We start from the raw sequence: 217,317 nt of genomic DNA, 5'->3' as shown, positions 1-217,317 counted from the left end.
GGCCATGTTGCAGGGGGTGGGAGGGGGCAGGCTGTCAGCACCCAGGATGCGGGCAGGCCTGAGCAAGAGGAGACTCCCCACCCTGGGTCCCACTCCCTCCCAAGACGCCAGCTCTTCTGGTCTGGCCAGTTGGGGTTCCTCCCTGAAACTCTCCCACGCAGCTGGGGCCTGCAGGGCCTCCTGTCTAGAGCACACAATAATAATTGTATTGTCACCCTGCCTCACTCCATCCCTCAGGAGATAGGGGGTTTCAGACCCATTTGGCAAAGGAGGCAGCTGAAATTCAGAGAGGGAGATGGTGTGGGGGGAGGTCACAGAGCGAGAGGATGGCAGAGGCAGGGGTAAAATTTTAGTCTGTCCGACTCCAGACTTGAAATTTTGTCCACAGCCTCTATCTACCACGAAAGACTCTCTTCTCTTTATTATAAGACACCTCAGAGGCTCAGAGAGGTGAAGACACTTAGGTAGGATCACACAGCGAACCATAAGTGGGGCTGAGATTCCAAGGCTGGGAGACAGGGAGGTAGGGGGCAGTGCTGAATGACTTCACAGGCACTCACTTTCTCTCTCTGAGCTGCGGCATGATGCCAAGTGACCCAGCCTAGGTGACTGAGGTGCTAGTCATTGCTGGCGGTGTGTGTGTGTGTGGGGAAGTACCCCACGGGGTCCAGGGAACAGATAAAATTTTTATGAACACAGCCGCTATTTTCCTGCCACATGTAAATCTCATCATCTATTAGGAGAAACAAAGTAAGATTAAAGCTTAGAATATACATGATTAAAGCTTAGAATATACATGATATACAATATACATAGTCACTTACATTAGTTTATATATGGGGATGTTTAGTCACTTTGTGGTTTGCCCAGAGTTCTTATTTGTTTCTGTGTTCAGACGTGGGAGGCAGTGGTCCTGATTGTGTCTCACTCCATCATGCTCACAGTGCGGGCCTCATCTGTGTTGGGGCAGGGGTGGAATGGTGCACACAGGCCTCCAACTCCCAGTCGTCGGGGTTGTTGCTGTCTTTCTCACCCGGGAGACTGCCCTGCTCCCTCCCGTGTCTCCGGCCCTCCTTTTCTCACCCCTATTATAGGTTTTTTTACAGAGGCCACAGTGGCATTCCACTCCGCCTTTATCCCTTTCTTTTTTTAACACAGTTTTTTTTTTAAGATTTTTTTGGATGTGGACCATTTTAAAGTCTTTACTAAACTTGTTACAATATTGTTTCTGTTTTCTGTTTTGGTGTTTTGGCCATGAGACGTGTGAGATCTTAGCTCCTCAATCAAGGATAGAACCCACACTCCTTGCATAGGAAGGCAGAGTCTTAACCACTGGACTGTCAAGGAAGACCCTCCCCTTTCTTTTTGTAAGAATAGTGTACACACAGTAAAGTGCATAAATATACAACATATGGTTTGTTGATTCTTTACATAAATGTTGTTACATGTGTAACTGCTATCCAGATGAAGACAGTAGGGGCTTCTTACTATTAATCTTTTGGGCAATACCTTCCTAAAATAACCCCGATTTCTATCACCACTGATTAGCTTTGCCTGTTCTAGGACTTCCATAGAAATGGAGTCACATGGTATCTTTTATTTGTTTAAGACTTCTTGAGCTCAACATAAAGTTTTCGAGATTCACGTTGCTGCCTAGGCCAGTAGTTGACCTATTTTCATTGCTGGGTAATTCCTTGGGTTTAGTGAATTCATTTCTTGAGAAGTTTTTGCATCATGTGCCAGACTGACAGATCAAAAAGCAAATCTGATGGTGTCCTACAGATGTAGACCCCTAGAAACATTCTCCAGCTTTCTCAAAGTTAATTCAGATCTCTCTGCAGGGCTTGGCATGCCTGGAACAGTCTGACCCCTGCCTGGCTCTTGTGCCTCAGTTTCCCTCTCCCTCCCCTCACCTCCTGAACTCCAGGGGCACTGCTCTCCTCTCTGTGTTTGAATGGTCCATGTTGCTTCCCACCGAGGGCTTTGCACTTGCTGCTGTCTTTGCTTTGCCACCTGCTCTGCCCCCATCCCGACCTCCTTCACTGTTTGAACCTCCAAGTCTTTAAGATTATCAGGCAACTCAGTGACTTACATCTCCAGGGATGCTTCACTGATCAGCCCCCTAATTGTAGACGCCACACCTCCTTTTAGCTCCCTCCACTTCATTGCCTTGGCCTTGGCTTCATTGCCTCCACTTCATTGCCTTGGCTGGAAATAACAATTTGGATGATTATTTAATTCATATCTTTCTCCCCCATCAGAAAGTGACCTCTGGGAGGACCAGCACTGGTTCTGTTTAGTCTCCAGGATCACCCAACCCCAAACCTGCACTTATTCAATATTTACTGGATGCTGAGTGTTGAGTAGACCCCTTCTGTGAGCCTCAGTCCTCCCCTCTCTCCCCCGCCTCAGACCCCAAACACACAGACTTTCTCCTGGGAACTGCCAGGGAACCATGACTCCCTCCCGTTCCCTCCTTGGCAGCTGTGGGTGACGACGCGCCCAGGGGCGGGTGTCACGCCCCACAGCGGACGCTGATTTGGCCCGGTTGGGCAAGGCCAGGGTTGCCTGGGGGGAGGTTACTCATCCCGGGCTCAGCTAAGAGGACCTGGGTTGGGAGGCGGCACACCTAGGGGGGAAGCCGAGAGAGCAGGACGGAACCATGGACCCCGCCAGGAGAGCAGGTTCCTGGGCAGTGATCTGGACTACTGGCTGGTTGCTCCTGCTGTCGCTGCTGCTTCCAGAAGGTGAGTCTGTTGCCAGAAGGGGGCGGAGGGGGCACAGTGGGAGCTCTAAGGAAGAGTCTCCCCTCCACCGCACCCCTCAATGGAGAGGGCTGCGGGAAAAATCTCCTGTCCTGAGCAGAGGGAGCTGTGGGGGAAATTCTTCCACCTGAAACAGGGGGATTGTGGGAAAGATCACCTGCCTCGGTGGGGGAGGGGGTGCTTTAGGAAGGATTTGCTACCCTGGACAGAAAGGACTGTGGAAACTTTCTTCCATCCTGAGTAGACGTCGGGGGTTGGATGGGGAGGGATGTCTCACCGAATGACTTGACTGTGGGTAAAATTCTCCCGTCCTAAGTGGAGAACTGAAGGAAGGAGTCCCCCCATTTAAGTCAGGGATCCCCCACCTTGGGCATAAGGGGCTGAGAAAAAGGTACTCCCACTGTAGGCATGAAAAGGACACAATGTATCTCCTGGTCTCAGATTTCCGGCTAGGTTTTCCTTATCCCCGAGGAGGGCATGAAATCCACTCCAGTATTCTTGCTTGGAGAATCCCTTGGACAGAGGAGCCTGGCGGGCTACAGTCCAAAGGGTAGCAAAGAGTTGAACACGACGGAAGCGCCTTAGCACGCACGCATTTCCTTATCCCTGCCCTGGAAAATGATGTGCAGTACAGTTGCACAGGGGCGGAAGGAGTGGGAAGGACTATTTCTTCTCTGGGGAGGCGACTTCAGTTGGGAAGGCTCAGTTCTATTTGCCTCTGCACCCCCAGGAGCGAAGGCCCTGGAGTGTTACAGCTGCGTGCAGAACGCAGATGACGGGTGCTCGCCGCAGAAGATGAAGACGGTGAAGTGTGCACCAGGCGTGGAAGTCTGCACAGAGGCTGTGGGGGCCGTGGAGACTAGTGAGTGGGACCTCCTTGTCCTTGCGTACCCGCTACCAGCGCCTCCATCCGGGCCCCGCCTCCTTATTATAGTCCCGCCCCTCCTTCTAACTTTGGCCACACCCACTCGAACGCATCCCCATTCTTCCCTTTCAGTCTGCAAGGGCCTGGGCCTTTCAACACACCCACGCCTTTAGGGCTTAGACAGGTGAGGACTGAGCGTTGCGCAGGGGTGAGGTGACCTGGGAGAATCCAGATATGGGACCTCATCTCCTTCAAGGGCACAGTCTGGCTCACTGAGATCTCGCTATCGCCTTCTGGCCATTCCAAAATCCTCTCCACCCCGACCAAGCCTCCCCCATCCAATGGGGCCCTTGTGATGGAGACCCACCCTGGAGATACTCTCCCAGGGTCCCAAGGCTGAGGTTCCGGGTCCCTCTGACTCTCCATTGTCTGAGGTCGCAGCTCCTAGGAGGCTCCATCTGTCTCTGATCCTGTGCCTTTTTCGTCAGTTTCAGGTTCCTTCTGATGCTTTCCGGGTGAGACTCCTTGTGGTCGTGCCCCTTCTTATCTCCACTCTTACCCCATCCCAGCTTTTGTGTACAGCATCTGTCAGCTTCTCTGTCCCCTCATCCTCAGATCTCTCAAGTCCGTTGTTCTTTCCCCTCGGATCTGCTCTTTCTGAACCCCCCACTCCCCTGTGCTCCCGCCCTGGCCTGCCTATCTTCTGGGGCGGATCTATTTCAGGCCCCGCCCACAGGCCCCGCCCCTCTGACCCCCGCCCCCTCCCCTCTTCGCAGTCCACGGGCAATTCTCGGTGGCAGTGCGGGGCTGCGGTTCGGGACTCCCCGGCAAGAATGACCGCGGACTGGACCTTTACGGGATTCTGGCCTTCATCCAGCTGCAGCAGTGTCCCCAGGACCGCTGCAACGCGAAACTCAACCTCACCTCGAGAGCGCTCAACCCCGCAGGTCGGTGGGGGCGGAGCCGCAGGCTCGGGGGCGGAGCCACACCTGGGCCGAGCGGCTGGGGGCGGCCGCAAGCAGGAGGAGGGAAAACTCCGCATGGGCTGGGGGCGGGGTCACGCCCTGGGGGCGGGGTTAGAGGCCGAGCTGCTTGTCCGTCGAGGGGCGGAGACGTGGACTTCAGTGACCCCGAGCAGGTCAGTGCTTCCTGAACCCCCTGGACCGCTTCCTTCCTCCTCGCCCCCCTCGCAGGCAATGAGAGTGCCTACCAGCCCAACGGCGTCGAGTGTTACAGCTGCGTGGGGCTGAGCCGCAAGGAGTGCCAGGGCAGGGCGCCGCCTGTCGTGAGCTGCTACAACGCCAGCGACCATTTCTACAAGGGCTGTTTCGACGGCAATGTCACCTTGACAGCAGGTGAGCGGAGCTCCAAAGCACCTGGCCTGCACGGGTCGTGGTAGCCTTTTCTGAGGCCTCATGGGTGGTAGGTAATAGCACCCCTTTACCCAAAGGGTTCCCCCACCTTCCAGCGCCTCCTGGGAACCGTAGGCCTAAGTTGGTGGCTTGTCCTAGAGCATCATAAGAAATGCAGTCCTATTCCCAGGATATCACGGGAATAGGAATGCTTTTATCCCAGAGTTTTGGAGGAAATATGTTTTCACAGAGGCTTGCCAGGTGCAGAATGGGAGGATGTGCAATGGGAAATGTATTTAAGTCTCCAGGCTTCTGCCCAGGCATCATGGGGAATCTAGTCCTTAAAACTCAAAGGTTATTGTCTCCAAATACTTTGTCCCACCCCGAAGTATTAGGAGAGATGTGGTTCAGCCTCCAAGTCTCTGCCACAGGGAACCATGTGAATTCTTCAAATCCCATCCTCTGCGAGGTGTATTATGGGAGATGAAGACCCTGATGCTGGGAAAGATTGAAGGTGGGAGGAGAAGGGGATGACAGAGGATGAGATGGTTAGATGGCATCACCAACTCAATGGACATGGGTTTGGTTGGACTCCGGGAGTTGGTGATGGACAGGGAGGCCTGGCATGCTGCCTCCATAGGGTTGCAGAGTCAGACACTACTGAGCTACTGAACTGAACTGAGTTCTGACTCTTAAGACTGAATTTTGGCAAGGGTGGAGTCAGGGGAGGAAGAGGGAGGCAATGCTCTTCTCTTTCCTCCTGTTGAGAGGTGTTGTATCCCAGTTCAAACCTTTCTTCCAAAGCATTGTGGGACTTGTAGTTCATTCTACACATTTTTCCTCTTAAGTCCTATGGGAAATGTGATCTACCGAATACAAAAGACAGTGGGACAGTGTTTCTCAAAATGGGGCCCAAATGGAGACACGGGGATTAATGGATGCAGAGCCCTTCCATCACCTGTTTTGGATGTTCTTGATCTCGTGTTGCCCCTAAGTTTCGTTCTGGCTGTGCCTACCCCCTCCCCCCCACCATGGACCTACCCGTGTCTCTCTCCTGCAGCTAATGTGACCGTGTCCTTGCCTGTCCGGGGCTGCGTCCAGGACGAGTTCTGCACCCGGGATTCGGCGACAGGCCCAGGGTTCATGCTCAGCGGCTCCTGCTGCCAGGGGTCCCGCTGTAACTCGGACCTCCGCAACAAGACCTACTTCTCCCCTCAATTCCCACCTCTTGTCTTGCTGCCCCCACCTCGGTCCACCACCTTGGCCCCGACAAAATCTGTCAGTACTTCCACCTCTGCCCCATCCTCCACCGTTACCACCAAAGCTACCCCAGTCTCTACCACCACCCGTTCCACCACTGAACCCATCACCCCAGCTCGGACCAACCAGACTTCTCCACAAGAGGTGGGACGTGAGACCTTCCGGGAAGAGGAAGATAGCTTGGCTGGAGGTGCTAGTAGCCACCAGGACCGCAGAAATATGGGGCAGTACCCCATAAAAGACGTGCCCCATAGTAAAGGCTCTGCGGCTCCTTGGGCGGGATGGGTGACTCTTCTGTTGGCTGCGGCTGCTGGCGCCCTACTATGAGCTTCTCCACCTCTTGCCCTACTTCCTGGGCCCTGGATACCTCCCTTTCCGTTACTTCTTTTCCCACTCCCTGGACTGGGCTGGCCCAGCCCCTGTTCTCCCCAGCTTTTGCTGCACTGGTTTGCGGCTTTGGGACACAAAGTTACCATTGTATATATATATATATCCTTCCGGGATGTTCTAGCTTTTTGAGGGCAGCAGTTGTATCCCCTGCATCTTTGTCTCTCCCTGGTGTCCTGATGCTTAGGACGGTGGGAAGTCAGAGCCGTCCCAGGGAAGGAGGGAGAGGCGGTGATAAGCTCTCTGCTCTCTGTTCCACCCAACCTGGAATAGAAGAGGTGGGGGGGTCATGACTCTGCGTGCCCCCCATGCCCATCCATCTTTGTGGGAATCATTTTTTTGGTATCTTCTCTTTTCTAGACTGTGAGCTCCTCAAGAGCAGGGCCCGTGCCTTATGTCTTGGTCTAGTCGATGTTGGCACATAAAGGCTTCAATAAAAGTTTGATTACTTTGTATAGTGTTTTATTTGTTTTAAAATTAAAAAAAAATATTTATTTCTTTATTTGACTGTGCCCGGTCTTAGTTGTGAGGGATCTTTGAGTTTCGGCACATGGGGTCTAGTTTCCTGACCAAGGGTCGAACCTGGGCCCTCTGCCTTGAAGGAGTCTAAGCGTGTGGAGTTTTAGCCCCTGGACCACCAGGGAAGTTCTCTGTAGTGTTTTATAGGAGTTATTCCTAGTTCACTGCTGACACCAGACTCGTGGGAAGTTGAGCTAGGGTGGGAATGCCAAGACCAAGATAGAGAAACTGAGATCCAGAGTTATAGCTCCTGGGGGAAGTCGCGTTTGAACACCTTTCACCTCCTGAGTTGAGCAGTGCACATAGGCTGGCCCACCCGGTGAGGAGACCGGGTGAGACCACTGAGCAGTGTAGAGGAGGGAATGGGACTGTGAGCAATGCTTGGGAGCAGAGAGGAGTTTTGTTTCATGGGTTTACCTACCTTGCTATCTGGTTTCTTAAGAATCATTGTATAACACGGGGAATATAGGCAATTTTTAAAATAACTGTAAATGGAAAGTAACCTTTAAAAATTATATAGGAAAAAATAGCCTTGCTTCATGATGAAAAGAAAAAAGGAATCATTCAGTGCTCAGTCAGGCATCCCACCTGTCCGATGGGCTGGCAAGTGCTGCTGTCAGCCTTTGCTTCCTATTGGGAGCTTGGGGCCTGAGTCTCACCATCGCCTTCGCCAATCAGGTGAAGGGTCGGGGGGCCAGCGAGGAAAAGCCTGGCTTGGGAAGGAGAAACCCTGGCAGGCTTCCGGACTGCCTGACAGAGGGGGACCGGATGTACGGAATAGTGAGATAGTAATACTGGGAATTCGCTGGCAGTCCTGTGGTTAGGACTCCGTGCTTTCTTTCTTTTTTTGACTGCACCGCATGGCATGTGATTCTTAGTTCTCCAACCGGGGATTGAACCTGTGCCCTCTCATTGAGAGTGCAGAGTCTTAATCACTGGACCACCAGGGAAGACCTAAGGATTCTGTGCTTTCACTGCAGAGGGCCGGAGTTCAATCCCTGGTGGGGGAACTAAGATCCCAAAAGCAGTTCGGGGCGGCTAAAAAAAAAAAAAGTAATATTGCTGATATTACCATTCACAATAGGGAGTATGTGAGTTAATAATAATAGTAAATAGTGATTATTGTGACAAAAAAGGGAATAAGAGCCTGAGCAACAAATAATACAAGTATCAGTAATGGTAACTATAGTTACGGGAATATTGGTCCTTTAAAAGAGTCTTACCAGATGCCAGTCTTGGGCTAAGGTTGTGGGCATCCATCTTCTCATTTAATTTTCCATATACTTCTTAGATGGCATGATTTGGGGAAATGCAGGCTAGGAATGGCAAAGTGATTTAAACCACAGCAAGTCATATATTTATTATGTCCCAGGTAGTGGTTTAAGGGCTGTACTTGGATTAACATATTTAATCTAACCAACCATCCTGTGAATTAAGTATTGTCGTTCAGTTGATAAGTCATGTCCAACTCTTTGTGAACCCATGGATTGCAGCACACCAGGCTTCCCTGTCCTTCACTGTCTCCCGGTGCTTGCTCAAACTCATGTCCATTGAGTCGGTGACACCATCTAACCATCTCGTCCTCTGTCATCCCCTTCTCCTCCTGCCTTCAATCTTCCCTAGCATCATGGCCTTTTCCAATGAGTCGGCTCTTCACATCAGGTGGACAAAGTATTGGAGCTTCAGCTTCAACATCAGTCCTTCCAATGAATATTCAGGGTTGATTTCCTTTAGGATTGACTGGTTTGATCTCCTTGCAGTCCAAGGGGCTCTCAAGGGTCTTCTCCAGCAGCACAATTTGAAAGCATCAGTTCATTGGTGCTCAACCCTCCTTATGGTTCAACTCTCACATCTGTACATGACTGCTGGAAAAACCATAGCTTTGACTATGTGGACCTTCGTTGGCAAAGTGATGTCTCTGCTGTTTGAATTAAATATTAATGAATTAAGTGGTAATCATCTGCTTTTTATAAGATGAGGAAACTAGGCCCAGAGAGGTCGAGTAACTTACCTCATGTCACCCAGCTAATAAGCAATGGAGTTCAAGTTTGAACCCAGGCTGACCAGCTTTATAGAGCATGATCACAAGTGCTGTAACTTTCCCCTCAGCTTAACTCAACTTTAGATAGACTTTTCCTGCCTCTAAGCCACTTTACTCCCTCTCACCGTCATCCCTTCCAGATTCCAGACAGCCTAACCACAGATGCCCCAACCTCCTGTTTCTTAGAGCATGTACTTTAGAAGACTTGTCGTCATAAATTCTTTGCCCTTTTGAGATGTGTGCATGCGTGCTAAGTCACTTAGTCATGTCTGACTCTTTGCAACCCTATCGACCTTAGCCTGCCAGACTCCTCTATCCAAGGGATTCTTCAGTTAAGAATACTGAAGTGGGTTGCATATAAATCTCTAAAAGCCTCTTGCCAGTTTTACAAGCCAGGAACTGTCATTAGAAAGGCCCTGAGATCTATCTCTTTGAAATATAAACATCAAAGGAGACAGTACGTCTGTCTCCCAGTTTCCTGACTTCAGTGGGGGCCTTTCTCCAAGTTGTGACACTGCTCCTTGTCCTGAAGATGCAAGACAGTTTCCTTTTCCCTTGGGTGAAGACAATTAGCAGAGATGACCTGCCACCCCTACTTCCCACCCCAGTTCTTAAAAACTCAACTGCCTGTGTTTCAGCCAAGTTGAGTTCAGACTGAATTCTAGCCTCTGTCTCTTAATTGGAATGCCTTTTTTTTTTTTTTTTCCTTCTATTTTTTGAGCATGCTGTGAGGCATGTGAGATCTTTGTTCCCTGACCAGGGCTTAAACTGTGTTCCTTGAAGTGGAAGCACTGTGTCTTATCCACTGGACCACCAGGGAAGTCCACCTTATTGGAACATCTTTTTTTTTTATTACTATTATCTAATTTTATTTATCTTTGTATTTATTTGGCTGCATTGGGTCTCTATTGCTGCATGTCAGCTTTCTCTAGTTGCGGCAAGAAGGGGCTACTCTTCAATGCAGTGCTTGGGCTTCCTGTTGCGGTGGCTTCTTTTGTTGCTGATCGTGGGCTCTAGGGCACATGTGCTCGGTAATTGCGGCTCCTGGGCTCTAGAGCACGGGACTGATAGTTGTGGCCCCCAGGCTGAGTTGCTCCAAGGATGTGGGATCTTCCCAAATCAGGGATTGAACCCACATCTCCTGCATTGGCAGGCAGATTGTTTACCCCTGAGCCAAGAGGGAAGCCCTGGAACACCTTGGAATGAAGATTGTTAATTATCCTGTGTGATTTCCGCTTTGACAAGCAAGACCTGCTAACCAGCGTGTTACACTCTTTAGAGGTAACTCTGAGTCTCTATTTTGCCGTCTGAGTAGTATAAGCCAGAGGACTCCTGAATTTCTGAGGGTGTTGAAACTGGAAATCATCCTTTTATCACCTCTCATTCTGTGTGGGGGGGTGGGGGTGGGGGCGCGGGAGTTTTCTAATTTTCAGAAGAAGTTCCAAATTCGGAAAGTGGGTGCTGAAGGATAGTATTTTTCAAAAAGTAAAATCAGTTCTTACACAGATCCAGGATGTCCAAGATTTTATTTAACTCATTTATGAATGAGAGGACCCTTACATAAAATGTTTCATCTAGTTCAAAGGAGAATTCCAAGAGCACATGCATATAGGCGATCGGAAATGCTAAAAGAACTGGTCAGTATCCAGAGAGAAATAATCAACTGTAATCTGCCAGGCAGGAATCTTTTGCATTGCTATCAGTTTATATCATTTTAGTATTACTATCATAGTTAAAAATTTTTTTTCATTTGTTTTGATGTGGACCATTTTTAAAGTCTTTATTGAATTTGTTACAGTATTGCTTCTGCTTTATGAATCGGTGTTTTGACTCCAAGGCATGTGGATCTTAGTTCCCTGACCAGGGATCGACCCTGCACCCTGCTCCCTGCTGCATTGGAAAGCAAAGTCTTAACCACTGGACTGTCAGTGATTAGGATAACAGAAATTTATTGATTCACAGTTCGGACCATTGCAAATGACTTTTGTCTGGTAAAGAAAATAATTTCTGACAGAATGACTTCTGCCCAGTAAACAAGAAAGCCCCAGAGAGTAAGGTTTTATAACCCTGTAAGACAAGAATTCATTTTCAGTCTCATTTTTTAAAAAGTTTCTTAATGTGGACCATTTTTTTTAAAAAGTATTTATTTGATTTGTTTCAATGTTGTTTCTATTTTTCGTTTTTGTTTATTTGCCATGAGGCATGTGGTATCTTAGCTCCCCCACCAGGGATGGAACCCGAACCCCTGCGCTGGAACGTGAACAGTCTTAACCACTGGGCTGCCAGGGAAATTTCAGCATTCTTTCTTTTGTTGACTAAATAGACTTCCATCTGGTCTACAGGCTTTTATTTATATATTTTTATATTTGACTCTGCTGGGTTTTCTATTTGACTGTGCTGGGCACTCGGCCACCTTTTTACAGTCGGGATTCCGGCCCTCCCTGGGCTGGCTATGCTCCCCAGGTTCCCTACAACCCGAGGTCCCCCACACTCCCCAGGTTTCCCCACAGGAAAGCTTTCTCTAGTTGCAGCAAGCGGGACTACTCCTCATTGTGGTGGCTTCTCTTTGTATCCAAGCACCGGGCTCCAGGTGTATGGGCTCGGCTTAGTAGCCTCGAGGCATGTTTGATCCCTGCTCCTCCACGGGCTTTTGAATTAACTGTATTCTTTGCATTTAAATCTCAGCTCTGTTACTACTCTATACCAATCTTCTTATCATTTGTAAAGTTAATATCTAAACTTTATGGAATTTGGGCCCTAATCAATAATAAATAAGAAGACATATCCCTATTACCTGCAGAGACTCAGATAATCCCTGAGTGGGTCTATTATATGTGGTTCCCCTTTTATCTTATTTCTAAGTTTTAGACCATCATGGCCCAACAGAAGTATATTGCAAAGCACACTTAAATTACATATGTAAATAACAATTTTCTAGTATTCAAGTTAAATAGGTAAAAAGAGAAGATCCAATTCATTTTTATATGATCTTTATAGTTAAAAAATATTTTACAGTGCATACATATTTAATGTTATCACAACAAAACAGTATCTCTTCTTATACCATATTCTGAATAGCAACAAAAAAATGAAAACCTAAATCCAGTCTTTTGAACCAAATCTAGGGCATCAAAATGCTTTTTCCTCATAGTCTTATGTGCGCACTATTTAATACATAATAGAAATTCTATTATAACAAAAACAAGAGTGAACATTAAGTGTATTTGTTGTGTTCTCTCTTACCTGTGGCTGGCTTCCCAGGTGGTGCTGGTGGTAAAGAGCTTGCCTGCCAACGCAGGAGACATAGAGATTCGGGTTCAGTCCTTGGGTTGAGAAAAATTTCCTGAAGAAGGGCATGGCAACCCATTCAAATATACTTGCCTGGGAAATCCCATGGACAGAGGAACCTGGTGGGCTACAGTCCATGGAGATCTCAACGAGTCAGACCAGAGCAACCAACTGAGCAACCAACACCTTAACTTTTCATTATCATTTAAATATATAATCAATATGAAAGCATTATTCATAAGATATTTTGGGGGAGGTTGTACTAACTTTTCGGAGTCCCATGTATATTTCATGCTTATGTTACATTTCAGTTCGCACTAACCACATTTTAAGTGCTCAATATCTAAAGCTTTAGAGCTTTGTATAAATGAAGATATATTGTGTATCCTTTTTGGGGTAGGGCTTCTTTCACTCATTGAAATATGGTATTGTCATGGTTTGTTTATTCATTCTTCTATTGCTGGACACCTGTTTCCAGTTTGGGGCTATTATGTATAAAGCTGGTGTGAGTGTTCTTGTATATTTGTTTTTGTGAACACAGGCTTTCATTTCTCTGGCATAAATATTGAATGGAATTGCTGTGTTCAAGGATGGGGGTATATTAAGTTTAATAAGAAACTAGCAGACCCTTTTCAAAATCGGTTATCCACTCACTGCAGTGGAAGTGTGGAGTCTTAACCATTGGACTGCCAGAAAGTGAAAGTGAAAGTCGCTTAGTTGTATCCGACTCTTTGCAACCCCATGGACTATACAGTCAGTCTATGGAATTCTCCAGGCCAGAATACAGAATACTTTCCCTTCTCCAGGGGATCTTCCCAACCCAGGGATCACACCCCAAGTCTCCCTATTGCAGGCGTATTCTTAACCTGCTGAGCCACCAGGGAAGCCCTAGTTCCTAATCATTCCGAGTAACTTTTCACTAGTGTGGTATCTAAGAGGATGATGGGAGGAGCTTCGTGGAGCGTTGAGAAGAAATAAAATAGGAGAGCATGCAAGTGTATGGGGCCAGAAAAGTCTAGGCTGATTTCTAGGCAGAATTAAGGGCCCCCTGAAGGTTATATATCACAGATTTAAAGTCAGAATTTTCAGCAGGGTAGAATGATTTTCCTCTAGTTTGAGAGGAAGGTAAAGATGGAGTTGGTCTTATGGTTGTCCAGGGGAAGGATGGGGAGAAGGGATAGTTAGGGAGTTTGGAATATAGTACAGTACAGACTGCTCTATTTAAGATGGATAACCAACAAGGAGCTACTGTATAGCAAGTGGAACTCTGCTCATTGTTTGTGCAGCCTGGATGGGGGAGGAGTTGGGGGAGAAGGGACACATGTGTATGTATGGCTGAATCCCTTCACTGTTCACTTTATTGTGAAACTATCACAATATTGTCCATCGGCTATGCCCCAATATAGATAAAAAGTTTTTATAAAATGGAGCTGGTATTGCTAAGTGGGGACTCTGAGATGAAGCCAGGAGGCCAGTAAGGAAGTGTGACTTCTGCATGCTCAGCCTGGATGGAATCTGATCTTTTGATCAGATCACCTGCCAGAAAATCAAGATACTTATCACACACTGCCCTAAAATGACTTGTGACCATCTGTCTACTTGTTGGACTTCTACCCTAAAACAACTTGTGATTCCCTAAGGACAAATATTTTCTGACTCTCGTTAGAGTCAATCACAGTTCTCGCCAGGCAACTTTCACCAAACTTGTGGCTTTTTGTGTTTATGAGCCTCTGACTTTTTCTCTTCCTCGGAACTCTTTTGCCTTAACCTGGTCCGTGTCTCCCAAACTGCAATTCGTAAAACCACCAATAAACTCTTTTTTCAAATTTGCAGCCTCCTGCATTCTTTTTTTGGGGTTGACACCAGCTCTGGTCACTTACATCACTCTGGTACAAGCACTGAGTGGGTAGAAAGTTGGGTATTGGCAGATTGCCTTACAAACAAGATCAAGTCAGGGATTTGAGAGTATATGCAAAAATGTGATTCTAAGGCTGAAGAGTAGAATTTAGGGTTGAAAGGGAGGGACTTTAGAACCTGAGGGGCATGACAGACAATCTATTCATTTGTTTAACATATTATGGGTTAGGGTTAGGGCTAACATGTTATATTTAATACTTACCATGGGTAAGGCATCATGCTGAGTGGTGGGGATATAGCTTTGAACAAGAAGTCATGGTTTATCTGAAAAAGAATATAGATGTAGATGTATGTGTATCTGAATCACATCGCTGCACACTTGAAACTATCACAACATTGTAGATCAACTATGCTTCAGTTAAAAAAAAAAGAATGCCAGAATAAATCCAAGCATGTGTACTTAACATACATGTGCGTGTATGTGCTCGGTTGCTCAGTCGTGTCTGACTCTTTGCGACCCCATGGACTGTAGCCCACCAAGCTTCTCTGTCCATGGGACTTTTTTCTCTAGCAAGAATACTGGAGCAGTTTGTCATTTCTTCCTTCAGGGGGTCTTCCTGACCCAGGGATCAAACCCCCATCTCCTGCATTGGCAGGCGGATTCTTTACCACAGAGCCACCTGGGAAGCCCACTTTATATATATATTAAGGGGGATTCCCTGGCTGTCCAGTGGTGAGGGCACCACATTCTCACTGCTGGCATCCAGGGTTCAATCCCTGGCCAGGGAACTAGCTACCAAGAAAAAGTCACGATTCCTGCCCCTGTGAGGTGGAATATGGTTGAGTGGTTAAGAGCTTGGATTCTGGAATCACACTGCTTGCGTTCAAATCTTGGTTCTGCCAGCTAATATCAGGACCACTTGGGCAAGTTATTCAACTTCCCTGTGCCTCAGTTTCTCCATCTTTAAAAGAAAAGCAATCTAGAAGTAAGGAAATACTCAAAGAATGATGGGGATGTCAGAAGGACACAGGAAGACATCTTAAAGAGGCTTCTTATGACCAAATCTGGAACAAACTGAACATCAGATTAAATAAAGATAGTAAAGGATTATCGGGCTTCCCTGGTGGCGTGGTGGTAAAGAATCCACCTGCCAATGCAGGAGCCTTGAGTTCGATCCCTGGGTTGGGAAGGAAATGGCAACCCACTCCAGTATTCTTGCCTGGGAAATCCCATGGACAGAGGAGCCTGGCGGGCTACAGTCCATGGGGTCGCAAAAGAGTCGGACGCAACTTAGCCACTAAACAACAGCAACAAAAAAAGGATTATAATCCACTGAATGAACAAGAATTCATGACTACAGACTGATTTAAAATAAATAAAAAGGAGCAAAAGCACATTCTTAGAGTTACAAATTAAAGAATGATGTAGAAGGAAGAATTATCATTATAAAGGTCACCATTTGACAACCTTTATAATGACAATTCAAGCAAGATTCAACCATAGATACTGTGATCTTGTGATTTATAATAAGAAACCTATATTTGTCTTCATCCTGGTTTCTGACGCAGAGCTCCTAAAACGCTTGGAAATTCCTAAGTGATAAGAGTGGTAAAAGAGTCTTGATACTTATAATAAACCCCTTTTAACCACACCTGAGTTTATGCTTACCAGGTGACTTTTGGAAAGCACCTAAGGATGGGGGCTGGTTTGATTGATTTGATTTGATTTGATTACTGGGGAATCAACCATGTAATTAGAGAGGTTGGCATTTTCAGGCCCTCCCAACCCCCATCTCCCAGGAAGAGAGAGGGGCTGGAGGTTGAAATCAATCACCAATGGCCAATGATTTATTCAGTCACGTCTGTGTAATGAAGCCTCCACCCAAAACCCCAAAAGCCTTCACCAAAACCCCAAAAAAGATGGGGTTCAGAGAGCTTCCGGGTCAATGAATTGTGGAGGTGCTAGGAGGATGGTGTGTCTGGAACTCCCCCGCCCCCTCGTGGTACCTTGCCTTGTGCATCTCCTCCTTCTGACTCTTTCTGAGTTCCATCTTTTTGTAATAAACCAGTAATCTAGTAAGTAAAATGTCTGAGTTCTTTATTAACATTTTTTAAAAGTTGATTATGTTGTATTTTCATTTTATTCAGTTCAAGACATTATCTTTTTTTCCCCCCTTCTTCTATTTTGGCAGCACAGCATGCAGGATCTTTGTTCCCTGACCAGGGATCAAACTCAGGCTCCCTGCATTGGGAGAGAGGAGTCTTAACCACTGGATTACCAGGGAAATCCCTCTCTTGAGTTCTTTGAGTTGCTCATTAACCAACACCAAGGAGAGGGTTGTGGGAACCTCTGAACTATAGCCCATCAGTCAGAAGCACAGGTGACAACCTGGACTTGTGACTGACATCTGTAGTTGGTGGCGGGAGGGCTGGACTGAGCTTTTAACCTATGGAATCCGATGCTATCTCTCAGTAGATAATGTCAGAATTGAGTTACTTGCTTGTAGTGTTGGAAAAAACATACAGGTTTAAACTAGTGGATTTAACCCTCCTACACTGTTGGTGGGACTCTAAATTGGTACAGCCACTGTGGAGAACAGTATGGAGGTTCCTTAAAGAACTAAAAATAGAACTATCATATAACCCAGCAATCTCACTCCTGGGCATATATCTGAAAAAAAATCATAATTCAAAAATATACATGCACCCCAATATTCATTGGGGCTGTTTACAATAGCCAGAATATGATGTCATATGATATTTGTCTTTCTCTGACTTACTTCACTTTAATACAATAATTTCTAGGCCCATCCATGTTGCTGCAAATGGCATTATTTCATTCTTTTTATGGCTGAGTAATACTCTGTTATATATATATATGTTACAGATGCAAACACTGAGGTACAAACAAAATTAAGTGCTTCCTCAAAGTTTCCCAGAACAGACTTTTGGCCCCAGGGAGTCTGACCTCAGACGGTGCCCCTTAAAACAACTAGTTCACACGTTAGGTTTTGGGGGACGCAGATGGGAAAGCCCTGCCCTAACTTCTGCATCATACCATTTAGTGCTATGCTGTTCAATACGGTAGCCACTAGCCACATGTGGCTACATATATCTAACTTATTTTTAGATTCCACTTCCTGTTCTTTTAAAACTTTATTTGTTATTTTGACTGTGCTAGGTCTTCACTGCGGCCAGTAGGCTTTCTCTAGTTGCGGTTGAGTGGGAGCTAATCTCTGGCCCCTGCGCTCCAGCTTCTGATTGTGGCGGCTTCTCTTGTTGCAGAGCACGGGCTCAGTCGTTGTGGCACTAGGGCTTAGTTGCGGTGAGGCATGTGGGATCTTCCTGGACCAGGGATCGAACCTGTGACCCACAAATTGGCAGGCAGATTCTTCACCATGGACCACCAGGGAAGTCCTGTCCCTACATTTAACTTTAAATCATTAAAATTAAGTAAAAAATTTAAGTTAAATTTCTCAGTGCTCTTTGAGTGCTCAGGTAACCCCCTGTGGCCCTTGTATGAACAGACATAAAACTTCCCATTATTACAGCTGTCAGTGGACATAAGCAATAAACAAACTGTAATAGGAATAGAAAATTTGAGTTTTTGTTTGAGCCAAGCAGAGCAATAACCCAGGAGACACAGATTCCAGAAGCACTTGAATTGTGTTCCGCTAGACTACAAAATGAGGGAGGCTTGTAAAAGCAAAAAACCACAAAATTACATAAATTGTTTGTCAAGAGTCAGGACTGGAGCTGGCGAGAAGTAAGGGTGCTGTTTAAGCACGGATTGGTTGGGATCCAAAGTGGGTTGCTTAGCTACAACGGGAGTTCTTGAGACCATAAGGTTGCAGCTGGCAGCTGCTAGTGGATATTGTTTTGAAAATGGCTGGAGGTATCCTCAAATCCGGTACAGTTCAAAAAATGCAAGTTCTCAAGTGATGCAGGAATGTGAAACCACATCCGCAGTGGCCACTCAGCTCCATTTTTAATGACTGAACCACAGTTACGCCATTTGAATTTTTAAATGCATTTTCTTTCATGGTTAAAGCAGATGAACTTCTTCTGATACGCCACAAAACTTGCTGTTCTAACTAGCATAAAATTTAAGTTAGCTTGGGAATTCCCTGGTGGTCCAGTGGTTAGGACTCTGTGCTTTCATTGCTGAAGGTCTGGGTTCGATACCTGGTGGGGGAACTAAGATCCCACAAGTTGAGCAGCGAGGCCAAAAAGACAGAAAGTTTGTTAGCTCATATATAAGCCAGAATGAGTTCCCTGAATCTCAACATGTGAAAATTTCTTCTGTCACAGCACTGGACCCTAGTGGGTAAGATGGAAAAGGTGTATAATTTCAGTCCCCACGGCAGAGGTGATGTTGATGAGTGCTGGGGCCCGGTTAGAGGGTGTGTTAGCAACAGACTGGGGAAAAATTTAGTCAGTTGGACATTTCCTCTCCTCACTCTTAGCTTTAATCTTTATTATTTTTTTTTGAAGGCTTTTTTCATCTGCCCCCATATGCCTGTTATTTTTTCCTACCCTCCACCCTCCTTCTGACATGTCTATCATCAGCATAAACTCAGTTGTTAGTCTATTGTAATTCTAATTGCTTTGATCCATATCATGATGAATTTCCAGTGGGCTGAATCAGAATTATTTTTGTGCTAGAATCATGCCTCTCCTTGGTTTGCTTTAGGTTGTGTGCGTGCTAAGTCGCTTCATTTGTGTCCATCTCTGTGCGACTTTAGGGTCCTCTGTTCATGGAATTCTCCAGGCAAGAATACTGGAGTGGGTTGCCATGCCCCTTCCAGGGGATCTTCCTGACCCAGGGATCAAACTCGGATGTCCTGCATTGGCAGGCCAGTTCTTTTCCACTAGCACCACCTGGGAAGCCCTTCTTTAGGTCGGGTAAAGGAAGAAGATGAATGTGGAGTTTGAGGTGGAAAGATTTAGTTTGTATTCTATGTTTATTACCTATGTGGATTTGGGCAGGTGACTTTACCTCTGTGAGTCACTGTGTCTCATTTTGTAAAATGAAGATCATCACATGTGCTTCCTAGGGGTTAAAGTGAAAGTCGCTCAGTCCTGTCTGACTCTTTACAGTCCATGGAATTCTCCAGGCCAGAGTACTGGAGCGGGTAGCCTATCCCTTCTCCAGTGGATCTTTCCGACCCAGGAATCAAACCAGGGTCTTCTGCATTGCAGCCAGATTCTTTACCAATTGAGCTATCAGGGAAGCCCTCTTAGGGTTAGCATGAAAATAGTGAAGATTAGGTCTGTAACAGCCCTAGGTGGGTAGAACATTTAATGACTGGTAGCTACTGTCATTTGCAGACGCTTTGCTTTCTGTGTTCTGCACTTGTAATTCTTCAAGGCAATACAAACATCATGTGGCCCAGAATGCCACATTCAGAAGCAAGATCTGGGGTTTCAAGTCACTGGATTAGAAATTTACAAGGTGGGACTTCCTTGGTGGTGGTTAAGACTCGGAGTTTCCACTGCAAGGGATAGAGGTTCGATCCCTGATTGGGGAAGTTCCACATGCCAGAAAAAACAAAAACAAAAAAGAAATTTATAAAGTGGGAGTTTACAAGTGCCATCAGGAATCACAGCCATGGATTGAAACCCAAGTTGGAGTTTGTGGGCTTTATTTACTTACTACCTTGTTAGTTTATATGAAAAATCTTACAGTGTGACTTCAATGAATGAAAAAAAGTGAAAGATGCTCAGTCATGTCTTTGTGACCCCATGGACTGTAGCCTGCCAGACTTCTCTGTCCCTGGGATTTCCCAGGTAAGAATACTGGAGTGGGTTGCCATTTCCTTCTCCAAGGGATCTTCCTGACCCAGGGATCCAACCTGAGTCTCTTGCATTATAGGCAGACTTTTTAACTATTTGAGCCCCCAGGGAAGACCGTGACTTCAATAAGAACACACTTAAATGTGGTTGTTAGGAAAAAATCTGATAGGATGTGCTCTAGCATATAATTAAAGAAAATCCAGAATATCCCAGTCCCTGCTTTTGAAAAAACAATTGTCAAGCCCTTGCAAGGCAATCTCTAGATTCCACCCTGTCCAACAGAACCTCCAGTGACCATGGAAATGGTCTGTAGCGTATGTTGTGCCTTGTGGTAATGATGAGCTGCATGTTTAAAGGTGGTGAACGAGAGACATCAAAGTTTTTTGTTTAATTTGAATTAAATTTAACCAGCCACTGTGGCTTGTGACTACCATGCTGGACAGCGAAGCTTTCGTTCGACAGCCTGAGTGCTGGTGAAAGTAGGAGGCTTGTTCTTGTAACCGGGTTGGATGAGCAAACAGTGGTTCCTGGTTTGGGATCTAAGCACTGACATCATTTCTCCCTGATTATGCAAGTCTGTTCTTGAGAACTAGTCTCTGCTTTCAGAATCAGCCTGGCCACGGACTGGCCATTTAGTTTCTCTGAGCCTTGGTTACCCAATCTGTCAAATGAGGGATAATCATATTCCTTTTGCAAGGCCTTTTGTGAAGGCAGCCTAAAATTCTAAGCCAGCCCCACCTTTTCTTGGCTGCGTGACCTTGGGCACATTACTTAAACTTTTTTAGCTTCAGTATCATTACCTTTAAGATGGGAGTGAATGTTACCTTCCTCCTAAGATTGTTGTGAGGATTAAGCAGTATTTGTTAAGTACTTAGAACAGTGCCCAGGGCATGATACAACCTATATATGTATTTGCTCTTATACTAATAATATGCTTGTGGACAAAATTTGTAGGTCAGGAAATCAATTTAGTAAGTCTCCACCAGTGCTTTTGGAGTCTGTTTCTTTTCTGTGTGTCTTAGAATTTCTTTTTCCTGTGTTATGTTAACCATTTATAAAACCATATTTGATATTACCTTTTTTAAAAAACTGAAGTTGATATACAACATTTCAGGTGTACTTCTTGTTTTCAGATTATTTTCCATTATAGGTTATTACAAGATAGTGAATATAGTTCTCTATGCTATACAGTAGGTCCTTGTTGTTTATATTTTATATATAATAGTGTGTATCTGTTAATCCCAAATTCCCAATTTATCCCTCCCCCCATCCTCTTTGGTAACCATAAGCTTGTTTCCTGTGTCTGTGTGTCTGTTTCTGTTTTATAAATTTATCCGTATTAGTTTTTAGACTCCACATAAAAGTGATATCATATAATATTTGTCTTTGTCTGGCTTACTTCACTTAATATGATAATCCATTCACTATTATACTTTTAAAAATTTATTGAGGTGTATTTGATTTATGTGTTATGATCTTTTTAAGCAAGACTATGCTTTGTTTCATGATGCATTTATTTCAGTTTCACAAATATGTTTTGTACTGTTTTTGGTGTCAAATACATTTCTTACCCCAATGTGTTCAAACAAATTTCAAAAGCACTGCTTTGATATTTTTAAACTGGAAAGATCTCACAGTTGCTGAAAAGTTGCAACTTTTATTTTTATTTTTCCTAAACCGTATAAGAATGAGTTGCCAAACTTATGCTCCGACACTTACAGATATTTAATGTGTTTCCGACAGACAGGATCATCTCTTACATAACCGAAGTATAACCTCAGAAATAAAAACGTATTAGCAGTGATGAATTACTACCATCTAATCTTCATGCTGGGACATCCCAAGTGGCTCAGTAGTAAAGAACCTGCCTTCCGATGCAGGAGACGTAAGAGACTCAAGGTTCTATCCCTGAGTCAGGAAGATCCCCTGGAGAAGGAGATGGCACCCCACTCCAGTATTCTTGCCTGGAAAATCCCATGGACAGAGGAGTCTGGTGGGCTACAGTCCATGGGGTCACAAAGAGTCAGACACGACTGACAGACTGAGCACTAATTTTCATGTCCCATTCAAGTGTCCCCCGTTGTCCCAGTAATGGTGTTTGCAGCAGAGGTCCCACTATAGACTCCTGCAGTGCATTTTGTTATCATGTCTCTTTTACTTCCTTTAGTCTGGAAAATTTTTTCATTCTTTCCTTGACCTCCGTGACGCTTGTGAACATTACAAGGCCAGTTTTGGCTAGGATGTCCACAAATTTGTGTTCATCTGATATCTTCTCCTGATCAGATTCTAGTCACGCATTTCTGGCAGGAGGGTCACAGAAGTGATGTTAGGATCTTACATCCATCAGGATGTTGATGCCAAGGTGGAGCCTTTCAGCCTTCTCCACTGTAAAGTTACTCTTTTCCTCTTCGTGATTAACGTGTTTTCCAGGAAGGTCTTTCGGGGTCATGTAAATACCCTGTTCCTTGTCAAAACTCTCTATGTATTCATTTATTTAGCCATATCAGGATAAACTCATAGTGTCAAAGGACTGTAATCTATTACAATCACTGTTTATTTTGATGTTCCAGTTGTTTCCAATTTGACCTGTGAAAGCCCTTTCCAGCTGGTCCCAGGTCATTTTGGCCTGTTCCCGTCATCCTGTTTTCTTCTTTTTTTCATTTTAGAAGCTAAGTGATTTAAAAAAAAATGTTTGTTTTTTTTTTACTGGAGTAGAGTTGGTTTACACTGCTGTGTTAATTTCAGGTGTAAAGCAAAATGAATCAGTTATACACACATATGAGTGCATCCATTTACTAATATATATATATATATATATACACACATGAGTGTCTACATTTGCTAATATATATATATACACACATATATATTGGGCTTCCCTGGTGGCTCAGTGGTAAAGAATCCATCTGCAGTGCAGGAGATGCAAGAGATGTGGGTTCAATCCCTGGCTTGGGAAGATCCCCTGGAGGAGGGCATGGCAACCCACTTCAGTATTCTTGCCTGGAGAATCCCATGGACAGAGGATTACAGTCCATGGGGTCCCAAAGAGTCAGACATGACTGAAGCGACAGAGCACGCACATACACATATGTATATATACACATTTACATGTATATATGTACATATATTAATAAATGTATGCCTATAGATCCCCTGGAGAAGGAAAAGGCTATCCACTCCGGTATTCTGGCCTGGAGAATTCCATGGACTGTATAGTCCACGGGGTCGCAAAGAGTCGGACACGCCTGAGTGAGTTTCACTTCATTTCACACATGCCTATGTACACACGCACACACACTCTTTTTTAGAATCTTTTCCCGTATAGACCATCAGAGTGCTGAATAGAGTTCCCTGTGCTAAACAGTAGGTCCTTGTTAGTTATCTATTTTGTGTATCCCATCATTCTTTACACGTTCTTTTGCTTCCTGGCACAGCAGGAAATGGCAATCCACTCCAGTATTCTTGCCTGGAAAATCCCACGGACACAGGAGCCTGGAAGGTTACAGTCTATGGGGTAGCAAGAGTCGGACACGACTGAGCGACTAAGCGTACACACACATAGCACGCCAATATAGGCTCGCCTCATGTTTGCTCTGTCCCAGTTCTAGACATGGTCTTTATTCCGAGAAGCCCTGATCTATTTCACCAGAGAGTGACATTTAGAAACCAAGAGTTTGAAGTTACATGTGGTCATTGCTATTGGCTCTTACTGCATCCAGGCCCTCAGTGAGCAGAGGTAGGGAATGTGTGTGTGTGTGTGTGTAGATATAGGTTACGGCGGCATTCTTACATGAACCATTTAAAGAGATAGAGGAAAACAACAGAATGGGAAAGACTAGACATCTCAAGAAAATTGGAGATATCAAGGGAACATTTCATGCAAGAATGGGCATGATAAAGGAAAAAAAAAATGGTAAGGACCTAATAAAAGTAGATGAGATTAAGCAGAGGTGAAAACAACACAAAGAACTATACAAAAAAGTATTGATGGCCTAGATAACCACAATGGTATGGTCACTCACCTAGAGCCAGACATCCTGGAGTGTGAAGTCAAGTGAGTCTTAGGAAGCATTACTGCAAACAAAGCTAGTGGAGATGATAGAATTCCAGCTGAGCCATTTAAAATCCTAAAAGATAATGCTGTTAAAGTGCTGCACTCAATATGTTAGCAAATTTGGAAAACTCAGCAGTGGCCACAGGACTGGAAAAGGTCAGTTTTCGTTCTCGTCCCAAAGAAGGTCAATGCCAAATTATGTTCAAACGACTGTACAATTGTGCTTATTTCACATGGTAGCGAGGTTATGCTCAAAATCCTTCAAGCTAGGCTTCAGCAGTACATGAACCAAGAACTTCCAGGCATACATGCTGGGTTTAGAAAAGGCAGAGGAACCAGAGATTTACATCTATATTTCTTTAAAAAAATGTTAGCTTAAAACATACAGATATGGGTTTCTTTATTCAATCTTTGATGAGAAGCCTAGGCTTTTCTTTTTGAAAATTTTTATTGAAATACAATTAATTTACAATAGTGTACAGCAAAGTGATTCATATATACATACATGTGTTTATATATATAAACATATATATACTTTTATATATTCTTTTCTACTATAGGTTATTACAAGATATTGAATATAGTTCCCTGTGATTTACAGTAGGTCCTTATGGGTTATCTACTCCAAATATAATAGTGTGTATATTTTAATCTCAAACTCTAATTTACCCCCTCCCCTCCCCCACTTTCCCCTTTGATAACCACATGTTTGTTGTCTATGTCTCTGAGTCTATTTCTGTTTGGCAAATAAGTTCATCTGTATCATTTTTTAAGGTTTCACATATAAATGATAACATATAATATTTGTCTTTCTCTGTCTGCCTTGCTTTACTCAGTATGATAATCTCTAGGGCCATCCATGTTGCTGAAAATGGCATTACTTCATTTTTTTTATGGCTGAGTAATTGTCCACCTGTATTTGTTTCTACGTCTGTCTTTCTATATTGAAAGTCAGGAGTTTACACGATCTCCAGTTCCAACCCAGCCCTATGGGGCTCATCCTGGGTCTCCCCCTTTACACCATTGTAGCTCGCTTTTCTGGCAGTGAAAAATCTGGCTCCTGGTGCTCTTGATATATTTCCCTATTTGCTGGATCCTCCTGAGAGTAACCAGTCTCCCATGACTGCCACTGCCTGCTCCTCCGGGCCCTGGGCCGGATTCCCTATTCCATTTGAGCCTCGACACCCTATTCCTGCCTACTCCAACCCCTCTTCCAGACAACTACTTGCTTGTGCTGAGGAAGGGAAAGGAAAGGAAGAGATCGATGGGTTTAAAACAGAACAGGGACTTCCTGGTGGTCCAGTAGCTAGGACTCCGCACTCCCAATGCAGGGGGCCTGGGTTCGATCCCTGGTTAGAGAACTAGTTCCCACAGGCCTCAACTAAGAGTTTGCATGCCCCAACTAAAGATCCTGTGTGCCGCAACGAAGACCCGGAGCAGCTAAATAAGTATTTTTAAAAACTTCCTTTCCTTATAAAATAGATTATTGTTCTGCTCTTCCAATTTCTACTTAGAAGCTCCTAGCTATTCTTTCCTTTCCCTTTCTGTTTCTTGTTATTAATACTAGGTTGCACATAAGTGAAGTGTTCTTTTACTGAACCGTACATAACTTAAAATCTTTTTTAGGAAAAAAAAATCTTCTTAGTGTGATGCTCACTGTAACAGAAGTCAGAGAAAAAAGGAAAAGGAGGAGAAAGAGGAAGAAGATGAAGAGCAGCAGAATCTAGTTACATAAACAACAGGGGGAAATGACACAGCCTGTGTGTGTGCTGCGCGCGTGCTCAGTCGTGTCCTACTCTGAAACCCCCTGGGCTGCAGCCCACCAGGCTCCTCTGTCCATGGGATTTTCCAGGCAAGAATACTGGTATGGGTTGCCATTTCCTTCTCCAGGGAATGTTCCTGACCAAGGGATCAAACCCATGTCTCCTGCACTGGCAGGCAGAGTCTTTACCCCTGAGCCACCTGGGAAGCCCCGACATCATCTCGTCCCTGTATTTTTCCCAAGGTTGGACCTTTGAGGTCCCCGTTTGTGCTTGAGAAATGGATTTCAACATCAGGCAGGGCTTTTTGGGGTGAGGTGGGTGTGACGGGGATAGAGGGAGAGAGACTGCCGGAACTGGTCTTGCTGGTTTCTCTTCTTCTCAAGTTTGTGTTTTTAATGAAGGGTTCATTTAATGTCAGTTACATAAATGATACACGAATACCTTCTCGCTGTAAAAACATTCAAACAATGTATAGAGAGAGCAAAAAGCCCTTTTGAGAAACGGTCAGTCAACCAGTGACAGAGGGAGGAATTTGGAAGGCAATGTGAGAATGTTTTTCAAAATGACGAATGCCCATCACTTTTGACTCGGCAGTTCTCCTCCTAGGAATTTATCTTACAGGCATAGATCATATGGCCAGCACGAGGTCTGCCCAAGTGATATTAATTACAGTAATGTTTGTAGTGGCAAAAACTAGGAATCTCCTAAGTGTTTATTAAGAGGGGGCTGGTTAAGTTAATTATGGTACATTCAGACTGTTTGATGCTCTAAGGGCATTAAAAAAAAAATAAGGCACATATAGACTTTTGTAAGAAATTAAAACTGTGTATAGAATAATAATGCAAATATTAAAATAGAGTCCATGGCTAAAGGGGGAAAAAAAACACAAGGCACATCCTATGTATTAGTCTGGAGAGACCTTGAAGATAATCTCAAGTTAAAAATTAAAGTAAGATGCAGAATTGTGTGCCACCATGGTGTTAAATGGGTTTCCCAGGTGGCACAGTGGTAAAGAATCCACCTGCCAATGCAATAGACTCTGGTTCGATCCCTGGGTCAGGAAGATCCCCTGGAAGAAGAAATGGCAACCCACTCCAGTATTCTTGCCTGGAAAATCCCATGGGCAGCAGAGCTTGATGGGCTACAGTCCATGGGATCACAAAGATTCGGACACGACTGAGCACTCACACATCGTGTTAAAAAAACGATCCATGTGTGAACACTTGTATATGCCTAAAACACCTCAGGAAATTCACACAAGGCAATAACTAGTTTTGGAATGAGCGTGGGAGGAGATTTTCCCATCCTTCCTGATGCATCCTTTCTGTGTCTTTTCTGAGCCTCAGTTTCCCCGTTTGGAAAGGAAGGGTCATGACAAGGGACACCGGAGTTCTTTTTCTGGAGTTGGCACAGAATGGCTCTTAGTGAGAGGCCTTGTCACCCCCCTACCTCCACCCCCTAGTCTGGGGGCTTCATAGAGAACTCACTGCAACTTTCTGCTTTATCTGGTGATAAAGAGACACCTGCACCTCACTGTTTATAGTATCATTATTTCCAGTAATGCCAAGGCATGGAAGCAACTTAAGTGCCTATTAACAGGTGAATGGATAAAGAAGATGTGGAATACATTGGAATATTACTCAGCCATAAAAAAGAATGAACTATGCCATTTGCAGCAGTATGGATGAACCTAGAGATTATCATAAGTGAAGCATATCAGACAAAGGCAAATATTATATGATTTCACTTAAATGTGGAATCTAACACAAATGAACTTATTTATGCAATAGAAACAGATTCAGATATAGAAAGCAAACTTATGGTTACCAAAGGTGGGGGAAGGGTAAATTGGGAATATCGATTAACAGATGCAGCCTACTATACATAAAATAGATAACAAGAATTTTACTGTCTAGCATGAGGAACCATATTCAGTATCTTGTACTAAAATTTAATGGAAAAGAATAGAAAAAAAGAATATATATGTGTGTGTATAATGGAATCACTTTGCTGCATACATGGAAATAACATAGTGTGTGAATCAACTATACTTAAAAAAAAAAGTCAGTAGCATTTGCAGCTATCAGTCTGCAGTCAGATGCACAAGGGGATTTTCTTAATTTTTTGGCAATCTCTGGCAAGTAAGGGGCAAGATAACCCAGTTCTTTCCCATGTCTCTGCATTCCCACGTTCACCCTCAAGCTTGGGTCCTACTGTGGGTTTCCCCTCCAGGAGTCTGAAGAACCATCAGTGTTTCTCTGCAGAGACCTCTCGTGAGTGAGGAGTGGGCTCCTGTGGGCTGTCACCCACCCAGCCTAATAAGTGACCTGCCCATCTCAGTTCTACATGGCGGGAGCTCCACTGCCTGGTCCAAAATCCTGCTCCTCCACCCTTGGGTGACTTTGGCTGAGTCCCTCATCTTTCTGTGTCTCGGTTTCCTCATCTGTAAAATGGAAGAAGACATCCTAATTAGCTAATGTGCCTAGACCTGCTCTGTCCAAGAGGGTAGCCACTAGCTATCCAGCCCTTTAAATGTGGCTGTTCACCAGAGGTGCGCTCTCAACGTAAAGTAGGGACTGCATTTGGAAGACCTCGTATGTGTATGGCTGAGCCTGATCACAGTGCCGGGTGTCCCGCTGTTCGCGCTGTCCGCGCTGTCCGCACTGTTGGCTGAACCCAGGGTAGGCAAGGGGAGAGTTAAGAGGCTGGAAGAAAATGCAAGAAGCAGTTATTTATTCACTCCTGGCTGGTATAGCAGCCCTAGCAGTAGATCGCTGTATTCGCTCCTCTCATGGCTGACCCAACAGACACAGCCCTGAGGCAGCAGTAATGCGGCCCCTTTCTAGGTGGAGCTCACGTATCCCTTCAGCCCGCAGTAGCTCATGACTAACCGAGTACCTCATGATGCGCATGTGCAGTGCTACAAATGATCTCAGCTGTTACACAGTCATTATTTACAAAATGTGGAGCCAGAGAGCCTGAACACGCTCTCTTAGCTAACTTGCTCTTTCCTCACAGTATAAAAAAAGAAAGTGCAGTAAGTCATTCGTAATTTTTATGTTGATCACATTCTAAAATGATAATATTCTGAATGTGTTGGATTACAGTATGATTTATTTCACTTTTTTCTTTTTGCTTTTTTTAAATGTAGTTACTAGAAAATGTAGAATTACATTTGAAGCTCACCGTTATAGTTCTGTTGGATGTGCTGGTTTAGAAAAACTGGGGGCACCTGAACATTAGCTGCTACTTCAAGTAGCCCTCAGAGCCCATTTTTTGTTCTGACAGTCACTGATTGGTTTTCTCCACAGCTTTATTGAGGTATAATTGACAAAAAGTGTATGTGCTTACGGGGCACAAATAATGTTTTGATATACATATACTTTGTGAAATAATACCACAATCAGGCTAATAGTGAAGGACAGGGGAAGCCTGGCATGCTGCAGTCTCTGGGGTCGCACAGAATCAGACATGAGTTAGCAACTGAACAACACCACCACCTCATGTAGTCACATTGTGTATGTGTGTGTGTGGTGATCTACTCTTCAGCGATTTTCAAGTAAATAATACATAGCATTAATTAAAGTCACCATGCTGTGTGTTCATTCAAAAAACTAAGATCATGGCATCTGGTCCCATCACTTCATGGCAAATAGATGGGAAAACAATGGAAACAGTGACAGACTTTATTTTCTTGGGCTCCAGAATCACTGTGGATGGTGACTGCAGCCATGAAATTAAAAGACGCTTGCTCCTTGGAAGAAAAGCTATGATCAACCTAGACAGTATATTAAAAAGCAGAGGCATTACTTTGCCAACAAAGGTCTGCCTAGTCAAAGCTATGGTTTTTCCACTAGTCATGTATGGATGTGAGAGTTGGACTATAAAGAAAGCTGAGTGCAGAAGAATCGATGCTTTTGAAACTTGGTGTTGGAGAAGACTTTTGAGAGCCCCTTAGACTGCAAGGTGATCCAACCAATCTATCCTAAAGGAAATCAGTCCTGAATATTCATTGGAAGGACTGATGCTGAAGCTGAAGCTCCAATACTTTGGCCACCTGATGCGAAGAAATGACTCATTGGAAAAGTCCCTGATGCTGAGAAAAACTGAAGGTGGGAGGAGAAGGGGATAACAGAGGATGAGATAGTTGGATGGCATCACCAATTCAATGGACATGAGTTTGAGCAAACTTCGGGAGTTGGTGATGGACGGGGGGCCTGGTGTGCTGCAGTCCATGGGGTCACAGAGTCAGAATCGACTGAGCAACTGAACTGAACTGAACTGATGCTGTATGCTAGATTCCCAGAACTTAATCATCTTATTAAAACAAGTTCATCCCCTTTGATCAATATATACCCATTTTGCCTGATGGTTATTGTTGATTGTTTTTTGTTGGTTGGTTGTTTTTTTCATCTTTTAAACATTTATTGAGTGTGAGCTGGGAAACAGGCAGATACCAATCCCAACCCTCAGGAGCTTTGTGGGTTTTTGTTTTTGTTTTTTAATGTATTATTTATTTATTTATGGCTGTGCTGAGTCTTCCTTGCTGCTCTGGCTTTTCTCTAGTTGCAGAGGACAGGGGCTACTCTCTAGTTGTGGTGGGTGGGCTTCTCATTGTGTGTCTTCTCTTGTTGTGGAGCACAGGTTCTAGGGCACCCAGGCTTCAGTAGTTGTGGCTCAGGGGCTTAGCTGCTGTGTGGCATGTGAGATCTTCCCTGATCAGGGATGGAACCTGTGTCCCTTGAAGATTTTTTACCACTGAGGCACCAGGGAAGCCCGGTTGGTTAGTTTTTAGATTATGAAACTAGGACAGATGGCCAGCATTTACAGAATTCTGTGTGATTCTTGAATATCTCTCAAATCTACTCATTTCTTCCCTTTCTACTGCTTGAGTCTGGGCTACCTCTTCTCTTGCCCGCTCCCACTGTTCTCCAAGATTCTGTGCTCAGGTCCACTTGCGGTCACCAATCCTGGTCCCAGTAGTTAGTCCTTCCTTACTTCTGGGAATCTGGGAGGATCACCCTTTCCCGCCTTAAAGAAACACGTGGCCACGTGACTTGTTGTGGCCAATGAAATAAGAGCGGAAGTGACGCGGGATGCTTCAGGATGGAAGCATTTAACCTGACATGCGTCTCCATTTTCTGTGTCCTTGTTGCTATGACCACCAGCCTTCCAAATGGAAAAGCTTTTGTCAGCCAGGGTCATAGTGTGAGGACGACGTGGAACAGAGTGAGGAATGATGCTCACAAGGAGTAAACCTTCTTTGAGACACTGAATTCTGGAGCCGTCTCCGCAGCATAACCTAGCCTATCCCGACAGATGTGTTCCTCACCCCCTTCACTTGCCCTGCAGTTGGAATCTTTTGCAAATCAGGCTGAGTTCACTGTCTATCACCCTTTCATGACTCCTAGCACTGTCAGGAGACGGTCCAAGTGCTTTTTGTGGCCCTACCTACCCTTCTACGTAATGCAGACTCCTTCCTGCCCCTTACGTGTGTCCCCCACGCTTATTTACATTTGTATTCTAGTTGTCCTGAACTTCTGTTTACCGGAAGCATTGTGGTCTTATGCTCACGTCCTGGTTTTTCTGTGTGCTAGTCCTTCTACCCAGAATGCTTTTCCCGGGGCCTTCCCTCTCTCTCTCTACCTGGCTGACACCTACTCCCCTTTTAAGACTCACCCCAGATATCCTCTCCAACAGGAAGCCCTCTCTGATCTCCAGTCTGGCTCAGAGGCTTCCTTTGGAACACCCATAGTCCCTGGGCTTCCTCCATAACTGTTCTGATCACTCTAGATTATTTCTATATGAGGAACAAGTCTGTCTCCACCACTGGAGTCCCTTGAAGGCAGGGCTGGGTGCAGAGGAGGGTTTCAAGAAATATTTGTTGAATGAATAATAAATATATTCAGATGTTAAATAGAGCTGTCTGTCACAGGGTTTCTGAGAAGTGAGGCGATATCTCTTCTGCTATTTTCCCTTCATTTCTCTGTGGGAGCCTTTCTTCTGATCCAGCACTTGACAGCTGGCATATTTCATTCCTGAATAGTGCAGGGAAGTGGCTGTGGTTTCTGTGGAAAGTCCCAGAGAAATTCTTGTTTTCTTGGATCCTCTAACCAATTTCTTTGCTGAAGCCACCCTCATCAGCTTTTATTTTTACATTTCCCCCAACCTTTTTAATGAAAATTTTCAAACACAGAAAATCTGAAATAATTTCACAGTGAACCCTCATCACCTAGATTCAACGATTACCATTTAATGCTATTTGCTTTATCACATGTCCACTCACCTTCCCATCTCTCTATCCATTACTCCCTCTGATTTTTCTTTTGCCTTTCAAAGTACCCTTCTCTCTCAATGATATCCCATGTGTAAAAATAGAGTGTTCAATATTTATTTTCTGTTTTATTTTACTTTTCATATAGAGTTTAAATACACCAAAATACACAATCTTAAGCACTCTTAGACTTATGACAAGCATGTAGATCCATGCTAACCAGATTCCTATCATGAATCAGAACCTTACCATCTTTCAGAGGGTTCCCTTGCACACTTTCTGGGTCCATTACTGGGTTTCAGAGAGGAGTAGGGGAGGTAGGGGTAATGTGGTGGAAAGAGGGAGGCCAGACTTTGAAGACCCTCTTAGACCATGATGAGTATGTCCACTAAAAAAAGATGTACAACTCGAGAGTTGTGAGTTAAGTTTTATTTGGGGCAAAATGAGGACTGCAGCCCAGGAGGCAGCATCTCAGATAGCTCTGAGAGACTGCTTCAAAGCAGCAGTGGGGGAAAGTCAACATATAAGGTTTTGGTGAAGGGGGAGTTCAATGCCATGAAGCACTCATTTTACAAAAGTTTTCTGTTAGTCGTGAGGATCTGATGTCACCATGAAGGGTTTCGCTAGATATGAGGAGATGCAAGGATTGAGATAATAAAATCTGTTCCTAAAAACATTCAACTATCTAAAGACCTGTCCCACCAGATTCCCTGGAGCACAGAGTGCCTCACTCCACCCTGAACTCCCTCAGGGGTTGTTGAAGGTCAACAGCTAGAGGCAGATGGCAAATGTCTTTTTTGTTCAGTTGTTGGGAGTGCTCTTGGTAAGTGCCAATTTGTAGTTGACAAGTAGTTTAATAATAAGATTAATACAATTGATGTTGATGATGATAATATACTGGATGTTTTTTGTTTGCTCTCTTCAGATCCACTATGATAAATGTTGGGAGGTTAGTCACAATGGACTACCCTGGGCTTTTTTCTTTTTTTTTTTTTAATGTTATTTATTTAGCTGTATAGGTCTTAGTTGTGGCATGTGGGATCTTCAGTCTTCGTTGTGGCATGTGGAATCTTGAGTTTCAGCAACTCTTAGTTGCAGCATGTGAGATCTAGTTCCCTGATCAGGGATTGAACCTGGGCCCCCTGCACTGGGAGTCTGGAGTCTTAGCCACTGGACCACCAAGGAAGTCCCACCAAAGGCTTTCTTGACCTCTAGCTTCCTGTTTGGGTTGGCCAATGGGGACACTGACAAGAGATTGAAAGGAGGGGTGTTTATGTCTCCAACACCCTGCTTGATGTGGGAGTTGCCTCCAATTGGTTGTATCTTTCTGCCCAAGGTCACAACTCCTGTCTGGGGGTCCACTTCACACATATCTGTGTTCTTCCAGGCCTGGGGGTAATCAAAACTCCCGTCTTTCTTGCCCTGAAGTGCTGCACCACCCTTGTGGTCTCCCTAATCACTGCTCCACCTTTGTAAATAGTCTTTTTTTTTTTTTTTTACTTGGAGTATAGTTGATTTAAAGTATTATGTTAGTAGTCCTGTCTGACTCTTTGCAACCCCATGGACTGCAGCCTACCAGGCTCCTCCGTCCATGGGATTTTCCACGCAAGAGTACTGGAGTGGGGTGCTATTGCCTTCTCCGTTGTATCTGTTACTACTCCTAATTTATCCCTCTTCCCCCTCCCTTTCCCCTTTGGTAACATAAGGTTGTTTTCTATGTCTGTGACTCTGTTTTGTATATAGATTCATTTGTATTGTTTATTAGATTCCACATATAAGTGATATCATATATGTCTTTCTCTTAGTTCACTTAGTATGATAATCCCTAGGCTCTTTATTTTGCTGCAAATGGCAATAGTCCATTCTTTTTTGTGGCTGAGTGATGGTAAGTAGTCTTTTTATTAAACTTGCACCAGTCACTCAGTTTGGATTTGATGTCTGTTTTCTGCCCAGACTGAAGGATGCAGTAGCTAGCCGAACTGAGAACATCCTCAGAGACACTGTTCCAACTTTACAGGAAACACTCTGTTTAATTCACCCAATGACCCCATTGGGGTCCTTGAAGAGGTGGCAAGAATACACAGAAGAACTGATACAAAAAAGATCTTCATGACCCAGATAATCATGATGGTGTGATCACTCACCTAGAGCCAGACATCCTGGAATGTGAAGTCAAGTGGGCCTTAGGAATCATCACTATGAACAAAGCTAGTGGAGGTGATGGAATTCTAGTTGAGCTATTTCAAATCCTAAAAGATGATGCTGTGAAAGTGCTGCACTCAATATGTCAGCAAATTTGGAAAACTCAGCAGTGACCACAGGACTGGAAAAGGTCACTTTTCATTCCAATTCCTAAGAAAGGCAATGCCAAAGAATGCTCAAACTACCGCACAATTGCACTCATCTCACACACTAGTAAAATAATGCTCAAAATTCTCCAAGCCAGTCTTCAGTAATATGTGAACCATGAACTTCCAAATGCTCAAGCTGGTTTTCGAAGAGGCAGAGGAACCAGAGATCAAATTGCCAACATCCACTGGATCATCAAAAAAGCAAGAAATTTCCAGAAAAACATCTATTTCTGCTTTATTGGCTATGCCAATGCCTTTGACTATGTGGAGCACAACAAACTGTGGAAAATTCTTAAAGAGATGGGAATACCAGACCACATGACCTGCCTCTTGAGAAACCTGTATTCAGGTCAGGAAGCAACAGTTAGAACTGGACATGGAACAATAGACTGGTTCCAAATAGGAAAAGGAGTACCTCAAGGCTGTATATTGTCACCCTGCTTATTTAACTTCTATGCAGAGTACATCATGAGAAACGCTGGGCTGGAAGAAGCATAAGCTGGAATCAAGATTGCTGGGAGAAATATCAATAACCTCAGATATGCAGATGACACCACCTTTATGGCAGAAAGTGAAGAAGAACTAAAGAGCCTCTTGATGACAGTGAAAGAGGAGAGTGAAAAAGTTGGCTTAAAGCTCAACATTCAGAAAACTAAGATCATGGCATCCAGTCCCGTCACTTCATGGCAAATAGATGGGGAAACAATGGAAACAGTGGCTGACTCTTTAGGGAGGAGGGCTCCAAAATCACTGCAGATGGTGATTGCAGCCATGAAATTAAAAGACGCTTACTCCTTGGAAGGAAAAGTTGTGGCCAACCTAAACAGCATATTAAAAAGCAGAGGCCTTACTTTGTCAACAAAGGTCCGTCTAGTCAAGGCTATGGTTTTTCCAATAGTCATGTATGGATGTAAGAGTTGGACTATAAAGAAGGCTGAGCGCCGAAGAATTGATGCTTTTGAACTGTGGTGTTGGAGCAGACTCTTGAGAACCCCTTGGACTGCAAGGAGATCCAACCAGTCCATCGTAAAGGAGATCAGTCCTGGGTGTTCATTGGAAGGATGGATGTTGAAGCTGAAACTCCAATACTTTGGCTACCTGATGTGAAGAGTTGAATCATTGGAAAAGACCCTGATGCTGGGAAAGATTGAGGGCAGGAGGAGAAGGGGACGACAGAGGACGAGATGGTTGGATGGCATCACGGGCTCAATGGACATGAGTTTGGGTGGACTCCGGGAATTGGTGACGGCCAGGGAGGCCTGGTGTGCTGTGGTTCGTGGGGTCGCAAAGGGTCAGACACGACTGAGCGACTGAACTGAACTGAACGACCCCATGGAGAAATAGAGATCTGGAGAGGTGGTCTCTAGTCCAGAGTTTCAGAATGAATTAAGTGGTGGACCAAGGATTTGAACCGACAGGAATCAAGAATAAGTCGGAGCCATTGTGGGAATTTTAAGCCAAGAAGTCAGGTAAGTGTTTTGAAAACGCCCTCTGGTGGCTGGGTGGAGCACGGTCAGCTAAGTTAGCATCTGCAGGATCTCTGATTTGAGTTGGGGGTGTAGCTCAGTGGTAGAGCGCGTGCTTAGCATGCACGAGGCCCCGGTTTCAAACCCCGGCACCTCCACTTAGAAGTTCTTGCTTATTAGGAACCTTGGAGAAGGGCAGTATAAGTCCACTCTGGTATTCAGTCTTTCATGAGAAATCCCCTGAACATTAGCTCCCTGGCTCTGCGGAGTACTCCTGTTTTAATATTTGGCTCATTCAGTGACATCATTCAACTAAATTCTGCTGTGGACACTGCTCGGTTTACAAGATGTCTTCTTGAAGGAGGCGACATTAGAGCAGAGCTTTAAAGGACCAGTAGCCAAGGCCTGAGGGAATCCCCCTTGTTCTAGGAAAAGGGTGCATCTTTGTGTGGGAGGGATCCTGGCCAAGGAAGCTGGGGAAATAGGTCAGGACCCATTTGGGAAAGTACCCTGTCTTTGGGACTTCGTCTTGTAACTCAGTTTGGACCCGCAGATTTCCCATACCATTTAGCTTCTGCTGTAACAATGCTGTGTAACAAACCAGCCCTGACCCTCAATAACATTCATTTAGCTCACAAGTTTGTGGTACCAGGGCAATTTAGGCTGAGCTTGGCTGAATGGTTTTCCTGGGCTCAGCTGTGCTTACCCACAAGTCTGTCTGGGGCGGGGTGGTGGGTGGGTGGGGTGTCAGCTGTTGGCTGATCTAGCCTGGTCTCATGGCAACAAAAGTACAGGCTGAAATGGGTGGGGGCCCCTCAATTAAGACATAGGCTGGAGATTGGCGCTCTGTCACTTCCAACTCATTCTGCTGGTGAAAGCAGGCCACACAGCCAACCCAGAGTCATGTAACTACAAAGTTACATGGTAAAGAGCGTGAATACAGGGAGGGGTGAGCAACCGGGGGCCAACAGTTATCATCAGCTCAAAGATCTTGGGCTCTGCTCCCCGGCAGGAGACATCAGAGCTTGTCTATGAAAGAACCCCAGAGAGCTCCCCATGTCATGGCTCTTTGCAGAAAACTCTCAGGCTCAGGGTGGACAGGGTTTACATGGGGAAGGGAACAAAATAGAGAGAATGGCAGGGGGAAGAAACTGTTGTGTCTGCATTTCTCGTTTGGGTGTGGCTGTCTAGAGGAAGCTGGCAGGAAGCTTGGAAGGCATCCACATTTGCTGGTTGTTGAAGAGTGAATTCCTCATTTGATCCTATCATTGCATTATCTGTTTTCTAAAAATATTTATTTGTTTACTTATTTTTATTTGGCTGCCCTGGGTCTTAGTTGCAGCCTGAGCAATCTTTTACTTGTGGCATCCTTAGTTGCAGGATGTGGGATCTAGTTCCCTGACCAGGGATTGAACCTGAGTCTTAGCCACTGGCCCACCAGGCAGGTCCCTGCGTTATCTGATTTGAGGTTTTTAATCTAAATGTATTAATTCAGATCTATCTATTTATCAATCAATTATACGTGGACCATGTTTTTCTGAATTTTTGTCTTTAGCTCAATGAAGGCTTGCTTTGTAAATAAAGGTGCAGATGAGGGTTTCATGCATCCTAAGATCTTTGGAGTCATTTCGAAATCTTTCCTCCTAGTTCTTGTGTAAGCTTTGGGCTCTGCAAACCCGCATTCCTTCCTGTGTGCCCTGAGGAAGCCACTTAATCATTCCAGCAGTTCCCTATAGCCAGATTATGATTACCTCCATTTGACGGGCGAAGAAAATTGAGTGGTTTCCACAAGTAAATTTCCCAGAACTTTTGCTGCTTGTAAAAATGATTGGACCCAGATGATTCTAGAACTTCCCTGGATTTTTTTTTTTTTTTTAAAGCGAGGCTCGCCGGGCTGTCAGCCGCAGAATGGAGACAGCTGTCTGGGCCCAGAGGCCGGACCGGGATGCAGGCACACTCCCGTCTCTCTGGCACCACAGGGTGTAGGACGGAGGGGCTGGTCTCCTCTGTAGCTGTCATTCTGACCGGAACTGCGGGTGTGGGTTTTTCCTGACTCTTGGTCTGGAGCAGCCTCCCTATCCTTAGGGCTCATAGACTTTGAGAAAGTCAAGTCCGGAATAACAGCAATCCTTTTACAGCTAATCTGGCAAGCCCAAGCCCAGTCTTTCACATTTGGAAGCTGTATCATGCATTTGGGCTTTCCAAGTGGCCCTAAGAGTAAAGAACCCATCTGTCAATGCAGGAGACATGAGACTTGGGTTTGATCTCTGGGTCAGGAAGATCCCCTGGAGGAGGGCATGGCAACGCACACCAGTATTCTTGCCTAGAGAATCCCACGGACAGAGGAGCCTGGCAGGCTGCAGCTCATAGGGTCACAAAGAAGCAACTTAGCACACAGCACACATCATGCATCTGGAGTATTAATTAATTTCCCTGTTTTACCAATCAGAACTCAAATTTGTTGATCCTTACCTAAAAGCAGTGGGAGGTACATGGGGAGGTCCCGGCCACACAGAGATGTTATTCTGGCCCTGGGCAAAGGACCTGGGCTCGGTGTTGGGCTTTTGTAACACTGATGACGTTCCAGGCTCTTCCCACTCCTCTCACTGCACCCAGCAGGGAGCTGGAAGGACATTATCAGCTCACACCCTGGCACCCTCAGCCTGCGGCCCACCAACCTCCCGGGAAGGCTGCCCACACGCAGGGACAGCCCAATGATTAGAAAGTGCTTCCAGACAGAGTCTTGAACCAGGTTGAGTTCTGAGAGTCCCATATGTCCAGTTTTTGGCAACTGCAAATATCGCTGCCAGGGACATTCTTGTCAGAGTCCTTTGGTGGACATATATATATATATATATATATATATATATATCAGAATACTGAGAAACAGTTTTCTCAAGTATTTGTATACACTTACTGAATTTTGAACCAGGGGATTGTATTTATTGTTTAAATAAAAAAAATTGAGATGTGCAGCTACAAACACCACCAAGTTGCCCAGACGTTGCTTACATTGAGTGTATTAGTTTCTAGCTGCTGCTATAACAGATGACCACATTCTTAGTGGCTTAGAATAACACAAGTTTATTATCTTACAGTTCTGGAGGTCAGAAATCTTAAATAGGTCTTCCCGGGCTAAAATCCAAAGCCATCTTCTTTCAAGAGGCTTGAGACTTCCCTGGTGGTCCAGTGGCTAAGACTTCATGCTCCCATTGCAGGGGGCCCATGTTCAGTCTCTGGTCAGGGAACTAGATCCCACATGATGCAACTAAGAGTTCGCATGCTGAAACAAAAAATCCCACATGTCGCAACTAAGACCTGGTGCAGCCAAATACATAAATATTTTTAAAAAGAGAAAAAAGAAGGAGGCTTTAGGAAAGAATCTAATCCTTGCCTTTTCCAGTTTCCAGAGGCTGCCTGCATTCCTTGGCTCCCAGCCACATAACTCTGATTTCTGCTTCTGTCAACACATCTCCTTCTGACTCTGATCCTCTTGCCTCCCTTGTATAAAGACCCAAGTAGTTACACTGGACCTTTCCTGATAATTGTCAGGATAATCTTCCCATCTCAAGATTCTTGAGTTAATCACACCTGTAAATTCCCTTTTGCCACACAGGATCACATAGTCACAGGTCCTAGGGATTAGGACGTGGACATTTTAGGGGGGCATTATTCTATCTCCCCAGCTTCCCAAGTGGCACTAGTGGTAAAGAATCCATCTGCTTAATGCAGGAGACACAAGAGACACAGGTTCAATCTCTGGGTCTGGAAGAACCCCTGGAGTAGGAAATGGAAACCCACTCCATTATTCTTGCCTGGAGAACCCCATGGACAGAGGAGCCTGGCGGGCTATAGTCCATGGGATCACAAAGAGTCAGACATGAGTGAAACAGCTGAGCACACGCATACGCCATTCTATCTCCCACACCAAGCCACACAGTTTTGGCACCTACAGAAAGATTTGTGTAACCCTCTGGGTCACAGATCTGAATCAGCACTGGCTGTGGTGGCTGTGAGTGGGCCATCAGGCTCTGGCAAAAGAACGCAGAACCCAAATGGCATTTCCCACTTGGCGAGGCTCTCCATATCCAATTGGCCCCTGAAGAAGTGGGTTGCCAGGTCTTCCCCTATTCATCACTGAAATTTCATCTCAGTATTATTCCGATAATGACTTTGAGCTCTTCTTCTTTTTTTTTTTTTTGGCCACACTGCCCAGCTTATGGGATCTTAGTTCTTCGACCCGGGATCAAGCCTGTGCCCCCTGCAGTGGAAGGGCAGAGTCCTAACCACTGGACCACCAGGGAAATCCCTGAGCTCTTCTGTACAAGGTGATGTTCCAAGAGCTTCATGAAGACTAAGTCATTTCACATGCACGGACAACAACCACACTACAAATCATGATTATTTCACTGTACAAATGAGGATACTGGGGCACAGAGAAGTTAACGAATATTTCCAAGGTCACACAACTAGGAAATGACAAAGCTGGGATTCAGTCCCTTGTTTTGAAAGAGCTACAATCCTCTGTAATGAGGCCAGCATCGACGCACAGCATTTCTACCCTAGGTCTATGCTCTCCTTTCTGGAGCACGCAGCCCTCCACCTCCAGGAATATTTCTAAGTGAGCAACTTCATCTTCGGTTGGTTTTCCCTCCCAGAGATTTGATCAGAGTCTTGAGGGAGGAGAGAGCCGCCTTGTGGTGAGACAGGGCATCTGAGAACCGGGACCCCAATTCTCCATGTGTGCACTCCACGGGACCAGTCCTGCATTCTGGTGTTTCATGTCTTGAATGCACCAACATAGTAGTTGTTTATTCTACTCATTAAATTTTTTTAAATTTACATTTTCAATTATTATGTAACCTCGGGCACAAAACAAGTGTACAGCTCGATATATACATATACTTATAAATATAAAATGGACTGTAGCCTGCCAGGCTCCTCTGTCTATGGAATTATCCAGGCAGGAATATTGGTAGCCATTCCCTTCTCCATGGGATCTTCCAGACCCAGGGATTGAACCTGGGTCTTCTGCCTTGCAGGCAGATTCTTTACTGTCTGAACCACCAGGGAAGCCATATTATATATTATTAGATCAATATACTATACTATACTATATAATATATTATAATAACATATTATATAATATATAAATAATTTATAATAATTATTTATAATATTTATATTATTTGTTTAAATTATTTATTTAAATATTTATTATTTTATTATTTTGTTTATTTATAGTTTAAGTTTTATTTATTTATTTATATTTTAATTAATTAATTTATTTTTATTTTATTATTTTATTAATTATTATTAAAATTTATTTAAATTATTTATTTAAATATTTATAATAATTATGATATAATATATTATTATATTATTATACTATGTAATATTATTGTATATACTATATTATTATAATATAATAAAATAATGTAATATATATTTATATATATTATATAACATATGTATGTAATATACATAGCATATATAATAATATATATTATAAATATATATAATATAAATATATATTTATAATATATATTATATATTTATATTAATAAATATAAATATATCTTATATAATATATAATATAAAGTATCACAAACATATATTATATTTATATTTTAATATTATTTTAATATTTTAAAAATATTTTTAGAATATTTTAAATTTTTAAATTAAATTTTAAATTTTAAAAATTTTTAAAAATATAAAATATTTTAATATATTATATTAAAATATTATATTTATATATTATATTATACTATGTTATAATTAAATTATTTATATTAATTTATTGTTAATAATGAATTATTGATAATTTTATTATTAATTATTTATACTAATTTATAATTAATTATGATTATATTATAATATAATAACATATAATACTATTATATTATATCATAATATATATATATGTTCATTCATGTCACACCACTGAGGTCCAGATATCAAACATTCTAATCATTCCGGAAGGTTTCCTTGTGCCTTCTTCCAGTCAATAACACCCAGGGGTGACTTTCTCAGTTCTATCACCATGAGTTGATACTTATATAAAAGGAATCATTCAGTTATTTAGTCTTCTGTCTCTAACTTCTTTCACTCAACATTATGTTGTGAGATTCAGCCATGTTATTGCATGTAGCTGTACTGTTATTTTTTAAGTTGTTGTGAAGGGAATTCCCTGGGGGTCCAGTGGTTAGGACTCATTGCTTTCACTGATAGGGACCCAGGTTCAATCCCTGGTGGGAGAAATAAGATCCCCCAAGCTGTGAGGTGCAGCCAAAAAAGAAAATATTTCTGTGAAGCATTTCATCTTATGAAAGTACCCGCATTTATCTACCCAAGTCTATTGTTGATGGACGGCTTCCCAAGTAGCACTAGTGGTAAAGAACTTGCCTGCCAGTACAGGAGATATTAAGAGATGTGGGTTCGATCCCTGGGTTGGGTAGATAACCTGGAGGATAGCACAGCAACCCACTCCAGTATTCTTGCCTAGAGAATCCCATGGAGAGAGGAGCCTGGAGGGCTGTCCGTAGGGCCCGTAGGGTCCACAGGGTCGCAGAGTCAGACGCAACTAAAGCGACTTAGCACACATTGTTGATGGATATTGGGGTTGTTTCCAGTCTTTAGTTATTATGAATAAAGCTGCCATGAACATCCTTGTCCATGGATATATGCGCTCATATTTCTTGGGTGTATACCCAGATGTGGAATTACAAAGTCATAGGGCAGACACACGTTAGTCTCAGTAGGTCCTGCCAAACTTTTTTCCAAGTGCTTACTAGTATTTTTCAACTCCACAATGTAATTTTTTTTTTTTTTTTTCTGTGACATGTGGCATGTGGGACCTTAGTTCCCTGACCAGGGATTGAGCCTAGGCCCCATGCAGTGGAAGCTTGGAGTCTTAACCATTGGACCACCAGGGAGGTCACCTATTATTTCTGTCTTTTAAAACAAGTCAGAAACTTGAGCCATGTGTCTTGAGACATGCTGAAGAAATCAAAACACTGCTTTAAAATTTTGTCTTGAAGGAAGTTTGCTTATTTCTGACTAGTTTCCTCCCTTGTTTGAAAAGTTGCCAAGGTAATATATTGTTTTTTAGTTTGTATTTCCTGGGTTTCTAGGGAAGGAAAAGTAACATTTTTTCCCGATCTGCTACCACACTAGATAATTTATTTGTTGTTGTTGTTATTCAGTTGCTAAGTCATGTCCAACTCTTTGCGATCCCATGGACTGCAGCACTCCAGGCTTCCCTGTTCTTCACTATCTCCCAGAGTTTGTTCAAGTTCATGTCGATTAAGTCAGTGATGCTATCCAACCATCTCATCCTCTGCTGCCCTCTTCTCCTCCTGCCTTCGATCTTCCCCAGCATCAGGGTCTTTTCCAATGAGTCGGCTCTTCCCATCAGGTGGCCAAAGTATTGGAGCTTCAGCTTCAGTCCTTCCAGGGACTGTTCAGGACTGATTTTCTTTAGGATTGACTGTTTTGATCTCCTTGCCCTCCAAGGGACCCTCAAGAGTCTTCTCCAACACCACAGTTCAAAAGCATCTATTCTTCAGCGTTCAGCCCTCTTTATGGTCCAACTCTCACATCCATACATGACTACTGGAAAAACCATAGCTTTGACTATACGGACCATTGTTGGCAAAGTGATGCCTCTTGCTTTCTAAAGTGCTTTCTAGGTTGATCATAGCTTTCCTTCCAAGGAACAAGTGTCTTTTAATTTCATGGCTGCAGTCACCATCTGCAGTGATTTTAGAGCCCAAGAAAATAAAATCTGTTACTATTTCCACTTTTCCCTCTTCTATTTGCCCTAAAGTTATGGGACCAGATGCCATGATCTTAATTTTTTGAATGTTTTTAAGCCAACTTTTTTACTCTCTTCTTTCACTTTTATCAAACAGCTGTTTACCTCCTCTTCACTTTCTGACATTTGAGTGGTATCATCTGCATATGTGAGGTTGGTGTGAATGAATGAATGAATGAATCCAGACTGTGATTCATTCAGCCTGGCATTTCACACTGATGTGCTCTGTATATAAGTTAAATAATCAGAGTAACAGTATATAGCCTTGTCTTACTCATTTCCCAATTTTGAACCAGTCTGTTGTTCCATGTCTGGTTCTAACTGTTGCTTTTTGACCTGCATACAGGTTTCTCAGGAGACAGGTAAGGTGGTCTGGTATTCCCATCTATTTAAGAATTTCCCACAGTTTGTTGTGATCCATGCAATCAAAAGCTTTAGTGTAGTCAATGAAACAGAAGTAGATGTTCTTCTGGAATTTCTCTCTATGATCCAAGGAATGTTGGCAATTTGATCTCTGGTTCCTCTGCCTTTTCTAAACCCAGCTGGTACATCTCAAAGTTCTTGGGGGTACTGCTGAAGCCTATCTTGAAGGATTTTGAGCATAACCTTACTGGCATGCAAAATGAGCACAGTTGTTCAGCAGTTTGAACATTCTTTGCTAGTTTGAATCTTTATGGGCAATGCCACTGTTTAAAGACCTGGGTCCACCGCTAGGGGGCACCACCCTACCGGGTGAATTCACAGAGTTCTGCTCCAGGGCTCCTCATTTAGGTGCAAACCTGTAGACTGCAGTGTGAAGACCCTGCCTCTCTTCCCTTTGGATAATTTTTTTAAATCAAGACTTTCTTTCCTAAGTGTCCCATCTGGATTTAGCACCTAAATTTGAACGCTGGAGGAACTGTGAAGTGGCCGAGGACACCTTATGGAAGTATGATGGTGACCAACGTCATTGGATAAATAAATATTTCCCGAGCACCTATTCTGTTCCAGGCACTCTTCCAGTCACTGGGGCTACAGCAGGGATGGAATAGACAGACATCCCAGGAGGGGGATGCTAAATACTGTAAGCAAGTATGACATGTAATGGCTATGGGTACGAAGGAGAGAAAACAGGTGGGGGAAGCAGGAGTGCCTGGGTTGGGGAAGATGGTTGCAATTTTATTTTATTTTTTATGTTTATTTATTTGACTGAGTCAGGTCTCGGTTGCTTTTTTTGCTCCGTAATAATCGTAGCGCTCAGGCTTATTTGCTCCGCGGCATGTGGGATCTTAGTTCCTTGACTGGGGATCAAACCCATGTGCCCTGCATGGAAAGGCAGACTCTTTTTTTTTTTTTGGCTGCACTTAATCTTAGTTGTGGCATGTGGGATCTAGATCCCCAAACAGGGATCAAACTCGGGCCTCTTGCAATGGGAGCGTGCAGAGTCTTAGCCACTGGACCACCAGGGAAGTCCCTGCAGTTCTAACTAGGGGGGTCAGAGAAGGTCTGCTTGAGAAGGGGACCTTTGTGTGAAGACGTGAAGGAAGTGGAGGCATGGAACAGAAGGAACAGCAAGTGCAAAAGTCATGAGATGGGAGTGTTCCTGGTGCCTTAGAACAGGAGGCAGGCTGGTGAGGCTGGAAGAGAGGGACCCCAAGGACCTGACTTAGGAGAGGAGGGCAGAGAGAGAAAAATGTAGTGCAAAGAGTGTGGGACCTTGCAGGCTGCTGTAAGAACTTGGACCTTGACTCTGTTTAGACTTTTTTTTCTTTGGCTGCACTTCTTGTCTTGCAGGATCTTAGTTCCCCAACCTGGACCCAGGCAGTGAAAGCGCTGAGTCCTAACCACTGGACCACCGGGGAATTCCTTAGGCTTATTTTATTTATTTGTTTATTTTTGGCTGCACTGGGTCTTCATTGCTGCGCATATGGACTTTTTCCAGTTGCAGCGAGCAGGGGCTACTCTTTGCCTCAGGGCTTGTGATTCTAATTGCAGTGGCTTCTCCTGTTGGGAAGTACAGGCTCTAGAGTAATTGTGACTCCCGGGCTTAGTTGCCCCACAGCATGTGGGATCTTCCCTGACCAGGGATCGAACCTGGGTCCCCTGCGTTGGCAGGTGGATTCTTATTCACTGTGCCACCAGGGAAGTCCCCTAAACTTATTATTTATTTATTTTTCAGAGATTGGAGAAAGATTTATTGCAGGGCCAGACAAGGAGATGGGTGGCTTGTGCCCCTCCCCCCAAACCCAAACTCCCTGGAGGCCTTTCAGCAAAGCATTTTTAGTGGCCAGGTGAGGGGGTGTCCCAGGGTATACAATCAGCTTGTGCACAATTCTCTGATTGACTGATGGTGAGCGAACAGGGTCGTGTCACAGGGATTAACGGTATCAATCCTCAGACTCCAATAGACCTGGGGTCAGTGTCATCAGGTAATCAACACGTTCCATTTGGTGGGGTTTTTATTTCTGTAAAACAACTCAGGAAATGTGCACCAGATACTATTATCTAGGTACTTCCGAGAGCAGCTAAAGCAGAGGACACGGGGAAAGGGCCTGCTCCCCCTCAAGGCCCCATAGTGTCCTCCTTGGTTATAGAAGCAAAAGGTGAAGGATGATTTAACAAATTTTAAACTTGATATGCAAAAGGCTACAGCCAAATATACAATGTATTTTTTTTTTATCAGTACCTTTGCTCATGCTGTTTCCCATCTGAAGCATCCTCTCTGGTTATATAATTCTTTTTTTTTTTTTCGTTATAAGACAAAAATTTAATGAAAATTGGTATGTAATAATCCAAAGGGCTAAATAGTTACATGGGACTGTATTAGAAATTTAATATACAAGTAAATGTTACATGTTATCATCATCTGATTCATCTTCTTCCTTCAAAGATTCCTTGGCATATTTCTCTGCCTCTTCCCTTATATCTTTAGGAACTATTTCATGTCTTCCATTAGTTATTTCACCAACCCAGCTGAGCTCTAGTTCAAAAGCTTTATCCTTAACTTCATCGTGGACTATATAAATTATTTTTGCAACTTCTTTAACAACATCACGGCAGGTCATTTCTTTCATCTGAAGCTTTTCAATTTCTGTCTTTGCAGCCTGCCTGGCTTTGCCAATGGCACAGCCCCAATAACCATATGAAACACCCGATGGGTCAATCATGTAGAGTTGTGCACCGTCATTCACACTGTAAGACCCTAACATGAAACTGCAGCCAAAAGGTCTAACAGCACTGTAGAGTGTATACGCGTGTACATACATGGCCACTCTGTCTGCAAGATGTTTTAGTGGAATGTTATATCCAAAGTTAGATCTAAAGTTGGAAGCCTCTTCTCTTGCAATGTCTGCTAAAGAACGAGCATCTGCCAACAAACCTGCTACTGCCATTCCAACGTGTCGATCAACATTAAAAAGTCATTTGTTGGAACCTTCTTCATAAAGTTTAGATAGGACTAATTTTTCTACCCCAAAGACAACGCCGTCTTTACATCTGATTCCAATAGCTGTACTACTATTTTCCACAGCCTTCATAGCATATTCAACTTGAAAAACTCTTCCATCCGGAGAGAATGTAGAAGCTGACAGATCATACCCGGTGCCGATTGAGCTCATCCTGCTAAAATCACTGGGACGCTTACGGCTTCAGGCCTGGTTATATAATTCTTATACATACTTGAAGGCTCAGTTCTAGACCTAACTCAAAAGAGCCTTCCACGACCTCTGTAGGAGCCCTCCTGCTGCATAATCAGATGTATAATCCATGCTCAAAAAGATTAGACTTATTTTTTAAAAGGGTCTCTCTGGCTGCTGTGTTGAAAATAGAATGGGATTGGGGAAGGGGTAAGGTTGCAACATAGAGATCGCTACAATAATCAAGGAGCGAAAGGGTGGTGAATTGGATCAAGGAAGTAGCAGTGAAGGTCATGAGAAATGGTCAGATTCTAGCGGAAGTCTGATGGTTAGATATGCTAATCTACTGGGTATAGGTTAGGCGAGGAAGAGAGGAAGGTCAAGCATAACTCCGGTGGTGTGGTCTGAGTAGCACACTTAGAAAAACTTTTATTTTGGATGATTTCAAACATATACATAAGTAGACAAAAATAGTGTAGGAAACTCCCCAACCTGGACCCAGGCTGTGAAAGCACTGAGGCTTTCACTTCCACAATTGTCACCTTATGGTTAATTTTATTTCTTATATGCCTCTACCCGTCTCTATCCCATGTTACACTGAAACAAATGTCAGACTTCATTTCATTAAATTTGTAAATCCTTTATTATATTTATTTCTTCAAAAATATAAGCTCCCTGCCTTTGTTTGTTCTTTTTAAATTGAAGTATGGCTCATTTATAACATTGTCTTAATTTCTGCTGTAGACCAAATGATTCAGTTACACATATACACTGTTTTTCATATTCTTTTCTATTCTGGTTTATCACAGGATATTGAATATAGTCACCCGTGCTATACAGTAGGACCTTGTTGCCTATTCATTCTATATATGATCATTCGCATCTTCTAACCCCAGACTGTTACTCCATCCCACCCTGCCTTTCCCCTTGGCAGCCACAAGTCTGCTCTCTCTGTGGGTCTGTTTCTGTTTTATAGCTGTGTTAATTTGTGTCATATTTTAGATTCCGCATATAAGTGATATCCTATGATATTTGTCTTTCTCTTTCTGACTTGCTTCACTTAGTATGATAATCTCTAGGTCCATCCATGTTGTTAAAAATGGCATTATTTCATTCTTTTTTTATGATTGAATAATACTCCATTCTCCCTGGAGTAGGAAATGGTAACCCACTCCAGTATTCTTGCCTGGGAAATCCCATGGATTGAGGAAAGTGATGGGCCACAGGAGACTGATGGGGTTGCAAAGAGTCGGACCCAACTTTTCGACTGGACAGCAACAACAAAGGGACAAAGTAGTTGATTAAACCGTGAATCCCACTTGGGGATTGTAAATAGAAAAAATATGGGAGAACCCCTGTAAGTTATGATTACTCAAGAAAGCAGGTTTGTCCAGATATGTTAAGCTCCCCTCCCTTTTAAAATAAACATGCCACCAGAAATTATTAAATATTTATTATAATATAAAATATTATTATATTATTAATATTATTGTACACAATGTGATTATACAATATCAACAGTTGGTTCTCACAAACACCACCAGAGTCTCAGTAGCACCACAAAAGGGAAAATTAAGTAAGGCTATTTGGGATGAGTTTTTCTAAGCGAGGAAGTAGCTAAGATTAAGCCAAGATTATGGCACAATAATTTAGGGTTGGTGAACACAAGGAAACGACAATCTTGCAACAAGCCTTGATAAGCAAACTTTTGTGTAATAAGTGAACTCATTGCCTACATGAGCGATCTGTTATCCTGAAAAAGGACCTGTTTGCCCAGGTGAATAAACTGTTTTCTTAGATAAACTGGTTTGTATGAATTTCCTGGGGGTAAATAATGAGTTATGTATTATTTTACAGACATCCTTCTGGGTAAGATTTTCTTGGAAGAAACCATTAAGTCATGTTGAAATGCATAGTTTCAAATGCATTGTCTAAGAGAATTTAAAATACCTCCTGCAGGTTAAATAGCCAATCAAGGAATGGATTTCCTTACCTGTCTCATAAAAGTATTTTTCCTGGTTTTCCAAGTCAGGAGCCAAGTGAGTTTTACATACTGCACTTGATTTTGTGTGTTTAAGTTTCTTTTGGAGCTATAGCTTCCTTTCTCTCTCTCCTTTTATCCCATTAAAATTATTTTTAAAAATTTATTAATATTTATTGCTGTGGCTATGCCAGCTCTTAGCTGGACCTTTAGTTGTGGCACACAAACTCTTAGTTGTGGCATATGGGTTCTAGTTCCCTGACCAGGGGTTGAACCTGGGCCCCCTGCATTGGGAGCTTGGAGTCTTAACCACTGGACCACCAGGGAAGTCCCAAACTAAAATTAATTTTTGACAAAGCCAGGTCACTATCATTTAGAGTTTCTGCAGCCTGGGTTTTGCTGATCATATCCTGTGCTGTTGTTTAACATGCCCCTTTGCCCCGTGAATTTCCTTTTACTTAGCATTTAGAACTGCTGGTCTAGGCCACTTAAATAACTCTGGCAGACAGTGGGAAGGCGACAGAGTGAGAAGCACCAGGAGTCTGTCTCTCCAACCTAGACAACAACTGCACCGGCAGTATCTGTCGGATATAACTATTTTGGAGGGCTTCCCAGGTGGCTCAGTGGTAAAGAATCCGCTGGCCAATGCAGGAGACGCGGCTTCAATCCCTGGGTTGGGAAGATCCCCTGGAGGAGGACATGGCAACGCACTCCAGTATTCTCTCCTGGAGAATCCGGTGGACAGAGGAGCTTGGCGGGATACAGTCTATGGAGTCGCTAAGAGGCGGACACGACTGCGCATGCTCTCACCGCACCAGCGTCTGTCGACAGGCTTCACTTCCAGGGGAAGGCTTGATGTAAATTGTGGTTCATTTCAGTCAATTGCACAGTAGCAGCTACTCATCCACTACCCCCACACACGCGACAGGCTGCCTTGCCTGTGTTCCTGGAGCAATTTGGCTGCTTGTCTTCCAGATAGCGGAGATCTGTGTTCTGATCGCTGCTTCCCCCACCACCCCACCCCACCACACCCCACCTCCTATTTCAAAAGACTCTTTAATATTTTCTTTTCCATTTGAGCCTGTTTTTTCCCAGTGCAAGTGTGACTGATAAAAATCATTTTAAGATCCACTTGTGGGCTGTGACCCACAGTTTGAAAGCCACTGTTCTAGGCTTTCATGATCACTTGCTTGAACTACTGCAGTTTCTTCCCAGCTTACCTCCTTGTCTCCTGTCCAGCCTCCATGCAGCTACCTTTCTAAAAGGGACAAACCTAGGGCTTTCCTGTTGACTCAAAGGTAAAGAATCTGCCTGCAATGTGGGAGACCCAGGTTCGATCCCTGGGTCGGGAAGATGCCCTGGAGAAGGGAATGGCTACCCCCTTCATTGCCGGGGAAATCCCATGGACAGAGGAGCCTGGCCGACTACAGTCCATGGGGTCACAAAGAGTTGAACGCGACTAACACTTTCAAATACACAACACTCAACACTGCACAGATGAGACTGATAGCAGTGTATGAGCCACATACATTCACAGTCTGGGGGAGGAGGACATTGCGTATCACGTGGGCCACCCAGGGTTTGCACTTAGGCGCAGAGTGAATAAGCAGGAGGCAAGATCTGTAGTAATAAGAGGAGGAGGTGTCCCCTGGTTCTTTTAGTTTGATGGAAAAATCCAGTCTTGAAAATTCATGAGGTTGATGCAGGGGGGTAATATGCATATAGATGAATCCCTGGGAGATGTTTGGGACTTTCTGATTAGTATCAAGAACATTCAATCTGTAAAAGAGAAGAACTCATTGTCCACCTCTCCTGTTGACTGGATAACAGTCCAGACCATGTGACCCAGTGCAAACACCCAAGGAACTTACCGTAATACCCTCCAAGTCCAAGCATGTTGTTGCAAATTACATTTCATAAAAATGTCTGAGCGTTGCAAAGAATCGGACACCACCGAGAAAAAAAAAAAAATGTCTGAGCAGTATTCTATTGTATATACAGCCCACATCTTTTTTATCCATTCACCTGATGGACATTTAAGTTGCTTCTGTATCTTGGCAACTATAAGTAATGCTGCTGTGAACACTGGGCTGCAAGTATCCATTGTTGGCCATCCTGTTGGAATGAAGAGGTATATCATTGAGGTTTTCGATATGTCTACTGACACTGAACATTTTTCACGTGCCTATTGGCCATTTGAACATATTCTTTGGTGAAGTATCTAGTCAATCTCTTAGAAGGAAAAGAAAGAAAGAGTTAGTCACCCACTCATGTCCTACTCTTTGGGACCCCATGGACTGTAGCACACAAGTCCATGGGATTCTCCAGGCAAGAATGCTGGAGTGGGTTGCCAGGCCCTTCTCCAGGGGATCTTCCCGACCCAGGGATCGAACCCAGGTCTCCTGCATTGCAGGCGGGTTCTTTACCATCTGAGCCACCAGGGGAGCATCAGTGTCTTAGCTCAATTTTAAATTGGGTTATTTTTCACTTTATTATTGAGGTGTAAGTGTTCTCTACATGTTCTAGTACAAATTCCTTATCTGACACCTGACCTGCAAACACTTTTCTCCTATTCTGCATAGGAGAAAATTAAAGCATAAACAGTTTAATTTTATAAAGCCCAATTTATAAACATTTTCTTTTGTTGTTCGTCCTTTTAGTGTTATATGTAAGAACTCATTTCTTAACCAAAGGTCTTAAAGATTCAATCTTATATTTTCTAAGAATTTTATAGTTTCACCTTTAAAAATTAAGTCTATGGCTCATTTTGGCTTAACTTTTGTGCATGGTATGAAGAAGGTACCCAGCTTACTTATTTCGCATACAAATATGCTTGTCTCAGCACCACTTGTTGCAAAGATTATAATATTATTCCTGCCACGTTGTACTACCTTCTTTTTCTTGGCCGTGGCTGGCAGCATGTGGGATCTTAGTTCCTTGACCAGGGTTTGGACTCCCACCCCCTGCATTAGAAGTGTGGCGTCTTAACCACTGGAATGCCAGGGAAGTCCCACATTGACCTATCTTGATATGTTATTGAAGATCAATGGCAAATGTGAAGGATTAATTCTGGACTTTCAATTAGATAGAGTTCCTTGATCTAAAAAATAAAGAATAACAATAAGGTTCATTTTTTTCTATAACTTAGTCTCTACTTGTCCTTTGTCTTAGCTGGTGAGACCTCATATATCAGACACATCTGAGATGTGCTGAATTTTTGGTTTGTTTTTGGCAGAAGCGTCAAGACGGGTTTTATTTTTATTTTTTTTGTTTATGTCTTGGCTGCACCACACGGCATGTAACATCTTGGCTTCCCCACCAGGGATCGACCCTGGCCCTGGCAGTGAAAACACGTAGTCCTAACCACTGGATTGGCAGGAAATTCCCTTATAGATTGGTTTTAAATCTTTTTTTCTGCCAATGCTGTAGACTTTTCATCACTCCTCAGCTAGGAATGCATGTGTGTATACGTGCAAGTTTGTGTATATGCTATGTGTACTATGTGTATACGCATATGCTATGTGTATAATTTGGGCCCTTTTTCACTTGTGTAAATTCAGTGCCATGAACAAATGTGTGAAGGGCATGAGAATGGATGTTGCCCAAGGGCAATATTTCCTTGTAATCTACTCGGAGAGGCAAAAAAGGAAGCTTCTTTGCTGTTTCTCTGGGACCAGGAGGGAGGATCCTCTGATTCCCATTAACTGCATTGCTCTTACAATGCCCCAGTTTCCTTTTCTAAATTTTTAATCTTTATTGGTTGATTTTGGCGGTGCTGGGTCTTTGTTGCTGTGTCGACTTTTCTCTAGCGGTGGCGAGCAGGAGCTACTCTCCAGTTGCGGTGCCCAGGCTTCTTTCTCATTGCTGTGGTTTCTCTTGTTGCGGAGCACAGGCTCTAGGGCCCCCGGGCTTCAGTAGCAGTTGTGTGTGGGCTCAGTAGGTGCAGCTCTGGGACTCTAGAACTCAGGCTCAATATTTGCGACACACAGGCTTCGTTGCTCTGTAGGGTGTGGGATCTTCCTACACCAGAGATGCAACCAGTGTCTCCTGTATTGGCAGGCAGGTTCTTTATCACTTAGCCACCAGAGAAGCCCCTGATTTCCTTTTATTTGTTTTTAATTGAAGTCTTTTTCATTAAAATACTTTTTATGTTTTAAGTTTAAAACATTATTTATTTTATGTCCTGGTTTCAAGTGAGGCTCTGCGTCTCTGGACTGAAATCACAGAGGACAGATATTCTATCAACACAGCCTTCCTGCACAGTGATTAAATGTCTGTGTACCTCTTCCCTGAATGGTGAACGGAAGTCCATCACTAGGTCTCATGGATTCCTTAGATAGGCACTGGGTGTTTTTAACCAGGATAAAATTTAGTGATCAGGACCTTTCAGGCCCTTCATTATTTCTAACATGCATAAATTTAACTTTCTTTCAATCAGGCCCAGTTAGTGATGGAAATGTCTGTCTAAAATTCCTGTTTGTTTTAAATAGGAGAGTGGTCCTGTTGATAAATACCAAGGACATGTCAGATTCTGTGCTAGTACTGAGGTCAGGGAAAACACAGTCCATCCTGACCCTTCTCCAAATTACAGCCCCCCCGTGGAAGATGGGCAGTTTAATTTTAAGGAAAGAAAGAATGAACTGGAAAGACATAATCCAGACTGCTTATCCTACGGCGTCAGAGAACAGGTCCAGGAAGGAATACCATTTCAGCTAAGTTGGGAAAAGATAAATCTGTTATGATAAGGAGCAGTCCTCCATACCTTCTGGGACCCTCCTCCCCCCACCTCAAATCTTACCACCAGGTCTTCACCTGTCAATCAAGCCCCCAGGAGGGACAATTGTGATGTGTACTGATTTTCCACCGGGACTCCAAGGAAGGGAAAGGAAAACAAGAAGATCCTGCCTGGTTAACCTGAGCACGTTGAGACCCTCCCAATAGATCCACAGGTTTCTTTGTGGAGGAGAAAACAAAGACCACACCTGCAGAGAAAGTGTTTATTGATTGGAACCACGCACAGGGGGAACAAGGTGGAGATGCTGGGAAAGGATTTCACCTGTCTTTCAGAGCATCACCTTCATGCTTGACAGTTCTTGATTTTCTTCACTGAGGTTTCAAAGGCTTGACTGCATCCATGGCCATGGGTGGATGCCCTGGACGGTAACTGAGCATAGTTTTGGGGTCAATGTTAACGAGTCTATTTTGCTTCTCAGTCAGTCCCACGGAGGGCAAAGGTCTCTTTCTCCTTTGCTCTCTGTTCTTCCTGTCTCGATTCTGCTATCTTGCACCGTGCTCCTAAGACTCTTGTCCTGTCTCTGCCCCTCTCTCACCTTCTCTTCCACCTTGTCTTGGCACTGATCCTCTCCAGATCCTCCTCCTTCCATTTGTCATCCTGAAAACTCTCTTTCTCCTTCCTTCTGGGACTCTCCTCTCTCCAATGTTTGCATTTTGCCTTTGTCTCTTCCTCTGTTTCCATCTTTTGTCCCCTTTCTCCTCTTCATCCTCTCTGCATGTTTCTCCGCGTGAACCTCTGCTCCTCACTTCTTCCTTCTGCATCTTTCTCCCTCATCCCCTCCCTCCACCTGCCTCCTCTCTCCTCACTGGGCATCTGACTCCACCTCTTTCTTTATCCAGCTGTGTCTCTTCCCTGCTCACCCCTGTCTCTTCCCACCCTCCCTGGACACTCTTACCTCTTTTTATGACTGGCAATACTTCCAAGCTCTATCCTGGTCATAGTTTGGAGAGAGTGAGCACCAAGACCCCAAAAGACTTCCAACTTTTGTGCAAGTCTCATATTTCTTGCCTCCAAAGATAAAGGGAAAGACACACTTGGCATAGTCTGAAAAATAGAAGAAATGGGTGAAACATTAATTGCGGGAGGGTTATTTTTAATTATGTCAAGAGAAAAGGGGGCTTCCCTGGTGGTCCATGGTAGAGAATGCCTTGCAATGCAAGGGACATGGGTTCAAACCCTGGTCTGAAAGATCCAGCAGGTGGAGGAGCTGTTAAGCCCAGGCACCTCAACTACTGAGCTGACACCCTGCAACTACTGAAGCTTGTGCTCCTAGAAACCTGTGCTCCCCAACAAGAGAAGCCACCGCAGTGAGAAGCCCACACACCAATGGAGAGTGGACCCCACTCACTGCAACTAGAGAAGAACTGGGCACAGCAACAAGACCCAGAGCAGCCGAGAGAGAGAGAGAGAGAGAGAGAGACAGAGAGAGACAGAGAGAGAAAGGGACATGAATGGAACACATGGGGCTGGGTCAGGAGACGCCTGAGACTACCCTCTCAGTTCAGTTCAGTTCAGTCACTCAGTTGTGTCCAACTCTTTGCAACCCCATGGACTGCCTCCTGCCAGGCTTCCCTGTCCATCACCAACTCCCAGAGCTTGCTCATCCTCGTGTCCAAGGCTTCCCTCCAGGAGACAGTTATGGACTTTCCCCTTCATCTGGGAAGCCAGGTGCTTCTCGTCTGAGGACAGGCTGCATGCTTACCTTTATTAGTGCAGTATTTCCATCTTCCTTTGTAGTCTGCATCGAGGGAACACCACGGGAATATGGAACCCTGGAATGTGCAGTCGAAATGCTTTTTGTTTCCATAGATGAATGGGAAAACACATTTTTCATCTGAAGGAAGGAAGACATTGTTCGCTTCTTTGGCACTTAGGGTTTCCTGATGTCTGTGGTAACTCTGGCAAAATCTCCTTTCACTCCTGCCCATCACCCCCAAGCCTGCTGGGTACAGAGCCCCTGCTAAGCATCGGGGATGTCAAGGTCAGTGTGGTGTGGTCCCTCTCTTGGGGACGAGGAAGGCTTCTCAACTTTGGGAAGTTTCTGCTTTATTTATTTATTTTTTGCCAGTGAAGAAAATTTTATTTAGAAATATAAGCCTGTCTATGTGCTGTTCTGCACTTAGTTGCTCAGTCACGTCTGTCTATAGATAAAGAGAAAGTGATATAAAGAGTGACTACTAAGTTGCTTCAGTTGTGTCCGACTCTTTGAGACCCTGTGGACTGTAACCAGCCAGGCTCTTCTGTCCATGGGATTTCCCAGGCAAGAATACTGGAGTGGGTTGCCATTTCCTTCTCCAGGGGATCTTCCCCACCCAAGGATCAAACCTGTGTCTCTTAAGTCTCCTGACCTGGAAGGCAGGTTCTTTACCACTAGCACCACCTGGGAAGCTGTAAAGAGTGACTAGTCGACATGTTAAAAAGATATAAATTGGGAGGTTTTGTGTACTGATGTGAATTTGGGGGAGTTTCTACTTTAGCATCTGACACCAGCTCTGAAGCCTGGACCCTGTGTTCAGAGTCCAGTCCCATCATCTACAGAATGTTCGCCCCCGATGCTGGTTTGGATAACCCCTGGGCGTATGTGTGTGACAGAGAGGGTAACATTGGCCCGTGCTTGTGACATGTCTTGGAGGATCCCCATCACAGTTGCCCTGCAGCGCACATTAGTTTGTTGTACTGGACTGTTCTTATGTTGTCATTCTCCTCCCTTGTTGACTGTCTTGCACCAGGAACACTACCTTTAGCTGATTCAGCAGAAGACTTGTCTCCGGTATGTTCAGTAGAAACACCGTTGTTCTCATCTGGCAGAAAAGGAGGAGAAAAGGAGACCGATGGAGGAGGAGCAGGAATGAAGCAGGGTCAGGGTTTGGTGGGACAAATTCAGAGAGTAGTGTGAACATATACCCACCACTGTGTGTAGAATAGATAGCCAGTGGGGAGCTGCTATATAACACAGGGAGCCCTGCCCAGTCCGCTGCTATCAACCTAGAGGGATAGGATGTGGGGGGGGGGGTGGGAGGGAAGTTCAAGAGGGAGGGGATATATATATATATATATATATACACACACACATATATACACACACACACATTTGCATATGTAAGTGTGTGTGCGTGCTCAGTCACATCCAACTCTTTGCAATCCCATGGACTGTAGCCCACCAGACTCCTAAGCCCATGGGATTCTCCAGGCAAGAATACTGAAGTGGGCTGCCATCTCCTCTTCCAGGGGATCTTCTCAACCCAGGGATCAAACCAGTGTCTCCTGCACCTCCTGCATAGGCAATCAGATTCCTTTACCACTAACCCCATGAGATGCCCATGTGCACATATAAATATATATGTATATATGTACACACACACACACACACACATACATATATATATGGGCTTCCCTCCTAGCTCAGATGGTAAATAATCTGCCTGCAGTGCGGGAGACCTGGGATCAATTCCTGGGTTGGGAAGATCCCCTGGAGGAGGGCCAGGTAACCCACTCCAGTATTCTTGCCTGGAGAATCCCCGTGGACAGAGGAGCCTGGTGGGCTACTGTCCATGGGGTCACAAAGAGCTGGACATGACTGAGCGACTCAACACACACACACACACACACACATATCTATATATATATCTATCTATCTATATATATATATATATATATGCACCTATGGCTGACTGGAGACGCTGTATGACAGAAACCAACAAAGCACTGTAAAGCAATGAGCCTTCGATTAAAAATAAAAAACCAAAAACGTGATAACAGAAAAATAACAACAACCAAAAAAGAAAAAAGCAGGGCCACAACCAGAATATCATCTGTAGTGGGACCTGCCCTGCATCTCTGACTTTTATCTTCTTTTATATTTTGAAGTCCTTGTTTACCCTGAACAGGTAAACTTGCTGCCTAGAAGGCTAACACAACAGGTGAGGGAGACTCTGACACGTTCTCACTGCTTGCCTGTGGACCCACGTGGATTCAGCTACAAAGCAGAGACACTGTTGTAGCAGACAAGTCATAGGACCTGCCTGGAGACCACACTGTCCTTCTTGTTTCCCACAACATCATGGAAAAAAAATCTGCATGGACTTTTCGGCCAACCCAATATTTCAAACAGTAAACTCTACAAGGATAGGAAAACTCTTCATTTGAACAAGATAACCAACACTGGGAGTAGGTTGGCTTCCCTGATGGCTCAGATGGTAAAGTATCTGGGACAGTGCAATGGAGATCTAGGAATAAGGCAGCTCCCAAAAAGGCCTTTGGCTTTACTGCCAACCTCACCTGGGTTTCAGTGTCAGAGTTGGTGGAAAATGAATCAAATGTGAAACCCTTCATAGCGTCTTGCCCTTGGGACATACTCAAGAAATGGGAGACACATTTGTAACCACTATTATTATTACCATGACTTTTACACATCAGTCCATGTCTGGGGCAGGATCTCTCTCACCAATTCTAGCCCATCTCCCCTCTCTCACCTCCATTCACAGGGACCAGCTGTAGAAACACAGACGCACCAGCCCAAATCAGAAAGAACCCCAAATGCAGTGCCATGGTAGGTTGCTCTCCTGTGGCTGACCAGCATCCATCTGCTCCTTTTATAATCGGTGACCTCAACATCCCTTCAACCTGATAAGAATCAAGCTCACCTGGACGGGGTTTGATCATTCCCCAGCCTGAGAGCATGAAGTTCAAGTTTATCTCTCAGATGGAAAATACAGGACATTGGCTGGCAGTTTAATGTCTCCAAGCCTCAGTGGTTTGAAATGCTTTGAAAAGGAGACCTAGGTCCAGTGGTTATGAATTCAATGAAGCAGCAGTGAGCGATAGCAGGAAGCAAGATCTTAATTCCCTGTCCAGGAATTGAACCTGGGTAGCCTGGATGAGAACCAGGAATCCTAGCCATCTGACAGCAAAGGCTAGACTCCAGAAGCAATTTTTCCCTGGATCTTTGCTCCCAGTGAAAAATGCATTTGTCACGGAGGCAAAAATTTTGAATGCAAGTACAAAGTTTAGTGTTAGAGACATAGTACAACAACAGGTGGGAGAGCACATGGAAAAACAGTTTAGCTAAGATAGAAGCAAGGCAGAGATACACAACCAGAGAGAAAGAGTGTGGGTGTCCCTTTTAGAGAAGAGGAGCGCAGCAAAGAGACTGTAAGGTCACTTACATAAGTGAGTTCTTCTGGGTGTGTGTTTATCTTTAGCCAATTACCTGGTTTCTTTTTCTACACCTAACCTACCCTGGGGCCCTCCCCTGGGTGCTCATGTACCCCCTCAGCCAGGATGGATCTCAAGTGAAGGCTTCTGGGAGGAGCAAGACTCATTATGGCCTCCTGTTACCTCCTGACGTTTGACCCACAAGGAGCCTTTCTGCTCACATAGAGTGACTCACTTGTTCCCAACAGTGGAGCGTTGGGAGTGTGGTGATCCCTTAATCCTTTATTCAAACAGGGCTTTTCCCTTCTTTGTCCTTGCCTTGATTATTACCTTGACAATTGCCATGAACATTACCTTAAGGTGTTTACAAGAGACAAAGACTGGCTATTAACCTTGTTTCTATGGTTACTTCCACTTCTGAGAGCAAAAGGAGGTTAATAAGTGCCTTAACCGGAGCTCATCCTCTCTCGTCTCGGAAAATGCTAGCAGTTCTAAGTATCCAGCCTGAAGCTCACTTCATATCCCATGAGATGCAAACAGGAGGCTAGTTGTAAATATCTAACCTGGAACTCATTGATCTCCTGCCTGAATTAAGGCTCCATGCTTCCACTGCAGGGGACATGGGTTCAATCCCTACTCAGGGAGTTAAGATCCTGCCAGCCACAGGGTATGGCCAAAAAAAGAGACAAAGACACTCCTGACTTCCCAGTTGTAGAGACCACTGATAGTCCGTGGTGTGAACTGTTTTAGAGTCAGGCACAATATCTGTTAGATTTGCCTAATCAACCACTTAAAGCAAGCAGAGTGCCATGTGACTCTGTAGATGATACTTCTGGATATTTTGGGGGGGGGAAACTAAGAAACATAATGACTTGGTTGGTTGCTCCTAATGTCACCATACTAAATGGTGAAAGAAGAAGGTGAGCTCAGGAATTCAAACTTTCAGCCCAAGTACTGCCTAAACGACTTGAGAGTTTCTTGACCCTTTTCTCCTAGAGCTGCATGGCTGAAATCTGGAAATCAAACATAGAACCTCATCTTTCCACTGACAGATTTGGCAACTTGATTGCAATGCAAGTTGAACCCTCAGTTTCTCTATATGCCTACATTTGTTGTTGTTTCTTTGTTTCTTCTGATCTCGCTTTGTGTCATGGGGATTTGTTAATTCTGAGACCAGAGATGGAACCCCAGCCCCCTGCAGTGGAAGCCTGGAGTCTTAACCACTGGACCACCAAAGAAGTCCCTGTCTATCGTTTTAATTGTCCTTAGCATATAGGATTTATGATATAAAACTTTATTTCTTTTTTTGGTCTTCCCTGGTAGCTCAGTGGTAAAGAATCCACCTGCCAAGACATAGGTTCCATTCCTGGGTTGGGAAGATCTCCTGGAGAAGGACACGGCAACTCACACCCTTATTCTTGCCTTGGAGATTCCAAGGTCCGAGGAGCCTAGAGGGCGACAGTCCATGGGGGTCACAAAAGAGCTGGACACAACTTAGCAACTAAACAGCAACAAGAACGGCAACATAGCTGCTTAGCTGTGTTAGCTTCCACTGTGGACAAAAATGAATCAGCCATACATACACACATATCCCCTCCTTTCTGAGTTTGAGTTTCCCTCCCATTAGTCCCTGTCTTTACTTTTTTTTTTTTTTTTAAATGATTCTCATGTATTTCTTTGTTTTTGCCTGTGCTGGGTCTTCGCTGCTCCAAGGGCTTTTCGTGAGTTGTGGCAAGTAGGGGCTATGCTCTATTTCCAGTGCTCAGGCTTCTCATTGGAGTGGCTTCCCTTGCTGTGGGGCACAGTCTGTGTTAACACAGACTTGGTACTGGTGCCACACAAGCTTCGTTTCTCCAAGGCACATGGGAATCTTACCAGATCAGGGATTGACCTCAGGCCTCCTGCACTGATAGATGGATTCTTTACCAATGAGCCACCAGGGAAACCCTTCCTAGCATCTTTGATGTTAAAAATAACTTCTTGTGGAATTCCCTGGTGATAGAATGGTTAAGATTCTGCGCTTTCACTGCCCAGGGCCCAAGTTCAATCCCTGGTCCGGGAACTACGATCCCGCAAGCACCATGCCAAAACAACAGCAGCAGCAGCAAAATAAAACCCACCAACGAAAAACCCACCCAGAATAAAACAACAAAAAACTCTTGTTTTAGATGAAAGCCTAGACTCAATGAGAAACTTATACCAGACCTGAGAGAGAGAAATAAATGGAGAGAGAGAGTCTAGAGACAAAGAGGGTGGGGGAGAAAGTAAAAGGAGAGAGAAGGCTTTTTTTTTTTTTTTTTAAGTTGGGGTGTGGGAACAGAATCAGTGAGAGGCATAGCAGATTCCCAGTCCTAGGAGGAGGATGGAGGTATGCAGGCTGCCAGAGAAGTGGACCATTGACTCTATCCCCTGCTGTTCAATAGTACTGGTAGGATCAAGAAGGAAACAGCCATGCTGTTCCGATCATCCTCTGTCCAGCCTACCGTAAGTATTAGAAAAGGACCAAATACACAACACCCAACACGCACAGATGAGGTTGACAGCAGTGTATGAGCCACGTATATTCACAGTCTGGGGAGGAGGACAGTGCACATCACGTGGGGCCACCCAGGGTTTGCACTTAGGTGCAGAGTGAATAAGCAGGGCTTATTATTACTACAAAACAGGCGTTGTAGTAACCAGAGGTGGAGGTGTCCCCTGGTTCTCTTGGTTTGAAGGAAAAATCCAGTTATGAAAACTCATGAAGTTGATGCAGGCGGGTAATATGCATGTAGATGAATCCCTGGGAGATGTCTGGGACTTTCTGATTCGTATCAGGAACATTCAATCTGTAAAAGAGAAGAACTCATTGTGTATCCCTCCTGCTGACTGATCAATAGTCCAGACCATGGAACCCAGGGTGAGCACCCAAGGAACTTTCTTATATTCTTGTTTTGTAACTTTTTAAAGCATATATATTTTTTCTTTTTATTTATTTGGCTGCTCCAGGTCTTTTAGTTGTGTGCACAGGCTTAGCTACCCATCAACATGTGGGATCTTAGTTCCTTAGCCAGGAATTGAATCCGAGTACCCTGACACTGAAGCTGAAGCTCCAATAATTTGGCCACCTGTTGGGAAGAGCGGACTCATTGGAAAAGACGCTGGTGCCGGGTAAGATTAAGGGCAGGAAGAGAAGAGGGCGACAGAGGATGAGATAATTGGATGGCGTCACTGACTCAATGGACATGAGTTTGAGCAAACTCGGGAGACAGTGAAGGACAGGGAAGCCTGGAGTGCTGCAGTCCATGAAATTGTAAAGAGTCACACAGGACTTAGCTACTGAACAACCCCTGAGTTGCAAAGCAGATTCTAAGCCACTGGATCACCCGCAAATTTCCTATTCTTGTTTTTTTTCTTCTTTACAAGATGAAGGAAGTAAGAGGAATAGTTTATTTTTTTAAATTAATTTATTTATTTATTTTTACTTTAAAATATTATATTGGTTTTGCCATACATTGACATGAATCTGCCATAGGTGTACATGTGTTCCCCATCCTGAGACCCCTCCCCTATCCCTCCCCATCCCATCCCTCTGAGTCATCCCACTGCACCAGCCCCGAGCACCCTGTATCATGCATCGAACCTGGACTGGCAATTCGTTTCACATATGATAATTTACATGTTTCAATGCCATTCTCCCAAATCATCCTGCCCTCGCCTTCTCCCACAGAGTCCAAAAGACTGTTCTATGCATCTGTGTCTCTTTTGCTGTCTTGCATACAGGGTTATTGTTACCATCTTTCTAAATTCCATGTGAAGTCGCTCAGTCGTGTCCGACTCTTTGCAACCCCATGGACTGTAGCCTACCAGGCTCCTCCCTCCATGGGATTCTCCAAGCAAGAGTACTAGAGTGGGTTGCCATTTCCTTCTCCAGGGGATCTTCCCAACTCAGGGATCGAACCGGGGTCTCCCGCATTCCAGGCAGACACTTTAACCTCTGAGCCAGCAGGGAAGCCCATATATATGTGTTAATATACTGTATTAGTGCTTTTCTTTCTGGCTTACTTCACTCTGTATAATAGGCTCCAGTTTCATCCACCTCATTAGAACTAATTCAAATGTATTCTTTTTAATGGCTGAGTAATATCCCGTTGTGTGTATGTACCACAGGTTTCTTATCCATTCATCTGCTGATGGACATCTAGGTTGCTTCCATGTCCTGGCTATTATAAACAGTGCTGCGATGAACATTGGGGTGCACGTGTCTCTTTCAATTCTGGTTTCCTCGGTGTGTATGCCCAGCAGTGGGACTGCTGGGTCATATGGCAGTTCTATTTCCAGTTTTTTAAGGAATCTCCACACTGTTCTCCATAGTGGCTGTACTAGTTTGCATTCCCACCAACAGTGTAAGAGGGTTTCCTTTTCTCCACACCCTCTCCAGCATTTATTGCTTGTAAATTTTGGAGAGCAGCCATCCTGACTGGTGTGAGATGGTATCTCAATGTGGTTTTGATTTGCATTTCTCTGATAATGAGTGATGTTGAGCATCTTTTCATGTGTTTGTTAGCCATCTGTATGTCTTCTTTGAGGAAATGTCTGTTTAGTTCTTTGGCCCACTTTTTGATTGGGTCATTTATTTTTCTTGAATTGAGCTGCAGCAGTTGCTTGCATATTTTTGAGATTAATTCTTTGTCCATTGCTTCTTTTGCTAGTATTTTCTCCTATTCTGAAGGCTGTCTTTTCATCTTGCTTATAGGTTCCTATTCTTGTTTTAAAAAAGAGCTTTATTGAAGTATAGGCTTCCTGGTGGCTCAGATGGTAAAGAATCTGCCTGCAATGTGGGAGACCTGGGTTAGATCCCTGGGTTGGGAAGATTCCCTGGAGAAGGAAATGGCTACCCACTCTAGGTTTCTGGCCTGGAGAATTCCATGGACAGAGGAGTCTGGAAGGCCATGGGGTTGCAAAGAGTCAGATACAACTGAGTAACTTTCAAAAAAAATTACTGAAGTATGGTTTGCCTGCCGATCAAAAATCCACCTGTTTGATGTGTACAGAATATTGCAGGAAGAAATTAAGAAGATCTAAATAGATAGAAAGACACTCCATGTTCATGGATAAGGAGACTTAACATTGATAAGATGAAAATACTCACCAAGTTGATCTTACTGTTTTTATTTTTGCTGCTTTCCCTCTCCTGCAGGTATCCCCATGTGTGTATGTTGCTAAACCTGATAGTATCCCATGAATTGCCAAGGCTCCCCTGAATTTTCTTCATTCTTTTTCTTTTCTTCAGGTTGGATAATCTCTATTGATCGATCATCAAGTTCTCTGATTTTTTTTATTTTGCTAGCTCAAATCTGCTGTTGGGGCCCCAAGTGAGTTTTTTTAAAATTTTGTTATTATACTTTCCAACTTAAGAATTTCCATTTGGTCCTTTTGAAAACAATTTCTAACTCACTATTAGTTTTCTCTGTTTGATGTATCAATATCATTAAACTTGCTTTTAAATCTATGCTTTTAAATTATTTTTTTTAGCCCTCAATTTTTTCTTTTCTTTTTTTATTGAGGGTATAGTTAATAGAGAACTTCCCTGGTGGCTCAGTGCTAAAGAATCTGCCTGCCATGAAAGTGCAAGAAAGTGAAGTCGCTCAGTCGTGTCCGACTCTTTGTGACCCCATGGGCTGTATAGCCCACCAGGCTCCTCCATCCACGGGATTCTCCAGGCAAGAACACTGGAGTGGGTTGCCATTTCCTTCTCCAGGGGATCTTCCTGACCCAGGGATTGAACCTGGGTCTTCCGCGTTGTAGGCAGACGCTTTACTGTCTGAGCCACCAGGGAGACTGCCATAGCAGGAGACATAGATTCGGTCCCTGGGTCTGAAAGCTCCCCTGGAGAAAGAAGTGGCATCATCCCAGATCAGGGATCAATCTCGTGTCTCCTGCACTAACTGGCAGGTTCTTTACCACTGAGCCACTTGGGAAACCTTTCCTAGCATCTTTGACTGTTAAATAAAAAAAAAAGACAAACTTGTGAAATTCCCTGGCGATGGAATGGTTAAGACTCTGCACTTTCACTGCCCTGGGCCGAAGTTCAATCCCTGGTCTGGGAACTATGATCCCACAAGCACCGAGGCAAAAAACAAAACAAACAACCAGACCAAAAACCACCCCAAACAAAAACAGCAACAAAAACACTCTTGTTTTTTTTGTGAAAACCTGGACTCATCAAGAAATTTATACCAGATCTGATCAATAGAAACAGATGTAGGGAGAAATAGAAACAATGGGAGTAAGGGAGAAATAAAAAGGAAAAATAAGGCAGGTTTTTTTTTTTTTTTTTTTTAGTGTGGAATGTGGGACTAGAAACAGTGAGAGGCATAGCAGATTCCCAGTATTAGGAGGAGGATGGAGGTATGCAGGCTGCCAGAGAAGTGGACCTTCTTGCCCCTTGCAATTCAGTAGTACTGGTAGCATCATGAGGGAAACAGCCTTGCTGTTCTGATCAGCTTCTGTTCAGTCCACCTTAAATATTAGGAATGGACCACACATACAACACCAAACACTGCACAGATGAGGTTGACAGCAGTGTATGAGCCACAAAGATCCACAGTCTGGGAGAGGAGAACATTCCACATCACGTGGGGCCACCCAGGGTTTGCACTCAGGGGCAGAGTGAATAAGCAGGAGCTGCAGGAGGCAGGCTTTGTGGCAATAAGAGGAGGAGGTGTCCCCTGGTTCTCTTAGTTTGAAGGAAAAATCCAGTCATGAAAATTCATGAGGTTGATGCAGGGGGGGTAATATGCATATAGATGAATCCCTGGGAGATGTCTAGGACTTTCTGATTAGTATCAAGAACATTCAATCTGTAAAAGAGAAGAACTCATTGTCCACCTCTCCTGCTGACTGGATAATGGTCCAGGCCAGGGGACCCAGTGTAAACACCCTTGGAACTTCCTTTTATTCTTTTTTTTTTTATAATTCATATATATATATTTTAAAATCAAACACAATTAAATAGAATATGGTTTAAGTACATGAACACTTGGCTTTAGAAGAATAGCAGAGGTGGTACACAGTACCAAAACCCACACACAGCCTTTCTGCTTCGTCTGTTGATGAAATGGCGTGCCTCTGGGACAGTCAGCTATTGCAGTAGAAGGAACTCTATTCATTCAAGACTTTCTCAAGGACAGAGATGATTAATAATTATATATTTATATGTGTGTATATATATATATATATTTTTTTTTTTTTTTGCAAAGTCCATTCTTTCTTTTTTTAAGTCTATATTTTTTCTTTCTTTCTTTTTACTTATTTATTTGGCTGTTTTGGGTCTTTAGTTGTGGCATTCAAGTTTAGTTCCCCATCGATATTTGGGATCTTAGTTCCCTGACTAGGGATTGAACCGGTACACCCTGTGTTGCAAAGCAGATTCTTAGCCACTGGACCATCAGGGAATTCCCTATTCTAGTTTTTAAAAAGAGCGTTGCTGAGTATAGTTTGCATGCCTATCAAAAACCCACCTGTTTGATTGTGCAGAGCAGAAAGAAATTAAGAAGATGTAAATCCATAAAAAGACATTCCATTTTCATGGATGAGGGGACTTAACATTGTTATAGTGGCAATACTCAACAAATTGATCTTACTATCATTTCTGCCCCTTTCTTCTCCTGCTGATATACCTATGTGTACATGTCGCTAAATGGGATAGTGGCCCATGGATTGCCCAGGCCTCACTGAATTTTCTTCATTCTTTTATTTTTTAAAAATTGTGCTTAGTCGCTCAGTCCTGTCCGACTCTTTGTGACCCCATGGACTGTAGCCCACCAGGCTCCTCTTTCCATGGGGCCTCTCCAGGCAAGAACACTGGAGTGGGTTGTCATTTCCTCCTCCAGTTTTTCAGATTGGATTATCTTTATTGATCTATCACCAAGCTCACTGATTCTATTGTTAGCTCAAGTCTGCTGTTGGGGCCTTCTAGTGAGGTTTTTTGTTTTTGTTATTGTGCTTTCCAACTAAGGAATTTACATTTGGTCCTTTTGAAAAAAATTTCTAATTATTGATATTCTCTATTTGATGTATCACTATCATTAAATTTTACTTTAAATCTATTTGTTGTTTTGTTCAGTTGCTCAGTCATTTCCAACTCTTTGTGACATCATGGATTGCAGCATGCCAGGCTTCCCTGTCTTTCACTATCTCCTGGAGTTTTCTCAAACTAATGTCCATTGAATTGGTGATGCCATCCAAGCCATCCAATCTGTATTCAATCTCATCCTCTGTTGCCCCCTTCTCCTCCTACCCTCAATCTTTCCCAGCATCAGGGTATTTTTCAATGAGTCAGCTCTTCACATCAGGTGGCCAAAGTGTTGGAGCTTCAACTTCACCATCAGTCCTACAGATGAATATTCAGGGTTGATTTCCTTTAGGATTGACTGGTTTGATCTCCTTACTATCCGAGAGACTCTCAGGAGTCTTTTCCAGCACCACAGTTCGAAAGCATCAATTCTTCAGCACTCAGCCTTCTTTATGATCCAACTCTCACATCTGTATATGACTACTGGAAAAACCATAGTTTTGACTATATGGACTTTCATTAGCAAAGTAATGCCTCTGCTGTTTAATACACTTTTATAGATTTGTCATAGCTTTTCTTCCAAGGAGCAAGGATCTTTGAATTTCATGGTTGCAGTCATCACCCACAGTGATTTTGGAGCCCAAGAAAATAAAGTCTGTCACTGTTTCCAGTTTTTGCCCCATCTATTTGCCATGAAGTGATGGGACCTAATGCCATGATCTTCGTTTTTTGAATGTTAAGTTTAAGCTAGCTTTTTCACTCTCCTCTTTTCACCTTCATCAAGAGGCTGTTTAGTTCCTCTTCATGTTCTGCCATTAAGGTAGTGTCATCTGCATATCTGAGGTTATTGATACTTTTCCTGGCAATCTTGATTCCAGCTTAAGCTTCATCCAGCCTGGCATTTTGCATGATGTACTCTAGCCTCAGATATGCAGATGACACCACCCTTATGACACCAAGATGCTTGTTCCTTGAAAGAAAAGCTATGACAAAGCTAGAAAGTGTATTAAAAAGCAGAGACATTACTTTGCCCACAAACATCTGTATAGTCAAATCTATGGTTTTTCCAGTAGTCATATATAGATGTGAGAATTGGACCAGAAAGAAGACTGAGTCGCAAGGAACTGATGCTTTAGAACTGTGGTGTTGGAGAAGACTCTTGAGAGTCCCTTGGACTGCAAGGAGATCAAACCAGTCAATCCTAAAGGAAATCAACCCTGAATATTCATTGGAAGGACTGATGCTGAAGCTGAAACTTCAATACTTGGGCCACCTGATGATGAAAGGACTGATTCATTGGAAAAGACCCTGATGTTGGGAAAGATTGAAGGCAGGAGGAGAGGGCGATGTGGTTGGATGGCATCACTGACTCAATGAACGTGAGTTTGAGCAAGCTTTAGGAGATGGTGAAGAACAGGGAAGCCTGGTGCACTGCAGTCCACGGGGTCACAAAGAGTTGGACATGATTGAGTGACTGAACAACAAAAACTCTGCATAGAAGTTATAAAAGCAGGGTGACAAAATACAGCCTTGACATACTCCTTTCCCAGTTTTGAACTAGTCCGTTGTTACATGTCCAGTTCTAACTGTTGCTTCTAGACCTGCATACAGACTTCTCAGGAGACAGGTCAGGTGGTCTGGTATTCCCATCTCTTTAAGAATTTCCCACAGTTTCTTGTGACCCACGCAGTTAAAGGCTTTAGGGTAGTCAATGAAGCAGAAGTAGATGGTTTTTGGAATTCTCTTTCTGTTTCTCTGATACAACAGAGGTCAGCAATTTGATCTCTGGCTCCTCTGCCTTTTCTAAATCTAGCTTGTACCTCTGGAAGTGCTCAATTCAGGTACTGTTAAAGCCTAGCTGGAAGAATTTTGAGCATTACCTTGCTCCATGTGAAATGAGTGCAACTGTGTGGTAGTTTGAACATTCTTTGGCATTGCCTTTCTTTGGGATTGGAATGAAAACTGACCTTTTCCAGTCCTGTGGCTACTGCTGAGCTTCCCAAATTTCCTGGCATATTGAATGCAGCACTTTCAAGGCATCATCTTTTAGGATCTGAAACAGTTCAACTGGAATGCCGTCACCTCCACCAGCTTTGTTCGTAGCGATGCTTCCTAAGGCCCACTTGACTTCACACTCGAGGATGTCTGGCTCTAGGTCAGTGACCACACTGTCGTGGTTATCTGGGTCATTAAGAACTTTTTTGTATAGTTCTGTGTTTTCTTGCCACCTCTTCTTAATCTCCTGCTTCTAGATTGTATGTCATTGGTATTTTCTTTATGTCTAATGATGTTGAACACTTTTTCATGTGTCTATTAGCCATTTGTACATATTCTTTGGGGAAGTATCCATTCAATCGCTTTAGCTCACGTTTAAATTGTGTTGTCACTTTATTATTGAGGTGTCAAGTATTCTCCACAAGTTCTAGATTCAAGTTCTTTATCTGATACCTGACCTGCAAATACTTTTCTCCCATTCTGTCAGTTTTCATTTCTCTGAAAACTGAAGCATAAATTTAATTCTGATAAAGTCCAATTTGTAAACCTTTTCTTTTGTCATTTGTCCTTTCAGTGTTACAGATAAGAACTCATTTCTTAACCCAAGGTCTTGAAGATTTACTTGTATATTTTTTCCAAGAATTATATAGATTCAACTTTTAAAATTAAGCATATGACTCATTTTGACTTTACTTTTGCATACGGTATGAAGTAGGTATCCAGTTTATTTAGTTTGCATGCAGATATACTTGTCTTGTGGAGAAGGGATTGGCAACTCACTCCAGTGTTCATGCCTGGAGAATTCCATGGACAGAAGAGCCTGGTGGGCGATGGTCTATGGGATCGCAAAGAGCGAGTGATGTGGCTGAGCAACTATCACACACACACATATGCTTGTCTCAGAACCACTTGTTGCAAAGAGTATAATATTATTCTTGCCATGTTGAACTATCTTTTTTTTTTCTTGACCACACCTCGTGGCCTATGGGATCTTAGTTCCCTGATCAGGGTTAGAACTCGTACCCTCTGCATTGGAACTGCAGAGTCTTAACCATTGGACCTCTAGGGAAGTCCCCACATTAAACTATCTTGATGTGTTGTTGAAGATCAATTGCAAATGTGAAAGATTATTTCTGGACTTTCAATTAGAGTTCATTGATTTAAGAAATAAAGTGAAAATAAGGTTCATTTTTTTATATAACATTTTCTATTTTTTTCTTTGTCATGGCCAGTGATATCTAATATACCAATTATTTAGCATGTATTGTCTGAGATGTGCTAGTTTTTTGGGTTGTTTTTGGTAGAAGCATCAAGATTGGTTTTATTTGTGTTTGTTTATTTATGTTTTGGCTGCACCAAGCAGCATTTGAGATGTTAGTTTCCCCACCAGGGATCGAACCTGACCCTGACAGTGAAAATGCTGACTCTTAACCACCGACTAACTGCCAGGGAATTCCCTTAGTGATTGGTTCTAAATCTTTTTTTCTGCCAATGCTGTAGACTTTTCATTATTCTTCAACTGGGAATGCATGTGTCTGTGTATGTGTGTGTGTGTGTGTGATCTTTCCATTTTTCAGTTGTGTGATTTCAGTGCCATAAACCACTGTGTGAAGGGTTTGGGAAAAGACTTCACCCAAAGGGTGAAGAATAGAATCTGTTCAGAGAGTCAAAAATGGAAGCTTTTTTGCTCTTTCTCTAGGACCAGGAGAGATCTTCTGATCCCTATTAACTGCATGGTGCTTACATTGTCTGGCTTTCTTTCTTTAAAAAATTTTTTTAAAATTATTTATTTTTGGTAAGCTGGTTCATCCTTGCTTCGCAGGCTTTTCTCTAGCTGTGGCGAATTGGGACTGCTCTCCAGTTTCGGTGGGCAGGCTTCTCAGCGCAGTGGCTTCTCTTGTTATGGGGCACAGGCTCTTCTGCGGTTGTGGGGCTCAGTAACTCTGCCTCTGGGGCTCTAGAGCACAGACTCAATAGTTGTGGTTAGGCTTAGTTGCTCCCAGGTTTCTGGGAGCTTCCAAGACCATGGATCAAACCCACATCTCCTGTATCGCCAGGCAGATTCTTTACCACTCATCCTCCAGGGGAAGCACTGTTTTTTTTTTTTTTCTTATTTGTATATTTTTATTAAGCATTTTTTAACATCTTAATTTATTGATTTTTAATTGAAGTATAATTGCTTTACAATATTGTGTTGGTTTCTGCCATACATCATCATGATTGTTTCCTTTTATTAATTTTTATTAAAACATTTATAATGAAAACTTTTTATTTATTACCTTAACAATTCTTTATTTATTTTTATGTCCTGGCTTTAAGTGAGGCTCCAAGTTTCTGGCCTTAAATCATAGAGGACAAATATTGTATCGATACCTCCTTAGTGCCCATTGATTAAAAGTCTGTGCATCTCTTCCCCAGATAGTGACTGAACATCCATCACCAGATCCCGAGGATCCTTAGACTCTAGGTGTTTTTGAAGAGGATAAAATTTAGTGTTTAGGCCCTTTCAGGCCCTTCATTATTTCTGACACCTATGAATTTGACCTTCATTCAGTCAGGCCCTGTTAGTGACAGAAGAAATATTTGTCTAAAATTCCTATTTTTTTTTACAAAATTTATATCAAATTTAATTCTACCACCCAGATTATTCACTTATTTTACAGTATTTCCTCTTAATTTTTTAAAATTAATTAATCAATTAATTTTAATTGGAGGCTAATTACTTTCCAATATTGTAGTAGTTTTTGCCATACATTGACATGAATCAGCCACAGGTGTACATGTGTCCCACCCTGAACCTTTCTCCCATCTCCCTCCCTATCCCATCCCTCAGGGGTGTCCCAGTGCACCGGCTTTGACTGCCCTGTTTCATGCATCGAACTTGGACTGGTGATCTATTTCACATATGGTAATATACATGTTTCAGTGCTATTCTCTAAAATTCTTATTTGTTTTTAAAAGGAGAGTAGTCCTTTTGATAAATGCAAAGGATGTTAGGACTGAGGCCAGGGCAAGCACAGTTCTCCTCGTTCCCTTCCTGTCAATTATTGTCCACCTGGAAAGATGGACGGTTTAACTGTAAGCAGAGAAAGGATAAACTGGGAAGACTCGATTGGGCCTCCTTACACTGGGGAGTCAGAGAATAACTCCAGGAAGAAATAACATTTCAGCTAAGTTGGGAAAAGACAGATCGTTTAAGACAAGGACCAGCCCTCCATACCCTCTGGGACTCTCCTCCCACCCCACCTCAGGTCTCACCACTGGGTCTCCATCTGTCAATCAAACCCCCAGGAGAGACAATTGTGATGTGTATTGATGTTCCATCGGGGCTCCAAGGAAGGGAAAGGAACACTAGAAGATCCTGCCTGGTTAACCTGAGCATGCTGAGACACTCTTATTTGATACACAGGTTTCTTTGTGGGACAAGGAAAGACCACACCTGCCGAGAAAGTGTTCATTGATTTGGACCCACGCACAGGGGGAGCATGGTGGAGAAGTTGGGAAAGGATTTCACCTCTGTCATTCAGAGCATCACCTTCATGCTTGAGAGTTCTTGATTTTCTTCACTGAGGTTTCAAAGGCTGGATTGCATCCAGGGTGGATGCCCTGGACGGTAACAGAACATAGTTTTGCGGTCAATGTTAACGAGTCAGTTTCGTTTCTCAGTCAGTCCCACAGAGGGCAAAGGTCTATTTCTCCTTTGCTCTCTGCTCTTTCTATCTCGATTCCTGCTGTCTCATGCCTGCTCCAAGATTATGTTGTCCTGTCTCTGCCCCTCTCTCACCTTCTCTTCCACCTTGTCTTGGCACTGATCCTCTCCAGATCCTCCTCCTTCCATTGGTCATCCTGCAAACTCTCTTTCTTCTTCCCTCTGGGACTCTCCTCTCTCCATTGTTTGCATTTTGCCTTTGTCTCTTCCTCTGTTTGCATCTTTTGTCCCCTTTCTCCTCTTCATCCTCTCTGTATGTTTCTCCTCATGAAACTCTGCTCCTCACTGTCCCTCCTGCATCTTTCTTCATCATCCCCTCCCTCCACCTGCGTCCTCCCTCCTCACCAGGCATCTGACTCCACCTCTTTATCCAGCTCTGCCTCTTCCCTGCTCACCCCTGTCTCTTCCCATCCTCCCCAGAACACTCTCACCCTTTTTTTTTTATCAATCACAATACTGCCAAATGTAATCTTGCTCAAAGTTTGCAGTGAGTGGACACCAAGCGTAACCATACGCACTCCCTTCTGTTGTACAACGGAAATATCGTTTCTTGCGATATGTAAAGGGGAAGTGACATTTGGGACGGTCTGAAAAAAGAATGGGTGAAAACATTAATGGTGGGAGGGTTATTTTTAGGCTTATCAAAAGAAAAGGGGGCTTGCCTGGTGGTCCAGTGGTTAAGAATGCCTTGCAATGCAAGAGGCATTGGCTCAATCCCTGGTCCAGGAAGAAACCAATGCTGAGGAACAATTAAGCCCAGGTGCCTCAACCACTGAGTCCACACATGCCAATTACAGAAGCTGGTGCACCCAGAGCCTGACCTCCACAAAAGAAGTCACTGCAATGAGAAACCCACACACCGAGGAAGAGCAGCCCCCACTTGTTGCAACTAGACAAAGCGCACAGGCCGCAACAAGACTCAGAAACAAGCAGGAATGGAACTCATGGGGCTGGGTCAGAAGCTGTCTGAGGCTTCCGTCTAGGAGACAATTAGGAACCAACCCTCTTCATCTGGGAAGACACGTGCTCATCATATGAAGACAAGCTGCCCGCTTACCTTCACGACTACATGTTTTCCGTCTTCCTACATAATGTTCATCGAGAGAGCACCATTCAGTTGTGAAATCTACAGATGTGCACTTATAATACTTTACGCCTCTATAGGTGAATGGGAAAGCACATGGAGGACCTGGAAGAAGAAAGTCCTTGTTCCCTTCTTTGACTCGTAGGCTTTCATGATCTCTGGTAACTCTGGCAAAGTCTCCATTTGAGACTGTCTTGTACAGAGTCCCCCGCTAAGCCCTGGGGATGTCAAGGTCCATCTATTTTGGTCCCTCCCTCAGGGAGCAGGAGATTTCTTTAACTTTGGACAGTCTCTACTTTAGCATGTGGCACCAGCTCTGAAGTCCGGACCCTGGGTTCAGGTTCCAGCCCCACCATCTACACATGCTCACCCCTGATGCTCTCTGGGGTCGCCCCCTTGGGGAATGTGTACACCTGCCTCCTCTTGTGACTGAGAGGATAAAATTCGCTTTGCCTGTAAAGTATCTTTGGAGGATCCCCATCACAGTTACCAGGGCACATGTGTTAGTTTATTGCATTTGATTGTTGTTTTCCTGTCATTCTATTCCTTGTTGATTACCTCAAGGAATTGAACAAGGAAAGTAGACTTTGGGATACAAGGAAAGTAGACTTTGGGATACGTACTTTCGTCTTTCTGCAGCTCCTCCACTAGAAGAAAAGCAGGTGTTGAGGAGGTTGATGGAGGAAGAGCAAAAACAAAATAGGGTTAGGATTAGGAGGGAGGAATTGTGAGAGTAGCATTGACATATATACACCATCTTGAGTAAAATAGATAGCTAGTGGGAAGCTGCTATTTAACACAGGGATCCCAGCCTGGCGCTCTGTACTGTCAACGTAAAGGGGTAGGATGGGGGCTGAGGTGAGAGGGAGGCTCAAGAGAAGGGCAAATGTATATACTTATGGCTGATTTGTGTTGTTGTGTGGCAGAAATCAACACAAGATTATAAAGCAATTATCCTCCAATTAAAAATAAAAACAAAACCAAAATAAGAAAAAAATAACAAAAGAACACAGCAGAGCCACAACCAGAATATCATCTGTAGTGGGACCTGCCCTGCATCTCTAACTTTTATGTTCTCATTGCTCCTGGAGGACACACGGGATTCAAGCACAAGACCGGGACGCGCTGTCTCCCCTGTGCCCTTGCTCTTCCCATGTCGACTCCTGCTCTGTCATGCCTACAACAAGGATTGTGCTGTCTTCTCTGTGCCTCCCTCTTACTTTTTCTTGCCACTAATCCTCCCCAGAGTCTCTTCCTTCCATTTATCTTCCTTAGTATCCAGCTATACATTTGAGATGTCAAGGTCAATATGATGTAGTCCCTCCCTCAGGGACTGGGAAGGGTTCTCTGACTGTAGGCAGTTTTTACTTTGTTTTTGACAGTGAAAAAATTTTTATTTAGAGATATACATGTGTCTGTAGATACAAAGAAATAAATGTGAAGAGTGGTTAGTTGACATTTTAAAAGTACATAAGTTGTGAGGATTGGTGTACTGATGTGAATCTGGGGAGTTGCTACTTAATCATGTGACACCAGCTCTGAATCCCGGACCCTGAGTTCAGATTCCAGCCCCACCATCTACAGAGGCATATCCCTGATGCTCTCAGGATAAGCCCTCTTGGGGAATGTGCACACCAGCCTCCTCCTGGGACTGAGAGGTTAAAATTAGTTCCTGCCCTTAAGTGTCTTTGGAGGATCCTCATCACAGTTACCAGGACACGCATGTTAGTTTGTTGCATTTGATTGTTGTTTTGTTGTCATTCTCTTCAGTGGTTGATTACCTTTACTATCAGCAAAGGTGCCAGGAACTTCTGTAGTGTAAATTTAAGGAAGAAGGTGGTACTCATCCATCAGCGGCTTTTCTAGAAGAAAGGCAGGAGCAGAGGAGATGGATGGAAGAGGAGTAAGAACAAAGCAGGTTTAGGGTTAGTTGGGATGAATTGAGAGAGGAGCATTGTCATATATACACCACCATGTGTAAAACAGAGTTAGTGGGAAGACGCGGTGTAACACAGGGAGCCCAGCCCGGCGCTCTCTGCATCAACCTAGAGGATGGGGTGGGGGGGGAGGCTTGAGAGGGAGGGGATGGATATATATATATAATATATATATATTTGCTACACCATAGACTGCATAAATACACACACACACACACGTATATATATATATATATATATATATGTGGCTGATTTGCATTGTCTTACAGCAGAAATCAACACAACATTGTAAAGCAGCTATCCTCCAATTAAAGATAAAAAACAAAATAAGAACAACAAAAAAATAGCAACAGCAACCAAAAAAGCCCAAAGCAGAGCCACAACCAAACTATTGTCAGTAGTAGGACATGCCCTGCATCTCTTTTATTTTCTTTTATATTCTGAAGTCCTTATTTACCCTGAACAGGTATACTCGATGACTAGAGGGTAAACAGAACAGGTGAGGGAGACCCTGACACATTTGCATTGCTCCCCTACTGAGACACATGGATTCAACCACAAAGTCAGACACTCACTGTTCTTTGGACCTGCCCTGAGACCACGTGGTCCCTGTTACTGGGTTGGCCCAAAAGTTGGTCCTGGTTTTTTAATACAATGGTACAGCAAAACAGGAAGGAACTTTTTATGGCCACCCAATATTTCAAACAGTCAAGTCTACAAACATTAAAAACTCTTCATTTGAACAACATAATCAACCCTGATGTAGGTTGCCCATGTCTGGGACAGTGCAATGGAAATTTAGGAATGAGACAGCTCCCAGAAAGCCCTTTGGCTCTGTTGCCAAACTCACCTGGGTTTCAAGTTCATAGAGTTGCCGGAAAATTAAATAAAATGTAAGTGTCATAGCGGCTGACCCTTCTGACACATTCAAGAGATGGCAGTGGTATTGGTCACAGTATTATTATTGTCATGACTTTTACTCATCAGTCCACATCTGGGGTGGGCTTCCCTGGTGGTTCAGCATTAAAGAACCCACCTGCCAATGCAGGAGGCGTGGGTTTGCTCCCTGGGTCGGGAGGATCCCGTAGGGAAGAAATGGCAACCCACTGCAGTACTCCATGGATGAGAACATGGGAAATCCCATGGATAGAGAACCTGATGGGTTACAGTCAAGTGGACTGCACAATCGCCGTGTCTGGGGCAGGGTCTCTCTCACCAATTCTAGTCCGTCTCCCCTCCCTCACCTGCATTCACAGGGTGCAGTTGTAGAAACATAGACGCACCAGCCCAAATCAGAAAGAGCCCCAAACGCGGTGCCATGGTAGCTTGCTCGCCTGTGGCTGACCAATGTCAATCTGCTTCTTATTTAACCAATGACCCCAACATCCCTTCAACCTGATAAGAAGCAGCCTCACCTGGTCGATGCTTGATTATTCCCCAGCCTGAGAGTATGCAGGGCAAGTTTATCTCTCAGATGAAAAGTAGAGGACATTGGCTAGCAGTCTAATGTCTCCAAGCCTCAGGGGTTTGAAATGCATTTAAAACAAGGCCTAGGGCTCCGTCTTCCACTGCTGAGGCACAGATTTGATCCCTGGTTGGAAACTAAGATCCTGCAAGTCGCACCGTGTGACCAATAAATAGGAAAAGACACTAATGAACTCCCAGGTTTAAAGCAACTGATCTCGGAGGGAGAGCAGTGAGGAGTCCTCTGGAGAGACCTTAGTTCCCTGCCCTGGAATTAAATCTGGGTCACCTGGATGAAAACTAGGAGTCCTAGCCACTAAACCAGCTTAGGCTAGGGTCTAGACGCTAAGGAGCCCTGGCTCTTGCCCCTGTTTGAAAACAAGAAAGTTTCAAGGAATCAAAAACTGTAAAAACAAATACCAAGGTTATCATTAGAGACACTGCACAACAGATGCGAGACCACACAGAAAAAGTGTGTTTATCCAACTCAGAAGTTAGGCAGAGATGCACACCCAGAGAGAGAAAGGGTGTGAGCATCCTCTCTAATGAGAAGAATCTAGTAGGTCAGAAGTCAGGCAGAGATATACACCCTGAGAGTGTTGGTCCTTTAATGGACCGGAACTGTTGGGGGAAGCACACTGATTGAAACCGCCCACCCTGGCCAGGCACCATAGTAACTATTTGCATGAGTTGTTTTATGACAGGAGATCCTGATAAGGAATACGGAACTAATAAGCCACCACCAACCGGAAGAGTTTGGGAAAGGTCAAAAGGAGACACCGCGTGTCTGTCTACTTCCCAGAATCCCTCTCGCTAGCATCCATCTTGGCTGAGCGATGCGTGCGCCACCAGGAAAGACTCTGAATTAGAGTGATTGGCCAAAGACCACCCGGAAACTAATCCTATCACCATAAAACCCAAGACTACGAGCCACGCAGCAGGGTTCCCTTACCTCCTGCTCTCCACCCGGGTGCCCTTTCCCAAGAAAATCTCTTGCTTTGTCAGCATGTGTCTCCTCGGACAATTCATTTCCGAGTGTTAGACAAGAGCCCAGTTTCGGGCCCTGGAAGGGGTCCCCCTTCCTGCAACAGAACCTGCTGGTCCGGAGTCTACGATAAGAAAGTAAGAGAGAGAAAGAGGCTGATAGCGCTTGTTGGTCCTTTAATGAAACGGAACCTGGTGGTCCGGAGAGGAAGAGAGAGAAAGAGGCTGACATCCCCTGGTTTACGCGGAAAGCCAATAGAGTCCTGTTCTTAGGGCGCTCGCTGCTGCACGTAGGCACCGGGCGCCCTCTCGTGTGGGTGAAGGCGCAGTGTGCCTTCTCGAGAGGGTCTTAGAAGCCCGGGCAAGAAAGTGAGCTCAGCGGGCCTCCACGCTCCAAGGAATTAGCCAGAAAGAGAGAGAGAGAGAGAGAAAGACAGGAAGAATAGAAAGAAAGAAAGACACAGGGACCAAAGCTCTGATGGAGCAAAGGTGTTTTAATGAACATGGCGTGGGCATATATACTGTCTTACAAGGTGGTTATTCTCAGCAAAGACAAAGATTAAAATTTCAGACTTACAAAACATAAGATGATCCCTGTCAAAGAGAGAGTTGCAAACAACCACCTTTTACCATTTGGCTCATAAAAAGGAAGAGGGTACTTATCACTGTAATGAGAAATGCCTGGATTCCTCAGCCCCGGGAAAGGCGTGCCTCTCCTCTTAATTCCTGAATATTCAGGAATCAATAAGGGCCCGGGGGTTCCTGACAGATCCAAAACAGCACACAGGAAGCCTCTTTTTTTTTTTTCCATTTATTTTTATTAGTTGGAGGCTAATTACTTAACAATATTGTAGTGGTTTTTGTCATACATTGACATGAATCAGCCATGGATTTACAAATATTCCCCATCACGATCCCCCCTCCCACCTCCCTCTCCACACGATTCCTCTGGGTCTTCCCAGTGCACCAGGCCCGAGCACTTGTCTCATGCATCCAGCCTGGGCTGGTGATCTGTTTCACCCTTGAAAATATACATGTTTCGATGCTATTCTCTCGAAACATCCCACCCTCACCTTCTCCCACGGAGTCCAAAAGTCTGTTCTGTAATCTGTGTCTCTTTTTCTGTTTTGAATATAGGGTTATCATTACTGTCTTTCTAAATTCCATATATATGCGTTAGTATACTGTATTGGTCTTTATCTTTCTGGCTTACTTCACTCTGTATAATGGGCTCCAGTTTCACCCATCTCATTAGAACTGATCCAAATGAATTCTTTTTAACGGCTGAGTAATATTCCATTGTGTATATGTACCACAGCATCCTTATCCATTCGTCTGCTGATGGGCATCTAGGTTGCTTCCATGTCCTGGCTATTATAAACAGTGCTGCGATGAACATTGGGGTGCACGTGTCTCTTTCAGATCTGGTTTCCTCAGTGTGTATGCCCAGAAGTGGGATTGCTGGGTCATATGGCAGTTCTATTTCCAGTTTTTTAAGAAATCTCCACACTGTTCTCCATAGTGGCTGTACTAGTTTGCATTCCCACCAACAGTGTAAGAGGGTTCCCTTTTCTCCACACCCTCCTCAGCATTTATTGCTTGTAGACTTTTGGATAGCAGCCATCCTGACTGGCGTGTAATGGTACCTCATTGTGGTTTTGATTTGCATTTCTCTGATAATGAGTGATGTTGAGCATCTTTTCATGTGTTTGTTAGCCATCTGTACGTCTTTGGAGAAATGTCTGTTTAGATCTTTGGCCCATTTTTTGATTGGGTCATTTATTTTTCTGGAATTGAGCTTCAGGAGTTGCTTGTATATTTTTGAGATTAATCCTTTGTCTGTTGCTTCGTTTACTACTATTTTCTCCCAATCTGAGGGCTTACCTGGCAGGGGAGATACCATGATCAGGAAGCCTCTTGTTAAATGCTTCCTCACATGAGAGGAGTGCAGGCAACCTGAAGGAGGAGGTGTGAGGTGAAGAGGTGATGTACACCACTTTTATAGGACAGTCCTTCCGGGCCTCTGTTCACATTTGGTCAATTATCTTGTTTCTTTCTTCACAGCTGTCTGGTCCATGGACCCTCTGCAAGATGTGTACTTAACATTTTGCTAAGGTGGATCCCAACACAGAGGCCTATGGCTGCTTGTCTACACTTATTCTGGAGTGGGGCCGCTTCCCTCTTTGACTGCAAGAAGCCTTTCTGGACAAGTGCGGATGGGGCAGTCAGCCAAGACCTCTTGACCTCAGGAGTGGGCACCTTCTCTCTTTGTTTTAGCAGAGCTCAGCTCCTGCCACTAGCTTTGTCCTTGGAGTGTCTGAATTCTACTTGAATTTGTGAGGCTGCCAGGGCTAACACTATGACAGGCGGCCCGGACCTAAGTTTCTGTTTCCCCTGAAATGGTAAGATTCCCTACCCCCATCAGGCCACTTGGAGCCAGCTAATCAATATGCGCCCAGTAAGAAACAAAGGGAAAGCTGAAAAGCCCGCAAACGCCCAAGTTTGAAAAAAGCCTGCGAAGGTTTGTACCAATAAAATTGCTTTGCAAACATGTAACCAATCTGCTTAAGCCAGCTACCAACCGCTTATGCATACCCTATAAATTTGGGTAACAGCTTGGGCTCGGGGCTCTCTGACCCTGCACCACTGCATTGGATGCGGCAGGAGCCCTGGCTCAAGTCAGTAATAAACTTCCCTTTTTGCGAGTTGCATTGTCTTGGAAGCCTTCTCTCTTCCCACTCGGGGATTCGGACATCGGGCATGACAAATTTTACTCCACTTCACGAATACCAGGTATCCAGCCCAGAGACCCTCTATCTCCCAGCTTGAGATGACTTATAGTCCATGGTGTGAACTGTTTTAGAATCAGGCAAAATATCTGTTAGATATGCCTAATCAACGACTTACAACAGTCAGGGTGCTCTGTGACTCTGTAGGTGGTACTTTTGAGCATTTGAGGGGAACCTAGGGAATATAATGGTCTTGGGGGCTTGCTCCTAATGTCACTGGTGAAAGAAAGAGGGGAGCTCAGGAATTCCAGCTTTCAGTCCAACTGCTGCCTAAATGACTTAAGAGGTTCTTGACCCCTTTCTACTATAGCTGCTGGACTGAAACTGCTAGAAATCAAACATAGAACCTCATCCTGCCGTTGGCTGATTAGCCAGCTTGATTCTAAGGCAAGTTGATCCGTCAGCTTCTCAGGGTATCTACTGGTTTTTTTGTTTGTTTGTTGTCGCTGGGCCTCGCTGCCTGGTGGCTCACTAGTAAGGAATCTGTCTGCCAGGCTGGAGACATTGGTTTCATCCCTGGTCTGAGAAGATTCCACTTTTCCCAGAGCAACTAAGCAACTAAGAGTGGGATTTCTTAATACAACGACCAGTGGAAGCTCAGAGTGTTCACCACTGGACCACCAGGGAAATTCCTGTCTACTTCTTTTGTTGTTGTTAGCATACAGTATTTATGATATAGAGCTTATTTATTTTTATTAAATAACTCCTATTGCATCATAGTTGCTTTAGGCTTCCCTGGTGGCTCAGGGGTAAAGAATACCCCTGCCCACGCAGGGGATGCAAGTTCGATTTGTGGGTTGGGAAGATCCCCTGGAAAAGGAAATGGCAACCCACTCCAGTGTTCTTCCCTAGGAAATCCCATGGACAGAGGATCTTTGAGGGCTACAGTCCATGGAGGTTACAAAAGAGCTGGACATGAGCTGGTGACTAAACAACAGCAGCAAAAACATACTTGCTTTACAATCTTATGTTAGCTTCTATTGCATAGCAAAATAAATCAGCCACGTATATCTCCACTCCTTTTTGGATTTCTCTCCCATTAGTTTTATTTATACTTTTTATTTATTCATTTAATTTTTTTCTCTGTTGGGTCTTCATTGTGGTTCAGGCTTTTCTCTAGTTGTGGCAACTGGGGGCTAGTCTCCAATTGTGGTGCAGGAGCGTCTCATTGTGGTAGCCTCTCTTGTTGCAAGTCACAGGCTCTAGGGCACTCAGGTTTCAGTAGGTGCAGCTCCTGGGCTCTAGAGCAGGCTCGGTAGTTGGGATACGTGAGCTTAGTTGCTCTGGGAAAAGTGGAATCTTCCCAGACCAGGGATGGAACCAATGTCTCCAACATGGCACACAGATTCCTTACTACTGAGCCACCAGGGAAGCCCCTGGTTTCCTTTTATTTATTTTTATTACAACATTTTCGGTTAAAACGTTTTATTGTTTAACTTAAAAATTATGTTTTATTTTTACCTCCTGGTTTCAAGTGAAGCCCTGAGTTACTGGCCTTAAGTCACAGAGGACAAACATTCTATCAATACCTCCTTGCTGCACAGTGATTAAAAGTCTGTGTATCTCTTCCCTGGATGGTGACTGAAAGTCTATCACCAGGTCCCAAGAAGTCCACTGAGTGGAATAGGCCCTGAGTGTTTTTTTTTTTTTTTTTTAATTTATTTCTTTTTGACTGAAGGACAATTGCTTTAGAATATTGTGTTGATTTCTGTCATACCTCAGTATGAATCAGCCATAAGTATACATACATCCCCTCCCCCTTGAACCTCCCTCCCACCTCCCACCCCATCCCACCCCTATAGTTTGTCACAGAGCCCTGATTTAAGCAATTCCCACTGGCTATCTATTCTACATACAGGAATGTATTTGTTTCCAAGCTGCTTTCATTTGTCCCACCCTCTCTTCCCAGACTGTGTCCACAAGTCTGTTCTCTAAGTCTCCATTGCTGCCCTGCAAATAGGTTTCATCAGTACCATCTTCTAGATTCTATATATATGCATTAGTATACGATATTTGTTTTCCTTTTTCTGACTTATTTCACTCTGGCTACCTACTCCAGTATTCTGGCCTGGAGAATTCCATGGATTGTATAGTCCACAGGGTCACAAAGAGTCGGACACGACTGAGCGACTGAACCACCTTATTAGAACCGACTCAAATGTGTTCCTTTTTATGGCTGAGTAATATTCCATTGTATATATGTACCACAACTTCTTTATCCATTTATCTGTCAGGGGACATTAAGGTTGCTTCCATGTCCTAGCTCTTGTAAATAGTGCTGCAATGAATATTGAGTTATATGTGTTTTTTTTTTTTTTTCAATTACAGTTTTCTTTGGGTATATGCCCAGTATTGAGATTGAAATGGAGCAGGACTCTATGATCCTTGTGCCCACCCCCACCCCCCCATGCCTTCTGCCTGCCTTTTGCCTGTGGAAAACTTTAGTCAAAGAACAAGTTTAATCAGAGAAATAAGAAATGCGAAAACAAAGGAAAACAGTCTAAGGAGACTAAATAATAGTAACGTAGTCATTAAGCATAGTCAAGGACCTTTAGTTCTTTCTCAAGGGCTCTAGATAATATTCTGAGCCATATCCTGTGGGCTGTCTTATAGATACGAAAACACCAGGTGGAGAGGTTCACTGCATGATGACCAGACTGTACCCAGGACTTGAGTTGGCACAATTTCGAGAACCGATCACAAAGAAATGGGAACAAACGGACCCTGGAACTGAAGATTAACTGTACCTAAAACATTCAAGATGACGCAGGTCAGACCACTGATGACCAATTTGAAGATGACTCTTAGAGATGACTGTGCTGTCTCTGCCTGTAACCCACACACACACTTTGTCTATAAAACTCTCACCCCTGCTTGTCAGGCAGGGAGTCGGCCTTTCAACAGATGTCCACCACGCTACCACCCCCAGCTGCCAGCATCTGAAATAAAGCAAACTTGCCTTTCCACCAAGCTGGCCTGTTTACTGGCTTTTGAGCGGCAAGCAGCCAGACTCTCCATGCGTACCTTTCGGTAACAAGATATGGAAAGGTCATATGGTAGGTTTATTCCTACTTTTTCAAAGAATCACCATATGGTCTTCGATCGTGGCTGCGTCAATCTACATTCCCAGCAACAGTGTAAGAGGGTTCCCTTTTCCCCACACCCTCTCCAGCATTTATTGTGTGTAGAGATTTTGATGATGGCCTTTCTGACCAGTGTGAGGTGATACCTCATTGCAGTTTTTATTGGCATGTCTCTAATAATGAAAGAAGTTGAACATCTTTTCATGTGTTTGTTAGCCATCTATATGTCTTCTCTGGAGAAATATCTGTTTAAGTCATCTGCTCACTTTTTGATTGGGTTGTTTGTTTTTCTGGTATTGAGTTGCATGAGCTGCTTGTATATTTTGGAAATTAATCCTTTGTCAGTTTTTCATTTGCTGTTATTTCCTCCCCAAGATGAAAGTTGTCTTGTCACCTTCTTTTCTTCGCTGTGCAAAAGCTTTTACGTTTAATTAGGCCCTACTTGTTTATTTTTGTTTTTATTTCCATGACTCTAAGAGGCATATCGTAGAAGATCTTGCTGTGATTTATGTCAGAGAGTGTTCTGCCTGTGTTTTCCTCTAAGAGTTTTCAAGTTTCCAGTCTTACACTTAGGTCTTTAATCCATTTTGAGTTTCTCCTTGTGTATGGCGTTAGGAAGTGTTCTAATTTCATTCTTTTACATGTAGCTGTAAACGTTTCCCAGTTCCACTCATTGAAGAGACGATCTTTCCTTCATTGTCTATTCTTGCCTCCTTTGTCAAATATAAAGTACCCATGGGTGCATGGGTTAATGTCTGGGCTTTCTATCGTATTCCGTTGGTCTATATTTCTGTTTTTGTGATAGGCACTGCGTGATTTTTCAGGGTAAAATTCAGTGATCAGGCCTTTTCAGGCCCTTCATTATTTCTGACGCCTGTGAATTTAACCTTCTTTCAATCAGGCCCTGTTAGTGATGGAAAAAATATTTGTCTAAAATTCCTATGGATGTGTTAGATTCTGCATTTAGGACTGAGACCAGGGCAAACACAGTCCATCTTGTCTTCCCCCACCCCAATTACAGTCCCCCTGGAGAGATGGGCAGTTTAATTGTAAGGAGAGAAAGGATGAACTGAGAAGACATGATGGGACTCCTTATACAGAGGAATCAGAGAATAACTCCAGGAAGAAATAATATTTCAGCTAAGCTGGGAAAAGAAAAATCTCTTACGATAAGCACGGGCCCTTGGTGCCCTCTGGGACTCTCCTCCCACCCCACTTCTGGTCTTACCACCAGGTCTTCACCTGTCAATCAGACCCCCAGGAGGGACAATTGTGATGTGCTCTGATGTTCCATCGGGACCCCGAGGAAGGGAAAGGAAAACAAGGAGATCCTGCCTGGTTAACCGGAGCACACTGAGACCATCCCATTTGATACACAGGTTTCTTTGTGGAGGAAAAAAAAATAAGACCACACCTGCAGAGAAAGTGTTTATTGATTGGACCCATGCACAGGGGGAACATGGTGGAGAGGTAGGGAAAGTATTTCACTTCTGTCACTCAGAGCTTCACCTTCACTTGAGAGTTCTTGATTTCCTCCACTGAAGTTTCAAAGGCTTGATTGTATCCATGGCCATGGGTGGATGCACTGGACCATAACTGAACATAATTTTGGGATCAATGTTAATGAAGTCTGTTTTGTTTCCCAGTCAGCCCCACAGAGGGCAGAGATCTTTTTCTCCTTTGCTTTCTGTTCATCCCATCTTGACTCCTACTGTCTCATGCCTGCTCCTAAGACTGTTGGCCTCTCTACCCCTTTCTCACCTTCCCTCCATCTTCTCTTGCTACTGATCCTCCCCAGATACTCCTTCCATTTGTCATCCTGCAACCTCTCTTTCTTCTGGACTCGCCTCTCCGCTTCTCTGGCATTTTGCCTTTGTCTCTTCCTCTGTTTCCATCTTTCCTTCCCCTTTTCCTCATCCTCATATCTGTATCGTTCTTCTCGTGAACCTCTGCTCCTCACTCTTTGCCCTGCATCTTTCTCCCTCATCCCCTCTCTCCCCCTGCCTCCTCCCTCCTTCTCACTCTGGCTTCTGACTCCACCTCTTTACCCAGCCCTTTCTCTTCCCTGCTCACCCCTGTTTCCACCCATCCTCCCTGGACACTCTTACCTCTTTTTACTGCTAGCAATGCTTCCAAACTCCATCCTGGTCATAGTTTGGAGAGAGTGAGCACCAATAGGTCGAAGTAGCACTCCCAATTGTTATGCAACTGTCATATGACTTGCCTTCATAGATAAAGGGAAAGACACATTTGGCATAGTCTGAAAAAATAGAAGGGATAGGTGAAAACATTAATTGCAGGAGGATTATTTTTAGTGTTATCAGGAGAAAGTGGGGCTTCCCTGGTGGTGCAGTGGTTAAGAATGCCTTGCAATGCAAGAGACACTGGTTCCATCATGGTCCAGGAAGATTCCACACACCAAGGAGAAAATAAGCATGGATACCTCAACTACGGAACCCACAGGCTGCAAGGACTAAAGCCCCTGTGCCTAGAGCCTATGCTCCCCAAAAAGAGAAGCCACCACAACGAGAGACCCACACACCAGCAAAGAGTAGAACCCACTTGCTACAACTGGAAAAAACCTGGGCCCAGCGGCAAAGACTGAGTATAGCCCCCCACCCCCCCAAAAAATAGAGAGAAAGGGACAGGGATGGAACACAGAGGGTTGGATCAGGAGATGCCTGAGGCTTCCCTCTAGGAGACAATTATGGACTTTTCCCCTTCATCTGGGAAGCCAGGTGCTTCTCGTCTGAGGACAGGCTGCATGCTTACCTTTATTAGTGCAGGATTTCCATCTTCCTTTGTAGTCTGCATCAAGGGAACACCACGGGTATGTGGCACCCTGGTATATGCAGTCGAAATGCTTTTTGTTTCCATAGATGAATGGGAAAACACAATTATCACCTGAAAGAAGAAAGACATTGTTCACTTCCTTGGCACTTAGGGTTTCGTGATGTCTGTGGTAACTCTGGCAAAATCTCCTTTCACTCCTGCCCATCACCCCCAAGCCTGCTGGGTACAGAGCCCCTGCTAAGCATCGGGGATGTCAAGGTCAATGTGGTGTGGTCCCTCCCTCGGGGACGAGGAAGGCTTCTCTAACTTTGGATAGTTCCTACTTTACTGTTTTTTTTTTTTTTTTTTGATAGTGAAAAAAAAATTCATTTGGAAATATACACCTGCCTGTAAATACAAAGAAATACAAATTAAAAGTGACTAGTTGACATGTTAAAAGTATATGAATTGTAAGGATTGGTGTACAAGTGTGACTTTGGACAGTTTCTACTTCAGCATGTAGCACCAGCTCTGAAGCCTGCATTCTGGGTTCCGATTCCAGCCCTGCCATCTACACATTGTTCATGTTTGATGCTCTCCGGGGTCGCCCTCCTGGGGAATGTGCGTCTCTGCCTCCTCCCATGACTGAGGGGGTACTATTAGCTCCTGCCTGTAAAGTATCTCTGGAGAATCCCCATCACAGTTACCCTGCCGCACGTTAACTTGTTGCACTAGATTGTCGTTTGTTGTCATTCTCTGCCGTTGTTGATTACCTTTGGTTTCTGCATCAGAAGCAGTGCCTTCCTTTGCTTTAGTAAGGATAAAGTAGCCGTCAGACAGCCACCGATTTGGAAGAAAAGTGGGAGCAGGGGGATGGACGGAGGAGGAGCAGGAACAAAACAGAGTTAGGGTTAGGTGGGACGAATGGAGAGAGTACCACTGACATATCTACACCACCATGCGTTAAACAGATAGCTAGTGGGAAGCTGTTACATGACGCAGGGAGCCTAGCCCAGCCCTCTGTGATTTCAGCCTAGAGGAGTAGGATGGTGGGTGGGGTTGGAAGGAGTCTCAAGAGTGAGGGTACACACACACACACACACACACACACACACACACACATAAACACTGTAAAGCACTTGTTCTCCAATTAAAAATTTTTAAAAAACACAAAAAAATAACATCAACAATGAGAACAAGAAGCAAACAAAGCAGGGCCATGACTAGAGTATTATCTATAGTAGGACCTGCCTTGCATCTCTAACTTTTATTTTCTTTTATATTTTGAAGTCCTTGTTTACCTGAACAATATACTCGAAGACGAGGGAGCTAAGCAGAATAGGTGAGGGAGACCCTGACCCGTTCTCACTGCTCCCCTGTGAACATACATGAACTCAACCACAAAGTCAGGGTCTGCTGTAGTGCACTATTCATTGAACCTGCCCTGAGACCACACTGTCCCTGTTACTGGCTTGGCCCAAAGGTTGGTTCTGGTTTTTCCATATGATGTTATGGCGAAACCGAGTGAACATTTTTCTTGGCCTACCCAATATTTCAAACAGTCAACTCTACAAACATCAAAAGCTCTTCATTCGAACAACATAACCAACCCTGGAGTAGATCGCCTGTGTCTGGGACGGTGCAATGGAGATGCAGGAATGAGGCAGTTCTCAAAAAGGCCTTTAGCTTTGCTGCCAAACTCATCTGTGTTTCAATTTCATAGAGTTTCTTGAATCTTAAATACAATGTCAGCCCTTCATAACGTCTGTCCCTTGGGACGTACTCAAGAAATGGGAGATGATTTGTCACTGCTCTTATTAGTATCATGACCTTAATTATCAGTCCATGTCTAAGGCAGGGTCTTCCTCACCAATTCTAGCCCATCTCTCCTCTCTCACCTCCATTCACAGGGTCCAGTTGTAGAAACAAAGACACGCCAGCCCAAAGCAGAAAGAGCTCCAAACGCAGTGCCATGGTAGCTTGCTCTCCTGTGGCTGACCAAGTCATTTTGCTTCTTAAATAACTGGTGACCCCAACATCCCTTCAACCTGATAGGAATCAACCTCACCTGGTCAATGCTTGATCATTCCTCAACCTAAGAGCATGCTGTTCAAGTTTATCTCTCAGATGGAAAGTACAGGACATTGGCTGGCAGTTTAATGTTTCCAAGCCTCTGGTTTGAAATGCATTTAAAAGGAGACCTAGGGCTTTGAATTCTGCTTCAGGGGAACGGGTTTGATCCCTGGTTGGGGAACTAAGATCCTGCAAGCTGCGTGGTGTGGCCGAAATAAAAGACACTAGTGACCTCCCAGTTGTAAAAAGACCACTGATAGGCCATGGTTTAGGGTTAGGCAAAATATCTGTTTGATATGCCTAATCAACCACTTAAAATAACAAGCAGGGTTCTATGTGACTCTGTTAATACGTTTGAACATCTGGGGAGAAACTAAGGAATATAATGACCTTGGTTGGTTGCTCCTAATGTCATCAGACAAATGGTGAAAGAAAAAGGTGAGCTCAGGCACTCAAACTTTTAGCCCAAGTGCTGCCTTAATGACTTAAGAGTTTCTTGACCCCTTTCTCCTAGAGCTGCTGGGCTGAAATTGCTGGAAATCAAACATAGAACTTCATCCTGCCATTGGCCAATTTGCCAACTTGATTGCAAGGCATGTTGAACCCGTAGTCACTCAAGTTGTCTTCTGGTTTTCTTTTTTTGCCTCTTTTGGCTGAGTCTTGTGATACAGGGGTTCTTAGTTCTACAACCAGGGATGGAACCCAAGCCCCTTGTAGTGGAAGCTCAGAGTCTTAACCACTGGCCCACTAGGGAAGTCCCTGTCTACTGTTTTTGTTAGCATATAGTATTTATGATATAAGCTTATTTTTTATTAAATAATTTTTATTTCAGTATAGTTACTTTGGGCTTCCCTGGTGGCTCAGTGGTAAAGAATCTGCCTGCCAGTGCAGGAGACACAAATAGATCCCAGGGTCAGGAAGATCCCCTGGAGAAGGAAATGGCAACCCACTCCAATATACTCTCCTGGGAAATCCCAGGTGCAAAGGAACCTGGTGGGCTGCAGTCCATGGGGTCACAAAAGCGCCGGTTATGGCTTACTGACTAAACAACAGGATCATAGCTGCTTTACAATGTTGTATTAGCGTCTACTACATAGCAAAATGAGTCAGTCATACATATACATATATCCCCTTCTTTTTCGATTTCCCTCCCATTATTTCCTGCGTACTGTCAGGATTTCCAAGTGTCTCATTGGTAAAGGATCCTCTTGCCAATACAGGAGACCCATGAGAGGCAGGAGATAAGGGTTCAGTCCCTGGGTCAGGAAGATCCCCTGGAGAAAGGAATGGCAATCTCCTCTAGTATTCTTGCCTAGAGAATCCCATGGACAGAGGAGCCTGGCAGGCTACAGTCCATGGGGTCGCAAAGAGTTAGACACAGCTGAGTGACTAACTTTCACTCATTCACTCAGACAAATATCATATGATATCACTCACATTTGGAATCTATTTTTTTTTAAAAAGATATAAACGAACTTATTTACAAAACAGAAGCAGACTGTATAGAGTTTGAAAACGAATGGTTACCAAAGGGGAAACATGGTGGCTGGGAGGGATAAATCAGGAGCTTGGGATGAGCACGTGCATCCTACTCTATATAAGATAGACAACCCATGAGGACCTACTGTGTAGCACAGGGAACTCTACCTAATACTCTGTGATAACCTATATGAGAATAGAATCTAAAAGAGAGTTAGCACACGTATATGCATAACTAAATAGCTTTGCTATACACCTGAAACCAACACAACAGGGTGTGTGCTCACTCACTTGTGTCCGACTCTTTGCCACCCTATGGGTTTTAGCCCACCACGCTCCTCTGTCCATGTGTATTCTCCAGGCAAGGATACTGGAGTGGGGTGCCATGCCCTCCTCCAGGGGATCATCCAGACCTGGGGATTGAAATCGCGTCTGCCTGCATCTGCTGCATTGCAGGTGGATTCTTTACCCACTGAGCCGCCTGGGAAGCCCATACAACATGGTGAAACAACAATGCTCCATAAAATATTAAATATTAAAATATTAAATAAATAAAGGATTTGTTCTTTCCTGACCTATCTGAAATGTTATTTCTTTCTGGAAATATATTGGGACTCCTCAGTATGAGGATCACTGGTCAGGTCCTGCCAGTCTTCTCACTTCCTTCTTGCAGTTAAATTGTCCCCTTCCCCAGCAGACTGTAATCTTTGGAAGAACATCAGATGGATTGGGCTGTCTGCCCCTGGCACAAATTTGGTCCCCTGATGTCTTTCAAAGGGCATGTTGCCCTTTAGAAAAATCAGATATTCTGGAAAGCAATATATGAGTTAGTAGCTGAACTTGAATGAGACAAAGTTAAATTCACAAGTGTCAGAAATAATGAAGGACCTGGAAGCCAGAGCCTAATCTTTGAGTGTAATAGAGGCTATGGGAGCTGGTGATGACCTTTAAGTCACTGTTCAGGTGTGGTTGCCATTCTTGGCTTCTGTGATGTGGAGATTGATAACTAGACTAAAACTAAAAACCTGGAGAAGAGAACGGCAACCCACTCCAGTATTCTAGCCTGGAAGATCCCGTGGACAGAGGAGCCTGGTGGACTACAGTTCATAGGGTTGCAGAGTCAGACACAACTGAAGCAACTTAGCACACACAAAACTAAAAACTGGGTGATATTAAGGGCTATCCAGTTAAGGAAACTAGAAAACCTTCACCTGTGGTTCCAGAAAAGCAGGAAAGAAATTTTCATTTTTGTCACTCTAAATGGATTACAAAGAAACATTTATTTAGGGACCTGCCTGGCAGTCCAGTTGTTAAGACTCTGAAGTACCATCCCTGGTTGGGGGAACTAAGATCCCGCATGCTAGCCACTGTGTGGCCAAAAAAAAAAGAAGAAATATTTCTTTAAGGAAATACACTGAATATCAGTAGAACAGCAAAAGTCTGTGAGATTTGGAATGATGCTCCACATGTACCTCCAGCTCTGGGTGATGAAAGGAACATTAACTGGGTGTAGCAAAAAGACAGGTTCCTGGGCTTCCCCGCTGGTCCCATGGTTAAGAATCCACCTTGCAATGCAAGGGACATCAGTTCGATCCTTGGTTCAGGAAGATCCCACACACCTCAGGGCAGCTGAACCCACACGCTGCGAGTACCGAGCCCGTGGGCCACAGTTACTGAAGCCGTCACACCACAGAGCCCTCTCTGTGACAAGAGTAGCCACAACAATGAGAAGACTTCAAGCAGCCCTGGAGAGTAGTCCCTGCTTGCCACAACTATAAAAAGCCCTCACTCAACAAGGAAGACCCTTAAAAACTAAAAAAAAAATTAAAAATTAAAAAATAAAAGCCAGATTCCCTCATCCCCCTTCTCCAGCCAACGACTATATAGCATCATTGTCAGTGGGGCAGGCTTCCAGCTTTACTCACCCCGCTCAATTCCCTGTCGCAGATGGATAGAGGGAAGGCAAGTGCAATCGAGAGGCTAGGGACTGTCTCCTCCAACCCAACTTCAGTCATGGGGCCGAAGCTCCATTCAGCAACAGCAAGCTGAGAATACGGGGGTCTCCATCAGCCTCACTCCAGCCTGCTTGTAGTGAAGATTTTCCACACCGGAAGAAGCATGCCAAGAAGACCAGAGACTACCACCCCTGCCAAGTGTCCTGTTAATAATAATAATAATAAAGCAGGAGTGGCATTCTGAGAAAGTCTCTCCACTGTCCTTGCCTCCAGCTCCCAAACTGTGGCTCAGAGATACAGATAAGAACAGAGAGCTTAAACGTTTTTCCCACAGAAAGTGACTTTATTTGGAACAGAAAGGGAGGTGGGGGTGGGGGTGGGGGTAGTTCATGACTAAGGACACTCCGCAAACAATGGAGATCAAAAATAAGTTTTTGATGAGGGCCATTTTTAAAGTCTATTGAACTTGTTATAATATTGCTTCTGTTTTATGTTTTAGTAGGGTTTTTTTTTTTTGGCTGTGAGGTATGTGGGATCTTAGTTCCCTGACCAGGGATCAAATCTGCATACCCTGCAGTGGAAGGTAAAGTCTTAACTGGATTGCCAGGGATATCCCCAACAATGGGGATTTTGGTGGTAAGCAATGAAGAGGAGACTAGTAGCCCCACCATGTCAACAAATTAAACCCTAGGTTCACTGTCTAACAAAAGAGAACTAGGGAAAGATAACTAACAGGAGTCCTCCGGGGGTCAGGACAAATTCAAAGCTTGGCCTCAGAAATGACCCTTGACTGAATTTAATAGAATCTGAATGTAAAGCAATTTATATCCCAGGCACTGTCAAAAACAATAGGATAGGTGCTTTCCTGGTGGTCCAATGGTTAAGAATCCACCTGCCAATGCAGGGGACATGGGTTCCATCCCTGGTCCAGCAAGATTTCACATGCTGTGGGGCAACTAAGCACATGGGCCACAACTACTGAGCCCTGGGGCCTGTACCCTGCAGCAAGGGAGGCCACAGCAATGAGAAGCCTGTGCACGGCAACAAGGGAGCAGCCCCTGCTCACTGCAACTAGGCAGGATCCTGTGCATGGCAACAAAGGCCCATTGCAGCCAAAAATAAATTTAAAGTTTTTTGTAAAAAAACCAGTAGAATAATCAGCCAGAAACTAGTGGAACCTAACAGCTGGGTGTGATAACCAGAGAGATCGGGGGGGAAAGACAGACAGACGGCTTTGCTAGAACCACTGTCTTTCCAGGGAGACTGTGTATATGCCCAAAGGAGGTGCCCTGGGAGGAATAACATCAGAGGCTCTCTGCAGAGAAAATAGACATCACCGAAATAGTCTAGCCAAGTCACTGAACAAACAAAAAAACAAGCAAAGAACAACAAAAGGAAGCCTTGTTGTTTATTATTATTGCTGGTTATAATCAGTATCCAGAGTAGGGAACAATATATTATATAAAATGTTCAGGTTTCAATAAAAATATTGGACACTTACAATGATACAAGAAAGTATGACTCTTGTACAAAGTTACAGGTTACAAAATAAATTTAAAAATCAATTGTATTTCGATACACTGGCAATGAATATTCTAAAAATAAAACTAATAAAAACATAAAAATAATAAAACACTTGTTCAGCTGCTAAAGAAGCACAAGAGTTATTTTTAAAAAATCAGAAAATATTGTTGAAAGAAATTAAGAAAGGCCTAAATACATGGAAAGATCCCATGTTCATGGATTGGAAGACCTGAAATATTGTTAAGATGGCTCTTGCCCTTGTGCTTAGTTGCTCAGTTGTGTCCGACTCTTTGTGACCTCAGGGAGGGACTGTAGCCCACCAGGCTCCTCTGTCCCATGGGATTTCCCAAGCAAGAATGCTGGATTGGGTTGCCATTTTCTTCTCCAGGGGATCTTCCTGATCCAGTGATTGAACCCGCATCTCCTGCATTGCAGGTGGATTCTTTACTGTCTGAGCCACCAGGGAAGGCTGTTAAGACGGCAAAACCCCCAAACTGATCCAGAGATTCAACTCAGTCCTTATCAAAACTCCAGCTTTCTTCTTATTCTAAAATTTGTACGGAAACTCAAGGGACTCAATAATCTAAACAGTCTTTTTTTTTTTTAAGATTTATGGTTTAAAATCATTTAAATTTTTTTTTTAACTTTGGCCATACCATACAGCTGTTGGGGTCTCTGTCCCCTGACCAAGGATTAAATCTGGGCCATGGCAGTGAAAGCCCAGAATCCTAACCACTGGTCACCAGAGAACTGCCTGAACTAGTTAATTTATACAAGTGATATTTTGCTACAAAATAATTTTCTTACTTTAAAAAATATATATAGTGCAAATTTAATGTGTTGCACACCTAAAGATTATGTCTGCCATATTTTGTTTATCTGTTCCCCTAGTCATGGATATTTGAGTTGCCTCTGACCCCCTACAAAAATGCCCAGAGGGATTATACAAATTGTAGTTCTAAAGTTTTTCGTGTAGAGCAAGAAACAGATAAATTGCCCAGTAAATGATTTTTGTCTTCATTAACATTAAACAATAATAAAAGAATCTGAACAACTGATTTTGCAACCCCTGATCAAAACTCACCTCCCACTCTGACATCACTGCCGTAAACGAGGATGTGCCCACCTGGCTACTAAAACATCATCACAAAATAGAGGAATTTTCAAATTCTTACCTTTCTGCACTGCTCATCCTTCTCAGACTTCTGCCTCTCTTCTTGTCTACTCTCTAGAACTTACTGCCTTTTTTTTGCCCCCTCATTAGCATCAAGTTTCCGGAGAAGGCAGTGGCACCCCACTCTAGTACTCTTGCCTGGAAAATCCCATGGACAGAGGAGCCTGGTAGGCTGCAGTCCATGAGGTCGCCAAGAGTCGGACATGACTGAGCGACTTTACTTTCACTTTTCACTTTCATGCATTGGAGAAGGAAATGGCAACCCACTCCAGTATTCTTGCCTGGAGAATTCCAGGGACAGGGGAGCCTGGTGGCTGCCGTCTATGGGGTCGCACAGAGTCGGACACGACTGAAGTGATTTAGCAGCAGCATCAAGTTTCAGATAATCAGCGGCAGTTGGTGGTGGTTAGTTTTGTTGTTTCTTTCTTTTTTTAAAAGATTTCTTTGGAGAGGGTTATTGGGGGAATAAGGAGTTTAGGGCTTTATTATTTAGCCTTTGCATTTTAGTTATTTATTCATTTATGTCTGCACTGTGTCTTCATTGCTTTGAGTGGGCTTTCTCTACTTGTAACGAGCTGGGGCTACTCTTCATTGCAGTGTGTGGGCTCTATATGCCAGCTCAGTACTTGTATCTTACAGGTTTAGCTGCCCCAGAGCATGTGGGATCTTTCTAGACCAGGAATTGAACCCATGTCCCCTGCATTGGCAGACAGATTCTTAACCACTGGACCACCAGTGAAGTCCCTAGTTTTGTTGTTCGAGAGGTATGTGTGTGCATGTATAGCAGAAGTTTGAAAGTGAAAAGTGAAAGTGTTAGTCAGTCATGTCTAACTCTTTGCGACTCCATGAACTGTAGTCCACCAGCCTCCTCTGTCTGTGGAATTCTCCAAGCAAGAATACTGGAGTGGGAAGCCATTCCCTTCTCCAGGGGAATCTTCCTGACCCAGGAATTAAATCCTGTATTGCAGGCAGATTCTTTACCATCTGAGTCACCAAGGAAGCCCCAACAGCAGAAGTTTGGTTCACTTCAATAAGCAGTTCTGAAAGACCCATAACATCAAGTTGCCAGTCACATTTTATGGATGCTATTAAGTCGTAAAGCTGTCGGAAACAATACCTGTCCCTGAAGTGTTGTTACCTTGTCTGGGGAGGTTATACATTGTGTGGGAACAGTATGATATTGAAGGGAAGCTAGCAGGTACGCCAGGGCTCTGCGGAGGGAGATCAGTGCCTGTGAAGTCAAGAAAGATCTGCTGGAGTTGCAGTGAGGCATCTAGTGGGACCCTCCAGGGTGAGTAAGTGGGAACAGGTGATGGAATTTCAGAGAGGAAAGGACATGAACATAGCCCTGGAAGGAGCAATGAGTATCGTGGAGGCTGAATTTGGGTAGGTGAAGTACCCACATGGCAGGGTTATATTTTGCTATCACTTTTATCTGCCCACCTTCCCATTCTTTTTTTTTTTTTTTTTTTTCATATTTTTGGCTGCATGAGGTCTTCATTGTTGCGCACAGGCTTCCTCTAGTTGCGGTGCCCGAGCTTCTCATTGTGGTAGCTCTCTTGTTACAGAGTACAGGCTCTAGGGCATGTGGGGTCAGTAGTTTCCTTCCGCCCGCCCGGGCTTAGTTGCCCCGCAGCATGTGGAATCTTCCGAGAACAAGGATGGAACCAGTGTCCCCTGCACTGTGAGATGAACTCTTAACCACTGGACCAAGGGGAAGCCCCCCATTCTTTATACTGCTTCTCTTGCCCCTTCTCCTCCAGTCAGTCAGTAGGCCTATTACCCTAGAAATGCAAAGAACCAAAAATACCTTTACGTTGAGCCTTGAAGTTTCAAAATAGATCATGTAAATTGAAATGGAAGTCGATGTAATTCCAAAGGCCTAACTTTTGCTTATTAGACATGGAATTTTTAAGTTGCAGTGTAAGAATGAAGGCTTTATGGCATGATTGGTTTTCATTTGTTTGTTTGTTTGTTTTTAAGCTATCCATCTTATGGAATTTCAGTTTCTTGGTCAGGGATTGAACCTGGGCCCTAGTGTTTGTTGGCAATCAAAATCTTGGCTTTCTCTGCCCACCAAAGAGAAATAAAAATACAGAGATAGAGTTGAAAAAAATAGGTGGCTTTAATTCTCAGCTGGCGGAGGGGGAACACTAGGCTCATGCCTCAAGAACTGTGCCCACCCCACCATGAGGAGCCTAGGGGCTTATACAAGATGAGGGCTTGGAATCAGGGGTCAGTGATGAGGATCAAAGGTGTTAGGATCTTGTCTTCTTCCTCTTGCCTTGTTTCATAATAGTCATAGGCTGGCATCAGGTAGCCTCTGGCAGTCTGGTGGCCCAGTGGTTGGGTCCATTGTCTTCTCTGTATTGTTACAGAGGCCTTCTTTCTGATATGTAAGAAGAGAAAAACTACAAGGGTTGGTTTGCAGAGAGTGGTAAGCACCAGATACAGGATGTAATTAGCATAGAATCAAAGGATATTAGGTGTGAAATGTAGCTCATGCAGAATTAGGGGTCAGAAAAGAAAATTTAATTGCAGACTACAAATAAGAAAGTGAAAGTGAAGTCGCTCAGTCTGGTCCACTCTTTGCGACCCCATGGACTGTAGCCCACCAGGCTACTCTGTCCATGGGATTCTCCAGGCAAGAATACTGGAGTGGGTTGCCATTTCCTTCTCCAGGAGATCTTCCTGACCCAGGGATTGAACCCAGGTCTCCCACATTGTAGGCAAACGCTTTACCATCTGAGCCACCAGGGAAGTCATACAAATAAGAAACAAAGTAAAAACCATCCCTGGTGGCTCAGATGGTAAAAAATTTGCCTGCAGTGTAGGAGATCCAGGTTCAATCCCTGGGCCAGGAGGATCCCCTGGAGAAGGGAATGGCTACCCACTCCAGTATTCTTGCTTGGAGAATTCTATGGACAGAAAAGCCTGGCAGGCTATAATCCATGCGGGTTGCAGAGTCAGACACGACTGAACTACTAACGTTTTCACTTTCTAAGTAAAAACTAGGAATGTTCAGGCCTGTTCACTGTTCTGTTTATCTTCTTTGTTCTCAGAAAAGGGAAAGAAAAACGCATTCCTCTTTTTTCCTTTTCACTGCAAACTAGGCCCTTAGCAGTGAGAAGGCCAAGTCCCCAACCACTGGCCTGGCAGGGAATGCTTATGGCATGATTGCTGAAAAACAAAGAATAGATATGAGAAGAATGTATGCTAGTGGCCTGTGTGTGGTGGGTAATAAATTCCAGGTTCTGGGTCCCATCTCTTCCCAAGGACCTTAGGAAAAAGCAAGTCTCTATGAAATTATCTTTTCTCCAGAACTTGGAGGAATTTCATTAATTATATGGGATTCCTAGGCTGCTTCAGATTTCTGGAGGACCTCAGTGGGATTTGAGAGCAGTTGGAAGAGGCTCCAAAGTGGTTAAAAGGGATGGCAGAGCTCACAGGGCCTGCATGGAGCCCATGAACACCAGACCAGATCGAAGGTTTCCCAGTGGAAGCCAGCAGGAATGGAAGCTGAGAACCAGACATCAGTAAGAACTTGAACTTCAGCAGCATGAGGGGTGAAAACTAGACAGTCACCTCCTTCCCACCAGCACTACTGCAAAGCTGTGGGTAAAGAGAGTGGAAAGGAAAAGAAGCCCTGAATTGATTTATTAGATCTGAAATGACGCTTCCCCAATGACTCAGGCGGTAAAGAATCTGCCTGCAATGCAAGAGACCTAGGTTCAATCCATGGTTCGGGAAGATGCCCTGGAGAAGGGAATGGCAACCCCCTCCAATATTCTTGCCTGGGAGATCACATGGACAGAGGAGCCTGGCGGGCTACAGTCCATGAGGTTGCAGAGTCAGACACGACTGAATGACTAAGCATGAGCAGGGGATCTGAAATGACTGAGAAAACTCTGGCTGCATTTATAACAATTTATTCAAACAGGTTAAGTTTCTTCTTCTTTTTTAATAATTACTTGGCCCTGCTGGGTCTTAGTTGCAGCATAAGAACTCTTGATTGTGGCATGTGAGATCTAGTTCCCTGACCAGAGATTAAACTGGGCTCCCTGCACTGGAAGCACAGTCTTAGCCACTGGATCACCAGGGAAGTCTCAAACTGATTAGGTTTTACCTACCACTAGGTAGAATGGGGGACTATTATAAACAAAAGTATCATAAAAATAAATCATACATTTGAATAGCTTATATATTTACATTCAAAAATTAGAAAGTTTGCATGCTTGAGTTTTTGGCCCGAGAAATTTGTTCATGCCATGTCAAGCTTATTAGCATATGGTAATTTTCAAAATACCAAGACAATTCACAGGCCAAATTTTTTTAAATGGTGGCTCTCCTGCATTCACTCAGGAATGTCTTCTGCAATTGTATTCAGTGCCATTAAGAAACCAGTGTCAGATTTCAATCATGGCGGCTTCCATTTCTGGCTACCCCTTCAGGGCTGTGTGTTTCCACAGAGCCAGCAGCTATGCTGACCACCTGCAACTCTCTTCTTCTGTTGCTCTCAGGAAGGATTTTTGCTGGGAGAGGTAAGGCAAGAGGAAACCTTCAGCATCAGTGACTCCCAAATCAGCAACACGGAATTTCTGCAAGTAATTGAAATCCATAACCATCAGCCTTGTTCAAGACTTTTTAGTTTTTATGACTATGCAAGCAAAGTTAATGAAGAGAACTTGGACAGGATTCTTAAAGATAGAAGAATGAAAGTTATTGGGTGGTACTGATTCCAGTGAAACACGCAGCAGCAGATGTCATACAGACAGCAAGTGACCCATAAGCAGCTCACCCGCATCCTCGGGGCGGCCTACCTTGTCTTCCTCCCCTTCAGCTTCATCGCCACACCAACAATTCCACTCATGCTTTAGAATATGTTCTCTTTAGATAGAAGGTATAAAGGCTATCCCTCACTATCCCCAATCTAGGCAATACTAGCCAACAAGAGTATAAGGTGTCTTCAGTGGCAAATAGTCTCAGAATTATGCCAAAGTTATTAAAGAAGATGGTACTGACTTTTTGACAAGGACGGACTAATGAAAGCCATCAGGACGATTTATCAGGTTTATAATGCACTTCAGGAGAAAGTGTAGGCAGTGTGTGCAGCCGTAGCAAAGAGAGAGCGAGTTGTTGAATCTTGTCAGGCAGAAGTGAACCAATTAAGAAGACAGACCACTCAGAAGAAAAATGAAAAGGAACAAGAAAGATGATTGCAGCAGGCAACGGTAAGCAGATAGATGCCATCTGAAAGTGTGGACCCCACCTTCAACCCTCAGATGCGCTATCCAGGGTTCACAGCAGAAGGTCAAAGTACACCTGGAGATGCAGAGGCCTCAGACCCGCCTCCACCTAATTCTGATCTTCACCCAAATAACCAAGAAAGTACTCTGAGTCATTTTCACAGGGAAACTAGCATCTTTATGCCTTGACCTCAAGCCATGGGACTCCTCCAGTTATGCCTCCACCAGTGCTGGACTGAAATATCCTGAAAGTGGAGCAGACCCCCTCCTTCCCACAGAGCAGCTGCAGACAGGCCTGAGTAATCAGACGACAGTGATTATGAAAATTTGATTGACCCTACAGAGTCCTCTAACAGCGAATACTCACATTCAAGGGATTCTTGACCCATGACACATCCTCACGAGGGCTCCAGGAATGCTCAGACCTCCCAGATTTAACTGAACGCAAGAAACTCTCCAGTTAGCCCTGTTTCTCTTAACTGCTAATTGAGAGAGTTTTTGAGGACTTCCTCTGGGGGAAGAACTGCTTACTCAGATCCATGGACTCCCCAAGACAAGAGTTTTGGGGCACAGACCTTGGAGAAGCCTCCAAGGGGTCCATGCGGGGTCCTCGCCTGCAGATGCAGTGTGCAAGGCTCACAACAGTCATTAAGATAATCAAATTGTCCGAATTCTGGTGCAATTCATGATGTACTGGTAAATTTAGGCAAAGACAAATTTATCAATGCAGTTTCTGTTCTTTGAAATAATTTGGAAATTAGAGACTAAGCACAATTAGTCTATAAATGTTCTATAAACCAAAACCTTGCCTCTTGCACTATCATGCCTTGAAATTTACTTTTTCAAAGGAAAACTAGTTTAGCAGCAACATTCAAAGATTGGAACAAATCAGATGTACCTTCTTTTGTCCGTATGACTTTATGAGATCAAAAGAGGGGGTTTTGTTTCCACTTTTTTCTACTAGCCTGATATGTATTGTCACTTAAAATGGTTGCCTTAAAAAAAAAAGTATGAATACTAATTACCAGTAAGTAATCATCCAAATAAGTATGTCATAAAATAAATTATTTATTTTTCTTTTGGGGAATTCCAGTGACTGCTATGTTGCACTAGCCATGTTTATGGTCTCTGTTTTGGAGTCTTAAATGAAGGACACACAACAGTATAACCGGAGTTATGTTCTAGACCTGCCTGAGTTTTACGAGGAATAGACTCCAGACACTGTGGATTTAGCCAAGTTCGTACATAAAGGAGATAACTTGTGTAGATCTTCTGACAAATCCTAGTGTCAGTCTTATTTGTGGGAGAAAGACATTTAACAAACTGTTTGGGAAGCTTGGTTACTGAATAGAGATTCATTTTCAATTGGAATAACCATACTTTTTTAAGTTACCATTCGGCATATAGCTGCGGAATGTGTAGAGAATTTCCTTGGGGATGCACTTAACATTTTTATTTACTGCTTCTTTCTAGTTTTGCCCAGAATGTGTGACGTTCTCATGAACAGACGTTCATGAGTATGACATGCTCCTGGTTTGGAAAAGACAAGACCCCCTCCCCCGTTTGTGGCAGGGTCAGCCCACAAAACTAATGCCATGGATTATAACTGCCTTTTCTTTGGACTAATTACAGCCTGTAAGAATAAGGAAGTTGTTATAAAGGCTTAAAATCCAGGTTCTGAAAAAGTAGTTTTATTTTGTAAGAAAGAAGTTTTAGTCTGACTGGAAATTAAATGCTCAAACTGCCATTCTTCAGGTAGCTACTCAACAGGTTCTGTATCTTCCTACTCTCCAGTTTTATTGGCCTTATACCACTGCCATTTGATTTGAAATGTTGCAGGTCTTCCCTTGTGGCTCAGCTGGTAAAGAATCTGTCTGCAATGTGGGAGACCAGGGTTTGACCCCTGGGTTGGGAAGATCCCCTGGAGAAGGGAAAGGCTACCCACCAGTATTCTGGCCTGGAGAATTCCATGGACTGTACAGTCCATGGGGTCACAAAGAGTCAGATATGACTGAGCAACTTTCACATCACTTCACTTCAGACCGCTTTGTCTGCGAATGTGTTCCAGTGTTTACCAGCTACCTTCTAGTGGCTTCAGCACCAGTGTGAATTTTTGTTTTTTTAAGTGCCATCGCCATCTCCACTGTTCAGATTTTGACATTCAGGAAAATATTTTTATTTTTATGCCATACTGAAATCTACAATGTATATCTGACAAAGCAGTTAAATGTGACAATAAAAACTTATTTAATCATGAAAAAAAAAGAAAAAAGAAACAAGTGTCCTATGGGAAACATCTACTTGGCTTTTTTGATTTATTTGGTTTGTTTCTGATTTTGGTTTTACCCTGAATAGTATTTACCAGTCATGTCTCTGAATGCTTGTAATTTCCCACATTTCTATGTCCCCTCATTAAGTTAAAATTTTGTTGGTGTTTCTTCTCACTCTTTAGATTTACCAAACTGACACAACAGAGAGCTTCATGCCTAAGAATTATGTGGGGAGGCTTTAACTCCAAAAGTTAGTTAGAACTAGAGAACTTTCTAGAAAGAACTTGGCTGGACTATGCTCTGATCAGGCTCCCCGTCCTTTGTGGGAGGGGTCAACAGTTTGCAATAAAAGTCTCTCTTCCCACCTCCAGTGCAGTTTATTGTATGTCAGTTAAACCTCAATAAAGCTGCTTTAAAAAAATTTTTTAAAGTCTGTTTCTCTTTACTCTACCTTTTACTTTGCTCTATACAGCTCCTGTATCACTGGAGTCTTTTACAATAACATAGACTTTATGTATTCTTGAATAATAAATAAAACAGCGTAAGAATTTGAAAAAAAACATCTCCCCATCCAAATTATTGTTTGGCTCACACTGACCAGAACCTACAGAGCCCTAGCTCCGTCCTAAGTTCTCTCTGTCCACTGAGGAGGCATTAAGTAGGCAGCAGAGTTGAAAAGGAAGGATGCAAAGTGGGCAAGGAACAAACAGGATAGGGGAGACAAGGCCCACTGTAACTGAATTGGAGTCTGCTTTTTCTGACACACCTCCCCGGGAATTATTAGAACCCCAAAGTGCATGATTTTGGCCTTATGACTGGGTTGGGAGTGTTCTAGAGGAGGATAATGTTAGTCTCCTATCTAGCCAGCAAGAGAAGGAAGCCTACTACAGTGAAAGGAATACCAGAATTTATGGCTTTGTCCATAGCTATGTAAGTGTAAGGAATTCACTCAAGTTTTTGAGATCTTTGATTCCCTTTCTGCAAATGTGTGGGTTGGACAGCATGAATTTTAAGGACTCTCTTAGCATAATAACACCACTTCTAGTCTTGAGGCATACACAAATTACAGCAGAAACTTTATTAGAAATGTCAAATACATTCACAGGAACTGCTCTTCAAATCTCCACCTGCTCCTCAAGCTGCTGATGACCAGTCTGAAGAGGTGATTAGGGACCAGAAGCACTCCCTCCAAGGACAAGCAGTAACATCATCAGCAATAGCTTTAACTTCCAAACTGAAGTGTGAAACCACGTGGCCCCACTGTCAACCTTTCGGGCCGAGATGGACCTGAAGGGGCAAGTTTCCTTCACCCACAGGGGTCCTACTTTAAAGACCCCAGCCATCAGCCTGCAACCAATGATGGATGTACAGCCTTTGATCTCCAAAACTGAGTTGATGTTTCCTGTGGAACAAGGATGGGGAGACACATAGATGTTTGAGGAAATCAGAGAGGAATCCAGTCCTCACCTCATTCCTGGAACTCAGTGTCAGAACCTCTTAGGCTACACTCAGATGCCTGAGGTTTTCTGGCCTCTGAAACTATCAGATGTTCAGCTTACCTTCAGAGACCTCAAGTTTCCCTTGATAGCATCGATCTGTATCGTTGGGGCAGGCAAGAGAAGGAGCACTTAAACAGGATCCCAGAGCCAGACAGGTGGGGCAGCGGAGGCCTGTTGTCCCTTTGGTTTCTGAAGAGGGAGGAGAGAGAAAGTTAAGGATGTGTCCTGCCTCTGGAGTTATCTCTCTTTGCTGCCTTCTCTTCCTCGAGTCTTTCCTGCTGATGCCTCTCTACTCAAGGCCTGTTACTACCACCTCCCCATCCCTCTCCAACTGATATCTGTGCTGTCAGAACACAATGCAACATGACTTCTAAACTGTGTATAGGTGTGGAGGTACAGATACGCAAAGGACACAGCTTCTGCCATCTAGGATCATTGTCCTGAAAGAGACAGACATGTAAGTAATTACCTACCATACAACTCTGTGGGCACTTTGGCCAAGGTACGGTAGTGAAGAAATGGAAGAATGCATAATTACCTAAAATAATTTGATTTTTTTTCCCAGAACAGATACCTCAGTTGAGATGGAGGATAAACAGAGATTAGCTGTGTGAAATGGGGGTTGAGTGAGGGTAAAAAAGGCAACAGCAAGGACAGAGGCCTGGAAGTGTGAGCTGGCTTGGTGGATTTGGGAATTGTGAGAAATCACCAGGTGTTGATATTCAGCTGGTAGGCACAGACAGGCAGGGCTAGACTGTTTTCTATAGCCAGCATCCATTCTGATTGGCCAGTACCATCTCCATTGTTAAATATTTTGAATCCTGCCCTAGCTAAAACACAATAAATGAGAGAAGGAAGAGAAGAAAATGACCTGAAAAGGTAGGTGTGGCCAGGTTACTGTAGACTTTGAGGACAAATGCAGGAACTGGGCTGTGGCCATGTGGCAATGGGGAAGCCAGAGCAGTTAGACCAATGCCACCATCCTGCTCAGAAACCTCCACTGACATCTTATTGCTTAATAAACCCCAAATCCACTTTACACTGCAGCCTTCACTGATGTCCCTCTGCTTGGAGTACTGTTTACAGATCTTGAGGTGACAATTCAGAAAAAGAGAGACAAGCAAAAGGTCTGAGGTCCTTTTGTGTACGGCCCACTTGAACCTAAACCAAGTAAGAACACAAAGAAGGAAGCCTCCCATTTTCTTTTCAGGAGTGTATAGAGTTTTCCTTAGCACCCATCTCTTCCCTCGCAGGGTACCTTCTTCAGTCTCTTGTGTCCTCCATATATCATATAATCCCTCTCTGTTATTGCAAAAGGGATCCTCGCAGTAGTTACTGTAAGAGATTGCAACTAGGCCTGGGGCTGCAGAGTGCTGGATAAACGTTATTGCCGGTGTCCCATCAAAGCTGCAGCTCTTAGTGGCCAAAATAGCTGCCTTGGTCCCTGCTGTGAGACAGAAAGGAAAGAAAGTGGGTGGGGACGCTACTGTTTGGCCTGGGGAAGGTGGAACAGTCTTAACATGAACATAATCATCGCCGCCCCCCCCCCCCCCCCACCAGCCCAATCGCCCCTTTCTCATTTTACCAGCGCTGATCAGCAGGATGGTTTCCTGGCACAATGCCCCATTGTCACAAGTCTCAACTTTCTTTGAGGTCCAGTTGAACGTGTTTGCTGGATTCTCTTGGATACCCACAAAAGTACCCTTTTGACAAAACAATTTCTGTGCCACTGGGGAGAAAAGGAGATAAAGATGAGCACTTGTCCTCCTCTGCCGGGGCCCCAAATCACTCTTTTTTCACCAGAAATCCATCCTCCTTGACCCAACCACTCCCCTCGCCCTCCCCCACCCCCACATCTCCAATACATACTGATCAAGGTCGGAGCTCCTACAAGAAAGAGGAGCAGCAGACCCTGAAAGTGACAGGCTCCCATGGCTTCTTTTAGAGATGTTTGGAAGAATTGGCAGGATCTGTGATTTGATGGACATGGACAGGAAGCTCTTCAGTCACATGGAATAAGATAAAATCTAAGCAAGCACGACTAAAAGGCAGAGTTTACGGGTATATATAAAACGATGACTTCTTAAGTCGGTCTGTCCCTATCTAGCTTGTGAGTTTGGGCAACTTAACTAGTTAACAAGTTTCAGTTTCCATAGCTATACTTCTCCGACTCGGCCACCCAGACCAACGAGCTCAACAACCCGTACCCTCCAACCTCTGGAGCCATAATCCGGCCTACAGGCCCCGCGTCCCTCAGACCCCGGAGTCCAGAATCAAACCTACGCCCTAGAGTCTCAGGTTTCCTTGCCCCCGTCTTCATCCGAACCCGGGATTCTGAGATCTCAGCCTGGTCCTAACTAAGGATCCAGGAGTTTGGGTTCAGCCACCTTTTCTGGCAGGATGCGTGATTCTGGGCACCCAGCCTCTCCCCCTCTCAGATCAACGAGCGCAAGGCTCCAGCCTTCGCCCCGCTAGCTCCAGGAGTCCCGCCTTATCTTTATCCCAACCCAGCCTTATCTTTACCCAGGAATCTGGAAACTGGGTCTCCAGCCCCTCTTTTTCCCTTTAAGGGACCAAAATTCCTCCTGACTTCCAAATAATCTCACAAGAATATACTGGTGCTGAAGTAACGCCCTGAGACGCCACACTCTCCAAACCCGGCTTTCTCCTTCAAGCTCGCTGAGGCACAGAAGGTGGGACCTGTTTCACCCGACAGCTCACTCGAAGCCCCATTGGTTGACACGAAAGCGTCTGATAGCTCATTGGATGAGCCTGGAGGAACGCCACCCCCCCCCCCCCCATTGGCCTATCCCTGACCGGCTTAGAAGGTACACATGCGCAGAATGGCGAGTGGCGGGTAAGCTGGAGGACCGAGAACTCGCTGGTCTTGGCTGTGCTAGGCCAGCTCAGTGCGGGGGCGGTGCCTCCCAAATGACCTTGCTTAAACTTTTCAGTTTGTTCTATAGAGTTCATACTTCCCCAGCCGCACTAGGAAGGCAAACCTTTGGCTTTCATCCCCCGAACTCTTCTCCTAGCCCAAATTCCTCTCATGGTACCAGCTTGGCCCCTTCCCAGCATCCATCCAGTGGCCATATCTATTGGGAGTCAACTTGGTCCCCTCACTCTTCACTTGCAGTGGTTCCTGCTCAACCCAGGCCTCATCCTCTGTACACACCAGGGCACCAGCCTCCTCCGTGGTCTTCTGGAAGACTGAATAGAGGGATGCTGGCTTCAGCGTTATTTCTCGCACCCTGAACGGCAGAATGCCATTGTAACCCGCATGTTGGTGTCAGTATGAACATCATGAATCATTCAGATTTCTTGTTCATGGCTGGAAATCATTATATTATATATATATATATATATACACACATATATATATTACATATATGTACACTTACATATAAGTTTTCTGGATGTAACGAAGATGCCATGTGTTCTTTCAGACTTGATATTGTTTCTGTGAGTTTTGTGGTATAACTGAGTATTTATTTTTCATAGAGAAAATGCCACAGTAAGAATGGTGTTGGTGAAACTCTTAACTTTATGTGAAAATATGTGAAAAGCTTCCAGTTGGGGACTGTTAACATTAAGAATATAATTATTAATATTGTTATCCATGTAACTATTAGAAAGAGTTAATATACATAGAGAGCATTCTGGTCCAAAGACCCTGTCCCTCAGGACCCAGGAATCTGAGCCACACTCCCTTCTTTTGGACTCAGGCCTCCAGAACTCACCTCTTTTGATCTGGAGCAATATGTGGTTTTCCTGGGTTATTGTGTAACTATAGGTCTGGAGCAAGGTCTCAGATCTTGGCCACCATTGCCAGTGCAGGACCAATGAGTTAGGGGGAACTGGAGGGCAGAGAGGGTGGTTGGAAGCTGCATAGACACCTGCTTGGAGCTCCAGAATCTTAAGACCCTTATCCCTTCCCATGCCTCTGAGTAGCACTCACCCTGCCTCTTCAGTCCTACCTCCATACTTGACATCTAGAAACTGTAGTGAAGGTCATCTTAAATAACACATTGGCCTGTTAATTAGTTTGCTGAGGCTGCCATAGCTAAGTACCATGGAATTGAGAGGCTGGAAGACTTTTTTTCTGTGAGCTTCGGACATTGTTCCATGTATTTCTCCCTGGAAGGTTGTTTGCACTCAAATGCACAAGCTTAAATAAAGGGCTTCCCCCCACCCCTACTCTATTCTAAAGTAAATTGCCTGTGTCTGCTCACTTAGCCCCAGTAGGGAGACATGGTATTTTACTTGTGTGTTTTAAATTAACTTTTGGCATGGTTAAGATGGCCCCAAACCACCTCTGAATAAAGTAACTAAAAGCAGACATTTTAACAAGAGCTAGTGCTGCTTTAAAATGTTAATCATTTATATAAATATAGTACATCTTTCTTTGGGTTCAGTTTTTAAAGCCATCAGTAACTCAGTAGAAATTCTTTTTTTTTTTTTTTAATTTCTTTATATTTGTCTGTGCCAGGTCTTAGTTAGCACACATGGGGATCTGTTAGTTTTAGCATGTGGAATCTAGTTACCTGACCAGGGATTGAACCCAGGCTCCCTGCACCAGGAGGTGGAGACTTAGCCACTGGACCACCAGGGAAGTCCCCATCCTTCTCACATCTTGGGAATTGTAGGTGTTGGTCATCTCGGGTAACTTCTCAAGACATAATAGGGAGACCCACAGTGTTGATGGCTTCAATGCTCATATACCACAAATCTTGCATATTGAGGTGCCCATGCTTCCGGCAGTGAGCCAATATGGTCCCCTACCCACCCACCATGGGTGAGGTTACCCTGACAGGTTCAGAGATGGAAGGAAGAATCAGGATCTATTCTTTAAGAATTGAGAGCTCAGGGGATCCTTGAGGGCTCTCAGGGCAGGGTGTGCAAGAGCATTTGTGCATACTCATTGGTTCTCTCTGGGGTGTGGGCCATGCTGTGCTGGGACTGACTCCACCTGGTTCATGAGAGTCAATTTTCAGGAGTTTTTCAAGCCAGTTGCTAAATACAGCCATTATTAAAAATTAAATTTTGTCAACTTAAAACTAAATTATATTGAAGCAAAGGTAGGACTTCCTTAGTAGTCCAGTGGTTAAGAATCTTCCTGCCAATCCAGGGGACCCAGGTTCGATCCCTGGTCTGGGAAGATTCCACATGCTTCAGGGCAACTAAGCCCGTGTGCCACAGCTATTGAGCCTGTGCACTGCAGCTACTGAAGTTCGCACACCCCAGAGCGTGTGCTCCACAAGAGAAGCCATCACAATGAGAAGCACATACACTGCAACTAGAGAAAGCCTGCCTGCAGCAATGAAGACCCATCATGGCCATAAATAAATAAATAACAAAAAATTTTAAAACAAAGGTAATAAATACTGAAAAATCATCACTTCCTAAATTCTCTCTCTACTATTTTACTATTACCTATGCTCTCGAGGCTATTTATAACTATTGTATTTGTATGGTGTGTGTGTGTACGCAGTCTGTCAATCATGTCTGACTCTTTTGTGACCCCGTGGACTGTAGCCTGCCAGGCTCCTCTGTCCATGAGATTCTCCAGGCAAGAATACTAGAGTGGGTTTCCATTTCCTCTTCCAGGGGATCTTCCCAACCCAGCGATCAAACCTGTGTCCCCTGCATGGTCATTTCTTCCCAACTCCATAGGCAGGGACATCGTGATAGCTTGAAATCAGCCACAGTGGGAGTATTTACACCAAGGACATTGGCAAATGCTACAGATCAGAGCTTTTATTTCTCCCTTCAGGGAGGCAGTTGTTTATTTACCAGCACACCATGAGTGTACATGGCTTTGTGTTCAAGTATGGATTTACATAGAAAGGAGCTCTCTCCCCCATTTCAGTACTGGGCCTTTTCATGCCAGTTATAAATCTATGAAGTGCATGGCACCTCCCAGATGTAGAGCATTTGTGGTCGGAGCAATCTTCTTTGTTATATACTATTGCAATCATATGTTTAAAAATACATGAAGGAGTTCCCTGGTGGCTTAGTGGTTAGGATTCTGGGCTTTCACTGCCATGGCCTGGGTTCAATCCTTGGATGGGGAACTGAGATCCTGCAAGCTGTGCGGCATGGCCAAAAATAAATAAAATTAAATAAAATATATGATTACTCCCAACTCGTGCACCATCCTTTGTGGCTTTCCTGGATCCAGTATTAACAGTTGTAATCAATGCTCCCCTTAATAAATTCTACTCAAGTTACCCAACTTGGGTGAACAATTTATTTCCTGCTATCAGGTGGCTCAGTGGTAAAGAATCTGTTGCCAGTGCAGGAGATGCAGGAGATGAGGGTTCAATTCCTGGGTCAGGAAGATCCCTGGAATAGGAAATGACAACCCATTCCAGTATTCTTTCTTGGAAAATCCCATGGACAGAGGAGCCTGGAGGACTTGGCAGGCTATAGTTCATAGGGTCACAAATAGCTGGACACGACTGAGCGACTGAACCTGAAGCCGGGACCCTGACCAATTCAGTAATTAGGATCAGCAGTGGCATCCAGCAAGACAAACAAAATTGTATTCTGGGGTTAGGTTTTCACTACATGGGAGAGGCACAGGGATGACCACCTTGATGGAAAAAGATAGGACACAGGTGAGAGAAGTCCTGTGGCAATTTCATAGTTGGTCAAGTTATCACTGGGGTAGCAGTCAAAGAAGTGCAGATGGAAAGCAAGGTATTGGGAGCTGAAGTGGGTGTGGCACTTTGTTACTATGGCAACAGTGGTGCACAGGTTGATTGGGGAGTCAGCTGGTTTCTTCGAATGACCCTAGTGAGCAAACATGGGGGAAGAGGAGCAATGGAAAGATGAGACTGTCCAAATGGAAATGTGATGGACAATCAGAAAACTCCCTTGGCAGAGCATCTCTTGTTTCCAGTAGTCACAGGGCAGATATGGCTGAGAACCAAACCTAAGACTTGAGTGAACGGGTTGCAGAGATGTACTGCCAGGTAAATGTTCTATGTTGCCAGTCTGTGTTAAGGGAGTGTGACCCTCAGATGTGGGATAGACACCACTCATAGTAAACTGCTTCTCCTCCAGACCCACAAGAACGAATTTCTAATGTAGTCCAAAGAAGCACAGGACTTGGTCTGGCATGAACATGCCACACATTGAGAGCGTTAGAGAACCTCACCAGTTTGCACAGGCAGGAATCCCAGAGCATGTGTATGAGCAGATTCTGTGCCAGTTATGGCCTCTCAGCTCCAGATCCACTCTTCATTGCCCTGCTGGATCCTGCAAGCAATTTTCATCATCTCCTGGCACAATGTTAGGCTTTGCCGGTAGAGGGTGGTAGAGGGACACTGCAGGCTGAAGAGCTTGTTTTCTGGCCCCAAGTATGAAGGTTGCTCCCTAGATCCACTATTATCTTTTATCTCTTATCTTTGTCATATGCTAAGTAGCTTCAGTCATGTCTGACCCCGTGCGACCCTGTGGACTATAGCCTCCCAGGCTCCTCCGTCCGTGGGATCCTCCAGGCGTTCTTTACCACTAGCACCACCTGGAAAGCCCTGTGTTCTTTAGGCTTAGTAACCAATTCCCTCTTAATCCTCACCCCGTGTTGCTAGATACTGATTCTTTCTTTTGTTTTTGGCCTTGTGGATCTTAGTTCCTGACCAGAGATGGAACCATGTCCCCTGCAGTGGAAGCTCAGAGCCCTAGCCATTGGACCACCAGGGAATTCCCTCATGATTCTTTTATTTCTAAATATTTCCTGTTTTTTTTATATTTATTTTTATTTATATTGTTGTGCTAGGTCTTAGTTGCGGCAGTTGGGGTCTTCAATCCTTGTTGTGGTATGTGGGATCTCACTCCCCAACCAGGGATTGAACCCAGGCCCCCTGCATTGGAAGGGCAGAGTCTTAGCCACTGGGCTCTCAGGGAAGTCCGACAATGATTCTTTATACTAAATGGGGTTCGATCCCTGGTCAGGGAACTAAGATCCTGCGTGCTGCATGGCCAAAACAAAAACAAAACAAAAAACTTTACCTGTTAAAATTAGCATGTGGTTCCTGACACATGCTTGGACCCTGACTGATACAGATTCTAAGGGTGTGAGACTAGACAGGACCAAGGGAAAGGTTTCATGGGGCCAATATTTTTCTCAGGGAATATAGGATTGGAGGTATTAGTTCAATCATCTGGGGATATAATTACTACTCTATTGGGTTAGTGAGTTAACTAATGTCTCCATGCAGTGACAACAAATGAGCTAACTCTCTTCAGGTGACCTGGCTGTGGCCTCCACTCAGTACCCAAACCCAACAAAGGCAGAGGCCAATCTCAGCCTGTTACGATGTCTTTCTCCAGCAGGACTCTTCAGGACGCACACCCGACTCTCGAGACTGACCTTTCTCCCCACAGGGTAATACATGCTGTTGACGCTGTTCCACCTTCCTTGTGCTCAGTGCTTCTGTCAACACTGCCATCTGGGGACTTAGGAAATGTCTGCTCTATTGCTACAGGATCCCATGAAGTTTTTTTAAATTAATTAATTAGTTAATTAAATTTCTTTTTTTGCTGCCCTAGGTCTTCTTTGCTACATGGGCTTTCTCTAGTTGTGCACAGGCTTCTCATTGCTGTGGCTTCTCTTGTTGCGGGGCATGGGCTCTAGGGCATGGGGGCTCAGTAGTTGTGGCATACAAGCTTATTTGCCATGTGGCCTGTGGGATCTTCCTGGACCAGGGATTGAACCCCTGTCCCCTGCACGGGTAAGTGGATTCTTAATCACAGACCACCAGGGAAGTCCTCCCATGAAGTATTGCTTCCAACTAGAGGATGTATTTTAAGGCAAAGGAACTGAGGCGATTAACTCCCACCCATGGAGCTCACTGACCTTCCAGATGCCCCACTACACAGACACAGCTGGCTTATCAGAAGGGTTGAAGGGCCATGATGGCTTATGAAGGTACCAGCTAGAGAAGGTACCTTGCCACCCAACAGGAGATGCTCTAGGTCTCAAACTGGCCAGTCTATCGTGCCACCTCCCCTAGAGCCAGAATGCAGGGCTCCATGACACAGGGGAGGATAAGGGAGTGTGCCCCCCCCCCCCCCATCAGTACACATGACAACCCACTTAAAGGAGTCTTGCTCCTGGTCTCTGTGACCTTGGGCTTGATGTGGGTGAGAAACCCAATCAGAGCTCTAATGACCTAGAAGCCAGGACTGCCCCCATGCTATCTTGTGTTCCTCGTGCTGCTGAAACAAGAGGCAGAGGAGACCACCAGAGGGAGGCTGGTTTGCTGGGTCAAGGAGGACTACGTTTGGGAGCCAGGGGGTGCATTGAGGGTAATATTTACTTGTCCGTGGCCCTGTTCAGCATAAAGTATCCAAAAGCCAATAAAGACAAGCCTATTGAACACTTACTTCCCTTAAGGATGAAGACTTGTGTCCCAGCGATGTCCAGAGGTGTTGGCAGGTGGTAAGAGAACGTAGAAGGGGTGGTAGAAGGCGGTTCTCATCACCACCAGCTACACAGTCAGGGCCTTTGTAGCCCTGTTATAGGTTTTCCCCCATCTTCCTCTCACTGTGGTTCATGAAGAACTGATTATCTAAAGCTGTGGGTGTGTGACCTCTTGTCATTAGCACAAGATGATTCTATGATTAAGTAACAGATGGGAACTGTGTGTCTTTTGTATTGCGGACTCAAGGGGTGGATTGTGCTGTTTCCTTCTTCACATTCATTCTCGCCCCTTCTCCCCCTGCCCTGTGCTGTAGGGACTGTTAGTGGGATCTCCCACCTTCCAGCTGGGTTCAGTCAATGTGGAGCCCCAACAGGAGACCAGAGGGAGGACACTGAGTGAAGTTGGGGTATTAATTCCCCAGCTCCCTCCCTGTAGTGTCGTTGTGGGTTGGGTGGATTTTTCAGCCTGAGATCATGGCTCCTGTCAGGCAGCCCTCTCTAAACACCACCCCCTTCCAGATTCTAACAACAGTAATGACTTCTTAGTCTTTCAAGCCTAGGATGATAACAGACCCAATGATATCAGCCTCAGGAAATGGTGCCAATCCTCTCATCTCTCTGCTTCACACAAACCATTGTCAATTTATTCAAGTGGGGTGAGCCCCCTATTGGTGCTGGCTACTAAAATAGAAGCTTCATTGGTCTGGCACACCTTCACTTCCCAAGTCATTATATGTGTGTGCTCAGTGGCTCAGTCGTGTCTGACTCTTTGCAACGCCATGGACTGTAGCCCGCCGGGTTCCTCTGTCCATGGAATTTTCCAGGCAAGAGCATTGGAGTGGGTTGCCTTGCCCTCCTCTGGGGGGTCTTCCCCACCCAGGGATCGAACCCAGGTCTCCTGCATTGCAGGCAGATTCTTTACTGCTGAGTTGCCTGGAAAGCCCTCCCAGGAGGCCCTAATACTTCTGCCTGCAAGACCTGGAAGACTCTGCTACCACCCAAACTGGTCCAGGGGGACTGTGGACCAGACCAGTGAAAGATGACCTGAGATGGTGACTCTCTCACCGGCTTCCTCTCCTCCCTCGTGCCAGATCTCTGGGAGTCTGCCCTCCCCTCACATAGAGAAACCCCTGCATGTGGGGAAAGAACAGTGTCTTTATTATCACACACAGCTGGCCACTGATTGAATGTCCACCCTCCCAGAGGATCAGTTCAGCTGTTCCCAGGCCTTTCCATATGCTGTCACCAGGTCAGATAGTGTGTGTGTGTGTGTGTGTGTGTGGTGGGGGGGCGGGGAGGGTGGTGATGAGGACTGGGACATGATTCAGTGTCCAAGGCTGTTGAATTATGAGGTCAGAGGGAGAGGTGGGGTGTAGGGGTCAGCAGGAGCTTAGGATCATGGGGGAACAGGGTCAGCAAGGAGGGTGCCCCACACCAAAGGGCTAGGGACAGCCCCAGCCCCACCACCCAAGCCAGGGAAGGGCCAGGGGCGGCTCCACTTGAAATGGGAGGCAGAACCATCTCATCGTCACCCTCACGCTCCTCAAGCACGTTGAAGACCCCGATACTCTGCCTACGGTTCAACAAGGTGCTAGAAGGGTGGGCCACGCAGCCCTGGATGCCCACTGGGGAGGTCACCCCACCTAGAGAGTGAAGAGAGAGAGTGAAGACAGAGCGTTCAATGCTCCTCATGCTTAAGTTCCTAGACCCTATTAATCCTAGACCTTCCCCTACTCCACCTCAGACCAAGAGACCAGGCTCTTAGTCCCCTCCTCCCTCAGACCTAGAAAATCTGGGTCCCCAAGCCCCTCCACCCCCAAACTCGTGAGCCAAGTGTGGAGCCCTGTACCAAGGTCACAGGATAAAAGTCTCTGGAACTAACCAAGCCCCATAGCAACTGTTGCCATGAGCCTCTGGGTCTAAACCGACCAGTTCCCTGACCCAGCATTAGGTAAAACACCCACCCTATTACCCACCCTATAGCATCCTAACCAATCACCTAATGCCACCATTCAAGTAGGAATTTTCTGTCTTGAGGCTGTAAAAATTGGCAGCCAGCCTGAGAAGGGGTTTGGCACTCCCTTGAGCCAGCCCACTGTTTGGTTTTCCCACTCTATTAAACTTTATTCTCCTCTCTGCCTCATATCTGGAAATCCTTTTCCAACCTGCGCAAGGACCACAACACCAGGGTCTCAAGCACTCTCCCACCTCGGGACCCCGTGAATCCAAGCCCCCAGCCCCTTCCTCCTCAGGACCTGACCTTCGGCACTCACCTCCGGAGAGAAAAATCTGACCCTTGTAACAGTGACTGGTGCCCTGAGGACACGTCACGTAAGAGCTTTCTGAGCAGGATCCAAGGACCAGACAGCTGGGACATTGCAGGTGTCCTGGGGCCGGGGCGGCTGGGGAGCAGAGAGAAAGTTGGGAACACACAGCCCTGCACTTAGCCGCGGCCACCCCCTTGAGCCCAGAGATGTGTCTCTGGGGCCCCGTCTTTCCCTACCCCGGTCCCCACCCAGCCCGCTGGCATCACACACCTGAACGAGGGAGGGCGTTGACCAGGACGCTGCTGTCGGCAGCCGAGTTGCAGTAGTCGGAGGAGCAGACCCGAGCATAGGAGGCGACCAGCACTCCGGGGGGCCTCGAGTGGATGGTGATAGCCGGGGTCCTGATCTGGCTACAGCCTTTGCTCCCCAGCAGCATCGACCTGTGTCCTGAGGGGTGAGAGAGAGAAAGCTGGGCGGCGAGAAGGGAGGCTCCAAGGGCGGCAGAGTCAGGGGCTCGTCAGTCAGGGGACAGGTACGTGACGATGACCGGGGCACGGGGAAGCCTGGGGCCAGAGTCGGGGTCCTCCCCCAGCTCTGCCGCCCCTCATTTCTGGCTCAATGTCACCTTCGGAGTAGAACGTCCTCTGAATTTCCCGTGGGAAGTGAAATGTTTTCTGCTCTACGCCCTACCAGTCAACACGCCTTTTTCAAATGCAAATTTCTGAGCCCAGATGAAACAAAGCCAGGTGTTTGGAAGCCAGCAGGAGCTGTGTGTGTATGTGTGTGTGTGTGTGTAATGCAAATGTGCGTGTGTGTAATGCAAATTTCTGAGCCCAGGTGAAACAAAGGCATGTATTTGGAAGCCAGCAGCTACTTCCTCCCCCCTGAAAGCACTGAGGAGCTGTGTGTGTGTGTGTGTGTGTGTGTGTGCGCGCATGTGTGTGTGTGTGTGTGTGTGTGTGTGAGACAGAGAGAGAGAGAGAGAGAGAGAGAGAGAATTCTGAGGCAGCCATCCACCACATTTGCCATCTCTTATGATAAACAAGAAATTAGTTTGTGAACAATAAAGAAAGCAGGACTGGCCCCAGATAGCTAGATGCATATGAAGCTCCAATACTCTTGGGGACCTGATACAAAGAGCCGACTCACTAGAAAAGACTCTGATGCTGGGAAAGATTGAGGGCAGGAGGAGAAGGAGGTGACAGAGCATGAGATGGTTGGATGGCATCACCAACTCAATGGACATGAGTTTGAGCAAACTCTGGGAGATAATGAAGGACAGGGAAGCCTGGTGGGCTGCTGCAGTTCATGGGGTTGCAAAGAGTCGGACACAACTGAGCGACTGAACGACAACCACAAATATGAAGGAAATGATTTCAGCAGGTCTGGACACTTGCATCTTCCCAAAGAAGATAGAAGATTGTTAAATCTCTTCATGTGAGAGATTTAGTTTTCTCTTAATTAACAGTAATCTTTTCATATTCAGATTACCTGCCACTTGCTGCAAATGTGTATAACATTCCCACCGAATAAATAACTAAAATTTTAGGTTCGGGGGTTTTTTAGTTGACAGGGAGCCTTCAGAGCACAAATTGCAACCTTCACATCATTCTGTTCTCCCGTCCCCACTGGACTTCTGTCCACAGCTCTTATCTTCATACATGATACCTTACTCTTTTGTTTTGCCTGCAGCTTCCCACTGGCCTGTAAAGCTACAAGAAGGCAAATGTAACGGGATCTACTGCACCTAAAACACTGCCTGACACATAACAGCAGTTCCTTAGACTTTGAATGAAATGAGTTAAGAGTCGGACAGGACTGAAATGACAGCAAAGCTTTCTCTGTGCCGGCTCTGTTCTCAGCCTTTTGCCTGGACTGCGGCTATATCCTAGTGACCACCCTGTGAAGTAGATTACTATTACTGCCATCGTCTTTTCCCTGTTTTCAGAAGGAGAAACCAAGGCACAGATAGAGGAAGAATTGGGTTTAGGATTGCAAGCCTGAAGGGACCGTGGCAGGAAATTTAGTGCACAGAATCCAGGGCAGGGGGCTTCCCTGGTGCTCCAGTGGTTAAAATTCCTTAACCACTTAAGGAGGATTCCTTGCAATGCAGGGGGCACAGGTTCGATCCCTGGTCCAGGAAGATACCACAAGCCGCGGGGCAACTAAGCCTGTGAGCCTCAACTACTGAAGCCCGCACGCCCTGGAGCCTGTGCTCCCCAACAGGAGAGCAATGAGAAGCCGAAGCACGGCAACTAGAGAGTAACCCTTGCTCTCCGCAACTAGAGAAAAGCCCATGCAGCAGCGAAGATCCAGAGCAGCCAAAAATAAACATAAGTATTTTTTAAAAATCCAAGGCAGGATAGGACCCAGCAATCCCATTGCTGGGCATGCACACCGAGGAAACCAGAATTGAAAGAGACACATGTACTCCAATGTTCATCGCAGCACTATTTACAATAGCCAGGACATGGAAGCAACCTAGATGTCCATCAGCAGACGAGTGGATAAGGAAGCTGTGGTACATATACACAATGGAATATTACTCAGCTATTAAAAAGAATGCATTTGAATCAGTTCTAACGAGGTGGATAAAACTGGAGCCTATTATACAGAGTGAAGTAAGTCAGAAAGAAAAACAACAATACAGTATATTAACGCATGTATATGGAATTTAGAAAGATGGTAATGATGACCCTATATGTGAGACAGCAAAAGAGACACAGATGTAAAGAACAGACTTGGACTCTGTGAGAGAAGGTGAGGGTGGGATGATCTGAGAGAATAGCATTGAAACATGTATATTATCATATGTGAAACAGATCGCCAGTCCCGGTTCAATGCATGAGACAGGGTGCTCAGGGCTGGTGCACTGGGATGACCCGGAGGGATGGGATGGGGAGGGAGGTGGGAGGGAGGTTCAGGATGGGGAACACAGGTACACCCATGGCTGATTCATGTCAATGTACGGCAAAAACCACTACAATATTGTAATTAGCCTCCAGTTAAAATAAATTAATCAATTTTTTAAAAATCCAAGGCAGGGAGACACAGGACCCCATGCAGGGGTCTTGCCCTCTTGCGCAGCCCACGCACCTACATCTATGAGCAGAAGGGTCTCCTGACACACCTCCCCAGGGTTACACTGCTCCTCCCCAGGTGTGGACCACGTGACAGGGTCCTGGCTCAGGTTTGGAGACATCCGCAGCATGATCCCCCGATGACAGGTCAGAATGGCTGTGGAGAAAGAATCACCAGGGTCTGTGGGAGCCAGGCACCTGCTGTGTGCCTTGCTTCCTGGTCCTCCGCTTGGGAAGATGCTCACATTCTTGAGCCACCCTGCAAGCCCGTTGGGCCACTGGGTCCCTCAACCTCAGATTTAGAAGGGACCTTCAGGGCTTCCCTGGTGGCTCAGATGATAAACAATCTGCCTGCAATGTGGGAGATCCAGATTCAGTCCCTGGGTCAGGAGGATCCCCTAGAGAAGAGAATGGCCACTCCAGTATTCTTGCCTGGAGAATCCCATGCACAGAGGAACCTGGCTACAGTCCATGGGATTGCAAAAGAATCAGACATGACTGAGTGACTAACACTTTCACTTCTTTCATTTTGGAAGTCTGAGCCCCATCCTCATTCTTTACCTTGTTTCTGCTCAAACACACTACAGGGGTCTTTCTCAATGCCCCCTTGAGGACAGCTGCTCTTTCCTTCAGCTGTGATGGAGACAGATGGCTCTTCCTTAGCCTGAGTCAATCTCTACTTCCCTCTCTGGGCCTCAAGGTCCTTATCTAGATAAACAGGAAAGTAGCCTGACACCATCTATGTCTTCACTGAGCAACTCTATGCTCTAAAGAAATACTCAGATGCCTTGTGTGCACTGAACAGTTAAAAGGTGCCCAGCCGCCGTGATCTGTTTCCAAGGATGAACCCTCCCCAGAAGCTCACCTCACCTGGATTGCTTCATTTCCTCCTGGCACCCCCCTACCCCAAGCAGGTTGTCATCATCATCACCCCCATTTTCAAGGGGCGAAAGATTTATTCGATCTGAAAAGAAACCAGAGTATCACCCCCATTTTCAAAGAGAGAAACAGCGGAGTTTTGAAAGCAGCTTGCCCAATATCCCACTGCGAATGAGTTAGGAGCTAGGTTGGGAACTCAGGCATTATTCTGGCTCCTTGCAGGGAGTGATGGGGAAGAGGAGGACTGATGACCATCCTGGGTCACCTCAGGCCCTGTAGCCCTCAGCAGTCTAGTTTGAAAACCATTAGACCGTCTCTTGAGACCATCATACGATCGGCTGGGATGTGTCTCCTGATGCAGAAACCCCCGGGGCTGACTGTGCAAGTAACCCACAAATGTGTTAACTTTCACAACAGCCCCCATGAAGGAGGATGACTCATTCCCCAGCTCCTGCAGCCTCCCTCCCAGCCTGGTTCCCTCTCTGCCTACCTCCATCTTTCCTGTCTTGGCCAACGGCACCTTCTTTCTTGCAGTTGCTCAAGTTGAAGACATTGCTGTTATTCTCGACAATCCCTCCTCTCTTACACCCCATGTTGTGCCCATCAGGAAATCCTGTCCACTGAAGCTGCAAAATCCCTCCACAACCTGACCACTTCTCACCTCCTTCATGGCTCCCACCAGGGTCTAAGACCCCTTGGTTCTCACCTGCTCTTTCCTGAGTCTCCCTGGAGGGTCCCCTCCCCCATATTCCCTTCCCCTTTACTCTATTCTCCACCAGGCATTCAGAATGATGCCCATAAAAGAAAGGTTGATTCACATCGATCCTTTGCTCAGAAAACTCCAGTAGATCCTCAGCCCATTCAGAATAAAATTCTAAGTCCTTAAAATGGCCCCAAAGGCTCTACCTGAGTTGCCCTCCCTCCCCTGCACTGTCCTCCCATCCTGCTCTGCTCCCGTTTGATGGCTCTGCTGGAGTCCCACTGACTTCTGGTCTTCTCTGAACCACACATGGAGGCACACGCCTGCCCCGGGGCCTTTGCATATGCTCTGCCACCTCTGACCATCAGTGAGCGTCTCCTCCTCCCTGGACTTAGTGAGAGAGGCTCTGAGCAGTGGTAATCCTCAAAAGCTGGTTCAGTGGCAGAGTCCAGACTGAAACCCATGTCTTTCCATTCAGATGCTAAGCTCTTAACGGCTGCGCCGACCCACTGCTCTAGCTGGAACCACAATCCAGTCCTTAGGGGGACAGTCAAGGCTGTTGAAATCCTGGACCTTTGGTCCTTCTACAGTCTGGGCTCCTGAGGCGGCCCATTTTGCACCCAGTCCTCTCCTGCCCCCATGTCTTCCAGGAGCTGTTCTCTGTCCCTGGGATGTCTTTCTGTTCTGCACTTCCTCCCTGACATCTTGCTCCACCCTAGCCCCCTTTTGGTCCAGTGGCTAAGACGCCACACTCCCATTGCAGGGGGCCCGGGGTTCAATCCCTGGGCAGCGACTAGACCTCACATGCCACAACTAAGAGTTCACATGTCTCAACTAAGACCCAGTGCAGCCACATATATCAATAAATAAATAAACAACTTTCAAAAAAGATATGGCTCTGATGCGGAAAGCCAACAAAATAGGGAAATATATGAGGAATATCCATTTGTGGTGTAATGGCTGTGTTTTATGTGATACGTGTGTGGTTTGGGCAGCACACATATGTGGGATATGCGTGGGGTGTGTGAATATGTAGCGGGCCTGTGGAGGGTGTGGGGTAGCATGGGAATGTGTAAAATGTGTGTGGTGGGTGTCTGGTGTGTGATGTGTGGTGTGCGTGTATAGTGATAGAGTGTGTTGGTGATGTGTGTGGTGTGTGTCGTATGAGTGTGTGCGTGTCCTGCGTGTCTGTGCTGTGTGTGTGTGTTGGGTGTTGGGTGTGTGCTGGGTGTGGTGTGTGGTGCTGTGTGGTTGTGACGTTTGTGGTGTGGGGGGATGTGTGAGGGGTGAGGAAACAGGTGTGTGGTGTGTAGTGTGTGGTGTGTACATGGAATATGTAGTGCGTGGCTGTGTCTCTCCTGTGTATCGTGTGTTGTGTGGTGCATGTGGCATGTGTCTGATTTGTTTCTGAATGTCTGCTGGATTATGTTACCTAATATTCCTGCTAGTCCCAGAGACGAGGGCCGAATAAGTAAACTAGCATTAATTTAAAAAAAAGATTCAGACTCTGTCCCTCCCTGATCATGGCTCCCCTGCCTTTAGCAGAAAGGCTAGCCCCATCAGTCTGGCTAGGAAGATATCTGACCCACCACCAGGACCCCCACCTACCCCTCAGCTCCCCCACCAAAATCCATTCCCAAGACACAGCAGGACGTTCCTTCTGTTTGGAAGGGCTCTGCCTTCACCACCCACACTCACCTTGTCCACCTGGAAAACTTGTCTTTGCTCACCGCTCCCAGCTGTACCTCATCCTCGCCATGAGCCCTACTCAGGCAGAGCCCAGGGAGTCTTCTTGAAAACAGCGGGCTGCCCCCACCTCCAAGCCTCTGCCCATACTGTCTCTCTGCCTGTTTGTGCCCTTTTCCTCTTCTATGCATGAACTGCAGCTCATCATTAAGACATGGGTCATAGGTCACCTCCTCTGTGAAGTCCTCCCTGAATTCCCCCTCCCAGAACATCAGTATCTTCTTCCTCTGAGCTCCCCCAGGCCCCCTTCGTGACAGCCTCATGGACACCTATGTCTGTGATATCTCTGTTCCCAGTCCCAGAGGCCCTTTAGGGCAGGGCCAGGGTCTGAGTCCTCTGCCTGAGTCAGGGAGACCTTGGAATGCTGTATGAACTCCTGTCAGCAAACACATCCTGGGGAACCTATCCTTACCCAGCCCTTGTACTGCCCGAGGCTGAAAACCTTGGTGTCAGGGACATCTGGGTTCTGTCCTCAAAGCTCCCAGTCCAGCCAGAGAGATCCAAACAGGAATGTTTGCTGAACTCACTCAATTCTCTGCCCAAAGCTTGGTCAGGGAGGACCCTCCTCCCACTTTCTCCAGACCCCACTTCCCTCCGTGCCCCACCCCTCTCCTCATCCTGCTCCCCACCATCAGGACACTCCAGGCCACTCTCATCCACGGGTGTTCCACCTGGACTGGGTTTCCACGGGTGAGTGGGAGCCCTCCCCGTGTCCTCGTTTGGCTCTTACTTTTCCTGTCACACCCGAAGCACCCTTGACACCCTTCTGATCACTTTTTCTCTGCAGCAGGGCTGCTGGGCCCTCCGGTACCAGGAGTGGGGGTTGGCCGAGGGTGGGATGCCCGAGTGGGGGTGGGGGTCACGGGGAAGCCAGAGACCCCAAAGTCAGGGAGGTGGAGAAATGGAATCAGAAGCAGCTAGTCACTGCCAGCAGGGAAACCAGCAGGCACTCCTGCAGCCAATGGGTAGAGTGGCATTCGATGTGGCCCACCCTCTTTGCTTCTCTGACCTTCCTCCTAGCTCCCTTGCTCCTCTCCCACCTGGACAGGCTGTCCTAACTGAGCCAGGCTCAGCATCATTAAAAACACCTGTCCTATAGATCTCCTGTCCTATAGATCTGTTCCCTGGACCACATACCTTCTCTGTTTCCTGGCATCCTCGCCCGAAGTGCCTACTGGGAGAATCCCTCCCATCACACCTGCCTGAGTGAGTAGTAACATCTGAACAACCTGTGATGCTGGTTTTGGTGGGATATGTTTGGATGCCTGCCTTTCGCAGGGTTATTATACCCCAGAACTTCCACCCCTGGCACTCGGTCTTGTTGCTGTGACATTCACCTTGAGGATAGCAGGTCTCCTGCAGGCTGATGGGCCCGACTTGCCGGGTTCCATTCAGCAGGTTGCAGCCTGGTTGAGAAACGCATCCTTGGACTAGGAGTCTGGTGGTGCCGTCCCCTGGAAAGTGGGAGAAGGTGGAGACACTGTTACTGGGACCAGCCAACATTCAGGGGGAAGCCAGGCCCGCCCTCCTCAGGGTCCCCATCCTCACCTCCCTTTCCTCCCCAAGAGACTCAGATTTTGGGCCTCAGCCCCCACCCCCCGCCACCCCCGCCTCTCCCAACCCTGGCCCCGACCCCACCTCCCGATGGCTCACCAGCAGTGAGGTGGAGGACCCCATTGTAGCAGTGTGAGCTCTCGGCCGGGCAGGTCAGCTCTGGGGCCGACAGACAGCTTTCTGCAGACAAGCAGACTGGACACCGCACAGAACCCGGGACTGGAGAGGCGAGAGACAAAGGGAGGGAGGAATAAGGGGGCTCTGAATTCAGGCCAGGCGCCTTCCCTCCACCCTCCTCGGCTTTTCACAGCTCCCAAGAATCAGCTCCCTTAGTCTCCCTGGGCTCCTCTCAGGAAGGTCTGGGGAGCAGGGCATTAGGACCCGCGACTAGAGAGAGGCCAAGGTGGGGACGGAGCATGAGATCTGCGGAGGGCTGCCTGGTAAGGGGAGGGGAGGGGTGCTTGGGGTCCTTGTAGGACCCAGCGGCTCCACTGAACTGTGGAAGAAGACGAGATGCCCGTGTCCACCGGCGATGCCCAAGAGTAGAGAAATGCAAAGGGCAGAGGGAAATCCGATTTACGATCTCAGACAGAAGAGGACAATGGGAAACCACAGGTCAATTTCATTTCGGAAGAGGAGATGCTGAAACCCAGACGGGCAAGTTCCCAAACCCCAGAGGAAAAAGGAGTGGGCAGCAGGTTAGGGCCAGAGCCGCAGTCGGAGGTGGGTGGTCGAACATGAGGGAACATCAGTCCAGTGTGCTGCTAAGGGGCTGTTAGAAGAAGCTGTGCTGGGGAGGGCCTGCTGGCGAGGCTGGACGGGGTTGAGGGGAGGCAGGGAGGGATTCTAAAAGAACATTGCCTGTGTGCTCACCCCAACCCCCTCAACCCCATTGCCCCCCTCCTCCAGGCAGTCCCTTTCTTCCCCCCACCTCCGGCACCTTTGGGTGGGCGCGGGATCCAGAGAGGGAGGCTGGTGGCGAGATCGTTGCACAGATCCTTCCGGCATACCCGCGTGTAGGAGATGATGGACAGGCCGGGGCCTGTAGAGTGGTCGGTGACACGGGCCTCCTGATTGGCTGCCTCGGTGCAGCCCTTGAGGAGCACCAGATACATGAAGAGTTCTGCTCGGAGACAGAAGCAGGCCACGGTGGGGTCAGGGCTCCAGGGTCATAGAGGGAGGGTGTGCATCCCGAAGGTGCAGAGGAGGCCCCTGGGCAGCTAAGGTGGGCGCCGCTCCTGGTATTTCGGGGAGCGGTCTTCTGAGTTTGTACACAGAACGCAGGGAGGACTGGAGGGTGGGGTGATAGGGGCGTCTCTCCAAGAGAGAGGCTGCAAGTCAGGAGCGGGTCCGTCTCACCGTTCTGGGCGATCATCACCGTTTCCTGGCAGCCCAAACCTTCCTCACAGTTCTTCTGGGAAGTCGTCCACTTCAAGGGCTGTTCTGATACATTCCGCACAGTCTCCGCTACCCCAAAGTGGCAGTTCAGGGCCCCCGCTCCTGAAATGGGAGGAGCAAATCCATCTGAGCTCAGCCTCAAGGTGGATCCCCTCCCTGGCCGGGAATCTCACTTACGGGGCAGGGCGAGGGTGATGACCAGCAGGGCCAGCATCAGGGCAGGGCTCATGGTCTGAGTGGCGGGAATGCTCATTCCCGCTCTTTCTCCTAGGAAACAGCACTTTTATATCTTGTCACACCCAAGGTAGTCCAGGAAAGGGTGGGGAGGAAAGGGTCTTGCTAAACGAGGCCTGGGCCTCCCTCTGAGTCTCCATAGCTTAAAGGTGTTGGGGTGGGGTGAGGTGAGTAGGGTGAGGATCTGGGGGGAGGACGAGGGTGGGGAGGGCGAGCATGGGGAAGAACCTGTGTCCTCCTTCCTTCCCTAGACCCAGGAGTCCAGGCCCCCAGCCCCTCCTCCCTCAGACCCAGGATTCAGGCCTCTGCTCCCCCTCTGATCCAAGAGTCTGGGCCCACAGCCCCTCTCAACAGTTAGAGACTGAGGCTTCTAGCCCCCAGACCTCACTGGTCCAGGCCCCCAGCCCTCTTTCCTGCAGAGCCCAGCTCTGTGGGTCCCCACCCCCACCCTGTTTCAGGGTAGTTTGAGAAGGCGGTTTCCTCATCTCCTAGCAGCTTGGCCACCTTCTGGCCCGAGATGGGGAAATGACCCAACTGCCTGTGAGGACACTGCGCGGTGAGTCTTGCCTGGTCCTTTTGCTGTCCCTACCTGAACCCTTGCTCCCCATGGATTCCTGCTTCTCTTTCCTTCCTGTGTGCGTGTGAGTCACTCAGTCATGTCTGACCCTTTGTGACCCCCATGGGCTGTACCCTGCCAGGCTCCTCTGTCCATGGGATTCTCCAGGCAAGAATATTGAAGTGGGTTGCCATGCCCTCCTCCGGGGGAATCTTCCCAACCCAGGGATCAAATCCATGTCTCTTATGTCTCCCGCACTGGCAGACAGACAGGTTCTTTACCACTAGCACCACCTTCCTACACCGCTGCCCTTTTTATTCTCTTTTTCACGAACTTCCTTCATGCTTCCTCTTCTCTTCTTTCCACTCTCAGCACAACACAGGTCCTAGAACCTCCGCGTTCCCACCACCCAGGAGGGAGGTGAGGAAAGGCGGGGGTGGGAGGGGACAGGCGGTGCTGGAGACTGAATATCTATCAGAGAATTAGGATATTCCTTGGCAAAGCAAATGTCTTTGCCAGAAATAGATGGAAGAGTGGTGTGCTAGAAGATCAGCTTTTCAGAAAAACAGCATCATAACATCAGCCTATTTCTATGGTGTAAATTCTCTTATCCTGTCTGGTTTTAAGCTACCAATCATTTTAACAACCAGCTCGAAAAATTCCTAAATATTTAACAACTGGCTTTTGCAAACCTGCACAAACCAGCTCTAGCATGCTGGGTAGGAAGAGACAGGGAAGAATAGGAGGTGTGTATCCGTGACTGCAGAGGCCAGATGTGAGTGTGTGAGAAAGAGAGGGGAAATGGAGAAAAGAGTGAGGACAACAGTAGAGGAGAAAGAAATGAATATGAAAGTTGCAATTACACGTTTATTTCAACATCCTTATATGTTCTATTTTTCTCTGCGTGTGCAAGTGATGGATAGGGAGGCCTGGAGAGCTGCGGTTCATGGGGTCACAAAGAGAGCGACTGAACTGACTAACTGAAAAATAATTTTATTTATATTTTTGGCTGCCCTGGGTCTTTGTAGCTGTGCAGGCTTTTTTCTAGTTGCGGAGAGCAGGGGCTACTCTCTAGTTGCAGTGTGTGGGCTTCTCACTGCGGTGGCTTCTCTCATTGCGGAGCATGGGTGCTAGGGTGCACAGGTTCAGCAGTTGGGGCCCGTGGTCTCAATAATTGCAGTTTCCAGTCTCTAGAGCATAGACTCAATTGTTGCGACACACAGCCTTAGTTGCTTCGAGGCATGTGGAATCTTCCCAGATCAGGGATCGAACCCACATCTCCTGCATTGACAGAGCAGATTTACCACTGAGCCACTTAGGGAAGCCTCTGTTTTGCAGGTTTCAACTCTGCTCCATGGACAGAGGCATGTTCCAGTCGTCTGCCACTGTGTCTCCACCACTAACATGGCAGAGCCTAGATGCTCAATAAATATTTATTGAAGGAAGGGAGAGAGGGAGGAAGGAAGGAAAGGTACAAGGGAGCCATCACTACATGTGTATGGGTTGTGTTGCTGTGTGAATGGTGCCCTCTGGAGTTGTGTGCATACTGAAGCAATGTCCCTGGAGGGAGAAGGAAGGGGGGCAAAGAGGCCGGTAAGGTTGTTGCTGTTAGTCGCTGTTGTGTTGGACTCTTTTGCAGCCCCATAGACGGAAGCCCATCAGGCTCTTCTGTCCATGGGATTCTCCAGGCAAGAATACTGGAGTAGGTAGCCATTTCTGGAAGAAGCCAGACACAAAAAGTCACATATTGTATGATTCATGGATATGAAATAGTCAGAATAAGTAACTCCACTGAGACATAACTGGTGGTTTCCAGGGGTTAGGGGATGGGGGAATTGGGAGCAACCTCTTAATAAGTAGAGTTTTATTGGGAAGCGATGAAAGCGTGTTAGGACTATCTAGGTGGTGGTCATACAACTTTGTGGCTGAACTAAATGCCACGGAATTGTTCACTTGAAAATGGTTTCCATTTGGTGAATTTCATTTCAATAAAAAATTATTACACTGGATGAAAGAAACCAGATGAAAAGAAAGAGAACGTACTCTAAGATTTCATTTATATACAACTCTGGAAAGTACAAACTAATTTATAGTAACTGAGAGGAGGTGAGTGAGTGTCTGGGTACTGTCGGGGTGGGGCTGAGTACGGAGGTAGGGATTACAAAGGCTCAGGTGGAAAAATTTTAGGTAAACATGTAAAATTGTTCAAAATTTCAGATTCCCCATCTCTTTTTCTTTAGTTGACTTAGTTGCCCTGAGGGATGTGGGATCTTCCCAGACCAGGGATCGAATCCCGAGTTCCCTGTATTTCGAGGCAGATTCTTCACCGTGGAGCCACCCAGGAAGTCCTCATGTGGAAGTCCCCATGTGGAAACTTGGGTGGAATGGATACATTCACTATCTGAACTGTGCTGATGACCTTACAGAGTGTGTGTGCACATGAAAACTCATCGAACTGTATACTTCACATGTGTGTGGTTTCTTGCCTGTCCATTACAGCTCACTAGAGCTGTAATCAAGGCTTGAGGTTATGGATTGCCTGTGTTGTCAGGAGGAGAGAATATTACTCTACCACTAATACGCCCAAGTTGGTAGACCCTGGATGTGTGCACACTGGTGTGCAATGAGTATAACTGATGGCCTTTAGGTAACACTCACTGTGTACAGGGCACGTCAGGTGGCTTAGCTCATTTAATCACCCAAGTGAGTCAGCTGAACTTTATTTGACTCAACTTTCCTACCCCCTGGCCTTTGCATGTTCTAGGTCCTCTGCCTGGAACTCATTTCTGCCCTTTTGTGAAAAGTGAAAGTGAAAATCTGAAAGTGTTAGTTGCTCAGTCGTGTCCGATTCTATGTGACCCCATAGACTGTAGCCCGTCAGGCTCTTCTGTCCATCGGATTCTCCAGGCAAAGATAACTGGAGTGGGTTGCCATGCCCTTCTCCAGGGGATCGTCCCAACCCAGGGATCCAACTTGCATTTCTTAGTCTCCTGCATCGGCAGGCGGGTTTTTTTGTTTTTGTTTTTTTTGTAACCACTAGGACCACCCTGGGAAGCCCCAGGGTGCTGCAGCCAAAAGTATGTGTCCATGACCATGACCTGGGAGGTGAAGGTATACTTCAACCAATATAGATTCCCCCTAGCAGTCAGGGCCCCAGCTCAAATGGGGACCCATTCCACCTGCATAACTTGAAAAGAGATTTTAAATGAGACAACTGGCAAGAGCATGAGACTGTTGTGGAGACTCAAGGTTAGAGCAGTTTCCTGGTTCTGATACCACTGTTTCTGTTGTTGTTTTACTGCAACCCGGAGGGGTTGCAAGGCAGACACTCAGAGAGAACCTCTCTGGAGATGGCTATTTGACAGGAGCTCCAACTTCAGGCTGAAAAATTCACGCAGCCAACAGCGACAGTACAGGGAGGGAGCTGGGGAATTAATACCCCAACTTCACTCAGTGTCCTCTCTCTGGTCTCCTGCTGGGGCTCCCCATTGACTGAACCCAGCTGGAAGGGGGGAGATCCCACTAACAGTCCCTACAGCACAGGGCAGGGGGAGAAGGGGCGAGAATGAATGTGAAGAAGGAAACAGCACAATTTTTTTTTTTTTTTTTACCATGCAACAAAACTTTTATTAACATTTTGAACAAGCTCAGCTATTACTAAAACTGGTAATTTCTAAATTTAAATTGGGGTAAATGGCTAGAGTGCCTTGCCTTTGTCCAGATGAAAATCAGAGTCCTCAATACAGAAGACACACAATTCCCATCTGTTACTTAATAATAGAATCATCTTGTGCTAATGACAAGGGGTCACACACCCACAGCTTTAGATGATCAGTTCTTCATGAACCACAGTGAGAGGAAGATGGGGGAAAACCTATAACAGGGCTGCAAAGGCCCTGACTGTGTAGCTGGTGGTGATGAGAGCCACCTTCTTCTACCACCCCTTCTACATTCTCTTACCACCTGCCAACACCTCCTCTCCACATTGTTGAGACACAAGTCTTCATCCTTAAGGGAAGTAAGTGTTCAATAGGCTTGTCTTTATTAGCTTTTGGATACTTTCTGCTGAACAGGGCCACGGACAAGTAAATATTATCCCCAACGCACCCCCTGGCTCCCAAATGTAGTCCTCCTTGACCCAGCAAACCAGCTTCCCTCTGGTGGTCACGTTCCCTCTGGTGGTCTTCTCCGCCTCTTGTTTCAGCAGCATGAGGAACACAAGATAGCATGGGGGCAGTCCTGGCTTCTGGGTCATTAGAGTTCTGATTGGGTTTCTCACCCACAGCAACTCCAAGGTCACAGAGACCAGGAGCCAGAATCCTTTAAGTGGGTTGTCATATGTACTGATGGGGGGGGGGGGCACATTCCCTTATCCTCCCCTGTGTCATGGAGCCCTGCATTCTGGCTCTAGGGGAGGTGGCACGATAGACTGGCCAGTTTGAGACCTAGAGCATCTCCTGTTGGGTGGCAAGGTACCTTCTCTAGCTGGTGCCTTCATAAGCCATCATGGCCCTTCGACCCTTCTGATAAGCCAGCTGTGTCTGTGTAGTGGGGCATCTGGAAGGTCAGTGAGCTCCATGGGTGGGAGTTAATTGCCTCAGTTCCTTTGCCTTAAAATACATCCTCTAGTTGGAAGTAATACTTCATGGGAGGACTTCCCTGGTGGTCCCGTGATTAAGAATCCACCTGCCCGTGCAGGGGACAGGGGTTCAATCCCTGGTCCAGGAAGATCCCACATGCTGAGAGGCAACTAAGCCCATGTGCCACAACTACTGAAGCTTGTGCTCCACAGGAGAAGTCACTTCAGTGAGAAGCCTACCCACTGTAACAGTGAGTAGCCCTGGCTCGCAGCAACTAGAAAAAGCCCATCTGCAGCAATGAAGACCCAGTGAAGCAAAAATTAAATAAATCAATTTTTTAAAAAAAGAATAGACCTATTTCTCACAGTTTTGGGGGCCAGAAGAGCTCAGGGTACTCATGTGATCGGGTTCTGGTGAGGGCCCTTTTCCGGACTACAGATGGTAGATTTCTCATTGCATCCTCACATAGCTGGAGGAGAGCCAACTAGCTCTGCCTTCCTCATAAAAAGACACTGTGGTAATTAATGTTCAACTTGTCACATCTAAGGGGTGCCCGGATAGCTGGTAAAACATGATTTTTGGGTGTTTCTGTAAGGGTGTTTCTGTAAGGGTGTTTCCAGGAGACAATGGCATTTGAATTGGTGTACTGAATAAAGATTTTTGTTGTTCAGTCACTAAGTCATGTCCAACTTTTTGTGACCCCATGGACTGCAGCACACTAGACTTCCCTGTCCTTCAACACCTCCTGGAGCTTGCTCAAACTCATGCCCATTGAGTCGGTGATTCCATCCAACCATCTCGTCCTCCACTGTCCCCTTCTCCTCCTGCCTTCAACCTTATTGGGCCTTCTTGTTTCAGGGCTTCTACCTTAGACTGGGACTTAGACCACTTGCTCCCCTAGTTATCAGGCTTGAAGTTTCAACTGTTACTGTCAAATTTTCTGGGCCTCCAGCTTACAGACAGTAGATCCTGGGACTTCCTAGCTTTCATAATTGCATGAACCAATTCTTCATAATAAATCTACATATGTTTCTATTTATCTGTTTGGGCTTCCCTGGTGGCTCAGATGATAAAGAACCCACCTGCAATGCAGGAGACCCAGGTTTGATCCCTGGGTCTGGAAGATCCCCTGGAAAAGGGAATTGCCACCCAATTCCAGTATTCTTGCCTGGGAAATTCCATGGACAGAGGAGCCTGGTGGGCTATAGCCCATGGAGTCACAAAGAGTTGACACAACTGAATGACAATACACACACACATATATCTGTTTATATCCTATTGATTCTATTTCTCTGGAGAATTTTGATGAATATGGGCACTAATCCCATCATTAGAGTTCCACCCTCATGACCGAATGACCTCCCAAGGACCCCAGCTCCTAATACTTTCATACTGGGATTAGCATTTCCAGTGCACCAGGCATTCAGCCTCCACTGGGGTCCAGTAATAAGCCTAGATGGCTCACTGGTAAAGAATCTGCCTGCCAATGTAGGAAATACAGGTTTAATCCCTGGGTCAGGAAGATCCCCCGGAAAAGAAAATGGCAACCAGCTCTAGTATTCTTTCCTGGGAAATCCCATGGATAGAGGAGCCTGGCAAGCTACAGTCATGGGGTCTTAAAAGAATCAGATATGACTTAGTGACTAAACAACACTAACAACAAGCCTAGAGTCCCTTTCCAAATGTCTGATTGCAATCTTCAGAAGGTGGCATGAATTTTCTCCAAAACAAGGAGTTCTGCATTGTGAGTCTCCTATTAGACTTTGTAAGATGTTCCATGTTGTAATATACTGGGTCTGAAACTTAAACATTCTTACGGTCTTTATTTTCTGAATACAATCACCCAGGAGTTACTTAGAAGAACATTTTAATATTTCCAAGGGGGCGATTTCTAGTATGACTCTTTTGTGGTTTAAATGGCTTGTCCTTTTTTCTAATTTATGGCTACTTCCTATATGACTGACAACTTACTATCCCTACTGTTTGATATTAAAATGTATCTGCATTTATCAACTTGCAATTTTTCTTTTTCAGAACCTGTTGAGGATTAGCCAAGTCTGATTTCCTCTTACATAAAGTTAAGGCTTTTGCCCAAGGATATTTGTGAAATAAGGTTACAAGATTTTAAAAATCAATTTCAGAGAAGTTAATTTGTGAACCGGTTCCAGCTTCTCCATTCTTTGGCATTGAATAAAGCTTGTTTTGTTCTAGTCTTAAAAAAAAAAAAAATCAATCAGAAGTTCCTGATTCATTACAAATAATCAACAGTGGGTTAAAAAAAAGTATTAGAATTTAGATTTTACTTATTTATTAATAGAGCCTTGAACTAACTAATGCTCCTTTAGTTTCTAAATTATTCCTGTTGGGACTAAAGTCAATTTCAGTTAGCAAAGAATCAACTTTTCAAGCTGTTTAAATTCATCTAGTCTGAGTTGCAAAGGTGGAGGAGAGAGAAGAGGGATTAAGAAAAAGAGAGAAAGAAGGGGAGGGAGAGAAATGAAAAATAAAACCAAAAGAAAATTTGCTACAGAACGGAGAAGGAGGGAAAATACTAGAGCCAGACGAGGTTCAGGTTTGTGATATCTAAAGATCAGCCTCTCTGTTTTGGACATCAACCTCTGTGATCCCAGAACCAGATTGATTCTTAACTCTGATCCCAGGTCAAGTCCACATTCTATCAACATCTTCTCAATCAACTCCTGATCCTGACCAGGCTAAGCCCTAACCCTGACCCTAAACCCCAGTTTTCTCTACACTGCGAACTCGAACTTTAACGAATCCAAAACAGTCATACGCCAAGTGGACATTCACATCCAGAGACGTGGTTTCATGGTTTCATGGGATTGCTGTCTGTGCCCTGCCAGCCTTCAACTTCCCCCTCTGCATCTGCTTTGTCCCCGCCCCCCCCCCCCCCCCCCCCCCCTGCATCCTCTAAAGCAATCTGCTGAAAAAACCCACTTCCTTGATCTTCTATCCCGTTCACTGCTTCTTCCCTTCTGGGTCAAGCATCTTCAACTCTCTGGACACTTTTTGTTTTTAAATTTACTTATTTGTTTATTTTATTTGGCTGTGTCGGGTCTTAGCTATGGCATGAGGGCTTCATTGTTCCACCACATGTGGGATCTTAGTTCCCTGACCAGGGATCAAACCTGCGTCTCCTGCATGGGAAGGTGGATTCTTAACCACTGGACCACCAGGGAAGTCCCTGGACACTTTTTTTTTTTTTTACTGCCCTGGGTTGTCATTGCTGTGGCTTTCTCTTGTTGCAGAGAGCAGAGGAGCTACTCTTCACTGCAGTGCACAGGCTTATCGCAGTGGCTTGTCTGGTTACAGGGCATGGGCTCTAGAGTGCTGGCTCAGTAGTTGTGGCCCATGGACTTAGTTGCCCAGAGGCATGTGGGATCTTCCCAAACCAGGGATCAAATTCCTGTTCCCTGCATTGGCAGGCATATTGTTAAACACTGGACCACCAGGGATGCCCGCATTTTTTTTTTCTTCTTTTGGCTTCTATTTTTTCACTTTTCACTCACTCCTCCATGCTTTCTTTCCTCCTCTTCTTCCTCTAAAATTGCTTTTACCAAGGTTGATGTAGGAGATGGATGGGCCCCTGATCCGAACTGCTGGTGTCTGTCCGGTGGAGGAAAATCAAAGCTTTGTTCTCACCCAGACACTCTGAGGATAGAGCTAGTGGCAGGAGCTGAGCTCTGCTGAAGTAAAGAGATAAGACGACCACTCCTGAGGTCAAGGAAAACTTCCCTGTATGTACAAGTGCAGGAAGGCTCCTTGGGGGTCAAAAAGGGAGGGGGGGGAGCGTCACCCCATAATACGTGTGGACATGCCTCTGCGGTGGGATCCATCTCAGCAAAAAGTTACCCATGTGACTTGGGGAGGATCCTAGGACAGGTCTGATGTGGAAAAAGAAGTTATATAACTGGCCAAAGGTAAACACAGACCCAGAAGGACCGTCCTGTATAACTGATTTAAGTCATGTCTTAACTGTGCTTCTCATTCAGGACACCCGCCTTCCTCTCTGGGAGTGTATTTCTGCCTTGCTTCTATCTTAAATAAACAAACTGCTCCTCTGTATGTTCTGCCACATATTATGCTGTGTCTCTAATAAAGTTTGTTATTGTTGTTAGTTTTTGCCTCCTTGACACATTCTTGCTTTCAGTGGGGGTAAAGGCAGGGGAACTTTGCCTCTAGCCCCTGGTGGTCTCACTACTAGGATTCCTGGTTTTCATTCAGGCTAATCAGGTTCAGTTCCTGGGCAGGGAATCATTACCCATATACATCCACTACATTTTCATTAGTATTGTCATCTAGAAATACCAAGTCTCCTAGTACATGAGCACAGAATATCTTTCCACTTATTTATGTGTTCTTTAATTTCTTTTACAATGTGTTCCCCTTTTTAAAAATTGTCTTTTAGTTTTTCTGTGCACAAGTCTGTCACTTACCTGGTTAAGTTAATTCCTAAGTATTTTATTCTCATTGACGCTGTTGTACATGGAATTTTGAAATTTTCCTTTTCATACTGTTTACTGTTTATGTATAGAAATATGGTGAGTGTCTCTCCCAGGGCCGTGTCTCCAGGGAATCTTACATGGCTAGGCAGGGTGTGAGGACTTATCCCAAACTGAGGCTGCGACACTAGAAATTCTAGAGGTAGAGATTCGTTTGGAAACCCAGGATTCCCTGGTAGGGCAGGGAAGATCCGTGCCCTATCATGGAGGAAGATCATTTCTCAGAATTGGGATTGAATTCACATCCCTAACTGGGAGCCAGTGTGAAGCGTGTTCTCTGTGCAAAGGGGCAGTGAATTCAGAGGGCCTTCCATCAGTAAATCCCCACCCCAAGACACATGAGAGGCACATATTCATACCTGTCACACTTGGTACCCAGAGAAAGCTGCAACCATGAAAAGGTGGGAAGTTATAACACACAGCAATAACCATCAGTCCTTCTTGCATTTCCAAAGCCTTCAAAAATATCTGAGCACCGAAAGGCCAGATTGGAACTGAGTGAGAACTGGTTTGTTCCACCACGTGCCCTGACTGACCAGGGAACCCCCACCTTCTGAAATATGAGAGGTGATCTCAGTCCCCATCCTCAATTTGGTACAGGTCCTCACACTCTCCTAGTCATGGAAGAGTCCCCAGAGACATGGCCCCTCTGAGGCCACACAAGCCAGGCAGCCGTGAGATGGCCGAGCTTCCAGGAGCCCTTTCCTCATCCTACCTCCTTCCCCCTCCTACCTCTGTTAAGGATGCGGACATCTCCTATGGTGAGACTTTCCCTGCCTCTGGTGCTCTGGGTGCTGGGGGCCTCAGCCCCTCCTGCCTCTGGAGCCTGCTGCCTAGACACACACCTGTGAGACACACGTGGGCAAAACTCAGGCCTTGTGAACTGGCAGAAATCTTCAGAAGTGCACTGAGGCCTCCCCTCAACACCCCCACCCCGCCCCACCACCACCTCGGTCTAATGCACTGGGGTCTGGACCACAGACTGAGGGAAGAGAAATCCTTAAGTCTTAATCATGGGCCCCCACCCTCCCACCACCTGCCACCTCCTTCAGCTAGAAGTCACATCGGTTTAGGAACAGCCTGTTCTGAGGCCATAAGGCAACTCTGCATTTTCATGGTACAAACACTCTCAGCTCCTAGAAGACCTTCTCAGGTCCTAGGCATGAGGCTCCCTCTATCTCAGGGACTCAGAGAAACAACTCAGAGAACATCCCTTAAATCCAATCCCTCTTGTACTGCTTATCTCACTGACTTCTTTTCTGAGGCCAGCTAAAAAAAAGTCTGCTTTTAAAGTGCTCCTGTGATTACATTAAGCCCACTTAGATCACATCTCTTTTTGTTAAACTCAAAGTCAACTGATGACTGACCCTACTTACAGTATATCTGCAAAATCCCTTTGGCCACGTAACATAACACAATCACCCACAGGATTACTCATCACATATTCTCAGTCCAGGGATTAGGAGTAAGTCTTGAGGTTCCATCCTAGAATGCTGCCGACAACAGCACCATATGGAAGCTGTTCTTGTTCTCAGGGAGCTCCTTCAGGGTCTCTGTTCTACAGAAGCAAAAAAGCCAAACCTGGTCGGTCCAAACTCAAGTTATTACAAGACTCTGAAGACAAACAATAGAGATGAGAAAGCAAGGGCCCCTTCCCTGCTCACCTGTGAATCTGAGTCACAGGTGCATACATTGCCCTCAGACCTTTAGTAACGTTCACAGGCACTGATAGTAGCTAGCCCCAAAGTTAACTCCTAGCTAAAGTCATCAGAAACCAAAAGCCATCCTGACCAACCAACCAAAAGCGACAGTAAGATCGCACTAATTCAACCAGGATTTGTTATAGACTTCTGATGGTTCATTCATTCAGCATCATTTACTGAGGATTTACTATATGACAAGCACTAAGTCACTTGCTGAGAACAATGTGATGATTACAAAATAAAGCCCTTATTTGCAACTTTATTCAAAAAATTTGACTGTAAAAAAGGGAGGGGAGATATAGAGGAAATGAAAGAATAAAGAAGAATGAGACGGGAAGGGAAAAATGGTGAGAAAATTGCTAAAACTCAAACACTGAATACTTTATGATACTTAACAAAGTATAACTTTTTAGTGGGACAGTGATACTGGGATTATGTTTTTTAAAGACCCCTTCTATTTTAGTAACACAAATGAAATATTTACAGAGGCAGTGACGTGATATCTGGGACTTTTTCTAAACAATCCAGGTTGGGACTTCCCTGGTGGTTTGGTGGTTAAGAATCTGTCTGCCAAGGCAGGGGTCATGGGGACCCCCGGTCCAGGAAGACCCCCATGCCGAGGGGCAACTAAGCCCATGCCCCACAACTACTGAGCCTGTGCTCTAGCGCCTGTGAGCCTCAACTACTGAGCCCGTGTGCCTGTGTGCCCACAGCCTGTGCTCTGTGACAAGAGAAGCCACTGCAGTGAGAAGCCCATGCACCCCAATGAAGAGTAGCCCCTGCCCACCCCAACTAGAGAAAATGTGCGTGCAGCAACAAAGGCCCATCACAGCCAAAAATAAAACAAAAAAACAATCTAGGTTGGAGAGGAAGTATAGATGCTGCAACACTGGCCACCGGACGATCACTGCTATAGTTACATGATAAGTAACAGGTAGATTCATTATATTATTGCTTTCAGTCTTGCAACTATTTTTGAAATTTTCCAAAATAAAAAGGAACTTCCTCTCCAGAAGCTTATAACACAAAGCGTCAGATATCCCAAAGTGCTAGTCAAGCTCTGAGGACACTGACCGCCCCGGGATACACCGGAGTCAGACAAGATGTCAAAGGAGTCTCCCTTGACCAGAGTCTGTAAGAAAGAGTCTTCCAGGCAAAGGGGTGGGCAGGTGGACCCAAAGGCATGTGAATGTGAAGTCGCAGAGCTCTGTGGTCTTCAGATGACTTACTAGAAGCTGTATTACTTCCGAGCACCTGTCCTAGAGCCAGACCAGCCGTGCTGGAGTCCCTACTGTGAGACCTCAGGCAAGCTGTGTGTATTCTCTGTGCCTCTGACTCTTCACCATGAACGGGGACTTGTAACAATACCTACCTACCAGGTCTGTTGTCGGCAATCAGGAAATTAATCCATATGCAGAGCACATGGAAGAAAATGGGGGAAGAATAAACGTTAGCTGTTAGTGATGGAAGACGTAATCTCAGCCGACGATATCACACATCTTGAAAACCGAATCTGATTTCTATTTGTTACTATCTTCTTTTGGTTAGTTAGAGTGTACACTTGTAAAGTAGGGGCCATGCCTATTGATCTCTGCAGCCCAGAACCTAGCCTAAGCCCAGAATGTGCCCATAATAGGCAGGGATCAGGCAACTCTTCTTGCAGGCAGCAGGGCTGGGACCACCCAAAGGCTCTGTCTAGCCCCCTCTCTGTTCCCCTAGGGATAGACTCTCACTGCCTACAACTCTTCGGCTTCCTGTGGCTCCCTTCCTTGTTTGCCGCTCACCCTTCACTCTGTGGCAGAGCCGTCCATCCACTCAAGTGCTCTCTGCTCCCCTCCCTGGCACGCGAGCCTCTGCTTCCCTGCTCTCTCCCCACTGCTGTTTTATGCAAACAGACACAGCAACACTTATTCTGCAACTAATAAAGGGTGAAAGGAGGATGAATCTGTAGACCATCGGCCTCATACTTACTAGTAAGAAGTAGACTCCTCTGGAAAAGAGAAATGCAAGTAAGATAGTAGCCAGGACATAAAACCTCCAAACATAGCCCCACTGCCGAGGAGACCTTGGAGACAGATTTGTACAATCAGCTCACATCTCACCGGTGTTTGGGGTGCTCAGAAACTTCTGGGGAGGAGAGGGAGTCACAATGGGCAGGAAGCCCAGCTTTAGGTAGTTATTTGCTGTGCAAACTAATTTATTTTTCCACCGTTAGCAGACATCCTCATTTTCACCCCCCAAGAACAGTGAGGAAGAGAAGAAGAGAATGTGAAGAGCCAGAGCCTGAGGCCTGAGAAGATACAAGACCACAGATGACACAGACTCGAAGGTGAAGTGTGAAGCTCAGATGCAGGTCTCTCTGGAATCAAAGCTGTCTGGACAAAGTGCCCTCTGCCCTGAGTAGTGATGTGGGGCTGGAGTATAGTCCTGGCCCCTGACAAGTGGGAAGTGCTGGTAGAACATTAACTAACCACCCAGGGGCAGAAGGAAAGGGAGCCTCAGAAGGGCCTCTCTCTATGGTTCTCCCTGCTACCCGAGAGTTAGGCAATTCAAGGTTATGACCCAGCCCTAGGATTTGATGGCTCTTTTCTGTTATAATGGTGGGTGAGGAATCACAGAGCAGAAATGGGACACAGGAAAGGACAGACTAAAAAGAGCTGCGTAAGCATGCTTTGTTTAAAGGTCAAGGTCTTGTGAACCAGGCCAACTTCCTTTCCCTGATGGGCTCTCCATGACCATTAGCCTTGCCCTGTATTTTGAGCCCCACTGAACCCAGAACTCGTCTTGCTTGGGGACTAGAGCAACACATTAAAAAGAGAACTGGAAACAGGAAGACAAATGCAAGCAGAGTGGCAAGACTCCTGAAATATTCAGTGTGATTACAAGGAAGAGAAACTAGTTTTCTCATAGGGCTCAGACAGGTTTTGAGAGTAACTTTTACATGGGCTACCCCGGTGGCACTAGTGGTAAAGAACCCATCTGCCAATGCAGGAGATTTAATAAGAGACATGAGTTCAGTCCCTGGGTCGGGAAGTTCCCCCGGAAGAGGGCATGGCAACCCACTCCAGTACTCTTGCCTGGAGAATCCCATGGACAGAGCAGCCTAGTGGGCTACAGTCCATGGGGTCGCAAAGAGTGGGACACAAATGAGGTGGAGGTGACTTTGCACAGCATGCACTACATGATAAGCGGCCAAAATATCTTCAGTAATGACAGAACTTTTAGAATAGATGCACAGCAGTGGTGCCCATGTTTATCTGGATATGACATACTTGTAAAGGAAACTGATAACTCATTTGAGCTGAATAATTTTATTGTCTTAACTGACATAAGACTGAGGAACATTTTGATACAACCAGGAGTTTGAAGAAGAGGAGAAAAGCAGGAATAAAATCGGAGTATATGTGGTTATATATGTGCATATATATATATATATATATATATATGTGCGGAGTATATGCCTATATGGCTTAGATGTGTGAAGAAGAAAAAAGAAGAGCCAAAAAAAAAAAAAAAAAGAGTAATACAAAAGGAACAATAAATTCCCGTCATGATCCAAAGACAGAAGCAGAAAGTTAATTATGGCTAAAATCAGCTAGCAGGCCCTCTCCCCCCGTTGAAACTTTTTCACTTCCATATAAACCCAACAAGGGCTTTATCACCCTACAGTGGAGTGCTAAACTTTGTTGGCTAGTTTACATTAGACGGGGACTTCCCTGGTAGCTCAGATAGTAAAGACTCTGCCTGCACTGCAGGAGACCCAGGTTCAATCCCTGGGTAAGGAAGATCCCTTGGAAAAGGCAATGGCTACCTACTCCAGGATTCTTTCCTGGAAAATTCCATGGACGGAAGAGCCTGGCAGTCTGCAGTCTAGGGGGTCACAAAGAGTCAGACGCAACTGACTAACACTCACCCGCTTATATTAGACAGAGAAATTTGATTAACATCAATTTTTCAAAGAACCAACTAAAAATGTGACTCTCACTAAATTAATAAGTTAAACAGCAAGAGTCATTCAAAGTGCTTCAAGTGTTCGTGAGCTTATTCTCTAAGGCAAGGTCTCTTCTTTTTTTATAAAAAAATTATTCAATTATTTTTGGCTGTGCTGGCTTGTCACTGCTGCGTGGACTTTGCTCTAGTTGCGACAAGCAAGCGGGGGCTACTCTTTAATTGCAGTTCACTTGCTTTTCATTATGGTGGCTTCTCTTGTTGTGGAGCATGGGCTTTAGGCTGCAAGGGCTTCAGTAGTTGCAACACATGGGCTCAGTAGTTGAGGCTCTTGGGTTCTAGAGCACAGGCTCAGCAGTTGTGGAGTACAGGCTTAGTTATTCTGACGCATCAGGGGTCGAACCCTTGCCTCCTGCATTGGCAGGCGGATTCTTTACCACTGAGCCGCTAGGGAAGCCCCCATGTCTCTCCTTACGAATCCCAAGGCCTCCATAAGAGCCAGCACTTTTACCCCCACATTTATATGCAAGAGAAATGAGAACCTTTGTCCACATAAGAACTTGTACACAAGCTTGGAGGGAGATTAAGATGGCAGAGTAGAAGGGCAAGGAGTTCATCTCTCCATACGACCCATCAAAACATACATCTACAAATGATACCAACAAACTTACAGAACAGAAAAGAGACTCACAGACCTAGAAAATGAACTTATGGTTGCCTTGTGGGAGTAAGAGAGAGGAAGTTTGGGAAGGTCATGTACACATTGCTGGGTTCAAAATGGATAACCAACCAGGACCTGTCGTGGAGCACACGGCACTCTGCTCAGGGTTATGCGCCAGCCTGGGTGGAAGGTGGGGGTTTTGGGGGAGAATGGATACATGTAGATGTATGGCTGAGTCCCTTCGCTGTCCACCTGAAATTACCGCGGTATTGTTAATCAGCTACACCCCGGTATAAAATAAAAAATGTAAAGTTTGAAAAAAAATACATCTACACAGTGAGGCTGGCAGAAAGATGCACACAGACTCTGGTAGGCAGAGAAGAGAAGCAATCAGGTCAGGACCTGCACCCCTGGGAAGGGACACAGAGAAGAATGGGGGTTACGGGGGCTACATGGCCTGAGAGATCGTCCCTGGGGAGCAAACTGTTCGAATCACATTCTGGGTGCTGCTGACGTGGGGTCCAAAACTAGGAAGACAAGATTCAAAATCAGTGGGACTAACAGTGGGGCTCTTTGAAACCGATAACGTCACTGAAGAACGTGCACACACTTGCTGACTCCCAAAACAGGAAGGAGGCGGCAGATTGAAACTGCCCAGGACCCTGGCTGGTTTCCTAGGAGTACCTGGGCACGTGACCCTGCCCCATCCAGCGCCCAGCCCAGCTCCTCCTGCTCCAGCCCTGGCACCCTCCTAGGGCGAGGGTGTCAGGGCTGGGAAGGGCAGGGACACACACACTTAGAGGGAACGGAGCCGCTTACAAACCGGCCCTCGGGGTTTCTGCTCCAGCAGCTTGAGACTCACCCCCGGCCCGAATACGGTGATGCTGGCCACTGTGCGGAGACGCCCCAGCTCAGGCCTGGCTCTGGTTTTAGCCCCTCCGCATCCTACCAAGTTGATGGCTGTCAGCACAGCCAGGGAAAAGATGGGTCTCATGTTCACATCAGACTCAGCTCTCCCACTGGGCACACACGTGAAACAAATAGGGACGGTCCTTCACGAGGACTAAACAGGTAACCGTTTCACTTAATTTCAGACAGACAGAGACAGTTAAGCAAAATGAGAGGATAGAAGAATTTATATCTCATTTGAAAGAACAAGAGAAGATCCCTGGATATGCAACTCATGAAACAGAATAAATAATTGACCAAATACAGAGTTCAAGGGACTTCCTGGTGGTCCAGGGGTTAAGACTTCACCTTCCAAAGCAGGGAGTGATGTTTCCACCCCTGGTTGGGGAGCTAAGATCTCACATGCCTCAGGACCAAAAATACCAAAGCATAAAACAGTAGCAATAAGCCACCTCAGTGTGTCTGACTCTTTGCGACCACATGGACTGTTGCCCATCAGGCTCCTCTGTCCATGGGATACTCCAGACAAGAATACTAGAGTGGGTAGCCATGGCCTCCTCCAGGGGATCTTCCCCACCCAGGGATCCAACCCAAGGCTCTTATGTCTCCTGCATTGGCAGGTGGGTTCTTTACCACAAGTGCCACGTGGGAAAATAAAGACTTTTTAAAAAAAGAGTTCAAATCATTGGTAACAGGCATGATAACAATTACAGAAAAGGATAGATGGCTATTTGGGATCTTTTGTGTTTCCACACAAATTGTAAAATTTTTTGTTCTAGTTCTATGAAAGTGCTCTGTGACTTCCTAGAGGAGCAAGACGGAGGGGGGAGGTAATGAGAGGGAGGCTCAAGAGGGAAGGGATATGTGTATACTTAGAGCTGATTCACGTTGTCGTATGGCAGAAACCAGCATGACACTGTAAAGCAATTCTCCTCCAGTTAAAAACAAAAATAAAAAAAAAGCAAAGACTAGATGAACACAGTGAGAATTTTAACAATGAATTAGAAAATACGTTTAGAAAAAAAAAAAAAAAAAACTGAAGTATACAATACCTGAAATGAAAAAATACCCTCTATGGAATTACCAGTAGACCGGGTGATACAGAAGAATGCATAAGTGATACAAAAGATAGAATAATGGAAATTGCCCAGTCAGAAAAGCAAAAAGAAAAAAATTTTAATGAGAGCAGTTTAAAGTATCTCTAGGATAGCATCAAGCAGACGGACATTAGCATTATAGATGTCCCAGGTGGCGAAAAGAGAGAAAGCTATCCAAAAGCCGCTTGGTGAAATTACGGTTGCCAACTTCCCAAGCCTGAAAGAGGAAAGAGTTATCCAGGGACAAAAAGCACAGAGGGTCCCAAACGAAATGAACCCAAACAGACCCACACCAAGATATACCATCATGAAAATGGCAAGAGTTGAATAGACAAAGAGAAAAACCAAGAGTTGCATACAAGAAAACCATCATAAAACTGTCAGCTGATTTTTCTGCAGAAACCGTACAGACCAGAAAGGAGTGGCAAGATACATTTAGACTGCTGAAACAGGAAAACCCACCAGTTAGGATACTCTGCTCAGCAAGATTATCATTTTGAATTGAAGGAGAGATTTTTTTTTTTAAAAGCTTCTCAGAGAAGCAAAAACTAAGAGTTCATTAATACTGAACTTTATTGTTGTTGCTTAGTTGCTAAGTCATGTCTGACTCTTTATGACCCCATGGACTGTAGCCCGCCAGGCTCCTCTGTCTGTGGGATTATCCCAGGCACAAATACTGGAGTGGGTTGCCATTTCCTTCTCCAGGGGATCTTCCCGACCCAGGGGTGGAACACATGTCTCCTGCATCTCCTACAAGGACAGGTGAATTCTTTACCACTGAGCCACCTGGGAAGCTCCAGGCAAAGGTAAAGCCTAGAAAAGTTGATCTATTAATTCAAGGTCAGGGTTTAGTCACCAGCCCCAGGGCCCAGGTTCCTTGGCCCACACTTCTGCTGCTTCTGCCAACAGACCTAGAAAACGCTCCCAAACGCAACTGTCTGGGATTTCCATAACCTTTCCCTGGACGCAACACAGGACCCCCTACCCCACAAGCTTGCAGATTCTAAGATGATCTGGAAGAAACAGAACAGGGAACCTCAAACCATGGCACCAGTTGAGGGTGGAAACTCCTGAGGACAAACACAAGGGCTTTTGACTGTAGGGTATAGTTCGGGCAAGGCAGAAAAGGAAAGACGACCTCAACAGAAGTACCTTTATTCAGGCAAGGAGCGGTGACAGTCGGCCTAACAACCAGGCTGAGCACCAAGAGGGATCAGGGAGGCTTCACACTTATAGGGAGGTTTGTGGAAGCGATAAGGGACACGTTAATCAGGCGGGATATTTTGAGTATTCTTTTGTTGAGATGACATTTGTAGTTGGGCAGGGTGTGATAAGTCTTCTGGGCAGGTGTAGGGGGTGGAAGGTTTCTGGACAGGGGTTGATAAGTCCCAGATAGATGCAAACGGCCTGGAGCATCAGGGTGGAACTAAAGTTCTGTTTTGTTTTCTCTGAAGTTAGATGATTCAGCAAGGGACCTTTGAGACTGTTGTTCTCTTTTCTAGGCCCAAAAGACTCCTTCATTGACTATAGAGGAAAAAATAAGCCCCTTGTCTTAATGGATGGAATCAAACCACAGCAGGATCAAGGAAACCAGTTTTATAGCCAGAGATTGGGACTTAGCAGTACAATATCAGGGTGGAGAGGAAGCAAGAGAGACCCCAATGCTTTAAGAAAATAAGGGTGATTGCAATAGTTCTTATTCACCCCTGGTTTCTGTTTTTTGTTGGGTTTTTGTTTTGTTTTTAATTTCTCACACAGGCCTCTGAGTTCCCCAGGATCTAGGAAGACCAGGAAAAGGAGTGGCTCCCTGGAGGGTGGAGGACACAGGATGAGATTCAATGGCTCTGTTTTAGAAATGTTTTGTTAGTAGAAAAAGAAGGCACTCTCAGTTCCCTAACTGCTGGTGAGAGAAAAAAACAAAAAACACTCCACTCCTAAAAATATTCCCCCTGCAAAATACAAGGGCCCTATCTGGGGACACCACTAAGTGACTTCATTTTCACTTTTCACTTTCCTGCATTGGAGAAGGAAATGGCAACCCACTCCAATGTTCTTGCCTGGAGAATCCCAGGGACGGCGGAGCCTGGTGGGCTGCCGTCTATGGGGTCGCACAGAGTCGGACACGACTGAAGCGACTTAGCAGCAGCAGCATTTGGGGACCAGGGCCCTGCCCCTCTCAGTACTGCAAGAAACAGGAGGGAAAAGCAGAAAGGCCTGAGCCTTAAACAAACATTTCATGAGCACATCCTCCCAGCCACCAAGACCACTTGATTTGATTTCGAGTTGCCGGAATGCCTTGTCTCACTCCGTAAAACGTCTCTGACCATCTTTCTTGATGCCTAGAGACCCATTCCTTTGGGTTTGATCCTTCAAGTGACTAAACTTTTTTTTTTTTTTCTGCACTGCCTGTCATGCGGGATCTTAGTTCCTGGACCAGGGTTTGAACCTGTACCCACTGAAGTGGAAGTGCAGAGTCTGAACCACTGGACCACCAGGGAAGTCCCTGATTGAACGTTTAGAGTGAAGAACAGAGTCTCATGCTCAGCCCCAGACAAAGGCTCCCATCCCCTCTTCCTGCCCTGGCACAAGCCGCTCCTCCACCATGAAGTCCTTCCTTCTCCGGGCCTGGCCCTCGGCGAGCTCTCTCAGAGGTCCACACGCAGACAAGTAGTGCCGGGTGCCCACAGTTCGTTGAACATACCTCTGTTTGTAACTACACACCATAATGATATTTAATTTTTTGTTTTAGAAAATTAAGATGAAGTATGAAACAGAAAACTATCACCAAGAATTCCATTTTCTACCCATAGAAAGTGAAAGTGTTAGCCACTCAGCCATGTCTGACTCTTTGCAACCCCTTGGACTGTAGGCCCCCCCAGGCTCCTCTGTCCATGAGATTTCCCAGGCAGGAACACTGGAGTGGGTTGCCACTTCCTCCTCCAGGGGATCTTCCCAATCCAGAGATCAAACCCACATCTCTTGCATTGCAGGCAGATTCTTTACCGTCTGAGCCATCAGAGAAGCCCTTTCTACCCACAGTCTAGACTTAATCATTATTTAGCAACTTGGCATGTTTCTTACAATTTCCTTTTCTGGGGTGGCAAACTGTAACCTCCCGGAATGCAAGGATGATATACTTTTTTTTTGTCCATGTGACATGCAGTATCTTAATTCCCAAACCAGGGATTGAACCCGTGCCCCCTGCAGTGGGAGCACAGAGCCCTGACCACTGGACTACCAGGGAATTCCTAACGACGATATACTTTCCCCCTGTTCGTACAGTTCTGGAGGTTACAAGTCCAACATGGTGTCACTGGGTTGGGCTCACATCAAGGTGTTGGCAGATGGTGTTCTTTCTGGAGATCCAAGGAGTGAATCTGCTCCCTCTCCTGATCCAGGCTCCAGAGATGCCCACACTCCTTGGTGCCCCGGCCCCTGCATCCGCCAACCCATCTGGGATTCTGCTTCCATCTTTCTTCAGATGGAGTCGGATATCACTCAAGATAGCTCACTGCACTTACATGGAGAGATCCGCTTTTTATAAGGGGCTTCCCAGGTGGCACTAGTGGTCAAGAACCCGCCTCCCACAGCAGGAGAAATAAGAGATGCCGGTTCAATCTCTGGATGAGGAAGATCCCCTGGAGGAGAGGATGGCAGCCCACTCCAGTTTTTTTTTTAATAAAGTCCTTTTCTGTTTATATGAAGCTTATATAGACGTCTTCGTAACTTATACCTGTCAGTCCTAATTCTGCCCTGATAATTTTTACATGCCTTTTCTTATTTCATCTTTTTTCAGTCTTTCTCTTTCATATTATAATTAAGGATAGTACACAGACAAAAGTAGTGCCTGGGCCACAACAATGAGTGTAAGACATCCCCTCTGAAGCCTGTTTCTAGGTTTGGCATTCAGCAAAACCATTTAACTCTAGGACACATTCCCAGAGCCCCAGAGACAATAACTGTGACACAAGCCCCATGCCTTCTGAATATCCCTGCCTTCAGATTAAGACATTTTCCAGAATGTCACTCTTGAGTTACTGCTACCTAGTCTTTCTAGTCCTGCAAGGTAAGACTTGCCCATCATGTTCGTCTCCAGCTGGCCTGCCCAGACCCTCGGCTACAAGATCCCTTCCCTCAGATGACTAGGGTGACACTTTCGCCTGTTACCATAATTATAAAAGCTCACACTCACCAAGTGCCAGGCAAATACCATGAGTGTTATCACTCATGTTTTGCCAGATTAAAAAAAAAAAAAAACTAAGACAGGACTTACCTGGTGGTCCAGTGGTAAAGAATCTGCAGGGGTTACGGGTTTGATCTCTGGTCTGGGAAGATTCCACATGCCCCGGAGCAGTGAAGCCCATTTGCCACAACTACTGAGACTGTGCTCTAGAGACCATGCTCTGCAACAAGAGAAGTCACCGCAATGAGAAGCGCCTGTGCCGAAATGAAGAGTAGAGAAAGTCTGTGCTCAGCAACAAAGACCCAGCACAGCCAAAATTTAATTATAAAAATTTAATTAAAAAAAAACACAACAAAAATGAGACAGAGAAGTTAAGCATCAGAAGAAGACAGCATTGTACCACATAATTTAATCTCCTCTCCCACCCAAATAAATGTTAATGATTCCATCTTTGCAGAGGACACCCTAAGATTTCTGAGATCTCCTTAGTGAAATCCACCTTCTAGAGGGATTTTTGCCCCTTCCATTTCCAGGATTCCACACTCAGCCTTTTGTTTCCTGTCTTGCCCTTCACTTAGACACCTGTTCCCTAACAGCACACTCACAATTACACCTCACTCTACATGAGAGCTTGCTTTTATAAACTGCAGCCTCTGTCAGGGAAGAAACAGGGGCAGGATCCCTGTCCCCATAAAATGCCATTTTTATTGAACTGTCAACTGTTTGCACAGCCATTCTCTGGCCATGGGAAGGGTGCACTGGGAAAAGAGTGTGTAATGAGGAAGAAGCAGGAGTGGGGAGAGCCCCCGGAAGGGTCACAAAGAGCAGGAGATTGCAAATGCAGAAACCATCAGAAAACACACTCAGAGATTGGAGCCTTTCAACAATAGCAGCCCCATCTGCCTCTTTCCATAGCTGTTAATTCCGACTTCCTCCTCAGCCCGCCCCTCCTGGCCTCGTTAGACCAGCACTAGAGGCCTGCTGGTGTGTTGAGGGCATGCTCTCCCTCAGCTGTATCCAACTCATTGCAATCCTATGGACTGTAGCCCAGCAGGGTCATCTGTCCAAGGGATTCTCAAGGCAAGAATACTGGAGTAGGTTGCCCTGCCCTCCTCCAGGGGATCTTCCTGACCTAGGACTCAAACCTGCGTCTCCTGTGAATCCTGCACTGCAGGCAGATTCTTTACCACTGAGCCACCAAGGAAGCCCGACATGACGGGTAAGGGAGTAATATCCAACATATATAAATAGCTCACAGAACTCAGTACAAGAAAAAAACCCAACTGAAAAATGGACATTTTTTCCAAAGAAGACACACAGATGGCCAAGGGGCTTATGAAAAAGTGCTCAACATCTTTATCTTTAATCAGAAAAATGGAAATCAAAATCAAAGTGAGATATCACCTCATACTGGTCAGAATGGCCACCATCAAAAATACCATAAATAGCAAATGCTGGCAAGAAGGTGGAGAAAATGGAATCCTTGTACAAGGTTGCATGCATACTTAGTCACTAAGCTGTGTCCGACTCTTTGTGACCTCATGGACTGTCGCCCAGTAGGTTGCCATTTCCTCCTCTAGGGTATCTTCCTGACCCAGGGATAGAATCCACATCTCCTGCATTGGCAGGTGGATTCTTTACCACCAAGCTGCCTAGTAAGCTCCTCATAATAAGTAGAGTATAATCTATAAACATATCGAATCACTAAGTTGTATACCTGAGTCTAATTTAACATTATAAATGGACTATACCTCAATAAAAAAGAAAGAAGAAAGGAAGGAAGGAAATAGGATACTTAAAAACAAGCAAACAACAACAACAACAAAAAAAAACAATTAAACGTCTGCCTTCCTGGAAGTTGTGTGTGTTCAGTTGCTCAGTCATGTCTGACTCTGTGCGATTCCATGGACTGTAGCTAGTCTCCTAGGCTGCAATCCTCACTTTGGCTCAAAAAAGAAAAACAAAAAAACCCACCTCTTTTCTACTCTTATTATAGATAGGCTATTGATTATTTCCATAGACACGGGTTAACCAAAGTGATGCCCTGAGCAAAGACCAAAGGGGATGGTGGTGAAAATGGGAGTTTTAGGATACAGAGATGCCATCACAACAGTAAAGAGGGCCACAGCATACAGCGGAGTAAAAAGTGGACCAAGAGAGTGAGAAGCTTGGGTTAAGACATACAAAGCTAAGTGCCGAAGTCATGGCTATGCCAGGCAAGAAACCTTCTCTCTCTCTGGATGTCAGTCTTTCTTCATCCATAAATCGGGGGAAGGGAGAATTAATCTAAATGACTTTTTGGGCGGGGGAAGGGGGGAGTAATTTTAAGTTTTAATTACTTAGACTAAACACTTTATAAGCCATCTATAGATAACACAGATAATTTAAACAAGGTGAATACATTATACAATTGATTGCAATATATTGTTTTTTATTTTAGTTGTTTATTTTTGGTGGCAGTGAGTCTTCGTTGCTTTGAGGAGGCTTTTCCTGGTTGTGGTGAGCCAGGGCCACTCCTTGTTGTGATGTGTGGGATTCTCACTGTGGTGACTTGACCCAAAGCATGTGGAATCTTCCCAGACCAGGGATTGAACCGATATCTTTTGGATTGGCAGGTGGATTCCTATCCATGGTGCCACCGGCGAAGTCCAATTACAATATGTTATTGATACTTCGGCTTCTGTCTCGACATCTCCTTCAATATACGGCAAACTACACCGATGGATCAGCAGGTAAAGAATCTGCCTGCAACGCAGGAGACACAGGAGCCTCGGGTTCGATCCCTGGACCAGGAAGATCCCCTGGAGGAGGACATGGCAAGCCACTTCAGTGTTCTCGCCCGGGAAATCCCATGGCAGAGGAGCCTGGGGGGCTACCGTCCACGGGGTCACCAAGTATTGGACAGGACTGAAGCAGATGAACCCGGCACACAGCAAGGCCAGCACAGAGTCCTCATCATAGTAAATATCTGTAAACACCATTAATCTCTACAGTTTAAGGGAAACAAACTGTAGCTTGTTTTTCAGACAGTGGTTAAAGGCAATTAAGTCATTCTTCCAGCTGATAATCTTTCACGTAGTTCTTCCACTGTTCTTTTTTCACATTCTCTGTTCTTTCACAATTTACAAGTGGTCCTTTTTAAAATTTATTAAAAAAAAAATTATTGAAATGTAGTTGATTTACAATGTTGTGTTAGTTTCAGGGATACAGCAAAGTGATTCAAATATATATTTGAATCTGCTCTTTTGTAGATTTTTTTCCATCATAAGTTATTACAAGATAATGAGTATCATTTCCTGTGCTATACAGTAGGTCTTTGCTGCTTATTTATTACAAGTATACTTTAATCCAAAACTCCTAATTTATCCCTTCCCCATTTCCCTTTGGTAACCACAAGTTTGTTTTGTCTGAGTCTATTTCTGTTTCGTAAATAAGTTCATTTGCATCATTCTTTTAGATTTCACATGTAAGTGATATCATAGGATATTTGTCTTTGTCTGACTTACTTCACTTAGTATGGTTATTTCTAGGTCCATCCATGATGTTGCAAATGGCATTATTTCATTCTTTTTGTGGCTGAATAATATTCCATTGTGTATATATACCACATCTTCTTAGGTTGCCTCCATGTCTTGGCTATTGTAAACAGTGCTGCTATGAACAGTGGGATGCAAGTATCCTTTTGAATTATGCTTTCTTCTTGATAAAGGTCCAGGTAAATGACTTCTAAGCTTTATAATTCAGGGCGTGGTCCAATAACCAGTAGGAATGGCATCACTCAAAATCTTAATAAAAATGCAGAATATTGGGCTTCCCTGGTGGCTTAGTGGTAAAGAATCTGCCTGCCAATGCAGGAGACACAGGTTTGATTCTTGGTCTGGGAAGATTCCACATGCTGCAGAGCAACTAAGTCCATGAACCTTAACTATTGAGCCTGTGCTCTAGAACCTGGGAGCCATAACTAGTGAAGCCTGCGTGCCCTAGAGCCCATGCTATGTCACGAGAGACGCCACCACAGTGAGAAGCCCCTCCACTGCAACTTGAGAGTAGTCCCTGCTTGCAGCAACTAGAGGAAAGCTCGTGCAGTAACGAAGACCCAGCACAGCCAAAAATGGATAAACAAATAATTTTTTTAAATGCAGACTCTCAGGCCCCACTAGAAGAATCAGATCTGTATTTGATCAAGATAATCGGGAGATCAATTAGCACCTTAAAACTTGAGTCACTTCCCTAAAGTGCCTGCCACTTTTACAAAGCAATTTCTTGAGACTCACCTCAACTCTGTCACTTAGCAGGGGAGGAAAAAAAAAAAAAAGCTTCACATAGTCACTTCACTTGTACCCTTTTTCTAATCCTAATCAGAGCTCTCAGATTTGCCCACATCCCAGAATAGAGTGGAGCCTTTGTAATGGCTCAGACAGTAAGAATCTGCCTGCAATGCAGGAGACGCAGCTTCGATCCCTGGGTCTGGAAGATCCCCTGGAGGAGGACAGGGCAACCCACTGCAGTATTCTTGCCTGGAGAATCCCCAGGGACAGAGGAGCCTGGCAGGCTACAGTCCAGGGGATTGCAGAGTCACACGACTGAGCGTCTAACAGAATAGAGTGGTTGGAAACACGAGTGGGGCAGTGCTGCCACCTTGTGGGCATGAACATGCAGTAAATACACTTGATGGTGACCATTCTCAGCTATAAAGGAGGAGGGAGGGTTGGCAGAGCAGGTGACGTCCAAGTCTCAGCGTAGGTAAGAGAATCACAACCACCTACACTGACTGGGAGCCAGAATCACAGAGACCTGGGCTGACATCATAGAGTAGTGTCACTTTTCAAAGGGCAGATTTTATAATACCTAATAAAATGTAGTATTAGTGGAATCCTGGGTTCCAAGCCAAGCTCTACCCTTGGAATCTTCAAGAAACAACAAATCACTGTGACAGCTATTTTCAGACACCCAGGTCCTGCCTGAACTCTGCCAGTAAACCTGTAGTTGTCCAAGGATATTTACTTTCCTCTGACAGTTCTTTCTCATCCTGAGCCAAAAATGTGTCTGGTGCAGACTCGCCAAGCCTCCTGTTACTCTCTGTAGGCATGGAAACAAGTCTCAAACCTTTTCACACAACAGAACTTCAAATACTTGTGGATAACCACCATGCACCCCCTATGTCTTCCCTGAGCCATTTCCAAAATGACGTATTCTGAAGCTCCCCGACGCTTTCCGGTCACTTTCTGATGGGCAAGTGAAGTATGTCAACCAGAGCAGAAACTCATATCCTGGGAGTATTCCAAGCACAGCTGCAGAGCCATAGGATGAGCCCCGTCCTCATACTGAACACTTCTCCTGTATTTAGAAGCGAAACTCCACCTTAGTTCACCCGAGGAGATTGGAGTCTTGACTCCAATGACTGCTGCCCCAGTCATTCCATATCTGTTTGTTCTTTTACTTACTGTCTGTGCTGGCTCTTCACTGTTGCATGGGCTTTTCTCTAGTTGTGGCGATCAGGGGCTACTCTCTAGTTGTGGGGCACAGGCTTCTCACTGCTGTGGCTTCTCTTGTTGCGAAGCACGGGCCCGCGGGCGCTCCGGCTTCAGCAGTTGCAGCGTGAGGGCTCAGTAGTTGTCGATCCTGGGTTGCAGAGCACAGGTTCAGGAGTTGTGATTGCATGGGCTTAGTTGTTCCACAGCATGTGGGATCTTCCCGGGCCAGGGATAGAACCCATGTCTCCAGCATTGGCAGGCAGATTCTTTTTTTTTTTTTTTTTAATTTTTATTTTTCATTGGAAGATAATTACTTTACAATATTGTGATGGTTTCTGCCATACATCACCATGGATCAGCCACAGGCAAACACATGTCCCCCTCCCTCTGAAACCTCCCTCCCAACTCCACACCCCTAGGTTATCATTCCCACTGAGCCTCCAGGGAAACTCTGCTGTTTTATTTTTAAGAAGTATTTAGTGAAATAAGTCAGAAAGAGAAAGACAAATATCGTGTATTAACACATATACATGGAATCTAGAAAGACAGTACCAACAATCCTACGTGCAGGGCAGCAAAGGAGACACAGACGTAAAGAACAGACTTTTGGACTCAGTGGGAGAAGGAGAGGGTGGGATGATTTGAGAGAACAGCTTTGAAACATACACATTACCATATGTAAAATAGATAACCAGCCCGAGTTTGATGTATGGAGCAGGGCACCCAAAGCCGGTGCTCTGTGACAACCTGGAGGGATAGGGAGGGAGGTGGGAGGAGGGTTCAGAATGGGGGGGACATATGTGTACCTATGGCTCATTCACACTGATGTATGGCAAAAACCATCACAATATTGTTAAGTAATTATCCTCCACTTAAAATAAGTAATTTTTTTTAAAAGAAATATCTATTAGAGCCTGCGATGCGCTAGAGACACAAGGATGAATCAGACCTGGTCCCTGACCTTACTGAGGGAGAGAATCCAACCCAGCATCAGAGCACTGCAGTCACATGGAAACATGTTGATAAGAGGTAACACAGGTGTCTGGGCGCATCTCATCAGCCCCCTGGGTTTTCCAGGCTCTCATATTCCTCATTTCAAGTTCAAAGTGAAAAAGAAAGAGAATGCAAGTGTCCCAGATTTTTTTTTTTTCCTTTATAAAAAAATTTATCAAGGGAATAATTTGTGTTTTCAGAGGCTTGGTTTAGCAAAGTAAAAGACTAAAACTCATTGAAACACTTTATAATTCTTCTTTAACCTAGCAAGCGGGGTTTAAATTAAATAAATTTCTCTATCACTTTAGGAGACTGCTTTCCTAAATCAGAAAAACTGATTTCCAAGTCTTCTCTTACCTCTTCTGCCCATAACCCTAAGGAGAACTAAACCTCACCAGGAATGGCTCCTCTGGAATTCAAGGTGGAAAGAACAGGTGGATATATCCCAACACAAACCAGATGTAGACTCTGAGCAGAAAGCAGAGTCTGAGAAATGCATTGTGATCACACAAATTATCATCCAACAGGATACTTCTGAGAGTGAAAGAGGGTGCTGTTAATTGCTTGAAAGGAAAGGCATAAAATGAGACACATGACCACCCGAGTGATAAGGCAGTTTGGGAAAAGACATTTCCCGGTTTGCCGTGCCCTTTGAAAGTCAAAAGACTTTCCCAGAAGCAAAGCACCTTGGAACACATGGTTAGCACCATTTAAGAGGTAAACGGCCTAGGGCCAGGTTCTGACATGGAGGCATCTTTCTTCCATGGAACGGTTAACCAGACACACAACAGAACACCTGAAGTGAAATTTCAATGGATGTTAAGTCTGGGGTGTAGCCTCCCTCTCCCCAAAAACCCTAGCTTCCAAAGGTGTGGGGCTGGTGGAGCTGTCCATTGGCCCGCTGCCCTGCTCTCCTGGGCGTGATGCTGTTTCTGCCTGCCCGCATCACCAGTGTCCCGACTGGTACTAGTCTTTAGGGGGATTCTGGGCCAGGTGCTGTTCCCATTCAACTTCAACCAACTTGTACAGCTCCATGGTGGCCTGAGCATCTTCCACTGAGGAATGTCCGCTTTTCCCAGCCTGGATGTCCCGGTTCAACTTCTTGATGAGACTCTTCAGAGACATGGTGGCATTCTCTGGGCAGTCAGCCTTACGGTTGAGGAGGGGGATATGAGAGGTATCTCGGGTGAGGGACTTGGGATGAATGTACTGAAGGGCTTTGAAGTCGTTGTGGATGGCATGCCCCACCACTATCTTCCCTGTAAGAATCTTTAAGATCTGGTTCCGAGCAATCTTGAAGGGTGTAGCATTTACCATGTGCTGCTTGCGGCTACCACTCCATCTGGTCCGGTAGTCCACAATGTGGCAGGGGGGGAGGATGTACTCATCATAAAGCACATCTCCGTCGTAGTTGACAATGCTACATCAAGCCAAGGAACTGGCATGCCCCTTGGGTCCAGTACCCACTATCTCACAGTCAATGGCCACCATCTTCCCTGGTATCTTCTGGGATGCCCCAGAGTATTTACTCTCTGAATGTGTTTGGGTGGAGTTCTGCGGGCCATTCTTGGGTGGAGGATTCTTCTGGGAGCCCTTCTTCTGGGGGTGAGTTGGGTGGCTCTTAATCTTTGGTAGGGCGCTCTGGAACTCCCCTAGCAAATCTACTTTAGCCACAACAGAACCAGCCTTCTGTGAAGGGGCAGGGGTTAGCCAAGGCACTGCAGTTTTCTTGTCCAGGGACTGCTCTGACCCACTGCTGGAGGCAGCTGTTGTCTTTTTCTTTGGAAGGGGAGCGGCCTTCCAAGTCCCATCTACCCTGGGAGTTTCCCCTTTCTTTGAAGGTTCTGAGTGCAACTTAGGCACCTTGCTAGGGGGCTGCTTCTTCTTATTGAGGAAGCCTTTCCGTTCCAAGAGTCGCCGCTTCTTGACAAATTTTCGGTGCTTGGCATTTCCCTCTAATGCCTTTTTGGGGGGAGGCTCGCCAAAATCCAGATTGAGGAATAAGGTAGACGTGATGAGTGTCCCAGATTTTTGCAGTCATGGTTTAACCAGACATTTACCTCTGGATAATCCAGGGTATTGGTGCCCCGCCCCCCACTGGCGCACATAGCAGCCAGGCAGCTGCCCACTAAGGCATTCCAGCAAGCCGGGAAACTGGAGTTCTTCTCTGGCTTGGAGGCAAACTAACCGTGACCTTGAACAAATCACGGAGCAGTTGGACTAACCCTCCACAGGTCTACGTGTTGGGTGAGAGCCCTTCAGAGAAACGCCACACCTTCTTCTTCTTGGAAGCCACCACCCAAATACATTAGGGACTCTGATGCTCCCTGAGTTGCTTCAGTCCTGTCCAACTCTTTGCAACCCTATGGGCCGTAGCCCACCAGGCTCCTCTGTGCATAGGATTCTCCAGGCAAGAATACTGGAGAGGGTTACCATGCCCTCCTCCTATGTCTCTTGTGTCACTGACTGTGTGTGTGTGAATAAATGACTCTTAGAGCAACAGGAAGCATGGATATGATACGATCAACAAGCATTTTTAAATGTCTAAGTACACTGTACATGGACAGAGGAGCCTGGCGGGCTACAGTCTATGGGGTTGCAAAGAGTCGGACACGGCTGAGCACACACACACACATACACACACCAAGTATACTGAAGAGGGGGGAAACCAAATAACAGTAGAAAATGGTTATTTCTCCCACTTTCCCCTCACCTCCTTCCTGGAAGGAGACCTTTGTAAGACACAAAGACTGTGCTTGACATAACTGAAGTTCTCAGGGTGAGCTCTAAGCGTGTGTGCTCAGTCGTGTCTGACTCTTTATGACCCGAGGGACTGTAGCCCACCAGGCTCCTCTGACTGTGGGATTTTTCAGGCAAGAATACTGGAGCGGGTTGGCATTGCCTACTCCAGGGGATCTTCCTGACCCAAAGAGCGAACCTGTCTCTTGCATTTCCTGCATTGGCAGGTGGATTCTTTACCACTAGCGCCACCTGGGAAGCCCTAAGTGGTTGTCTATATTAATAAGAGAAAAGTCTGTCTTGGGAGTGAGTGTCTTACATCAATGCAGCTGAGAGACCCAAAGTCCTCTCCCATGGGAAATAGGACCCGACATCCTTTTTCAAGTCCATAGAGGGGAAAATTAGATGGAGTGAACCGCTTAGGGAGCCAGGACTTGGGGAGACGATGGGGGTGAACAGATTGAGGGGACCTGGAGGAAGCTGCGGGAGGAGCCCCCTGATTTGCAGCCTTGGGGCAGACTGGAGGAGGACTCGATGAGGAAGTAAAACACCACCTCAGGCTCCATGTGTGTGCGTGACCTTCTATCAGAAAAATGTTTTCCCGATAATGGACTGCGCTTTCACATGCTTTCTAACATAGCAGGTCTAGATAAAGGCTTACAAAAATATCAGTCAGTTCAACAAATATTTGCAGAGCACCCACAAAGTGCCAGGCCCTACGTAAGTTTAGGAACTTACAAGTGAACAATTAACAGCCCTGCCTCAAAAATCCCCACCCAGTCAGCTCTGTGCTCCTTCTCAGCCCTGCCCTCCTCCCTGCCTTCCATCAACAGAAACCCTACCCCACCCTCCAGACCCAGCCCAAGTTCCACTGAACCCCAAGTAGTTTTGGAGCTACTCACCGTCCACCGTGAACTGCTGCCACTTCTGAAATTTGATTGCACAATATCCCCAGGTTTTATGACGTGTGTGTCGTCTCCCTGGTTAGACTTGAGGGTCCTGAGGACAGAGACCATGGTTAGAAATTTCCAGGGAGTAGTGGCTCAGTGGATAAGAATCCACCTGCCCAAACAAGGGACATGGGATCGATCCCCGGTCCGGGAAGATTCCACATGCCACAGAGCAATTAAGCCAGGGTGCCACAGCTAATGAGCCGGTGTGCCTTGAGCCCATGAACCACAACAAGAGAAGCCACCACAGTGAAAAGCACCACAATGAAGGGTAGCCCCCTCTCACTGCAACTAGAGAAAGCCTGTGCAAAGCAACAACTCAGGGCAACCATAAGTAAATGAATAAAAAAAATTTTTTAATAATAATTTTCCAGGGAGGAGCCACATTAGTGCTTTACACATTAGACCAAGCTCAGACGGCGCCTTCAACTCAAGGACAGTCTCCACTATCCAGTGAAGTGCCAGGCACCTGCCGATGCTTATAAACTTCATAGCAAAGTCTACAATCAAAGTCTCCAACAGGTCCACAGGTGAATATCATCTGAAAATGACAGAGTAGGGATGAGCAGACAAAAGCCATGCCTGGCCTCTTCCCTCCTCTGGACTAGAACAAAGTCACACCACCTTTTCTCACACCTGCCTGGAGGAACAGGGAGGACTTCCTTGTTAACCTTCCCCTCAGCCCCACAAGGGCTTCCGCAATGGCTCAGCAGGTAAAGAATCTGCCTGCAATGCAGGAGACACAGGAGACTCGGGTTCAGTCCCTGGGTCGGGAAGATCCCCTGGAGGAGGAAATGGTAACCTGCTCCAGTGTTCTTGCCTGGAAAACCCCGTCAATAGAGGAGCCTGGCGGGCTATAGTCCAAAGTGTCGCAAAGAGTCGGACATGACTAAGCACTTATTTTCTTTCTTTTAGCCCCACAAACAGCTCTCAGCCCTTAAGACCAGCCTCTCTTCTATTTTTGAGCCCAGTTCCTGAAGTCTTTGGAATGAGTCACGTCAGTAAGTGCTGCCCTTCTGGACCCTTGATGTTTGCTCCAAGAGCAAACATCTTCTCTCTTTCATCTTGGACTGATTTCAAACAAGATCTCGCACCAGGAGTCCCAGCAGCCTGGGCAGACATTGTCCCTACTGTGGCTTTTACTTCTCAAATCCTCTTGGACCTGAAGCCTTGAGGGTCTTCCGCCAACCCACGTCCCTCTCTGCTGGGGTCCAGCCTCAGCATGATCCAGGGGATACCCTCAGGATGAACGGCGTCAGCGAGGGAGAGAGAGAAGACACGTGAGACCAGCCTTGATAGGGCCAAGTCTGTGAGGGAGAGACAGAGAAAGAGAGAGAGGGGGTGGGGGGGAGAGAATGACCAGATGGGGGTTGCAGCAGAGTCTGGCAATCCTTTATTTTTACCATGGCTTTTATGCCCTAAGTTAGTACATTTCTAAGGGGAAGATAGTTTAACATAACGTCAGCTTGTCCTTCACGAAACCAGGGTGTTTTCTGCATACTTCTTTATGAGGGTCTTGTATATTATCTTCTGGCCTTGGGGCCTATTAACATTTCATGCAGGTCAGGTGAATGTAAACCTATTTTCTGTTTCTATGGTGACTGAAAGGTAGCAGTCTCATAGGGCAACAGTATACAGTAGAAGTATAACCTTGTTAACACAAAAATTAATCCTTCTACAGAAGTTGTCAGTTGCGTTTATCTAAGAAGTTTACCCCAGACTGACTCTGCGACTTTGGTGAGGCAGCTTCTGCCTAGCACTCTTGGCTGACAATTAACAACCATCTCATTGTTACCACACTAGGGCTAAGTTCTTATTTCTCTAGATCTTTAACTATATTAACAATGGTTTCTATAACACAACCTTAGCACATTAAAAGCAAAAACACAGCAAGCAAATGTTAACCCAATAGCTACTTTTAGAATAATTTTTCTTACGTTTTCTAATAGGACTCCTTCACCCCTCAAAAATGCTCTATGTCTATTAGGGCTTTTATATAATCAGGTTCTTTATGCTATTTTATGACTAGGATATTATAAGCAATCATGCATATTAGTACCAAGGGCATAAATGCATTTGGCTAACTAACTACCAGCAAAGGAGTTTAAATTAAAACACTCCTTTCACCCTGAATAATCTCATAAAGTACCACCACCTGGGAAACTTATTGATTAAAGTTATAAATTGATTTTTATTTGGGAATAGATCGGGGAAGGCCTTCTGCCTGTGTCACAGAAATTAGGGAGTAGTCTATTGAAGCAAGCATCAGAAAGACAGATATCATCTTCAAGGTGAGCACCGGGGGCAGCTTTTCAAAATCCCTGAAAACCTGATCCGCCTTGCTTGTCAGGCTTTCTCCTCGCGACCTTGTCATGGGTGGGATCTCGTGTGCCGGCTCCCAGCACCTCTCCTCTAGGCAGGAGCCATGAGGCCATATACCAGGAAGTTCCAATACTTTGGCCACCTGATGCAAAGAGCCAACTCACTGGAAAAGACCCTGTGTTGGGAAAGACTGAAGGCAGGAGGAGAAGGGCACGATAGAGGATGAGCTGGTTGGATGGCATCACCAACTCGATGGACATGAGTGTGAGCAAGCTCCAGGCACTTTGACCCAGTGCCCCAGGGCAGTGTTTGGGCAAGAAGAGCCTCTCCTCCATCCTCTGTGCTTCCCTCCTTATGCAGCCACAGACTTGGAGGACGTTCTCCACAGTGGGGACACCACGACGTCTGACACTGTGCCAAGGCTGGGAGTGGGGAAGGCAGAGGGGAGAGAGGCCATGCCATCCTCTTTGCCAACCCTTAGCCCTCACTTTTCCTGCCAGACACTAAGCTAGAAAATGTCACTCAAACGTATAAGGAAATTCAAACAAGCCACAATAAGAAATCATAACACATTGCGGGGTGGAGAGGCGGGAGGGAGGAGGGAGGGGATGAGCATGGCTGCCAGGTTACCAGTCACCCTCTCGTGTTCCTACAAAGGCTTCATTTGTTTGGCCAGTTTTGCCTCCCAGATTCCCATAAAACACATGGTCCAACCTGTTACCTAACAAGGCCAGCGCCACTCGGCCCTTCCCGCCCTCTAATGAGAACGCTGGTCTGGGAGTAAAGTGCAGACCCCGCCCCCCACCCCAGCGACGTCCCACGCACGGCCTGAGCCGCCGGGAGAAGTGGGGACCCTCTCACTGGGAGCTGCTGAAGAGTCGCCACGGAGCAGCATCGACAGGCGACATGAAGGTTCTAATCTCCTCCCTCCTCCTGTTGCTGCCACTAATGCTGATGTCCGCAGTCTCCAGCAGCTCACACACAGGTAAAAAAAAAAAAAAAAAAAGTCCACTTTCTATGAAAGATAAAAAGGGGGCAGAAATGTGGCGACACAGGAAAGAGCATGACCGCACACGTGGTAAAATGTAGCCCCTGCAGGCTACGGGGATTAGTGGTGAGTTAGCCTGTCTGGGTGCCTGTTTCTTCATTTACAAAAAGGAATGAACTTAACGTAAATCCTGAGTGTTGTGAAGTTAAAAGAGCCTGTGTGTATGGAGTGTCTGCAAGGGTAGCTGGCGGGAAAGGACCTTACCTCTCCCCCAGCCCCTGTTCGGGGGTATTGAGTGTCCTGGAGACCGAGCCTGGAGGCCGTGCAAGGAGGGTGTTGAAAGCAAGTGTGCGTCCAGTCAGTCAGTCATCCTCGATTATATTCTTCCTAGTACACCAGACATGCCCCAATAATTCTTAATGCTTTTTCATGGTAAGGTGATAAACCAGAAAAATCACACCACCAGGTAAATACCTGTGTTTGAAGCTGTGACCACACTGAGCTATTGAGGCAATCTGAGCGCCGGTTGGAAAAGAATTTCCAAACATAGAGCATTACAGAAGGGAGTGAGTTTATTAAGAACAAAGAGCAGAGATAACGTGGGCCCTGCGAGCACAGCGGGCCGACAACTCCTGACAGGTCAGGGAGAGTCGACGGTGTTAGTGGGTTAATAGCCAATTTTTATAGCCTCAAGACAAAGACAATTCCTGCTGGAAGGCTGGCGTTAGGGGACTGATTGGGGCTTTATAGGGTGTTTACTGGAGTGGGCATCTTTGACTAATGGAGTCAGGAAGCCTGTTAGTGATGATCGTGGGCTTTTGGCAACGGTTACATGTGTGTGTCACGTCACTTCAGCCGACTCTTTGTGACCTATGGACTGTAGCCCGCCAGGTTCCTCTGTCCATGGGGTTCTCCAGGCAACAGTTACAAAGGGGCTCAGTCAGCTTTGGGGGTGACCTTGGTTCTCTGCTCTGCTTCTGTGTTCTGGGTACAAGGCCTCGCGCCTGTGGTCTGGGGGTGGGGGGGGCAAGACTGCACACCAGCCCTGTTTGAACAGCTTACCTTTAGGAAGCAGATCCTGGGTTAGGAGTCCTGAATCCGCTCCACTGTTCCCTACAGCCGGAGTGGCCCAGCCCTTAGCAGAACAACTGTGCAGAAGGGACCGCCTCCCCACCTATGTTCCCACTCTAAGTGACCATCTCCCCAAGCGCTACTTTCAGGTGAAATAGCTTTGTTACACACTCAGCATCGAGTGGGAGAAGGCAATGGCAACCCACTCCAGTACTCTTGCCTGGGAAATTCCACGGATGGAGGAGCCTGGTAGGCTGCAGTCTATGGGGCCGCTAAGAGTCAGACACAACTGAGAGACTTCACTTTCATGCACTGGAGAAGGAAATGGCAACCCACTCCAGTATTCTTGCCTGGAGAATTCCAGGGATGGGAACCTGGTGGGCTGCCGTCTATGGGGTCGCACAGAGTCAGACACGACTGACGTGACTTAGCAGCAGCATCGAGTGGGTTCTAAAATCAGGACTCTACCCTCCTGCACCCATTTCCAGAATCTTCTCCCTTATAGAGTTCTCTGGAAGCCGCTGGGCCCCATGGCCCGGTGGGGGTAGCCCTAGACCAGCATTCTGGGAGGGAAGTCTTTTCCACCGCTGTGACAGGCCCCCAGGCTGGAGACCTCAGCCTGGACTCCAAGCTCCAGTCATGGCGGCCTTTCCCCACCATCCCCCCACACCCCCGCACTAACAAGGGCCCGTGTTCCTCTCAGCCGGGATCTCGGAACCTCGGCTGCTCCCCAGCTGCTCTTGTGTCCTCCCACCAGCTCAGTTCTGCTCCCAGAGCCGCCCTGATGTGTCCCAGAGGCAGACATGAGCCCTCCCCTCCCTGCACAAGCTGGGCCCCGACTGGACTCTCTCTGCACGGTCCACGCTCCACCTTGAGTTGAGTGTTGGTGCGTCTCCTACCCCAACCCCTGCCCTTCTGAGCTGTAACCTCGCCCCTGGCACAACCTGGTATCTTGTTTCCATGTCCCTCCCATGACCCGGCAAGGTGCTAGGTAAATACATCTAAGTGGAAGAACAAATCCTCAGGTTTCTAAGTTCAAAATGTTCCCCTTAAGAGACTGGACACCTGGGTTTCATAGCAGCTCTGTTGACATTAGAGATTAAGTCCTCTTGTAAGGGCGGCAGGGTGCACTGTTCTGGTCTTTCTAACCTGTTTAGCAACATCCGAGTGGCCTCTACCCTCTAGAAGCCAATAGCAGCCTTTCCCCGCCCCCACCCTGTTAATACAGCCAAAAATATCTCCAGACATGGCCAAACATCCCCTGGAGGGTAGCCCACTCCCCAGGGGAGCCACTGCTTTACCAATAATTCTCAAGTATGGTGACACATTTAGACTCACCCAGACCTTTAGACTCAGACTTGAATTCAGGGGATCGACCGTGATCCAAATCTTGGCTCCATCACTCACTTTTTAACCCTGGTGTGTGTGTGTGTGTGTGTGTGTGTGTGTGTGCGCGCGCGCGAGCGAGCACGCTTAGTCATGTCCAACTCTCTGTGACCCCACGGACTGTAGCCCATCAGGCTCCTCTGTCCGTGGGATTCTCCAGGCAAGAGTACTGGAGTGGGTTGCCATTTCCTTCTCCAGGGGATCTTCCCCACTCAGGGACCGAACCCGCGTCTCCTGCTTGGCTGGTGGATTCTTGACTGCTCTACCACCTGGGAACCCCTTGGAACCCTGGACAAGATGCTTAAGTTTTTTAAGCTTCATTTTAAAATGAGTAAAACACCATTTAGCATGTACAACTGTTGTAAAGAGTAAATGATGGATAATATGAACCTAGTAAGTGATCAATAAATCGAGTGAGTAAAATTTCATTCTCAAGTAGCTTCAAAGGCATAAGGGCAATGAGACGCGGAAAGCTCACTGAGGCCCCCAGGGAATGCAGTTGCAGGCTCAATTCCCGTTTCCCAGGCAAGGGTAGTTGCAATGTTGGACCCAGTCTGGTGAGCAGAAATAACACTACATAATCCTGCCCAGAAATCTCCAAATAAAATCTGATCTTGCTTTATCTCTTAAAACAACCACATACCTGCTTAATATGCTTTTCATGGGGAAATGGGGAAAAAATAAATAACTGAGAAGCAATGACAATGTTAAGAAATAAATTACTTACAATAACAGACTAATTCCTTATAAGATTACCTATTAATTAGAAAACTACTTATGATAAATAGCTCCCATGACATTAGGTCATGTAGGTTCGAAGAAAGACTAAAAGGCTAAGAGCCTTGGACCTAGGTTTTAGCTCCAGATGAGTCACCGTTAACGCTGTGAACTTGGGCATTGCATTGACTCTCTCTGGGCCTCGGTTTTCTCACCTCAAAATAAAAGAGATGGTGATTCACTTAATTAGTGCAATGCTATAACAACAGCTTGGTAATGATATCAAGAAACACAAAACGGGCATAAGAGAGCATTAGGTGATAAGACAGACTTGAATAGAGACAAAAGGAGAAATGGGTTTGTTCCAGAGGGACAAAGGTAAATACCATCCTCTTATATTAACAGTTGAACAGGGACTATGGATTCAAATACAACCAAACACAGAGGTCAGGTGAAGTTCTTGACTGGTTTATGGAATAATCTACTCTTTGCTCTTATTTCTTAAGTCAGGAGAATAACGTGTGTAGGGTAGGGACTTTAATGGGGGAAGTTGTCAGGTCTTGATCAATACCCCTACCTTTTGTCCTCTCTTCTATCCAGAAGCTATTCTTTCTCTGCCTACCTCCAGCTAAGCTTTTCTCTAGGCCGGATTTTATGCTTCGATTCCTTATCCATTGACAATACCCCTCTCTTGAAGTACCCTAGCTCCCTCAGTAAATAGGAAGCGCGATGGAGCTGCGCTGACCCAGAGGCACAGGGAAAAGGGCCTTGGCGCCTTCCCTTTCCAGTTCCTGGAAGTGACCAGTTTCCTTCCCACAGGGGTCGCCAGAGGCCAGAGGGACCAACGCCAGGCTTCTGGGAGGTGGCTCCGAGAAGGAGGCCAAGAATGTGAGTGCCAAGGTCAGTAACACAATATCGACAACAACAATGCACCGCCGAGATCCCCACTTGCTCCCCTGAATCTTTCTGAGAGCAGAGCAGATATTACCGGAGCTGCCCTCGCCCCCTGCCCTCTCCCTAGCCCACCACTCATTTCTTCCTGAGTCTCATGTAAGAGCCAGACTCCTCCAGGGTCCAGGGTCCAGGCTGAAGGTCTGGCTGGCCCCCTCTCCCTTACCCTTTTCCCCAACAACCCAGGGCTGCCTTCCAAGACCTTCCTGGACCCCATTCTCAGCCTTATTTTACTCACAGGCAAGACTGAAATCAGAGGGGCAAAATGGCTTAGTCGAAGTAAAGCAGCCACTGAAAGGCAGACACCTCTTATTCCTCATTTTTTAAAATTTATGTTTAATTGGAGGACCATTGCTTTACAATATTGTGTTGGTTTCTGCCACATAACAACGTGCATCAGTCACATGTATACTTATGTCCCCTCCCTCTTGAAGCTCCCTCCCACTCATTGCTCATTTTTTTGGTCTCCCTAATGACACTCTGATGCTTCCTCCAAACCTGCCACCAAATTCTTGCCCATGAAAGTGAAACACGCTCAGTCGTGTCTGGCTCTTTGCGACCCCATGGACTGTACAGTCCAGAGAATTCCCCAGGCCAGAATACTGGAATGGGTAGCCTTTCCCTTCTCCAGGGGATCTCCCCAACCCAGGGATCAAACCCAGGTCTCCTGCTTTGCAGGCAGATTCTTTACCAGCTGAACCACAAGGGAAGCCCCAAAATACTTGAGTGGGTAGCCTATCCCTTCTCCAGCAGATCTTCCCGACCCAGGAATTGAACTAGGGTCTCCTGCATTGCAGGTGGATTCTTTACCAACTGAGCTATCGGGAAAGCCCATTCTTGTCCATACAGATCAGCAAAACAACTTAGAGACCCTGGTGCTCATATAACTGTTCTGTGTTGACCCTTTCCCACTGAAATATGAAAAACAACTGGGAGGTAAGGAAGATGGCAAGTCAAGTCCTAGCCCTCAAACATGTGAACCTTCCTAAGCAGCAACCCCCTTATTTCAGATTGGTTCCTGAGAGGCCCTAGAAGAACACTCATGACAGCGCCCAGGCTGACAAAGAAGCCATGTCCCTGTGATCATTTCAAAGGCAGGATGAAGAAAACCAGTAAGTCGTCAAAGAACGACCCTCCTTAAACCAGAGTCGCTCTGTGGAATCGACTAGGGATGAGAGTGCAAGCATCAGTCGTTCAGTCGTGTCTGACTCTTTGTGGCCCAATGGACTATAGCCCCCCAGGCTCCTCTGTCCTTGGGGTTTTCCAGGCAAGAATCCTGGAGTGGGTTGTCATTTCCTTCTCCAGGGGATCTTCTTGACCCAGGGATCGAGCCTGGGTCTCCTGCATTGCAGGTGGATTCTTTACCTTCTGAGCCACCAGGTAAGCCCCAACTAGGGATGAAGCAGGGGTTAAGAGACAAGAGAGATGAAATGAAGATCAGGATTAGCTCATCCTACTCAAGCTCATCCTACTCAAGGTCAACGAGTGGGGAAACAGGAAGAGCAGGAAAAGCAAAACACAATTCCCCTAATACTAGAAGACGGCTCACCAAAGCCTCTGATGATAGAACGCCATTGCTTATCAAAATGGAGGGAGAGGGGCTGTTGGCGACCTGGTCACTGATCTCTGACAATGACACTGGTGTCGGAGTCAAACGATGAGATCTAGACCTACCCTGGTCTAGGTATAATGAAATGTCATATAAAAAGTATACTGTTAAGTGTTAAACTGATCGATATTGTGGCATTATTATGATATTACATGATCAAGAATGGGATGATACCTGGAGAAATAAATGCCAACTCACTCCAGCATTCTTGCCTGGGAAATCCCACAGAGGATCCTGGCGGGCTACAGTCCATGGGGTGGCAAAGAGAGGCCATTCAGCGACTAAACAACAACAATTACATTTATATACAAAACGTTTGGAAAACCATACGGCAAACTAGTAACAATAGTGCTCACCAGAATCAGGAGTGGAAGCAAGGGTTGGGGCATCTTTTATCTCCTTACTGTAGATATTTTTTCATTAAAATTTTTCCCCCATGGGGGAAATCATGGGGTGAGTCTCACTTGTAACATTTTAAAAGCTCTCATTAAAAAAAATTAAATTCTAAAAATGTTTCTAACTGCAGTGTCTCCCTTTTCTCTTCACCCTAGGACACCAAAGACACCACAGGAAGTCAAACACGCTCTCCAAAGCCTGCCAGCAATTTCTCACACGATGTCTGCTAGAAAGCATTGCTCTGCCCTTATAGGCGCTCTGAGACCCCACCCTCCCGATGAAACATTCTCAGTCAACAAAGCTGTGAGTGCACCTAGAAGACACTCTTCTCCCACCTCACGTCCTCCGATTCCTGTCCCCACTCCCTAAATCATCCCAAAAGCATTTTCCCTGAGATTATTGCCCCCTCTAGTGCCTTGTTCATTTTCAGTCTTTTCCTGGGGCTGCCCCTGACAGAGCCTTAAGCTTACTTACCTGAAAGAAACCAAGAATCTCTGAGTACCTAGAGCTGGTCCTCCCTGACTATAAACACAAACAGGAAAATAGCAAACAAAATCAATAAATATACTTAAATGTAATAGATCAAAATCATTTTCAAATGGGGTCTCGAAATGCACGTTCAATCCAGACGGTCCACTTTACCCTGTTCATTCCAAACCATTTCCAGATTATATACACATCTCTATTCAACACCACCTTCAGTCTCTCTGCTGCCCAAATTTTTACTCTTTTACTCATCCAACAAACCTTCCTGAGGTTAAGAGCTAGGTAGGGCAAAGAAAGCAGTGAAAGCAATGAATCAGACATTGTCTTACTAATGATAATATAAGTTTAAAAAGAACCTGGCTCCATTTCCTAGCACATAAAATGCCTACCCAGTATTTATGATTATCACCACCATCATCATCATCAATGGTCACCGGACTCTCTAAGTTTCCAGGCAACTACAGAAGACATATGTGCAAAGGCAGAGCTCAAGGCTAGAGTGTTCAGTCACCAGTCATGATGGACTCTTTGCGGCCTTACAGACTATAACCTGCTGGGCTCTGCTGTCCATGGGATTCTCCAGGCAAGAATACAGGAGTGGATTGCCATGCCCCACTCCAGGGGATCTTCCCGACACAGGGAATCGAACCAGCATCTCCTGTGTCTCCTGCATTGCAGGCAAATTCTTTACCACTGAGCCAGTGACAGTATGGGAGATCTCAAATGCCACTGAAAAGGGCTTTCCAGCTGTAGAAATGGGAAGATGTCTTTTTTTTCTTTTTTAACATGGGAATAAAATGATCAGAACAATAATATAAGGAAATAAAAGTGGGAACCATTAGAATAAATAAAGAGCAGAAAGTTACAGCGGGGTAGATCCCGCTTCCCTCTCTGACCCTTTCCTCAAACATCAGAAGGAGAAGTAAGAAAAGGAACACTCGAGACTTCCCTAGAGTTCCAGTGGTCAAGACGCCGCATTCCTGATGCAGGGGGCCCCGAGTTCGGTACCTGGTCAGGGAACTAGATCCCACATGCTGCAACTGAGAGTTTGCATGCCGAAACTAAAGGTCCTGCCGACAGGAAGATGTCAACAGGAAGATCCCATGTGCTACAACTAGGACCCAGGGCAGCCAAGTAAATTTTTTTTTAAATCGAGAAAGAAAAGGAACATTCCTTCAGAGTCTAGCTTCTGTCATCCGGATGAAACAGAGGACTCAGCTGGGATGCTGCCCTCATGACAAGAAATATTTTATCTGAGTGGGGAGTGGGATGGGGCCCCTTTAAAGACATAACCCTCTGGTGGTCAGCCCACTTGCTGACCGCCTCCAAAAGGAAGACCAGGGATGCCAGGTTGAAGGAGTGGAACACAAGATGGTGGGGGAGCCATCATGAGTAACCCACAAGGGATCTGTGACAAAGGAGGTCTGTGGGGACCCAGGGTGACGAAGCCAGGGAGACCAATATCTCCCACGAGGGCTTCCCTGGTGGCTCAGGGATCAAGAATCTGCTTGCCAATGCAGGAGACACAGGTTCGACCCCTGGTCCGGGAAGATCCCACATGGCACGAAGCAGATAAACCCGTGCACCTTCACTACCAAGCCTGTGCTCCACAAGAGAAGCCACCGCAACTAGAGAAAAGCCCGTGCAGCAGCAAAGACTCAGCCAAAAATAAATGCACAGCCAAAAGTAAATAAATAAAATTATTGAAAATATATATATCTCCCTTGACAAAAAGAAAAAAAAAAAGCACAGCAGAGCCAGGTTCTACGTTGGTATTTAAGCCTGTTAGAGAATCAAAGCCACGCCAGACAACTATAACCCAGCTGGAGCCTGCACCAGAAAAAACATCCAGACCAGCCAGTATCCAAGGATCAGCAGGGACCCAATAGACAAGGATCCAATAGCCCACTGCACAGCAAAGACCCTCACTCAGCAGGAGCCCCTTGCCCATCACCAAGCTGAAGCCCAGCAGGAACCTCAAGCACAACAAAAGTCTGCTCTGCACCAAGAATTTCATGCCCCACAGGCCTCTGCCCTGCAGACGTCACCTCCCATCCAAAGGGTGCCCTTCAGTAAACAGGAAGTTGCCTCGCAGCACAGACCTGGGCCAGGAAAAGAATCTAGAACTCAACAGGACCCAGAACTGAGACAGGGATCGGGAGCCCAGTCAGAACCTGGTCCTATAGAGCCTCTTGTAGCCCCACAAGAAGCCGGATCAACCACCTCTGGCCCAGCCAAGATCCCCACCCAAAACTGAACCACCAGCCCAGACTAAACCTATGTCCTGAGAAAGATGGCAAGAGTCAGACCCTGCGGGCTCAGCACACAGCTCCAGCCCAGGGAGCCAAAGGCCAGCCGGGGTCTTTACCGTGGAGATTTCTAGCAAAACCAAACCAGGGCTTCTCTGCTGGTCCAGTGGTTAAGAATCCACCTGCCAATGCAGGAGACACGGGTTTGATCCCTGGTCTGGGAAGATCCCATCTGTCGAGGAGCAACTGAGCCTGTGCTCTAGAGCTTGGAAGCCACAACTACTGAAGTCCGTGCGCCCTAGGGCCCGTGCTCTGCAACAAGAGAAGCTGCTATGATGAGAAACCTCACACTGCAACTTCAGAGTAACCACAGCTGGCTGCAACTAGGGTATAGCCCGTATAGCAAAGAAGACCCAGCATAATAATAAATTAATTAATTTAATTACACACACACACACACACACACACACACACACACACACACACCCCAAACCTACCACCATGCAGAAACCCACTTCAAAGACATTTCTTGAATGGGTAATAGAGTTTGGTGCAGATTCGGATGTGGGGTTTACTTTAGAGACTGATTTGCCAGCCAGGGGGGTGAACAGTGACCCCCCAGAATGAAGCTGGCCTTCAAGGGGCAACCTGGTTATGAAGTGATGCCAGGATTCAGTGGGCCAGCAACAGTTCAGTTCAGTCACTGAATCGTGTCCGACTCTTTGTGACCCCATGGACTGCAGCATGCCAGGCTTCCCTGTCCATCACCAACTCCTGAAGCTTGCTCAAACTCATGTCCATCAATTCGGTGATGCCATCCAATCATCTCATCCTCTGTCATCCCCTTCTCCTCCTGCCTTCAATCTTTCCCAGGGTCTTTTCCAATGAGTCAGTTCTTTGCATCAGATGGCCAAAGTATTGGAGTTTCAGCTTCAGCATCTGTCCTTCCAACAAATATTCGGGACTGATTTCCTTTAGGATGGACTGGTTGGATCTCCTTGCAGTCCAAGGGACTCTTAAGAGTCTTTTCCATCACCACAGTTCAAAAGCATCAATTCTTCAGCACTCAGCTTTCTTTATAGTCCAACTCTCACATCCATACATAACTACTGGAAAAACCATAGCTTTGACTAGATGGACCCTTATTGGCAAAGTAATGTCTCTGTTTTTTAATATGCTATCCCTTGGACTGCAAAGAGATCCAACCAGTCCATCCTAAAGGAAATCAGTCCTGAATATTCATTGGAAGGACTGATGCTGAAGCTGAAACTCCAATACTTTGGCCACCTGACGCGAAGAGCTGACTCATTGGAAAAGACCCTGATGCTGGGAAAGACTGAAGGCAGGAGGAGAAGGGGACGACAGAGGATGAGATGGTTGGATGGCATCACCAACTCAATGGACATGAGTTTGAGTAAACTCTGGGAATTGGCAATGGACAGGGAGGCCTGGCGTGCTGTAGTCCATGGAGTCACAAAGAATCAGACACGACTAGGCAACTGAACTGAACTGAACTGAGGTTGGTCATAGCTTTTCTTCCAAGGAGCAAGTGTCTTTTAATTTCATGGCTGCAGTCACCATCTGCAGTGATTTTGAAGCCCCCCAAAATAAAGTCTGTCACTGTTTCCCTTGTTTCCACGTCTATTTGCCATGAAGTGATAGGACAGAATGCCATGATCTTAGTTTTCTGAATGTTGAGTTTTAAGCCAACTTTTTTACTCTCCTCTTTCACTTTCATCAAGAGGCTCTTTAGTACTTCTTCCCTTTCTGCCACAAGGGTGGTGTCACGCCAACACCCAGGAAGAAAACCAGCAGCCAGAATCCCAGACAATAACGGTACACAGGTGAGTTGAGCTTGAAGGAAGGGAGAGGGGGAGGGGCTCCCAGGGATTGTTTTTCATTCAGTCAAGAAGAACTAAGACCTGCCAGAACATCAGGTGAGCTCAGGTGACCCCCCAGCAGTCCGGACACAGAGCCAGAGCCCCCTTTGATGGAGGAGGAAGCTGAGGCCTGGAGAAGAGAGGGAGCCTGTAGGGGGCTGGGCAGGAGGGGTGGCTGGTGGCACCAGGATACCCAGCCAGCCTCGGATTCCTTGCTCGGCTCCAGGCCACCTCCCTGCAGGGACACGGGGGAATCAAACAGAAACTAAGAAAGGCTGTGGGCGAGGGCGAGTGCTCATCCCCCGGGCCCAGAACTCTGAGCACCGCTGGGGCAGGCGCCTTGCCGACTGGGCGGGTTTCCACGCAGGCCAGGCCAGACACCGGGCAGGGGCAGCCTTTCAGTTCTCTGGGGTGTCCAGTGGGCAGGAGGACACGCGTCCTGGGGAGTCCCAGCCCTTCCAGGCCCGTGGCCACTTGGGGTATGATCTCAGGAAGTAAGTCAGCGGAATGGAGCTGCCTTGGCCACTGGGGACCCAGCCTGGAAAAGGGCCCAAGGGGGGTCCAAGAGCCATAGCCACCACCGTGATGGCTAAAAGGCAAAGCAAGTGTGAGCGGGCGGGGCTGTGGAGTGGCCCTGATGGTACCTTAGACATCCTACGAGAAGCAGGACGGAGGGCCCTGGCCCACCGCCACGAGAAGTGGGGAGCCCATGGACTGGCTCACTGGGTGGGTGCGGGGATAATCCATTGAGAGAAGGGGGTAATGTGTGAACAAAATATCACACCCAGCATAGAGACTGTTGGATCTTGGGAGGAGAGTCCAGAATGAGTGTCCCGAACCAGGGTTCCCGCTCCGGCTCCAGACTCGCTGCGTGACCGTGGGCGACTCCTGCCCTCGGCGTTTCCAAAGTGGGAAATGGTTCAAGTGCGATTTTCCTGTCTCTGACACTCTTGAGACAGTAATGGGGGAGAGGTTTAGAAGCTCTGGCCCAAAGAGGAAGTTAGGCAGTGAGTCAGGGAAAGGTAGGAGGAAGGAGCATGCCTGGAAGAGGGGTGAAGTACAGCTTCAAACAGCCCTATTCCAGCGTTCTTCACTCAGTCTGCTCATCTATGGCCAGTCCACCCTCAGTTTCCTGACTCCTACTCTTAGGACAAGGGGTTGTGGGTCGACTTGGGACAGCCTGACCTTCACTTCGGCTTCCCTGGTGACTCAGACCGTAAAGAATCTGCCTGCAGTGTAGAAGACCCAAGTTCAATCCCTGGGTCGGGAAGATCCCCTGTAGAAGGGAATGGCAACCCACTCCAGTATTCTTGCCTGGAGAATCCCATGGACAGAGGAGCCTGACGGGCGACAGCCCATGAGGTCAAAAAGAGTTGGACACGACTGAGAGATTAACACTTTCACTTTTAACCTTCACTTGGGAGAGAGAAGAGCTGCCCCCAAGGTTCCCTAGGGTGTCACATTATTTACAAGTCTCAGCAGGCTGGAGAAACTGACTGACAAGACATGCTGCCAGCCTCAGGCCCACATGAAGTCCTTGCTGGATTAGGAGTGTCAACCCACGTGAAGACCTATGGGAATCTCCTCTGCAGGAAAGAAGCTGACTTAGCCCTCAGGCCCAGAGACCCCAGACTCATCGCCCTCCCTGCCACAGACATCATTAGTAGCCAAGGATAGAAGTGGAGCTGGTTCTAGACACACACAGGAAGGCTCAGAGCTCACACTGCGGCCCGAGAGCATTCCTTGTCACTGCAGGACACAGCTTCACAGACAGGACACAGAGCCCAGAGGCAAGACAGTGATCAGGAAACGGGCCTTGGAGACCTGGTGCCTCAGCTGTGAGGTGGTGGTACACTGGACAGAGGCTCCCTCCCTCCCTGCCTCAACTTCCTGAGCTATAAAATGGGCATAATGACAGGAGTGCCTATCACTGGGCAGTTATGAGGTCAGGAGAGTGTAGGAGGGTGTTTGGTGCTACAAGCCCTCAGGAGGGTGGAAGTGATCCTTACTGTCACCCCGGCTAGACTGAGTTCCCTGAGAGCTGGCTGTGTCCACTTTGTCTACCCCACAATTGCAGAGTCTGATATGCCAGGCACACAGGCATTCAAACATTCATTTGATTAATAAGTGAAGGCATGCATGAACTGTAGCTGTGTCCACTATATCCAGGGAACTGGAAACTCCAGGACCCTGCACAGCCCCAGACAGGCATCAGGATCAAAGCAAAGGGATGGAGTGACCCACGTGATGTCTCAGGGACAGTCTGAGTGACAGACTTACTCAGAGTATGCTGTGAGGGCTGAGATGGAACAGTGGTGGACAGATGGTCTCAGAGGGGTGGGCACTGCAGGGAGTGGGGAGGGGTGTCAAGCGTAGGAGTGGTGTCCTGAGAGGCGGGGTGGCAGGACCTCACCGTCCTAGCACCCCGAGTGCTGATCTGAGGTTGACGGTGAACCTGGGACCCCACCTGCTCCCTCAGGCCCTGGGAGAACCTGTGCCACAGTGATGGCCGCATCTCCCCTGACTCTTCCTGGCACGGGGCTCCTGAAGTGCCCGGGAGGACTCATCTCCTGCTGTGGAGGGTCCATTCTGGAAGGTTCCTCAGCAGCCCAGCCAAGGCCACGTGCACAGATCCTCAGTGATGGGGCCGCAGGCTCACAGCTGTTTCCCCCAGTGCCCGCGCCGGTGGCCTAGGTGTCTAGGCACCTGTGTCCAGCCCACACTGCCCTCTGTGCCTGAGGCCATCCCCCTCAGCAGTGACTTGGGTCCTGCAGTGGGTTCCAAGTCATCCGTCCACCCTGCCACCTCCTCCACATGAGGTTCTTCCTGGAGGACCCTGATGTCTGTCCCAGGAGCTTCGCCCCGAGCAAACCTAGAGAGTGATTGGGAGCTGGTGGGTGTGGCAGTGAACACACGGGCATTGGGCTCAGGTGATGGCAAAAGCGGAGCGTGCGTGCCCTCTAGTGGACTGATCGTGCTAGAAGAGGCGCAAAGAGGACACTGGGGAGTTGAGATGGGCTGACCTTGGACAAAGGGCACAGTCCGGTTCAGGATGCGTATTTAGGGGGATTAATTTATGGCTGCCTGTGGCACTAGTGGTAAAGAACCTGCTCGTGAATGCAAGAGATGTAAGCCATGTGGGTTTGATTCCTGGGTCAGGAAAATCCCCTGGAGAAGGGAATGGCAACCCACTCCAGTATTCTTGCCTGGAGAAACCCATGGACAGAGGAGCCTGGTGGGCTACAGACCATAGCGTGGCAAAGATTTGGACACGACTGACTGACTAACATTTTCACTTTTCACTTTCATTTCCATTTAAAGTCAAATAAAAAACTGGAGGTTGCTCCTGGGCCGTCTCCCAGAGCCAACTGCCTGTGACCAGCGGCAGGATAAGCTGAGGCTCGGGCTCCGCTGGTCCTCAGGACAACAGAGAAGCCACCCCGACCTGTCCCCTGAGCTGGCTTTCAGCCACGAAGCCCCTGAATTCACTGGGGGGCTAATTACTGGATGCAGGGCCCTGCGGTTGCCCAGGGCGGTCTCTGGTTCTTTTAGTCGCTCAGTCTAAAACATCACCAGAACCACAGGCTTCACCTCCAGTCTTGTCCAGGGACATCGGAAACTCCTGAAGCTTAATCCTACTGGAAGGCAGCGATTCTACCCTCAGGTCTCATGGGCACCCGAACACCTCAAGCACCTGATCTGCGCCCCCTGCCAAGATGCCACTGGGAGGAACTCACCAGTTCCCTCAAGTGGTGGTCGTCAAGCCTCGGAGGCAAGTTCCTACAGACTGCCTGATGCCGTCACCTGGACCTTCTCCCCAGTACTAGAAGGATCAGCTGAAGCTCTGGGTTGTGGTCAACTCGGCTTCAAGAGCGCCCAGCACCCAGACTGTTGTGCCAGGGAGGCTGTGTGAGACCTCGGGCAACTCAGGGATGGGAGGCAGAGTGATAATGAGGACTCACTCTTCTTTGAGAGCCAGCTAGGAGACCTGGGGGCGGAGCCAGGGAAGGGACTTCCACATTAAGCCCCTGACGGCAAATGTGTTCATCGGGGCTTCCCTGGTGGCTCAGATGGTAAAGAATCTGCCTGCAATGCAGGAAACTCGGTTTCAATCCCCAAATGGGAAGATCCTCTGGAGAAGGAAATGACAACCCACTCTAGTATTCTTGGCTGGAGAATCCCATGGACAGAGGAGCCTGGTGGGCTGTAGTCAGTGGGGTTGCCAAGAGTCGGGCACAACTGAGCAACTAACAGTTACTTACTTGAGACCACAGGGAGCTCTGAACAGAAGGTTCTGCTCTGGAATGATGAAATGGAAGCCAGACAAGATATTCAACAGCATGTGTGCACTCAGTCATAGATGATCAATAAACACTCATAAAATGGATGAGGGATACCACACAATGGTCCACCCCTAGTGTGACACCTAAAGGTCAGAGAATATTTCCTGGGGACACAGGGGCACTGGCATCAGCCTGGGACGAGATCTGCAAGTGTCTACGGCTGCTGCTCCATGACAGGACTTGATTCCTCGAGGAATCAGGAGAGAGGACACGCTAAGTGCTAAGTCGTTTCAGTCATGTCCAACCCTCTGTGACCCTATGGACTGGAGCCTGCCAGGCTCCTCTGTCCATGGGATTCTCCAGGCAAGAATATTGGTGTAGGTTGCCATCTCCTTCTCCAGGGAATCTTCCTGACCCAGGGAGATGACAGGGTCCTCTTAACTGTGAGGAGTCAGACAGCTGCTCATTCTGAGATAATCACACCCCCTCCCATCTCTACTGGGGAAGAATCTTGTAGTCTCTCTAGAAGGCCTGGGCCAGCAGCTTGAGACCTTCCCCTTCTCATGGAGACCTGACCTGGCTCAGACTCCCAATCTTCCATCCCACCAAGAGTCACCCTGGGGAGGGGGAAGCCCCAGTGTGAACTCACAGGAAAAGGAGAGCAGCTCCTTCCTCATCACAAGGCCCCTGATCTGTGAGGACACCTGGGTCTGGACCCTGAAGACATCTCAGCCTCCCCAGGCATCTGGGGAAAGTTGGGGGACTTCCGGAGCAGTGTGGAAGAGGCAAGCCCAGCTTCTGCAGCTGCTCCATCTCAGAGGGGCTGGGGTCCCAGGGGGGCCTCGCGTCCCCTGGCAGGACAGCCTGTGTGACGCAGTCTCCAGGTGGAGCTGCCCCAGGTCCTGGCACGTGGGGAGGCCAAGAACAGACCACTGATGGGGACACAGACGACTTGAGGGCAGCCCCAGTGCTGTGAGAGGGGCAAGAACAGGGCCTTCTGGGGTCCAGCCCACAGGCTGCCACCCTCTCCCCAAAGCCCCAGAGACCACCCCCCTCCACCGGCCCTTCCTTTGAAGTCTCGGGGACTGAGAGCTCCTCCTGAGCACACGTGCACCTGGATGGACGGTTCTCACACTGGATAACGCCCATCATCTCCCGGGGCTCACCCTGCTCTGGGATGGAGTCGGGAAGCCTGGGCACCCACAGTGACCTGGGCCCCGGCTGACCAGCCCCAGGCTGGGGGTCAGAGCCCGCCTCTGCCCGGGGCTCAGGTCTGGCTCACACCCTTTGGAGCCTGATCAGCATAGCTGGTACATCCAGACACTGGCCCCAGGTCTGCTCATGACCTCCAGGGGGTGACATCGGGTCAGACAAAGAACATACAAGAAATTAACAGTTGAACTTCACTTTGGTTAAGGAGGCAGAGACATTACTTTGCCAACAAAGGTCCATCAAAGTTATGGTGTTTCCAGTAGTCATGTATGGATATGAGAGCTGGACTATAAAGAAAGCTGAGCACCGAAGAATTGATATTTTCAAACTGTGGTGTTGGAGAAGACTCTCGAGTCCCTTGGATTGCAAGGAGATCCAACCAGTCCATCCTAAATGAAATCAGTCCTGAATATTCATTGGAAGGACGGATGCTAAAGCTGAAACTCCAATACTTTGGCCACATGATGCGAAGAACTGACTCATGTGAAAAGACCCTGATGCTGGGAAAGATTGAAGGCAGGAAGAAAAGGGGACGACAGAGGATGAGATGGTTGGATGGCATCACCAACTCAATGGACATGAGTTTGAGTAAACTCTGGGAGTTGGCAATGGACAGGGAGGCCTGGCGTGCTGCAGTCCATGGGGCCGCAAAGAGTCGGACATGACTGAGTGACTGCACTGAACTGAAGGAGGTGGAGAAGGAGCCTGAAATCCACCCTTCCCTCTAAACAGACCCTCGGGGCCCCTCCTATTGTGCTTGCTCTGTGCCCCACGCTCCTTCTACGGGCCTAAGGACACCCTGCCATGCTAGCGCCCATCCCTGCCTGGCACCACCCATGGGAAAGGTCACAGTGACCACAGGAAAATCAGCTAGGGTGACAGGGCTACCTCTAATGGCAGGGAGGAACATGGACAGTTTATGAGCCAAGACATGAAGCAGGAGGGTCTCCCCAAACACTTCCTCCAAGGACCAGGGAGCCCACAGTCAGCCCACCCCCCAGCACCAGGTTCCTCTCTTCCCAGGACACACAGGAAACCTTTCCCTTCTCACCTGCAAACTGCAGCTCTTCTGACACATGGGTCTGGGTCTCTGTCCCTGAAAACAGACTCCAGGCTGGTGACACTCTAAGGTGGAGGTCAGGTCCCCTCACCAGTCATCACTTAGCTGACCCCTTTCTCTCCTCCAGAGTCATCTATAACCTTAACCTTCTCAGATATTTGAGAACAATGGGAAGATATGGGGCACCCATCTGGGTTTCTATGTCACCACAGAAATTATCACCAATTTTGGAGATCCCAGGGTCTCTGCGTCATGCTGGCAGACCCCAGACCAGAACACGGCAGAGGCCGACACTGGGGGGAGGGCGGCGGCCTCTCGGTTGACTTTCACCATCAGCCTTGCTATTGAAAGTGTGCTCCACAGTCCAGTATGGTCAGCATCACCTGAGAGCTTGTTAGATGCAGACTCTCAGGTTCACCCCACCCCTGCTGAATCAGGCTCTGCATTTTAACAGGATCTGCAGACCCTCCCTGTGCATTGAAGTTGGGGAGAGGCTGCCCCGCCCCACATTATGAAGTCTCAGCCAGGCTGGGCAAGCATATGACCTGAGCGACTGCTAAAACATTTCGAAGGTGTCACCTGGGGGTTCGCAGTCTTCATGAAGCTCCACAGGTGATTCCCATGCATCGTGGGGATGATGTCCCTGTGACAGGAGTTCCTGATGCGCCTCCCCCGCCAGGCTCCTGCTCTGAAGGGAAAAGCCAGAGGGGATGAGGGAGGGCTGTGGGGGAGGCTGTGTGTGCATCTGGTCCAGAGGAATGGGGACCCCGGAACTGGACACCCCAGGTTTGTGCTTGTCCACGCAAGTGTGTGTGTAGGGGTGTATGTGTAGGGATGTGCGTGTGTAGGGATGTGTGTGCAGGGGTGTGTGTGCAGAGGTGTGTATAGATGTGTGTTTGTAGATGTGTGTGTGTATAGGTGTGTGGAGTGTGTGTGTGTAGGGGTGTGTAAGAGTGTGTGTAGGGGTGTGTGTCTGTTGTAGGTGTGTTGTAGGTGTATGTGTGTGTAGGTGTCTGTGTGGATGTGTGGATGTGTGTGTGTGGGTGGAGAATCACTGCTCTAGAAGGCAGAGGACTCAGCAGAGTTCATGGAATAGAAACAGACAGAAGGGGAAGGGGGCGGGGCCACTAGGGAGGGAAGGATGAGCGGGGAGGGAGTGGGAGGGGCCTGGGCAGAGGCCCCGCCCCCGGGCCACGTGACCCCGCCAAGTGCTCCTGCCCCGGGCGGAGGTCCAGCACAGAGCGGGAAGGACAGCAGAGCTCACACAGCGACTGCAGGGCCTGTGAGCGTTTCTGGACCGGAAGTTCTCCTCAGAGAGAGAGGGACCAGCACACAGCAGGCCCCATGGAGCCCCCGTCAGGTCCTGCAAGCAGGAGGCATGTCCCCTGGAACAGGCTCCTCCTGGCAGGTGAGAGGGGCCAATTTTCAGGGGGTGGGCAGAGACTGGAGAACAAGAGACTGGCTGGCCTCTGAGGGAGACGGGGCTCTGAGAGGGGACAGAGGACTTCTGTTCAGGCCTGAGGGCAGAGGGCGGGGAGCAGGGAGGGTGGGGGCTCAGTCACAGGAGACTCCATGAACTAGAGTTGGTGAGGGGCGGGAAGACCTCAAATGGTGTAGGTTTTAGAAGTTATTTAAGAAATTATTCTTCACTGAGCAATAACTGTTGAAGACTGATGGAAATAATAACAATTTATGTCTGGGTGTTACTCCAGAAAGAATATACCAGGACACTTAGACAACACCCTTTTCTACAACTCCTAAAAGGACAAACACCAGACTGTAGAGGTTCCTTCACCAGGAATTTGGGTACAAGAAAATCAGACAAGCCCCTGCTCTCACGGAGCTTACACTCTGTGGGGAGGAAGACAGACAAGCAGAGAGATCTAGAATGTGCTGTCAGGTGCTGACAGGTGTCATGCAGGAAACAGACAGGGAAGGGTCAGCAAGTGAACATGGAGGGTCTTTAGAGCAGGTGGTGGGGGGCATCTCCCAAGAGCCCCTGAGTGTGAGCAGGTGTGTGAGGGCAGTGAGGGAGTGAGCCGGGGGACAACTGGGAAAAGAGAGGAAAAAACGACCCCAGAGGGGCTGAAGTGATGGGGTCATGCTGCTGACCTTGAACCACACACACACACACACCCCCCCCCAAGGCTGAGGGATGAAGAGAGCTGCTCAGAACCCGGGGCACCATTTCCCCATCTCCCACACAGGTCAGAATATTAACTGGTTTCTCTCTCTTCCCTGCAAGTCGTGCTCTTATCCTTCTGGCCCCCGCCCACCACTGCCCACCTCACTGTTGACACGGTGCCCCCACTGGCTGCAGAAGGGTCGGTCGTTGTTTTCAACATCCTCGGAAAAGAAGGGCTTGTCCTAGGCTATGGCTGGTTCAGAGGGAACAGGGTAGATAGAGCAGCTGCAATTGACGTCTACCAGGTACTTAACAATTCATTCACCCCTGGGCCTGCAAACACCGGTCGAGAGACAATAAAACCCAATGGCTCCCTGATAATCCAGTCTGTCAAGAAGCGGGACTCAGGAACCTACACTGTGATCACTGTAAAGGCTGATTTAACAAACGTTTCAGCATCTGGAGATCTCCAAGTATACAGTGAGTGCTTCCTCTCTGACCTCAGGGTGTTGGGTGAGGTGAATTCTGTTCACACTCGCAGGACTGACAGACCCGAATGGTGCCTCCATCTCCCTCTACATTACGTGCTGTGTTGGGGTTTGAAGATTTAGTGCAGGACACACACAGTGGAGACAAACTCCAATGGGTCAGAATTCCACTCAGGGGATCTGGACCCTGCAGACACTGCAGAAAGAAGGACGGTCTGATGGGAGGGACTCAGCAGAGGGAGAGAACTCTCAGTCCAGCCCCCCTGGGTCCCTCCCTGCGACCATGACCCTGAGGAAGACTCTGCAGGACTCAGTAGGGGCCTGGCCTGAGGGATCCTCACAGAGAAGCTCAGGCCCACGGGGAAGCCCCTCCCCAGACCCTGTCCCAGGGTCCCAGCTCCAGTGACCACGGAGAAACTGTGCCGCTGGTGGGTGTTGGCCTCCCAGGCGGGGCTGACTGAGGCGGATGATTCCCAGCTCCCTGAGGCCAAGGTTTCTCTGGATGCAGAGTCCTAGGAGGCTCTGGCCACGCCTGCCACCTGTCTCTCCAGGGAGGGGACCGGTGTTTTATCCTCTGACCACCTGCCCCTAAAGCGCACTGGGAGCCGAGTCTCACCGCGGCTGTGGGGCTGCTCCGCTGTGGGAGGGTTTCCAGGGGTGGGGGGCAGGGGGCCTGCTTCTGGGCAGTGGTGGGGCTCTTGGACCTCTGGATGTTTGAAGTCACTTGAAACCCCCACTTTAAAGTCACTTGTAAATGGACATTTCTCGCTCTCTGATCTTTCCATGTGTCTTACCTTCTTTCTCCTTCATTCCATCAAGGACTGGCCCTGCTCTGCACAGCTTCCCTGCCCTTAGATGCAAACATGTGCGCTCAGTTATGTCTAACTCTTCATGACCCGATGGACTGTAGCCTGCCAGGCTCTTCTGTCCATGGGATTCTCAGGGCACAAATACTAGAGCAGGTTGCTGTTTCCTTCTCCAGAGAATCTTCCCGACCCAGGAATCGAACTCACATCTCTTATGTCTCCTGCATTGGCAGGCAGGCTCTTTACCAGCTGAGCCATCAGGGAAGCCCCCGCCCCCACCCCCGCCCTTAAGCCTTCCACAGATATTTCCCCAATTGACTGACTACCCTGTTCCCAGCCTGGCTTGTGGCCAGGCACACCCTCTTAGGCGATAGTAAAGGACTCAGAAATCTGGGAGCAGCAGCCTCTGTGGGGCTCCAGCACGAGCCACTTTCCCCAGGTCACCAGGAGAATGAGCTTCTGCTGTCATCATTTTATGATGGGAGTAACACATTAATGTCTCAGACGCAGAGTGATGGAAAATGAGGGGTGGTTATGGTTGGAAATCTTTCCAACAAGATTGTACCAAGCTCAGAGGGTCACTGTCACTATATACATCTAGACCGGGAGACTGGACATGGTCATCCTCATTCCCTAATAAATTATTTTGTTGTTGTTTCTTAGTTGCTCAGTCAGGTCTGACTCTTTGTGACTCCATGGACCATAACCCTCCAGGCTTCTCTGTCCATGGGATTTCCCAGGCAAGAACACTGGAGTGGGTTGCCATGCCCTTCTCCAGGGGATCTTCCCAACCTAGGGATCGAACCCACGTCTCCTGCATTGGCAGGCGGATCTTTTACCTCTGATTCTCTGGGAAAGCCAGTAATAAATTTTTTAAAGAGAAATAATTGCCTTTCCTGCTTTGTGTAAAGTTCCCTCAGCCCCACAGAAACACAGGTGTGGCACAACTGTCTTCCATAACATACACAGAAAGGTATATAACGAATGAGACCTGAAACTTTTTAGAACCAAAGGAAATTCTAGGAAAGGGTCCATCAAAGTTCACAGGAAAAATTTCACTTCAGGCTGAGGATGCTGTATACACGGGTTGAGAAGGTACTCCAGAGATGTCTCATGGACGGGTCAGGGTCATCGAGGTATTGTTGGGGTGAGGGAGGAAAGGGAGCCTTCTCCTTACACATCCTCTCTTGAAGAGAGACCCACGACCTTGTTCACAGGCTCAGGGTCCTCCTCAGGGTCGCCTTTACAGAGCTCACTGGGCCCCGGCAGTGGCTAAGACACCTGAGGAAGGAGCATGGCCCCAGGCCACTGACCTAGTCTCAGTCACCTCCTCTGTTCTTTCCACAGGCCTGCTGCAGCAGCCCTCCATCCAAGTCAGCGACCCCATGGACAGAGATAAAGAGAACAAGGTGGTCATTACCTGTAACACAAACGAAACTGACATCAGCATCCAGTGGATCTTCAACGGCCAGTATATAAAAGCCGCAAAGAACATCTTCCTGTCCGAGGACGGGAAGAAACTCACCATAGACCCCATCAAGAAGGAGAATGCGGGGAAGTATCAGTGTGAGATCTCCAACATAGGCACTTTCAACAGAAGTGGGATCTTTGAGCTGAAGGCGAAGAAATGTAAGTGACTGTGTGTCCTGTGTTCCACCTTCCCAGCAGGATGGCTCCACCAACGGGAGGCACGATGGCTTGAGGTCACAGCAGGCAGAATATCAGTGAGGAGACCATTACAATAAAAAGCCAGCAAAATCTTAATAACTCCATCTCTGAAAAAAAAGGTGGAGGGGCTTCCCTGGTGGCTCAGAGGATGAAGAATCTGCCTGCAATGTAGGAGATCCAAGTTTGATCCCTGAGTTGGGAAGATTTCCCTGGAGAAGGGAATGGCTACCCACTCCAATATCCTTGCCTAGAGAATTCCATGGACAGAGGAGCCTGGCGGGCTACAGTCCAGGGGGTCGCAAAGAGTTGGACAGGACTGAGCGACTAACACACACACAAACATGCACACACACACACACAAAAAAAAAAAAATACAGTAAGTTTCTAATCCTGGGGCTGGCATTTACTCTGTGACCTTACACAAGATTGTTTTTTTCTGGTACACTGTCTTTATAAGGTAAAAAAAAAAAAAAGTAAGATTTATCATGTAAATAATTTTGAAGTTTATAGCTCAGTGGTATTAAGTCCATTCATGTTGTTTTGCAGTCGTTACCCACATCTATCCAGTACACCTTGCTTAGTACTGTCATCTAAGCAATATTAAGTCTTCCAGTCCATGAACACTTTACATTTATTCATATCTTCTTTAATTTCTTATACTATGTTTTTCCTTTGAAAAAAAATTTTTTTTAGTTTCTCTTGTACAAGTCTGTCAGCTCCAAGATTCCTAAATTTTATTCTTGTTGATGCTGTTGTAAGTGGAATTTATTTTTATAAAAATGATGGTTAGATACTATGATCCAGGTAGCAATGCCTTAACTGTATGCATATTGTCAGGTCCAAAGGCCTCTGCCATTTTTGTCAGGGGGAGTGTTAGGCTTATCTTCTTCGTAAAATATATAAAGGGAAGTTTTAAAACTTTCTTTTCATATTGTTCACTGTTCATATATACAAATACAACTGCATTTATGTGTTGGTTTCATATCCTGAAGCTCTATCAAATTTGTTTATTAGACCTAACAGTTTTTTGTGAAATTAGGGTTTTCTGTTAATATATAAGGCCACATCCTCTGCAAACAGTTAATTTTGCTTCTTAATTTACAATTTCAGTATCTTTTCTTTTTTCTTTCTTTGGCACTGAATTGGTCTATTACGTTTTTTAAATGCTATTTTTTGTAATTCACAAAGTTTTATTAGAATTAAGTGAGATACCTGGTATAGGTTCTTAATGCAATGGGCACTTTTTTTATTAATTAATTTTAAAAATAATTTTTTAATTTATTTTTGGCCGGGCTGGGTCTTTGTAGCTGTGTGGGCTTTTTCGCATAGGCTTAATTACTCCATTGAATATGAGATCTTCTCAGACTGGGGTGGAACCCATGTCTCCTGCATTGGCAGGTGGACTCTTTACCACTAAGCCACCAGGGAAGTCCTGTCTATTACTTTTAATATTGTTTTGAATAGAAGTGGCAAAAGTAGGCATCCTTATCTTGTTCTTGATCTTAGAGGGAAAACTTTCAATCTTTCACACTTAGAATGGTGTTAGATGCGGGTTTTAATATATGGCCTCTATAACACTGGAGCTTCCCAGGTAGCGTGAGTAGTAAAGAACCTGTCTGCCAAGGCAGGAAATGTAAGAGACACAGGTTCAATCCCTGGGTCAGGAAGATTCTCCTGAAGGAGGGCATGGCAATCCACTCCAGTATTCTTGCCTGGAGAAGTCCATGGACAGAGGAGCCTGGCGGGCTACAGTCCATGGGGTCGCAGTCTTTGTGATTCCACTTTGGTAGCATCTGTGTTTCTAGGAATTTGTCCATTTTACTGAAGTTATGCAATTTGTTGGCATGCAATTATTCATAATACTCCTATTTCTTGAGAATTAGTAGCAGTGTCCCCACTTTCCTTCCTGATTTTAGTAATCTGAATCTTCCCTGTTTTTCTTCATCAGTCTAGTTAAAGTTTTGTCAAAATTGTTCATCTTTTGCCCCCAGTTATTTATTTTCTTTGCTGTGCTGGATCTTCATTGCTGTGCTGGCTTTTCTCGAGCTGTGGTGAGTGGGGTTTACTCTCCAGTTGCAGTGCACGGGAGTCTCATTGCGGTGGCTTCTCTTGTTCCGGAGAATGGGCTCTAGGGCCTGCGGACTTCAGTAGTTGCAGCCCGTGGGCTCAGTAACTGAAACTCCATGGCTCTAGAGCACAGGCTCAGTAGTTGTGGAGCACAGGCTCAGCTGCTCTGCGGCGTGTGGGATCCTCCCAGATCAAGGGTCAAACCGACGTCTCTTGAATTAGCAGACAAATTCTTTACCACTGAGCCACCAGGGAAGCCTTTCTTATTCTTTTCTGAAGAACCAATTTCTTGTTTTATTGTTTTTTCTCTATTACTTTTCCATTCTCTATTTTATTTATCTCTACTCTGTTATTTTGTCTTTCCTTCTGCTAGCTTATGGTATGGTTTGTTCTTCTTTTGCTAGTTCCTTCAGTTGTAACGTTTGGTTGTTGATTTGAGATCTTTCTTCTTTTTTAAGGTAACCATTTACAGTGATAAATTCTTGCATGAGATTCTTAACTTCACTGAGCCTCAGAGTCCTCAACTGAAATCATACTAAAAAGTCTCTGCTTCATGTCATTGTTTCAAAGATTTAACGTACTATTCAATTAAACCCTTAGTAAAATGCCACACGCTGAGGAAATGTTCCGTAACTATTAAATGCTATTATTACTATTACTACCATTGGGCTCTATAAAATCAGGTATTCCTACAGTCAAGGACTACACTAGATCCACCTCTTGTTAGTTATATGACTTTGGGTACCTTTTTTTTTATCATCACTGGAAGTCTTGGGTTTTTCATCTATCAAGTGGAATAATGTTGACCTGCACTCAACATGCCAGCAAACTGGGAAAACTCAGCAGTGGCCACAGGACTGGAAAAGGTCAGTTTTCATTCCAGTCACAAAGAAGGGCAATGCCAAAGAATGTTCACACTACCATACAATTGCACTCATCTCACATGCTAGCAAGGTAATGCTCAAAATTCTCCAAGCCAGGCTTCAACAGTACATGAACTGTGAAATTCCAGATGTTCAAGCAGGATTTAGAAAAGACAGAGGAACCAGAGATCAAATTGCCAAAATCCATTGAATCATAGAAAAAGCAAGAGAATTCCAGAAAAACATCTACTTTATTGATCACACCAAAGCCTTTGACTGTGTGGATCACAACAAACTGTGGAAAATTCTTAAGAGGTGGGAATACCAGACCACCTGACCTGCCTCCTGAGAAATCTGTATGCAGGTCAAGAAGCAACTGTTAGAACCAGACATGGAACGACAGACTGGTTCCAAATTGGGAAAGGAGTATGTCAAGGCAGTATATTGTCACCCTGTTTATATATATAGAGTACATCATGTGAAATGCCAGGCTCAGTGAAGCATAGCTGGAATCAAGATTGCCAGGATAAATATCAATAACCTCAGATACGCAGATGATACCACCCTTATGGCAGAAAGTGAAGAGGAACTAAAGAGCCTCTTGATGAAAGTGAAAGAGGAGAATGAAAAAGCTGACTTAAAACACAACATTCAAAAAACGAAGATCATGTCATCCAGTCCCATCACTTGATGGCAAATAGATGAGGAAACAGTGGAAATAGTGACAGACTTTTATTTTCTTGGGCTCCAAAATCACTGCAGATGGTGACTGCAGCCATGAAATTAAAAGACCCTTACTCCTTGGAAGAAAAACTATGACCAACCTAGACAGCATATTAAAAAACAGAGACAAAAAAAGGTCCATCTAGTCAAAGCTATGGTTTTTCCAGCAGTCATGTATGGATGTGGGAGTTGGACTATAAAGAAAGCTGAGTGCCAAAGAATTGATGGTTTTGAACTGTAGTGTTGGAGAAGACTCTTGAGAATCCCTTGGACTGCAAGAAGATCCAACCAGTCAATCCTAAAGGAAATCAGTCCTGAATATTCATTGGAAGGACTGATGCTAAAGCTGAAACTCCAATACTTTGGCCACCTGATGCAAAGAACTAACTCACTGGAAAAGACCCTGATGCTGGGAAAGATTGAAGGCAGGAGAAGGGGACGACAGAGGATGAGATGGTTGGATGGCATCACCGACTCAATGGACATGAGTTTGAGCAAGTTCTGGGAGTTGGTGATGGACAGGGAAGCCTGGTGTGCTGCAGACCATGGGGTCGCAAAGAGTCGGACACGACTGAGCGACTGAACTGAACTGAACTGAATGTTGACCTGGCAGGGTTATTATATGAATCAAATGTGGTATGTGTAAAGTATATACCAGAGAGTCTGTCATATAATAAGTACCTCATAACAATAGCTAACATCAGCATTCATCTTCAGATTTGAGTTGACTAGTGAAGAAAACAGAAATAAAAGAGAAAGTGATGCAAAAAACATTACATATTGGAAGGGAGGGAAAGGATAAAACAAAAGACTCATAGGAACATGTTACTGACTAAATATGGGAGAAGAAAAAAAAAGGATTTGACTGCAAGGTTTCTTGTCTGATATGATACTTTTCATCCTTCAGATGCAGCCAAGATGGCACTAGACATACAAGACATTTACTGGGAGAATGCCTGTTTAGGAAAGTGGGGCAGGAGTGGGAGGAGCCTGGGAAGGTCCTCAGACCACAAGGCATATCTGACCCAAGTGAAAAAGAAAGAGAAGGAAGGAAGTTTTAGGCTGCAGTACAGTTTTAGAGAGTGTCTGCAAAGCTGATGGGGAGTCCTTGAGCTAGAGTTACCCGTGGAGAAAGATCATTTCTCATCAGTTCAATTAAGTCGCTGGAACTGGAATTCCGTCACCTCCACTAGCTTTGCTCGTAGTCATGCTTCCTAAAGCCCACTTGACTTTGCATTCCAGGATATCTGGCTCTAGGTAAGTGATCACACTATTGTGGTTATCTGGGTCATGAAGATCTTTTTTGTATGGTTCTTCTGTTTATTCTTGCCACCTCTTCTTAATATCTTCTGCTTCTGTTAGGTCCATAACATTTCTGTCCTTTATTGTGCCCATCTTTACATGAAATGTGCCCTTGGTATTTCTAATTTTCTTGAAGAGATCTCTAAGCTTTCCCATTTTATTGTTTTCCTCTATTTCTTTGCAGTGATCACTAAGGAAGGTTTTCTTATCTCTCCTTGCTATTCTTTGGAACTCTGCATTCAGATGGGTATATCTTTCCTTTTCTTCTTTGCCTTTGGCTTCTCTACTCTTCTCAGCTATTTGTAAGGCCTCCTCAGCAACCATTTTTCCTTTTTGCATTTCTTTTTCTTGGGGATGGTCTTGATCACTGCCTCCTGCACAATATCATGAACCTCCATCCATAGTTCTTCAGGTACTCTGTCTATCAGATCTAATCCCTTGAATCTGTTTGTCACTTCCTCTGTATAATCATAGGGGGTTTGATGTAGGTCATACCTGAATGGTCTAGTGGTTTTCACTACTTTCTTCAATTTAAGTCTGAGTTTTACAATAAGGAGTCCATGATCTGAGCCACAGTCAGCTCCTGGTCTTGTTTTTGCTGACTGTGTAGAGCTTCTCCAGGCCAGAATAGTGCAGTGGATAGCCTACCCCTTCTCCAACATGTCTTCCCAACCCAGGAATCAAACCGGGGTCTCCTGCATTGTAGGGAGATTCTTTCCCAGCTGAGCTACCAGGGAAGGCCCTATCATTTGTCATAGAATTATTGAATTCACATCCTTACCGGGAGCCAGTGTGAAGGGTGTTCTCTGTGCAAAGGGGCAGTGAATTCAGAGGGCTTTCCATCAATAAATGCCCACCACAAGACACCTGAGAGGCATATATTTATAGCTGTCACACCTGGTACCCAGAGAAAGATGCTGTCATGAAAAGGTGGGAAGTGATGTGTGGGTTAGTCACTCAGTCATGTCCTACTCTTTGTGATCCCATGGACTGTAGCCCACCAGGCTCCTCTGTCCATAGAATTCTCCAGGCAAAAATACTAGAGTGGGTTGCCATTTCCTCCTCCAGGGGATCTTCCCGACCCAGGGATCAAACCCATATCTGCTACATTGCAGGCAGATTCTTTACCAACTGAGCCACCAGGGAAGCCCCAGGAAAAGGTGGGAAGTTATAACGTACAAAACCATGAAAAGGGGGGAAATAGTAACATACAAAAATAACCATCAGTCCTTCTTACATTTCCAAAGCCTTCAGAAATATATGTGTGCAGAAAAGGCCAGATTGGAACTGAGGCAACTCTGGTCACCAACCTAGAAATACATGGAGAGAGAAAGAAAATCACAAGGATCTAGTCACCTAATCACCACACAACAGCTGTCCCAGAGAAAATCGATTTCTTGAAGGCACAAGTAGAGACTACTTAATGTTGACAGCTCTTTCGTAGAGCACCTCCCACTGTAAAATAATGTCACTTTCATTCATTCTTTTCTTTTCTTTCCATGACAGCCTCTCTGTTTGACCTCACAACTGGTACTGTTGTCGGCATCCTGATTGTAACCTCAGTTTGTTTGGGTCTGATAGCAGCCCTGGTGTATTTTCTGTTTTTCAAATAAACAGTAGGGTATGCCACCTTTCCTCTTGTTCCACTTTATTCGAGACTGACTGCCCTGCTTGGGAGAGGGAAGGAGACTTCGTCTCCATCTCTGGCCTGGATCTGTTCCTCAGTCTTCCTAAAGCCCTACTTCTCAGCACTGATTTTTATGGGTCTCCTCTTCCCTGGTCTTCATGCTTCCTGAACCCCCCCTCTCTCTTGGACATGGCTATTCCCACCCCCATCTGATTTAGAGGGGTGTCAACTAAAAAAGGTGAACAACTTGAGAGCTGCGAGTTATGTTTTATTTGGGGCAAAATGAGGACTGCAGCCTGGGACGCAGCACCTTGGATAGCTCTGATAACCTGCTCTGAAGAGGCAGTCGGGGAAGGTCAATATGTAAGATTTCGTTGAAGGGGGAGTTCAAGGCAATTAAGCGCTTACTTTATAAGAGGCTTTCTGCAAGGCATGAGGAGGTAATGTCATCATGACGGGATTTAGTGCTTTTCTAGAGATGAGGAGATGCAAGGATGGGAATCATGAAATCAGTTCCTGAAAATATCCAGCTACCCCACCAGATTCCCTGGAGCACAGAGTGCCTCATGCCACCCTGAATTCCCTCAGTGGGTGTTGAAGGTCAACAGCTGCAGTAGCACAGGGTTCAGTCTCCACAGAAAGTGAAAGTGTTAGTCATTCAGTCGTGTCCAACTCTTTGTGACCAAACGGATTATAGCCTGTCAGGCTACTCTGTCTATGGAAGTCTCCAGGCAAGGCGACAAGGGAAGCCACCCCAGTGAAAAGCCTGCGCACTGCAATGAAAAGGAGCCCCGGCTACCCACAACTAGAGGAAAACTGTTTGCAGCCACGAAGATCTAGCGCAGCCAAAAATAAATAATTTTTTAAAAAACTGTTTCTAAAAAAATCTATGAACTTTCAGGAGTTGAACAATCCAGGTTAGCAACACCGAAATCAATCAATTAATGTGTCATTCCTACCCTAAAGAAGACCTCCAGTTAGTTCCCTTCAAAGAGTAACCAGCATCCTCACTTCCAATGCATGAGATAGGTCTGCCTGTTCTTGCTCGTCCACACAGGAAAAAAACAGTACGTCCTTAATGTGTCTGGTTCTCTCATTCAAAATCATGAGAGTCATCCATCTCATTGTATGCTGTTGTGCTTAATTTATTCTCATTGCTCTATCATTGTATCTGTTGTAACCACGAGTTCCGGGAAACAGACTCACTCAGAAGGACAATGCAGGTAGTGGAGCGCAGTTTATTACACCGGCCGGCCCAAGGCAGAGTCTCTTCTTAGCCAAGGACCCCGACCAGTTTTTGTGAAAACCTTATATACCCTAAGCGTACGTGCCCAAACCCACCTCCCCAAAATTCCCTGAAACTAGTCTGAACAAGTGAAAAAGAAAGATACAATCAAAGTTAACCCATGATTCATATGTCTTAAGCCTAGGTAGTTAACAGTGGACAAATACCAATAGGCTTGTGGTCATACCCCAATAAGCATAATAGAATGTATGATTCTATTCGGTTACACAGATAATTAGAGGTTTTTTAGGCTATGGAGAGCCCGGCTCTCCACCCAGGGGGCCTGGTTTTCCAGTTGGTATGTCGTTTCCATAGATACTGGGCATATAGCTCAAAGTCCACAGTACGGCCCAAGGTGGCGTCCTGCTTTCAAATGGAACCTGTTCTGTTTCCTCCTTCATATCCATTGTAGAAATTCATAATCTATCTCTTCTAATGATCACCCAACAGAACGTTAGCAAGCAGAAAAAAATGGGTAGTAAAAGCCTTTCTCTGAAGCTAAAAGTTTCAAAGGGATGGAAGCCTGGGGTGCTGAATCACCCCACACATGGTGAGGGCCTGGCCCGTGACGCTGACTTAAACAACCACTGTTGATGCCTTTCAGACTGACAAAGGTGCACAGTCTTCTCTGAACTTTAATGCCCAGGAATCAAACAAAGCAACTTCAGGTCCCCCATCTCCAATAGCCACAGAAACAGTGTATGGAGAAGTGAAGAAGAGGGAGGAGGAGGGGAGAAGAGAAACAAAAAGAAGGAGGAGTGCAAAAAAAAGAAGAGATAGTGCTCATGACACTGCTGACACCTCAAGGTTCTTATTACATCACCAGGAGATTCTTTCACCATTAGGGAAAATGGAAGACAGTCTTTCCCCAACTCTCCTGTAATCCCCTAACAAGGCTCCTCCAGGCTGCCTGGTCACAGTCCTTTCCTTTGGTGTCAGTAGGTGAAAAGGCATATACATGAGGAGGTCTGTAGGAAACCTAACCTTCCTGGTCATTGAACTTTGGCAGAGAGGACCTTGGGAGACAGTTGTCAGAATCTCTGCCCCTCCCCATTTGCTGACCTAGACCAGCTGTAAATTTGCTTATTCAGAGCACACTGGCTGAGTAGTATTCCATTGTATGCATGTCCCACAGTTTTATCCATTCATCTTGTGATGGACACCTAGGTTGCTTGCATGTCTCAGCTATTGTAAACTGTGCTTCCCACCCCAGTCCTGGCCTATTGGGGTCTAACTTGAATTTGCCACAAAGTTGCAAGTTATGTCCTTCTCACTGAAATGCATGTGTCAGAAGAGGAGAGAGAAGAAAAGGAAAAGCTCTTCAAGGTCCAGTATGAACTCAACATCCACAGGAAATACATATATAATCGAGTTAGGACTACAAATTCGACAGCTTTGTCCCCTATCAAGGTTGTCTACATGCAGGACCAGGGCTTAAACACCTTGATGCTTACCTAGAAGACCACCTGAAGGAAAGTTACATGGCTCAAAATAGCCTGGAGTTAAAACTCTCCTCTGGGTCCTCCCCACCATTTTATGCAAAACAAAGAACTCTCTCACTGAAGGAAAAAGAAAATGGACATTAAGGTTGATTACACCCAGCTTCCAGCAGGTCCAGCCTCTGGCCGATCTCCAGAATTCCTTGCCACAGCCATTTAAGAGATAACTACTCCAAACAACCTTGGAGAAGAACAGGCCCCCTTAAGACAGTAGATTTCCACAAATATGCCTATATATACTTACTCTTTTCTTGGGTTAGTGCAGCAGCTCACTAATCTGACTGTTGCCTCTTCTCGCCTCATTAAAAGTGATCTGTTCCTGTAAAGTGCTGGTCTCGTTCTTTTCCAGAACCTCGCCTTCTCTAACTCCTTTACCCTACACCACCAGTTCCTTTGGAAAGCTTGTCTTTAGAGATCCTACTGTGTGAGCGCATGCATGCTCAGTTGTGTCCTGTTCTTTTGGTCTCCATGGACTGTAGCCAGCCAGACTCCTCTGTCCATGGGATTTCCCCCAGGCAAGAATACTGGAGTGGGTTGCCATTTCCTCCTCCAGAGAATTTTCCCAACCCAGGGATTGAACCCGTGTCTCCTCATTGGCAGGAGGATTCTTTACCACTGAGCTACCAGAGAACCTACTAAAAGTAACTAAACAACTACTTGTCTAGGTCCATAAGTAATTCTTAATTTTAAAAATGCAGGTATGTTTAAAGAACTTCATGGGCTTCATTTCAAGAAATGCCCACAGAAGAAGGGATTATCACTTTGGGGTGGAGGGGGCAGTCAGCTCTTGTTGGTGGTGGTTGTTCAGTCTCCCAGTCATGTCCGACTTTTGTGACCCCACGGACTGCAGCATGACAGGCCTCTCTGTCCCTCACCATCTCCCGAAGTTTGACCAAGTTCATGTCCATTGCATCGGTGATGTCATCCTGCAGTCTCATCCTCTGACATCCTCTTCTCCTTCTGCCCTCAATCTTTCCCAGCATCAGGGACTTTCCCAATAAGTCAGCTGTTTGCATCAGATGACCAAAATACTAGAATTTCAGCTTCAGCATCTGTCATTCCAACAAGTATTCAAGGTTGATTTCCCTTAAGATTGACTGGTTGGATTTCCTTGCTATCCAAGGAGCTCTCAGGAGTCTTCTCCAGCACCACAGTTTGAAGGCATGGAGTCTTTGGCACTCCGCCTTCTTTATGGTCCAACTCTCACAACCACACATGACCACTGGGAAGACCATAGTCTTGACTATATGGACCTTTGTTGGCAAAGTCATGTCTCTGGTATTCAACACACTGTCTAGGCTTGTCATCGCATTCCTGCCAAGAAGCATATGTCTTCTTGTTGTAGCCACACGTTCTGGGAAACAAACTCACTCAGAAGGACAATGCAGATAGTGGAGTGCAGCTTATTACACCGGTGGGCCCAAGGCAGAGTCTCCTCTTAGCCAAGGACCCCGACCAGTTTTTGTGAAAACCTTATATACCTTAAGCATATGTGCCCAAACCCACCTCCCCAAATTCCCTGAAACTAGTCTGGACAAGGGAAAAGAAAGATACAAAGTCAACCCGTAAATCATATGCCTTAAACCTAGGTAGTTAACAGTGGACAATTATCAATAGGCTTGTGGTTGTTCCCCAATAAGCATAGAGTGTATGATTCTATTCGGTCACACAGATAATTAGGATATGCTTTTAGGCGATGGAGAGCCCTGGGGCTCTTCCTTCCAGGGGCCTGGTTTTCCAGTTGGTATGTCGTTTCCGTAGATACTGGGCATATAGCTCAAAGTCCACAGTCCGGACCAAGATGGAGCCCTGCTTTCAAGATTGAGCCTGTTCTGTTTCCTCCTTCATTCTGATTTCATGGCTGCAGTTACCATCTGCAGTGATTTTAGAGCCCAAGAATAGGAAATCTGTCACTACTTCCACCTTTTCCCCTTCTATCTGCCATGAAGTAATGGGGCCGGATGCTATGAGCTTAGTTTTTTTAATATTTAGTTTTAAGCCAGCTCTTTCACCCCCCTTCACCCTCATCAAGAGATTCTTTAGTTGCTCTTCGCTTTCTGCCATTAGAGTGGTATCTGTATATCTGAGGTTGCTGATATCAACATCAACCAGATACAATCTGGTTTCATCTATCAGCTCTTATCAGATACAATCTGCTGGGACTGGGGAAAGGACTCAGAAATTTACCCTCTAGAGATTATTTAAATAATGGTCAAAGAACATACAATTTGGGTTATTGTTTTCTCCCCCCTTCCTTCTGAGATATTCTGCCATTTTAATTTTTGTAACTGCTTGTTTATGTGAAAGGGGTTCTGTTTAACTTGCTGCATAAGCCAGTCTGACTGCTTTAGAGGAAAGAAGCCACCAAAGTCCTGCACGTCCCTCTGACCAGGAGCTCCCCCAAGGCTTCTGTGTGAGGTGCCCCACACAGAAAATGAGAAGCAGCAGTTTTCTACATTCATGCCCGGAAATGGATCCCACTCCCGTTCTCGGCTCCTCAGGCCAGTCATCTGCTCAGTTGCTCAATTATGTCCGACTCTGTTCGACCCCATTGACTGTAGCCCGCCAGGCTCCTCTGTCCATGGGATTCTCCGGGCAAGAATACCAGAGTGTTTTGCCATTCGCTTCACCAGGGGGTCTTCCCCACCCAGGGATTGAACCTGAGCCTCCTGCCTTGGCAGGCCGGTTCTTTACCACTAGCACCACCTGGGAAGCCCCAGGCCAGTCACCAACCCCCTCCTCTTCCGTCAGTCTGCCCCGCTCACCTTCTCAGGATGCCTTGGTCTCTGCTGAGGGGTGTTTGGTCCTTGAGAAGCAGGAGCGCCCTGAAGGGAACACGGCCCCTTGCGCTGTTGCATTGTTTACAGCCCAGGAGGCCGCACGGGTGCGCACGCTCCTTAGGACACAAGGATTATGACTCAGCCCTGGGTTTCTTGAAGAGCCTCTGGAATTCTTCTCCCATGGGGTGCATGGGACCCAATGTGTCGGCATAGAAAGGGAGGATGGGAGGAGGAGAGGTGCCCCTGCTTCCCACCAGCCTTCTGCACAGACTGGGCCTCCTTGGGCTGCTGAGAGAAAGGCTTTATTCCACCTTCATGATGGACCTCCTGCTGTGTGGAACTGGCCCCCGAGAGGGGTGGCTGGGAGCGCTCTGTACTCAGGTACCTCTTTCAGGGTTTTCTCACCCTGAGACAGACTGTGTACACCTCCCCTCATGCAAGCACTTCTGCATAATTTAATTTTGCCTGGCTAAGGCCACTTCTGAATGATTTGTAAAATTTGCTTTATATTTATAATAAAAATTATATATCAGACACCAACATGTTGCCTCGCAGTTGGTACTGCTTTCTGCATTGCCTTCTTTACAGGCAGAAGAAACAGAAATTGCTCAACAGAGAGTCAAGAGTGAGCCTGTTTCTAAGTCCAGGGGTATTTGATCCTGGGATCTGAGAGCTCAATCAATTCGTGTGCACACCTGCTGACAAAGTGTGTCCACCTAGAGCCACAGGTCACTGCTCCAACCTGCCTGGAGGACCTGCCTGTCTTCCTCTGGGAGAGAAGGAGAGAAGATGATTTCATGAGTAAAAGGTCTGCTGGGCTCTTCACTAGGGACACACCACACTGCCCACACAGATGGTTCCAGTGCATCCCATGCCTGATCCAGCGTTCACTCCCACAGTCTCCATGGGCTCAGGTGTGTAGAAATTTCTCCAGCACGTCCCGCCTCCTTGTTCCCTGTCCCTTTTTCTGCCCCTCAGAGTCAGAGCTCTTCCAACCAGGATAACCTTCCTTTATTAATTCCACCAAGAATTAGCCTGTCATCTCATTTTCTTCACTTCCAGGCAATTGGAACATGTGCTGTCTTTCCCCTCCTCAGCCCCTGACCTCCTGGCCCTCTGCTGTGGTGCCTCCTTCCCAAGACCACTGGAAGCAGCAATAAAGTCAGCACACAGGGGACTTCCCTGGTGGTTCAGTGGAGAAGAATCTGCCTTCCACCACAGGGGGCACCAGTTCAATCCCTCGTCCAGGAAGATCCCACATGCCATGGAGCAACTAAGCCCATGGGCCACAATTACTGAACCCATGCTCTGCAACAAGAAAAACCACCCCAATAATAAGCCAAGCACCACAACTAGAGAGTCGCCCCCCACTCACTGCAACTAGAGAAAGCCTGAGTGCAGCTACGAAGACCCTGTGTAGCCAAAAATAAATAAATTCTTAGAAAGAAACAATATGCTGGCTTCTAAGTACGTAAGTGAAGAAAGAGTCAAGCAGACTTCATTGTGGTCTTATTCCAAGAAATTGCCACTGACACCAACCTTCAGCACCCACCAGGTGTTTCAGATGGCCCGGACACCCCCACCACTTCCTCCTCAGACTCCTGTTACCATCCAGAGGAAAACCTCACCTCTCCTGCCACACAGCTTCTAACCCAGCCACACAGGATCCTTGGCTTGTCAATGCGAGGCCCCAGAAATACACCCAGGTTCTCTTTATCCGCAACCATACCGTGTACTCAGATCCAACATTACCTGACAGGCCTGGATAGCACCACAGTCAGAAAATTGGGGTCTCTAATAAGTGATCCCTGGAGCATTCTGACTGAGCCTCAGGTGGAGATCTCTCTGGTTTTCTTTCTTCTTTCTTTCTATCTTCTTTCTCTCTTTCAAGAGAAGGTTGGAGGGGTGGGAGGGAGAAATAGAGAGGCAGAGACAGAGAAGTGAAGTGAAAGTGAAAGTCGCTCAGTCCTGTCTGACTCTTTGCGACCCCGTGGACTGTATAGTCCATGGAATTCTCCAGGCCAGAATACTGAAGTGGGTAGCCTTTCCCTTCTCCAGGGGATCTTCCCACCCAGGGATCGAACCCAGGTCTCCTGCATTACAGGCAGATTCTTTACCAACTGAGCTATGAGGGAAGCCCAGAGACAGAGAAGGGAGAGAGAAATAGAGAAGGGGGAGAGAGAAACAGGGAGAGAGACACAGAGCGAGGCTTCTCTGGTCTTCTAAAACATCCTGGGAGTAATTATTAACCAAGTGGTGTCCCATAGACAGTTCCCCTAGTTTATAGAAGGACTAGTTTTTACAGCCTTTTGTTAAAACCATAACCACTTCTCTCTAGAGATTTCCTTCACCATGATATTCACTCCACAGGCCAGGATTAAAAGACTTCTTCAGATTAAGAAATCATTCAACTGTAATCTCCCGTGGTCCTAAGATCATGAAAGCTAACCACGTCATCTTCATTCCCAACTAAATTATTTCACAAATGGGAACACATTCCTTAATAATATAAAGCTGTTCTGCCCAAAACATGGAGAGAGCTGGCAAGCCTGCCTCCCCAAAATAAACAGATGTGTGAAGGTCCATATAGTCAAAGTTATGGTTTATCCAGTAGTCAGATTTGTGTGAGAATTGACATAAAGACGAATGTGAGAATTGACCATAAAGAAGGCTGGGTGCCAAAGAAATGATGCTTTCAAACTGTGGTGCTGGAGAAGACTTCTAAGAGTCCCTTGGACAGCCAAGAGATCAAACGAATCAATCCTATAGGAAATCAACCCTGAATATTCATTGGAAGGACTGATGCTGAAGCTGAAGCTCCAGTACTTTGGTCACCTGATGCAAAGAGCCGACTCATGGAAAAGACCCTGATGCTGGGAAAGACTGAGGGCAGGAGAAGAGGGCAACAGAAGATGAGATGGTTGGATGGCATCACTGACTCAATGGACAAGAATTTGAGCAAACTCTGAGAGATAGTGAAGGACAGGGAAGCCTGGTGTGCCGCAGCCCCTGGGTCACAAACAGTCAGACATAACTGAGCAACTGAACAACAGTGTACTGAATGAAAGGGGCTAACATTTATTCTGTCACAGAAGACCTTTGGATAGGGTCACATGGAAGCATCCTAGAAGATTTCCACCTGATGATGAGGTTGCTGGATACATGGGCTGAGAAGAGGTTCCCAGGGCTGATACCACAAGCTGTCCAATACTACAGTGTTGTCCCAGCAACCAGGCAAGGGTCCCCCTGGTGTGATCTGGGGGTCAGAGGAGATGTGCGATCATCTCTTTTCCATTGTCACCTGAACAAAGACCCAGGGCCTTCCTTAGAGTTGCCTATACAGAGGTCACTGGGCCCCGAGACTGAGGAGGGAGCATGGCCCAGGCCCCTGACCCCCACTCAGCAGTCACCCCTCTGTCTCTCCACAGACCCAGTGGCACGGCCCTCCCTCCAAGCCAGCAACACCACAGTCGCAGAACATGAGGGTCCCGTGGTCCTGACCTGCCTCACAGATGAGACTGGGGTCTCCATGCGCTGGTTTTTCAAAGGTCAGAGAAGATGACAGAGGGGATGACCCTGACCCCCAACAACAGCACCCTCACCATAGACCGGGTCAGCACAGAGAATGCCGGGAATTATCAGTGTGAGGTCTCCGGGGGGGCAACTCCAGAATAAGTGACCCCCATAGGCTGAGTGAGTAACCATCATTACCTCCTGTGTTAGTCGTTCAGTCCTGTCCGACTCTTGGCGATACCACAGACACCACAGCCTGCTAGGCTCCTCTGTCCATTGGATTTTCCAGGCAAGAATCCTGGAATGGGTTGCCATTCCCTTCTCCAGGGGATCTTTCTAGCTCAGGGATTGAACCCATGTCTCCTGCATTCTTTATTGTCTAAGCCTCAGGTGAAGCCCATTTTAACCTGGATAAGCTTCTTTTATTAATTCCACCAGGAATTAGCCTATCATCTCATTTCCTTCACTTCAAGCAATTGGAACATGTGCTGTCTCTCCCCTCCTCATCCCCTGTTTTCTCCTGGCCCTCTGCTGTGAAGCCTCGTTGCCAAGACCACTGGAAACAGCACTAAAATCAGTACGTGGGACTTCCTGGGCAGTCCAGTGGTTAAGACTCCACCTTCCACTGCAGGGGTTGCCGTGTCCTCCTCCAGGGGATCTTCCCCACCCAGGGATTGAATCTGTATCTCTTACATCTCCTGCAGTGGCAGGCAGGTTCTTTACCACTAGTTCTACCTGGGAAGCCCCAGTGAGGTATTAAAATCTAAATCTCCTTTTTTCTTATGTGTACAGTGGTGTTTATATGCACTTTTATAAAGTTTTGTGATAGGCTTTCCAATGAAGATGGAAATCACACGGCAGATGTGTACTCAGGAGGTAGGGCTTCTCTGGTGGCTCAGCTGATAAAGAATTCGTCTGCAGAGCGGGAGACCTGGGATCAATCCCTCAGTTGGGAGGATCCCCTGGAGAAGGGAAAGGCTACCCACTCCAGCATTCAGGCCAGGAGAATTCCATGGACTGTATAGTCCATGTGGTCTCAAAGAGTCCAAAAGGACTGAGCGACTTTCACTTTCACTTTTTCACTTTCAAGTGTTCAGTATGTTAGTTGGCACTGTTGTTATTATTGGCTTGCTGTCACATTCAGCTCCAGGTCCCTCCACTTGTCTTTCTTAGTTGCACCATCATCTCTACAGTGGAAGTGACACCATTTCTTTATAGGATGGGCTGTGGTCATGTGTGGTGAGAGATGGGAGCCTTGAGGCTGTAATTTGCACAACATAAACTCCCATGATTGTGTGTTGCCTATTGGTCGGTTAGGTCTCTGCTTACAGTGCTATCATGTTCTCTAGTTTCTCACTGAAATTCTCTCGGATGCTGTGTCCATTATTGAAAGTGGGGTGTTTTAGTGTCACTATTATGACAGAGCTATTTCTCCCCTCGATGATGTCCATTTTTGATTCACAACTCTGGTGCTGTGTTGTTAGGTGCATGATGCTTATAATTGTTCAATTTCCTTGGTGAATGGAAACTTTTCTTGATATGTAAGGTCCTACTTTGTCTTTTGTAGGATTTTTAGATTTAGAGATGATTATATCAGACACTCATACAGCCACCACAATTCTCTTTTTATTACTACTTGCATAGAATATCTTTTTCCAATCTTATTTCAACCTTCTGTCTTTGTATCTAAAGTGAGTCCTTTGAAGAGAGTAAAGAGAGGGTCATAATTTTAATCCATTCTGTCAATCTCTGCCTTTAATTAGAAGGTTGACTCTATCTATGATTCAAATACTTCCTGGTAAGAAACAGCTTCTGCCATCTCGCTACTTGCCATATGTCCTACATGCTTTATTCATTAATTCCACTATTACTTCCTCTTTGGTATTTAAGTGATTTCCTTTCTTAAGTGTCATTTTGGTTCTATTCTTTCCCTTTCCAATGTATTTCAGTTTTTTCCTTAGTGGCTAACTTGAAGATGACAATATCTTAAACATGTATCTATCGAGTTGAAATACCAGTTAGATTCTATAATGTATAATACAAACAATGTGTAGTATACATCTCCATTCCCCCCATTCTATACACTTATTGTCATAGGTTTCAGCCATCATTATACAATGTATGTCCATTATATAGATTTATAAATATTGTTTCATGAAATACCTTTGAAATGAGAAAGAAAAACAAGTGATTACAAAAAAGACAATAATACTGGCTTAAATAAGATATTATGTCACTTTGACCACTGTTCTTTATATATTCCAATGACTTTGAGTTACTGTCCAGTGTTTCTTCAGTCATCTTAAAGGATTCCTTTTACATTTCATATGTGGCTTGCATCCAAGGACTTTACTCCCTTGACTATCGTTTATCTGGGAAAGTCCTAATGAGCTTCATTGAAGGAGACTTTTTGTGTACATTGCTTTCCTGGTTGACAATCTCCCTTTTAGGACTTTTTTTTTTTTTTTTTTAGTTGGAGGCTAATTACTTCACAACATTTCAGTGGGTTTTGTCATACATTGATATGAATCAGCCATAGATTTATACATATTCCCCATCCCGATCCCCCCTCCCACCTCCCTCTCCACACGATTCCTCTGGGTCTTCCCAGTGCACCAGGCCGGAGCAATTGTCTCATGCATCCCACCTGGGCTGGTGATCTGTTTCACCATAGATAATATACATGCTGTTCTTTCAAAACATCCCACCCTCACCTTCTCCCACAGATTTCAAAAGTCTGTTCTGTATTTCTGTGTCTCTTTTTCTGTTTTGCATATAGGGTTATCGTTACCATCTTTCTAAATTCCATATATATGTGTTAGTATGCTGTAATGTTCTTTATCTTTCTGGCTTACTTCACTCTGTATAAGGGGCTCCAGTTTCATCCATCTCATTAGGACTGATTCAAATGAATTCTTTTTAACGGCTGAGTAATATTCCATGGTGTATATGTACCACAGCGTCCTTATCCATTCATCTGCTGATGGGCATCTAGGTTGCTTCCATGTCCTGGCTATTATAAACAGTGCTGCGATGAACATTGGGGTGCACGTGTCTCTTTCAGATCTGGTTTCCTCAGTGTGTATGCCCAGAAGTGGGAGTGCTGGGTCATATGGCAGTTCTATTTCCAGTTTTTTAAGAAATCTCCACACTGTTTTCCATAGTGGCTGTACTAGTTTGCATTCCCACCAACAGTGTAAGAGGGTTCCCTTTTCTCCACACCCTCTCCAGCATTTATTGCTTGTAGACTTTTGGATAGCAGCCATCCTCACTGGCGTGTAATGGTACCTCATTGTGGTTTTGATTTGCATTTCTCTGATAATGAGTGATGTTGAGCATCTTTTCATGTGTTTGTTAGCCATCTGTATGTCTTCTTTGGAGAAATGTCTGTTTAGTTCTTTGGCCCATTTTTTGATTGGGTCATTTATTTTTCTGGAATTGAGCTTCAGGAGTTGCTTGTATATTTTTGAGATTAATCCTTTGTCTGTTTCTTCATTTGCTATTATTTTCTCCCAATCTGAGGGCTGTCTTTTCACCTTACTTATAGTTTCCTTTGTAGTGCAAAAGTTTTTAAGTTTCATTAGGTCCCATTTGTTTAGTTTTGCTTTTATTTCCAATATTCTGGGAGGTGGATCATAGAGGATCTTGCTGTGATTTATGTTGGAGAGTGTTTTGCCTATGTTCTCCTCTAGGAGTTTTATAGTTTCTGGTCTTACATTTAGATCTTTAATCCATTTTGAGTTTATTTTTGTGTATGGTGTTAGAAAGTGTTCTAGTTTCATTCTTTTACAAGTGGTTGACCAGTTTTCCCAGCACCACTTGTTAAAGAGGTTGTCTTTTTTCCATTGTATATTCTTGCCTCCTTTGTCAAAGATAAGGTGTCCATAGGTTCGTGGATTTATTTCTGGGCTTTCTATTCTGTTCCACTGATCTATATTACTGTCTTTGTGCCAGTACCATACTGTCTTGATGACTGTGGCTTTGTAGTAGAGTCTGAAGTCTCCCTTTTAGGACTTAAATCAGTGGTCCCACTACCTTCTGGCCCCTTTTCTCTGATGTGAAATTTGTTTTTCACATTATTGAAGATCCATTGTGCATGATAAGTCACTTCTCTCTTGCTGCTTTAATCATCCCCTCTTTCCCTCGGTCTTTCAGTGATTTGACTGATTTGTGTCAGAACATCTGTATCTTGAAAGATCCTTTTCTGGAGTTCCTTAACCACCCTTGATATGTAATCTCTCATCTAGTTTAGAAAGTTTTAAGCCATTAATTTTTCTTTTTTTTTTTTTCATTGCTTTTTTCTCTCTTCTACTTCAGGAACTGCCATAGTGCCTATGTTTGTCCACTTGATGGAGTTCTGCATAATATTTTGCCTGGTTTCACTATTCCTCATTTTTTTCCTTTCTACTCCCGAGTCTGAATAATTTTTTTTTCTATCTTCATGTTCACTAATTCTTTCTTCTACCTGCTCAAATATCCTGATGAATCACTCTTGTAAGTTATTGCTTTCAGTTCTGTACTTCAGCTCCAGATTTTCTTCAACCATGGATAAATAATTTAACAGTAAGAAAGAACATGTTCTTCTTGAGAAGCAGGTTCTTCTCAGACCTCTCCAATATGGATACAGCCATCCTCCCACACTAAGGACTCCAGTGCTTTAGACATGAACACTGATTATAAAGCTACCTGGGTCAATCTCAGACAAGCACATTAGGAGTAGAAAAACACAACAGAGAGGAGGCTAGTTTTGGACCCTGAGAAGGAAGGCTCATCCCAAGGAGCACTCAGATGGCATCGATCAAGGAGCTGGACTTGTCCTCAAGTTTGATGTACCTTCTTCCCTTTCTAAATGATCAGGAACCACAGACAGAGTCATGCTCTTCAGTAGTCAATTCCTCCCTCCTAGAATTCCCATGCACATTCCAAGCTGGGTGCAAACAGGCCAAGTGACATGGGGACATGCATCCAATGGTCAGTGAATCGATGAGCAGAGTCTATGGCTCACGGAGAAGATGATGCTGGTCTGAGACAAGCAACCATGTCAGGACGGAGGATGCAGGGTCCCATCAGTGTGAAGTCTTCCCCCAGTCAGAATCTGTAGTTGTGACCCCAGGTCCCCAGATGAGCACTGTGAATGACCCTCAACACCTTACATCTTCCCTTGTAATTTCACTGGAAGTGGGTGTGTAATGAATGCAAATAATGAGGGTGTGGGTAGTCTCCTTTCAGAGCCTGTAGAAGAATGTGTCCAGTTAATTATGCAAGACTCAGCTAATTTTGTCATGGTTTGGTTATTATTTGTGTGAGTTGTTAGACTGTGAGCAACACACTGAATCTTGTGCTTCAGTTTCCTCACCTGTAAAACTGGAGAAGAACAGCTGGATCTTAGGGATGTTGCGAGGATGTTCACTAGGAAGTTGATGAGATTAAAATCCTTCCCCGGGTACCTACACAGTCAGCATGCAAGAAACATTTTCACAGGTGATATTTTTTTTTCCAACGTTGTGGTTTTGGGCTGTAAAGTCAAACAACTTGATTACATTTTGTTTCACCCAGTCCTAGTTCTATGACTTTCATTGAGTTTTTGAACTACTGTGTGTTTCAGATCTATGTATGTTCAGAGGGGAGGACAACCCCTCCCTCATGGGGATGGAAAGATCCAAACAGATGGGTGTGAAGGATTTCCCACTGTGCCAGTCGCACAGGAGGACCTGGAAACACTTGGCTAATATTATCACTACTAATCAGTGTTGAGTGGACTGGAGAGGACCTGCCCTCTAAGACCAACAATAGTGATAGAAAGAAACAATCAGAGGGAGGGGGCATAATGTTTGACGAAAAGAGTCCTTCAAAGGAAAATGAACAGGACGTGGAACTAGCTACGGTGAGAGAATGGAGAGTTAGAGCAAGTCCAAGGTTTCAAATTTGATAAAGAGTGAAACGATGCAAGCACGTGCAGTGGGAGAGTCAGGAGGATACTGTGATGACAAAACACACAGACCTCAGAGCATTTCCTTCCTCCTAACCAGGACGTCTCCCTGTAAGGCTCCTCAGGATATTCCCTCCAGTGAACTTGGACCCCATTTCCCCTCTCTCTTTCTCTCCTGCTTTCAGGGCAAGAAAACACCTGAACCCTCAGCGTGGGGACCATTATTGGCATCATGATTGGGGTCCTGCTTGTGGTGACACCACTGGCTGTCCTGGGATGTTTCATTTTTCTCGCAAGAATTCACAGGTATAATGGCATTTCTGGATGCTGCTCCTGCCCCTAAGTTGACCTAGTCCTAGAGGAAAGACACCCCATCCTCCAATTTTTGGCCTGGATTTCCAGGACCTTGCCACTGCCCCGTGGATATTCTCTTTCATCCTTCAGTTCCTCCCTCACCAGGTATTGACCTGTGTCGGCTTCCTTAACACCTTCCTCATTTATTTTATTATTTAGTCGCTAACTTTTATTATTTAGTCGCTAATTGTGTACAATTCTTTTTCCACTCCATGGACTCCTCTGTCCATGGAATTTCCCAGGCAAGAATACTGGAGTGGTTTGCCATTTCCTTCCCCAGGTAATCTCCTGACCCAGGGATCAAACCTGCATCTCCTGCATTGGCAGTTGGATTCTTTACCTCTGAACCACCAGGGAAGCCTCATCATTCAGTTAACACAATTAAGACCCCTACGCCACCTGAGTGTTGTCCTATTTCCCTATATGTAGGTATAGAGGGAAAGATATCAGAAGAAGGTATCTCTTCCTGTATACTTAAATTCAACTACCCTGATGAGGGGCAGTCATAGGGCCAGGATCTGAGGGGCATCCTGCCCAAGGTCACGCTTGGCCAGAGAGTAAGTCTGTAACAGCCACATGGGGTCAAATGCCCCCACGTGGCCGATGCATTAACAACAGCCCCTGACGCATGAGACAGAACATCGTGCCAGGTCAGCAGGAGGTGGGATGTCTTTACATTTCAGGTCCAGGTAATGGAGACAGAGGACAAGGCCACTGTCACATTTCAGCATCTCCTGGATGAGGGCAGGTGGCCACAGCAGCGACACTGCACTCAGTGAGATCCCAGAGTCACTGGCTTCCCCCTTCCTCCCCACGCACTGGCCCTGCTCTCTCCACAGGCGTGATGCATCCACTCAGACAAAGCTTTAGATGCATGGATGCCTTTCCCAGCACCTTGGTCCCTTCACTGGCCACTTTCTCCTGAACCCTATTAGCCTATGGACCTGCCCCTCTGGACTCGGGGCAGATATGGCTTCTTAAGGACTTTCCTCAGCTTCCTTGCTGGGCCCTCCCCTCTAAGCAGCTTTGGTGGAGAAAGGAGGTGTCCAGCCTCTGCTTGGACATGGGGATCCTCCTGTCCCATGTTCTGACACCAAAGCCTTGACCTCCCTCTACACTCCTCACAAATAAGCCTGTTGCTTTTTTTTTTTTTTCCCTAATCCCGGTTGCCTGCACCACAACAGAGGGAACTGGCCCCCAGAATCCACCTCAGGTGAGTGTCTGTTCAGCCCAGGACAGCAGGGAGCCCCGGTCAGGCCCTGCCACGTCTGTTCCTGCCTGCCACCCCCAGGGTCTCTGGCTCTTTCTCTGGGGCTTCAGCACAGGGGACCCTGATTGGCTAGTCTGCTTGTCCTAAGGCTTATAATCCTGGGAGCCTCCCTCGAACTCACTGGAAATTGCCAGAGTATCTCTTCCTTTGTGGGAATCTTTCTCCCATGCTTCTCTGGAAGGTAGATTCAGCCTCTCCTCAGAGAATGGGCTAAGCTTCCTCACACTCCCAGTGCTAACCCTGTCTCTGCTCCCAGGACGTGGTCCCTCTGGCGTCCCTGTCTCCCCGGTAAGTACATCCCTTCCTTGTCTCTTCTCCCCAGGGTCCCGGCTTCACAGGCTCAGGGCAAGGGGACTGTCCACCCCTGAAGCACTGTGCAGACACCCGTCACTCGAGGGTAGTTGAAAGTGAAAGTCATTCAGTCGTCTCCAACTGTGTGCAACCCAATGGACTGTAGCCCACCAGGCTCTTCTGTCCCTGGGATTTTCCAGGCAAGAATACTGGAGTGGGTTGTCGTTGCCTTCTCCAGGGGATCTTCCTGACCCAGGGAATGAACCTGGTTCTCCCACACTGCAGGCAGATTCTTTACCTCTGAGCCAACAGGGAAGCTCAGTAAGAGTTGTTAAGACATGGCAATTCCCACCATGCCAGAACCTGGATGTGTTTCAGGGACATGACCACCCACCACCTTATCCTGAGGCTGCCCTGGTCCCCTCACTTGGCCTCAAGAAAACCTTGGAGTCCAAAAGGAACTGAACAGGCACTGGATCATCAGTCAGGGGAGCCAGGCTAACAAGGGTGGGATACACAGCTCAGATGGGATTTGGGGTGAGGGCTTTGGGCTTGGAGATGGATGCTTGGGAGAAATGATTCTCCTTCCCTCTCCATTGATGCCCACTTTCTCCCATGCCCCAGGCCTCCCTACCTGATGCCAGACCACCAGTTCCCATCTACCAGGAGAGTGTGGGGATCCAAGTTCTGGTCTCATAAGCCCAAGGGGCTGAGGAAATGCCCCCTTTATGCCTGGCTGTGTTTGGAGGTTCAAGAAATAGGAGGAAAGATGGCAAATGGGATGAAGAGGAGATCGGTCTGAACCAAAAACCTCTGACACAACCAGGCCCCCAACAGAGCAAGCCTGGGGGACCCAGGGCCGGGAAGTCCCTGGTACAACATCTGAGAAGGTTACATGAGCTCCGAGGCATCGGTTTTCTTTTGCAGGAATTACTACGCCCCGACACAGATGTTTACTGTCAAGTCAACCACAAAGCAGATGTAGGTCATTAGTTCCTCCAGACAAGTCTCCTTATGGACTGTGGGAAGGAGCTTACCGGAGACCCAAGACCTGAGTGAGGTCAAGAGGTGGAGCCTGAGGCAGAGGACCAGCTCTGAGCCCTGAGGCTATTCAGGAATCTGGGTCCAGCGTCCAGGTCCCTCCTGGATTCCTGGAGACCCTGACAGGCTGCTCTGAACCCTAGATGGACCAGAACTCAGGCTACCATTCCCACAGTTGGAGGGAGGAAGTCCAACAGGGCAAGTGACTGGGCCTGTGACCCATTGTGGACCTCCCAAGATCTGAATAAAGAGCACTTCCCCCTTGTGGCTCAGCTGGTAAATAAAGAGCACTTCCCCCTTGTAGCTCAGCTGGTAAATAAAGAGCACTTCCCTCTTGTGGCTCAGCTGGTAAAGAATCCACCTGCATTGCAGGAGACCTGGGTTCGATCCCATGGTTGGGAAGATCCCTTGGGGAACAGAAAGGCTACCCACTCCAGTATCCTGGCCTGGAGAATTCCATGGACTATACAGCCCACAGGGTGGCAAAGTTGGACAGGACTGAACGACTTTCACTTTCACTTACCCGTTGCTTTGCAAAATATCCTGCACTTGGGTCCTCTCCAGCCAGTAATTCACCTGAGTCTCTGCTCTGGTCTCTCCTGGGTCCCACAGGGAAAGTACTAACTCTAAGTTACCTGACCTCCCCGTCCATTGCCTGGGGGAAAGCACAGGGAAGAATGTGAAGATGGTGGGGGTGGGGACCATACGAACAGGAAAGGAGGGTCACAAGACCCCTGCCCAGCCACGTGGGCAGTCAGCTGTCCTCACACTGCCCTGGAGTCATGGACACCTCTCAGTGTTTGATTGCTTGTAACTGAGTCTCTGGAGCACGGAATATGGGACCCTTTGAGAGCCTCTAGAACATGAGTCAGGAAGGAAGAACAAGTCATGGGTGAGACAAATATTATGGGTGAGGCCCCTTTGCAGCCTCTTGGTGTCCTGAACCCTCTGGTCCTCCCCACCAGGCCCTGCTGGCCCCAACTGGTGGCTACCTCAAATGAATTTTTGTTGTTCAGCAGCTAAGTCATGTCCAGCTCCTTGGGACCACATGGACTGCAGCACGCCAGGCTTCCCTGTCCCTCAGTATCTCCCGGAGTTTGCTCCAAATCATGTCCACTGAGTCAGTGATGGGATAGAAACATTTGTCTGTCCCCAGACCCAGGATCCAGAATGCCTACTCTCTCCATGGGTTTCTGTTGTGTCCCTAAGGGCCTAAGTCCTGAGAAAATCATTCCCTTTGGGGGACACAGAGGAGCAATCAGAGTCACCAAAGTAGGAGGGACCCAGAAGCCATGCTCTGAGCAAGGCCCTCCCAGGAACTTCCCGTGACCTCCATCCACTTCCCGCTGGTTTCCACTTTGCTCTCCAATGCGAATTGTGAGCCTCCCCCCACCACACACACACACACACACACACACACACACACACACACACACACACACACACACGTTGGAGGGCAGAGTTGCAGGGCTCTACCTAAAACTCAACCTGGCTGCCACGTTGAAGGGCCCACCTGTCTCCTCCTCAAAGTGTCCCGTGGGCCTTTCCGACCTGGATCTCACCTGCAGCCACCACCACACACCTGACCTCAGTCTCTCCCTGAGGTCCCTGTGATAGGTGCTGTACTCATATAGGTCCGCTAGGATCAGGTGCCCACACTCACATAAATGTAGCAGGTGTGTGCACTAAGGCTCAGAGCCCATAGAAGACAAGCATGCTCTGCCAGAGGCCAAGTGTCATTTGTGCCGAGAGGAGAGGTAAGAAAAACCACCTGCAAAGCTTCTGATCATGATTTAGGTCTAAATTACTCCTTATCCCCCAGGCACACAGTCTTGGATTAGACAAGGTCACACCTCTTGTAGTTCCTTATTGTGCTGCAACAAATCAACATAAATTTAGTGGCACAAATCTACCCAAATCAAGGTGTCAATATGACCCTGTTCCTTCTGGATTCTACAGACAGTTCATTTCCTCACCTTTCCAAGCTGTGAGTGGTGGCCTACTTTCCTGGGTTCGTGGCCCCTTCCTTCATCTTCAAAGCCAGCAGTGGAGCCTCTTGAAGCTCCCCGTGCTCTACTTCCATCATCCCAATTCCTCTGGCTCTGCCTCTCCTGCCTTCCTCTTTCATTAAAAAGGAACATTGTGAATGTATTGGGCTCAGCCAAATACATTCCCCACCATAATCTCCCAGTCACCCCCACCATATCTCCCATATACTCCAAAATAATCTCCCAGTCTCATGATCGGAATTTCATCTATAGGTTTCCTTAATCATGGAGCACATTCTCGGGTTTTTAGCATGAGGCTGTGCACATCGCTCAGGAGTCTTTGTTCTGTCTCCAGTCCTCTCAGGGCCACGGTCATCATCTTCCCACACTGCAGTCTTCTCTGGGCATCTTGGACTTTTTCATCCTGATGTGGGGTCAAGTCCTGCCATGATGTCCACAGTACCATCACTGGCCCTGAGCCATGGAGATAGAGGCCAGTCCACACTCCCTGCAGCTCTCTCCACCTGTTCTTTTTTGTGAAGTGAAAGTTGTTCAGTCATGTCCAACTCTTTGCAACCCCATGGACTGTAACGCACCAGGCACCTCTGTCCGTGGGATTCTCCAGGCAAGAATACTGCAGTGGGTAACCATTCCCTTCTCCAGAGGTTCATCAAACCCGCGTCTTCTGCATTGCAAGCTGATTCTTTACTATCTGAGCCACCAGGGAAGCCTCTTCTTTTCTAGCAACGCTCGATTTTTCAGAATGAAAAGAAAGCAGATGTGACTCAAAGACCACCACTCCCAAGTCAGTAGGTAGCCTGTGTTCATCAGCACCATGGATAGTGACTCTGTTGTGCTCAGCCCTGGGCTTCAGAAAGAAGGGCTCAGTGAGAAGGGGCAGCTGGATATCCTGCCCATTTCTATTTTATGACAACAGTGAACACAGTAGAATGTGTTCAGGGGTAACCCAGTTTGCTCTAGTTTATCAATCGGGAGCACTTTCTCCTGTCTGTGTGTTAGTTATAGCTACACCCATGACAAGTCCCAGGTGAATGATTCCTGAATATGGAGGGTGTCCTCAAGGAGTTTGGGAACTAACTATCCTCTCAGAGTATCTCCCCGCCTCTGAGTCAGATAACTGTCTTGTATTCAACTTGGAGGGAACGTTTCATGATTAAGTCCTGATCCCCAATGCCTGACCTAGGAGACACGGCAATTACCTAGCCTGGAGGCCTCCTGAGCACAGCCTATTGTTCCCCCAAGCCCCAGATGAGGCCCCTCCCCCAGGGAGCAAGACTGAGCTGAATGCCTGGGCTACCCTCCCAGCTCCTCCTGCCTGAGTCCCAAGCCTGGTGTCAGAGGCTTTGCCATCTCTCCATGCTTCCAACAGAGCAAGGGTCCTGCTGAAGGACAAGTGGGGCCTGAAGACCAGTCTCCAGGGTACAATCCATAACCTGAGGGAGCCTCCATCTGCCTGTGAACACTGGGGAAGAGAAGGAACTAGGGCTCTCACAGTCACTCCCAACTTCCTCTTCCCTAAAGGTCCCACTGACAGAGGTAACCCTGAAAACTCAAACCCAGCTGTATACTTCGCAGGGGCTCAGGTCTAATCCACCCAGCATCCCTAATAGTCATTCAAAACACTCAAGTACCCAGTATAATAGTCACCTGGGTACCAGGGGCCTCCCCTGCCTTTCATGGGGACAGATTTCCTCTCACATCCCACAGCTGAGCAGTCACCTAGGTCCTCTCTGCTCACCCTCTCTCTGCCCTGGCTCAGCCCCATTTTCTCTCCCGGACACAGACAGAGCTCCAGTCAAGAGGAGACGAGGATCTGTGCCTCCGTACATCTTTCACTCTCTGACCATGTGAACCCACTCAGCCCCATCCAACACCTCCCTTCACCAGGGCCTTGGCTCTGGGTCCCTGGACACCAGGACCCCCTTCATTGAACCTCAGAAGGATGACACCTAGTATGGCTGTGACACCTGTCCCCAAGGCATGTTTCTCAAGAGTCACCGTGAGGGACACCTGCAGCTCCACACAGCCGAGCCATAGGTGTGTAGGGGCACCCTCATCCCTCCCCTCTCTCCCTGGGGTCAGGGGGCATAACTGACCGCTTCACAGTACTAACCACTTTGCCCAGATCCATTCTGGTCCTCTAGGTAGAGTGGTACCAGTTAAAGCAGACACTAAGCGGGCTGCAACACCCATGTACCAACCCAAACCTCAGGCCTTCTCATACCTACACCGGGACCGACACACATATAACACTCCGCTCATCCATCGAGCCTCCAAGTTCAGTTGCAAGTTCAAAGCTTCAGCCAGGATAACCTCCTTCCTGTTCTTGCTCGAGTAGGCAAGGGCCAACCATTGTGTTGCCAGGGGCACCTTCCCTCCCCTTCCCTATCTGCCCAAACCTACCTGAAAGTCCATATGACTGTCCAAATCTATTAACCATGTGCTCCCCAGGGATGCCTTCCATGACCCCAGTCCAACTGAGACCCCATTACAGACTCTGGATGCACAAGACCTTCCCCTTCATGGTCCTTCCCTCCATTAAAATTAGCTCATTAATTCCAGGATTTTCTTCGAGTGTCCATCTCCCAATCACAAGTCAAATCTGTTCGCCCAGGACCCAAGTCTATCCTATTCTCTGAAGTCCAGGACACAGCCCCGGGCTGACCTGTCTGTCACACATGCTCAATAAATAATTTTTAAATAGATAATGGAATTGACATAACAGATGCCAGACCCCCCACTCCCCACCCAGTGTGACACCAAGGGGTCAGAGAATATCCCTTATGGACACAGGGGCCCTGGCATCAGAGTGGGAGGAGACTTGCAAGTGCCCACAGCTGCTCCAGGATGGGACTTTATTCCTCCTGGAGTCAGCAGGGAGGACAGGGTCCTCTTAACTGTGAGGAGTCAGACCTCTACTCATTCCCAGATAATCACACCCACTCCCATCTCTAACTCAGGAGAATCTTGTATCTCCCTGGAGGGTCAAAGCCAGCAGTCTGAGTACTTACCCTTCTCACGGAGACCTGACCTGGTTCAAACTCCCGATCTTCCATCCCGTCAGGAGTCACCACAGGGGAGAGGGGAGCCCAACATGAACTCACAAGAATCTGGAAGCAGCTCCTTATCCCAAAGTCCCTGATCTGTGGGGACACCTGGGTCTGGTCCCTGGAGACATCTCAGCCTCTCCAAGCAGCTGAGGAAAGTTGGGGAACTTCCAGAGCAGCATCGAAGAGGGGAGCCCAGCTTCTGCAGTTGCTCCATCTCAGAGGGGCTGGGGTCCCAGGGGAGCCTCGCGTCCCCTGGCAGGACAGCCTGTGTGACGGAGTCTCCAGGTGGAGCTGCCCCAGGTCCTGGCACGTGGGGAGGCCAAGAACAGACCACTGATGGGGACACAGACGACTTGAGGGCAGCCCCAGTGCTGTGAGAGGGGCAAGAACAGGGCCTTCTGGGGTCCAGCCCACAGGCCGCCACCCTCTCCCCAAAGCCCCAGAGACTCCCCCCTCCACCGGCCCTTCCTTTGAAGTCTCGGGGACTGAGAGCTCCTCCTGAGCACACGTGCACCTGGATGGACGGTCCTCACACTGGATAACGCCCATCGTCTCCCGGGGCTCACCCTGCTCTGGGATGGAGTCGGGAAGCCTGGGGACCCACAGTGACCTGGGCCCTGGCTGACAGCCCCTCAGTCTGGAGGTCAGTGCCCCTTTCTGCCCAAGGCGCAGAGCCAGTGCACACCCTTTGGCGTTTGCACCCCTGTGCAGCCCCTAATACTGTCCTCTGGTCTGCTCATGACCTCCAGGGGGCGATATGGGGCCACACAGAAAATTGACAGGTGACCTTTGCTCTGGCTAAGGAGATGGAGAGGAGCCTGATTTCCATCCCTCCCTCTAAGCAGCGGTCCCCACCCTTAAGGGCACCAGGGACCGGTTTCATGGAAGACAGTTGCAGAGTGGTGGGGATGGTTTGGGGACAATTCAAGCAGATTACAATTATTGTGCACTTATATCTGTTATTATTCCATCAGCTCCACCTCAGATCATCAGGCGTTAGACCCCAGGGGGCCCTCCTGTCACAGACCCTCAGTGCCGCTTCTATGTGCCCACACTATGCTACCCAGCCTTCTAGGGGCCTATGGGCACCCATGCCAGCTCCCATCCCTGCCTGGAACCACCCATGGGAAAGATCACAGTGACCACAGAAAAATCAGCCAGTGTGACAGAGGAGGCCCTATAATGGCAAGGAGAACCTGCCTAGTTCTGAACCAAGGCTCAGGCAACAGACACGGAGAGGGAGAGTCTCCTGGAACTTACCCGAAGGACCAGGGAGCCCACAGTCAGCCCACCCCCCAGCACCAGGTTCCTCTCTCCCCAGGACACACAGGAAACCTTTCCTTCTCAACTGGGAACTGCAGCTCCTCCTGACACCCGGGTCTGGGTCTCTGTCCCTGAAAACAGACGCCAGGCTGGTGACACTCTAAGGTGGAGGTCAGGCCCCTACCATCATCACTCAGCTGACCCCTTTCTCTCCTCCAGAGTCAGTGTGTCCTTCCTGCAGGGAGTAAATGCAACCTTCTCAGATATTTGAAAACAACAGGAAGACCCTGAGCATCCAGCTGGGTTTCTGTCTCACAGGAACAATTACCAGCAAAATTTGGAAACCCCTGGGTCTGTGTGTGGTGCTGAGACCCCAGAGCAAAACACAGCAAAGGCCAACACTGGGGTGGGTGGGGCAACCTAACCGGGGTTCTGGGGTCTCAGTCAGGCTGGGCAAGCGTGTGACCTGCGCATCTGCTGAAACAGCATTTCTAAGGTGTCACCTGGGGGTTCGCAGTCTTCATGAAGGTCCACAGGAGTTTCCCGCTCACCGTGGGTGATAAGAGTTCCTCATGCACCTGCCCCCACTACCCCCAGGCTCCTGCTCTGAAGGGAAAAGTCAGAAGGGGATGACAGAAGGCAGTCGGGAGGCTGAGTGTGCATCTGATCCAGATCATGGGGGCCCCGGACCCGGACACCCCAAGGTTGTGCTTTTCCAGACAAGGGTGTGTGTATGTATAGGTGTGTATATGTAGGTGTGTGTGTAGGTATGAGTGTGTATGGGTGTGTGTGTGTAGGTGTGTGTGTAGATGTGTGTGTGTGTGGGTGGAGGATCACTGCTCTAGAAGGCAGAGGACTCAGCAGAGTTCAGGGAATAGAAACAGACAGACGGGGAAGGGGGCGGGGCCACTAGGGAGGGAAGGATGAGCGGGGAGGGAGTGGGAGGGGCCTGCGCAGAGGCCCCGCCCCCGGGCCACGTGACCCAGCCAAGTGCTCCTGCCCCGGGCGGAGGCCCAGCACAGAGCAGGAAGGACAGCAGAGCTCACACAGCGACTGCAGGGCCTGTGAGCGTTTCTGGACCGGAAGTTCTCCTCACAGAGAGGGACCAGCACACAGCAGGCCCCATGGAGCCCCCTTCAGGTCCTGCAAGCAGGAGGCATGTCCCCTGGAACAGGCTCCTCCTGGCAGGTGAGAGGGGACAGTTTTCAAGGAGTGGGCAGAGACTGGAGAACAACAGACTGGCTGGTCTCTGAGGGAGACGGGGCTCTGAGAGGGGACAGAGGACTTCTGTTCAGGCAGAGGGCGGGGAGCAGGGATGGTGGGGGCTCAGCCCCAGGAGACTCTCCATGAACTAGAGTTGGTGAGGGGCAGGAAGACCTCAGATGGTGTAGGTTTTACAAGTTATTCTTCACTGAATAGAAATTGTTGAAAACTGATGCCAGTAACAATGATTTATATCTGGGTGTCACTACAGATAAATACGTAACCAAGACAGCAAACATGGTTCTTACCCGCCACCCTTAGAATCTGACAAACACCAGGCTGTGGAATTCCTGGGAACACTCTTTCCTTCACCTCCAGGAATTAATATGTAGAACCTGGTCCAGGCCCTGGGTTACAACCAGGATCAGACAAGCCCCTGCCCTCATGAAGCCCACACTCTGTGGGGAGGAAGAGAGACAAGCAGAGAGATCTAGAATGTGCTGTCAGGTGCTGACAGGCGTCATGCAGGAACCAGACAGGGAAGGGTCAGCAAGTGAACACGGAGGGTCTTTCGAGCAGGTGGTCAGGTGGAAGGGGCAGCTCCCAAGAGGCCCCTGAGTGTGAGCAGGCGTGTGAGGGCAGCGAGGGAGTGAGCCAGGGGACAGCTGGGGAAACAGAGGAAATACAGAGCCCAGAGGGGCTGAAGTGATGGGGGTCATGCTGCTGACCTTGAACCAGGAGGACACACACAAACACACACACATACATATACCCAGGTACACATACACACATGCTCAAACACATGCAAACACATGCACACACATACACACACACACCAAGGCTGAGGGATGAAGAGACCTGCTCAGGACCCAGGGCACCATTCCCACCGCAACACACAGGTCAGAACATTAACTGATTTCTCTCTCTTCCCTCCTAGTCTCACTCTTAACCTTCGGGACCCTGCCCACCACTGCCCAGCTCACTATTGAAGTGGTGCCCCCCCTTGCTGCAGAAGGGACAGACATTCTTCTACTTGCCCACAACGTGACAAAGAATTCTCTAGGCTGTACCTGGTACAGCGGAGAAAGGGTAGAAAACAGCCAGCTAATTGCATCATATAGAGCAGACACTAATGTAACTACCAAAGGGCCTGCACACAGCGGTCGGGAGACACTTTACCCCAATGGAACCCTGCTGATCCAGCACGTCACCCAGAAAGACACAGGATCCTACACCCTGCTCATTTTAAAGAATGATTTACGGACAGAAAGACAGACTGGACACCTCCACGTACACCGTGAGTACTTCCTCTCTGACCTCAGGGTCTTGTGGAGGGGTGAATTCTGCTCTGACAGACCCAGATGGTGCTTTCATCCCCCTCTGCATTATTTCTCATGTTGGGGTTTGAACATTCAGTGCAGGACACACACAGTGAGGACAAACTCCAAAGGGT

At 46.3% G+C, this 217,317-nt stretch overlaps 8 protein-coding genes, 3 non-coding genes and 4 pseudogenes across 25 annotated transcripts in view; 7 read left to right on the top strand and 8 right to left on the bottom strand.

Annotated features, from left to right (window-relative positions):
• The first annotated feature begins 2,590 nt into the window (after positions 1-2,590).
• Positions 2,591-7,084, top strand: LYPD3 (LY6/PLAUR domain containing 3). The gene is made up of 5 exons (XM_061135827.1): positions 2,591-2,747; positions 3,496-3,627; positions 4,407-4,577; positions 4,824-4,985; positions 6,043-7,084. Exons 1-5 carry the CDS (start codon positions 2,663-2,665, stop codon positions 6,567-6,569), a joined length of 1,077 nt encoding a protein of 358 aa, XP_060991810.1. The 5' UTR covers positions 2,591-2,662; the 3' UTR covers positions 6,570-7,084.
• Positions 7,085-36,124: 29,040 nt separating this feature from the next.
• Positions 36,125-36,196, top strand: TRNAA-AGC (transfer RNA alanine (anticodon AGC)). Its single transcript has one exon. It is a non-coding gene; the product is annotated as a tRNA-Ala (tRNA).
• Positions 36,197-46,569: 10,373 nt separating this feature from the next.
• LOC133051302 (proteasome subunit alpha type-3-like) lies at positions 46,570-47,485 on the bottom strand. Its single transcript, XM_061135825.1, is given in 1 exon segment — positions 46,570-47,485. A coding segment is annotated over 1 exon segment (768 nt). The 5' UTR covers positions 47,454-47,485; the 3' UTR covers positions 46,570-46,685.
• A 2,221-nt stretch (positions 47,486-49,706) lies between these two features.
• Positions 49,707-49,779, bottom strand: TRNAW-CCA (transfer RNA tryptophan (anticodon CCA)). The gene has a single exon. It is a non-coding gene; the product is annotated as a tRNA-Trp (tRNA).
• A 5,369-nt stretch (positions 49,780-55,148) lies between these two features.
• LOC133055111 (seminal plasma protein PDC-109-like) lies at positions 55,149-58,795 on the bottom strand. Its single transcript, XM_061140567.1, has 4 exons — positions 58,720-58,795; positions 57,009-57,048; positions 55,950-56,116; positions 55,149-55,291 (listed from the first exon to the last, which is right to left on the bottom strand). Exons 1-4 carry the CDS (start codon positions 58,793-58,795, stop codon positions 55,149-55,151), a joined length of 426 nt encoding a protein of 141 aa, XP_060996550.1.
• Positions 58,796-73,605: 14,810 nt separating this feature from the next.
• On the bottom strand, positions 73,606-77,502 carry LOC133055110 (seminal plasma protein BSP-30 kDa-like). The gene is made up of 4 exons (XM_061140566.1): positions 77,427-77,502; positions 77,226-77,266; positions 74,219-74,438; positions 73,606-73,748 (listed from the first exon to the last, which is right to left on the bottom strand). The coding sequence occupies exons 1-4, from the start codon at positions 77,500-77,502 to the stop codon at positions 73,606-73,608; spliced, it is 480 nt and encodes a 159-aa protein (XP_060996549.1).
• Positions 77,503-81,023: 3,521 nt separating this feature from the next.
• Positions 81,024-103,415, top strand: LOC133054461 (BRISC complex subunit Abraxas 2-like; annotated as a pseudogene).
• A 637-nt stretch (positions 103,416-104,052) lies between these two features.
• Positions 104,053-114,993, bottom strand: TEX101 (testis expressed 101). 4 transcript variants are annotated; one of them, XM_061139466.1, is made up of 7 exons: positions 113,888-114,993; positions 107,896-108,074; positions 106,364-106,464; positions 106,080-106,223; positions 105,753-105,941; positions 104,555-104,683; positions 104,053-104,397 (listed from the first exon to the last, which is right to left on the bottom strand). In XM_061139466.1, the coding sequence occupies exons 3-7, from the start codon at positions 106,425-106,427 to the stop codon at positions 104,162-104,164; spliced, it is 762 nt and encodes a 253-aa protein (XP_060995449.1). In that variant the 5' UTR covers positions 106,428-106,464; positions 107,896-108,074; positions 113,888-114,993; the 3' UTR covers positions 104,053-104,161. The 4 variants fall into 4 exon arrangements, with proteins under 4 accessions (XP_060995449.1, XP_060995448.1, XP_060995447.1 ...); XM_061139465.1 differs by lacking the exon at positions 107,896-108,074 and having other exon boundaries at positions 106,364-106,494; XM_061139464.1 differs by lacking the exon at positions 107,896-108,074.
• Positions 114,994-115,061: 68 nt separating this feature from the next.
• On the bottom strand, positions 115,062-158,139 carry CD177 (CD177 molecule). 5 transcript variants are annotated; one of them, XM_061139463.1, is made up of 12 exons: positions 158,051-158,138; positions 148,033-148,162; positions 136,818-136,999; positions 125,726-125,815; positions 125,510-125,650; positions 125,091-125,273; positions 124,250-124,369; positions 123,934-124,050; positions 119,288-119,428; positions 116,462-116,638; positions 116,198-116,326; positions 115,062-115,567 (listed from the first exon to the last, which is right to left on the bottom strand). In XM_061139463.1, the coding sequence occupies exons 4-12, from the start codon at positions 125,799-125,801 to the stop codon at positions 115,278-115,280; spliced, it is 1,374 nt and encodes a 457-aa protein (XP_060995446.1). In that variant the 5' UTR covers positions 125,802-125,815; positions 136,818-136,999; positions 148,033-148,162; positions 158,051-158,138; the 3' UTR covers positions 115,062-115,277. The 5 variants fall into 5 exon arrangements, with proteins under 5 accessions (XP_060995446.1, XP_060995443.1, XP_060995444.1 ...); XM_061139460.1 differs by lacking the exon at positions 136,818-136,999 and having other exon boundaries at positions 158,051-158,139; XM_061139461.1 differs by lacking the exons at positions 136,818-136,999; positions 158,051-158,138 and adding an exon at positions 148,442-148,456.
• LOC133051294 (interferon-stimulated 20 kDa exonuclease-like 2) lies at positions 155,270-156,413 on the bottom strand (annotated as a pseudogene).
• Positions 158,140-159,121: 982 nt separating the features above from the next.
• Positions 159,122-168,112, top strand: LOC133054464 (C-X-C motif chemokine 17). Of its 3 annotated transcripts, none has more exons than XM_061139470.1 (5): positions 159,122-159,378; positions 160,304-161,405; positions 165,402-165,482; positions 166,544-166,645; positions 167,694-168,112. In XM_061139470.1, the coding sequence occupies exons 2-5, from the start codon at positions 161,327-161,329 to the stop codon at positions 167,789-167,791; spliced, it is 360 nt and encodes a 119-aa protein (XP_060995453.1). In that variant the 5' UTR covers positions 159,122-159,378; positions 160,304-161,326; the 3' UTR covers positions 167,792-168,112. The 3 variants fall into 3 exon arrangements, with proteins under 3 accessions (XP_060995453.1, XP_060995454.1, XP_060995452.1); XM_061139471.1 differs by lacking the exon at positions 159,122-159,378 and having other exon boundaries at positions 159,503-160,389; positions 161,097-161,405; XM_061139469.1 differs by lacking the exon at positions 159,122-159,378 and having other exon boundaries at positions 159,503-161,405.
• Positions 168,113-179,945: 11,833 nt separating this feature from the next.
• On the top strand, positions 179,946-199,424 carry LOC133055109 (carcinoembryonic antigen-related cell adhesion molecule 6-like; annotated as a pseudogene).
• Positions 184,570-184,694, bottom strand: LOC133055365 (U6atac minor spliceosomal RNA). The gene has a single exon (XR_009692649.1). It is a non-coding gene; the product is annotated as a U6atac minor spliceosomal RNA (small nuclear RNA).
• An 87-nt stretch (positions 199,425-199,511) lies between the features above and the next one.
• Positions 199,512-209,340, top strand: LOC133055108 (carcinoembryonic antigen-related cell adhesion molecule 4-like; annotated as a pseudogene).
• A 6,323-nt stretch (positions 209,341-215,663) lies between these two features.
• The window catches only part of LOC133054459 (carcinoembryonic antigen-related cell adhesion molecule 4-like), a 10,968-nt gene continuing 9,314 nt past the window's right edge, over positions 215,664-217,317 (top strand). For 3 of the 6 annotated variants that reach the window (XM_061139454.1, XM_061139455.1, XM_061139458.1), the window contains exons 1-2: positions 215,664-215,849; positions 216,802-217,161. In XM_061139454.1, the coding sequence (XP_060995437.1) occupies positions 215,786-215,849; positions 216,802-217,161 (424 nt within the window). In that variant the 5' untranslated portion in view covers positions 215,664-215,785. The remainder of the gene's footprint in view (positions 215,850-216,801; positions 217,162-217,317) is intronic. The other 3 variants (XR_009692456.1, XM_061139456.1, XM_061139457.1) reach the window with 1 other exon arrangement.

This window comes from Dama dama, chromosome 4, assembly GCF_033118175.1.
Source record: "Dama dama isolate Ldn47 chromosome 4, ASM3311817v1, whole genome shotgun sequence".
Lineage (NCBI taxonomy): Eukaryota > Metazoa > Chordata > Mammalia > Artiodactyla > Cervidae > Dama > Dama dama.
This window is presented reverse-complemented; position numbering and strand designations above follow the sequence as displayed.

Excerpts from the sequence above, each read along its gene's own strand:
- TEX101 (XM_061139466.1), bottom strand. The coding sequence starts at position 106,427 with ATGGGAGCCTGTCACTTTCAGGGTCTGCTGCTCCTCTTTCTTGTAGGA. Across the intron at positions 106,224-106,363 it reads AGGAGCTCCGACCTTGATCA|TGGCACAGAAATTGTTTTGT; the intron begins GTATGTATTGGA and ends TTTTCTCCCCAG. Across the intron at positions 104,398-104,554 it reads GAAACTTGAGGTCTCTGAAG|GAAACATCAACTCAGTTTTG; the intron begins GTAAGCTGAACA and ends CTTGTTCCACAG.
- LOC133055111 (XM_061140567.1), bottom strand. The coding sequence starts at position 58,795 with ATGGCACTGCATTTGGGGTTCTTTCTGATTTGGGCTGGTGCGTCTGTG. Across the intron at positions 57,049-58,719 it reads GCTGGTCCCTGTGAATGGAG|ATGAGAACAACGGTGTTTCT; the intron begins GTGAGAGAGGGG and ends CTTTTCTGCCAG. Across the intron at positions 56,117-57,008 it reads ACTGAACATACCGGAGACAA|TGCCAAAGAAGCGAACAATG; the intron begins GTCTTCTGCTGA and ends GGAAACCCTAAG.
- LOC133055110 (XM_061140566.1), bottom strand. The coding sequence starts at position 77,502 with ATGGCACCGCGTTTGGGGCTCTTTCTGATTTGGGCTGGTGCGTCTATG. Across the intron at positions 77,267-77,426 it reads ACTGCACCCTGTGAATGCAG|GGGATCCTCCCGACCCAGGG; the intron begins GTGAGGGAGGGG and ends TTTCTTCCCTAC. Across the intron at positions 74,439-77,225 it reads GCAAACCCACGCCTCCTGCA|ACAGTCTCAAATGGAGACTT; the intron begins TTGGCAGGTGGG and ends ACTCTGTACAAG.
- LYPD3 (XM_061135827.1), top strand. The coding sequence starts at position 2,663 with ATGGACCCCGCCAGGAGAGCAGGTTCCTGGGCAGTGATCTGGACTACT. Across the intron at positions 4,578-4,823 it reads GAGAGCGCTCAACCCCGCAG|GCAATGAGAGTGCCTACCAG; the intron begins GTCGGTGGGGGC and ends CCCCCCTCGCAG. Across the intron at positions 4,986-6,042 it reads CAATGTCACCTTGACAGCAG|CTAATGTGACCGTGTCCTTG; the intron begins GTGAGCGGAGCT and ends TCTCTCCTGCAG.
- CD177 (XM_061139460.1), bottom strand. The coding sequence starts at position 148,123 with ATGGGCTTCACTGCTCCGGGGCATGTGGAATCTTCCCAGACCAGAGAT. Across the intron at positions 124,051-124,249 it reads GGTCCTCCACCTCACTGCTG|GGGACGGCACCACCAGACTC; the intron begins GTGAGCCATCGG and ends CCCACTTTCCAG. Across the intron at positions 115,568-116,197 it reads TCAGATTTTTCTCTCCGGAG|GTGGGGTGACCTCCCCAGTG; the intron begins GTGAGTGCCGAA and ends TTCACTCTCTAG.
- LOC133054464 (XM_061139470.1), top strand. The coding sequence starts at position 161,327 with ATGAAGGTTCTAATCTCCTCCCTCCTCCTGTTGCTGCCACTAATGCTG. Across the intron at positions 161,406-165,401 it reads CTCCAGCAGCTCACACACAG|GGGTCGCCAGAGGCCAGAGG; the intron begins GTAAAAAAAAAA and ends TCCTTCCCACAG. Across the intron at positions 165,483-166,543 it reads CCAAGAATGTGAGTGCCAAG|ATTGGTTCCTGAGAGGCCCT; the intron begins GTCAGTAACACA and ends CCCTTATTTCAG.